The sequence below is a fragment of the Drosophila obscura genome, unplaced genomic scaffold, assembly GCF_018151105.1.
Source record: "Drosophila obscura isolate BZ-5 IFL unplaced genomic scaffold, ASM1815110v1 contig_4, whole genome shotgun sequence".
Taxonomy (NCBI): Eukaryota; Metazoa; Arthropoda; class Insecta; order Diptera; family Drosophilidae; genus Drosophila; species Drosophila obscura.
The window spans coordinates 10,679,493-10,890,594 of NW_024542828.1; the positions used below are offsets into that span (position 1 = coordinate 10,679,493).

Below are 211,102 nucleotides of genomic sequence, written 5' to 3' on the forward strand. Positions count from 1 at the left end.
TGGAACCCGTTGCCCCCGCCCCAACCCCAGCCTCCACCGCACCCCCTTTTTCTCTCCCTCGATGCCTGCCTCATTTATTTATTTTTCATACTTTTATGATATTTATTTTCGGGGTCTGAGTATTTTTCAGGGCCGAGTTTTTTTGTGTTGTTGCTGCTGTTTGCAGTCAGCGGCAATTTTTGCGCTTCGAATGATTTTCCCGAAGTGGATTTGCATTTGCTTTTGGGGAGAGGGCAGCCATCCATCCCGAAGATTGTGTGGGTGGGGGAGGGGCCAGAGATTAGGCTTACAAAAGAAGAGCAGCATATTTTTATTTTTAGTTAGTTTCTGTGGACCATGGACCCACTCTTGGATGCTGCTGGAAGTCTTGTACCCAAAAAAAAAAAGAAGAACCTACCACAAAAAAATAAATCAAAACAAAGGGCCAGCGGACGCCAAAGAGCAGCAGCAGCAGCAGAGAGCAGCAGCATAGAGAGAGGGCAGCAGCAGCAGCAGCAGAATGTAAACAGCATCCACAAAATCCACTCTCTGCTGCTGCTGCTGCTGCTGCTGGCGCTGCTGCTGCTGGCGCTGCTTTTCCTCTCTCTATTCTTACAGGCAGAGGAAAAACTTTAGAGACTTTTCCCACAGCCACTGGGCCAGCCAGCCAGCCAGCCAGTCAGTCAGGTGCAGACAGTTGACGTGTTCGGTTGACCAAAGCGGAAGTGTGCATCGACTGTGTCGATATTTGTGACCAAAAAAGAACTGACACACACACACGCACACACACACTCGCTCGAGAGAGAGAAGAGCAGTGAGAGAGATAGAGAGAGGGAGAGAGAGAGAGAGAAAGAGAGACAAACAATCAGCCGCCATGTATGCCACAACATACAACAAAATCTGAGATACGACGGTGGAAAATGTGAATTATAATTGCGCGGAAAAGAGGGGCAAAAATAGAGCAACAACAACAACAACAACAACAACAACAACATACAAAAAAAAAGACAGCGACCGACCAGCGACAATTGTCAATGCGCCGCGCCGCGTGTGTGTGTGAGTGTCCCGACGAGCCAGTGCCTGTGTGTGTGTGTGCGAGTGTGTGAGAGAGCGAGTGCTGGTGTTCCCCCACCAACCATACCCCCCTCAAGTGTGAGTGCGTGTCCGTGTCCACATATCAGCAGCAGCAGCAGCAGCAGCGACAGACCCGAGCAACGCGCAGCCAAGCAGCAGGAAAAGCAGCAGCCACGCAGCAGCAGCCGACGACGACGACGACGCCAGCAGAAGGTAGGGCCACCAAGACATTTTTCCGACGCTTTTCCAGCAGCAGCAGCAGCACAGCATAACAGCAGCAGCAGCAGCATAACTCACCACACCCTGATCCTGCAGGACCAGCAGCTGCGCAAAGAGAGAGAGAGCGCGCGAATGAAAGAGAGATTAAAGAGAGAGAGATTGACATAGAGAGAGAGATATACTGGGAGGCAGTGGCAGAGATTAGTGCGGCTGCTGCACGTGGAGTCTGTGCAAAAGCCAACAATTTTGTTCGTTTCAGACATTTCGTTGGTTCCTTCAACCATTTCCCCCCCGCCAATCACCCCCTTCTCCCTTCAATCTGTTCGTCCGTTTCTGCCCTCATATTTTTAGCCCCCCTCCCCCCGCACAACAAACAACAAAAAAGAAACTTAAGAAAGTTTTTTGTTGCCTGGGCAGGGGGAGACTACAATTGTCGCTGATAATTTTTCATAGCATACTTTTGCGGGGCGCATCCCTTTGCTCCTTGCTCTAAATTGCTAGCATGTGTAGCAAGCAGTACACGCCCCCCCCCCACCGTCCCCACCTGCCACTGACCTTGGTCTAAATTGGTGGAAATTTTATTTGAGATTACCGGGGGGCATTAATTTTTTGACAGCGGGGCAGGTTGGGATTCCCAGAGAGGGAGAGGAAGAGAGGGCGAGAGCGAGAGCGAGAGCGATAGCAACACTTTTTGATGCCAATAAAAAATGTAGGATACTGTGTCACACACACACACACACACGCACACACCCATAAGGGCACAGAGATTGACATGTGTGTGTGTTCGTACGTGTAAATGACCGGAAACTGTGCTCAAGTGCCGCCTGCCTGGCTCCTCCCCTCTCGCAATGGGGAGCTGCTAGGAACCCTAGGATTCCCATTTTGTTGCTACTTTTGTCCTGCTTTTCTTAGCAATCTTTCTTGCTACTTGCTACTAGCCCCTCTTGCCCCTTCTCCCTCTTTTTCTAGCCCACTTTGGGGCTTGGCTTTGCCTTTTGCTTTCTTTTCTTGTCCTGCAGGAAGCACTTCAATTGTCAAATTGTTCCTTGTTTATTGTTGCAATAGTTTCGTTGATGGACAGGTTTGCCTTTCAGCCTCCCAGACTCGCAGAATCGCAGACTCGCAGGAGACTCTACTCCATGTCCTGTGACTGTGCTTCTTCGTCTCGTCTCGTTTCGTTTCGTATCGTGTCCTTTCTCCTTTCACTTGTTTTTAAAGTGATTTTCGCAGACGTAGTCGCTTTTTATGGGCGTCGTCCTGTTCTGTCTTTTGGCTGGTACCAGAACAACATTCCTCCTTCTTTGTCCTGCTCCCCCACACGGCCTTCCTTCCAGCCATTCTTCCTCTTATTTCTACTCCCCTTTCCGCTCGTTCTTCTGCTTCCTCCTCTTCTGTTTCCACGAAGTAAAAGCCAAACAAAGCGAAGCAAAACAAAACAAAACAATCAACACGGAAGTATATTTCTTGTACCCACTGTGCTGTGTCCTCCCCCTGTAGCTCCTGTAGCTCCTGTGCCTCCTCCTCCACCTACTCCTACTCCTTAGCCTCCTGCGTTGTCCTGTGTACAAATCAGCGTGGCCTAGTGCGCTGCTTGAGGTTGACGCGGAGCCTTTTGTAAGGGAATGCGGCAGGCAGAAGGGTTTCTAGAGGATATGCGTTGAAGAAGAGCGCCATAGAGGATGTAGAATGAGGCAGGGGGTGGCCAAGGGAAGGATGTAGAATGAGCGCCATGGAAGGATGTTGTATGAGGGAATACGGATGTAGGATGCGCGCCTGCAAATGTGAGTTTTATGATGAAGTGCACAGCCTTTAGCTTCATCGGCGTTGACATTTAAGTTTCTGTTGCTTTCTCCACTTCCTGTTCTGCTCCTGTTGTTCTTTGGCTGAGAAAAGGGGGAAAGTTGCAGTTGCAACTACTACAAAATAAAGCCACGTAGCACAAATCAAATTGAATTGCAATTCCATAGAAAAAAATAACAGGCAGCCAGGAATTGAAAAATTGCAGTCAATGGAAATGAGAATTGAATGCTGCCAGAAAATACTTATGTTTGGAATTTCATAAACAAGAGAAAAAGATACACAGATATACAGCTACACAGTTACTTTTGAGGCCAAAAAAAAAAGGCAATTATAGAAAACATAGACAGAGGCAGACAGGCAGCCCAGAGAGAGGAGCGGAGCGTGCTGGTTGCCATAGACAATCCTCCAGTGGGCGGCAGAAAGGACTCTCAACTCTGGGGCCAAAGATTTTTCAGAGGCTTTGGCAACATTTCTGTTAGACGATGACAAGTAGCGGCGGCTGTGGCTATGGCTGGGGCTGTGTGGCAGTGGCAGAAAAGTTCTTACAACGTTTTGCGCATATTAAACAAAAGTTGACGACAGCAGCAACAGCGAGAGCAGAACAGAGCAGAGCAGACGATGGGGCTGGGGCTGGGGCAGTCAGTCCACACAGTCATCTTCCTCATTATTTATTTGATTGCCCGCACCGCACAGCCAATGCTCGAAATTACCCCCTGGGAAAATCATGCAACAGTGTGGGAGTGGGGGGTTTGGAGAAAAATCATAGAAAAGAGACAGACCGAGGCAGGAGCAGTCCACCACTCTGAAGAGTGGAAGCAGCAGCATCCAGAGGCGGATCTCTTTCACACACAAAACTCCAGAGTAACCTGTGGCAGGAGGGTGGCTGGAGCTGGAGCATCCACTCCATAGTTAATCCCACAAGCCACAAAACAAGCAGAGAAAAAAGCAGAGAAAAAAGTAGTCAGTAGTCCACTCGCATAAACGTAATTAATAAGGCAAATTAATGCCAAACAATAATACAAATTCATTTTCATGCAAACAAACGAAACTAAATTACACACAAAGTGCGGCAGGGGAAAAGGGGCGCAAACCCCCAGTTCAAGAGAAAGAGAACTCAAGCATCCATTCCAGCAGCATTCAGAATCGCTGCTCGACGAACCAAACAATGAGAATGAGTGAACCCAGAGAGCGGGCGAACGGGCGAACGGGAGACCAAGAGACTGAGAGAGAGCCCCGTAGAATAAACATGAAAATTGAATGCTAATTTTCGGTTGGGTTTTGGAGCAACCGAAAACTTGAATACCCTCATGGGAACCATAGTTCGGGGCAGCAGCAGAAACCAGCAAGCAGCAAGCAGCAGCAGCCAAGAAACCACCAAAGAAGCAACGAGATTTTCCAAAACGATTCTACTTTAATTGGGGCACTTGTTCCAAGTGGAGAGGGCAGTGTGGGGAATGGTTAGAATTTATGACAATTGTTTGGGGAGCGGTAAAACTCCTTGGAGTGCTATATATATATATTGTAGGGAAACGGGAGGCTAGATGCGAGCAAAAGATGCGTGTAAAATATACAGATAGCTGAAATAGGTTTACTTTTTTTTCGTGGCTCAAAAATTGTTGAGAAAAAATTTCCTCTATTCGAAGTTTCTTCATGGAGTTTCCACTTAGGGCTTTTTCCCTGAAATTCTTGACTAAGCTTCATCATTTCTATATAATTTCGATGTCACTTTGCATTTTCAAGGCATTTTCTATCAAAGAACTATTCGTAATTCTCTTTTAATTATTATTTACCATAAGAAACAATGGGAATTCGCTTGATCTTTCATTTTCTATCGTTCATGACCTCAGTTTATCTTCTTGAACTTATTAATTTAGTCTTATCTACATATTATCCCCGCTCAAATTCGTATGTACCTGCTACCCAAAACCCACCCATTGGGTCATCCCAAGCAATGGCCCATAGCGCGTCTGTATCATTGATATCTGATAGATACGAGCCCCCGTAAAATCAATCAAATTAAGATACATTTTCGCATTCGCCACAATTTTCTTGCTCATTCGCAAACTCAATGGAAAAGTGCTCGTTACCTTACCCTTTTGCCGGTCAGTTATTCCACCTTTGCCACATGCCACCTGCCACACATAGAGAGAGAGAAAAAGAACAACAATAAATGCTAGTTAATAAGTACAGGTCATACACACACACCCACATACAGTGGTTATAATTACACACACAGATACAACACACACACACACACACACACACACACACACACATCGACAACAACTAAACAGTTCGTTGAGCAGAAAAACGAGGGAAATCTACTTAATCACGTTTAATTAAGGTGAGTTTATAAGTAGACATCCCACGCCACCCACTCAGCCTCTCCCTCTCTATCTCTCACTTTCTGTATGTGTGTATGTGTGTGTGTGTGTGGGTTATATTTTTTTGCGAACTGCTTTTATTGCCTGACGAATGATACAAAAGAGAGACAGAGACACAGTGTGGGAGGGACAGGCGACGAGCTCACGCTCAGGCACAGGTAATCACAGAACCAGAGATCCACAGTCTCATCCTCTGCTCAGATAGGCCCATGCCCCCTCCCCAACCAATGTGCAACATAAATGCAAATTAGGGTTAAATGTTCATCAGAGTCTCGGGGCGTGTCTCTGTGTCGGTTTATATCTGTAAGTTTGTGTCTGCTGCTGCTGCTGGTGCTGCTGCCTCTGCTGCAGCAGAGGATTATAATAATAAGCAAGTGCTTAGCATAAATGGATTTATTGGCTGCACAACATTCATTCATCAGGAGTCAAATGTTCCTCCCTCACTGGCATTGGCACTCCAAAAGATGGATGAGGCAAGCATGCAAATCGAGTGGAGGAGGATGCCATAGTCCTGCAGCAGCAGCAGCAGCAAAATATAGATAGATAGGCAGATGGAGAGAAGGTGAAGTCATAATCGTCGAGGTAAAATATATAGATAGATGGATAGAAGGAGTAGCAGCCATAATCCTTGAGGTAGCAGACAAATCGAGCCACAGTCATGCAATCAAAGATGGCCATAAAGGCAATTCCAATCAAATTCAAAGCCAAAGATAGACCCAGAAGTAAGCATATGAAGTACAAGGTTCTTGCCTTCTATTTGATCCTTTTTCAGCTTGATCCCTCCCTCCCTCTCTAGAGACAGCAACTGCCTTCAGTTTGATTTATGCCCCGTGCCACACGTAGTTGTCCTTCCAGTCAGTGAATCTTCTTCTCCACTGAATCTCTATCGCCTGCTCTCATTCGCCACTGAATTTTCCATTCGCCTTGCAGGCTTCTGCTGCCTCCTGGTGCCTTCTGGTGCTGCCTGCCTGCCACCTCCCCTGCCTGCCTGCCTGCCTGACTGCCTGCCAAATCTGTGTGTCACACATTTGGTTAATTGAAAAAGCATCAAGGCCCTCATCATTAGCAAAAGCTTCGTGACTTATGCTCATGGTCCCACATCCTACGGGCCCCTCCTGCTGTTTGCTGCCTCCCTCCGTTTATGTAATCGATGCATGTCGAACAGCAGTAGCAAACGGCTGGCTGTCTGGCTGATGGCAACGGCGGTGTGGGGTGGGGTGGGGTGGCAACAACAAGTGAATGGCGTGTGTGACACGAGCTGAAAAACGAAACGAAATGGAACACAGCAAAGAGAAAAGAGCGAAGAGCGATGAGAGGTGAAAGGGATGAAAGGAGAAAGGAAAACTGTATGCTCGTTGATTTCAATTTGTGAATGGTTGTTGCCTCTGCCGCTGCTGCTGCCGCTGCTGCTGCTGTTGCGGGTGTTGGCGGGGGGACATGCATTTGCATATTGCACATGCGACGCCCACCGCCCGCGACTATCCATTCTTCTATGTTTTTTCTAATTAAGCTTTGGGCAAAAAAACAAAAAAAAAATAAAAAACTAAAGCACAGGCCGCGCTCCTGCTCCTGCCAAACGAAAGATAAGGCTGCAAAAAGTATTTACTCTATAAATTGCAAAGTATTTGCCTTTTTTTTCTGGTGGATTTTTTTGGGGATTTGGCCCGACGCTTGGGCTAAAAAGTACATAAATTTCAAATAAGTCACGTTTCCGGCATAGTTCTGGCCCACACACACACACACACACACAACCACTCACACACACACACTCACAGTCAGATACAGCTACAGCCCTAGAAATGGCGTCTGAAAATTTTCGCTTTGTTGTGGCGTCTGCGGCCAGCGGGTAAATAAAAGATAGACGCCACCGCCACGCCACGCCTCTTACCCCCCCGAAGAATAAAATGAAAACTAAATTGTACAAAAATATTTTTGCCTCTTTTTTAGCCATCTCTTTTCCCTCTCTCCTTTTTTTTTTTGTTAACTTTTTTGATTTGGAAAAGTTTTATAGTTTGGAAATTATTTTCGTGGCTGATTTTTGTCTGATGTTTGTTGGGGCGCAGATTTTTAAGCTGATTTTCAGATTATTATCAACACCCCAATAACAGGCACGCAAAATAGTCGACAGAAGAGCATAAAGGGAAAATAGCAAAGGGAAAGAAAGAAAGAAAACAAAAAAAACAAACATCAGAAGGAAAGCTAAAAAACATTTCTATACTAAAAATAAAAATAAAATTCCTAGAAAAATATTTCTAGCAATTCCACGAAATGGGCGACGCTCGCATGGGGATCAATGAAAGGAATTTTCATCCGTTCGATACATACAAGAGAGAAACCATTCCCAGTATTCCCTTTTCTAGTATTCCGTGCATGGCCATGTCCTTCCGGTCTCCTGCTCTGTAATGTCACGTAAATAAACCCAGCAAATGGCTGACAAGCAGCAGCAAAACCCCCACACACCCCCCACCCTAAGCACCAGTGGCCAGGGCATGGCCAACACCAAGTGACTGCTGATTTATTTGCCACATTTCAGTGTTCCCTGTTCCCTGTCCCCTGTGCTGTGTGCAAGAAAGGGGATCTAGTACATTTGAATACCCATTAAGGGGTATCCTGGACATTGGTCTGCGGTTTGCAACGCACAGCCAAAGGAGAACCGTAGTCGCGTATACTCCTTGACACTCGGTACTCAGTTTCTGCGATCTCTTGTGCCATCCCGCGTCTGCATTTTGTTTACATTTTGAGAGAACGAGATAGCAATACCAAAAACGAAAACTTTGTGCTCGAAATATCAGCAAAATGCGGGTTTACTTATCAGCAAGATCAGCGCCGCCAGAATTGCAATGCAAATGGCAACAACAATTTTTCATAGTTTCTTTTCACCGTCACCTTCTTCGCCTTTCAATGCAGGCAAGAGCTTGCAATGCAGAGCAATAGCAGCCCCCCCCCATACAGGATGTACAGATGTATGTTTGTATTTTTGTTTGTGATGCGCGCAGTGACAGATCTGCAAATTACAATAACAAATTTCTGGCCCGAACATGTCGGGACTGGCAAGCCAGAGGCAGAGAACAGAATACACATGTAATCAAGCATGCCCTTTACACTCAAGGGTATCTAAATGTCGTTGCTTTGTAGTTTGCTATTTTTTGCATTTTTTACAGCTCTCCCCCTCTCTGTTGTTTGCTTCGCAGTAATCCCCTCTCTTCTGTATTCCCTCTGCACAAATATTATACACACTTTATGTGCATATTTTTATGCGGCATTCATTTCTCTCTCCTCTCCATGTAGTTGTGTGGCATTTACTGCTGTTGTTTGCTCGTTTGCTCTGGTCGCCATTTTTACGACTCGAATTTGTTGTCCCATCCCCCCCATCCCCGTCCCTTGCTACTGCTGCCTGGAATTTGAACTTTAATTGAATAAGTTTTAAGCGGATTTTCCAAAGAGTGAGAGTCCACTCTCTCTCTCTCTCTCTCTCTCACTCTACCTATACCTCGCGGTGCCGTATGTGTTATTCCTAATTGAAATATGCAAAACTTGGGGCCAAAAGCAGCCAATTTTTGCATAACAAATATGCTTCGAGAGGAGAGAGGGCAAGAGCAGTGGAGCAACAGCTGAAACACACAAAAGGTGTTGCAATTTGATTGCGGGGATTGGGCCAGAAGCGAGATTTGCATTTATAATGCGCATTAACCCGTAAATAAATTATGACACAGATAGAGTGAGAGAGAGAGGGAGAGAGCTTTTATTTGTGGGTTTCCGGTGGCGAGTGCTTAGCATAATTGGGGCAGAGAAATGGTTTTGAATCCAAGGGGGATTCTCGGTAAGAGTTATCTCAAGTCTTATAGTTTGGCCTTCATTGCCTTTCCAAAGGGGAATTCTTGGGTATTATGTGAGTGCGATTATGACTAAAACTATTTCCACAGAATAATCATGGCAAATATCAAATATTTATGGCAGTTCTATTCTAGGAAATTCTGTGGAATTGTCAGTCCAGAGATTGACTTATTTGCGAGATATTTATTACATTTGAAAGCAAAAACAAATTCTAGGAAATCTCTTCACTGCAGATATCTGTTGCATTTCTATATTGGATGAATTATGCGAGATTCCAGGAAATCTTTTTTGGTTTATTACAGTACAAAATGAATATAGAGATATTCTTTGGAAATGGGATATATTTATTGCACTTTTGCAATAAAGATCGCATGACTTTTCGCTTAAATTTCTGTTCAATTTCTCTCCCATTTTTTGAATACTTTTTCCTCCTCTCTCCTCTCTAGCTGTGTGTGTCACTCTCCCCACCGACCCACTGTCGAAATTGATAGTCCGAAAAGCCCTCTGGGTTGGTCGCTTAACAAAATTGAATTTCATCAGTTGGAAAACTGATTTTTGCTGTCAAAATGGAGTCCAGTGGCCCCTTTTGAGTACTCAATAATTCAGAAAGGATGAATCGATGTGCGAATCGATGGGAATATAGTATATTTCCGCGTTTAATTTGCTTAACTTAAGGACTCCACTGCACTGGCCCCCCAAAGGACTCGCCCAAGGCAGAGTGTGGTGCAACAGCCAGCGGCAAGCCACAAACGACTTCCATCTCGAACGATGCCCCAAACGGAAGTCGAGCGACTTCTTTTCCTCCTCTTTTTTATTTTTGTACAATTTTTCCTTTTGAACATTTTTACATAAAAATCAACTTTTTCTGTGGGGTGTGGTGTGGCACCTGATGTACGTGCCACACACACACACACACATACACGCGTACACTTGCAGAGGAAACTCACGTTGAAATGTAATTTCATGGCACACAAGTTTTTAATTAAATTTCATGGCAGACGGGGAGGTACCACGAGACCAGCAGCAGCAGCAGCAGCAGACCGAGGAGGAGATGCTGCAGGAGTAGCAGTAGTAGGAGGAGGAGGGCGGCGCAGGGTGCCTGCAGCAGAAGGCAGAACGCAGAACGCAGAAGGAGTGAGTCTCTCGTAGGCGAAGGCCTTTTAACATGCAATCAACAAACCACTCTAGCATGCATATAGGCCACCAGAGAGCGACGAGCAGAAGGCATACTCGTATTATACGATATATTCCGTATACATTCCGCACTATATGTATATAAATATATATGTATATTTTGTATATACATAATATACTCTTTTCGTACAAATGCCACTGCCACAAAAACTGCAGCCTTAATGCGTTTTTCAAGTGGCAGCCAAGCAGCAGAAGCGGCAGCAACAGCAGCAGTACAGGGCAGAAGCTAGAGGCAGTAGCAGTAGCAGCTGCTGCTGATGCTGCTGCTGCATTTGGGGGCATGTGTAATGAGTTTCCAGCGGCAATCATCGTCACATAATTTTATTAAGCTCTTAGCTCTCTCTCTCCCAGGGACCATCGGCAGACCATAAACGGAATGTCCGCAACGTTCGAGTTGGTCCAAGGGCTCTTCCGTTCCTCTTCCTGTTCCTGTTACTGCGGTTCCCCTCATTGCGGTGCCACATGCCACATGCTGCCTGCCTGCCTGCCTGCCTGCTGCCTTGCTGGTTATTGGCCATCAAGGGTTTTCAAATAACTTTATAAAGATCCTAGCTACGTTCGTTGCCTGCTGTCTGCTGTCACTGTCTGCCTTCCTGTAAAACTGTTTATACGATATTAAGATTTCTATATATCAACGAAAAGGGGCCACGGAAAGAGGGTAAGGGCCGGTTGGGGAAAGTGTTTAAGTGGCAGAACGATAAGAATCCATTTGGCAAATGGAAATGGTGAGTCAACTAAGGGGTGGGGTAGGGGAGGCAGGTTGTGTGATATCTGTGAGAACATCTGGTGTGAAAGCTATCTGGGAGATACAGATCGTTGGGTATATATAGATAAGGGAATTTATGTTGATGGGTTGATATAAAACTGAAAGCTTTTAATCGTTATTATTATAATGATCTCTAAGTGCTATAAACTGAAATAATTGCAAGGTAAATTGAAGGATATAGAGATAGAGCGAAAGATAGAAAAAAAATAGATAGATGAAGTGCAACTTACCCATGAACAGATGGATAAATAAATCGATAAATGAACCTATAAATAGATTGATAAATTTCTAAATTAATTCACAGGTAAACAAAATAATTTGTTATTTAATTTACTAAGTACATACATATATAGATTAAATAAATCGTTAAAAAAAACCCCAACAACTGAATATGACAATATAAAATTCCATCTTCTATTAAAAATCCCTGCTTCTACCTTCATCTCTTCAGCTCTTTCCATATTTCTTTCCTCGCTGTTCAGTTAATTATTGCCCCCTGAGTTCCCCTCTATAGCTGTTAGCTACTATACACTACAGATATTTCATTAGCCCTCTGCATATTTGGCAACAAATCAAACAAAAAAAAGAAAAAGCTGAAGAAAAGAAAGATAAGAATCCATTGTCACGGGCGGGGGGTAGGCTGTGGCAGTGGCTGTGGCAGTAGCCAGCAGATATAAGATACTTTGACTTTGTTTATTGTCAAACAAGCGACAAGCGATGTGACCTCGGGGCCACGTACTCGCATCGCCTCTGCCTCTGCCTCTGTACCTCTTGTACGCACACTCGCAGATACACACACACACAGGCACACGCACATGCACACATACTATGAAACGATAGCTAATGCAATTCGCTGTTGTCGCTGCTGTCGCTTCTGTTGCTGCCTGTTGTTGTTGTTGGCAATAGTTCTTCCGTCCATCCGTTCCGTCTATCTGCGGCATTACATTACACACATGTGGCATGTGTGGCAGCGTGGCAGCGTGGCAGCATGGGGGCGTGACTCTACGGGTGGGGGTGGGGGCGTTGGGGCGTGCAACAAGTTATGTGTCGCCGCAATTAGTTGTTTGGCCTTGCCCCCTCCCGCCCCGCTTGAGAAATTTCTTGGCACCAAAGCCAAAACCAAAAGCACCCAGACACCAGGCCAGGCCAGGCCAGGCCATCAGAGCCACCGACTGGGAGACGTTGCAGCAGCGCGTAAGTGTATTTAGTATCTCTGTGTGTGTGTGTGTGTGTGTTTAAGTGTGTGCGTTATGCAATTGATGAGACTCATGGGTAAACACTCGAACACACAAACACTCGAAATATTCAATGATATTTGTAATAAAAACCACAGAAAAAAAGCTCATTAGTGGATTCCACGGCTGAAATTTGCCAATTTTCAGGTGCACTTTGCAATATGGGAGGGGGAAAATTGTATTCTATAATTATTCTTGAATTTATATAAATATTATTCATTGTTTCTGGGTCTTTTGGCATTCAAATAAATGGAACTTGGCCATCAAATGATCCTCATAATGGTCTCTGATTAGTGTGGAAAGTGGAACCCACTTACTGGGATATCTGATGGAATTTTATAAACGAAAAAATAAATAAATAAAAAAATATCCCCCCACCGAATTTTTTTTACTTTGCTCTTCCACTCCCTTAGAATTACCCTCTGATTGCAGCTGTCTTTTGGCCATCGCATTGCATATTTTATATAATTTAAATGCGAAATGTATGTACATACATACATATGTCTGAATGTCTGACTGAATAACTCGTTGAATATTTATAGTGGCACGACCTTCAAATGTCCCATATTTTATACCATCTCCCCTGGGTCTTCTCTCTGCTCTTTTCATGTGAGAGAAATATTTGATTGCATGCATTATGCAAATATATAATAAATATTAAGAGCCAAATTGTTGGGTCAACGCTGACATTTTATTTATAATGAAAATCTCTCAAATAGTTTTCACACATTTTTCTCTCTCTCCTGCCACTGCTTGCTCTCTCTCCCTCTCTCTCTTACCCTCTTTTAGTGTTGCACAAATTTATGTGGCAATTATCAACACTCTCGAAGCAGAGACCACACTAGCATCAGCATCAGAGCTTCATCCCATATCCTGCAAAAATATTCATTAAAATTCCTTTTGTTTGCCGAAAGATTTTTCAACTTTTGGTCATTGTTTGGGTGAGTGTGGCCATGTGTCTTCAGTGTCGCTTTCGTGTGTCTCCTGTGTAAATTTAGAAATTTATGATTATTTAAAAATTCATTCATGCAATGGGGAAGGGCAGGGGCCGTGAGGGGCAGGAGGCAAGGGCCAGTAGATAGTGTGTGTGTGGCATAAAATATGAATAAATTATCGTGTCCATTGTTTGGGGCTTTGCACACGGAAAAGTAACCAAAAATTGGAGAAGGGCCAACAGAACAGCGTGGTAGAGAGCGGAGCGGAGCGGAGTGGGGAGTGGGGGCTGAGTTCTGTAAGACTTTTCTGGCCACAAGCAACACGGATAAGGACACACGGACACATGCGGCATTGTCTTAACTGGAACTCGAAGCCCACTCCCCACAGAACACCCCCCCTTTAACCCTCTCTGTCTCTCTCTCACTCTTCTGGACTCTGGAACCCTCTTGAACATGCTGTTGACATGGCTTTTGTCATTTTCTGGTTATGGCCAAGCGGACAAAAGGAACGCAGGAAACACTCCCACTATCCCCCACCACTCTCCTTCTACATTCTCTCCATCTCTTCATAGACTTTTTGGCTACAGTTTTGGTTACACTTTTTGCTACAATTTGGCCCATGTTTATGTTGATGTTATATCCAATTTTTGCAAGAACAAAAGAGAAAGATCTTCTAGAAATAGAGAGAGAGAAGAGGAGAAGCTTTTGGAAAATGTAAAATAAAATAAAAAAATATGGAAAATACTTGGAAAGTGTTTTAGATGCTCAAAGAATATATTTAAAAGCCGTTTTACAGGACTCTGCAGTTTGAGCGATAGCCAACGACAAACCACACACAAAGAAATTATCCCAACAAAAAAATAATTGAGAAATGGAAAAAGCAGCCGGGAGTGCGGCCAAAAGTTTTGCCAAAAAAAATGTGGAAATAAAAACTGATATTTTTGCTGTCTCGTTTGAATACCAATTAAAATTTCAATTTCAATCAGGAAGAGAGAGTGAGAGAGATAGAGAGACTGTGGCACGTATCGCGCATTATAATTTGTGGATTATTTTTGAGATATAATTCGAATATTTGTTAAATGAATTTAAATGAGCTGCGACAGCGCTCGGTCCGCTTTTCCTCTGATTTTGCTCCGCAGGTGGATTTCCTCCGCCATTTAATGGCATTTCCTGCCGCCCACACCCCATGGGAGATTTTCCACTCTCTCTCTCTCGCTCTCTCGCTCTGGTGTATTTTCCTGCGCTGGCTTATTTATTTTTCACTCTTTTAATTGACTTGAATGTTTGCAGAGTGGAGGTTTATGCCATTTCTGTAATTAATAACAGAACGAACGGACGGACGGACGGACGTACGTCCGCGGGATGGAATCGGGACTGGGTGATTGGGGGATCCACTTGAATGATTAATGAAGCTAAAAATGTCAACGTTTTTCAGCTCTCTCTCTCTCTCTCTCTTTTTGCTGCCCACCTGCTCCTTATTTCTGCCTTTTTGTGCAGGTGAAAGTGCTTCCGTTTTTTGCAGAGTTGAAAGAGTTCTGCGGCAAGGCGCAGTGTCGTGACTTCGGGGGGGCATCAATTATTCATTAATCAAACACTAAATACATTTAAGTTGATATTCATTTCCTATGGCAATTAATTAGCAAAAGTGCCAGCGCGGTTTTTTTGATCGCCCACATAAATCTCACTCGCTCTACCGCAAGAGCTGCAACAACCGCTTCGCTTCGCTTTCAATTTGCAACACAGTTAATGTTGCAACAAGCGCAAAAGCGCAAAAAAAAAAAGGAAAACTTTTCGCAGTAAAACAAGGAAAAACCCCCGGAAAGCAATAAGCAGTCGAGGGGCTGCTGCAGCACAGCCATAAAAAACAAACAGTTTCAGTTTCAGTCCTCCCCCCACTTTTCAGTCTGTGAAAATGCAATCAAGTTGCAGCAGCAGCAGCTCAAATCGGTGGCGACACCCAAGAAGCAGCGCCCCAAGAGCGGCAACAAAAAGTGTCAATTGACAATGAAACCGAGAAGGCGAGCGGCAGGAGGCAGCCGGCAGCCGGCACCATAGCATGACATGGCAGGACATAAAATCCTTGGACCCCAAGTAAGTGAGTGAGGAGTCTCGGCTTTCGGTTAACGATTTGGTCATTTGGCCAAGCACTTTCCATCCATCCGCTGGATAGCAGCTATCCAGCAGATACTCCCCGTTCCGTATCTGTGTGTTTTAGCAGCAGCAGCAGCAGCAGGATATACCCATTCGTGGCAGCAGGATACAGCTGGATACAGCAGGATACTCGAGTGTATGCGCAATGCCAACTATTTTCGGGGGCACTTGAAACTTGAAGAAAACTTGAGCGAATGCTCCCATTCCTTCGGGGATATTTGATGTAAAAGTTTTTTGTGCGGCTCCTCTCCCATTGGAGCCCTCAATCTTCCAGGAGTTCCACTTAATTGAAATGTTTCCATTCCATCGGCCAACTTCTCCCGATTACACATCCAACAGCCACAAAATTAATTGAAAGACGAGCGAGGAGGATGAGGCGCTCTCACATATGAGCGATAAGCAAAAGTTTCTGGCAACCAAAAAGATGATCAATGATTTAATCCAAGGAGGCGATAAAGAAGTAGGGAAAGAGCCTTCATATGTACATGAAAATATAGTTTTTGATGGGCAGAACAATTACAAATATGTAGAGAAGTTTTGTGCTGAAGAAAAGTGTAAGAAAGAAAGGAAGTTTTCCAAGTGGATTAAAGTCAGAATATTCTTTCCAACTAACGCCTCCAGTGACTTAAAATTTGAAGTAGAATCTGAAATACCATAAGGAAGGAAAACATATTTACTATATCTAAGAAATCATTTAAAAATTATTTAGATTTGCAGAAAAATATAAAGAAATTATATCCTTGTTTTCCAGTTAATTCAGTAGTAAAAATTGTGGGAATAAATAAATTAAACATATATATTATATATTAATATATATTATATATTAATATATATTAATATTATATATATTAAAATATATATTAGTAAAAAAAAGGTTGAACAAATTTTCTTTTTTGCGTTGAATAGCTAGAAAAACTCCCCGTTTTTTTCTTTTTATTTTTGTTTCTGCAAAAGCTTAAATATATTTTTTACCAATTTGCTGCAGTGACATGCAACGTTTTGGGGGTTGGCGGGCCACACTTACTAGCGGAGTGCCGAACCAACAGTAAAATGCACTTTGACAGGCGGGCGGCTTAGCGTTTGCACCATTTTTAGGGAATTATTTACTGTGGCAGCCGCACAAACACGGGCAGAGACAGAGACAGTCACAGACAAAGACAGCAGATGCAAAAACAAACACAGATACAGAGGAGAGAGAGAGAGAGAGAAAGAGTGGAATTGAGGGGCATGGATGGGCGCAATGCGAAAGCCCTGAAAGCTTATCTTGACAGCCATTAAATGGCCGCAAAGCAGCGCATGTGAATATGTGATTTATGTGTATGCGAAATGTCTAACTGTATCAGTGTGTGCTTAGTATCGGTGTGTGTGTGTATATTTACCATCTATCTGTGTGTGGGTTGCGTGCGTGTGCATTTTTAAAAGGGAATCAAACGGTGGGCGCAACAGCAGCAGCAGCGCACGACTTCTAATCGCGCGCTTATCGCGTGTTGTCCTGACTACTGCCACGCCCACGCGCACACCCACACATGCCCCCGGTGCCACACACACACACACTCCACCACCCTCCTTCCCTACTCCCTGTGGCATGCCAGTGGTCTATCATTTTTATCGCCTTTAGGGGTCTACTATTTGGTTTATTGACCCATTCTGGCCAGGCACGAGGCACCAGGCACCAGGAGGCCAGTGGGCCAGGGGGGGCCAGAGGTACAATTTGTTAACGGCCATAAATCCCCGTTTCCCCTTCGCAGAAGCAGCAGCAACCAATTTTCATGCAAGTTAATTTCCAGTTAAAGTTCAGATTTCCCTTCCTATAAATATCACGTATACGCCACCCTTTTGATAGATGATAACCTTCCCCCCCCGCCCCGCCCATACTCCTTGGAAGCTAATAATAGAGCACACACTGCCCTTTGACCAGAGATTCTCCTTTTCTGCTGCTGCTGCTGTAGCTGCCTGCTGCTTGCTTCTTCGGCTCGTTTCATTAATATTTTTGCCAGCACAAACAATGTATTGACATTTCAATTAATTATGAGAGCATGAGTGCAACAGAGCCGGGACGCTAGAGAGCAGGAGAAAGAGGGAGAGGCCTGGTGGATAGAGTGTATTGGACGCAAGCCGTGACCTTTTGGTGCCTCTCCTGCTCCTGACAGCTCTGTGAGATGGTGAAAGTTCAAGCTCTGACATTTGCGAGATGTGCAAAGAAAGTTTAAGCGAAAATTCAATGGAAAAATTGATGTAAAGCAATCAATTTTAGAGGGAAAGGGCAACAGGCTTTAGAAGAGTATTGTAGATGCAGTTTGAGAGGCTTTTGAAGAATTTTAAATTCTCTACAGTGTAAGAAAATTTAATAAATATTTTAAAAAGATTAAACAAACATTCAAAATAAATACTTCTTCCAATTGCATTTGCTTTGCCTTGCTCCCATTTACCACTCAAAAGTATCTCTATTGAAACTCCTGTAGCACCTCTCTCTCTCTGTCTCTCTCGCTGCTATGCAAACGCACTTTGACCTTTTGCATACACACCTTTCACTTGTCTCTCTTTCTGTATGGCTGCCTGTCTGCTCGTTTCGTTCGCTTTTCTTTCTCCAATTTTGGCTTTTTCGCCGAAATGTCATCAAACCAACGCGCGCGATGTCGGCCGGGGGGCTATTGTGGTTGTCGTTTCCGGCTTCAACTGAATTCAATGTTTATCTGAATGTGGAAACTGTCTCTGGTCTTTGCTCTGGTAAAATGTTAAAGTTAAATCAAAAGTCTCCGCCGCCGCAGCCGCCATCATGCCACACCACACGGAGGAGGTGAGAGCTTTATGCAAATCCTAGCACACACACACACACAGAAAGAGGTCCTAAACGCAAAATGCTACTAAGCCCACTTACTTACAATTTAGCAAAGAAAATAAAAACCAAAGAGAGAGAGCAGCACACACACAGAGAGAGAGAGAGAGAGAGAGAAAGAGAGAAATCATATTGCGAAAAACGAGAGTGTAAAATTCTTTATTTTTTTGCATAGTAGTACATCCCATAAAAACGGAGGGCAACAACGAAAGAAACGAGGAGCAAAACGTAGCGTAGCGGAGGAATAAAACAACAAGCAACAACAACAGCAAGCAGCAGCAGCAACAAAAACTGAATCCCAGAGCTTTATGGCACACACACACACACACACAGACCGACAATACACAGACATACACTCGTATAACACTTGACTTTATTCGCAAGTGCCTTAATAGTGTGCGTGTGTATCTGTGTGTGGACTACTTTCTGGTTCTGTGCGGGCGTTCGGCACAAAATCCAATCAACATAACGAGCTACAAGCGCCGCTGAGCGCCCCGGCATAAAAACGCAAAAAAAAAAGAAGATACATACATATATGTACAGGCATATACACAAGTGGTGTGTGTGTGTGTAGTGGTTGTGCGTGTGTGTGTGATGTGTGATTGTGTGTTGGAAACACTGGAAGAAATTATGTTGCAAGGGGATAAGGCCCCTTAAGCCCCAAAAGCCCCCCCTGGAACCCCCAGCCAAGCAATGAATGGAATCCCCCATTGAATAATCTTTTCAAAATTGTGATTGAAGGAACTTATGTCGGGGATTTTGGTATAACAAAAATATGAATAAATGTGAAATAAATCTGATAGATTGGTGCTCTAAGGATTCAGCAGTGTCAGCAGTGGAATCCTTGGGAATAAGTCCTTTTGAATTTAATGAAAATATTGAGAATAAATATGGGGCGTACGTTTTTTGATGCTGTTCGATCACTGTCTGTGGCAACATGTTCGATCATTCCTGCTGCTCTCTCCCAGTGTGACTTTTCTATTATTAGTTTCAATTATGACATCTCTGCCAGAAATCTAACAAAGCAAAACATTCCCCCCCTCCCCAACCCAACTCCAGTCATAATCAATCTTTAAATCGCTTTGTGCCACAGTTTTCCATTCCGTTCATTCAACTTTTGTGTCTTGTGGCAGCAACAACAGCAGGGCCAAAACACCAAGGCGGCTAAAACGGCGGCTCTAAACCAGCGGCTGACTGACAGAAGTGCTGCAGTTGTTGTTGTTGCTTCTGTGTGGGGGGGAAAAAAACATTGCCCAAGCTGGAAAAGTGTGTCGACGACACCACACTCTCACGCACAAACAAATGAAATAAAAGTAAACCCATTTACACCACACACACACACACACACACACATAGAGTCAGGAGAATGGGGTGGGGGTAGAGGGGCATTTGGCGCCAACTGCTTTGGCAAGCTGCAAATGTGGGACATTTGGCAGTCGCATTCGCATTGTTAACTTTCTTTGACAGCGGGCCAAAAAAAAAACAAACACAACAAAAATAAGGGACCTCCTAGGGTCCAATGTCCTCTCCTCCAGTGCAATCGTTGGGTCTTCGTTTTATTTTTCTGCTTATTATTCCCCTCTCTGCTTGTTATACCCACCCACCCGCTGGGTCTTATGATTTTGATTGGGGCTAAAAATACATCATAATGCGTATTTATTCTGCTTTGGAATCAAGGCTGTGTACAGTGTACCACCAAATACTCGAATGATCGGTACGAGAGTAAGTCAACCCACGCGGAACATTCTTAAATTACTCTCCAATTCTCTCGCACTCTTTACCGCTAACGAGAACGAGCAATACAAATACAAAAACGAAAGCTTAGTGCTCGAAATATCACCAAAATGCGGGGTTACTTATCAGCAAGTTGAGCGCAGGTAGAATTGCAATGTAAATACTAGCAACAACACTTTTTCAGAGTTTCTTTTCACCGTCACCTTCTTCGCCTTTCGATGCAGGCAAGGGCCTGCCATGCAGAGCAATAGCTCTGAATATTTGTTTGTATTGCGCGCTGCAACGTAAATTGCAAAAACACTTTCGTGCTTTTCGAGACATGAGCGAACGTGCAAGGGCGTGTGTACGGCAGTGATGAGAACTAGTCGCACAGTGGTACTCAGACAGTAGTATGATATTTGTTTCTATGAAAAGTAATCCCACAGTAGTCCCATAGAGTATAATATCCTAAGCCGATAATTGAATTCCGGTTCTGGCATTTTTGTTCCCCTAGGCTTTGGCTCGCCACCTGGCTAGAGGCTGCACATTTTTGTTGCCTAGATCGGAACTTTCGTACTTCATTAAATGATTTGAAACACCCCTATGAAAATATCTACACTAGTCTCGCAAAAGAATGAACTCAAATCTCCCTCCCCCTTGTCATATTTTTGCCATAATTTTCTTCACACTTTTCTTCAATGGCAAAACCAATTTGCATGCAATCTCTCTGATGACAAAGAGCATCACACTTGCTTTGCTTTTCATCCCACAGATGGGTTGTGTATGGTGTGGCCTTCCGTTTCTGGCCTTTTTTCTGTGGTGTATCTGTATCTGCAACTATGGCCACAGCTACAGCCGGTGGGTGTCCGTGTATTTATGGGTTGAAAATTGCAGGCACAGCAGCAGCAAATTAACACAGCACGAACGAATCGCAATCGAATGGCCAGCCCAGCCCTGCCCAGCACAGCAGTCTCCTGTGTTTGTAGCCTGTTGCCATTCCATATAGCATGCCCCATGCCACCCATATTCCTATTATGATGCCCATTGTGTATGTGTTGTATGCCCCTTTCAACAAATTGATTATTTGCATGGAAATCCTACAGCCTGCTGCCTGCTGCCTACTGCTGCTGGCCACAGGAGCCGCCTGCAACAACTATGTATAATGGCACTCGACTCGGTCATGGCCACGGCAGATGTTCGTTCGTTCTGCCTGCCTGTCTCTGTCTGTCTGTCTGTCTTTCTCTCTCTGAATGTGCGTCAGAAATGGGCGTGGCAGCCACACGCACTTATCGCCCATGCAACAGCAACAGCAGTGGCAGCAGTGGCAGCAGAGACAGCAGCAGCAGGCAGCCCATCGTCCACTGGAGTGAAGAGAAAAATTCTTATAAAAGGATTAATTCGATTCCAATATACGCACAGACGCACACCGCACATCCCCCTAGTATTCTGGATTTCCACATTTTCCATTCGGTTTTTCAGGCATTCCTCTCGTTTGGGGCAGCATCTCTGGCCGGCAGATATCAGCCGGGGATATTGCCAGTCATTGTGTGGGGCATTGTTTTAAATGCCCCGAAACCATAATGATTGTTGCACAAATGAAACGAAGAGAATGAGAGGCAAGCAGCGAATGTCTGCGAGTGTGTGTGAGAATATGCGTCGAAAGAGTATGCCAGAAGGGTATAAGGAATGGAGAAACTGTTCTGCAAATAGCAGATAAATATCCTGATCCTGTTAAAAATATGTACACAATTCCAGTATTGAAAATTCGATATTTTAAGTAAAAACGTTTCATTCCTTGGCCCAAAATGCTCTTAAATGAATCCCCAATCGTTAGAGCATTTCAACTTCATCTTTAGGTCAGCGAAACTTTAACTCCTTATTTTCGCATGGCCTTTTGTGTTCGTTGTGTGGCTGAGTGGCGGATTGCAATTTGCATTTTTCATGCAACTTAATGGAAGCGTCGCTACCTCCCGAAACCGATTAAAGCTTCATTTATTGGTGTGGCAAAACCTTTTAAATTTTCAATTTCGGGAATCAAGTGTGTGTGTGTGTGTGGCATAGCGCAGGATTAATTGAATTTATAGCCACACACACACACCACGACCTGAGAGATAGAGACAGAGAGACACACAGAGAGATGCAAAGAGACGGAGCCACAGATAGAGACAGAGATGCACATCTACAAATACAGGAGACAGAGACGGTGAAGGGGAGGATACACACGAACGTTGCATAGATTGAATTGCATTTCAGGTGATGACAGGGCACAGATTGGCCAAAATGGTATGTTAATTGGTCTAAATTTGATTTCCAATTTAATATCACACGCCGCACACGAATGCCACAACGCCAGGTGCCAGGTGCCAGGCGCCAGGATATCAGTGTGTGTTTTTGGGGGTGTCAAGGTGGTGGCCAGACCGAAGCTTAATCAAGGCGCCAATCCTTGTGTTTTGTGAGGTGCTAGAAATTATTCAATGAAGTACCCCAGTATCGATGTCATTATCAAATTAGTTAATATTTCTGACCGCACTCTCTCTTGCATTTCAGAGGCCACAACACATCAGCATCTGAGCAGAAGGAGGAGGAGAAGGACCCTGGGAGCCACACCAGTTATCCACATCCACATCCACGCACCGAAGGACACACACACAGCAGGAAGAGACACACCGAGGCCTAGCCATGGGCAGTGGACACTATTTCTGGGCGATTTTCTACTTTGCCAGCCTCTGCAGTGCTTCACTGTAAGTACAGTAGACCTACCCCGCCTCAATCCCACATTCCCACACACAGACACACACACTCTCATACAGTAGCTGCAAATAGTAAGCCACCAGCATAAGCTTCTTCTTGATTTTTCTACCATTTATTATCGCTTTAATAATAATTATTTTGTACTACTTCAGCTTTTCTCTGTACTCTCTGTATACAGTAACTGCTAAAAGTAAGCCACCCAACCAACCAACCAACCGCTTCTTCTTCATAATTTTTGGGTTCGCGTGGCTCTGTCGTACAACTGTTTCACATCAGCACTTGAGCGCCGGAAAAGTGGCTTTCCAAAATTGGCAATTTACATACAAATGTCATTAATTTGTTTGCGAACAGAAGCAGAGCCATGCCTCGCTTTCGAGGGGCAGTAAATACGATATATGTATATATGTATGTATATTGTATATGCTGTATCGGTTAATGCCCCTCCACTTTATGGCTGAAGTAGTCGTGTAGTTTATGCCTCTTTCATCCACTTTACAAAACACAGAATAATCGTACACTCCGCTGCCCCCTCTCTCTCACTATCTCATTAAAATGTAATCAAATTTTCGTGTAATATTTTTGTCGGAGCATAAATTTTGGAATTATTTACGCTCAAGTCGAGGCCAGAGTCAGCAGAAAATCCGCATCCTCTATGTGACTTTGGTTTCTTCTTCTGATAAGTGCGACAGTGTATAATAATCTCTCTCTCTCTAATGATTAAAACCAAAATGAAAAAAACACTCTGATTCCACCTCTAATTTGTACATAACAAAAAAAAAATAATAATAATAATAATAATGCTGTATGAAGCTTTTCTTTCCAAAAATATTCAACATAAATTCAAAGCTTTTGTCCAAAGAAAAATTTGCTTATAAAATTATACCGTTCGTACGTTATCCCCCATATCCTGATTTCAGAGCAAATAATGCCAAAATAAATTTCCGAGAAAAGGAGAAAAAAGTCTTAGATCAAATTTTAGGTGCAGGCAAATATGACGCACGTATACGACCATCCGGAATCAATGGCACAGGTGAGAATACCCCTAACATAACAGCAAACTATTACTACTACTACTACTATTACTCCATATGGAATACCCTTAACTTTTAGTTTTGTGTTTTTTTGTTTTAAAGCTTTTTTTCCGTTTGAAGTGCTCTCAAAAAACATACATATATGATATTTAGTGTTAGATATATGTATAACGAAAAATCGAATCGAAATTATAGTGATATAATCTAAGTAACTAACTTAGTTTAGTATGCCATTCAGTTCGCTCAGAGTTTAGTTAAGTTAATAACTTCACTTTTGCAAAATGTTGTCGATAAACTCACAATTTAAACCCAAACTTTATGCCAGATGGTCCCGCCATAGTCAGAATCAATCTATTCGTACGAAGTATTATGACGATTAGTGATATCAAAATGGTAAGTCCACTCACACATGGAGAACCAGCAAAGCAAAGCAAAGCAAGAAAGAATGAAAGAAGCCAGTAACAGTCATTCGATATCAGAATTTGATAAATTGGATAGAGATTCGATAATACCCACGCCCCCCAATCACACTCCCATCTCTGTCTATGTCTCTGTCTCTCTTTTACTCTGTCACATCTCATCTAGAAATGCTCTTGCCTCACACAAAACACACACACACACACACTCACACATTTGTTTTTTCGTTATCTCTATTTCTTATATGCGTATAAATATATCCGCCACCCAACCCCCACCTCCATCCACTCCACACATATTGAGTTTGATTTTTGCCACTTTTTTATGGCAGATTTTTGTACAAGTCTTCCTGTACTGTACTTCCTGTATGTACATTTATCTTTACGTTCCTGTTGTTCTGATGGGCTCTAGAGACCCAGCAGTCAATCGTTTGTTTGTTTGCTCAATTCGATTATTTTTTGTTGTTTAGTTCCTGGCTACATTCAAACTACATCCATACTTGAAAGAGTTGCCCACTTACCGGAGTGGGTGGTCCAGTACGTTTCAAATGCAATTTTGCCCAACCCTCCCCCGCCCCACCCTTTGCATATGAATGTATGTATTTTTTTATCCATTAATACAACCCATTTATTGAGCATTTAAAATCGATTATGCCCATCCTCTCCTCTGAATTACGAAACGATGCGCAAAGTTTTTGCAAGAGTTCGTATTTTGCATTGGACTTTTTTTTGTTTTGTTTGATAATTTAATTACGACTAAAGTTTTTTGATTTCAATTTTTTCAGTTCATTTATGTTGACTTTTGCCACAGCAGCAGCAGCAACAACAGCAACAGCAATGACATCCAATGACATCATTAATAATGTAAAAGCATCATAAATATTTGCAAAAATAGCACACACACACTCACACACGCAAATATAGTCGATACAAATATATGAAAAATATCCGAGTACACATAAATATCCACGCTTAAAGCTCTATTAATATTCAACTATTAAGGCATATCAATTAGCAGTTTTTTTTCCGATACAACTCACACGAATTTCCATTTGTATTTTTTTTCATTTTCCACACATACACACCACCACCCCCGTATGAGCCAAACCCACAAAAAAACACCCTCCCCCCTCGAAGGTCACAAACCACCGCCACCACTCCATAGACAAATAACAAAAGCAATTTTAGTATTAGCTTAACTTAGCTTATACAGCAGAGAAATACTCTTTACGCATAGCTTTAACTTCTTTGTATCTTTAGAATTTAAGTAAGAAAAAAACACCAAAAGAAAAGCCAACGGGAAAAGAAAAGCCATAAAATAAAACTATATTACAGTTGGAAGGCGGCCACTACCAAGGAAAAGTGTGTTGCCTGCTTTTGGGGTGCCACAAATAAAATCTTGTTTCTTTTTTGGTTAATTTTTTTAATTTTCTCGGGAGCAACCAACAACTGTTGTTTATAAAAACAAAACAAAAAAATTATAAAAAAAGTATTGTACCCAAAAAAGTATTGTCCATATGTATCGTCTACCCCTGCAGATGGTCCCGCCGTTGTGCGCGTCAACATATTCGTACGAAGTATATCGAAAATCGATGATGTGACTATGGTAAGTGCCCCACGCCGCGTGTAATCCTCCACAAAAGAAAAAGAAAAAAAAGAAAAAAACAAACTGCAAATCTTAGGACCCTTTGAGCTCCTGTTCAACTCCTTCTCCTCCTTCTCTTCGTGTGATACTTGATAGGGTTGTTGTCGTTGTTTGTATTCCGCTCTATTTCTCTCATAGGACAAAAAGACAAAAAAAACACCACAGAAAAATAATATTATAATAAATATTATATTATATTCTATATCTATATCTATTTATAATACATATCAAAGAACTATGTTTGACTATCGATGTGATTAAATGATTTTTCGTCCATTGATGATTTCCTTTTGTAAATTTTCGACTTCAGTTTTTTTTTCGAAAGTTTTTTAGCAAAATTCTCTCGAATTCGTTTTATTTCCATTTGCATTTGTCAAATTAGAAAGTTTTCTTACGTTTGCATTGGTAATTGAATTAGTTTTTCCTTCTTTTCTTCATTATAAAATAACAACAGCAAAAATGTATAAAAATAACAACAACAAAAATGTCTTTTTGGATCTCTTTCCTATACACATCTCTCGCTATCTCCTTCTGTCACTCACTAGCTGTCTATCTGTCTCTCTCAATCTATCTCTTTCTCTCTCTCTCTCTATTGCTATCTCTTTTAATTTTAAACAAAACTAATTTTTAGATTAAAAATTACTTTCTACAGCTCTCTCTCCCTCTGTACAAAAAAACTCTATAAAAATCGTAATGTTAAATGTTAATTATTAAATTAATACTGAATTAATCACGTATCCAAATTTAATTATTATTCACTCAAAATGCGACCTACAGATGTGCCTTCATGCGGAGGATTCAATTTATAAAATATTGAGATTTTTTTATCAATAAAATTTACTTAATTTGATTTATAATTTTTATGCTGCTATTCGTATGTACAAAATATTTAGTGGAACAATGGAAATGAAAATGTGAAAATGTGTGTTCTTGTTTTTGTCGATGTGTGTGCTTTTGTGTATGTGAGTGTCGTCCCCCCTAACAACCTCTAACCCCCACTCTTTTACCCCGTAAAACTCTACTCGAAAAAAAGTAATTCAATGGAAATAGTTTTCCTTGTTTTTTGTTTTGATTTTCCCCCTAAAATCAGTACTGTAATTGAATATGTGTGTATGGCATGCATTCTTCAAAGAGCAATGAAAAACCATGCAAAACTCCTACCATAAATAAAAAATAAAAAATATAGAATGAACAAAAATTGAAACTACAACTAAAAATACAATTAGCAAGCGAACTAAATCCAGAAAAAAAAAACATAACATACAGAATATTTCATTTTTTCAAAATGAGATCCATGCAGACATTTTTCCCCATTCGAATATTTTTGGTTTACAATTCAATTAAATATTTGATAAATTTTCTGATTTTATTGATGAGTTTTTATGAGTTTTTTCCTTTGATTTTCCATAACATTTCGTGCACACACATGAAAATTCATCAAGTAAATAGTTTGTAAGCCTTAAGAGTTAGTTAGTAAGTATGATTAAGTATGATCCAACTAAGTTCAGGTCGGATGGGATTGATTGATGATCGATGATTGATGATGCATTTTTGTAGCTAATTTGGCCACAATGGTGAAGGTGAACATGTTCCTGCGATCCATATCGAAGATTGATGATTACAAAATGGTGAGTCCGACCAAAGGATCGTGCACAACTTCAACTACAACTACACAACCACAAAACTACAGCTACAAATACACCACCCCCAAAAGCCGCTTACTTTCTCTCACTTTCGCTGTCTGTCAATGTGTGTGTGCGTGCCGTGTGTGCGTGTGTGTGTGTGTGCTCGTAATACATACAGAAATATCCAATTATTGTGGATGCCTGGGAGAGGCGGCGCTGCGCCTCTCTTCCAATGGAATATATGTACATTTTTCTTAAACAGAAACTAAATTAAATTGTAAACTTTATAATTATATTGTATAAAATATACGTGTATATCTTTTATTGTACAAAATACGAGTATTTATGGTTTTCTTTTTACGTTTCTCTCGAATCAGAGGCTCTCCTGCTTAAACGCTTTTGTGTCTCTCTCTTCCAATCACCGCCAAACGCCACAAACGATGTCACATGTCAGAGATCGATCGAACTCTGGTCTCTTAAATGCAAGCAATATACCAGCGAAAGTACTACTAAAACCTACGTTTAAGTCTTAGCTATAATTTAAGCTTAAATTTAAGTGAGAAATGAACCCACTAACCACAGATACAGCCACCGCCATTCACCTTAAACCACCTTTGAAACCCACAAGAAAACCCACGCTTCCCATTCAATTTCATTTTCCTTCGGTTTCCGTTTTCATTTAAATTCAAATTTGGACAAGAAAATAGGTTTTGAAAATGCTTAAACATACATGAAAAACCGGTATTTACTTGCAGCATATAAACGGAAAATTTAGCCACAAAGCCATTTACACAACTCAACATTTGCAGTTTGTCTGCAGTTTTGCTTGCCACAAAAAAGTGAACAGTTTGGACAGCTGCCATTGCCCCACATAACCAAATTATTTCTAATAATTATTCATTTTTATTCACTTTTCCTAATTGGAAAGGATTTTCATGTTTATCGGTTAACATTTTTGATAGTTTTACGAGTGACAAGCAACAACAGAAGTGGTAGTAGCTCTCATTAGGGCAAACAAACAGGGTTTTCCATACTCTTTTTGTGTGTTCAGAGTCCCAATTTTTGAGTTACAAACGTTCCTTCCTTCGATGTGTGGCATTTTCGACCACTTTTGGCATGAATTTTAATTAGTGTTTTTGAATAAAATTCCTTAGGAATACTACATTAAATTATCAAAGATTTACCGCATGAAAATTTAAATTTTAAGTTAGATTTTAAGCCATAAAAAAATTATTAATGTTTCAATATTTTATAGACTTTTTTTAAGGAATGTTTTAGATATATACAAATACGATATATAAATGTTTATGATTCTATGTTTAAGACGCCTTTGCTTTTGTCCTTTCACTCCAGCTTGCCAACTCCTTAATGCTTGTTGTTTGCTCTTTTTGCCTGCCTTTTGCCTGTGCAACACGTTGCATGCCCTGCATTTTGTTGCATTATGAACTATTTATTAGACATCAGACATGAAACAAAAAAGCTGAGGACCTTTAAAATCATATATATATATATACTATATATAAAACAGATATATATTCAATATACATGACAACAAAATACCCCCCAAAAATTTCGCCACGCATTGCTCTCGCCTTTTTCATATTCCAACCAAAAAAATAACGTAATCAATTTCATTCTTTGCTTAAAGAAAAAAACCCCCAATCAAGTAAAATTAAATGAAAATGAAAATTCAATTGAAAACCTCCTCCTCTCGAAACACAAAGAAAATTCCCATTGAAATTTGCATTGTAGTTGAAAATTGAATTGAACCGAAAAATGTATCCATGAAAGCTCCCCTATTTGATTTCCTTTACTAATGAGAGTTTTTCTTTACACCAACCTTCGACGGGTCCCTCCCCCCTCGAATATACTACGCCCTGCAGGAGTACAGTGTGCAGTTAACATTCCGAGAGCAATGGACGGATGAGCGTCTGAAGTTCGACGATATCCAGGGTAAGTGAATCAAAAATATTTATGTGCAAGTCGAAAAATATTAGTATGAAATATTCTAGAACAATACAATAGAAAATACTATAAAAATAAAAAAAAATACCAGAGAATATAAAAAAAAAATAAAAAATTTATTCTAGAAAATATCAGAAACTATAAACTTGAAATATTGCATACATAAAAATGCTAGAATATAAAACTTAAAAAAAAAAGAAACTGAAAATATATAAAATCAGAAGCTTTTCTTTGCGTATAATCATTTTCTTTAATATTTTATGTATTTTTGTATCCGATCTTTCAAAGGTCGGCTCAAATACCTCACACTGACGGAGGCGAACCGAGTCTGGATGCCGGATCTTTTCTTCTCAAACGAGAAGGAGGGACATTTTCACAACATAATCATGCCCAATGTGTATATACGCATCTTTCCCAACGGTTCAGTTCTGTACAGTATACGTATCTCGCTGACATTGGCTTGTCCAATGAATCTCAAACTATATCCATTGGATAGACAAATATGTTCATTGAGAATGGCCAGTTGTAAGTGTTGAAACGATACAGTATTTAACGGGCCAACTAACACCTAACATTCATAACCCAAACCACAGATGGCTGGACCACAAATGATTTGGTGTTCCTTTGGAAGGAAGGTGATCCGGTGCAGGTCGTTAAGAATTTACACCTACCTCGCTTCACTTTGGAGAAGTTTTTGACTGATTACTGTAACAGTAAAACCAACACGGGTACGTTTCTGTTCGTTCCTCTTCCGCCTTCGAAACGTTTTCTTCGTCTCTACTCGCTACTCTACTCTACTCTGTTCTACTCGCCTATGTATCCATGTATCCGTATCTATCTTTTCCATAGCTTGTTTTTGTTGCATGCCACTTAACCTTTTCAGTAAATGTATTATAAACAGCCTCATAACCACTTCATAGCACACATTTCCATATCGTTTTGCGTCCTGCTTTCTGCTGCCGAGAATCCCCCCCGAATCGAATCCCGTAAGCAGCAAGTTTTTACGACTCACAAACACTTCCATTCCATAGTCGTAGTAGTCGTTCTACACTCGCATTTAGATACACTTTCAGGAACACAGATACCAGTTTTTACCTTGCTGTTTTTTATGAGCCACATGCGCGCGCTCTTTTACCCCGCAAAATGTTTTTGTAACTATTCAGGAAGCAGGAGGGCAGGAGAGCAAAAAAAGGGCAGGGAAGAAACGGAAGAAATGTAAGAAGCAAAAATGTACGACAAAAGCCGTAAGGAAAGTAAATTAATCGAGGAAATTGTCTGCAACGTTGTTTAAACTTTGCACAAAGAGACATCGAAGATGATTCCCAATGATGATGAAGATGATGACGTTGCTGATGCTGATGACGAGTGAATGCAAATAACGAATGCAAAAAGATTCTTTTTTTTTATACAAGTTCTGGGGAAAACTACTCTGTGTGTGTGCGCATATTGGGATAGAGCGCAAATACGAGTAGAGGATGGATTCATTTGAGTTTGTTTACCCAAGTATTTTCAGTATTTATTTAAGGAAAAACTGCACCTTAAACGCCTCAAACGTTAGAGTAGCATTTAGAGGAAGTTATTTTAGCAGTTCGTACGCAATCAGTGCCCTTCCCCCCATCATTCACCAGCCTTAAAGAGTTATTTTAGGGCGCCCTGCATGAAGCACAGTATTAAAAACAAAAAGGAAGAGAAATAAAACTCAAGCAACATTCGTTTCAATTCTCTAAAATCAGTGAATATCGTAATTTACGAGGGACTAGTTCTCATTTAAAGGTCTACACCTCTGCCTTGCAAGACCTGGCATGTTCGTTCATGTCTCGAACGGCCATTTTGCAGATCTGTCGCTGCGCGTAATACAAACAAATATGTATCATATTTTATGCGGCTGTTCCTCTGCATTGCAAAACCTTGCATGCATCGAATGGCGAAGGTGACGCCTAAAAGAAACTATGAAAAATTGTTGCTGCTATTTACATTGCAATTCTTCCTGCGCAGATCTTGCTGATATTATTTTTGTTTTCGTATTATTCGCTCGTTCTCTGTAAAGACCGTAATAGTCGGCCGGGTATATATGACTACGTGATCATGCAGGGGCTCTAGTACTTCTAGCATTCTCCATCCTCCCAAAAAAAAAGTCATTTATCATTTACTATCCTCAAAGTTCGTGTTAGCATGAGTCTGAATTTACCTCATTTTCTCCCTCATTTTAAGCTAAACCACAAAATATAAAAATACAACCATATATTGTTGTAGTGTTCTCTAAGATATAAAATACATATACGCGTATATATATTAATATAGATGTTGCAGTAGTGTTGTTTGAAATTTTAGAACTCTCTCTATCTCTCTTTTTCTCTGTTCGCATTGAAAACTAGTTGCTCACATAAAGTTTATTAATTCTATATCTTCTATGAGCGTTTTTTGCGGAGTAAGAAATGTGTGAGAGCTCGTGTTAAGGTGTGCGTGCGATTCGATTCTGCTGCAATCAGAAAGGCGAGGCTGCTTCGTTTGATTGATGAAAGCCCAGCCAGCCGAAAGAACCAAAACAACCAAAAACCAAAGGCAGAACAGAACAGAGCAGAACCAAAGCCAAGAGCCAAAAGCCACAGTGCGAAATGTGCCAGATGTGCCAGGATGTGCAACGATATATTTGTTCCAGAAACCCAGAAAACCTCGAATACCCAGAACCAGAACCACACACGCAGCCCAGCAAACGCTTACCAAACAAATCAAGCACACATATGTACCTACCATACACAGAGAGAAAATTCAATGAACTAAAACGACGAAACAAAATGAAAATTTCCCTAAAAACAAAAATATCATGGGAAAAATATGAGAATGTTTTCAAATAAAATAAAACACCTTTGTCTTGAAGAGTATGGAACGCATTTGCCAACAAATTAACGGAAATGAAGCATACAACAAAGGGGCGGTGCCCAATGGGGAGTGGGGCGTGCTGGGAGGGCGTGCCAGGGGAAGTGTAGGGAGAATGGAAATTCGAACATCGAACGTCGAAAACTTCATTTCCGTTAAGATTTTTGTTGTGCAAAAAAATAAAGGAAAAGAAAAAAAAGACAGAAAATTGAAATTGCTGTTGATATACTTTTTGCCTATGATGCAATTTTTCATTTGATTTTTTAATTTTCCACTCTCTGTGTGTCTCCCTACCAGCTTTTCTGTTTTTCCTGTAAATACATTACCACACACCCCCACTCCCGTTTTCCCCACTGCCTATGCATTTTCTGTTTTCTGAAAAACCCCCTCCCCAGCCCAGTTTCTGTACAGACAAAAAACAGAGCAAAATTCTTCTCTAATAAATGTGTGATTTTCTTTTTTTGTTTTCTTTCTCTTGGCAAAATTTTGTGGAAAGCAATACACAATTTTATGTTTCCCATCTCTATCTCTCTGTCTCTCTCTAAAATCTCTAATCATTGTAAATTATATTGGATATCACTAATTAAACTATCTATCTGACTGTGTGTGTACTATATGTGAAACAAAAACAACGAATACGAAAACGAAAACGAAGCAAAAGAAAACCACTTTTAAAGACATCCTTCCCCAATTAGATTTTGAGTTTGACACAGTTTTATATACCTTGTATACTCATAGGTGAATACAGTTGCCTCAAAGTCGATCTACTATTCAAGCGAGAATTCTCATATTACTTAATACAAATTTATATACCATGCTGTATGTTGGTCATTGTATCATGGGTATCATTTTGGCTGGATCAAGGCGCAGTGCCAGCGCGTGTGTCATTGGGTAAGTAAATGCAGGATATTCCACAGTCGAAACAAAACAAATCGAATTATGTTATGTCCTGAGAATGTCTACACAAAAGAGATAACTGCATTGAGCTCGATCACTCCTTGCCGCTCTCTCTCTCTAGTCTCGTATTTATTTTAATCTATGTATAATATATTCTGTACTTTGGATCATCCATGCGATTAATCGAATTTCTGTTGACAGGTGTCACCACTCTATTGACCATGGCAACACAAACATCGGGCATTAATGCATCACTGCCACCAGTATCCTATACGAAGGCGATTGACGTGTGGACCGGCGTCTGTTTAACCTTCGTGTTCGGGGCATTGCTTGAGTTTGCCTTAGTGAACTATGCATCCCGTTCAGGTTCGAATAAATCTAGTAATTGAGATTTGATATGCTTCTTAACAACCTTATAAATGTTAATTAATCGATGGTGTTTTTTCCTTTTTTTTACTACTATTTTTGACTGTTGCTTTTTATTGTAACTCGAGTGAAATAATACCAATACTACCTATATAACATATACATAGTATAATATGTATATGTATATGTCTGCCGTTAAGTGTACATACAAGAACCAGTAACCAGTAACACAACCAACCAACCAACCTGTCTGTTTATCGATTGACTTGAAGAAAACACAGAACCCTGTGTGTTATCGATTGTCTTGAAGAAAACACAACTCTGGGCGCCTGAACTGACTCTTAACGCCACTCACACACAACTGTACCACCCAAAACAGCGGACCGCTTAACACACTCACACACTCTTCCTCCTACACAATCTCTGGGCAGGAGCCGAAGCCCCCCCACATATATGTCTATATATATATATATTGCCTTATATCTGAACAACAATGTTTAGTCGTAGAACTTTCGATATGTGTACTATTTTTCGTTTCACTTAATTTTCATCTTTTTGATATCTAACCACAACAAAATGATGTTCTACGTGTGAATCTATACTAATCCAATTTTTCTGTTTTACTCTCTTACTTTCATTCCGCGCCCAAAACCATCCATCCACCCATCCATCAACCCACCAACACATCAATTCCTACAAAATACACCCTATGATCCCCTTTATCCATCCACACAAAACTTCTGCAAAAACCTCACGAAAAAAACGCGTTTGAAAAAAACAACAACCCGATGAATTTTTCCTTTCTGTTCGGTTCTTCGATGTTGTATCAAAAACAAAAAATGCTTGTAAATATAAAAAAAAAAAAACAAATACTTTTTGTATAAACTATAAAAATGATGTGTGTGGTAAACAAAAAAACAAAATACCTATAATTATTTTCATTATTTACAAATTTCTTTGATGGAAACTTGTTTCGAATCGTTTAAACGTGTATTTTTCTGTATTGTGTGACTATCTCTCTCTGTCTTTCTCTTTCTGTCTGTCTCGCCTTAAAACACTCTCTCACTATTGCTGTCTAACTGTTTAACTTTACTGTGTGTGTGTGTGTATTAAAATGCATCTAAAACTGTATAAAAAAAACACCATCGAAAACATCCGACAACCTTTTGTGGAACATATAAATTCTTGTAAACATCTATCCATCACAACATGCAACATTATATATCCTACGATATGGTATATACGGATCGGGCCGCAGACATGCATAAGGAGAATATGAAAAAGAAGCGCCGAGATCTGGAGCAGGCCTCCTTGGACGCCGCTTCAGATCTGCTCGATACAGATAGCAATGCAACGTTCGCAATGGTACTTACCTCTTGATATACTATCTCTCTAATCAATCATATTTCTATAGGGGGGGGGGGGGATGTACTTAGAAAAATACCAGAAACTAGTAGAAAATAGCAGGAAAAATACAGAAAAGTTCCGGAAGAGAAAAAGAGAAAATAAAAATTAAAAACAAACAAATAATAGAAAATGCTATACAAGAGTCAGAAAATATTTTATAACTACCAGAAATTACTAGAAAATGTAAACTAGAAGCAAAAATATCAATTTGAAATATAGACAAATACTAGACAAGTACCAGAACATCTTGGAAGAAATCAGAAAAGCATTGGAATAAACCATACCAGTAAATACTAGCTAAAGTCCTGACAATGTAGAACAGAAGCACAGAAAAATAACAATATTTTACTAGACATCCATCCGAGTGCGTTTTTTAAGATATAGGATATCGAAAAACCAACCTAAAAGGTAGATCTTGTCTCTTAAATACTGGCTATACGCAATCGCCGCTAAACAAACCCCCAACGGCGGGTACTTGTTACTCTGCTCCCATTTGTTTTTCCTTTCGAAACAACAAACATCAAAACGTCGAATTGGCTAAAACGCAACAAATTGCTATGATAAAACTATTAAAACAACTATTTCCTTTTATATTTGCCTCTTTCTTTATTACCACAACAAAAACAACAACCAAAACTTTTTTCAAACGTGTACGTACCACACCACAAATAAACAACAACCAAAACAACCGAAACAAAATATATGCAAAAACCTTCAACCGAATCATCGCAAAACCACCACTCGACCGGGAATTGAATTGGAAAAATTGCAATGAAAATGAAAATTAAATGAAATTTACGCACATGCCCCCTGAAACACCATCACCACCACCCACTGACACACCTGCCAACCTGCTCGAACCAACCAAACAACCAACCAAACAACCAACCAACCAACCCATCGAACCACCATCGAACCCTCATTTGTTTCATGTCAAACGGCATCGCAATATCCACGCGGTGGCGGCCAACAGAAACCGCTAGTGCGCCATCCCGGCGATCCTATGGCCCTCGAGAAGCGTCTCCAGTGCGAGGTGCATATGCAGGCACCCAAGCGACCCAATTGCTGCAAGACCTGGCTATCGAAATTCCCCACAAGGTAACTGAGATACATGGCACCGCCCCCTACCCCTCAAAAACAATGGGGTAGTGGCGGGGTGCCTAGTAGATCTCTTGAAATATACTTTAGTTCTATCTGTGTGTTGTGCATATAGTAGTTGATGGATTTACTTTTTGATGTTGTGAACATGTGTACTACTACTATTCTCTATTATATTCTCTTTTCACTAACTCTTGTTGACTTTTTTGCTATCACATCAAACAAAAACAATCTCTCAAACAGTCTCTCATTGATTCCGACTCTCCTGTGAAAAACAACACCCGAAAAATCTGCCGCTTGCTTGCCGTTTGTTAAAAAAAAACTTCAGTTTTTTGCTCGCTGATCATTTATGTTGCCAAAATTAAAAAGAAAAAAAAGTGAAGTTGAAAAAAAAAAAAGTAAAAAAAAAATATTTTACTAAAAAATAAAACAAGAAATAACAACAGTGTGAAATTTGACAACAAAAAAATTATTTTTGAAAATTTTAACTAAAAAAATTGTATCTTTTTATTTCTAAAAAGTGAAATTTTTTATTGCTTTTGTGCCTTTTGAAATAATTTCTTGTGTGTGATTTGTTTGTTTTGAAAATCAATCAATCGAATGTTGTGTTGTAGATACAACCCCCCTTCCATCCCGACCCCAAACCCCATCCTACCCTCTGTAGATACCACCCCTCACCACACCCCTTGCACTTATAATTTTCCAGCACGTCACACGCGCCCCACCTCGCCGCCTCACACACATTTTTAAAACAAACAAATTATTTTGCCAAAAGACACAAATTTTGAAATGAGAAATGAAAATTTGAAACTGAAAAATTTGGAAACCAAAAACCAAGAAAAAAAAACCGAAAAACCGAAAAAAAAGTAATCACAAATCAAATCAAAAAGCCAATCTTTAGATGATCAATTAATATATATTTTCTTCGTACTTGTTGAATATTTATCCAAAGACAATGTTCTAGATCGAAGAGAATCGATGTTATATCACGGATCACCTTCCCGCTGGTCTTTGCCCTCTTCAACTTGGTCTACTGGAGCACATATCTCTTCAGGGAGGAGGAGGATGAGTAAATGCCGTTGCCAATACTTAAATTTAAAACATAAAAAACTTAAAACTTAGAAATGAACAGCAAATGTAACCGAAACACATGGGAAATGATTGTACTAACCTATTCTTTCAATTCTTTTTCCATTCTTTCCACAAATTTTGGTTCTCATTTGGATTCATTTTCATGCTCTTTTTGTGTTGCGTTTTGTGTTTTCCAAATGATTTGTTGAACCTCAAATAAAAAGGACCTTCTAAGGACCGCCAACGGCTATGTAGAATCCAAACGAGAGAGAGAGAACGAGGGGCATGCCCCCAAAGTACAGAAACAGAACAGAGTTATAGGCAAGGCTTCAAGGCACTTCCATTAAAGATTAAAATGATAATTCGAATGATGATGATTAACAATTAGTTCTTAAGCTCAATTGATGATTCAAAAGTGTGACTGCATAGTAGTTAATGTTATTAATAATTATAAAAAAAAACACACACACAACACACACACACGACACACACCTAAACAACAATTGTTTGAGTTAGACTAGTTCAAAATAAATTTAAAAAACAAATTCAAAAATTACACAAATTATTTGTACTTAAAACGAAATTTGATAAGTTTAGCCCTAAATCGTAAATCCAAGGATCAGCGGTCGAACCATCGACCATTTTTTGTACATATGAATGAATACGAATATAAGTTTTAAGCGAAACAACAACCAACAAAAAATCTCTAGTTTAAAAACAAATTCGAATTGTATAAAGAGCATTGTGTAGATATTTACTAAGTTTAGTCGATAAACCCGAAGCGGAAGCTAAGCGAAAAACTCTAGGTAAAAATTCTAATAAAATTATATGTTCATTCATCGAAAAGAAGATATCGAATAAAACAATCGTAAGAAGAAAGTCCTCTGCAAAGCACTCACTAAAAAGAAAAAAAAACTAAATCCCAAGAAGTATGTTTATTTTAAGGCCAAACAAAAAGAAAATGGTTAAAATGGTGGGTATTTTTGCATCCGTTTTCCTAGAACTCCTAGAATTATTCTTTAAAGCCTGCTTTCAAGTTTGAGCATTTGTTAAAGTAGTTTTACAATATTTAATACTATGAAAACTATTATGGGAATATTCGTAATCCTGAATTCTTATTTGATTTAAACACTAGACTTTTATTCAATTTTCCCTTATGTATTCTGGGTCCAAACGGCTCCGTTTAGCTATAGTTTATTTCCCCGTTTTCCTTAAGTAGAGTTACTAATAAAAATATATAACAACTAAAACCAATTAAACAGACAATACAAATACGTAATCGAATATCGAATCGGTTCGATAACCGATATATAGAGCCACCACCATATAGAAAGTTCTTTGCCAATAATCCAAAAAATTTAGACCAAATTTTTTTGGTTATTTAAGTGCCTTTTTTCATACGAATAAACACTTCCAAGACATCCTCTCCCTTCGACCTTCGATGCACTTACAGCTTTAACTTTTAGCCAACAAATATACTAACAAAAGTACTAACTGAATTCTACATAGCAACAATAAAAACAACAAAAAAAAAAGAATCAGTAAAACACTTAAAAACTTTCAAATAAAACAAACATTTTTTGTAGTTCTTATAAATATTTGTTATTTTTAAAGCTTGTTTCGTCTTTTACTTTATTTTTAAGTTCTTTGGAAATGCTTTTCGATAAATTTTGCTTTGAATTTCATTTCGATAACTAAAAGGTAAGAAGAGAAATTAGAAAATACTAAAGAAGCCCAAAAAATGAAAATCAAAAATCAATGAAAAATGAAAAACTTATGCTAATATTTAAAAGACACTACACAGAAAAAGGCACCCATGCATAATAATTGTTGTCATTATAGAACATAAGCAAAAACAAACTTATATGTAAAAGAAAAATTCTAAAAAATCGATAAATCGATATATGTTGATCACCGATAACTTTCGATAAATCGATAACATATTGATAGATGTGCATTCATGTTGTAAAACTTGTGCCAAAAACCTTAGTCGAAAGAATATCGAAGATAAATTGGTGGTGACGATGAACGATGACTATAGCGATAACGATAAGACGCAATAGTTGTAATGTAAATGAAAAGCTATTACAAGCTAGCAAAGAAGATCGATAAAAACGATAATCGATGTACGATTTAATGATAACTATAGCGATAGTTGATAATGTAAATGAGAAAGCTATTGAACATACAGGGTTTTTAAATGTGAGCATATAAATGTTGAAGAAAGAAATAGAAGACGGTGGAGAATAGAAGAAATACTAGAAGAAGAACACGAAAAACACACACCAAGTTATCGATAGTATATCGATTGAAATAATAAGAACAATTAGGCATTTATTTATGGTGGGGGTTCCATGGATTGGGGGACAAACATATGTATATGTATGTATGCATGCATATGTAGGTACTTTGGTTGTGTGCTGCTTTCAGTTTAGTCGATTCTTCGGATTTTGTCAATTATCATTTATTTCTATAGGCAAATTGTTCAGCAGCGCGGCAGTCCAATCGATAGCACAGATTGTAAATACTATAGTCACAAGAGACAACTTTAGACTTGAAAGTTTTGAGTATTAGGCGGAGTAACAGAAATGGGAATTAACAGACAGAAAGAATACGTAGATGATAAGATTAATGTATGGTTTTAGATATTAAGGAAAAGTCATTACCAATACTAAAAGAAAGAAGAAAAACTACCACTGAAGGCCACTCATTCACACACCAATCGACACTACACTACCACTAATCTCAGCACAAGAATCCAAGTGAAAACTTTAGATAAAGATCATGACACATATCTAACAATCAAAAGACACAAAAAAAGATATTGTATCTGAAGATGGAATGTAAATACCAACAAAAAAAGACACCAATCAGAAGCAGAAGAAAAAAATCACCTTACTTTATAGAGCTATAAGTGGACGAACGCGCACAGTACACACTCACAGCCAAAATTATAGCAACAAATTGTATAAGAAAATCCACACCAAAAAAAAAAACACACACACACACCCACACAAAAATGTAGTCTTAAGATCGGAAAACATGAATTTTGCTCTAATGCGTACCCAAGGAAAATCCAGGTAATTAGTTACAACCGAATCGAAGGTAAAGTCAGTGAGAGAAAAAGTTAAACAGAATACCAAAAAGGAAAGCAAATCAAAGCAAAAGAAAGGCCTAAGCGAATGAAATCAGTAGAATAATTATACAAAAACAAACAAAAATAGTTGAAAATAATTGTTGTCGACCCGAAAAGAAAAGCAAAAGAAATATGCAAAAGAAAACCGAAAAGAAAAAGCCAAAAAATTGTGTAAAACCCCCCAAAAGAATAAAAGATGTTTGTGAAATGTTTATAAATAAAATGGAAAAAAAAGAAATATGAAAAAAAATTACAACAAAGTTTTTATAATGAGAAAAAGTTGTGGAAATAACCGAGGGGCACTGCTGCAGGAGGCGTGGTACTAATAAATGAAGCGGTAGGCGTATTTTCAGGAAAGGAAAGACACTTTGCCTTTGCCAAGAATTCTTTTTACTAAAATTAATCCTGAAATTTAGCTAATTCTGACGGTAGAGGGAAACTGCATGTCCCGTGCCATGTACCTATAAAAAAACAATTTGGGATTTGTTTTGGTCAATTTTAATAACAAATCAGAAAAAATTTCCTCATCTATCGCCTTCCTTTGACATCCAAAAAGTAGTCTTTTGTGGCCATTCGATTAGTTTTGCCATTGGGACTCCGTATCAAGTCCTCCATAATAATGGCCCCGCCATTCAACTGCTTGTACTTAGCATCCGTGTGATCTCTCACATAATCCACAATGTCCTGGGCTTTTAGATCACTTCCCTGCTTCTTGACGACAGCGGCCGCAGCCTCATCCCCATTGATTTGATCCCAGACGCCAAAGGCGCAGACCTCGGCGACGTCTGGCATCTCGGAGATGATCGTTTCGATATCATTCGGATAGTACATGATGTTCTGGTACTTCAGCATGTCCTTTTTCCGTTCCACAATGTACAGAAAGCCATCGTCATCCATGTAGCCGAGGTCCCCCGTGTGGAACCACATCTGAGAGTCGCGCACCTTATGAGTTTCCTCGGGATTGCCGTAGTATCCTGCCCAGTGCTGGCCATTCCGGATGCACACCTCTCCAACCTCATCGGGACCCAGGGATTCCCCCTCTTCAGATATTATTTTTGCCTTCAAGCCACTCTCCAGGCGACCCACAGAGTTGGGTTTCTCATCAAAATGATAGTTCATGGTGGCCATTGCCCCCAATTCCGTGAATCCATACACGAAATGCAGACAATCGCTGCTCAGGCGACTTCTGATGAGATTCTGTGTCTCGACGGAAGCGCGACCCCCTCCAAATAGGTAAAACCTGAGGCTCGAGAAGTCTGCGGACTCGAATTCCGGAGAATTAGTCATCATTGCCATGTGGGAGGGCGCCTGTATAATCCATGTGATCTTGTGCTCCTCTATGAGCCGCATCATGTACACAGGATCGAAGACATTATCTGCGATAATCCTTGTAGTGCTGTAGACTGCCGATGTGATGGTTGTCAAGACCCCAGTGATCCAGTCGAGGGTGCTGTGTGAATACTGAATATCCGATGTGGTTAGGGAGCTAAAAATGAAATAAAAGATAAATATACATCTAAGAGATTGTATCTTTAGTACTTACTGGCAGCCGGCTAGTATCTGTCGACTGTTGGTGATGGTCACCGCCTTGGGAATGCCCGTGGTGCCCGAGGAGCAGAGTATCGCCAGCGTCTGATCGATGCCGTGCTCCAGTTGGACGGGCAGAAAGTTCTCCCCGATGGGGGATGAAAGTATCTGCTGGATGGGCGTCGATCCATTCTCTGGATGGTTCCGCATCGTAACGATCTCCACACCCTCCATGTCCCGAGTGGCTTCTCTCACTTTCTCGTACTCATCTCCGTCGCAGAAGACGATCCGTGGCCGCGTGATGGAGAAGAGCTTTTCGATGGTACCCCGATCGTAGGCGATGTTCAGCGAGTGGAAGGCGATGCCATTGAAGAAGCAGCCATACGCGACGGCAGGGATATGGGTGGTATTCCTGGCGATAATCCCCACGATATCCGACTGGAGGAGACCCTTCGTACGCATATACGAGGCCACACGCATCGCATTCAAATGGAGTTCTTCGCGGGTGAGGATTGTCTCCTCTGTTGTGGATATCTGGAAGATACAGATGTATCTCTCCCTTGATGATAGATGGAATCAGATACTCACTTGGGCAATCAGCTTCGGGTGCCTCCGCATCTCATGGAAGATAATCTCCCCAATGGATAGATTCGGGTCAAAGTACTCTTTGATCTCTGATCCACTCCAGATCTTAAGGTCTCCATCGTAGGAACTTGCGGGTACGTAAGGCATGCCGTGCTCTTTTCTTGGCTTTCAATCTTTTCAAACTGTTGATAATTTGCGAGTTCCTACGTTCTTTTATACCAAAATAATAACAAAAACAAAAGATAATCCCAAAGATTGCAACGAACGTAGTGGAAGATATGAGGATGGTCCAATCTCAAGGCTTCTTTTCTTTCACCATTTCTGTTTACATAGTTAACATCACACACAAATTATTCTGGGGATGGAAAATTTGATGATAAATCCGCGTTAATACTCGTAATAACAAGTCATGGGATCTTTTGAATTAGCTTATCACATGAATAACATTTCATTACATTGTAGAAGTCCAAGTCCAACTTTCCGCCATATCATTTTATATGTTTCTGCACCGTGGGATCTAGATATCTATATCTAGTGTCTTGTATCTGCGGGGGAGCGTTTACAGAATGACAATCCAATAACTACCGTTGACGTATCTTTGCCTTGCCAGAGATTGTGGTGTTATCTATGAATTACGATGCTTACAGCAGAGCAATTGGAGAGGTCAGAAAACATTTAAGCAGCTAAAGAAATAGGTATTTTATGGTATCTATTGATGGGGAAATTACATGCGCAGGCAAAAGTAGATCCCTTTTGATGTCCTTTTCTAAGGTATATGATTAGTAATTATCAAAAGATTTGAGACATGGACGCGGTTTCTATTTCAATTTCTAAAACGAATTCCTATACAAATCAGAGAGAAATTAACTGTATTTATTTATTTTCCCACGAGGAGAGAAATTATTATTTCTCTTACTATTATTATTATTATTTCATATCTTTCTTCGCTTTTTTTTAAAAGCGAACCAAACATACAGTGTGCAGTGTGACCGAGAATGCTGAGAACTTAACCCACTAGGGCCCCCTTATTTAAACACAACTAAGGTTAAACTGGAGTGTGGAAAATAATGCTGACATATAGATATATTTTACCTGAACCGTAGTTTTATGTATAAAAAAATAATAATTTATAATCATTTTTGCGTAACATTGAAATACCTATTGGCTGGTTGACAATGGGCTAAACATTCATATTGGCGCCATGTGTTAAGTTAAGTTCTATTTATTGCCGGTTTCTAGTGGCGAAAAGTGTTGCTGCAAACAGGCGCCAGATGGCTATTCAGTGAAAAAATAGTTCCAACATGAAGCACTAGATGGTGCGTGCAAAAACGGAAATTCAAGATAAAAATTAAAAAAAAAAAAAAATTAAATTGATTTCAATACAGTTAATGATGAAAATAAACCTAGAAAAATGGGTAAACAAAAATTCACAAAGCATAGATCCCAAACATTCTCCAAAATATGAACGGAAGTACCTAATTTTCCTTAAATTTATTTAAGCATAATATGACCCATACACACACCTAATTACTAACTAAATCACCTTTTAAGCCCCCCAAAAGCTCCACTATTAATTCAATAAACGTCTCAGCTGAACCATTACACAACTTTGAATGAATAATCATCTGATCTGATCATTGGAGGCTGCTGACAGCAAAATGGTACATCTCGTGTCAAGCGAAAGCGTTTTGTCGTCGAAATATATCCGGACACTTTAACTGCTGCTAAATTGCCGACTAATTTCGATTCCATTCCATTTCCAATTTTGCAATCTTTTGCGTGACCTTTAAATAGGAGCCGCCATCAGAGACCTGCCGGCAGTTGCATCAAAATGTTGAATCAAAACGGCAGCAGTAATCCCTCTACGAAGTACGATTCAAAGGAGCACATATGGTGCGGGGCCCGGCAGCAGGGATTCCACAATGAAGATTTGACCATTGGACAGATCATCTTTCGACAGCTGCAGCGCGAGCCCCAAAGGATATTCCAGATATCGCACTCGGATAATACGAGGCTCACGCGTTGGCAGATGCTGGAGAATGCCTCCAAAATGGGGGCCTATCTGAGGGGACAAAAGTTCATAAAGGAAACGGATATTGTAGGTCTGATGGCCAGGAATACGACACATGTGGCAGCCGTGGCCTATGGCTGCCTCTTCAACGGCACACCCTTCCATGCCGTTAATCCGAATCTCGAGCAGAAGACCATCAGGGATCTGTACAACATCACGAAACCGCGCATCCTATGCTGTGACAGTCAGGATTATGAGAAGATCAAGGACATGGCTGGATCGTTGGGTGCCATAGTTCTCATAGTCAATGGAAAGATTCCGCATGTTGCGAGCATCCCAGAGATACTGAAAACAGCTGTAAATGGAAACTATGAACCTTCAGAGTTCGCTGGGGGCATAAACCGCACCATGGCCATCCTTTGCTCTTCGGGCACCACAGGAACCCCCAAGGCGGTGACCATTTCCAACAGTCGCAAGCTCTTCGAGTGCCACAGGTACGCCCAAACGAAAGATACTCTCAGAGTGCACGGTTTAAAGATACTTTTTGCTGTAGCTACCTGTCGCCCAATGATGTCCAATATGCTCCCAGTACCCTGGATTGGCTGACGGGACTCATTTCTCTCGTCACGGCTGGAGTTTATGGCACTGTCCGTTTGATATCCAGCGAAATGTTTAGCCCTGCACACTTTTTGGAGATCTGTGAACAGAATGAAATCTCGTGGACCATTATGGCCAACTCCCATGTGGCCATGTTGGCCAATTGCCCGCAAACCAAGGCCCAGAAGTTGAGGAGCCTGCAGCACTTGCTCTTTGCAGGCGGCCACTGCCTTGTGGCGACTCTCAAGAAAATGCAATCCTTCCTGCACGGGCAGGGTATCCTGAGGAATGCCTATGGCCTGACGGAGCTGGGAGCTCTCGTATCCTACAACTATGACACGCAATCGAAGCCCGAATCGGTGGGTCGTTTGATGGCCAACATTCGAGTGAGGATTGTCGACGCCGCGGGGCACAATCTGGCGGTCAAAGGAGTGGGGGAGATCCTGCTGCACAATGGACAGCCGTGGAGCGGATATTTTGGCAATCCCAAGGCCACGGCGGAGATGCAGGACCCCGCAGGATGGTTCCACACGGGTGATATTGGCTACTTTGATGAGGATAACTATCTGTACATTGTGGAGCGGAAAAAGGACATGCTAAAGTATCTGGGAATGATGTACTATCCGCATGAGATCGAGGAAGTGATCGCCCAAATGCCTGATGTCTCGGAAGTCTGTGTGTTTGGCATGTGGCGCGAACAGGAAGGCGATGCGGCCGCTGCCTCTGTGGTCCTTCGTCCTGGCAGCCGAATCCAAGCCTTTGAGGTGGAGATTTTTGTGCGGGAGCACATCTCCGTGCCCTTCAAGCACATCCATGGTGGGGTGCAGATCGTGCAGCAGCTGGCAAAGAGTGCCAATGGAAAGGTCAATCGTCAGGCGGTGAAAGCGGACTACATAAAGCGGAGCTCCTCCTCCTCCTCATAGACAACCCACAGAGTCATGGCATAGATACGCAGATATAATTCATGCGGCATAACGAATGACTAAGCGAAAAAGAGTTTCACTTTTCAAAAGATACAGATACAAACTGTAAACCGCAAGCACTTTTGCCCCCTCTCACAAGATACAACGTATTTACGCGGATACTATCTAAACTTTTCACTGTAATATGTATCTGGCACACCAATAAAGATACATCTTAATCCGAATTAACAATTACACAAAAGATTATACAAATTACCACTGGAAAATTATACTTTTGTTGCTTAAGAAAACAATTTTTAATTTTGAAAATAAATTTTTAAAAATGTAATAAATAAATAAATGAAAATAAAACAATAATGTATTTTTGGGATGCCTAACAAGTATCTAAATTTGTTTTAGATACTAAATTTGTTTTGGTCCTATTTCCTTACTGTAGATATCTAGTAATCTAAACCAATATCTGTTATCATTAACAAACCACACAAAAAGATACTTTTTTATAAAGAAGAAAAACGGCTTATACTATTAAATCATATATGTATCTTTTGGATACGTTATAGTGTGCAAATTGATCTCTAAGCAAGTAGCTGCAATAGTAGCAAGTAGCTGCATCAGCACTTTGCCTTTTTATCGCTGGCCTATAATTTTCAAATCGAAGATTGAAGTTCATTTTCCAATAACAATAAGCACGCGACGAAAACGCAAACAAAAGAAAATTTCCCATCGAGTCATGAAGGCAGCCAGCCAGCCAGCCAGCCTCTACAGACGATGATGATGTAACATGCAGTAGAGTACCCCCTGCCCCTGCCACCCTGCCAAGTGCTGTGTCATGCATTTAGAAGATTCATTGAGATCGCGAACGGCACACACACATATGTACATTTCTAGAACTGCTCGTTCAAAAAGTGCCACTGGTCATTGTAATCTCAATCATGTGTTTCTGGGTTCTAATCAAAACTGAGTGTAAGTGTAAAAGTGAGGGTAAATCAACATGTAAGTGTAGGTGCAAGTGTAAGTGTAAGTGCCCACAAACTTATCTAAAAACAACAAAAAATGCAAATGCGAATCTCTATAAAAACACGACTGCAAGTCGCCAATTGTCATCAGTCGAGTACCAGACCTCAAATAATAGCAATACAAAAAGCATCAGAGGCAATGCCTTACGTACCCGCAAGTTCCTACGATGGAGACCTTAAGATCTGGAGTGGATCAGAGATCAAAGAGTACTTTGACCCGAATCTATCCATTGGGGAGATTATCTTCCATGAAATGAGGAGGCACCCTAAGCTGATTGCCCAAGTGAGTATCTGATTCCATCTATCATCAAGGGAGAGATACATCTGTATCTTCCAGATATCCACAACAGAGGAGACAATCCTCACCCGCGAAGAACTCCATTTGAATGCGATGCGTGTGGCCTCGTATATGCGTACGAAGGGTCTCCTCCAGTCGGATATCGTGGGTATTATCGCCAGGAATACCACCCATATCCCTGCCGTCGCGTATGGCTGCTTCTTCAATGGCATCGCCTTCCACTCGCTGAACATCGCCTACGATCGGGATACCATCGATAAGCTCTTCTCCATCACGCGGCCACGGATCGTCTTCTGCGACGGAGATGAGTACGAGAAAGTGAGAGAAGCCACTCGGGACATGGAGGGTGTGGAGATCGTTACGATGCGGAACCATCCAGAGAATGGATCGACGCCCATCCAGCAGATACTTTCATCCCCCATCGGGGAGAACTTTCTGCCCGTCCAACTGGAGCACGGCATCGATCAGACGCTGGCGATTCTCTGCTCCTCGGGCACCACGGGCATTCCCAAGGCGGTGACCATCACCAACAGTCGACAGATACTAGCCGGCTGCCAGTAAGTACTAAAGATACAATCTCTTAGATGTATATTTATCTTCTATTTCATTTGTAGCTCCCTAACCACATCGGATATTCAGTATTCACACAGCACCCTCGACTGGATCACTGGGGTCTTGACAACCATCACATCGGCAGTCTACAGCACTACAAGGATTATCGCAGATAATGTCTTCGATCCTGTGTACATGATGCGGCTCATAGAGGAGCACAAGATCACATGGATTATGCAGGCGCCCTCCCACATGGCAATGATGACTAATTCTCCGGAATTCGAGTCCGCAGACTTCTCGAGCCTCAGGTTTTACCTATTTGGAGGAGGTCGCGCTTCCGTCGAGACGCAGCATCTCATTAGAAGTCGCCTGAGCAGAGACTGTCTCCATTTTGCCTACGGCTTCACGGAATTGGGGGCAATGGCCACCATGAACTATCATTTTGATGAGAAACCCAACTCTGTTGGTCGCCTGGTGAGTGGCTTGAAGGCAAAAATAATATCTGAAGAGGGGGAATCCCTGGGTCCCGATGAGGTTGGAGAGGTGTGCATCCGGAATGGCCAGCACTGGGCAGGATACTACGGCAATCCCGAGGAAACTCATAAGGTGCGCGACTCTCAGATGTGGTTCCACACGGGGGACCTCGGCTACATGGATGACGATGGCTTCCTGTACATTGTGGAACGGAAAAAGGACATGCTGAAGTACCAGAACATCATGTACTATCCGAATGATATCGAAACGATCATCTCCGAGATGCCAGACGTCGCCGAGGTCTGCGCCTTTGGCGTCTGGGATCAAATCAATGGGGATGAGGCTGCCGCCGCTGTCGTCAAGAGGCAGGGAAGTGATCTGAAAGCCCAGGACATTGTGGATTATGTGAGAGATCACACGGATGCCAAGTATAAGCAGTTGAATGGCGGGGCCATTATCGTGGAGGATCTGAAACGGAGTCCCAATGGCAAAACGAATCGAATGGCCACCAAGGCGTATTTTTTGGAAGTTAAAGATAGAAATTAGGAATCAGAGGAAGCAACGAGAAATTATTAGAAAAAAATACGAAATAAAGAGTAGAAAAATACTATAAATAATATCGGCAAAATACCCAAAAAAAAATTATATTAATAAATAATTAATAATAAATAATTTTGAAATATAATGCTATTGAAAAAAAAGTTCTAAATAATATCAGAAAATATAAGTTAAAAAATATCAGAAAAAATATTGGTAAAATATAAAGAACACATTCCAGAAAATATTAGAAATCAACTAACCCATTTAATTTACTCTTTAATCTGCTATCTCTTTATATTTAACCTCTCTCTGGGCTTTTGGAGCTCTCTCTCGCTTTCTCTCTCAACTAAGTGACGTAGCAAAAAACCGTTTGAAAAACGCAAATCGCAATCGTAATCGGAAACGGTTATGGCGCGATAAAGCGTGATAAGATACGATATGTAAGGCGCCGGACAGCAGCACAACACACGCACCTGAACCTAAAGAGGAACCTCTCGCCAGTTGCTGTAGAACGTGCAAAGCGTTTGGACCCCGCCATAGACATCCGACATTCCGGAGAAAGCAGAGCGCTTATCAGCGGACGGACGGACGGACGGACCTTTCATTATGGAGCGCTCGAGCACACAATTCGATAAATATACGAAAATATGGAGTGGACCGAGGCCGCAAAGCTTTTTCGATGCAGATTGCTCGATTGGTAAAATACTGTTTGCATTTATGCGAAATCATCCATCGAATTTGTGTCAGGTAAAGGCTCTCCCCCCCTTCTCTAGAGATCCCTACCCAATTATATATTTCCTCAACAGATCTCCGATACAGAGGGCACTGCCTTGACCAACGGAGAGGCCATCTCCTTTGGCATTCGGATTGCCCAGCAGCTGAAAGCCTTGGGCCTCAAGCAGGACGATGTGGTGGGTGTGGCAGGCACAAATACCACATATCTAATGCCAGTGGTGCTGGGTTGCCTTCTGAACGGCACACCCTTCCATGCCGTGAGTCCTTGGCATGACGAGGACACCCTCAAGCACTTGTTCTCCATCACGCGGCCTAGGATCATCTTTTGTGATGGTCTCGTGTATCCTCGCATCAGCATCATTTCCAGGATGTTCAAGAGTCATGTGTACACCCTCAAGGATCATCGTTTGGGCATCCCTAGGGTGGAGGATCTGCTGGAACCCACCAAGGCAGAGCTTTATTATGTGTAAGGAAACCTTTTCCCTTTTGTATGTCAACGATACAATATCTGTGTTTTTGTTGCAGTCCCGAACCGCTGCTCTTGGGTGGCGATCAAACGGTGGCCATTCTGTGCACTTCGGGCACGACAGGACTCCCCAAGGCAGTGACCATAACCAATGCAGCTTGTCTATTTGATTTTGGGTAAGAACTACATTCCATTCCAGGATCCGTTCCCTCTCTAATCCCTCTCCTCTCCCGTTTCGTGTAGCTTTGTCACGGGCCAGGATGTTCTGTTATCCTTCAGCACCATCGACTGGTCCGCTGGCATGTTTCAGATGCTCTTCAGCGCCTGTCATGGCTCCACGCGCATAATCACAGATCGCGCCTACACCCCCGAATATCTCCTGCAGTTGGTGGAAAAGTACAAGGTCACGCTCCTCACATTGGTGCCACAGCAGGTGGCGTCTCTCATTAAGGCTCCAACGTTGAGCAAACAGCGACTCGCGACCATTCGTTTCATCAGCATTGGCGGTGGCAATTGCTATGTGGCGAATGTCCTTAAGATGCAGGAATATCTCCTCAATGGACAGATATCCTATGGCTATGCTCTCACGGAAACCGGGGGCGTTTCAGCCAATATGGGCGTGGCAAAGCCATCATCTGTGGGCAGAATTGTGCCAGGGGTGAGGGTGAAAATACTGGACGACGCTGGCCGCAGTTTGGGGCATGGCGAGACGGGTGAGATCCTCCTGCACAATGGCAAGCAATGGAATGGCTACTATGGCAACCCCAACGAATCGAAGCGGATGCAGGACTATCAGGGCTGGTTCCACACCGGTGACATGGGCTACTTTGATGATGAGAACTACCTGCACATCGTGGAGCGTAAGAACGAGATGCTGCGCTTCCATGGGGCCCAGTATTGCCCCCACGAACTGGAGCAAGTTATTGCCGAACTGCCGGATGTGATCGAAGCCTGTGTCTTCGGTCTGTGGAACGATGTGGATGGCGATCCAGCGGCCGCTGCTGTCGTAAAGATACCTGGCAGTCGCTTGAGCGAAATGGACATTGTACAGTATGTGGCCAAGCGACTGGTCGTCACCCACAAGCAGCTTCACTGTGGCGTCTTTTTCCTCACGGAACTGCCAAAGACGGGCAGTGGCAAGGTCCTGCGGCAGCAGGCACGCGACCAGGCTCTCGGGAAAAAGTGGTCCGACTACGGCAATGGCCACTAGATCCATTCAAATAGTTTAAGAATTCTGTTAGGCTTAAAAAATGACTCACACAGTCAGTATTTAATTCCATGCGCGGGCAAAAGATACAACCAAATAAATTCCAAACAAAAAAAAAACGAAAAACATTTTTGATATCATTTTTTTTGGTGGGTTCGTTGGCGGCTTATCTGTTGATGATTAGAGGCCGCCAGGTGCGATAGTTGCGGTGCGATTGAATGATGAATTGAACGATTGAACGATGGCCAAGAGGCAGGGTATAAAGGGTGTAAAGTAATTCAAGGGAACAACACACATGTTAGAGGTCAATCGTATGAGCAAGATAAGAGGGTAAAATGTTGTAAGAGAAATATCTATAGGAATGCCAATTAAGATTATCAGTTTATTGAGTCACAAAATTAATGAAAATCCATGCTCCCAGCGGTATTCTTTATGGGTTCAAGTCTTAGGGGATTACTGATTTTGTAAGAGGCTTAATATATCTAATAAGAGGATATTAAAAGAGACTCTACTCTCTAGAGTTCTTATAAAAGAGTGCAATTAAAGATTAAAAATCATTATATAACAAGTGAAAGTGCGATAAGAAATGACAATGATAAATAAAATAAATAAAAAAGTAAGCTATCAAATTTGCAGGCTCTCACTCACATTTTGTTTTATTCAATTTCATTTTTCTTCATCTGTTTAATATTTCAGTTTTCCTTCAGAATCAGTTTTAAAGTCTAGATTTTTTGTTAGTTCCGTACCGGACCCGTATGTACCGTTTTAAAGCTATTGAGTTTCCCCAATTTGGAAGACATTTTATCACAAAACACTGACAGAAATCGAGACCCAAACACTTCGACAGGAAACTGATTTTTATTTCGCATACAGCTAATGTATTAAGATATCACATACAGTTTTCGAGCCATATATTAAAACACAAACACATTTTCAGCCATTGAGACACAAACTCTTTAACAGAAATTTATTTTCTTCACATACAGTTTTAGAGCCATATATTAAAACACAAACACATTTTCAGTCATTGTGGCACAAACACTTTTTGAGACATTGATTTTCTTTACATACAGTTTTAGAGCCATATATTTAAACACAAACGCTTTGGGAGCCATTGGGACACAAACACTTTGAGAGCCATTGATTTTTCTAACAAACAGTTTTATAGCCATAGATTAAATCACAAACACTTTGGGAGCCATTGAGACACAAACACATTGACAGCCATTGATTTTTCTCACATAAAGTTTTAGAGCCATAGATTAAATCACAAACACTTTGGGAGCCATTGAAATTTGTATCACAAACACTTTTAGAGACATTGATTTTATAACTCAGTTTTAAACACAAACACTTTGAAAGCCATTGACACGCAAACACTTTGATAGTCATTAAATACGCAAAACAAAAACATGAAAATAAATCAAACAAAAAAACTCTGAAGAGAAACCCTCTTAGCATCTGCTCTCTTTTCTGATAGCTCTCTCGCTGCATCGGAACACACACACACATGTTGCTTTGTCCACACGCAATGCACGCACGCACGCAAAAAAAATTGAGACTTCTCAGGCATTTTGGTGGTTTGCACAGCTTATTTCGTACAGCCAAACGAACATTTCACTTTCTTTGCACTTTTCACTTATTTCACTGCACTCGCACACATTTATTAACACTGTTGGGTCTCGATCTGACATTTTGCTGCCATTTTTGGAGTTTGAGGACACAATTTGCCAAATTTGTATCGGAACGAAAACGAAAGCGACTTTTTCAGCTGCTGGCGAGTAAGCTTCTGATCAGCCGCCGGCTTGAAGCGCGCAAATTTGAGGGAAATTTAGGGGAATTAATTTAGGAAATTTAGGGGAATTAATTTAGGGAATTGAATTTCAAGGGAAATTTAGAACAACAGTTGAATAGAGGAGGAATAGAGGAATGAATAGGGGACATTTTGAGGAGAAAGCTTTAGGCAGACTGTGTTTACAGATTAAAGTCGCTCCTTTGCTCTACCGAAAGTTCGATCAACAGTTTGAGAGTGACTTCATTGAAATGTTTTTTCAGAAAATCTCCACTGCAATCATCAATCAGTGACAAAAATAAACAACTAGAGATAAAAATGAATTTAAAGTGCCACCCGTTTGTCAGTTCCCCTATAATCTCCCCCGTGAAAGATAACATTTTGGCAGATTCAAAGCCTCCACAAAGAGATCACCTGAACAGACAAACAGCTGAGGGAACTCATGTTGAGACCCTCGCAAAGGGAAGTACATACTTAATGGAAACAAACCCATTTACTTTTGTCCCAAATAACATTATTATGTTGATTGACAGGCCAAGAAGCAGCCGTTGTACGTGATCTTGTCAGCATTGCAATTGGATACTTTGTGCCCCCAAAGCATGCCCCATGGCCCATGCACCATGAGTGACATGTCTGCTCTGGCGACTGAGTCATGGATCGATGTGTGCAACATTCCCGAAATAAATGTGCAACAATTAAGCGGCCACTTAGAGGGGCAAAGAGTATTAATTTGGTCTCAGGGATCAGTGATAATGATCGCACCAGCACACACACACACACACACACACACACACACACCACTCAATCCCCTCCTCTGGGGTTGATTGACAGTTGGGAGAGCAGAGAGACTTCTGGCTGGCTCTTTCTGCTGCCGTTTTATACATACGTATGTATTTTCAATGTCAAGTTCAATGAAATCCGATATTTCTTATAAATAAATTCATTTTCTTGTGCATCTGGCGGATGGGTGATCATGTCTCTGGCTCCTCAGAAACCTGCTTCGAAATGGTATCCAGGAAGTGGCCAACCCAGGCAGCGCCAATGGGCATTAGTTCTGGCGTTCTGGCAGCCACTCAAAGCCGCCTGGCGCCTCCTTCGATCTGCGACTGCGTTTCTAATTGTCATGCAAATACCAATTATCATTTGTCAGTAAACGGCCACTAATTATAATCTGTGTGTGGTGTTTTTGTGGTGTACCCACGCTCTTTATTTTTTTATGCGATTTTCTTGAATGATTTCTGATTGCTGATCAGATCTCAGATCCAATCTCTCTCGCTGATTAATTCATTAGCCACTGTCGACCAGTTTGTCATGTTACATGGCACTGCTGGCACACCACACCAATGACTGCCACAGAGTCTCCGTCTGGCATAATTGGCATTTATTAATCGTGTAGAAAATATATACACACACACACACACACTTAGAGAACGCTGAGAGATTTATAATAGTGGCAACTAATTTACGTCTCGCTGAAGGACTGTTTAATTCCGATTAAAATTTGCATGTGTCAAAGCAAATCATTCACTTTGGGTTCTCTCTCCCATAACTAATTTCCAGTTTTCAGTTCCTGTACTTGTCATCTGATTGCCCATTCAGAACCTTTTGGATGGTAGAATACTCCTACAAAAACCATGCCTCAGCTAAAAACGTATTAAGTCATCTGTAACCTTTTTTATGAAGCAGAAAATCACAGGAAAATGCTCTGTTAATACCCTCTTTCCAGTACAAGGCCCGAACAACTTTGACACATTGCTGTGCAGCGTATGGAGGGGCCTTGCTGTGGTTGCTTTGAATGAAGGTGGAGCGGGAGCTGCCTCTAATGGAGGGGCAGGGAGCGTTGGCAGCCTCTAATAAAGGAGGGGCGGTGATAAATAGTATACAATTTATGGCGCTTAAATTGCAGTCATGCGCATGAGGCGGCAATGGCTAACAAAATCACATCCTCCCTATCCCTATCCGTTTGCAGACCCTTCCCTTTTAACCCCATCGATTGGTACGATTGCTGCGGCTTAGAGCGGATGTTTGGTGTCAAAACACAAGCAAGCGGGGCTCGCTGCATTTTCTATGGAATTCTATACCGGACCTGGGAGGGATCCTGGGTCCCCTGTAATTTATGTGCAACGAAAAACAAGAGAGCAGCGCGCGACGCGTACGATTGGGGATCGATTGGGGATCGTGCGGGCCATAAAAACTACTACAGCTTGTGTTCGGTTCTGTTGTGTTGTGTTGTTGGGTGCCTTTATCAATTTGTGTTCGAAAGTTTTTTCCTTCTAAGCACGAAGCAGCAGGCAGCGGGCGGGGCAGGAGATCATAAAAGTTGCAGCCAGCCTCTGCTGAGGCCTCTGGAAAAGTAGGAAAAATTTACATAATTACTGCCTGGCGGGTGCTTTGTGGAGAGGCCGCCGCCACCGCCCGAACGTGTCAAAATGAAAAGTGTTGCATGATTAGCGAGTAAATTATGCCGCCGAGGCATAAATCTAGTCTGTGAAGATAATCAAATAAAATGTGGCGATTAATAAAAAGATGAAGATGCAACCCACAGAGAGCAGAGCAACAACAGGCTCTGCTGTCTGTAGTCTAGGAGGAGTCGCCTCCTTTGTGCTGCAGATCTGCTCACCATCGACTGGCGCCTGGAGCGTGCGAATTTCTCGTTTTGCCGCCCCGTTGTGGGAGGTGTGAAGAATGGTTAGACGGTGGGCAGGGCATGGACAGGGGCAGGGGCAGTGGCAGTGGCAGGAGAGAACTCTGGCAACATGTTGCCCCTTGGCTGGCGGTCGGACATGACACATTGTTGTTCGCATGAAGCATAACTTGGTCAACAAGCGAAACGATCGCTGGTGAGATGATGCCACAAGTTGATGATGATGCCGCTGCAGATGATGAAGCCTGCGGCTAGATGCAGCAGATTGAAAACCGGCTGCTGAAACGAACACTGAAAGAAATGGTGGCGAAATGAAAGCAAAATGGAAGGCTTAATTTTTAACGATTTTAAATGTTATTTAAGTGGATTTTGATTCAGAATTTTATTTTTCTCAGCTCATCTAAGGGATTTTCATGACGTTTAAATTTGCTTTAGCTTGAAGTTCCATTTGTTTCGTTGCAGTGTCGAACATATTGCCGAGATTGCCGCAATAGATACGATTCCTTAACACCATCCTGGTCTTGGGGGCCAAAAAGTTGCTGTCGCCGATGTTGTTAAGAGCAAAGTGTTGTTAGCCAAGGCCCAGGCTCGGGCTGCGTCTTTGACTTATTTTTCACTTGTTTTTTTTATATTTTTTTCATTTTAGCGGTGGTTTCGTATTACCGTTCGACCAGCAACAGCAGCAGCAGCCGAAGACCGAGACCCGGTCAAGGTCTCATCTGCCCCAAGTGTCTCTTTAGCCAATTCCATTGAGAGCGACCATTTCATTGAGCCACCAACCAGTCCGTGGCATGGCATTCCACAGACAGTGGACTTCTACTCTGGCATTGCATTTCCTGTCGCATGCGCCATATAAATTAGTTTTCCATGTTCACTTGTCACTTGTATCGGACGGAGCCCAGACCAGCCGTTGAACCCGTTTGTTGGCCCCCGGTCATTGCGGGTGTCCATTCCACTTAGAATCGAAAACCCTTATCACTAGACGACTCTTAGGCCTCGTCGTCGTAGTCGTCGTCGCTTGCAGAATTTGCAATCAATTTTGGCCAAGAAGCCAACTAATTGCTTTTACATTTTATTTATTTATAGGGGCTCCTACACACGCACCACGACACCACGAGACCCCAAGCCCCATTGATAGCTGATAGCTCCATATATAGGTCTTTTGGCCTTGAGTTTAGACCCCTCCCCCCTTATAATGATTACGGTAATCAGAGCAACTAGTTAGCTAAATGTCGTACCTTTACTATGGGGAGAAAAAGGCTTTACTTTACGCCGAAACACTTTTACTTGCTTATCGCTAAGGCCATAAATTATGTTTTCCTTCAAAGAATTTTCCTTGGAAATTATGCAAATGAATGAATGACAAATTATCTTCTGTATTGTGGGGGCCTTATCAAGTCCCAAACATTCCCTCGACTTTCTCATTCGAATTTCGAATCCCGTTTGCTGCCGCTGGAGCTGCAACACGCACAAGGTCCGCGGCTCGAACCCGGGCGGGAACAAGTCTGAAATCATTTTTTCCTTTTTCAATGTCAACTTTTCATTTACTCCCATTTACATTCAATTTTTATATCATTTTAATGAGCCGCGTTTTATGATAATTTCCGGAGTGTGTGCTGGTATTTATAAACATTTCAATATTCTACTGTTTTACGAGCTGCATGTCATCATCACAAGCATGACTTCGACTCCCTGTTATTTTTATGGCCTTTATTCTGTGGGCCCACCCAAAGAGGTGAAGGTTGTAGGCAAATAGAAAGTACATACATATGTACATATGTACTTCCATATATTGAGGAAAGTGCTCCGAGAACCATCAATTAAATGGAATATTTATGATGTTGTGCATTGAACTTGAAGAAATTTGAAGGAAATTTGAAGATATCTTGCTTCTCATGCACAAGGTTACCGGCTCGAACCCGTGCGGAATCAACTTAATCATAACCAAATTGATTTGTTTCAACTTTTTTCTACTAAAAATCTTCACTTTATCTTCATTTCATCTTCATTGTTCTTCCTTGGCTAAAATTTCATTTCCTTCGAAAAATTTGATTTTACCTTAAAAATTAGTAAATCAAAATATTTGAAAGCTTTTTGTGCAAAGCTTTTTTTCTAAAATGAAATAAATATTCATACAAATAGTTGGAAAAGCATTCAAGTCGAACCCAAGACACAACACGTTCATCAGGGGATGTAGCTCAGATGGTAGAGCGCTCGCTTAGCATGTGAGAGGTACGGGGATCGATGCCCCGCATCTCCAGGATTTATTTTTTTCACTTTTGGTTTGGACTTTAATTCTTTTTCATTTTCTCTTAAGTAATGCATTTTTGCTAGGGGCTGTATTCATAGTTAACCCAAAGTCGGCCGTCTGGCAGTTTGATTGACATGCTCTCCCATCGTCCACGACATTTGGTGTCCAATTATTTAGTAAATAGAATATCATGCCGGTTACAACTACATTTCACACGCTTTTCCCAACTAACTTCCAGTTATGCAATCGAGTTTTGGCTCTGGTTCTGGTTCTGGATCAATGCATGTAGCTCTTTAGGCTGTCTCTCCATTTCCCGGGTGTGCGCCCAGCCAGCAGAGCAGGCATTGCAGCTAATCCAATTAGGTATCATTCATCATGTTCACGCAATGCAGGCCATGAACTAGAAATGCAACTAAAACCCCGGGACGGACCCCCAGGCTCAGTCCAGCCAGCGGGTGGATCGGATGGGAAGCCAGAGATTCTGCGGATAGAACGTTTTGACATTTCCGTCATGTTTCGGATGATTGAAATCTGTTTAATTAAATTTAAGTTTGGAATGCGTTAATTTTTCTAGATTCTTTCTCCTTTGGTATTTTTTCCAACGATCTGTGAGAGTATAACCCCTGCTAAGAATGCCTGATTCCTAAGATAATCCCTTGATTTAGCGCCACTCGTGATTTTTATCTCCAATTCCATTTGCATGGCCTATTCCCATATTCATTAATAAAACTATCTAATCTTTGGCCACCACTTGACTTTGGTTTGGCAATGGCATTGGCATTGGCATTGAATGGCCAATGGCTGCAACCGAATAGATTGGGGGGCAGCAGCTGCTGGGATACCCACTCGATTGGATGTGATTGTGGATCTGCATGAATCAGCGGTATAATGCGGTGTGTATTCTCCATACGTCACGTAGACCTGGGGCTGCAAGTTCCCCAAAACCCGAATGACATTTTGTGCGAAAGCAAAAAAAAAAAAAATCAAATAAACAGCAGCAGACGTAGGCGAAAAAATGCGGCTGTGATGGGGTAGTCGCACTTGGAATACTCTACGAGAATGTAGAAAGGCTCGTACTAGTTGCATCTCCCCCTAAACAATCTCATCTACTCTTTTTCTATGTTTTAATCCATTTAATGTCGCATGAGCTTTACTGAACTCATTTTCGATTGCGGATTATAGCAGCGATTACGCGACTCATGACGAAAGGTAGACAAAAACGATGTGTGTGTTAGTGCATGTCGGCGCCAGCCGGTGATTCTCTCTCTCTCACGGATCGAATGAACTCTTCTAAGCAGCCGAAGCAATTGCTCGCATTTAAAGCTGACAGGGACAGGTGAGAGGAGAGCACAAAATGGCTGGATAATGATGAGAGCAACCTGTGTCGTAAGCAGCTGGGCAGGTGGTGTATGGGAGAGCGTGTGAGGAGTGTGTGCGGAGTGCGGAAATGCAGAGCGCGCGACAACTGACGTCATCCATCGGCCATCTCTTTTATGCTTACGCCAGCGTTATGATCGAACACGAGAGAGCGTTTAAGTTCGTTTTTATGTTGCCAAGAGAGCTTTTCGTTTGGGTTGGTTTCGTTTTCACTTTTTATTTTATTTCGGCTGCTGTGTGTGATGGATCAGACAGAGGTGGGGGGTGGTGGTTGGGTGGCTTATGGGGCGGGAGCCTCGTGTTTCGTCTATTCATGCGAAAAATCCACCAGACCCCAGGCCAGCCCAGCGTATGAATGAATATGAAATGTGGGAACAAATGAGGCGAACGGCAGCCAGCAATTTCGCCATTTCAAGGCCTACGTGACTTGTCTCACACACATGGAAATGGACTGCGACTGCGGTTCTGGCAGACAGACAGACGGACGGGGCCAGGCAGGTTTCGTCTCTGGGTGCAGAGTCCCCGTTATTTGAGCGTAAACTAGCTCAATTCGCATTTATTATTTAATCGTCTCTCTGCCACCCCACACTGGGATCACTCTCTCTCTCTCTCTCTCTCTCTCTCTCTCTCTCCTTCTCGGTGAGACGGCCACATGATCTGTACGCTTCTGGCACGTGCTGACCGTGCTGGGTATTACGACAGAGAAAAAGGTCTTTGACTGTTGTCAGCTGATTCTAACTAGAGAGAGGGAGGCAGAGAGAGAGAGAGGGCGTAAGGTGTTATCTCCTTTTCACCTGCTTGACAGCATAATAATGATGACAATCGGAACAAAACGGTAATTTAGGGAAATTTCCAGTGGTACCATAAATTCAAAGATAAGATTTGTTTTGTGTTTTTTTTTTTAATATATTTTGAGTTTATTTACAGCAGCTTTGTTTCAGTTTTCTCCTTACCTTTCTCTTTTCAGTCTTAAATTATAAATACGAAAAATATTAAACTTTTTTTTTTGTTGTAGTATCTGGTATCGTACTAGTAGAACTCTTATGCTTATAGATCAGGAACTTTAGCTTTTCTTTTGTGTGGTGGATCGGTCATCACTCTCTCTTTCTCTCTTCATAGGATGCTTCTTCGCAGGAACATCAGCGGCAGGAACAGCAGACAGTGGCTGTAAAGTTTATATAGAATATTATAGTGGGAATCATGGGGAATCAGGGACTTATCTTATAGCGAAAGATATATTGAAAGCCATGCCAAAAAATATATAAATGAGTGAATTGTGCTAAATTTTGTATAAATTTATTTCAACGTGCAAAATGCCATGCAAAAAAAAAAAGAGATATATATAATGCTACTCCTCTTACCACTCTTCAATCTATAATAAAAAAATTCGAACAACCTCTCGATATTTTTTGATATTAATGTATTTTTAATTTTATTTTGTTTAGTTCTGTTTTGCTTTGCTTTCTCATGCTCTTTTCTCGTTCTACTCACTTAGATGGAAACGTTTTTTTTAAGTATAACAAAGATCTGTTAGTTCTAGGGAAACTTAATCTAGTAGTCTATAAATAAATAGTATTTGCAAATAAATAAATAACTCAATTTTTACATACAAAAAACTACTGGCTATAATTTCACGCTTATCTCTGGCCGATCGATCGATTCGAAAATAAATATAAATTACATACATATTAGTTTGTTTTGCTCAAAATGTTTATAAATAAAAATACAATTCTTGTGATTTGTGAGTTTTTTTTTAATCGTTTTCATAGTACTTAACCTAGGGACTAAAACCGTGTGTTTCTATGTACAAGAAGGTTCTCTCAACATATTCGAAATTTTCTCAGCTTCGTTAACAGCGATTACAAACGATTCAAATGATTTAAAGCGTACTCTGCAAGTTATCGTTATTGTTTTCAATGTGGTCGTATTTTTGAGTATTTTTTTCATCGTTCTTCAAGAGACTCAAGTATTTCAATAGACTTTCTCTTATTAGATCTGGTGTTATGGCCTGCGATTATACATATACATATCTGTTCTGTTCTGTTGTCGGATGAGCGTGCAATTTATCGTACATTTCGATGGTAATTCTAATCCAATTTTTTGGGGCGTTCTTATAAAATACTCGAGACTCCGTCGTAATACATTTTGATATTCATCATGTGTGTGTGTTTATGGGGGTATCATCGCTGGGGGGACAATGGTCCGCTGCATCAAAAATACTTTAGTAAACCACAGTTCTTGGGTGGATATAACATATATATACACATATGTATGTATGTATGTATGATGTATGGTGGTGTGTGGTGTACTTTATGTGCGATGTGATGATGATGATGATGAAGGTGTTGTTGGAAACTTGCAAATTACAATATCGTTCGCATACTCTCGGTATCAACTTTTTACACTGAATATTTCTTGATTTTTCTCTCACTTTTATATTAGTTATTCGACTTGCTTCCACACTTTGTACTTTTTTAATTTAATATTTCATTTCCTTGTTGCCAAACCAATAATGAAAAATTTTCAATTTTCCAACTACATAAACAAATATAAATTTTGTAAAACCAAAAATATGATTTAAAAGAAAACCAAATAACCAAAAAAAAATTAAATTTTGTTTTAAATAAAAAATTATATTAATTCTGTTTGCAAACAGTACAAAATGTGAGAGATAATGGTAAAAATAGTTAATGCCAATCAGAAAAAAAAAATAGTTGAAACATATTTAATAAAATTTGGAAAAATTTTAGTCTTAAATTTTTTAAACGTTTTTTTTTAGTTCCAATTTTTAGGTGGAAAATAAATGTGAGAGTTAGGGGTAAAAGTTAAAAATTTTGATTGTTGATTTGAGGAAGGGGAAAACTCACAAATCGTAGTACAGCGAATCATCGCCTGCTGCGGCGCCGCCACCGCTGCGCGCATGCGCCTCGGATGTGGCATCCTCGTAGCTGGCATCCTCCAGGGATCCCTCGTCCTCGTCCTGCTCCTCCTCCACGCTGCTCATGCGGACATTTCGCTCCACCCGATCGCTGGTTTCGCTTAGCGCCATCGATGGCAGCGGGGAGCTGCTCTCCCAGTGGGTGTCGGAGGGCGTGGCCAGGCTGGTGGCCATCGTCGTCGTGGTGCCGGGACGCTGCTTGCGCTGCTTGCCACCGTTCAATGCTGCCCCTCTGGTCTGCTGCAGTTGCTTCTTGCCTACCATCGGACGCTGCTTGCCGCCCTTCGGTGGCTTCTTTTTGCCACCCGGCTGGCCATTGACCGTTCGCGGACGCTGATGGACGGCCTTGGGCAGGGACGAGGATGCTTCTGCTGCGCCTCCATTCTTTTTTGCACCATTCTTCTTGCCACAGTTGGGTGGCGGACCACCCTCTGCCGCCGCCTTGTCACGCAGCTCCTTGCAACGCTGTGCCTTGGGGCCGCGCTTTCTCAGCGCTCCAGCACCGCCCGCGGGTCGCTTTGGGCAATTGTGCTGCTCCTCGCTTTCGTGGAGCTTGCACATGCGTCGCTTCTTCTTTTTGTTCTGCTTTGGATGCAGATGCGGAGGGGGATGCAGGGAACTGCTATGGCTACTGCTACTGCTATTGCTACTGCTATTGCTGGTACTATTACTAGTGCTAGTACTAATGCTACTGCTAATATGGCCGCTCTCGCTTTGACTACTGTTACTAATACTAATCAGGCTACCGGCACTGGCCGCATGCACAGGCACTGCAATGCCACTATTTCTGCCAGTTGTGGAGGAAGTAGCAGTTTGCTTTGCACTTCCTGTGCCTGTGCCTGGGCACAACAAACTGCTACTTCCCCCACAGCTAGTGGTGATGGCAGCACTCGCACTGCTGCTAGTGCCACTCGTGCCACTTCCATTGCTGCTACTACTGCCACTGCTGCTGCTACACTCTGGTGGCTTCTTGAAATTCACCGCATCAATCAATTCAATCAGCGGCTTGCCCGTATCACAGAGTTGCCGTACGCCATGCTTGATGCGATTTGCCCCAAAATTCTTGGCTATCAACTGCTCCACACGCTCTTGCGGCACCGTCTCCGTGATGGCATTCGTGTAGGTGGTTAGCTTGCCCAGCGAACGGCTGGCCGGGATCTGTGTCCGCCGGGGCTCGCCATGACGATTCAGGGCCAAGTAGTAGACCCTTCGGGCATTCGAGTTGTAGGTGGAGGAGTATGTGTTGTAGTTCTGCAGGCCCATGTTCTCGTTGAAGACACAGTCGTCGGTGAAGTCTTTCTGCAACAAATCGAAGAGCTATCATTAAATGATTTGGCTACAATAATTATCGAGTACAAGTAAAGTAAGAGCCAGGGTGGACTTAAAAACTATTAAAAAGTCATGGAAAAGGATTGGAAAGTAATTCAAAGCAATAGGAAACTATCGAAAGTGATTGCAAAGTGATCGAAAGAGATTGAGAGGCATGTAAGATCCACCAAAGGTACATCAAATCAACGAATGCTCTGCCGTTTTGCGTCATGCAGCAGTGCCACTCTGTTGCCTCTGTCCCTAGGCTTCTACAGAAGCAATGTCCACTAAATGGAACCAATGTTAAACCCTTTTGGTGGCTCAAATAAAAGGCCACTTCAAAGCGGGGCATTCCACAAGAATCATTACCAAAAACGAAGCCCATGCTTTGAATTACCAAACAGTTGTGGCCAGGGCGGCGGCGTCTATTCTCTTTTGTCTATCAAATTGTGGAATCTCTGAGATAAATGCGCTCATTATCACAGGATGTGCTCCCTATCGGTGTTGGCCATCCAGATAGCCATCGATTCCTGGCCTCAAACCCCATAAACATTTCTACTTTATGAATGCCACATGACAGCCAGCCAGCGCCGGCACACAAAGGACAACAACAACAGCAAACAGCAGTTGAGAGAAATCGAAAAGAATTTCCAAATCCGAAAAAGAAGGAGTGAAATTTTCACATTCGTTTTAGGTAGAAATGTAAATTTCAAGACCAAAAGAAAAAGGATGCCTGGGAGGGGATGGGACGGGATGGTGGCCTTTGGAGATGTGCCGACCGACTGGCAGACGGGCAGGGCAGACTGCCTGAAGATCAAATTCAATTAACAACATTGAATTAATTCGCTTGTCAGGCAATTAAAATTGTTTCGTAAATAAAATGGCAAACAAAGGGGAAGGTACCGCAAAATGTCGCCGATTAAATTTAGAAATTAATCAGGCTGAAGTCAGGAGCGAGACGCGATCCAATCTGATATGAAATGAGGCATCAAATGAGGCAACAGGCAACAGGCAGCAGGGGCGATTCACAAAGATTGAGGCACAAAATGTTGACGCCATCAACAAACGTTTTTTGAGTTGTGTTGTTGTTTTTTTTTTTGTTGGGGGTTGGAGGTTGAGGTCGTGCCGCGACGAGACACATTTTTGTGACATATGTGACAACAAAGTCGGTGCTAGTAGGGCTGGCTGGCTGGCTGGCTGGCTGCTGCTCTTTCCCCAAAGAAGACTCCTTCCTCTTTCACTATTTTATTGTGTGGCACAGTCTTTTATGTTATTTCCTAGCATTTGGATTTATTTTTAGTTTTTAGTGTCTTGCAAGTGACAATTTTTGCAGACAGCAAAGGGAAATGAAATGAAGTTGTACTTTGATAAAGAAAAAAAACACACACACTCAAAGAAAAAGAAGAGAATTGAATCGATATCTAGAGAGCCATTAGCTCTAAGACACCTCTCTATTGGCGCCAGGGCCAAGGGTCAACCGGTTGTTTCTCCCTCTCTCTATAGATAAAAAAAGAGTTTCCAGAAAGAAAACACCTACAAGCGGAACCACTTAGAGAATCATCAGCGCCGCGTGACGCGTTCCAAAGGGTCGTGAGATATCGCCACTAAACAGGACAATAAGCATGATAATGATGCAACATATTCATTGGGCAACGACGACCATTAATTGGACTCCACGAAAACCCTCACAGCGTGTGGTCTGTGGTCTGCCCAGAGAACAAATTATGCAAATTAATAAGCCAAAAACAACATTTTAATTGGTGACTCAGCCAGGCAAGGGGTTTTCGGATCTGCGGGGGGTTCTGAGAATTTATGAATTGGCAAACCATTTTGGGAGGGTTTCAATTAGCATGCAAATCACCTGCCAAGTCACAAGATTGTCGCGAAAATTATTTAAAATATTAAAATGTAATGAAATGCTGTCACGAGGCGGCAAAATCCATTTGCTAGAGTAATTTCTTTATAAATAGAAACACAGGAAAGAACAGAACAGAGCAGAGACTCTGAAGAGTCTTTCGTGAGTAATTCACAACCAAAAGTTGCAATAAAAAAGTGTAAATTATATGTCTGTGTTCGCTGGCAGGCCGGACGCGCTGGGGTCGCCAAAATAAACAACAAGAGCCAGCCGCCCACTTGACCAACTTTCGAAGATATGTTGGCGGGCGGCTATGCAGTGCGGCGCCTTCAAAGGGCTGCAACGCCGCCGCTGGTGAAGCGCATCAATCAACACCCCAGCAGCAGCATCCACCACACCACACACCGCAAAGTATCTTTCAGATACAAATCGAATGCCTACTCGCGATGCGGCTGACAGAATTGGCACAGTCGCTTCTATTTCGAATGCGAAAAAGGTCAAAGTGCCATGCGACATCGACAGCGGAAAGAAATGAAATAAATTCAAGCAGAAACAAAAACCCAAAAACCAAAAACCAAAATGTAAAAAACACTAAAAACTAATGTCGCCCGAAATGCAATCACTGTTGCATGGCGCCAGACCAAAAAAAGGCAGCATCGCTCCGCATCTCGCTCCGAGCGTCACAGCGGGATAAAGTGTCACATTAATTGTGAAAGGAAGGCCGTCCAGGCACAAAGGACCCTCCAAAAGGACAACCGATATCACTTGGCACTTGGAAAGGTTCCTCCTTGCTGGCTGCTCTTCGCTCTGTTGCTCCTGATCGTGTTGCTTTGTTTTTGTTCACATTTAATTTTTTATTTATTGACTGGCAAAGGAGAGCTCTTCTCTTTCTTTTATGTGTGTTTGTCGGGGTTTACCTCAATCTTTTAACAGTTCCTTTGTTTTGGGCTATTTAAAGAGAGAGAGGTTTGTTTGCGGAGGGGGGGGATAAAGAGAAAATAGAGCTATCGGCAGAAGAATTGCAGAAGCGTGTAATTGTAATGCGAAAAATAATTTCACTTCATTGAAGTTCACTTAAGGGATGTCTGTATTTTGCACTCTCTATCCTGACTATCAGGGCTTGTCAGGGATTTATACATACATCATATATTTTTTTTTTGGTTATAATGTTTAGCTTACTTACCGAGCCATAGACAGCGCCACAGGCATCCATGCACAGATACAGGCATGTGGCCACACTCTGCAGCTTAATGCGTCCCACATCCACAGTGGAGCGCTGGAGAATCGCTGCAAAAAAAAAGAGAGGGCGCAGAGAAAGTCTCATATTAATTAATTATCAATCACAGTCTGACCCACAAAAAAGAAAAAAGAAAAATACAGAGTGTCAGGATGTCAGTTGCCGTAAAGGGCCCAACGTCCAACGAGTTGTTAATTGCATACACATACCCAACACCTGGCGAGATGTCGGGGAACCAGAAAAAGACTTGAAACTGCTCTTCAAAAACATGCAACAAACAACAAAAAGTAACTACAACAAATATAAACCATTTAAAGAAGTTCCAGCTGCGATCCACTTAATCATAGATTCCACATTTGTCAACCCAATCGAAAGATGCCCGGAAAGTGGACATAAATTATATAAAGATCATTCCTTCGGGTTAATTGAAACTGCCGCCTTGCACTTGAAGTCTTGCAATGATATGAATAAATACACAGACACCAAAAAAAATTCAAGTTCAACATCGTTTAAGGTCAAACCACTTGTGTGGTCGGTCCCCCAGCAGCAACAGCAGCAGCAATGAGAGGCACTGTGGAGGACCGCCTGCCTCTTTGTCAGTTGGCACTGTGGCGGCTGTGGCTATGTGGCTCCGTGGCAGTGGCCTGGCGGCCAAAGTGTGTCAGCACTTGTGCAGCTCTTGCAGCTCTTTTGTGCTCTTTTGGAGTGTTGTTCGTTCAATGAACTTTATGCACTTTGTGTGCATAATAAACATCAATTTATAAATATCGCAGCTTGTTACGGGAGCAATTTCCATAGGAAATGGCAAATCGTAGCCAGCTGCTGCTGCTTCAAAAGCGGCAAAAGAATTTCCGAGGTTCATAATAAAAAAAATTATTATTAGAGATTATGGATACCCCGTAATGCCCGGAACACACACACACACATAATCGAACATCTAACGCGGGGGCCAGTCCCCTGACTAGACTCCAAGGCGAGTGGAGTGGCCACTTGAGTGATGGAAAAACTATGGAAAAATTGTTTATGGAGAGGAAACAGTTTTTGGCATGCTCTCATGATATGATATGAGGATGGGAGTGCATTTATTAACCATCTAAAATTGATGTATATTTTAATGACAGTTGTGGAGAGTAGAGGGTATAAGGATATTTGTGGATGTATGTGTATATGGAACGTTCATTCCCTTTAAGAACTTTTTAAGTGATGTAATGCCCAGGAATTATCTCATTTCTCTCTCTCTCCCGTTCCCCAGAGTTCACTTTTGTGTGGAAACTGTGCCAGGAGATAAACAGACAGACGCTATGGCGGCGGAGGCAAATATCATAAAATACTGCTGTCAATAGGCCCATGCAATTTATGGCCCATATGGGTATACTACCGTATCTGCAACTGCAACTGCAACTCCGGCCACAATACAGAAAAGGCATGCGTTTTTATTTACAGCGCCTCCCCCCTTACCACTTTCCCTTAGCTTTCACACCCGGAACACCATTCTTCCTCTTGGACTTCCAGTGCCAGAATTTACCCCCCCAATCTTCTCTTCTGCCTTTTCTTTTACAATACGGAAATTGTAAACTTATGGCAAAACCAACAACAACAACAACAAAATACCATGTTCCCGTTCTTCCCTTTCCCAGCGTTTCTTTCGTTCCGTTCCCGTTTATACGATAGATTTATAATTTCCCTCCCAACCAAAAGAAATTCCCATTGACATGAGTAATTGTTCCCGTTTGTACGTACACTAGCGCAGAGAATTTTGGACATTTAATGCTGAGCTCTCTGTTCTGACAGCACCACCGACGATTTGGTACCCTATCTCTATCTTCTATGGAAACTCTAGGAGATTCTGTGCTCTGCAAACGTCTAATCAAACTCATAATACCCTCTCCGATAGGGTATCAACAAAAAACAGACATACTAAACAAATGACATGCTAAGCGCGTCAGTTCATTTGTTAAAATCAATGGGGTGGGAGGTGTTGGTGGGGCAGGGGAGCCGGCCCGCCCAGTGACAGCCTTGCCTTTCACTTTGCTGTCCGTCCCCTAGCCCCGATTGCCCCCCGTAATACCCATGTGGTGTTGCATTTCACTTGCGTCGTGCTGGTCGTGGGTTGCTTGCTGCGACTCTTTTCGACTCATTTAAAAAACGATTTGTTTTGCTCGAGTTAACAAAACGTAATTTTCTTCTTTTTTATCTTTTCAGATATAAGTATGTGTGCAGCGACAACATTTAGCGTATTAAATTGTTTCAAAAAAGAATAATTTATATTTATTCTTGTGGGAAACATTTCCATTGAGAGTCGATGCGCTAGCTCTGTCCCTTTCCAACAGCCATACATACGCTCAGCAGAGAACAGAACAATACCAGAGAATGGTTGTTTGTGCTCTCTCAGCATATCATAGAACTTTGGCGTAAATGTTCGCATGTGGCGCCGTGGCTTAGTTGGTTAAAGCGCCTGTCTAGTAAACAGGAGATCGTGAGTTCGAATCTCGCCGGGGCCTATGCCTGATTGTGAAGGCATTGTATTTATTTTGTTTTTTTCTTTTTCTTTATATTTCAATTAAAATATATGGACTCTCATTTTTTATTGGCTATTTCTTTTTATTTATTCAATTTTATTTGATGTATGCAATGAAAGCAAAAAGTGCTTCCATGAAACTCGTATAATTTTCACCTAATACCCATATAAATGTTTCCCATTTGCTCAGTCTATTATTATCCGACTTATACAATAACAATATCGTTTGAGTATTGTGTGGAGGTGTGAAATACATGCATAATGATAATCAAATGATCTTTTATTGATCAATCAATGTGTCGAGTGGCAATTCAATCAAATGGGGATTGCAGTTCATTGAACCATCCAATCCAAATTCCTGGCACGCTTCTGAGCTGCTTTAAATTACCCACATATTAAGCACGTAGTCCGCTTCGAATCCGGTGAGACAGACGGAAATATGTACAATAATACGACCCCGTCGTCCAAATGAATGTCACGCTCTGACAATAATTAAAATGTCAAAAAATATGCCTGTCAAAGAGTCGAAGTTTTTGGAAGGTGCTCGATTGAGTTATGTGCCACGGATGGATGGTTCCATCCTCCTATAACTGTTAAAGGAGTGAGGGAAGGAGGGCAGAATGCATGTATGCAAATGAGACCTTAATTTTTGACCAATTTATGTGCAGACCCAAAAGACTGACAAAAAAGAATAAAATATAATCGGCATCCATAAATGTATATGAAAAGCATTTTTATTATATTTTTAATTATGCTTACATACAGAAAAAAAAAGTGTGACGTTTTGGCGTGACATTTTATGAAAATTTACGATCACTTTTGTGGTTATTTAACATAATACTCGGAATGCTATGCACAGCCCATAAAAAAGATATCTCTGGGAACATCTTTCTTTGTCCTCCCCAAAAGATATTTTGAATGCTTTGTTCGGACTCTTCACTACTGTGCCACGCCGTCTTTTGTGGCGTTTTTCTGTTTGTGGCCTTTGTGGTCTGTAATTTATGATCGTGGGCAGCGTATTTTGACAATTTGATTTGAATTAGAGGGCGAGCATATCAATCAATTGTGGAGCCCAAACAGACACACTCCATATGTCCCCCAGAGATTGCCGAAGAGTTAACAGTCAGTCGTCTGTCTATTAAAGGCCAATTAGTAGCCACTTTATTGAGTTGTCGTTTTGAGGCCATAAATCTTGGGCCTTCCTGTAGTTCCTCTTGGCAATAAATCAAACTGTGGGCGGTGCTGCGATACGATAAGCAGATCTATTTAGCATTTGCAGGTGGCTTTAATTTTCTTATTTAATCAAAGCTACTTATGTAAATGTTTGTGCCGCAATGTGAAAGCCGCCCTGGGCCTGTGCCTGAGGCACAGTTCTCACCCTAAATTTGTGTGGCATTTCATGGTTCGTTGGAGAAATTGCAATCCCGGTATCTTTTCCGGTATTCGCATCTCATACGAGTATTAACACCCATTCAAACACTCAAGCACAATCGTCGGTGAGTGGCAAAATTCAATTCACAGTTGGCTAAACCTCGCACCCTCTTCCGCGACTCCACACTCTCTCTCTCTCTCACTCTCTCGATTGTATCTTTGTATCTTTTTTTTGGGCAATTGAAATGCATTTTTTTTGAGGGGTTGCCAACGGATATCCTGCAACCGAAAACCTTATTGGCCAATTTCCGATAAAAGCAAAATGCGAAAATGCGCAAATAAATAAATTACGATCGTCTTGACAGATGATGAGATTTTTCTGTGTGCCCCGGAGGGGTTGTTTACCCCTCAGGAAAACGCCCACAAAAAGGGATTGATTTCCCACATCGTTGCATATGGCTTATAATAATGGAAAATATTGTCATATCTTCGAAATGAAATCTATGTGGGATGGGGGTGCCTGAAAATTCCTCCATTCCACACACGTGTACGGATTGATATTCTGTGGCTTTCACTCGACAAATAAATGGAATCCTATCTATGCTACCGTTTCCCAAACCGAGGGGGGATATCTTTGGTCTAAGATCTCGTGGTCGCAGTCCCAATTCATTAATGAAAAATGAATCGGCTTATTGGGAATGCCTTCATTTGATTAAATTAGACTAATAATGTGTAAAGTATGGGCAGTTCGAGTGGTCTCTAGTGGTCTCCAGTGGTTGGCCCACCAAAGCAGACCAAAAGCCGATTAGCTTGAAACTCTTTCCAGTGAAAGTTTATGGCCTTAAAATAAAACGAAGTCAAATTCTTACAAATTAATACAAGGCCGAGAGAAACAACCACTCCACTCCACACACAAAAGTATGTTGCTCGGTAAATGTAAGCGGAAAAAATGTTGTAAAATGTTAAAACAAACAAATGGGAACTGGTGGGGAAAAAGGCCGAAAATTATGTTTGAAAATGTCGAAAATTATGTTTTAAAAAATCTACAAACAAAAAAAAAAAGAAAAAAACTCATGTTAAGAAAGATGTTAAAAACTGTAAAATGCTTTGTGAATTTATAATGGAAACCGCAGCAGCAGCCACGCCTCCACACCAGCAGCCAGGGGCCAGTGACAGGCCAATTTTGGGAGGAGATTTCCCGCAGAGAGATGTTGCCCCTTTCCCACCCCCTGTTTCCACTATTTCCCCCTGTGCAGCTCAGCTCTCTTCTCCAAGTGTTTTCCGCATTTTCTTAGCTGGTTGTTGCGGCCTTTTCTTGTCCACTAAACAACCAGTTGGAGTGGAAATGAAATATGTAGATGAGTCTTTAATTAATTTGAGACACGACAAGACAAGTGGCGTCGTCTGTGGCTGCGTCTGCGACAGCGTCTCTTCTGCTGCATGCTTCATGCCGCATGCCGCATGCCTCCTGCCGTTTTAGCTTTTACCCCCTCTAGCAAATGCCACTCTGCCGCACTCTGTGCAACATCTAGTCAGAATCGAAACAACAACAACAGGTCTTCATGCATAAAAGAGGGGCTTTGCTTTTGTGACTTGTGGCTGAGACACAGATACCTGGGCTCCTTGGCAGGTGTTGAGTCATTTTGGTTGACTTACCATTAGAGCTGCCATTGATCATTGATCGGCGATCGGAGATCGGGTAGATGGAATCTTATAGGTATTGATCAGTGGATCAGTCATAAATACGACAGGGATATGGGCAAATGGAGAGCTACATCTACCACTTCTATAAATATAATTTCCCATCCATCCAGCACTTCCTTAAACCATTATGGAGATCTTCCCAAAGATCATGGCGAAGCTTCTTCTACTGCACCCCCCCTCCATTTCATGGTCACACACTTAAAGCGACCCTCCCTCCGCCATGCAACGTGCCACGTATCTGCTTATGCCTTAGATCTCTGACCTCTGTGCCAAATATTTGCATTTGGCATTAAGTCGATCATAAATTTTAGACGACTAAAGCTCGCTGCTGCTGCTGATTGCATTGCAATTTTTCTGTGCCACAGACAGAGTGGGAAAAATTGTCAACATTGTCGCCAAAGGCAACGCGAGAGGGAGGAGAGAGAGTGCAGACAGATAAGGGCCCCTGTGCACTCCCATAGAGTGAGATACTCCCCCCCCCAGAGACAAGCGACTGCCATTGTTCTACGCTGATCATCATCATCATCGTTGCAGAGTTCTAACCCAAATCTAAGCCTTATCTTGTATGCCACAACAAATTTGTTGTGCGAATCAATTAGCCATAAATTTTGGTGTGTGTGATTTATGGCCAAAACTCTTAATTAAAGTCACGCAAAACTAAGGGGGAAAAGTGACTACAAGACTTAAACTGTTATAAGTTGCCATATATGCTCGTATGACTCGTATGCAAATATATTATTTGTAGCTTGCGCCGCCTGTCAGAGCCCCGCCGCTTGTCAAAATGTTAACCGTTGGACCCAAAGATCCCACAGACCACAAGACCGCAAATCCCAGGCCCCCAAAGCCTCAATGCTGCTCCGGCTGTCAGCGACTTAGACTCTGGTTAGACGGCATTTTTTGCATGGCAACAAAAAAAAAAAACACAGTAGTCCATAAAACATTTTTAGCATGTGCAGACTGGCGGCTTTTAAAATTACTTTGAGAGGCGACAGATGCGGGCTGGGCTGGAATGATCTTGTAGTGTCAATGGTTTCTAGTTTTTATGATGGGGCGATAGAGAAAGGGAGAAAGAGAGAGATAGAGAGAGAGAGCGCTTTTTGGTTTCTCCTAATAGCTCCCTAATCGAAAAAGTTCCCTCCTCATCGAAGCACGACCAAATAAATTAAGCCTCCAAGTCAAAGTTCAAAAGAGTCTTTCCCCCCGTTCGACATTTGTGGTATGGGTGGGGTGTGGGGAGAGGGAGCAAATGGTTTTGTGTCGCCTCGTTGACATACATATTATGCATTTGCCCAAAAATATATACGGAAATTATCTGAATCTGGAGCGTAACAAATGTGTGGTGCCACAGTCACAGCCACAGCCAAACTGTCGCCCTGTCAACATCTGAACACAAAAAGGAAGGGAAAGGGAAACGGGAGAAAGGGCAGGGAGGCCTAAGATTGGGCAAAGGGACCGTGACTGCCAATGGTTGGGTATTTTTAGCTCTTGTCAAGTGAAGACCCTCCCAAAGAGATATTTGACACACGAAATAACATTTCAATTAGTTAATAAAATGCACAATTTAAAAAGGGGGAGGCAACCCACAGAGTCAGGCAGGAGTCCTTCCAGTGAGACTTCAATGGGAACTTGTGCTTAGAGTATTTTAATCATCTTTTAGCAGGTATCTTCAAGTCGGTCCAAGTGCGCCGCTGCGCCTGGCTTTCTGCCGCATGGATGGGGGGGGGGGGGGCTGGGCTAGGCTAGTGTAATGCTTTCTCAAATGTTGATACATTGGTGATCCAGATAGCACACGTGCACTGGTATGTATTGTGCGAGTGTGTGCGCGCTATCGCCACAAAAGTGTAATACCACATGTGCGACGCGTCGCCAGTGCCCGTATCTATCAGATACACGGGCGCTTAGTATGTAAATGTAAATGTATCTGTAGCTGTGGCCGTAGCTGTGTTTTGTGTGGGGCGTAAATAGTGCAGAGTGCGCTTAGTGGCATTTGCAATTAATTCACAGTAAACAGCAAATGTTGCAAATAAATTAGCAGCAACAAAAGCAACAACCATACCAATACGAACACGAATACGAATACGAGTGCAAGTATCTGCAGAAAACAAAATCGCGACTGAGCCGTGCCGCATAAAATGCAATCGAATCTACTTTGCTTATCGCCTGCCCAACATCGACAGGCGTTTCGTTACAGTTTTTTTTTGTATTCGCAATACCCTAAACTAAGGCAGATACTTTGATCTTTGCTAAAGGTTTGAAGGGTGCGAAAGAGAGAGGTATATTAATTGGAAAATAATATGTTCTTTGGCTAAAGCCGTGTCTCTTTCGGTACAGCAAAAGTTAGAGCCTTTCTTAGTTGAGAGATCATTGTAGCCAGAAATTTTGTGAGGATATTCTATAAAATACATAGGATATGATTCTATGAGAATTATTATATTTTTGGGATTTTATATGCCTATAGCCTTCCCTTAACCAAAAGTACCAAAAACCAGTAGAATTAAATAACTATTTCATCTAGAATCACGCTAAAAACATTCTTAATAGAAGCATAATTATTTTAAGCAGCGGCAAAGGAAATCACTTGAAGAAAATCACTCGAAATTATTCCTCCAATATGGTAGTAGCCCTTAGAATGATCAGCTTTAATGATTCGTCAACATTTCTAGTGCTAAAATGTATATTTAAAAATAAAACCACTGTTTAAGTTTCTCCATAAACCTTCCACCATTTAAAAACCCCCAAAAAGTGTATTTAAGCTTTCGTTCTTTGCATCTCTCTGGGGGATTCACCTAGACACCATACACACACACACACACACACACAGACGAAACACCATTCGAAAAACGTCATAATTATCGGGGAGAGTGAGTAACTGAACGAGTGGCACTCAAACGCTACACCTACAGATACAAAATACAGCTACAGATACAGCTACAGGCCCACAGATATACACAGATACAGACACATTCTGCTGCCACACAATGCAAAATATATTGACTTAGGTCAGTGGCTCATTGAACGCAAATGCAAATTGTTGTTGCTGCTGTTGCTGTTGGCCCCTCAGTAATTCGCACTTCACACCCTGACGTACGTACGCTAGAGCGTCGGGATATGTGGATGGATGTGTGTATCTGCAAGATACAAAACTGCAAGTAGCTGGCAAATGTGATAAACAAACCTGACGCCAGACGCTGGCCTGTCTGCCTGCTGACTGCCTGTTGCCTGTTGTCTGACTTGTGAGCAGTTAAATTTTAAAGTCAAACAGCGGAAAATGTTACCTCATCCGTGGAATGGGACATGGGGGAGGAAGGTGCAGGGGATGGATGGCCTAAGTTATAGACCAGATCCATATATCAGTTGATCTCAAGGCTATGCCAAGAAGTATCTTTTGAATCAAAAAAATATTGAGTTACCCCCAGAACCCCCATAACCCCCATAACCACACACAGCATTAACTATCGGATTACAGAAAACAGAATAACTGAAATTATTGACCAGTCGCTAGTTAATTTTTATTGTCCACGTCCATCTTCATGAGAAATTGAGCGCTGGAGAATTATTCTGGGAAAAACCGCACACACAAAAACAAAATCTCAAAAAGTTAATGTCCGCTTAAACGTTCATTAATTAGATAATCATCGAAGCAATATTATTGGTTGAAAATGCCTTAAATCTAAATAGAGACGCGTCACATTGTGGAAAATGTGTCCGTCAGTGTTTTACAAGTCATTAAAGTCCCCCCGCACCCGCACACAGATAATAAAAATATATGTGTATATTAAATGTTTGAAGAGTGAAAGTGATGCTCTAGTTCCACTCACAGAAAACATACAGATAGATATAGATACTCCACAGATACTGCATTCGAAAGCTACTCCCTGGCGCATGTTTGCTACATTTTATTGTCGCTTGCTGTGCGATCATTCGATCGGCAAATGCATAAAACGCCTCTCCATCTATCGCACAAACAACACTGAGAAAATCTTTATGATGTGTTAAACTATTTAAAGATATTTTGGAATATTTCTGGCCTCACTTTTTGGGATCAAAGCCACAACATAAAATACTCGTCGTAGCTTCATTCACTATTTGCCTTGACTGCGTTGCGTTGCTCAAGCTGATCAATTTCTGTAATTATTGCCACCATTATGGTACAAATTGCATTGTCAGACACATCCAGTTTTCAGTTTTACTGTGTGAATGGACCACCTGCACAGGCGACACAGGCGACAGCAGCAGCACGCGACTTCAGTCGCCTACTTTGACAGCCACAGCGACAGACACAGAGCCAGAGCCAGAGCAGCCTTTTGTTCGTCGTTCGAACGTTTAACAATGTCTGGCAGCTTGCCAGAGACCGCCTCTGTCTCTGCTGTCCAGACCGTCTGAACATTTGTCATAGCCCAACTTCAGCACTTGGTTCAGCACTCAACAATGCAGATGCAGATCTGCAGATATGCAGATACAGATACATTGGCTGCTACCCACAGATACTCTGCTGCGCTGGTCCAAGATCGTTTATCGATCGACAATGTAATTGTGATTTATGCAAATTGTTATGTTCGACACCTTTTTTGTGTGTTTGCCTCCTGCTGTTGCAACCATAAAATCTGGCCAGCAAATTCTCTGCGACTTTCTTCTTTCTTTTCTCTTGTGGGAGCAGGATTGTTGTAGCTTATTATGCTTGGCTCTGAATCTGTATTCCAGGGCTCCCATCCATCTGTTTATTGACTTGGCATGCCCACAGACGAAACGAAACAAATAGTTCGGGAACCCACACGAACAACTCACCGAAAAAAAACTACTCGATTGTTTTCATTTCTATTAATATTTTCTTAGGAACAAAAAATGATTGTTGCACCCCATAAAACAAAACCAAAACCAAAAAAACAAAAATGCAAAGCAGAGGCACGGACAGGCATTAATCACAGAATAAGAAATCGCAGAAAAATGCTAGAAAATCTAGAAGTAAATTCAGAAGTTTTTCGCAGTTTGCAAATTGTGAAAAACAAAAACCAAATACGTAGCGGGTTTCTGGCCTGGCGTCAATAACCCCATTTCATTGATGTGTTGGCCGTTTGGCTGAGGATTCCTTGTTGGCCAATGGCCATCAATGCAATGAATGAACCAGATGAAGATCTTGGCTCTCCTTTGGCTAAGTGGGCTATAAAGTGGTTGAGTATCTACCAATCTGCCAATCTACCTATCTACCAATCTGATATCTGGTATTTGCTGGCTTATCTCATCTAACCACTTTCCTGGTCTGGGTCCGTGTGTGTGTGTGTCCGCGTGTGTGCCCCAAAGTGTGGCAATGCAATGTTTGGGTGGTGCTAGTTTATGCGTGCTCTGATTTCGTGTTCATGTGTGAATTGGTACGTTAAACGAGGCACCTCAAAGACCAGGCTACAATTGGCAAGGCTGCCAGTTCTGTGAGCAGGCAAATTCCATCAGAAATGTGATCTTTAAATCCAATAATCAATCAGAGAGCAACCCAAGATGCACTCTCCCACCATTGAGTAATTTCCTATCTGTAATTTTCTGTGTACATCTGCTGCTGCGGCTGTTGCAACAATGTTGCCTAATAGAACACTTGTTCTACTACAAAGCACCTGAGAGATGCCTGTCTGCCTGCCCCAAAACAATGCCATAATTTGCGCTACATTTTGTAGGCCATGACTCCCCAGACACTTTTTTGTTTGTTTGCTCTTCCAGCTACAGCTACAGATATACAGATATAGCCACTATATGTATACAGACGGTGCATTGCATAAATCAGAGAAAGAAGCAGCCATTGAAATGCGTAAATAATGCAAAAGATTACATGGAACAAAAGGCGGTACCAGGAGGCGCACTACAAATTATGAGTGGTAGTGCAATCCCTCAGATACGGAATAAACTACAAGTGTATCTTGTAGACAGTCTGGGACAGCGCAGCTGCTACTGTGCGACATTTCCTCTGTTCAGTTCGGTTTGGTTCGGTTCTGTTCTGTTTGAGGCTCTGTTGTCGCTGTGTCCCACACTCGAGTGCATTTTTATGGCAGCGCTCATTAATTTTATGTCTTTTCATTTGTCGGAACTGTAGGCGGAAACTGCCGTATAGCTCTCGAGAGATAAGCCCCCGAAGAGAGTGGATCCCACACACAGACACAGAAGACTACTTTGCTTATGATTGATTGAAGGAGAGATTTCCACACCAACCCACCCCACCCAGAGCAAAGACTCTGTGCTGTTCACGCACTTGCTCCATTGACCGCGTTCATGCATCGATCACATAACTCTGTTGGGCCATTCCGTTCCCTTTGCCAAAACACGTACCACAATCAGCTAATTGGATGAGGTACGAGTAGAGTCTGCCCTGCCCTGCCCTGCCCTGCTCGGAGTGTTGCTTTCATTAGCATGCAAAAGCAGATCGTTTTGGCGGATCCCAAGCCAAAGATCTGATTCAGATTCCGATTCCGATTCAGATTCAGAGGCTCCGCTTAATGGTGACTACGTGTTGTATTTTTTTTTCGGTGTTGGTGCCTGGCCCTGCTCCTTGTGTAATTAATGTGATCCGCCCGACGACCTTAACTGTTCGCTTGTCCAGTGCCTGATTAAAAAGTGTTGAAAAACAAGTTGTACTCGTAAATGCCATGACAAATGAAACGGAAAACGCGAAAACAGAGTGCCACCAAAAGGTACACAGGTAAGGTATACACTTGGAGAAGATTTACCATCAAAAAAGAGTGCCCAAGCCATGGGAAATACTCCACACAAAATGATCAAAAATATATTACAGTTTACATGATTTTTTCTACGAAAAAAAAAACTACTCAGAAATCTCCAAAAAATATAAAAAATATCGACAACTAATATATGGACTATATTTTAGTACCTACTTCATTTTTCTTGCAGTGCCCAGCAGGAGAATCCTGAAACTGAAACTGAAATCGCTCTGTGGTGGTATTTTGTCATTTTAATGGTAGCGTTGCTGCCGCCGCGATCCCCTCATTGGCTTGTGGATTGTTGGATTGGCTTTTTGCTTGGGATTTTGAGTCTAATTAAGGCGAACATGTGCCAAGATCAATGTCGGCGGCGCCATAGTGGCGTGCGTATCCCACAGATACTTATATGATAAAACCAATAATACTTATGCCTCTCTGCCTGCTACCGAAAATTAATTTATGCCTTGCCTGGGACTTGTTGTGGTTTTTAGTGGCTTTAATTGCAATTTCGCAGAGCAGAGCAGAGCTGAGCTGACAAATTGCCTGACGAGTAATGGAATTTTGTGTGGAGAATTATGCGCATTTTGCATGCGATTTATGAGAGCGAACAAACATGCAAAAATCTCTGCTGAATGGCATTGAACTTTTGTAGAGAGCGCGAACCAGATCCTCCCGCCCATTCTTTTGTAGTTTTTGTTCGCAGAGGGATTTATGCCACTCCCCCCAAAGGAACGCTCCCATTAGGCACGTTCTATATCTTCATGCAAATGAGGAAGAGAAGGAGGAGAGGAGAGTGTGGGCCTCCGCCTCTTGGAGTCGTGAGGGAGTCATATCCTCCCAAGTAATGTCAACGATTTGCATGCAAATTGCATGAGGAAGTTGCACACAGCTAACAAGGCCATTAAACTTGGCCCGGGAATGGCAATAGGGATAGCTGGGCTCAGCGACAGTCCCCGAGGCATTGCCAGCAGCAGTCAAAGTGCAAATATGTGGCCCGGCAACGCCCACATATTACTCAAGCTCACGCCTTGGCAAAACCCCTCGTACAATTCAATTGGAAAGGTCCTCCTGGGGTCGACTTCTCGCGCGTCGCCGACTAATGAAGTTGAAGCCCAGGACTCGACTCTAGGCCCAATCGCTGTCTAAATTTAGCCAAGACTTCGACTTCGACTTCGACTTGGACGGTGACTCTTCGACTCTTGTGGCGGCTGCCTGCCACCTACGATAAATCAAAGTTAATCAGATCTAGTTTCGATTGGGTTTTTATGCCTCGATGCGCTCCTCGCTGCTCTCCCGCTCTCCCGCCACGTTCGAGGCTCCACCATTCGGTTGCCATTGCCATTTAAATTAGCTGCCGGGTAATTTATCGCATTGTTGGCTCTTTGCAGGTCTCGGTTAGCGTTTAGCGCCAGGATGCCGCAAAACATCGGCCCAGACACAAAGGCCCTGTGGGCTCTGGGCTCTGTCTCAGTCTTCTCTACTCCTTCCCCTTTCCCTGTCCCGCTGCTGTGCATCAGTGGCTCTGATGTTGTGGCTCAAACTGAATGGCTTGAAATGTGTGGCTACCAGCAAAAGCCTAGTCCACCGATAATTACGCATATTTTGTTGCCTGTTTTGATGGCGATTTTTACGTTTTATACATTTCAGTTTCAGGCGGCAGACAGACAGACAGGAAAGGGTATGATCGGTGGCAGAGATTAGCTATGGCGAGGAGTTGGTGGAATGTATTTGGTATACATATATTGGGTGTACTTTTTGGGCGTTTTTTGTTGGAGATTCTCTGTGGAATTGACATATATTTTTAAAGAAATTAAAGACTTGATTGCTTCTGTTTTTTTTCTGTTACAAAATAGTTACCCCAATTATTCGCTCTCCAACATTCCATCAACTCATCTTTCCAAGAGCTTCTCTTAAACTCCTCCTTTTACCCCATTTATCTGCCCATTAAATCAATTAATTCCCCATTTAATCCATCTAATTATAGTTGCTAGTTGCTTGTTATTCTTGACCCCTATCATTGATAGTTTACACAAAGTTTTCCACAGGTTTCACAGTTTTGTTCCCCTGGGAAAATACTCGATCGAAGGGCATGAAAACTTCGGCGCCCCAATAAAAATAAAACAGAAAAACAAAACTTAACTCGAAGAAGTTTTTATTATATTACGGAGAGAGAGAGAGAGAGTATACTTGTAGTATTTTCCAGATACTCCATTTAGCATTTAGCATATGAGAAGGAGGAGGAAGGAGCATTGTGTCTGGTGTGAGATGAGATGAGATGGAGAGTTGGGTTGGAGGTTGGTGGTTGGAGCTTGGAGATCGCTTGGGTTTTTAGTAGCTGTTAAATGGCATGGTCACAGTCGGTGGTCCGATCGATGGAGGCTTCTACTTCTCCTTCCACCACTGCCATCCTCTGCTCCTTTTTAACACCCATTCTACAGTCCGATCTGGTTCTGGGATCTTTGTAACCAAATGGGTTTCAATTTACACACTTGTCGCCTATACAACGACGCGCCGTTCGCCGTTCGCCATTCTGCTGTGGAGGAATCTTGTCATCGCCTCAACTAAGGCGCTTATTTATTTGCAAAAGAAGTTTATAAGCATCGCTGGGGTCTTGGTATCGCATTGCAAAGACATATCGCAATTATAAATCAGTTTAAGTCGAGCGACAGAGACCCTGACATTAAGCAATGAAACCTTTTGAGCTTTGTTTGGCTTTGTCTTTGTCAAGTGGGCCTGTCCGTCTGTCTGTCTGCCTGTCGTTCTTCTGCTGCTCCCCAGTCTGCTCTCTCTCCCTCTCCTGTATTTTCTGTCTGTCAATCCTTGTCCAACGATCGCTTTTCCACGCTCCCTGTGGCACCTTTGTTTGCATAATGCCACACTGGCTGACTCTGCCTGACTCTGCCTGACTCTGACTGCCTGACTGCTGATTGCAACATTTCTGAGTGAACAAATGAATGATAGATCAAATCTGCAGCTCTCCCTCTGTGTTTGCTAATAACTCAACAGCTAATCAGTGAACAAGCAACATGTTGCATGCCGCAATTAAACGACGAGCACAAATGTATCTTTTTCTGAATCAATTATGTTGCTGTCTCTATCTCTGGGTGGGGTGTCTGTGTTTGAGCATCTAATGGATACAAAATGTGGGAAAAAAAATGCCACAAAAAAATGCAGAAAGCGCGGCTTAGAGGCCCTTCACATTGGCGGGCAGAAATACACCAAAGAAATACCTGTAGAAATTCCCAACGCAAAGTCCAACGGAAGTCCATACAATTAGCACGGCGATAAGGTGCGTTCAATAACCGATAAGTTTGCTGCCAATATATACTATATACACCTATGCATATCTACACATATATATGTATATATATTTATAGCATTCATTAAATGGCAAAAAAAAAGAGCCGCCTGCTAATACCAGTTCTGGCAGAAACTATTAATCAACATAATTGATGGCAATTGGTGCATGCAGCAGAACGTCTATGTGTGTTTGTGTGTGTGTGTCGTCGTGTCGTAACAAAACGCTTATCGGCCATAGCTGAATCTAACACTATTAGTCAATGGATCGGCATCGCCATCGCCATCGCACCATCCATCGCTGCATTCGTCCCACCAGCAGCTGCCTATCATCAATTTATCTGCAGTACCTCGGTACAGTCCCTCCAGAACTCCACAACTGCATTCTTGTCTATCTCTTTCCCTCTCTCACTATCTCTCCACTGATTTATGAATTTGACCGCCGCCAGAGTTCTCCAGTTAATGACCCTGCAAACTTTTCTTACTTCTTACTCATACTTTCAGTTCAATATTTTTGCATAAATCGCGATCAATAATATCCCTGCTGCTGCTGCTGTTGCTCTGCCAGTAAGTTAGTAAGGCAAGAGATCACTGGAGAAAATTGAAATCAATTCCCTGGGCAGACTGCTCCTAACACACAGCAGCAGGAGGAGGGCTGGCGGGCAGCTCAACGTTTGATTGGCTCAACGATTGACATCGCGGAGTGACAGAGTGACCTAGTGGGGCCTGCACATAAGGAAAAAAAAAATCCAAGATCAATAGCTATTCAATTGAAAAAGTTGAAGGAAAAATGCTAGGAAAAAACTGTGAGTAAAAAAAGTGGAAAACGCAAAAATAAATCGCATTGATTTTCTCTATTTTAAACCTATACATTTTTCGCTTCTTTAGCCACGATTTGTATTCCTTAACTTTTTTTTTAAATCCTATTTCTATCATAATTCTACAAGCATTAGCCGCGCGCGCGTTTTAAAACGCCTGCACTCAATGACCGTACAAGTCGCTACTTCTTTGGTGTTTTTTTCCAGCTATTTAGTCTACCGATTAGTGTCAATTTGTGCAGAGCATAACTTAAAGTACACAGCTACATAGTGCATATGTGTGTACTTATAGTTATGGCTGGTGCTGGTGCTGGTACTCACTCGGCTTTCTCGCGCACTCTTTTGTGTGTCGGCGTGTTTATTCAATTAGCATATATACCTCGTACCATATATACACCATATACTCGCGTAGCATATCAGGTGGTGGGGAGGGAGGAGGAGTATCCACTGGGATCCACCACTGGGATACGTATGGATCTTCAGACAAGCAACGGATGACATGGACATAATTGCTGGCTATTTATCATGGACACTTGGAGATGAAGTCGAAGGCGAATGCTGACAACTCAATGAGCAAAGTACGCGGATTGCGGATTGCAGAGAGCTGGAATTAACACACCTAGACCACGTAGCGCAGATACCATTCGAAGGAACACCTGCCCCGCTGTGGCAACAATCCATGTCCCATGTCTCATGTCCCATCTCCATTCTCCAACCTCATGCCCATTGCCATTCGCGTCTGGCATCTCCCCACTTCCCCCACGGACAGAGTTTAAAATGCAGACAAAGTAATTGCGGAGAGCTCGGGCTGATTAAAATGGATTTATAAATTATGCAGCGGTGCGATTAAAATCGCCTGAATAGTCGCGTCGGCGGCGGCGCTAACAAAGCTGCTGCTGCCACAGCCACAGCCACAGCCACAGCCACAGCCACAGGCCACAGGCTCGAGACTCTGGAGACTCTGGAGACTCGATCGGTCGGAGAGCCTTCAGGGTCGGGATCTGATCTGGCCTCCTCCTGCCTGCGTGGCCCGCAGTTTTGGCTAATAGAAAGATTTATCACCCCGTCGGCGACTTGCAGGCCGTGCAGGGCCAGACGACGCGACTCGCGCGCGCGATTTCCAGCTCAGCGATAAAAACCGCATCGCCTTCTTCCTTCGACTGAACCGACCGAACCGACCGACCGCGTTACGATTTCAATTTTCATTTTCATTTGCACGTCGCCGTCAATTCCTTGGCCCTCAGGCATTATTTATGCCATTTCTTCAGCTCTGCAGCTTTGGAGTGTATCTTCGCTTTTCCTTTTAATTTATAGCATTTAAATTGCAATTTCTTGTACGCTGGAAGGGGGCCCCGTAGATGCCTCTTTTTCGCGCTTTTTGCGATTTTCACACCTTTGGAAATTGTAACGCTTTTTGGCCTCTCAAGTGTTCTTTCTATTAGCGGGTTTTCTGTTTTTTTTTTTTTTTCATTCGCGACTGCACTGGCCTGGCCTGCACTTGGCCCACAGCCCACATGTGTGCCGATGTGTGGCTGTGTTATTTCCACTTTTTCCTTTGATTTGTGTGCAACAAGAAATCACTTTTCATGGGAAACACACACACAAACTAACGGTGCTCCGCGTGATATATCTGGCAGATACCCCGCTGATCTGACAGATCAGGATATGGAGCAGAGATGTCTATAGCCAAAGTGCGAAAATGGATTCAATTTGTATTCATTGCCTGAGATGAGCAGAGAGAGAGAGAGAGTTGAAATGAACTTGATCTTCGATTGCTTTTGGGGGGTAAACGAGGAATTTTTCGATAAGGAAAGTTCCGAAATGTTAGAGATTTAAAAAGGAATTTTCCAAATTATTTAAGGTAGTTTTTTTAGCTTCTAAAATCTATAAAAATTCATTCAACTTCCACCATAAATTGCTTTAATTAAACATTTACCTATGACACAATCTACTGCCATAATTTGTACTGAATAAACCCACTAAAATTAAGCAAATTTTAAATAAGGAAATGCAAAATATAAAGGCAAAGACAAGGTACAAACAGTGCTCGCCTGTGGGCACACCTTTCTCCCAGCTAAAAAGAAAGTAATTGATTTAATGAATTCAATTTTGAAGTTTAGGCAACCGCCTTGCCCCGCCCCACCTCACACCAACTCATCTTATAGTCATATCAATTAGTGGTTAGAGACCGCCCAGCATTGGATCATTGGGCCAATCCGTGAGCATTTATCTTCATTAGACGACTTGCAAGAGATACAAATCAATCTGCCGGATCGCAATGCAGAGACAGAGAGACAGAGAGAGTGTGGGGAGAGAGAGAGGAGACTTGGGACTACTATGTAAATATCGACAGCTTTGCTGATGTAATGCCTGCGATAGGCATGACCATCCCATTGAGTGTGGAAAGCCGCCTGTCCCATGTGCCACTGCCAGTGCCAGTGCCCGTGCCCCATGCAACATGCTTTCGGGGCTGATAAGCAAATCAACAGGTTGAACAGGCGCCACATCAACACACTGGACAAACGGGTAGGCAGCACCGGACAACTGGCAACGAGCATCGCCCGATCGGGCATCGGGCACCTCGCTCAATCTCAATCAAAATAAAATTGTATCTGAAATGAATTGAAAGCGGGGAAGCATGACATCGGAGGGGGGGAGCTGAGGATTGGGCATTCGAATTGAATTGAATCTAATCAAAGCACCGTTCGATTCCCCAGATCACTATCTAATCGGGCAGCCAGCAGCCTGTCCAGAGAGAATTTCAAAGCAATTAAAAGGCAGCCCCAAAAAAAAGAGCTAGAAAAATGAAACATCAGCTGATTGATGCTATAGCTTTCAGCACGTAGCCGAGTAGCCTTCCCCCCCAGGGATCTGATCAGCGGAAGATCAGCAAACAGAGAGAGAGAGAGAGAGAGAGATCTACAGATCTGCAGTCATCTGTGTGTGGCTGCCTCAATCGACACCCACGGCGCTCGAGCAACCAAATAGAGTTAATACTTTAATTGATCTTGTGCCGTAAGTACATCAATTTTCTGTGTGTGTTACAAAAGAGCAGCGGCAGCAGCTGCTGCTGTGGCAGCCACCCACGGCTACAGCTACAGCATACAGAACAAATATACATATAAATAAGTGTGTTTCAAGTGCTTGGGATTGTGATTATGAAAGCCAAAAGGGAAACACCACCAAACTGCTGCTCCACTCGAAGAGGAGAGTCCAGTGATGCGGGTCGCTGTGTGGCTCGTGCTAATGTCAAGCAGCGTTCAATGCTGCTGCTGCCACACAATGCTGCACGGCACGAATGCTGATTAAGTGCACTGGATTATGGGCTACAGCAGTGCCGTGCCACTTAAAGGGATAATTCACTGAGTTTTTTGGAGAAGTTTTTTCATGTAAAGATTTCATTTCTATAATTCACCTAATCATTGGGTTCTTTAAAGGAATTTGTTTGGCGCTGTAGAGCGCTGAAAAGATCATCCAAAGAGTGAGATATAATCAGCCTAAAGGCATCGAAAATCAATAGGTTAAAGGGATCAACGAACTATAAAAAATGCTAAGCTATAACAGCGATCATAATCATCCAGAAAGTGATCGCTAGATCATAAAATGATTCCTCGATCAACGATCTATGGCTTCACAATGCAACCCAGAAAAAAAACACTGAAAGATTGATGGCAATCTCTCTTTGATCTTGAAGTGATTTACATCTTGCCATTCCCCAGCACAAGATCAGCACCAAAAATCACTTTCCCTTCGCGTTCTAAGTACCTTTGACAGATCACCTTCGATCACATTCTTCTAAGATCCCCAATCTATTAGCAGTTCTCCTGCACCGATGGCTGTGCTGCTAATTTGGCACACGGCAACAATTTGAATCCGTATCCAGTGGAGGGGCGGGCCACAGGCAGGCATTTCCCATAGATCACAAGTGTCTCGGGTCTCTCTCTCTTTCTCTGTCTCTCTGTCTGCGGTCTGCGGTCTGTCTTTCTGGGGGTCTCTGTCTGTCTGCGTGGGAGTCGTGTGCGGTAGTCGAATAAACTGTCACAGAGACTGTCAGAGAGATATTGCAAAGGTAATTAGCATATAGCACCCCACAATACCCCACAAAACGAACTCAACTCCGCTTGGCATTTGTCAACAATCTGTCAAAATAAAATGCAACAATGCTTGGCTACAGAGGCGGCAGGAGGCGCGGCTGTGGTCTGGCCTAGCCTGGCCATAAATTTAATGTCTATGACCAGAATTATGCAATTTTTTATGAAGCCGATATGTGATATCTTCCATTCATTCACAACAACCGCATTCAGCCAGTGAGTGGTCACGATTTTTGGTGGGCGACTTGATTTTCGTATTACTTTACATTGTAGATCGCTAATGGAACTGTCTGTCCGGCTGTCTGTCTGTCCGTACAGCATCTGAATTATCATTCATAAATGCACGAAGAGTTGGGCAGTCGGGGAGTTCTCTCTGATAAATGGGTCAATCAGCGCAGGGACCCAACAAATAATGAAGTAATCGAGACAAGGAGAAAGACAACAAAAAAAAACCAGAACAAGTCCCCAAAGCAAAGGAAGGGCAACAGCGAAAAAAAAAAACTGTTGAACAAGTTAACAAGTTGCATGCCCCTTGGGGGGGTTTGGAGAGCACTTTCAATTGAACGTTTAAAATTTATTGTCGCTGTGCCGGAGAGGCTGCTGCTGCTGCAGCTGCAGCTTCCCCCTGCCAAAGTGGGTGGTCTTTGCTCTCTTCTTTTTTTTTTTGAAAGTCTTTCGAGTCTCCAATTAGTGGGTCACTGGGTAACCAGCCTCATTATGCAATTGCATTAAAATTGGCCATAAAATCAAGGCAGCAGGCAGGCAGGCAGCCAGACTGCTGCAGCTCTTGAGTATCCCCCATGGATGGCAGATCTTCCGTGTATGTCTGTCTGTAAATAATAAAGAACTCTGGCTGATCTCTGCAGGGATCCCACCCCTGGCTTTTGGTGTTTGGCCAATTAGCAAGCTCGTTGAGATGCCATCAGGCGTTGCTTCCTTCTATTGACCAGAAAAATGCCATTGAAAACAAACAGATGAGGCCCAGAGCCCCAGGCAATATGCTCCTGCCTCGAGCGTCTTCATCCCAGACTTGCGTTCTTTTAGCACTTTTAGTGGCGCTCATAAAATTGAGCTGCCAAGGAAGCATTTTTGTGTGGCGTGTCTGCCGCCCGCATCTTTTGTGGAAAGTGTTTGATCTTCGACGAAAAGTGCACTCATAAAGAGCCTTGAGTTGGCCATAAGCAGCGATCATCATCATCATCATTTGGATGTGTTAATTAATACTCAATCTGTGGCCGAAAAGCGACGCGCGAGGGAGATATTCAAGAGATATGCGGAAGCATATTATGGGCAAATATTGAATGGAATTTATGGGCCATTGAAGGAGGTTTTTTTGGTGCGCAGTAAGACAGGAATATTGAAGGGTATAAGAGGTAGCACATGAGCTGGAATAGGTATAGGAATATGTAGTTTAAATGCAGTTAGAGGCCTCCCAACTAAAGCTATTATTTGTTCATCATTCAAGCCAGTATAAATCAAAAAAAAATCAAGAACCAATAAAGCAATGCAGCTACGCGGTATATTCGATGCCATTCCAAACACTCCACTTAAAGTTGTGAAACATTCTTTCTGTCAGCTCAGACGAATGCCTTGCCATGTCCAGGGCTCCATTCAGTTCAATCAGCAAGCCATTCAGACTTCCTCATTGCGCAGAAGAGAACAGCGGCCAAGCTTCAGCTGCGGCGAGGAATGCCATGCTGGATAATCCAGTCATAGATACTAATTGAAACTCATTGTTCGTTTGCGGCAAGGGGGCGAAGGAGTGGTGAGGTCTGGGGGCCTGGGCTCATCAATTGGGACTCTCCAAAGCCAAACAATTGACACTTTTCCAATTGCACCTTCGGGCTGGCTGGCGGGCTGGCACCCGCACACCTTGCAACCGATGGCAGTCCATGGCAACCCGTTGGCGTCAATTAGTTTAAATAAAGCAGCAGGAACGAACAGCGGCTACGAGTCAATGGCCCATGCCGCTCAGACACACACACACACACACATGCCCCATGGCCCCAGCCCCCTCCACCATGCCACTGTTAGAATTTTTTTTTGTATACACTGCATAACATCGGCACGCACTGGGACTCCACTCCTCTCTGCTCTCTGCTCACTGCTCACTGCTCCTCCGCGTTGTGTGTGTCATCACCTCAATTGGGTTCACTTCCTACTTGTAAGACACACGGCGGCACCGCCACCGGCACACCGCCACACCGGCCACGAAATGTATCTGCAAGATATCGTACCGCCAGCCATTAGTCGTCGTGCTCCTCTCCTCGCTTTTCACTTTTCCAACGGAAGTCATTTTTAGAGTTAAATATTTTACACCGAAATAAAAACACACACACCGAAAGCCAGCCCCTCGGGCAAGCCTCGCTTCTCGCTCTGCGCTCTGCGCTCTTCGCTCTCTTTTATCTATGGAAATTGCACACGCACTTAACCCGCTTGCTTCACCGCTTCCAGTAGCCACCAGCGCAGCGATATGGCTGAGACGTTGCCCCTCACATTTTTTTATGGCCGTCGATAGTCGCGCATATTAAGGAGCGCGAGACACAGACCCACGCTTGTGGCATGCAAAAATTCGTACGAGCAGCTCCTCTCGGTCCACAGATTAGCCAGGCAATTTGTCGATGACTCTGTAAACTTGAGCTATTAAGTGCGAACAGGCCATACAATATATATACACGTATATGTATATATATATTTGAGATCAGGGAAGGAGTACGTACTCCAAGGAGAGCCATGAGAGCTGACTGTGTGCGGCTTTCGTTTCAAACCGGATTCATAATGCCACTCGTACGCCTCTCTTGTTAATTGAAATACATTTTGGTGTTGTTGTTTTTTGTGTGTATTTTGTATGCATGTGGGACTGTTTGCTGTTTGCCTGCCTCTTACTGGGTATCTGCTGTAACACTATGATCATTAATATGTCATTTACAAGTCCACAAATTGTTGCTAATAAATTGTTTTCGACTTGCGCGCACACACAAACCAAATATAATTCCCCAAGACACTCGTCAAACTCACTTTTAAGACTTTGATTGCTACCAATTTGTGCATACACATATATGCGTATCACCAGGGGGAGGAAGAGATAGTTTATGGAGTTTGGGTACCTGTGAGGGTATAAAGTGTGAAGTGTGTAGTATCTTTGAGGTGTCTGTAGGGAGTGTAAGCAGTGCAGCTTTGAGGGCATGCACAGACTGAATCATCAGTTTGCCCATCAAAGAACTTTTTCGTGTTCAATTTGTCCATCACTTTCACTTTCAATCATAATCTGTCGGCACTTTCAGCTACAGAAACAGAACAGAACAGATATACTTCTTTGACTCGAATAAACAATCAGTTGGATTGGTAGCTAACAATTACATTGGGGAAATCTTGATTAAATCATAAATATACACCGGAAAAAAGAGAATCTCTTAGTTAAAAAATTAATAATTTAATTGAAATTTATCCTGCCAATAACTAAGCGAAAAATACTACAAAAATTTAAATTTAAATTTAAACTTCCGATGGCAAGCGGTTTTCCCTGAGAATTTTATCCACTAGATGGCTATGCCTTCTCTCTCTTCTGCTTCTATAATCTAACATAGAAGTTCTATGTTTTGCTTACTAATATATCTGGTATATCCAATTGAAATTTCCTCCCCCATACCCTTACATGCGATGGTTCACCTGCTGCCCACCCACTCGCTTATCAATTGCCTATCGCTGCTGCCTGATGCATTTGTTCGCCTTTTATTCTGTAGATTTACGATTGTCCAGCCAATTGGCAATTACAGTGCAATTAATTTATAATCCCCCAGCAACGGGGCACTACTTACTGAATACAGAGAGAGAGAGAGAGAGAGAGACCCGACCAGACCTACTTATTGTGGAGTAGGTGACACAGTTTTAGAGACCCAACAACGGAGATAACATAACTTGTACCTGCCTGCCTGCCTTACGATATGATATGATATTTATGATTGTGTCTGGAACTTTGGATGGGGAAATCTATTGGGGCGGCTTAAGGTGTTTGTGCAACAACCTGAAGATACATTTGTATCTACCAATTTTAATGCGAATTAATCACTTTATTTGGCACGAAATCCGGTTGGAATTACCATTCGGGAAAATCGTGTAAAAATCGCGCCAACGCCAAAATGCATTAATAAATTGATCCAGTTTTTCAGTTTGGTTTTTTGTAGGTGGCCTGGCCCCATGTTTTCCACTGTTTTGGCACTTGTTTTGGCCTCCCCCCTCTCTCTGTGTGATTTAGGCCTTTTTTTCTGACTCTTCCAATTTCCATGGTAACCCAAATTTCTGTAGGTTTCTCCCTCCTTCTACGAGAATGAGAGACGCGTGTCTGGGGGCCCCCAAAGAGAGAGATTTACGACTCAAATGACCATGAACGTGTCGGTATGGACTGTCTATAGACCATTGATATATATATGGACTGTGGCATATATCTGGTAAAAATATCACGCCGTCATGCGAACCCCAACAATTGAAACGTACAAAAAAAAAACCCAAGCAAACGAAACGAACACAACGAAAAATGGGAGTAAATGATGTGTGTAAAGTGGCATTATATGCATGTCGGAGTGTGTAAAGAAAGTCTATGTTTGCCCTTTTTTCTAGATTGATTTGTTGGGGAAAAGTAGGGTGGGTCGTGAAACGTTTTTATAGTGTGAAATGGTCCGATCTTTTGGTAAATTTTTTACTCTTCAGGGAACGCATTAAAATCTTGGAAATTCTTGTGGAATTTATTCCATTATTCCCCTTTTTATGTTCCCAAAATTTATATATTTGCAGCATTATCCCTTTTTAAATTTCATTCAAAAATCAATCTGCAGCCAGCCAAAAATCCACTTTTAAATTCCACATACGCCCCGTATAACGCACAGCCTTCATTATTATTTTTATTGTAAAACCTCCAGAGCGATATGCCTCCATGGATCCATGGCTGTGGCCATTCGGTGGTTTTTTCTGTGCCACTGGGCAGCGGCGTTGTATTTTATTTGTTGCCCCGATCCGATCGCAGTCTTTTGGGTGAAAATGAATTGCTTGTAAAAATGATTGTAAAACAACGCCAATAACCACAGCAGCAACAGCAGCAGCAGCAGCAACAACAGCAACGGCAACGGCAGATTGTGGCAGAGATCTGCGTGCAAAATGTCATTAATCATTATAATTTATATAGGAGGGCCCAGATCATAAACAATCGACTTCGGGGGCCGTTTACCAAAACGTTTTCTTTTTTTTTTTACGCATAATTTAACATTTCTTGTCAATGCTGGTTGGTGCATGGCATGCATTGGGGCATGAAAGACAATGAATGTTGCAAGTGAGGGGAATTTTAACTAAATATTCGAACTAAATACCTGGCCTAGACCTTTTTATATAACAAGAGAGAGAAGAGCACCTAGCAGAAGCATATTTAAATACAGTTCATTGCCACCTGTCTAAAAATAACAAAACAGAACTCTTGGCTGCCGGAAAAGAGCCACCGCTACAATACCGTACCATAACCCACGCCAAAAAAAAAAACCGAAGAAACTCTGAGGCAAATCCATTTGACATATTGCGCTGTATTCGTATTCCTCCACTCTCTACCATAATCCGCGTACCACTCTCTATGTTTTTGCTCTCTAGAGAACTATTCCTATGCGTACCGTAATCTTATCTAAAACAAAACACTTTCGCGGGTCTCTCCGTCACCATGTTGCCTGGCGCATAAATCACCCACCACCACCACCACCAGCACCAGCACCACCACTGGTCACAAAGCAGCACCAGTGCTGGTGGTACCATACCATGCCGTTCTGCCATTTGCCTGACTGATGATGAGCCCCAGCCCAACCTCGCTGACAATAGCCCGTCAAGTGCTGTCTTCTTAGTGTCTGTTGTCTGTCCGCCAGCCACCCACACACGCCACTAGAACTCACACACGGACACGGAAGTGTCCCATGAAAATGTTGTACATGTGCTCCAAAATAGTGGATAGCTTTACATCTTTTATTTGGAGAAGAGTCTGTTGGAATTTCGAAGAGGTTTGATTAGGGGAAAAAGAGATTCACTTTTAGCAGATATAAAAGATACAACCTCATAAACATAGATGGAATATTACAGAAAGAATACTAGAGACTTGTTATATGAGTTTAGGGAGGATTTTCTGTGGTACTTTCATGTAGAATCCTTTCATAAAAGAACGTACCATATAGCCCAATGTTTTCCCAGCCCTTTCCACACTTCTCTTTCGCAGCCCACTTTTATAGAGTATCACATTATTCCCTTTGCCATGTCTCAGCCATTTCCTCTTGTGCTGAAAAATTTGTACAATAAATTTGTTTGCCGCCGCCGTCTGGCCACAAGAAAAGGCAAACACCAAGACACCAGAGGCAATCTCCTTGTCCGAGAGCTGTCTGCATTTGTATCTGTATCTGTGACGTAGCTAGAGCGTGAAAATGTTTGTGTAAAATTAATTTATTGTATTATGTGAGGATAGTGATATAATAGACGATGCTCTGAGGAATTAAACGTGTTGAAACACTTCCCTTTATGCTCTCGAGTATATTAATCATGATCTCGAGGGATTATCATTGATGCCATTTGCTGAATCAATTTATCCCCCTTTGATGTGGCAGAGAATAGTTCTTTGATTCCGAAATAGAAGTGGAATGCATTCGTTTTCCTTTGCCAACAAAAAAAAAACTTTAGTTGTCTTTTGTTTGCCAGCAGAGACATTAAATATTTGGACAAGCAATTTAAGCGAGAAGACTCTCCTCCATTGATTGCAAATAATAATGTGAAAGATCTAGTATTTAAAAAGCCAATTAACAGGCTTAACCCTCGCGTCACAGAGTGACAGTGAAAGTAAATGCCAGACCCAGACCGGGGATCGATGCATGGCTTCGGGTCTCTCCGGTCTCTGGTCACTGGTCACTGGTCTCTGAGCCACTTCATCAACGTACAATATGCAACGTGCAATGTGGTGCTGGCTATGAAAGACGTGCCGTAAATTAAGTTATCAAAAATGTCTGTCGGAAGCTTTTAGCATCTTCCAAGCTTCACTTTTGGACTTCACTCAACTTCACACCTCTCCCGGCATCGCATAGCACCACGCACTAAATCAGTCGCATAATTGGTGCCCCGTCTGCCGGTGTCTGCCTGCCTGCTTGCCCGCCGGTAGATGAACGGGGAGTACGAGCACTCTCCATATATCATCATGAAAATATGCACGCCCCATGCCAAGGGATCGGGATCGGGTTTGGGGTCTGCGGGTCGGGGTCTCCTCCTTGCCACTCCAACACCGTTAGCTGCTTCAGCAATTTTTTTTTTTGTGGCAACTGCAACTGGAGTTGAGCCTCTGCTCTGTCTGAGCCCCTCTGACTTTTGGAGGTCAACTGGTTGATGAGGCTGTGCCACATGAAGATCGGGAGATGAAGATGTGGCTTCCACATGGAGGCTTGAAGTTGTGCCTCAAAGTAGAGAGCAAAATGGAGCTAAAGATGAAGCTTGAATATGGCTACAGATGAGGCTCAAAGTAGAGCTAAGATGGAGCTAAATATGAGCTATAAATTGGAGTTAAAGATGAAGTTGTGGCTCAAGTGCAGCTGAAAGTTGAGGCTCGAACAGTAGCGAAAGATAATCCTCAAAGTGAAGCTAAAAATGATCCTCAAACTGAAGCTGAAAGCTAAAGTTGACGGCCTGGAAAATGCATTTAATTCGGCAATTTTTATAAAGTTTAAACAACTTTATTTTGACAGCAAGGTGTCGCTGTCTGTAAGCTGACTTGCTAAAGACTTTTTGGCTTTCCATGTAGCCAAAAAAAGCCTCAAACGAATAACTGATTCACTCAAATTTTATCCACACATTTCTCAACAGTTTCCTCATGGATATCCCAAGAAACTCTTTTTTCATTCAGACTCCTTCTTCACACTTTTGCTTTTCTCCTCATCATCATCAGCCTAACGTGAATCTTGGGATGCCATATCAGCAGCAATCTTTCTCCTATCAAGGCCATAGCCCAAAAAGAAAAGTTTATTATCTTATGGGCCCACTCCAGCAGAAGCTTGGCAGGCAGGAGCGTGATTTTGTTGCACTTTGTACAATTAGGAGGCCATAAAGCCCTCACTCACCCACTAATAAACACAAATTGCCTTTGCTTTGGCCTCCGGATTTGGTGGCTTGTGAAAGTGTTTTTGCTGGCTGTCTGTCCCGAAAAACCGAGTGAGATTCTCATTTTGCCCACTTGTTTGGGGGGGTCTATAAAAATCTTGCTCACTCAAATGCAAGCAATTCAGGGGGAAGAGGTCTTATAAAAAAGCTCTTTTATGGAGTAATTTCAATCTTATCGCACTTGAGACGCATTATCGCAGTCCTCATCGAGTCCAAAATCAAATTAACACCTGAAACCCGCAGCTCAAAGCCGAAAGCACTGCTGGGGACAAGGCAAAGTGCAGGTAAAACGAAATCCGGATACAATCTATGCGGCAATCTCTCTCTCTCTCTCTCTGGTGGCCGCCTCCTGATGTCTCAATGCTGTACAACAAGTTTTTCGGGGCTTGCTTATCATCGATTGCAAATTGGGCGCCCAAAAAGAGTGAATGAAAATGAAGCCGTAAATTAATTCGGTTACAAAAAGTTATGCAGATCGTCGTCACAATCAAGAGGGGCAAGATAACTACATACTCGTACAGCTCTTTGTGTGTGAGTCATTCGCTCGCATATTTCCCCCAGAGAGACGGGCAGAACTGAGAACTGAGGTAATCAGGCCGAGCGGTTCATTAAAGCAAAAGATTTATGCCCTTTAGCCTCACACACTAACGAATTTATATGCCAAATAATACAATGCTGCTCCACCATTCGTATGCTGCCATAGTATGTAGTCCAAAGCATACGAGTATTGCCAAATCAAGTGTCTAACTTAATGATCCTCAACATAAACAGAACTAGAATATCTAGCATTTGTAGCAGGTCATCTGTGGATTAGTAGGGTATATTGGACTACAGTATGGGGTATGTAACAGGAGCAGGAGCAGGGTTTTTTTCTAAGTATATTTAGATAGAGTTTGGTAGAACGGCTTATATTGTATTTAACTTTAATTAATCATAACAATCCCTCCAGTATTACTTTCCAAAAATAAAAAATAAAAAAATCACCCAATAATTATGATTTCTGTACTAGAAATCCAGCCCCGTTTAGGGGTATTTGTTAGTCTTAATCTTCAGCTCTCTGACATTCCTTCATCGTAAGATTTCTTTTGGCAGTTTTTTGAGGCCTCTCCTCTGCTCTATCCAAAGCATTTTATGAGAACTTTCAACTTGTGGGCGCTACACCTATAGAAAAATAAACACCTATACATATATCTATGTATATGTATATGTATCTGTATATGCGCCGTGTGGGCGTGTATTATTTCTGATATTCGAAATATTTCATATGAACCATAAGGAATTAGTTTATTTGGTTGTTTATTTAGTTAACAAAAAAAAAGTAAAAACCAAACATTAAATATACTCATTGAAGAAAATAAACCAGCACAAATGAAGTGAGTAATCGTATAGTTTACTGTTAGTACTCACTGTATTCACTCTGCTCGTCTTGGGTCCCATTGACAGTGCCATCGGGCAGCAGTTGGAGTATGCGATTTTTGATGTACAACTGGATCTTGCGGGAGGTCCATGCCAGATGCGATTGTGGCACAGTGGAGCGTTCATTACGATCCAGATTGTTGATGGGACTATTGTTATTACTGTTACTGTTACTGCTATTTATGTTTAGATTATTTCTAGAGTTATTCAGTCTTTTCGATTTCGAACCAATGAAATTATTATTATCAGCCGATGGGGACTGTTGTTGTTGCTGTTGCTGTTGATGTTGATGATGCTGCGGATGATGATGCTTTTTCTGCTGATGTCTGATGCTCCTTTCGGTGCGCGATAGCACCGCTAGATGTTCGCTTGGACTTGCCGCAGAGATGACAAATCCCAGCGGTTCCTCCACTTGATCATCATCATCCTGCTGCTGATCATAGGATTGTGATGTGGTTTCTGTTTCTCTTTCTTCTATTGTTGTTGTTTCTTCTGTTGTTGTTGTTTGTATGGCAGTTGATTGCATGGTTAAACTCTGATTAAATTCAGCATTAATACTTTGATTTGTTGTTTGATTTATTACACTCACTAATTTACTACGACTATGATCACTTTGTAGATAATTACTATTACTAAACCGAGTACTATTTGAATGGCTGTTGTTCGTGTTGTTTATTTGTTGGTTCGATATCGTTGTTATTGCCATTGGCATCGCAAATACCAAACAGCCCTGCCAGGCAATGAGACACGAAAGGAGGGCGCCCAGCAGCGCCAGGGCCCTCCAGTCCAAGCGCAGGTTTATTCGCATCAAAGATCACAACTTAAGGGAATTTCACAAGAGTCTTTTCTGCTCCTCCTCCTCTCAATGTTTATATTTCACCTCTCGCTTGTTCGCTCTTCTCTGCTCCTCTCCTCTCCGCTCCCCTGTGTGGATGTTTATAGTTTGTTTGGGCGCCACGCCCTTGAAACATATGAAACGTACGCCCCTTCGCTTTAAAGAAATCTTTTTTTCCCTTTTTTTTACTTTCGTTTTGGTTTCGTTGTTTTTTTTTTGGGTTTTGTTTTTTATCGTTGAGTTTTATTTAGAGGCGAGTCTCTCTCTCTGTGTGTTTGAATGATTTTCAATGGAAATTAGGTTATCATATCGTAGACGCGTTGAACACTTTTCAATTGCGGATCTTCATCTTCGTCTTCCCCGCTGATAATGCATCTTATCATATGCAATGACTTTCGTGTCATGTCAGAAGGAATAGGCATCGCTTCCTGCCTGCAAAAAGAACAACAACAAAAGATACATTTTCGATTAGATATATCTTGGAATTACAAATTAATAATGATTGCCGACAGACAACAATTTATAGCTCAGATTTGCAACCATCGAGTGGCTTAAGCCCAAAATGGGTATATAAATTCTTCATTTTAAGCGTTTCTAACGCAATTTTTGACATTTTAATTAGTGTGTTCGTACGTCCGTCCGTCCGTCCATCTATATATATATAAAGACCCACAGAGTGTGAGCGAGTCTTGCCTCATAGAACTGGCACAGTTTATTTTTGGTTAAGATACAATTGTATCTCATCAAGAAGTTACATAAAGTAGAAACACGGCTGCTGCCCAAAGGGAGCAGTTACGCAAAGGAAAAACACTTTCCCCCAAATACTCGGACAAAACGAAACGAGAGGGAAAACTCACACGATTGTCGACATGGCAAATTGTTTAAAAATAAAGTCACCAAACAACAAATACAATTCGCAGCAGCAGCAGCACAAAACTGTGTCGAATTTGAAAATAATCACGCACTAACTGCAGCCAAAAGCGGACGCGACGCGTCGCCACAGCAGAGACAGCGACAGCAACAGTGGCGGTATTTGTATCTGTAACTATGAGATACTAGCGCGCCACTGCGCCGGCCGGCGGGGTGGAGACTGAGTGACGTTTGCCACTGCACTTAGACTCCCGGCGGCTGCCTGCCTGCCTTTTTGGCACGTGTTCAGCAAACCTACGCAGCAGCAGCAGCTTCATTTTCATTTTCTGTGCAACATTTAAGTGCAGCGCGACAAAAAAATCAAGCAGGAACAACAAATCAGACACCACTCATAATAGAAAATGTTAATTGCTTTCATGTCCTTTCTGTCGGCGCAGTTATGCAATGGCCCTTTGAGATACAGATACAAGGCAAGCGTTTTAAAACGCACAAAAAACGCGCCAAACTGCTGACAGCATTTGCAGTCGTAAAAAAGCGAATAAGTCAGCGGAATAAATCACGGAATTTAAATAAATATGTAATATAAAAATCAGCAAACATTCTGCAAGTTTTTCGGCAGAAGAAAGGCTTTCCTTGCCTTCCCTTTCACCCAGATATATAGTCACATATGTAAAAGATATGAACGTATGGGGCTTGGCACACATTTTGGCCGGTTCTCAAGACATTGTTTATGCCAGCAGCAGCAGCAGCAGAATTTATGTTAAATTCTGGCCATGGGGAAGGGCAGGGGCAGGCCACAGCCACCACATCCAACAGAAGCGACAGCAAACATTAAAAAACCAAACGCGACTCCAAAAAAAAAAAAACCAGAAGATATAAAAATAAACCCAAAGATGGAAATAAGCCAAAATCCCTAGATAGAAGTATAAAAATCCCACCTTTGGGTGGCAGGCATACAAATGTATCTTTTGGTTTTACGACTCCATCTCTGCTGCCGCCCATTGGATCCGTTCCATCTGTCGCTCTCCGCAATTCAACAAATTATGATGAACATCATCGTAAAAAACCATAATGAAAAGCTGCTGTGTGTTTAAGGCCCCATAATATGAGCAGGAGATCCATAATTACAGTGATTGCTGGACGTACGGGAAAGCGAAAGTCGCATGCTCCTCCCTGGGGGGTACTTTTCAATATAATAGATGGATGGTTGCTTGCTTCAAGATTCTCTCCGTTTAACACTTCCAGGAGGGGCAAGATCGTTTAACTAGAGATTTGATTGCATATCCGTTATAAAACTGGATATTCACTTAACCCATTTTTAAGTGGTAAACATTGGTGGCCATCAAACTAATGTCCCAGTCACAAAAACAAAACAAAAACTGCCCGCAAGAAAAAAGCTTCATAATGAATAGGCCAGAGAAGTGTGGCGGCAGCTTTAGTCAGCGAATGAATTAATTTGATAATAAAAATGTGCGCACAGTGGAATAGAAATGGGATTCAACCAGATTTGCATATTTAATTTTAAACTTATGTACAGTTTATGTTATTTTCCACTACAATTTTGACTAATTTTCTGCCCCAATAATTCCCCTGTTTGCTTTCCACTTATAGCAAATATATTCTATCCATTTTTCCCATCAATTTTGATCACTTTTCACCTATGCATGTCCCACTGTTTGCTCTGAGCGGCATTCCATTTGATAAATGAAACGAAATCATCTTTCGTAGCTCTGCGCCAACAGCTTGACAACAAGTCACCCAAAAGTCGTTGAGCACAGACAGAAAACAGCAAACATCCGAACAGCCGAACCTAAACATAAATTCAAATTAGCAGCAGTACAAGTATCTGTATCTGGAGGAAACAACACTAGCTTAAAGGGGGATGGGAAGGCGCATGCCGCCTAGTCATTGAACTGCTGCCAGACAAACTGATTAGCAAATTTCGTTATGTTTTTTGTTTTTGGTTTTCTTGCTGGCTTTGTTTTTGTTGCTCAGTGCCAAATTTATGCGCTTGACAGTCGCAGACAGATGGGGCAGGTATCTCTTTTGGGAAAGTATCTATGGGATGGGAGGGTGGCGATAAATCTAAGCCTGGGGGCTGCGCAACTTAATTAGTTCACGTCAACCGCTTGGTTACTTTACAACAAAAACAACAAAAAAAAAAACAAAAGCGGGAAACACGCTCTCCGGACATTTATTACATTGCCTGAAAAATGTTAATTTTAATGTGATTTTTATTTAAGCTTTTATTCGTTTTTTGTTTGCATATGCAAATGTGCCTTTACGCGATTTGAAATTAATTTATTATAACAGTTGAATTAAAATTGTTGATAGACTAATAAAATAAATATGCTATGGCACATTAGCATAAATACTAAGTATATACCTACTATTTCTATAACAATCGCAAATTAAATGTAAACCAGTTTTTGTTGGTGTGCGGCTTTTCGAAAGTGAAGGTTTTTATATTTAAATTTTTTTTTGGCTTAGAATTTGTATTATTTATTTCATTTTCATTAAATTTAATGCGTTTTAGTTCGAGATGATTTATTCTTATTTTCGTTGAAGTTATAGCCTGGCAAAATAATTTGCTAATGCTAAAAAAGTTAAGAGGTTTCCGAGGCAGAAGACCACAAATTCCCAGACATCTAATGGGGTGTTTTCTGTGGTTACTCTTCGGAGGGTCCCCCATCCATAACCTTAACAAAGTTGTGTTGTAATAAAACACACACGAGTCGTATATGGTATGTGGTAATACGAAAAATATTTCAATGCCAAACAGAAAGCGAAAAGCAGCCCACAGAAACAGAAGATATAAATGATATTTCTCTATAGTTGAAGATACATTTTGGATGACGTTATTTTTTTGGCTTGTTGACACTTGTCACAAGATTGAACGAGAATAAATATACAATACTTGTCTTCTGGCTGAAAAATACTCTATGGAATACTTAGCCAAAGATTGATGTGCGGTGGCATTGCACTGACAACTGGCTTATGGCCTATAGGCCAGATGAATCTATCTGCGAAACAGAGAGCAAGATGCATTTCCCCCCACCTCTGCCCTATTCTCACGTGTTTACAAAACAATTAATTTTCTTTAGAAAAACAGAGAACTGTGCGCGTGTGTGTGTGGAAAATGGAAATGAAAAAGATACCGATGCATAACTCAAACAAGCTGCAGCCCAGACGGACCGAATGCACTAATCGATGGTGCACTTCATTTGTATGGAAAACAACGCATAAGATACTTGAGGGGCAGGAGCTGGAGGAGGGCCACACTACTTCTTGCGTTGGGGGAAAGCACTGCCGCGGGGCAGGAACAAAAGGGGCAGCAGCAGCAGCAGCGCTTTTGTGTAATCGATTTGAACCGGAAGCAATTGGGTTGCAGCCACGACGGTAGCAGCTAAAGAAATCCTCTCAAGATGCAGCTATTTTAAATATTTGGTGCACGAGACAGCCACAGATACACACACACACACACACACTTACAGATGCACACACACTGACACACTGATGAGAAAGACATTCAATCACATGCGAGGTGGATGCTAAACAACAAAGCAAATATCGGTCGCTTCAGATATTGACAAAAAAAAACACAAAAAGCAGAAAAATGTATCTCGAAGATACAAGCGATTTGCACGCAGCCATCAAGCAGAGAACATGAATCGATCTCTGGCAAAGTACGAGTGTCTTTGGCTATTGATAGATGCACGATCGATTCAATGATATCTCGATGATGAATCAACATTTTAAATGTGCACAAAAAAAGGCGAAAAAGTTATCTCTAAAGGCTTGAGAAATATCTAAAGTTACCACTTAAAAAGTAACTAAAAATCTCTGAAGAAAAATTCAAAATATTTAACATTAAAAAATTGTGGAAGTTGGCTTTCTTGCCTTCCCTAAAAAAAGAACTTTAGGCCACTGCAAAATTATCTCCATCTATTATTGTACAATTATTACTTCCAAATATATCCCAAGAAACAGCAAACCACACGATAAAACCATCAACCAAAGTATCTTTCAACTTCCAAAACACATGTATCTCTTACATCTCTAGAATGTATCTCATGTATCTGCCCATTAGCACACTCATCTCCTACACATTGTCGCACATTTATTGCAGTCTAATTAAAAGTCACGCACTTTACGTGCGAAAATTAAAACAAAAAAGCAAAAAAAGGCAACCAAAAATTCAAAGACAACGCGTCGTATTAGTAATGTGACAGCAGAGACTCTAAAAAAAAAGCAACAAAATCTACAACAGCAATTGCGTCTAGGATATTTTAAAACTGCGTCAAACAACAACAACAACTAAACCAAAAAAATAAAAGAAGCACCAAAAGAAAAACCAAAACAACAACAAACCTAAAGAAAATACGCGACGATTTTCTGGTTTCTTCTTTTCTTTTCTGTTGCTGATTTTTTAGCTTGTTTTTTTAACCTGAGGGGTGTACCTAAAATTGTGGCCATATGTGTGTATGTATGTATGTCCGTGTGTGTATGTTTGAACTATAGTATGTTGTCGCCGCTAAATGTATGCCGCACATTATGTGGTCTAGTGTTCACGCTTCATTAAAACAAACGCTGCATTTTGTACCAAGTTATCCCGCATTTTTCGATGTTTTTTCTTTTGTTTTTTCGTTTTGGTTTTTCTTTACTTTTAACTTGAGTTTTTCTTTTACTTTTACAGTGCACATTCCACCATTCCATATGCCGCCTTTTGTGGCCAAAAAGCAAAAACTATTTACGCACTGACCATAAAATGAAATGATTTTTTTTGCATGCGATAAGCCTTTATCTACGACCTATGATCGTTGTATATTTTATACTTTGCCTCAACAGAAACCATCAATCAAGCTCCCAATTTGAGGCGAGTAAATGTGTCACAAAGGCCAAGTGAAATGTTACCCAACAAACGCACCATCCATCCATCCGTCCAGAACTGAATATTAAATGAAACTGCGACTACGAATGTTTAGTCTGAGTATATTTGATGATTGGCCAGGCTTTACGACAGCTCAAATCAAGCGGAAAACACGACAGTCTCTCGGGATGGATCCATTATATTTTATGGCCCAAAAATGAATTTAATTTCAATTAATTTGAAACAGCTCCCCAAATGCAATATTATTTAATATTCTCCACTAAAGTTTTTGTTGTGCGAGGCAGGCAAAATTATTTATGGGCTAAATTTTATGGTTCGACTTTTCACTTAGTGGATCACCCCCATTGACGTAGTCCGAATAATTTGTGGGGTATACTAAAATATTTAATCACTCACTGCCTTCGTTTTTTTTTTTTGTTTGTGTGCCTTTTGTGCCCTTGGTAGAAGTTTTTTTTTTGAGTTAACGAAAGTGTGTCGTAGGGGAAAGGGTTAAAGGGCAGGGGTATTTCAATACGTAAGGCATTCCTATATTCCTATTCCAAATATCACAACACATATACTCAAATATTCATTAATTCCATATAAATCATTTTTAAATAAAAAACACACAAAATTTGCTCGAAATAAATTCTAAGAAAATATCTCAAATATTTCTCACCGTTAATAGCCTCTATAAATATTCCACTCTAAACTGATTTAAGCACTCGATGAAGACGACTCATTAATTTACTAGGATATCACCTGCTCTTGCCCCACAATTCATTCATTTTTATAGAATATTATCCCCTTCCTCATTTTTCTGCTGTCAAAACTATGATCCCGGCATGTGATTAGCAGTTGTTGAACCCAACGCACACACACACAGATGCGTGCCACAAACGCAAATTCGCATAAACCTGCACACACACACACAGACACAACTTAGATAATGGCACTCAGTATTAGATAACAGTCAACGCCGGAAGGCAGTCAATTTGTAGGACAAAAAACTGCACGCGCAGAGGAAACAACAACAACAGCAGCAAAAGTGAAATAAAAGTTTGCCAAATGAGATTAAAAGCGCCTGCGTGCGTTTGCAGATACAGAGATACGCACTGTGATACGCACTGCTAGAGGTATACACAGATACAATATGCTAAAAATAAATTATATAAATTTTGCAGCTTTTATTGAAGAGGTGCTCCTAAGGTCGTTTTTGCACACAAATATTTTGCTGTTTTTTGTTTATTTTGTTGAAATTAAAGTTTATTTTCCTTAATCTGCAGTGGCAGTGAAATTACTTAGTCGCAAGCACGCTATAAACTAAATTTAATTTGTTTATAGGTAGAGTGCATTCGGATTAAGATATCAGAGATACCGGAGATTCTTCTGAAGGTGTTGAAATATAATCAAAAAATAAAATATGGATCTAATTCGTGCCAATTAGCAGCCGGCTAATAGAAAAATGTTTTTCTGCCAATTTGCTCTTCAGGCGGCCATTTGTTTGTTGGTTTTTTGTGATTTTTTGAGATGGACTTATTTTATATGTACATAAGTCATTATTTAATTACTTTTTCCTGGCAGGCGGATGGTCCATTTAAAATTTAAATACACTTATTGCTCGGCTCGCTGCCAAATCCCCAAAAATTATTTCCATTTATTAAGAAGGAGAATGAAAAGTCAAGGAACTTGCACTATTTATGGTCTACTCAAACATTTTATCTAAAACGATATAGAAAATCGTATATGTAACCCCCAGTGAATATTAATTATTGTTTTAAGCCAAAACGACACTGAGAACTCAAAAGTCATTTGTTGAACAAATATTTAAAATATTTGGCAATATTTCTACAAATATTTCCAAACATTTTTCTACCAAAAAAAAAAAACTAAAATTATGTAACATTTATTTTTACGCACCTTTTTTATGTTTATCTCTTTTACTTTTTTTGTGAGTTTTACGATTCTGTATTTTTAACGCGTTGGTTTTTGGATGTTGGTTTTTCTTGCACTCTTTAAAGCACTTTAAACAATTTGCAAGAATTTATTTATTGCAGCAACAATTCAACATTTTCTTGCAATCTTTCAATTTTCTCATTTTCGAGACAGATCAGACACAACACTCGGATATTTTTCAATATTTTCTATTGCTTTTTACTCCAAAATTACACTTTTGTTTCCTTCGTCCGTTGCGGGGATTTCAGTGTTTGGCTTTTTCCCGGATAGCACACAATTTTCACAAAATGAGGAAAAACCGGAGAACGCGAACACGCCGCGATGGATGGTAGATCGATCGATGGATATTGGTGGCAAATATTCGAAAATTTTTAGCTGCGGATATTTTCGGGCGGACTTCGAGTGCTACTGCGACTGCGGAACCCTCCGCTTTTTGTATTTTTGTTGCCGCTTCGGCCGGCGCTAGTCAGAGACTGAATTGTATTTTCCAACCGTATTTATTCCACAGTGTTGCTGTTGCTGCTGCTGCCTTCGTATCTGATTCGGCTCCCCGACCGAACCATCGCATAGCGAACCGGAAAGAGACGCGAGAGAGAAAGGTAGAGCGAAAGAAAGAGGCCGGGAAGGGAGAGGACGCTACTAAGAGTAGCGTAGTGGGTGGATGATGGACGAAAAGAAAGACCAACGATTTCGATGGTTCGTTCGTACGATTGATAGCTCTTCCCTTTGGCATCCATCGGCGTCCGCCTTGATTTTAGGGCGAATCAGAATCAGGTACCAGAATATCTCACAGATTTATGTACATATGTATATGGGTATGTGTGTGAGAACGTGTTAAGATGGTAAATGATGGTTAGGGTTATTTTTTTTCTTGGGGAGTGTTTTTCATTGGTTTATGGGATTTTTAGAATTTATTTCCGCACAAGATCGCAATGATTTATTTGTCTGAATAATTTCTGAGAGATAACCTTTTCAAAATTTTATTAGTCCAAGAACCAATCGGAAATGATCCTTATTACTTTCTATTACTGCCTTATAGAACCTTTAAGGCATAAAACTGTCCAGCAACCATTCAGAAAGTTTCCTAACATTAATATAAGGCTGTTCCTAAGCCTCTAAATCAGAAACCATCCAGAATCCAACCCAAAAACCCACTTGGAGCCCCCATAGTAGAGCACCATCCCCTGTTTCCACGAAAATCTTTTAGTTCAGCCAATGGATCCCCCTGTCACGTGCCATTTCCCGCTGACAATATGAGTGTGAGGTGCGATTGCAGTCATCGCTAGTGTGCTAGGGGGTGTTGGGTTCGTCCGTCCGATTGCTTGACTTTGGGTCTGAATTGGGTTGTTTAGTGCCGCTGGCGTTTGTGCTTTTTGGCGCGTAGACCTCTCTCCAACCAGCTACGTATTTCGCCAGAGAACGTTGATTTGCACGTTGAATTTTCAGCTAACGAATAGCAAAGCACAGCCCAAAGTGCAGCCGCAAACAGAACCCAAAAAGCAGAAGCAAGACCTGCAATGCATTGTTTATGTGCTGCCGGGGAAATCGCTAATGAGTCAGGTTCCCCTTCTGGTCTAAAGCGGAGGGCAGAGCGTAATCGGAACAGTTTGATTGTGGTCCTGATAAGCAATCAGCCTTTGACCAGCTATCGATCTATTTTCTGCATCACCAAAAGTATTTTCGGCTAGCTATAAATGGGGTCAAAGTGTGCTCTAAGCCGTGTAGGAATCAGCTGCAGCTCAACTCTTTCGGTTTATGCACGAGGAATTCCGGCACTTTTAGTTTTTATATTTATCTTATCTGCATGGCCGAATGGCGCTTATAGACAAAGTCACATGGGCGCGAGACCCACTTTTTGGTGCAAAATATTATGTACATTGAACTTGACAATGTCCGTTGAGGGAGATGGCAAATACACTTCGGGCTTCGCGGGCTAGAACACGTCACGCCTCACGACTGCGTCAGCGGTAAGTAGGCAAGTCCACTATCTAGCGATAAGACAGAAGATAAACGATTTTGGGAACTCTGTTTGTTGGCATTCTACGGAAAATGGCAGGGATTTATCGGTGGTACTCAAGGGAAAGGTTTGACGGGGTTTCCTCGTGCAGTAGAACACTTTTTGGTAGCTGGAAGGGTTGCATGAAATATATTTTCAGCTGGAACAGGCATTATTGAAGTCTCTTCAGAACTACTGAAATATAAACCCCAGAAAGGCTTTCTCTTAAATAAATAAACTATGCTTCTGGATCCTATTAAGGCGCATTATCTCCTCTAGTATCCATGTCTAAGTACATCTGTCTCGAACCCCAATTCTAATATATTTCCTTTCCTTTCAATTGCAAACTTTAAATTTCATTTAGTTTACTTTACTGTTAAGTTTCCCTAAGTGTTTCCACAAAAGTGGGGACTAGGGGCCCCAAACAATTAACTCAATTAAGTTTGAACGACAACATTTGTGTGTCTCATCGGGAATTTCTCGCCTTCGCGACGTGCCGAGCGGCGCACATGCCAAATGTCCGTGTCCCATGTCCCATTTTCCATGCCCTTGGCCTTTCATTTTCCTGCCCTCCCTCGCAAGTGACCCTATAAATAACCTACGACACAGGCTGTGCGTGCGGCTCCCCCGCAGTTTTCGAGAGAGAGAGACTTTTGACTTTGTTGATCTTAGGCACAGCCATCCCCCGCCATACTCCGATTATCCTTCAGAATGCAGCCACCAGACAATTAAAATGATTAATTAAGGAGGAGCAGCGGCAGGACATTTTCGGGCTAATGACTTAATTAACCCCCGCCAGTTGAGTGTTCCAGCTTAATGTGGTCGCCTCAACACAAGCAAGAGGAGAGAGCCGAGAACAGAGGTCTACCCTTTGACCCTTTTTCCACGTAAACTGCAACTGTCGTTCCTCCTTTGGCCTTCCGCAAGATGTTAAATTAATTAAGTAAAAAACCGTAGCCGAAACGAAAAGAACCGAAAATGTGGCAAGTGATGTGGCACCCAGTGCGGCGAGGTGTTTGCTACAGCATTTAAATATGTGAAATAAATGAGGCAGCTGCCCTGCAGTCCCCCCCCGCAGTCCACTATCCTGACTCCCTGTTTTTTTTTTTACACCTTGCGTGTTTTGCGCGCGTTTCTCGGGCGTTTAAAAACGCGCCAGCTCCAGCTTCAGCGTTCCAGCGCTCCCAAGGTTGGCGGCTTTTTCTTGTCTACAGAAATGTATCTAGTAGATCGCTTATCTGCGCGTTTGCAATTGTTCCATTCGCGTCGCGTATTCAATTACAAAATACATTGTCATGTCGACTGTCAGCGGACATGATTTCCATTGGTTTTATATTGGTAGCAGAAACTGAATCTGATTTCTTTATTTTCGAAATGAATCTGCCCATCGGTTGATGATCAATACGAGTGGAGCAGCATTTGGGCATTGGTATGCCAACAGAAATGCATTAGGCAGCCATTAGGCTTCCATCAGAGTTACTTTCAGATAGGCAAAGTATCTGTTTCTGTATCTGTATCCGCAGCCGGAATAATTTATGTTAATAAAATTGGAATAGTTGGCTGTCAGCGAATGGCGACGAACATGCAGCCAGCCGTCAGACAGCTCAACTCAACTCAACTCAATTCAAATCGAATCATTTCGAATCAATTAAAAACCAATCTGGAGCCGATCTGCTGGCCTGTCTTTTGTCTTTAGCCAAGTGACCAGCAACAAGTTGTTGTCTCTTTATGCACAAAAACAAGTTAACCCTTTACGCGGGAGTGCAAATAAAACATGGAAACATTTGTAATATTCTAAAGGATATAAATTATTTATTTTTTATATCATACGACTATATACCATTCAAGATCCCATTCATTAAATCCATCCATAAATTCCTTTAACTTTTTAAAAGATTTAAGTTATTTATTACATCAATAATTCTATTTAAATAATAGTTGCATGAAATGATAATACAAATATCAAGTAGATATATATCCCAAGGGGTTAAGCCACATGCAAATAATGATCAAAGTGAAATGCTGTTGTCGCCACCAGGTCGCTTGGTACTCCGATCGGATTAGATTGAACCTAAGATCAGTAGTGAATATTCGTATCTGTATCTGTATCTGCATCTATATCTCTGTCTCTATCTATATAGGTAATGAGAAAACCGCCAGCTGAGTGATCGATTATGCTGGAAGTAGTAAGTAGTGGCAGTGGCAGTGGCAATCCGCTCTAATCACAATAATTGATACGTAAATATTTTGATATAGATTGCAATGCTAATTATGTGAGCAATAAATTACGTGTGTGTGTAGCCGAGTGGGCCTTGAGCTGTACACATCCCCCCACCCACCCCACTCGGCTGTGTTCTATCGTAACTCAGATATAAATCAAAATTCTAGCATTCCAATATGTGTCTTTATTCGAAATTAAACTAGCAAAATTTTGTTTAACAAATAAACAAAAATGTTTTTATGCCCTCTGATATTTTTGCTGCCATTTATCTTGACGCTTTTGGCTTTGTTTTGGAATCAAATTTGCCTGCCACTGTACGATTATGCTGCTGACTGGGTGAGGGGGGGAGAGGAGATCAGGAGATGAAAAGACAGATGATTGCAAGGGGACGTAGACGAGATCAACGCAGGCCTGTATATACTTGGCACACGTAACAACAACTACTTAAAGGGGAGGATTTTGTTTGGGGGTAAACAAATTTCCAAACTTTAACTCCCTGGGCATGTTCAAAATTTCATAGTTTTACCATTAAAAAAAAAAAAACACCAATCCTGCCATAAAATGCCCACGCTGGAAATGGCTTTGGTTGTGGAGAACATCTACCATGGAATTCGGAGATGTTTTGGTCCGGAAAAGTACGACATATCCTCCCCAAAGATATTTCATACTAATATTCCACTTCTTCGCACAGTGATTACCCCATAAAACGCCACAGACCCTCGAAGATGTATCGCCAGTGTCGCTACAAGCAACTTCGATCGAAGATGCATCAATGTGGTAGCTTTCGTGTTGGTGGCGGTGCCGACTGGTGTGCCAATCAGCGACGCTTCCGTGGCTATCACTCCGAAACCAACTCCAAGTGCAGCACCTCCGAACGTTCGCTCTCTGAATTTGAGGCCTCCACGGACTACATTCTGCAGCAACAGCAGTCGGAGCAGGAGCCTTGTGCCCGAACGCTTTGCAGCATGCAGCCAGTGGACTCCCGCTACCAGCTTCATTATTCGGTGTCTGGTTTGGCTGCTGCGCTCGACCATGGCCACTGCCAGCGGAAGATATGGAAACTGCAGCGACGCAGCCTCATGGAGAATGCATGGGAGGTGATTGGCATTCAATGCGCCTGCTGGTGGAGCAGATACTCGCCCAATCTGGGGGCACTGTGCATTGAATCCAGTCTGGATTTTCTCTCTCGCCAGCTTACCCCTGAGCAGAGACAAGCGAATGAACCAGAGCCAGATATTGTTCATTATATACGTGAATTTGTGAATCTCTGCCGAAAGGTAAGGCCAATGATGAAGTTATGGAATATAGCCTTAACCCTTCCTCCTGTTAGATCTACCAAGCCGCAGATTCTGTCATCTCTGATGCTTTGTGCTTCAAAAGCTCACCCACCTTGGATGTGCTGAATATCAACGAATTAATCCCCGATTTGAACAGTGCCCTCATTCAGTATTTGCTCCGACTTGAGGAGCTACCAGAAATCAATAGTTTTTAGTACTTTATGCAGCTTCACTCCGCCAATAAACCACACACGAAAAAACCCCATCAAAACCAACACCAAAAGTGGTTCCACTTTGATTCGAATTTACAGCCCACTTCACGCCCCTCCCAGGGCAGTTGGGGCAATGATCGTAAAGAAAAGTGGGACTGATGGATGGAATCACCAGCGAAGAACCCGTTGGCAGGTGCTTCAAGCTGTTTGTTGGTTAGTTAGTTGCTGCTTTCCACCACCATCACCACCATCACCACCACCAACAACCAGACACCACAGACACCACAGATTCAGATTCATGAGTCAATTCTTGGATGTTATGGCGCCTCCTTTTACCCCATTTCAAATGTCATCATCATCTTCCACTAAAGAATTATGAGTGCGGCACATGCAATGATTGGATCTGAATTTGAATCTGTATCTGGTTTTGCATTCCTTTGGCGCTGCTGGTGCTGGTGCTGGTGCGGGTGACGTTGACAGCTAAATGAATCGAATCTCATTTGGTTTGCCAAAATATTTATGCATCTCGCATTGACTTTGGTTTCGTTTCGTGGACCACGCCCCGAAATTTGCAAGCTTTATTTATGAGAGGGCCGCCAATGAATCAAAAGAAATCTGTCAAACAAGTTTATGACACTTTTCTGACGCCCTCTGTCTCAACCACTGTCTGTCTCTGTCTCTGTGTCTGTCTCTGTCTGTCTGCCTGTCTGTTGGCGGAGCCGTTGACATTTTAATTTGGCAGCCATCGATGGCAATTTAATAAATTTGCTGCCTGATTTTAGTTGGGTTTTGGAGCACTGTCGTTGTGTTGAGCAATTAATGGCGGTGAGGCTGCCCCAAAAGCGAAGGGCACCTTGAAAAGTACAGAACCCTGAACTAGGCAATGAAAATGGGAAAGTCAAGGCAAATGTTAGGGATGTAGGAGACAAATTTAGGGGATTATTTTGGCTTCTAAGGCTATTACTGTGAAGTGCATGAAGAAATGCTATTTCTGACTCTAATATTAATTCAATCGCAATGAAACTTTACATGTTTAAAGTTAATAAGTAGTTGCCCGTGTCTACCAAATTTCAACCTTCTATCTTCAAAACGATGCACTCCACACCATTTTTATCTGTGCCCCAAAGCGCATCTCTGCCTAAACAGCTTCAATCTATTTACCTTTTGAATGCACAAACTTTCCCATCTTATCTAACGAAATTCAAATTTCCAAAAGCTTCTTGTCTTTTGGGGTAGACATTCTTCCACACTCTCCGGTGGGGCTGGCTGGCTGCGCTGGGCTGGGCTCCCACAATCACTCATTGTGTCCCATGCTCCATGGCGAGCGATTCAGTCAATAGATCGCCTTTCATCCCACAATCTACTACTCGTAAATGTGAGCAATTTTTATTGTTCTTGGACTGCCAACGAAATCGATATCAATATCTGGGCTATTAACAAAATCAGTGGAACGGCCATCGGCCATCGGTCCATCCATCCATCCAGCCAGCCAGCCAGCCAGCCATCGGTCTCTGTTCTACGTAAATTTATGGAACTTGCTGGCAATAACAATTAATAAAAATTGTAGGAAAAAGCATTCCGTATGGAGGTTAAGGTCCATATCTCGGGTTACCACTTCAAATAGATATCAGAACTTAATCAAAGACGATCGAATCGAGAGACACACAAAAGAGCATTGAGGGTGGGCAACTGATGTGTTTCCTTCTTCTGGTTTTTCTTCTGGGTTCCATTCTTTGGGGCCAGTCACTAGCGCCAGTCATAAAGTTGGGCAAAAAAAAAACAACAAGAACCGGCCTTAGAGGCGACACCGTTAAGGAGCACAAAGTTCTGGAGTCTAGACTGGTTAATCCTTTGTAGATCTTGTCCATGCGATAAACTTGGCTATCTGTCTGATTAGTGTGGCCTAATGTGACAGCCAAACGACGTTCCAGCGTTCCAGCGTTGCACAGTTCCAGTTCCAGTTGCAGAGAGTGTTTTTTTTTTCCTTCCATTCCCACCTTAACTGTAGTTTGAGTGATGTAATTGGAGCGGCTTCTATTTGTGGATGGGCCCCTGCCTGATGATGGTGATGATGATGATGACCCAGGGGCAAGGCATAAATCAACATGTTAGAGCGGCCGACACCAAGAGAACCCAACCAAGAGAAACCGGTCGCTCCTTCTCCCTCTCCCTCTCGCTCTCTCTCCATCTCTCTCTGTGGCCATCCTTAGGTAAGAAGTTGGCACCCTTTTCTGTGCTCTTGAAGGTGATGCATCTGAGATGCAAGAGTTCCTTCTATATTCCCGCATGTGCCATTGAGATTTATTGTATTTATGTGTGTGACAGGGCAGCGCCTTGCGTGTGTGTGGTCCCTGCTCCTCTTTTTTTTATTATTACTTTTTATTTTGTATTTGTTTAATTGCAACTCAATGAACTTCGAGTGAACTTCGCTCAACAGGTGGGCCCCCCAAAAACCTTTCTCTCAACTGATTGACATTGAACTTTTTTTAAATGATATCATCTACACCCAGCGACCGATTTCCAATGAAATCAATAATCTGATTTCCAGTTCTCTTCAGCCTTTTTGAATGTCAGCCTCCGCCTCGTATATCAATTTCATGTGTACCGTTAAATGATGCGGCAAACCCAAAAAGAATTTTGAACCCAAAAATGCCCCCCAAACCCAAGCCCAGGCCCAAAAATACCTCTGGCACTCTTGAAACATTACCTAATCGCAGGGCCTAAAGACCATTTCCAGTTCCAGAAAAAAAACCGCTTTAAATGCCAAACTAATTAACTGGTAAAGAAAAAAAACAAAATCAAAAAGGGAACCACCGAAAGAACGCCCTCCAGGGCTGGCTGTGGCTGGCGCTAAGCTTCCAAGTATATTTTTTTATATTTTCGGAAACCCTAATTGAAACAACTTTATTACCAACCAAAAATATTGAATATATAAGGCAGGATTCTCTGTTTGCCTGGAGGATATTTACAAGAAGGAGAAGGCGTCAACATACACAATTTTTATGTGTGCAAACGGATCTTTGGTGGAACTGAAAGAATCGATTGCAGTGGCGCCTCTGCCTTTGCCTCTGCCTCAGCCTGAGTGCCGGTTACTTCTTTTACAACTTTCGCAGGAAATGGAAGGGAAACACAATGCTGCAGTTTAAAATTGAAACAAATAATTTACGAGCTCATAACGAAACCATGAAGAAGGAAGCTGCAGCCGCAGATCAAGTCGCAGGCAAAGGCGACTCTCAGACGACCTGCGAGATTGGAGAGTTCATGGAGTAAGCCTCCTCCTACAACAAAAAAAGTGTCAACTATCAGTGGTATACACCTGAGAGACACAGCGAGAGATAGAGAGAGAGAGAGAGGGGTAGCGGTGGTATAAGGTTTCGCCGATCAAATGAAATTGATATGTATTTATTTTCCAAGAGAATCCAATCCAATCCAATCCAAGAGAATTCCGTTTCCCAAAGAACAAACAACATTTCTGTTGAATTTTCTATGGTGCAACAGGTTTTTGTTTTTTCTTTCGTTAGATCATTTTATTGTCGTTTGTTTGCCCATAAAATATTTCGACATTTTTATTGTTGATTTCTAGTTGCATTTTTGTCATATTTCTTATTCCGATTTCCCCTACCCACCCCAAAATGACTCATTTGGAAGAACTTTGGACTCTTGACGCGCATTTTGGTATGAAATATTTTTTTCGTTTGCGTATTTCCCCCGGGTACGCGTCATTGGCAAACATTTTGGTCATGCACCATAAAAAATTACCAAAAATACAATAGTTTTGTGCCAAAAATATCTGAGGTTTTGGGGAGCTGGAAAATACGTCAAAGGCGAAAAACCGCAACAATTGACGTTGCCAGGATTTTTAATTGGAAATCATTTCTGGTAATATGTTCTTTCTGCGGTTCTGTGTGAATTTGGGCACGTAGACCCATTTTCTGAGAACGATATATAATATGCAGGTTTGTATTGCGAAATACATAGGCTCTAGTTGGGGGTTTTTGTTTATATACATATGTATATTTTATATATGTTTCACGACTTACCTTACCCATATATGTTTAATGTATTTCTCATTGCGCTATTTCTTTGATTATTTTTATTTTTTCATTTTAACGGCATCCGAATAATATACAACAAAATTTCCCTTTATCACTCACTAAATTTCAAATTACGCGCTCAATTTTCCCTCCGGCTAGATGCAGCACTGAGTCATTTTCCGCCGTTTGGCAACACTGATGTTTACTACGTAGCCAAACCGAACGCGCTTACGTTTCACGTTTTCTATTTGTCATTCGTTTACCGTTTCTTTTTTTTTACCACGATCCCGGACTAAAATGGCTAATTTAGTGGCCCGATTATCGGTTAAAACAGGCGCACTAATCACACAACGCAGCAATGTGGGCGTGGCCGTGTGCAGATATGCCAAATACTCGAGTGGACCGGTGAATACAGGTGGATTTAGCAAAAGAACGCGTCGCCTGCTGTCGCTGCTGGGCGGCAGTGCCATTTCCGTGGCGGCAGTAATTGCAATTATAAAACTCCGTGCCCTGGAGAATACCGTGAATGCAGTGAGCCTCAAGAAGCGCATGGTAAATATGTGCATAAAAAGCGACCAAAATAATAAAAAAAAAAGTGTTGTGCCTGGTGTGAAAAAGTCAATAATTTTGGGACGTAAAAAGACTCGCGCAGCTATTTTTAGATTGTGGTATTGCATTACGTTTCGCTACTGTGTTGCTCGTTACGTTACGCCATCAGCTGTTTTCAGTTGTTTTGTTTTGCTCGCGACATTCGCTGCACTAATGTCGATTTTTACGAGTTCATTTACGTTTTAATTAGCTAATCAATGATTTAATTAGCTCTTTATTGTCATGTTACCTACGATCTATGGATTCCGTGGGTATGTGTGTGCAGTGTCCCACGTAAAAAGAAGCAGATATTTGGTTCAGGGTCGTTATCACTCCCCCCCATTGAATGTTGTAATTTTTGTTGTCTGTTTTTGGTATTCATGTAGGTGCGTGTCCAAGTTCAATGAAACAACAAAAATCAACAATAGCTAGAGAGGCAATGTAGCTGTTTGGTCGCCGCACCTTTTAATACCCTAAGAGGTTCGCAGCTATATGATTTAGTCAACGAATTTTAATGAAATTTGGTATAACTATAGAAAAACCCCTACAACTGCTGCCTGTAAAGTTTCACTGGAATATGTTTTACCATAAACAAAGAAGTTCCACGGTACTGCTGCTCCATAGTAACCCTCGGCCAAAGGGTGTCCAAAAATACCCATTAAAGCCGCAGCACTATCTACCCGTCATTTGTCAACCTGTTGACATTGTCTCTGGGTGGAGAGACAGAGACCGACCCCACCAGACAGACGCTGATGTGCAGTGCGTGCCGCCCTATAGAGGGTGTCTGATGATAAGACCCCCCCCTGTCTGCATACGAGTATTTCCACGATTTGTGGTGTGAAATGTTAATATTTACATTGGTAGGGGGTGGGGGCAGGGCTTTGAGCAATTGCTTATCAGAGCATAGCTTTGGAAGTAGGTGAGAGATAGGATTATATTGCCAAGTACTTTTTATGGGGTGTAAGGGAAGGGGCATTAGGCATTAGTCATGCTAATGGGGTAGGGGAAGCCCTCTACTGATATTGTTGGCTTCCTGAGGAAATACCATTGATAATTCCACCTGAACAGATAGCAAACCGCCCGTGGAAATTTAGTTTTCATGAGAGAGAAGTTTGAGAAAAGATCTCAATAGATTTTCCCCAGCCATACCAACATTTCCGCTTAATAAATCCTTGATTTGTTCACTCCTAAATCCGCTATTAAAACCCATCTCTCTGCGATTCGTTAATATCTCAAGATCAAATACTCATAATGCCACATTGTAAGTGCCACAAATTCGTATGAAATCATGCGCCACACACCTTGAAAAATGCATTACCAGTGTGTGCCACAGCAGCGGCAGGGAGATATATGATATGATATGATGAAGTGGCAAAGTAGTTATGATACGATATGAAACGCCCACACACCTGCAGGCGGCTATCCAATGTTCTCACTCTCCTGAATGCTGACAGAATGCCAGTTACTGATAAATTTATCTATCAATCGATCTGGTTACTGGATTTGATACACCCACAAAATACGAGCATGTCCGTCCCCCGTCCGCGCGTCCCAATGCCAGACGCAGGCGTGGCCTGAGCTTCAATCCGGAGTTTTGGATTTTGGTTTTGGTTTGTGGTTTGTCCCTGACATGTGTGTTATGACAACTGCGCCGACGACTGCGCCTGATGATGATGAATGAGTTTTAATTGTTGCCTATAAAGCCAGCGCCTGCAGCCATATCAAATCCCTCCTTGTACTCTGAGCTCCCCAAGTCCACCAGCACAGTGGTGCCTAAGCCATGGAAAACTGATGAAGAGGCTGGAAAAGAAATAAGCAAATACTAGAGGAACTTTTTAAGGATAAAAATGGGTTAAAAATGCTTAAGATTCAGCACAAGATATTCCTTTGAAACATGCTCTACATTTGTATAATTTGTTTAGCCAAATTCTACGAAAGGAATTGCCTTTAAGTGTCGCAATCTGTGTCCTATATCCCATAGTTTTTACTGAATTTCTAAGGCTGAAATTTATATATTTCAAACCCTTTCTGAACTACTGTTCCTTCCGAGTACTACAGCCTGCAGAATGATGTCAGCTTTTGGCTTTATGAAGAATTGTAGCTGTGGTGGCTCTCGGTGTTTTGGTCTTTTGGTTTTTTCGATCTTGACGCGTAGGCGTGTCCGCCGCGAAGTGTTTTCTGCTGCTGCATTGCACATGTCTAACATTCAAATTGGCCTTTGTTCGGGCATCGGAGATTCGGATTGAATTGAATGAGTGTCTGTGGCAGGGTACTCCTGGGAGGAGTAGGAGAACGAGGAGGAGGAGTAGAGTTATGGCCTGGGAGTTGTCTTTGCACCACAAATAAAATACAATTGAGTCATTCCTGTGGGCCCCCCTACGAGACAGGGTCTAGATTACATTTTTTTGATTTTGTGGGTGGCATTAAATGTCAGATTTATTGGGATGAGAATGGAGGAGGGATGATACCCTCTCTCACGCCACAGCCAAAAAATGTTCTCAAAATCAATTTGACACTTTATTTGCCAAAGGCGCAAGGCAAAAACATCACAACGTGGGAATCCTGTCCGCGTCGATCGTCAAAATTCGAATTAAATGCAAAGATCTACATGTACGATCCGAAAACCGGATCAAATTAATATTTCTGAGAGCAGTTGGATGCCGGTGCCCACTGGGCAGGCATTAATCAAAACGTCACCAGATTGGAGACCTCCGCCAGACCCCAGACCTCGCAGCAGATTGCAATACCCCAGCGAATGCTTTTGTTGTCGCGGCTGCTGCCTTTGTGACCAAGCGGCGGAAATATCGGTGTTCGTGGCGCGATCCAATCATTCCATTGATTTATTTCAATTATTCGAGAGTATAACAACGGCCAGAAGACCAGGCATATTAAGTTACCTTTATCATCCTTTCGATTTGGCTCTGATTCAATATTCAATTCAATTCAATCCAATCCATTCCATCCATTCCTTTGCAGCGCGATGATACCGAGCTGGAAAATGTGAAGCTTACGGCACGGGAGCGTCGCTTCATCAAATTTGCCTCCGTGGAGTTCGATGATCAGCTGTACATGACGCCCCAGGACTTTCTAGAATCTGTGGTAGAACAGGAGCCCAGACGTAAGTGCTATTTTTAGTTTTTTATTTTCTTACTAAATATTCCCTATTTTTATAGCACGTCTGAAGCGCCGGCAGCTATCCAGCGATGAGGTGGACAAATACAAGGAAAACACACCCGCATTGAAGAAGGGCTCCACGCGATTGTTTCGTAATTTGAGAGATAAGGGTAAGGGACATCAGTACAAGTCTTGAATCTCCTTTAATGAAAGCCTTAAATAACTACAAATTAAATGCTCCCATGGAATATATCAACAATTTTATGCTCCGAAACTCATAGTTTATATTTTATTCTTTTACCTAACTTTTCTCTTAAATTCCAGGCATTGTCTCCTACACGGAATACCTGTTCTTGCTCTCCATTTTGACAAGTAAGTCGATAGATGATTACTCCTTCCAAATATACCCTTTAATATATGTAAATTTTTCCCGAACTTCTGCAGAGCCCAAATCTGGTTTTCGCATTGCCTTCAATATGTTCGACACGGATGGCAATCAGCGCGTGGACAAAGACGAATTTCTAGTGGTAAATAGTGGTGCTAATGCTAGCCCCACATTTATGGGTTCTTCCTATTGCTTTTTGTATAATTTACTTATAATTTATATGTATTGCTTTTATTCATTAGATAGTTTCCATTTTGGCTGGCGCCTTTAAAGAGAATCAAAATGTTGATCCCCAAACCAAGCGAATTGTAAGCATTGTTTTCGGTTGTCCCAATTTAATTTAAGTCTATCATTTAAATATTTCAAATATTTATGATAAATGAAAATTCGTTTAAGCCAGCCCTAGGGCAATGGAAGTAAGCTGCACCCCCTAGACACATAACCTCAAATTAAGATATGATTTATTTGTTTTATTTTATTTGTCAAACCCTCACGTATCTCCCTCCCCCCTCCCAATTCGTATATCAGCTTTCGCGTTTAGTGTCCTATGATGAGAAAAGAGAAATGCAGAATAGCCGTATGCCCATGGCGAAGAAGGGTCTTGTAAGTGGGAGAATAAATTCGTATACTAATTTTGTTGGCTTCGCTGCAAGAGCAAAAATATGGCTCAAAAAATATGCCACTAAGTCGCATAAGTCCTACCGTATGCGTTGTATGTAGAAGCTTACGTTGTCTTATGTTACGTTACGTTTTGCTTACGTTATTACGTTGTTACCTTACGTTACGTTATAGATCATATTTCTATATGTATATTGGCTTTTGCTTTAAGTTACTTTTGTTCTTCTGCCACCAAAATTCCCACCAAAAACCATAACCATAATCCTCACTAAAATCCCCTAACTTTTCTTCTCTCTAAAACCCCCAAAAACAAAACAAAAACCCCCCCAACACAAATCCCCACTATATCCGCCGGCATGTACATATACCCAGATGGAGCGCATTTTCAGCGGCGCTTGGAAGGAGAAGCACGGCGAGCAAGAGTCCCAGGAGCTCGAGCATGAAGTGCCACCCATTGAGGTAAACCCGAAGCATGAGATCCCCAGAGTGTGACTAACAAGCATCTAACTTATCCACTAGTTTTGCTAATCCTACTATCCTTAATCATTACCAGAAGGACTATGTGAACGATGGCGAGGGACTGCAACGTCGTCATGTGGTGTCCACCACATTGCAGCTGCATTTCTTTGGCAAACGCGGCACGGGAGTCATCAACTATGACAATTTCTATCGCTTTATGGACAATCTGCAGACAGAGGTGCTGGAGCTGGAGTTCCATGAGTTCTCCAAGGGCAACAGCATCATCAGTGAGCTGGACTTTGCCAAGATTCTGTTGAGATACACTTACTTGGCCACCGATGAGTACGATGTATTCCTGGAGCGACTGCTAGAGCGTGTGAAGGATGAAAAGGGCATAACCTTTCATGATTTCCGTGACTTTTGTCATTTTCTGAACAATTTGGATGATTTTACAATTGCCATGCGGATGTATACACTGGCAGATAGGGCCATATCAAAGGGTGGGAGAAATTGTCCGTTCCTCGCTACAGAAACTCATTTTATTCTTGCTGCTTACAGAGGAATTCTCACGGGCTGTGAAGATCTGCACGGGCTATAGCCTCAGTCAGCATTTGATTGACACTGTCTTTGCCATATTCGATGCCGATGGCGATGGTCTGTTGTCCTACAAGGAGTTCATTGCCATCATGAAGGATCGCCTGCATCGCGGCTTCAAAGTAAGTGGTCGTTTCTTTGATTACAACGAGGCTCTGGATGCCTATGACGAGCCCGATTATCCCATATTTGTGGCCTGGCGACATCGCGTCTGCCGGCATTTGGACTACTTCATTGACAGCGATGCGCTTTGGCACTGAATTAAACTAATTAAATCCACTCGTTTAGTTCTTTGCATTATCGTTTTATAATCGAATGTCCTGCCTCTCGCTCCAATCTCACTGTTACTCATTTTTGTGTGTGCTTTCGTTTTGCCTGTAAGCGTTTTCTTAGCTCTAAGCTCAATGTTTTCCTTAGTTAATTTATAATTTCTCTTAACAGAAGCGCATTTTATTTTATTTTTAATATTAATTTTACTTTCAAATTGGCCATGAAATCATTAAACTCTGATTTGCACAAGAAATTTGATTTTTATTGGTTTGTGTCCTGAAGAAAACATTCTGAAAATGTCAGGAACATTGTTTACATTGTTAATTTGTTATAGTTTAATATATGTTTTAACCTTTTTGCATTAAAACCTCCCCCATTTCCATTTAATGGCACTTTTGTTCAGGTTTTTAGCTGCCTATATTTTCTTTTCCTTAGCAAGAGGATGCTCCAGATTTGGACGAACGTATAGAGGTACCCCTTGAATCGCTCGAGCCCCAAGGTGCAGAGGTCAGTGGGTGCCGCCGAACCCACAGTATTTTTATGCTTTCACTTTGCTTTTTTCTGCTCCTCCAATCACTTGTGTGTCTACCCAAATTTTCATCTTTCTTTTCTGAGCTACCTCCTGGTCTTTAACTAATTGCCAAAATAACCCTTCCTTACAGTCTGTGGCCAAGTCCGAGGGCTGGGATGCCTTCAGGTTTTGTGTGCGCCAGGAGATGAAGACCCTCATGAAGTCCTCCAACTAAGGGAACGGATGGATCGGGAGGAATCTATGAAAAACTACGCCAAAGCCAAACAAAACAAAATTCTAGTTACCACAATTTTTCTTCTAAAGAATCAAAATCTCTTGTATAGAAATTATTTTAAAAAATATTGTTAATGCATCGAATTATTTATGAAATTTGTTCAATATGGGAAAACTCTCAGCCGCTTATAGCCAAACAAAAAATGCATAGAAAATATTGTTGAAACCCCTTTTGTTACATAGCATAATTAATAAATTGTTTTTTCAAGTTTTTATTACATTTTTATTTAGTTTTTCATTTTTGATTAAGATTTAAAGACTTGCTAGAAAATGCATTCAGATAAAATTCGCACAATGAGGACCTCTTTCCCCTCTCTTTTTTTCTTTTCTTCACTCAAAAACTAATACTAAGTGATTTTTAGAATTAAATATTCCGCTTGTCAGTGGATGGGAGGGGAGTGGGGGATTCCGCTCCCTGCCTGGAAGTACAGCAGGGGGTGGGGGTGGGGGCGCTTAACTAATGCATAAATATAGTATCTAAGTATATCTAATATAAAACTCCAACTCGTATTTGTCTAGATCATTTCTTTGCACTCGGGCATTATTACATCATTACATAGAATATCAAAAACAGAAAAATAAAAATTATCACAGTTAAATTGCGTGCATTCGACAGACGACGGATACACCACACACTATACATCTATATCATTATCATTATCGTTATCCTCTCTATTAACATTATCCATCGCTGCTGGTATACAAAATATATAGTTTCACATTCGTACATTATCTTTTTGCTACTGAATTATAGGGAATTGGTTTTGGAATAGTTTTCTCTGCATATACACAAATTGCACAACATATTACTAAAAATATAATATAATAATTAATTAATCAATAAATGATTGCATCTAAATGATAAATAAATGATTTATCTGTGTGTCCTAGTCCTGCGTTGTGGGCGGCAAAGTCCAGCTCACGTACTTCTCCTTCTCCTGCGTGTCCTTGTAGGTGCTGCGATTGGCCGCCGCCTTTGAACGACGGAACTTGAAATTGGCAAATACATCCCGCTTGGGATCACCATCCATCGCCAGGGACTGGTGGTGGCTGGCATCCAGCTCTAGGTTCCGCTGCAGTCCCACTCCCGCGATGGGCAGCTCATCGCTGGCCTTGCGGAAGTTATACGCACCCTTACGCAGCTTCAATTGCTGCTGCAGCTGCAGCTGTTGACTGGCCATGGATGGCGGCGTCTTCTTGGGGCTGCCCATCTTCGGCAGTGGCTTGGGATCCCGCATCAGCAGGGGAAACAGCGCATCGTCGGCATCAAAGTACCATGGACGCGAAAAGTGATAGCCAGCACTGTAGTACGGCTTGAAGATGGGCTCATTCGAGCAAATACTGAAGGCGTGATAGGCGTGCGAGATGAGCTGCGGGAAGCGATCCACCCAGTAGTTGGTGAACTCGTGCGGTATGCAACCGAGCATCTCCTGGGCCGCTGGCGTCAGCTCATGATAATGATGCTTCTTGTTGCGCAGCGCCCTCAACAGATCTCGCACACTGGCGCCCATATAGCCGCGATATTTGCGCAGATCGTCTGTGATCATGGGATCCAAATGCTCATTCCAATCATCCAGGACCACAATGCGTCCATTCTTCTCCAGCGATTTGAGAGGCTCTGCATGGAACTGCAGTTTCTCCACACGATCGCTCACGTCCTGCAGGAAGGAGAGCATTTTGGGCTCATCCCAAAACAAAGGATGATTGCCAATACAGCGTGCGGGTGGACGCGATTGGGCATCCTTGTGTATCATGTCGGAAATTAGCTGCTCAGCAAGAACCTACAAGAAACGAGATGCAGATTAATCAAGAGAATGCTTCAGGGCAGGCATTCCCACTGCTTACGGTCTTGCTATTGTCGCTGTCATCATCGGAGCGCAGCTTCGACAGATTGTACTCATGGGAGAGTATGTTGGCCTGACGCTTCAGATTGTCCCCAAAGGCATGATGGCCGCCACTCAGCACATAATAGTAGACGCAGCCCAGCGAGAAGATATCCACAGCGGTGGTCTGTATAAAAAGAACACATTAAAAGAGATTCCAAAGAAAAATCTGTATCCGGACGTACCGTTCTTTGGGCCCTCATCATTTCGGGCGCTATCCAACCATCTGTACCCGTAACGCCCGAACGGCGGGAGAAGCTTGTCTTGCCGAAATTCAACTTTTTGCACAGACCAAAATCAGAGATCATCACTCGCACCTTGCCCTTGGCATCGGGCAGCGAGATCAGAACATTCTGTGGCTTGATATCGCGATGGACAATGTCCAGGGAGTGCAGATGACTCAGTCCGGAGGCTGCCTGGCCCAGCACCTGCCACACATCAATGTGATGCTGCAGCTCCAGCGAACGATCGCCTTCGGTGTAGTCCTGCAGCGTGGCGGCACACAACTCCACGGCTATGTAGCGGAACTGACGATCCTGTTCGGTGCAGAAATAGCGCACAACATTCTCATGGGCATCCGATTCGCGGAGCAGCGCCACCTCGCGATCCGCAAAGGTAAAGCATTCGGGCAGGAGTCGCTTGACGGCCACAGACCTCTCCTCGAAGGAGCCCTTGAAGACGAAGGTGCCCTCGCAGCCCTTGCCCAGCACTTCGTTCGAATTGAAGCTGATCTTGCCGACACGCACCTGGCCGTTGCCCAGATCCACCAGATCCTCGGCACTGATGTTGCTGCCGTTGCTCCCCTTGCTGCCGCTGCCGTTTGTACCATCCGCAGTCAGGGCCAGCGTTTTGGATCCATTCTCGCTCTGCTTCTGCAGCTCCCGCATGGTGCTGCACGTGTACCAGAACAGGGCAATCATCCCGAGAACAATGACAATCAGTATTTGGTGCACCTTTCCGCTTGGATGCTCCATGAACCACTCATTGATGAATGCCTGCACCTTGTTGCTGTTCTGCAGGATGATGGTCTTGGTACGATTGATTGTATTGCTGTTTGTACGCTGATTAATGCCCATCTCCACGAGTTCCGGATCCGTTTGCACGCCAATGTCGGCGGCATTCTTCTCATTGTTGGCCAACAGGCCATAGCCATCGTTGTAGTTGTCGATGGTCGCCAGACTCTGGACATCTTTGACACCCGCTGGCGTGGGGGATAGCTGCAGATTGGCTTGCCCTTCATTGGGCATATTGTAGTGGCCCAGCATGATGCCCGCATGCTCGTGCAGCACATCATTGATGTAAACGGTCTTGGGATCCGTTTCCTTGTTTGTGTTCTGCTCGCCAACGGGTCCGTCGAGCAGTTTTACGGGTGGTGTGGTGGAAATCCTTGCCGTATTCTTATCCACCAGCGAGGGAATGGCATACAAGCCACTCTGGTGCTCGCCCACATACAGCGATTGACTGAAAGAATGCCAAACATTTAGTACAGCTACAACAGAAAGGGGGCGGTGGTGGATTTCCTTTTGCTTACAATAGTTTCACAGTGTTTACATTCCCTGTTTTAGATTCCTCGAGTATCGCCTGATAGGCCTCATCCGAGAGGGTGGTAAAAGGCACACTTAGCAGGCCATCAGGTCCCAGCAGAAAGGCAGCCACCACGGGACTGCTCAGATCTCGCTGCCACAAGAATTTTCCCTGTTTGCGATCTAGGGTTACGATCTGTCCATTTGTGGTGGTCGTCAGGTGGATGTACTCTGCGGAAAGAACATATTTATTAGCTATGGATGTGCACTTGAGAATTCCTATGCTCCACTCACCATACTCCTTGACCAGCTCTGGCGGTGCACTCAACGCATTGTAGTCATAAAATGTGATATTCCATGGCTTGGCATTCTTATCCTTGGCCAAACTGTCGAACATCATCACTGTGTACTGTGTCCTGCCCAAATAAATGGCCCGCGAGGTGGCCCAGCCAATCTGTTCCCCCTCCTTGCCATCCATTGTGGCATCCCCAAAGCCCATGACCTTCTCGCGTCTTCCTGTCTTGGGATCCACCATGTACCAGGTGTCGCTCTTCTTGCCGGAGTACAGTATGCCATCCGAGGAGCGACACGGCGCATTGGCCACCAGTTGGGGTATGGTGTAGGGCAGCTTCTTGAGGCTGCCCATCTGGCCCAGCTGATAGATGCTGCCATCCCGTGGATCGGGCAGAAAGTGTGGCATTTGGAGATTCTCCTGCGGCTCGGAAACGATGGGGGGATCTGAAATGGAGGAGCGAAATGAAATATTTATTATTATCAATGATTTCCAATTTAAATATTGATTAATCGTTTCAGGTTTTCAAATTGACTACGGATGAATCGATGAAGACAGCAGTTCGATTAAGGTATTTAAAACAAGCAGTACAAGTAGTAGAAAATGAAAATCAGTAGTCGCTACGGAAACTATTAATAAATTCTCATTTAAAATACTTGAAGATAGCGCGTATCTTAGTTTGATTCGACCAAAAAGGGGAATCACAATCAACATAGCATCTTTCATAATTTTTTCTATGAATAAAAGTATTTATAATGGAAAAGCTAAAAAGTTAAACCTTTTTTATTGTCGTACCCTCACATCGAAATCGTTTTCATGTCACTTATCAGTCGCTAGGGCTGGGGGTCTATTGAGTTGTAATAAAATCTGTCTAAAATCGATTCCATTCCAGATAACCCTTATCTTATTTATTCTATAAACTTTAAACACGCGAATGAGGCTACATAAACAAGTAAACGTCTGTTGGCAACGAGCCCTTGCCATAAACATTTATTCCCCTGAAAAACTAAAATGTAGAACCACATTTAAGAACCCTTTCCACTGAAAATCTTAGACACTTAGAGACATTCTATAGCCCTTTCATACATCAACATACATTGGTGTTTCCCTTGAAGAAAAAAAAAACACCAAGAGAGTAATTTGAGGCATATAACAGTTGGTTAAACAACCAATTCCACATGCATTCTTTTGGCAGTCAGATCGATCTTTGTTTCTGCCACATACATACATATATGTATGACATATGTACGTACTGTTTACCCCCGGCAGCCAACCTGTTGGCAATTTCTGTTATCGCCGTGGCCAACAGAATGGAATAACGAACAAATAACGACTTCAACGACAAATGCAAATGGCTAAAGCATGGGACTGACTGGTAGCGATAAAGAGAGTGGGGAGAACCAAAAATTGATATACTAGCAATGAGCCACGCGGTTCCTGGCACTCCATAATATCTCTCCATATTCTCCTCTATTGCCAGCCAGAGAGCTCTTATCACTAATTACAGCCAGCCGCGTCACCCCCCTAAATGCACATGGCTGTGGTAGCAGAGGGATGGAATCCCACTAATACAATCAATTTCTGGGGCAGGTCATTTAACCCACTGTGGGGCCGCCGGGCACTTTCATTAGCATATAGATTCTAATTAGCTTCCACCGCTAGAAGACACCACCAAAAAACAAGTTTCCGCCGACATGTGATGAGGTAATATTAAAAGAATAAAACGAATTCGAATCTACTATACATATATCAGAAATATAGATCTGTTATGTTATGCCTGGGCAAATCGTAGTAATTATTGTGTATAGACACAAACAAATTAATGGCTTCAATGAATCTCACACGAGTGTGCACACGAATAACACATAGTACGGATGTGATTTTTTTTTCCTTTGAAACCTCAGGGCATGGCCAAGCCAGGCCAGGCCAAACCTGTGATCCCCACATGTTGCTTTCGCCTCTGTTAATGATTGCAGTTCCCCGAATATATGCGACAGCATTCAAAATTTCTAATTATACAAACGTTCCATCCCAAACGCAAGTTATCGCATAAAACAATCTTTACGGGGCGTGGATTTTTTTGGTTTTTCCTAAAACAAAAACATGTGTGTTGGGAGAATAGAAATTATTGTCTGGGGAATTGATGGTGGGCATAACTCAAATTCAATGCATTGGAAGACCAGCAGAATGCGTCTTGAGAGCATTGTTAATCGAAAATGTTAGCACAAAAATCGCACAAGAAAGCCCAAGTGTACTATAAATAGGAAATCAAAGAGAGCTGGGAATCAAAACAATAAAAAAAGAGACATTTAGGGCTTGATGAAAGTCGAATTTTAAATTCTCTTTGTGCATTTAAATTAAAATTAAATGAGCTATCCGATAACCCTGATCTGATACAACAAATAAAACCCTGAGGAAAGGATTCGTCTGGCACTAGTGTCATCTTCCTTTTACTACAGTAGCTGACCAGTTACAGTTATATGTAAATTATATCATAATTGGATAAATAGCCTTGCTTCAAATGTCTGCTACTACACAAACCAATCGATAATATTGCAATTCCACTCGTTAGTAAGTACGTCTCCAATTGGCCCAACAAACACCTGTCTAAACGCTTTGAGACTCTCACTGTTTACGTTCCATTTCTTTAACCTCTGATCCGACTATGAATCACATTTGCATTTTTTTCTAATTCTGGAAACTGCTTTTAGCACCCCATATAGTAGAATATACTGGTAAAAACAATTCTGGAGCTTGACCGCAAGATTATGACAACCATTATAACCTGTAGACCATTAAAAATCACAACGTCACGCCTGATAAATAATTCAAATTGTCTCACAAATCGCTCCAAAGTCTAAAAACACCCACAAATGGGGTGTAGAGTATAAGCAGCAACTGGTGATATCGCGCTGGCAACTTAATTGAAAGGAATTGTGTGCCTGTCTAGATTGCGTATATTCATACGTGAGACCTCTTATCAAAGCCCAAGAGGCACACAGCACAAACACAGAAAAGACATAGCGTGAGAGGAGAGGGAAAATTAAAGAGAAGGAAACAATATCTTCTCTCGCTCTCTCGTTTCACCATCTGTTTGTGTTGTTACGGATGTCATGGCGGTGGCGGGCGATGAGCTCATCAAGACGCATGTTTATGTTGCACTGCATTTCGCACAGATTGCATTTCAAAGTGCATTGCATTCCACGGGAATTCTTGGAAGGAGTACGCCGGTGCAGTGCATATGGTGCATGGGGGGGCATGTGTTTCATGTCTCACACGCAGCGGCACGCTCCATAAATGGGGTAAAAAGTTTATTGGGAAGCAACAAACCACAACTAAAATATAGAGCACGGGTCGGCTTTGGGCTTCCACGTGCATGGAATGGGGAATAAGAGTCGGTCGGGTCGGGGCTTTGGCTTCCATGTGGACGGAATAGGAATGGGAATGGAAATAGAAATGTGTGTGTGTGGTGTGCGGGTAATTACCATCTGCTATTGTCCAGCGTATTTCACTTGTAACCGGATCGATGGCCGTCAGACCGCCACCCAAAGTGGAGAACACCATCAGGGCCTCCTCATCGCGAGCCAGGTCCGTGCAGTCCTGCAGACAGTAAAGTATGTTAAAAACTCAAATGATGACCAGCATAACCACATAATTTGATGAAATATTTAATTGACATTTGTGGGACATGCGTAAAAACCACCCGGCTGGCAGGCTGACTGCCTGCCCTTTTGCGTGCCCGCCTCTTACCGTCTTTTCTTCACTGCTGCTGCCACTCACAACTTCTGCCGAGTCGGTGGCCTTAGCTGATGCAATCGAGCCGCTGGCAAGCAAAAAAAACACGCTACAAACTAAAGCGTAGAATCTCATTTTGCACAACATCGAAGGAACAAAGAGGGGCAGAGAGAGGGCGAGAGAAAGACCGTGTACAATATTGGGGTTTTTTTTGCACTTGCAATTAGTCTTTGTTGTATAACTCTGGCATATTTTCATGCCCACTTATTTCATTCAATTTCTAAACACTTCCAGCACTCGCAGTGGCTTAATTCACGCATTTTCTTTCCATTTCACATTCACTTAAGTCCATTATTTCCATTCGCCATTGTTGAGAATTTGTAGTTGAATGAGCTCCTCTCTCTACCAGTGCTGTAAATCAACCACTAGAGTGCCACCGATCCATCGCATTTTGTGGCTTATCGCTATCGGGACAAGGTTTATACGGAGCATTTCAATTCTTGAATTTGCAGAACGAACAAAACGACGAACAAAACAAGTGAAAAGCGACGAATTTAAGAAATTCGTTCAACCAATTTATAAATGCAAGTCCATCTGATCAAATTGTATGCATACACGATCCTTTGACAACTGTTTATGAACTGATTTCGCAAATTGATCTTCGTATAAACAGATAAGTTGGCCTATCGATAGACCGGTCGGTATCGATACGTTACACAATAATGCGGACACTTTTGAGTAATTATTTATATAAACGCCTTGTTCATACGGATATTGTGGGAAAATATGCCAAGCAGCAGCCGCACAACCTCAAGGGCAAGAGCAAGAGCTCACAGGAGTGGCTGACACGGCAGCTGGCCGATCCCTACGTGGAAAAGGCGCGCATGATGAACTATCGCTGCCGGAGTGCCTTCAAGCTGCTGGAAATTGCCGACAAATACAAAATCCTGAAGCCGGGCGACGCTGTCCTGGACTGTGGAGCGGCCCCAGGCAGCTGGACACAGGTGGCAGTGGAGCGAAGCAATGCCCATGGCAAACAGGAGCGGGCGCCAGTTGGAGCAGTCTTCAGCATCGACCTGTTGCATTTTCATGCCGTGCCGGGTGCCACAATATACGGCGGCATGGACTTCACCACCACCGTGGCACAGCAACGTCTAAGAGAAGCACTCGCTGGCCGCCAGGTCAACTGTGTCCTCTCCGACATGGCGCCCAATGCCACAGGCGTGCGGATGCTGGACCAGGAAAGCATCACAAATCTCTGCTACGAGGTCTTGCGTTTCGCACTGGCAATGTCCGCACCGCAGGCCAATCTGGTGGTCAAAGTGTGGGACAATGGCGATGTGCCCAAGCTGGAGCGGGATATGTTAAAGTTCTACGATAAGGTGAAGCGGGTGAAACCGCGCGCCAGTAGAGGCGACTCCGCGGAGCATTTTCTGGTGGCACGCGGGTACAAAGGAGCGACGGCAGCGTAAACTCAACATGATTTATTTAAGATAAGATCATTACAAATATAGAAATCTATTTAAAAGCCAATTTTAAGTGTACCCGCTTAGGTAAAGCTAATGCTTGTAGTGCGTCAGATGGGTGATCATCTCGTAGAGCCACCTGGGCTGATCGTGAGGAGCCATATGTCCGGCATTGCGCACCATTATCTCCACCAGATGACCAGCGTGCTTCACATATCCAGCCACCTCTCCGTCAATGCGCCAGATCTCGCGTGGAGCCACCTTGTAGCGATCGGAGGCAGGGAATTTCAGGTGATTGAGGTAATTCCTGGTCAGAGGATACGCGACAATGATGTCCAACTGGCCGCTGTAGATGCACACCGTATAGTGGGCCAGGAGTTCGGCTATCCATGGGGCCACACTGTCCATCACGTCGTTCTTCAGGTGCAGCTCAACCTTGTTCTCCTTGTCGAGATCATGGAAGGGTTTGTTGCCCACATGGATGGAGCGACGCGTTTCACCGGCCTGCAGGAAATTGCCCAGGTTGGCGCCCGAGTTGTCGTGCGTTTTCAGATAGTTATAGTACCAATTGAAGCCCGTGAGGTTGCTAAAGAGCGAGCCATTGGTGAGGTCGCCGTTGATCAAAGAGTCGAAGACATTGAACGCACATTCCATGTCGTGGTTCTTGATACAAGCGGCCCCCTTGTCCTCAGCCTCATGGAAGCTCTGCAGGCCATTGTCGTCGATGAGGCCAAGCTGATACAGATAGTCGCCGTACTTGAGCTGATGCAGTGGATCCGACAGCCCGTTGCCAATGGCCACACCCTTAAGCGGCACATAGACGCGCGTCTCGATGGCATTCTGCACCATGTGGATGTGATAGGCCAGCGCTGGGACATATTTGCCAGCGTAGGACTCACCAGTTACCCAGAAGCCACTCGAGTTGCTCCACTCGAAGAGCTCATACAGCTGCATCACGGCCTCGTGAAGATTGCGACCGACATCCTTTTCGTTTTTGGCATAGCCCTCGTCCTTGTCCGTGAAGCTGAAGCCCGTGCCCACGGGATTATCAATGTAGATCAGATTGTGCGTCTTGCTCCAGGTGTAGTTTCGCTTCTGCAGCTTGCTATGGGCATCCAGCTCCAGCGGGCCGTTTTCCGTAAACAGACCAAAGAGAGAGGACGCGCCGGGACCTCCCTGGAGCCACAACACCACCGGTGCATAGGCTGCATCCTCCTCCGCGGGAAAGTACCAAAAGAACATGTTCGAATTGAATCCCTTGTCCACCGTCAGATATCCCGAATAGCTCTCAACGCCATGATACTGGGAGCCTACGACGCGGGCCAACTTCTGCACTTGCTCCCTAGGGATGGAGGAATTCAGAATGAGGGGCGTGAGGAACAGCGGCTCGCCGGGATCGACGCCATCCTCGAAGAACTTGTATCGTGGATACGGATTGATGAAGCTACGCCTATAGGGGCGTTCCCCTTCGTCAGCTGCACTGCTGCAGGCTGCGACAATCGCGACGATAATTAAAACTACGCAGTGATTTGCAGTTTTCATTGTTGCTGTTCTGTGCTCTGCCACCCAAGAACTGGAAGACAATAGTGGATTACCAAATGCTTTGTTTGGCTGTAAAACACCCCCAGCCTACTCACCACTCGACTGATAAGCAAGTCTAATCAGTACTTGCCTTGCAAAGTTTTTTTTATTTTTCTGCGAAAACCGGCAAAAATATAAAAACGGATTGAATTGGAAGTGTGACCACAGCTGGCCAAAATACCAAGCAAGGGAGGCGGGACTTGTAACAGACAGTGTTGGAAATAGTTGGAATAGTTTTTTGTTAATTTATTTTATCCTGTTTTATATGGTCAGGATCAAGCGACCCGACCCGTTTTTGTCTGGCCAACACATAATGTTCCCCAAGGAACATAACAGCCTAAATTTGAATAACAAAATTTCAATGGAGTAACCAAGCTCGCTTTCCAGCACTTGTCATTCCAGCGTCAAAACTTCTGCTATTTCGGCCAATTTGTTTTTGCGGCGTCGGGATAAACAAACTACAAAATGATGGACACGTTGGACTACATAACGCTCAGCAATCCCGTGAGCAAGGCGGTAATCTCGTCGGGATCGGCCATCTTTCGCGCAATTGTAATTATCCATTATTCCATTTCTGTTGGTATTCCCTTTACCGTTGTTTTTTTTTTTTGTTTTTCGCAGGGGCTGCGACCAAAGCAATTGGTTCCAAAGGAGACGCAGACCCTGCGCCCGGTGATGCATCAGATGTCGACTGGGTCGCTGCACGCTTTGGCCGGCAGCCATTATCACTTTGTGCGTCTGGCCGGCTTGGGTGGCGCCTCGGCCATATTCATGGGCGCCTATTGCAAGTACGTCCTCAGGGACATTAAGGACCCAAAGGAGCAGCTGGACTCGCAGGCCTTTGCTGATGTCGCCAATCGCATACACTTTTTGCATTCGTTTGCCATGATGGCCATGCCACTGGTCCACTACCCCATACTCGTAAGTAGTCCCATTCCAGGTGATTCCCCCAATTATAGAATTGTTTTTGTGTTGTTTTTGGTTTATTCATAAAGCTTTTCGGTATTTCTTTTTGTGTAAAGTTACGATTTCTGAACGGAATTTACAACAACTCGCGTTACGATTTCTTCTTCGAGTGACAAAATGAATGGAAATCTATCTCAAACTCTCGACTGATCGATCTCTGATTCTGATACGCCTTACGACTTCTAATTGACATTCTAGTGCGCTGATTGATTGACTTTTCTCAGGTTACAAAAAACCTTTTGTTGAGCTATGAACAAACACACATTGATTTATGCTAAGCGTTTGCCATCCATCCATCCACTCTATATATATATATATAGTACATATATGTATGTATGTATATTGTGTTGTATATGAAATGTTTTCCAAAGCTAAAGCTAAATTGTTCAACAACCACTAATTGCAGCTTACAAAGTAATTTTCAATACCATTTTGTTGGGGGTGTTTAATTCATTGTGATATGGATGCAGGTTCATTTCATTAGCTGATATGGGGTTTCAGGAACAGGAATATGGAGACTTACAATTGATTTCTCTTTCGCTTTTAAAAATGTGTGTACCAAAAAGGCATCGATTCTTCCATTATGTTTTTGTTATTGGGTTTTACATTTTTGTTTTGTTTCGTTTTGTTTTTTTGGATGTGGTTATCATCAGCCTTATTTGATAAGTAAAATGTGAGAGGAGCCATTCGCAGGCTTCTCCTCTTTTGTTCGGGTCTTTAAAGCCAACAACTAAAGCTAACATCAAAATATGCACACAAGGCTCCACTGCCTGCCTCATCTATGGTAATCTTAAGTTCTATGACAACTATGGCTAATTCTGATACTCTCTCCTGTAGACTGGCTCACTGATGACCACTGGCACACTGCTCTTCAGCGGCTGCATGTACTATCGTGCATTGACCGGCGAGAAGCGTTTCCAGGCCTATGCCACTGTGGGTGGCTTCTGTCTGATGGCCGCTTGGCTGACGCTGGCCATATAGGAGGCTCACAATCTATCGTCTATCGTCTATGGGGGGAGGGGCGAATCTTAAGATTACGATTAAGCTATAGGCAACGTAAAATCTAAAGCTAAAGCCTGTCGCGAAATATGCAGAATTAATTCTTTGTCGCTGAAGTTCTATAAATATATATTTATATAGACTATATATAGGATTACAAATAAATCTCTAGGAGGCCTTGCATCTAATGGAAGATACTTCTTTGTTTGTTTGTTTTTGTGTGTGTTTAAATGCGTTTAAATTTCTTAGTATATATATACAAAATGCAGCAGTTCTAGAAACGGAAAAGTTACAAATTCAAAAAAAAAAAACAAAAATCAGTTTCAAAACAAAAAGAGAACAAAAACAAAAATTGTTACATTTATTGTATACCTGCACACATTAATAAATTACTATAAAAAACACACATTTACATATACATATGTTAATACTAGGCATAACATTTCATAGAATTCTCTCTTTACTTTTGTTTTGTTTTCTTTTAGTTATTGTCGTTATTTGTTGTTTACTGGAACACATAATACAAATGCAACGCGACCTTTTGAAGGTCGGAAATGCATACAGTTTTTTGTTTTGTTTTTGTCTTTAGCTAAAATTAAATGTATTGCACATATAAAAAACAGTCACTCCTCCATCTACCACTCTGCTCCTCATCCTGCTCATTCTTTGTTCTTATTGTCCTGCTGTTTTGATTTCCTATGTTTCATGCGCACGTTTCGAACCTCGTGTCAAAGGTTAACTCCTAGTTTATACACACACTCGTTTGTCTAACAATTAGTTTGATTTGTTTTGTACACAATTTGTAGGGGGCAGGGGTAGGGCTAGGGGGGTAGTAAAAATTCATTCAGTTATTGGGAGGGGGTGGGTATCCTGTATCCTGTGCTATCCTAATAACTTCTGCTTGGAGGCCTCCGCAAAGAGGAAGGTCTTCTGTATGCGCGCATTGGCCGCCGGATGATTCGTAATTGGTTCCAGTATCTTAAGTATATAGTCTTTGAAGGCCTTCGGTACGGCGAAATGTCAAGAATCTTTCTTGATCCGCAGATTATCATCATGGGCCTTTTGTTGGGGATAAAGAAAAAATATTAAACAATAATCATAAATTTAGAGTAATTTTTGTTCGTACCTTTTGTGCCACTTTGAGCAGCGCATCGAATGTCGAGTCTCCCGTTTGCTTCACCATCGAATGGAACACCTTCTTCTCGCTGGTCGTCAGCAGCTCGAAGGGCGATCCAAACTCCACCGCCTTGCCGGCATCCATTACCAGCACCTTGTCCGAATCCATCACCGTGTGCAGGCGATGGGCAATCGTCAGCACTGTGCAATCCTTGAACTTATTCCGAATCGTCGTCTGAATGAGGGCATCCGTTTGGGGATCCACATTGGCGGTGGCCTCGTCCATCACCAGAATGCGATTCTCGCGTAGAATGGCACGCGCCAGGCAGACCAGCTGCCGCTGTCCCACGCTGAAATTGGTGCCGCCCTCGGAAATCTTGCTCGACAGGCCACTGGGCAGATCCGCGACAACTTCCTTGAGCTTCACTTCCTCCAGGGACTCCCACAGCTTGGCATCGCTGTACTCATCAAAGGGATCCAGGTTGTAGCGCATCGTTCCAGAGAAGAGCACCGGTTCCTGGGGGATAATGGAGATTTTGCTGCGCAGATCGTGCAGTCCCAGATCGTTGGTGTCGCGCCTATCAATCACAATCGATCCCTCGTTGTAGGAGAGTCGGAACAGGGCATTGATCAGCGAGGATTTTCCAGCGCCAGTGCGTCCCACAATGCCGACCTTCTCGCAGCCCTGAATGGCAATGTTCAGCGATCGCAGCACATAATCTGCGGCCTTGTCGGGGAAGTACTTCAGCGAGAGATCATCGAAAATAATCTTGCCCTCCTCTGGCCAATCCTTTGGCGGCTTCTTGCTCGGCTTCGACTCAAAGTCACCCTCTGGCTCCAGATCCTCGTACTCCACCACACGCTCCACCGCTGTCATGGTGTTCTCCAGCTCCGCTGACTGTCGCATGCCCCACTGCACCATGCCCGTCATGCCCATCGCTTGGGTAATAGCCAGACCCACATCGCCGCCATTCTCCGGGGAGAAAAAGAAGAACGAGATCGTGATCACAGCTATGTAGACGACACAAACGCAGTCCAGCCAGTAGCCAAAGGCGCGGCTGGTGGCCAAAAACATGTAGTAGCCAGAGCTGTGCATATCCTGGTAATTGTCAAACTCGGCAATCAGTTCCTTCTGCGCGCCAAAGGCACGAATCGTTGGCAAACCATTCAACGAGGCACTCAAATGGGAGTAGATCGGGGATCGTGCTGTGAAGACAAGTAAATTAGATGCTATATTTCAATGGGAAGCAGGCCAAAAACCACTCACTGACTGCCTCCAAACGCTTGACATCTCGCGAGGTATTCAAATAGAAGGATCGCAGCACATAGAAGACGACAACGAGGAAAAAGGTGGCCAAAATATACCACACATTGATGATGCACAGGACAACGACTATGCCGAGTATCGCTAGGAATATCTGCATGACATCCATCATCACGGAGGGCAGTATCTCATCCACTTGTCCCAGATCCTTGGAGAAACGATTCAGTATACGGCCAGAGGGGTTCGTGTTGAAGAAATGCATGGCCGCACGCGTCACACCCTTGAACATTGTGTTGTGCAGCGTTGTGGAGCTCCTCATGGCCAGGTAGAAGAACAGCATGCTCCTCACGAGCGAGAAGACGATCACCGAGACATTTATGCCCGTAAAGTAGTAGATGTCCTTGGGGTCTGTGTCGGAATTGATGCGGGTTTCGGGAAAGGCGCGACGCAGACGAGCCATAAAGGTGTCCCGCTCTGCTTCTCCGTTTTTGTTAACCCTGCAAGAGATTCATTCATTAGTGATTTTCCCTGAATTTCCTTTGCTTTATTTACTCACCAATAGGACAGGAAAATGTCACCGCCAGAGCCGAGAATCTGTGCCCCCACGCAGAAGAAGGCAAACACAATGAACAGTCCATAGCCATTGGCACCGAAATACTTCTTATACAGCGACATGCCAATGCGTCCCTCCACGCGCGCCTCCTGCGTTTGCATGGGCGAGTCCACGACCACAGACTCCGCCGCGGATTCCATGGAGGAGATGCTGCCATGACGATCGCGCAGTTGGCTGTTCTGACGCGAGAGCTCCTTCTTCTTTTCGGCATCCCCGCTGGCGCCCTCATCCTTTTTGCTCGGGTCCGTCAGCATTTGGGCAAAGTCCAGGCCACTCTGGCACATCGACTCGTAGGTGCCCATGGCACTGATCTTGCCCTTGTCCATGATCACAATCATATCGGCCTGCTCCAGGAACTGCAGCTGATGCGTCACCAGGAGCACAATATTCTCGCGCAGGAATCCGCGCATGCACTGATCGAACAGGTGGCGTCCCACATGGGTGTCCACAGCACTGAGGGGATCATCCAGCAGATAGATATCCGCCTTTCGATAGACCGCACGGGCCAGGCTAATGCGCGCCTTCTGTCCGCCAGAGAGTGAGGCTCCTCGCTCGCCCACAATCGTCTTGTCCGAATAGGGCAGCAGCTCGAAGTCCCGCTCCAGGGCACACTTTTTGACCACAGTGCGATAGCGATGCTTGTCCATGGGCAGGCCAAAGAGTATGTTCTGCCGCACGGTGCCCGTGAAGAGCCACGGCTCCTGGGAGGCATACGACAGGGTTCCATTGACCTTCACCGATCCCGCATCCGGATTGAGCTCACCCAGAACCGCCTGAATGAGACTGGACTTGCCAGAGCCCACTGGACCGATGACTGCCACCAGTTGGCGTGGCTTGAACTTCAGCGTGAGGTTGTCCAGCGTATTTTCGTTGCTCTTTTGATCCCACTTGGCCTTCAGTTTGCTAATGTTGATGGTGGGCTCTGCCCCGCTGGTGCGACGACTGTTGGGCTTCAGCATACCAGTCGCTTGGGCTGTGGGCTCCGACACGAGTCCCGCCGCCTTTCCCAGTTTCTGCTCATCCAAATCCTCCGACTTGTCGCGCACTTTGGTCTCCTCGTGCAGCATGAACGTCTGAATGCGACGAATCGAGACCAAAAGCTCTGCAAACTGCGAGATGCCCATGGGGAAATACACCGTCATGGTGTTCCTCAGGATGTTGTAGTATGCCGTGATGACGAAGGCCTTCTCTGCGGTCAGGAGCTTACCCAGCAGCACGAATCCCACGAGGCTGACAAACACCGATATCCGTGTGACAAACATAATGAAACTCTGGAGGGTGCCGCGTATATAGTTCACATTTCGAATGGCATTCATCTCCTTGGTGCGCACATAGTTGATCATCTTGCTGAATGGGATCTCCCAGGCGTACATTTTGATCACTTGAATGCCCGAAATGATCTCATTCATCATCCGTACACGTTCATCTGTCCTCAGGGCAGTGCGCAGACGCAGCACGGAGGTCTTTTTGCCCAAATACGCTTGCAGTGGGATAAACATCAGCATCACAGCCACGCCAAAGAAAGCAGAGACACCAATCTAAAGGAACAAACCGAAGAGAGATTAATAAGAGTTCTACTCCACGACATAAAGGATGTATTCGTACCTCTCTGTACATAAGATATGTGATAATTCCAATCTCCACTGGCCCCAGCCATAAATAATTCATGTGTATGACCGACAGATCCAGCCGTCCCACATCGTTCGATATGAGATTAACCACCTGTCCGATTGTGGTGTCCCCCAGCGCTGTTCGACTCAGACGCAATGCCTTGCGATATATCATGCCTGCAACAACACACACAGAGAGAGAGAGAGAGAGAGATGATCATTTATCATGCTCCTCTAGGGTTATGCCCCATTCCACTCCACTCACTTGTCATGGCTATCCTGGCCTTCATGCCCAGATGGAACATGCCCAGCATATAGGGATGCATAAGCAAGACATTGAAGGCACTACACAAGATCACGCCCAGGGCGTACAGATATGCTTTCGTTTGGTTCTCCCCATCGCCCTCCTGGTTGCTCGAATCCGCATAGAAGGCCACCAGGCCGCCCAGAAAAAGAGGTTGAGTGACGCTGTAAATAAATAATCATACAATAAAGGATCATAAATAACTGCCCAGCCCATCCCTTTGCCAGTGTGCGTGCGGGCGTGGTCTTACCGGAATCCAATCTCCAATATGAACAGCACTACGCCAAGTCCCGCCAAGCGCCAGCCAAATACATCCACGGAGGCTTTCAGTAGGCTGGGTGTCTTCTTCTTTTTGCGCTTCTTCTCCACCTCCCGCTCCCAGGCTTCGCTCAACTGGGCGCCCAATGTGTCTGTGGGGCATACAAGATTAAGATATCAGCAAAATAGACTCCAAAAGGTGGAATGTTGGTGGATGGGTTCAATAAATTATTCGCGATAACAAACAATGTCAGAACAGAGTTTACTCTGTGCTCGGCTATTGTAATTGGCAGATGCGACAGATTGCTTATTATGATATCACAAACAGGGGAGCCACAAACAAGGTATGTCTGTCTAAGGCAAATACCGATAAAAAAAAACAAAATGCAACCGAAAATGGGTAGAGAACTGAAAATTTAAATTTATTTATTTGCCAATTTGATGGATCCCTTTCCTTCGAGTAACTTCCAATAAAAGTTCCAATTAATAGGTTTTTTTTTGTACTCTAGGGGTAACGTTATCTATGGAGCTTAAATCGAATGCAAGATTCCAAAACAACAGCCAAAGATTACGACCCATAGACACTGCCTAATCTTTGCTACTAATAGTCATTGTTTTTTGGGATTTACCACCTTGTAAACTGTGCATTGTCCATGATTTGGCTTCCAATCATGAGTTATGGCTGCCAACAAACGCAAATCCCAACCAGCTGGCAGCTGCTCCTACCATAAGGGGAAACCATACGACCAACTGTGAGTCGCGAATCTCAAATACTTTTTTTTATATGGAACTTCCGGAAAGCTTTACCTTCGAAGGGATTAAAATTTCATGAAGATTACTTAATGGCATATCAAGTGGTAGTTGATCATTTATTTTCGAGAGATATGCGCCATTGCATAAGTCGCCTGTCGAACGCAGAAACCACTCAACGGACTATCTATCTATCTATCTCACTGAGGGGAGTAAGTACATAAACCGCAGAGATAGCTAATTGTATTATTTGTATGTATAGTATCTCCCTATCTACTACTAGAAGTATAGGTAGGATAGGTATAGGGCATGCTATCAATTATTTTTGGGCAAAAAATTAAATTAATGCGGCAAAACGAACGCCTGTCAAAGTTATCACCGGGGGATGATATGTCACAATTCTCGAGACAGTTTTGAAATATTTGAATGATATGTGAAAACTCAAAGGTCTCTAAAGGATGATAACAGATAAAGATAGCTCGGATATAAGATAATGTTGGTAAGTAAGTAAAATTCAATGAATGTGCATAATATCCAGCAAGGGACTATCTTATCTGGGGCGGGATTAGGGCCACAAAATGATCTCAATGAAACTGGTTTTTTATATGGGGGCACATAAAATGTTGTGATCCTTCAAATTGGTAATGGAATAACCCAAAATGTCCCCAACCTGAATCAGAAACTATATTTTCCAGTGATGGGCCACATTCTAAGCCACTATCTAATCGTATTAGTCGGTTGTGGTACCTTGAAGTGCCCCTGCTGTCGGTCTCGGTCTCGCACTTGATTCGGGAAATGCTGTCTGTGCAGGGAGATAATATTGTAAAGGTGCTTATAGCCAGTCTTATAGCCTGCATTTGGAGAAGTAAGGAAGTGTGTCGACCCACTTCATGCCAACGGGGATTACACAGCTCTCCAAGGCACGAGGGACAAAGATCATTGAAAATGAAACCAAATGAACATTGAACTTCGGTACGATATGATTTCTTTTGGTCTATTGGTATTTGGACTTGGGCTTAAAAGTCTCGTATTCTTAGGTGAAAGTCTCTTCTTTTTATTGGGATTATAATAGCCCCATCTATTGACAGTTACTGGGTGCCACATGACGTCACGTATCTACACTATAATCTCGCTTACGTGCTGATAAGAATTTCTCTTCTCATTCTTAATTTAGTGAAACCCCTATCAAAATGCTCGCGCAATGGATTTTCATTTCCTAATTAAATTAAAAAAGATTGAGATTATTTATTGAATGGCCCTGTGAAAGCTTTCCATCATTATAAATGGCCATAAATTATTGATATGCTCATTTATTATGCAAGCCACACTCCACACACACGCACCGATTCGATGGTTCTCTCTCTTTTGATTTTTGGTACTTTATGTCGATATAAATGACTCAATTAGTCGGAAATATTTGTATATAAACAAAAAGCCATGTACTCACCCGATTTGTGTTCCTTCAATGCTCGATAGAGATCGTTTTCATCCAGAGTTTTCTTGCGGCCCTTGAAAAATGTGGGCATGGCAAAGCTGAATGGGTAACAAAGATAATCAATAACTAATTTAGGTATTAATATTTTAAGGAAAAACTCACCAGAACATCAATGACGAAAAGATATTTGAGGTCTCGCGCGGATTCTCCGGCAGTTCATCGGCTTTCATTGATTGCATTTTGTTGGTCTGGTGGTCGTTTGGCTAAATTCTTTCACTTCCTGGTCATTGGTCGGGGGTATCTCTTCTTTAATATGTGTCGCTATAAAATAGATTTAAAATTAGTACTAATTTAACTTTTTATTCCCCAATATTTGACCCATATCTGAGGATATTCCTATCTCCATTAAGTGTGTTCTTTGGCAACAGAATTCTACATTCTTCAGATTTTTGACGAATGATGACTTGATAGTAATTTTTTTCTGCCGTTTTATTTGGACTATTAGTAGATTAGCGTTGGTTTTATTTTGTGTTTGTTTCGGTCCCAGGCGATAAAAGTGACGCGTTTTGATAGAGTTTTACGATCTGTGGCACACACATTCCCAAAATGAAAAATCCTTCACTGATTTTTAATCACTTCATTTCCACATAAATATTACGAGTATGTCCGTTTTAGAATTAGTTCAATTAATGGGAAAAACCCATTGATGAGTCTGATGCCACTCACAGAGAATTGACACTTGGATGTTGCGGGAGGCTTCTCGCTCACACGGCTAACGGCAAAAACTTGGCTCGTGGCCAGGCGGGCCAACGCTTTTATAGCCCCAAAAAGGGGGGAATGCAGCGACTGCCGGTTGGGTCGTCGCGACAGGTTCGTGCGCGTCTTATCGGAATCGTGGGGCGATCGTACAAGATGGGAGCGTGTCCAGCCAGCGAGAGAGCAAGAGAGCAGGCACACGGTACAGCAATAAGAAGGTAAGGCAGTCTCCTGGTAGTCTCTCACTGAATCAGATTTTACCGTTTGTTGCCTTTTCGGCTTCCTTACACACCTTGAATTCGATCAAGCGGACAAGCACGAACATGCACAGAACACGTCCTACATTGAGAGAGCATCCTCTCTAACATGTAACTGCATGTTGTTGCTACATCTCTCTCTTACACACATGCACACGCACACAACGCTTTTGGCCGCCTTTTAATGTTTAAATTTGTTGCACATTGAATATACACTTACCACTCACTCGCCTCGGCGGGCAGCAACACGACTCCAAACAAAACAAAACGCAAACAAAAACTTAACGGGGGAAACGAATAGCAAGAACTTCAAAACTGACGGCAAATCAATAAGACAACTAAATAGGATTCCTATTGCAATGCTTTTGTACACTTTGTGCAAGTCACTCAAGATGGAGGGGGCTGGTATTGATTGGTATTACTGTTTAAACATAATTCAATGCTCTATTTATTTTTTTTTGTGCTTAATTTACAAGTTGTGTGCAGAGAAAAACATAAAAAACGTTAAACAAAGTTCCCAGTGCGTGCGCGTTAAACCTGCGCAGAAACAGTGCTGTGCAATGTGCCAGCACTCTGCTAGTCGTTGCTCAGCACTATGAAGTAGTGCTGCTCCTCCCCCGTTTCCTCTTCGGGCAAATAAATTATCTCCTGGAATTCCAGGCTCTCATGCACCACTTCCTCATGCACCTCCGGCTCGTATTCAATGGCCTCCTCGTACTCCTCGCAAGGCAAGACAATTTCCACTGCCTGTGTACTGTCTGCATCTGCATCCGGCAAACTGTCTGACTTTTCTTCCATTTGCTCCATTTCCTGAACTCTAGCACAGTGTTTTTTCGACTTCTTGTGGCGGAGAAAGCTGTATCGGGAGTTGGTTTTGTATTCGCAAAGGTCGCAGTCAAATATCCCGCGGTCGTAATTGTTCAATTTATCATCAGATTCATCCTCAGATTCAGGCGGGGTGAATTCTACGCCTTCACCATCCGTCATGGGTCCTGATGTGATGATTTTATTGTTCCGCCTCAAGATTTCCATAATATATCGATGCTTTTCTGTCGTCTTGTGCAGCATAAAAGATTTTTTGCGGGATGTTGTGAATTCGCAAGCGGCACAGGTGTAAATGTTTCCATCGGATTCCTGCGATGAAGTCGAGTCACAATCACGGCGCACCGGCACTTTATTTTTTTTTAGCAATGGATCGCCTAGTGCCTGCTCCCTACGGCGATGTTTCGTCGACTTGTTGTGCCTCAAAAAACAGAATTTTTTGGCAGTTGTATACGAGCACAGGAAGCATTTGTACAAAGGTCTCTCAAAATCGGAGTCTGAATCTGCTATATTCGCCATGGCATGGATGTGCTTCCTGGAACGACGGTGACGACGAAGGTCCCGTCTCCTGTCCGTCGTATAGTTGCAGCCATCAATCATGCAAGCGAGTCGTTTGGTTTTATTCACCGACCTATCTTCCTGTTCCCGTTCTTTAGGTTCGATGTTTATGAATGCTGCACAAGCAGAAAGGCCGTGAATATATATTGTTTTCCCATTGCCTGTTGCCATCTACTTACATTCCACCTCATCGTCGGATACACACTCGAGCGCTTCTATCTCGAAGAATTGCTCCTCGGACATGATGGATTTTGTTGTTGATGTTGTTGATTTTTTTTAATAACAAATATTATAAATTGTAAGAAGTGTGACCAGATAAAATATACCTCCTCCACCAAATTGTGAAGGAATAAAAAATTCGTATTTAGTTTATACCAACAAACCGGCAAAAATACCATAGCAACAATCTGTTGCTTCAAATTGGGCACACCAATTATTTTTAATTTTAATTAAATTAACAAGTTTTTTTTAGTCGTTTTTAGACGTTTTATGCAATATTTTAAAAAGTTAGTAACTAAGAAATAACCAACAGCCAACATGCAGAGTGTTTTCAGCCGCTCCCTGAATATAGGTAAGACAAAGTCTCCATGGACTTTGATCTCGATCGGTAGAATGGCTTTTTATATGCAAAAGATCTTTTACTGATAATTCTCTCAGCCCGCAGATCCGTGCCGATGCGGCAAATAGCCTCCATTGCCGCACTCCCCGACACCCATCAGATGCTGCAGAAGACCTGCCGCGACTTTGCCAACGCCGAACTGAGTCCAAATGCAGCGAAATTCGATCGCGATCACCTCTACCCGGCACAGCAGATCAAGCAAATGGGCGAGCTGGGCGTCATGTCGGTGGCCATTCCCGAGGAACTAGGTATTTACTGTGTGAAAATCGCTCCCCAAAGAATCTACAGGTTGTCTATGGTTCAACAGGTGGCACAGGATTGGATTATCTTGCGTATGCGATAGCAATGGAGGAGATCTCTCGTGGCTGTGCTTCCGCTGGGGTCATCATGTCGGTCAACAATTCTCTGTATCTGGGTCCACTGCTGAGCTTTGGCAATGCCGCCCAAAAAGAAGCCTTCATCACGCCATATACGACGGGTGAGCGTGTGGGATGCTTTGCTCTGTCGGAGCCGGGCAATGGTTCGGATGCCGGTGCTGCCTCCACCATTGCAACGGAGAAAAGCGATCATTATCTGCTGAATGGCACCAAGTCGTGGATAACCAATGGCTTTGAGGCGGAAGCCGCTGTGGTATTTGCCACGACAAACAAACAGCTGAAGCACAAGGGCATCTCCGCCTTTATTGTACCCAAAGGTCTGAAGGGCTTCTCGCTGGGCAAGAAGGAGGACAAACTGGGCATCCGAGGATCCTCCACCTGCCAGCTGATATTCGAAGACTGCGAAATTCCCAAGGACAGCATACTGGGAGAGCCCGGATTCGGTTTCAAGATTGCGATGCAAACATTGGATGCTGGACGCATTGGCATTGCCAGCCAGGCATTGGGTATTGGCCAGGCTGCTCTGGAGCTGGCCGTGGACTATGCCCAGAAGCGGCAGGCCTTTGGCAAACCCATCTCCAAGCTGCAGTCCATCCAGCAAAAGATTGCTGACATGTCGCTGGCAATCGAATCGGCGCGACTGTTGACCTGGCGGGCCGCCTGGCTGAAGGACAACAAACAGCCCTACACCAAGGAGGCGGCCATGGCCAAATTGGCAGCCTCCGAGGCGGCTACACTTTGCTCCCACCAATGCATTCAGATCCTGGGAGGCATGGGATATGTCTCTGATATGCCAGCGGAGCGCCATTATCGCGATGCTCGCATCACCGAGATTTACGAGGGTACCTCTGAGATTCAGCGTTTGGTTATTGCGGGCTCCATTCTCAAGGAGTATGCTAGTTAAGGGAAACGAGATCATTGTTTAATCCAGTAGTTAAAAGTGGAATTTTATATAAATCCTATTTTTGTGGTACTTTTGGTTTGTCTTGGTATTTTTTCTTGCGTGGGTGACTGATTCGGTATATTTCAGTATTTTCAGACTGTTGGCTCATTTTGGCGTGAACAAATTTCATTATTTTGTATTATCTATTTATTTTTTTAAACCGCGGTCACACTCTGCTGCGCGTTCTCTCGCGCACATTTGTACAAATTTCTTTATTTATTGATCATTTTTCGTTGCACGGCAATTAACACAATGCAATGGCCACAAGTACGTGGTAATGAAGCTGTTTACAATTGAAGTGCGCGATTTCGGCCAACAGAAAGTACGTTAGAAACGCCCCAATTGCCCCCGTCCATCTATCCGTCCAGCCATTGGGTCGGTGCCAGGAATAGAATAGCATAGCCAGCAGCCATGGACGTTGTTTGTGTAATTGATACCGTCGTGGGCGATCATCTGGAAGATCGCATCTGTGCCCTGGAGGAGGTCAAACGGGCCGTACAGGCGGCCGGAGCTAACTTTCAGCGTGTCCAGGTGGGAGTTTAATTGGAAATTCCTAACAAATACACTGTAACAAATTTTTTTGGCGTTTGTTGCAGTTTGAGAAATTGGACTTCGGCGAAACGAATGTGATGGAAACATTCTACAATGCCGATGTCGCGGTGATAGATTTGAGTGTTTTGGCCCAGCAGCGACCGCTTTCGTATCACTATGGTGTGCGGGAGAGCTTTGGCATGAAGGAAATCATCTTAATCTACAACGATGTGGAATCCAAACAGACGCTCAGCCTTAAGGTGTGTATTATCTCGGTTTTAGTTGGGGTGCGGGTGGGGGGTTGGCAGAGGTGTAATGCCCTGTGTGCCCTCTGTGTGGCACCCAGCCGCAAACATCTTATTGCGAATGATGCAACGGGCGGCATTTCCGATAAGATAAATGTTAAGCAATGTTAATATCTGTGCGTGTGTTCGTTCTGTTTGAAACGGCAGCCACAAGTCATGTTTCTTGACGATTGTTTGTTGTTTTTCTATTTCCGGTGAAGATATACCTCGTCTATTATTGTTATTTTTAATCGCACGCCCACGCAGACGTCCAACACTGGCGGCACACCTACACTGGCGGTCATTAAAATGTGTACACCTCTCTCTTTCTCTCTCAGGTCTCTTGTGGAAATTACTTGTTTCTCAGCTACAAACTGAATGCAGAGACCAACAGCTGCCTTTTGACCAATCAACCCAACAGCAAAGATCAGCCTGGCGACGGACGCGTGGGCACACTGCAGTGGCGTCTACGTAGAAAGCTTCAAGATGTGGAAATCCAATCAAAGTGAGTAGAAAATTGTCTTAATTACTGCTGCTAAAAGATATCCCGTTTTTCAGAGCACACATGCGGGAGAAGTTCCTGAGTGATATGCGCACAGCGAGGGATACGTATGCCACCAATGGAGCCAAGCTGCAGAGCATACTCCATGAGATGCGCAAGCGTCTGGACGATCCGCATGTCCTCTCCGGCGAAGTGGTGCACAGTTTTATGTGCTCGCTGCGGGATGTGCAGGACTACGATGCGATGGTGCGGCTGGTCAATGATCTAAAGAATATACCAAACACCCGCAAGTTTGTGGAGGCTGGAAACATGAGTTTCCTCTATGCCTTTGCCCTGAATCGCAGAAATCGCAAGGGGGACAGAGAGAAGGCCCTGGAGTCATCGCTGAAAGCCCTCGAGAAGAAGGAGAACCACTTTCCGGACATGCTGTGCCTGTGCGGACGCATCTACAAGGACATCTTTGTGGAGTCGGACTACACGGATGCCACCAGCCTGGCGCATGCCATCAAATGGTACCGCCAGAGCTTCGAAGTGCAGCCGAACGAGTACGCGGGCATCAATCTGGCCACCTTGCTGGTCATAGAGGGCAAGGAATTCAGCAACACGGAGGAACTGCAGCACATTGGCATGACCCTGAACAATCTCATCGGAAAGAAGGGCAGCCTTTCGACGCTCAGCGAATACTGGGATGTGGCCACATTCTTTGAGATTTCGGTGCTGGCCGAGGACTATGCCAAGGCTATTCAGGCGGCCGAATGCATGTTCAAGCTGAAGCCCCCGAACTGGTATCTAAAGTCAACGATCGGCAACATTTCGCTGATCCATAGGTTCCGCAAGAAGCCCGAGGATCGTATGCCCACCATCGAAGAGCAGGTATTTCAATTCTGGATGGATTTCTTCCTGGAGGCCACAAACACAGAGGAGATTAAGAACAGCATACGATTTCCCATATTGGTGAGTGTCTAAAATGAATTCCCCAAGGATCTTTGATAACCTCTTTACCCTTCTCTGATAGATACTCGAGCCACAGAAGATCTATATGCCCAGCTATGTGACCATCAATATGGATGCCGATGAGAAGTCCATACAGATTGTAAACATCTGTCTGGCCCACTCAAAGAACACCTGCAAGAAACTGCACGACTTCCTTTTTGTGGCCTCGAAAATCAAATCTGTGAGCCTCTACAAGCGTGACGATCGCTGCGCCTATCTTTATGTACATCACAACTCGGATGACTTTCAAATCTACTTTCCGTCATCCGAGTGCAGGCAAAAGTTTTATGATTTGATACTGGAAATGACGGCCGATCAGGAGGTGTTTGTTAATCTCAGCAATGATGATGCGCAAATAGAGGTGAGTTCTGAGTGGTAGAGTGATTTAAGTGATCACCTGTCATCGATAAATGATCGATAATCGTCCACAAACGATTTAATATGTTCATTTAATCATTTAAGGTTCGATAAATTATCTATAAACCGCTTAATATCCTCTTCCAGTACGAATACGATTACGATGAGCAGAATCGCAAGATGGTCCTGGGCAAGGGCACCTACGGCACTGTGTATGCCGCCAGGGATAAGCAAACGCAAGTGAGGATTGCCATCAAGGAGGTGCCGGAGAAGAACTCACAGGATGTGCAGCCACTGCACGAGGAGATCAAGCTCCACTCGCAGCTGCGGCATCGCAATATTGTACAGTATTTGGGCTCACGCTCGGAGGATGGCTTCTTCAAGATCTTCATGGAGCAGGTGCCGGGCGGCTCGCTCTCCGACTTGCTCGAGACCAAATGGGGTCCGCTCAAGGACAACGAGTCCACCATGGCCTTCTACTCCAAGCAGATACTCGAGGGCCTGAAGTACTTGCACGAGCAGGACATTGTCCATCGCGACATCAAGGGCGACAATGTGCTGGTGAACACGTACAGTGGGGTCGTCAAGATCTCCGATTTTGGCACCTCCAAGCGGCTGGCGCGCATCAATCCCATGACGGAAACCTTCACTGGCACCCTCCAATACATGGCGCCCGAGGTGATCGATCAGGGTGTGCGTGGCTATGGCCCGGCGGCAGATATCTGGTCGTTTGGCTGCACAAACGTGGAAATGGCCACCGGCAAGCCGCCCTTCATTGAGTTGGGCTGCGCCCAGGCGGCCATGTTCAAGGTCGGGTACTACAAGAAGCATCCGAATATACCCGTAGAGCTGTCCACCAATGCCAAGAACTTTATTCTGCGTTGCTTTGCCATAAGCGTGTTGGACAGACCATCGGCCTCGCAGCTGCTGGAGGATCCCTTTCTGGCTGAGTGAGTTATTTGGATAAACTCTGAAGTTTTCCCTTGATTTTGCATTTTTATTTGATTCCTACAGCAAACCACGCAAACCGAGACCCGGCTTACCCATTAATACTGACTTTGGCAGGAGCATTTCGGTGCCAGCGGATCGCCTGATACACAAGACGACGCCTCCATTGACCTACAATACTACCTGCAATACGCCCACCACACCAGAACTGGAGTAAGTCCCCGTCCCCTACACCTACACCTAATTCCCATTCACAGCCAAACTGATGCGTAATGCTCCCTTTTAGCGTTACTCACACATCTTCTGTGGATATTGATGAGCTGCCCAGCCTGCTGGAGCGCCGCAACTCATCCGGATTTCTGCTCTCTCCCGAGATTGAACCCTCGACGCCATCGCTGCGCACTAGCATCAGTGAGACGAGCGAAACGGATGGCTTTTATAGGCTGAAAAAGGACTCGCAGCGACGCACCACTCTATCGAAAGTGCTCGCATTGGACGAGTCCAAGATCTGCGACATTTGGCTGAAGAAAATCGATGCGGATCAGAATTCCATTGCCATTCGGAAGAGCGATCTGGAGATGCTGATACGCGGATTGAGGGACTACATTATGAACGAGAATGAGAAGCATTTGGAGGCCACCATCAATGAGCTGAAGCAGAAGCTAAACAACGATGCAGTGGCCTTGGATCACCTCCATTTGGCGCTGTACTCCTTTCAGGATGCAGTCGTCTGTGTGCTGAGGTACCACTGCATCAAGCCGCATTGGATGTTCGCCTTGGATAATCTCGTGAAGCGCGCCGTTCAGGCAGCCGTCACTATCTTCTCCCCGGAGCTGGGGGCCAATCTGGCGGACAAGGATCTCTCTGGGAATGATGATGAGAGCGTGCAGACGTCACCGCTGCAGCATGCGGGCTCCTCGGACAGTCAGGAGAAGCAACAGTGCCTGGAGAAAGTCCTGCCCACCAGCAGTTCTGGCGGCGTACTGCCCTCGGACCCTGGCTACGATGGTGCACTCCACAGCTCTGTGGAGTATGTGCGCATACTGCGCGACATCCGTGAGAACCAGCACAAGCTGCAGCGCCAGATGATGGAGCAGCAGCGCCAAAGCATGCGGGCACTGCACAACATAAGCCAGGAGCTGGCCCACATTTACATGGGTGGCCGGAAGAGATTAAGGTGGGGAGTTTCAGACTTCTTTAAAATGTACTTCTAATCAAAGAATCTCCTTCCGTAGACGCACCATCAATGGATTCAACAAAAAGTGCCATAGAATGAGTCCCAGTGCAGCGGCAGTAGGCGGAGGCGGAGCCGGAGCAGGCAGCGCACGGCCAGCAGTGTCTGGGAATGCCAGGCGGCAGCTAAACAAGCACAACTTTGGTCTTCACGAGGTAGACGAGCAGTTGGAGCAGTGGCTAACGCAGCAGGACATTGATGAGTTCTCAAAGACACTCATACTGAATGAGGGCTTTACCTTCGAGGACTTCATCTACAATATGGAAAAGCTGGATCTCATGCGTTTGGGATTGCGGTGGGTGTAGCACAAATGCCTCATCCTTGACCTGTTCTAAATGTCCATCCTCTTTTTCCAGCGTTGGCATTGAGGTGCGTTTGTGGAAGCTCATCATTCAGGAGCGTGTCTGCACTTCATCCGATTGCCTGGACAGTCCGCCCAGCACCTACCACAAGCCCATTGGTGGTGGTATTGGCTCCACCCTGAACAACAATACGCTGGCATCGCCCACAACCACGACACCGGGAACACCGGTAACGCTGGGCGGCATCAAGACGAAGATCAAAAAAAGCGAAAGCGAATACGATTCCTGCAGCGAGTGATGTGATCCCCTGCAGCCGTCGCCCCAAAAGCAATGCCTTAATTAATTGTTAATGTTTATTTCTCATGTGCTACTAACAGCTGCATGGATGCCCCCCATTTACAGGGTATCCAGCAGTCGCCTTAATGGCAGAGATTCCTCGTTTTCTCTCTCTCTCTCTTTTTTGGGAATGTCCTCAGGGTGTCCCCTGCTCTTGTGCCTTTCCCTGCCCACCCCACCCACACATGCATGTTAATTTATCGAAACAACAAAATGGAATTTAAGTGCCTTAATTTAAAACAATAACAAAAATTAAAATATAACAACACTAAAGGGTTTTATTGCGAGCAGCTTCAGACAGACAGATCGATGGTTGAACCAGCAGTGAAATGATGTCTGATTTAGCTATGAGCGAGAGCCCTGAAGGATCTAAGGAATCTCTAGAGAATTGTTTATCGAGCATAGAAAATCATACACATTGTCCCTCATAACTTTTCTAGTTCGTTTGCATTTATTTTTTTTTGTTAAAGTTTTTTTGTTGGTTTCGTCTTTAGTGACATTGCAGAAGTTGTTTTGTTAATAGTTTGTTGCTTTTAGGTGTTGTTTAGAGGCAAGAAAATTTGTAAATGAGAAAATTTACACATTTTCTCATCCGAAGGTGTTGTTGTTGTTTCTTTTTTGTTTGATGTTGTTGTTGTTGTTATTCGAAAGCGTTTCGTTCTGTTGCTGCAGTTGTTCTTGTTGTTGTTATTGTTGTTGTTGCTGTTGTTGTAAGTTGTTGCTTTTGTTGCTGTTGTTGTTGTTGTTGTAAGATAAATGTTGCTTATGCCTTGGATTCGGCTTCGCTGGCGGTGACCTGCGATTGGGCATCGCTCGATTTGCCATCGTCGACCTTGCCAAATACACAGCAAGGACACTTTTCCTTCAGAGCCAAGCGATACTTGGGATGGCTATAAAAGAGTGAAATAATCAGAGATATATATCTCGGATATGCTGTTCAGATATACCCACCTAATGCCATAGACAATGGGATTGTAGCAGGCCGCCGACTTGGCAAAGCAGGCACCCCAGATGGTATTCAGTGGAGTAAGACCCTCGAATTTGAATAATCCCATGCAGTTGATCACCAGGTAAGGAGTCCACGCCATGAACCACAGCGAAATGGTGACCAGAGCCACTTTGGCGAGCTTGCCCTCGGCACTCTTGTCGGCATCCTCGGAGGAGCGCAGGGACTTGACATTCATCTTCTTGGCCTGCTCCCGCATGGCCTTCTCGTGAGCAGAAACGGCCTAGAGGAACGAACAGGTATCACAGTGGATATAGTAAATGATATAGGGGTGCGATTATGTGCTTACAGCAATGATGAACCAATAGGAATAGCAGATAAGGAAGAGCGGGATGTAGTAGACAAAGATGGAGTAGAAGATCAGGTATGAGCGTGGATTCCAGTCGCGCTCCAAGTAGTCAATGCCGCACGATGTCAAATTACCCTCCGGCACATACCTGATACATACAAATGGAAAATGGAAGACTTTAATCCCTTAAAATACAAGCAAGAATCCAGCTTACCTGCTCCAGCCGAAGACGGGGGCCAGGCACCAAATGCTCGACATGAACCAGATGTAGGCAATCTTGCCCAATGCCAATGGAATGGTCATCGGCCGCCCGGCCATGCCCTTGACAATGACCTGGTAACGGTCCAGGGAGATCATGCACATGGACCAGATGGAGCTGCAGCCAAAGGCGGAGCCCAGGCCCGCGTATATGTCGCACATCATTGGCCCAAGGACCCAAGTCTCAAAGTACAGATTGATGCCCATCATGGGGGTGTTGGTAATCATGATGCCAAAGTCGGAGATGGCCAGATTGATGACCAGGAGGTTAGCAGGAGTGCGCAGTGATTTTGTGGTGGCAAAGATGTAGATCACCACGCCATTTCCGCACCAGGAAATCGTTCCAATCAAAATCATGTAGGCCGTGAGGATCTTTGCCCAGATGGGGTCCATGGCGGGGAACTGGTTCCAGTACGGGCTGATTAGATGTGCCATATCGGGTGTGACCTTATCCACCACCGATCCATTGGAGAGGGCTGCAAAATGCGGCCCCAATTGTGTGGCTACTGCTGCAAAGCTGCAACAGACCAACAGAACAAAATATATGGTATAGATATCATGCCATCATCTATGGGTGCAGTGCGGCGTCTTCCTACCTATCCATTTTTATTTGATTTTCCTTGTTTTATGTGTGTGTGTAACTATATCCCGCCGATATATCACACTTTTTCTACATAAAAAGCTTGCAAATTCCGTTAGATATTTTTCAAACACTTTTTACATTAAAGGATTCCCTAATTTAGTTCTGAAAATTTCACTGGAGCGGACTATTCGCGGCGATTGGTCATTGGAAACCTGCAACGTCCGCTATGGCGTCTGAGGCTTTTATAGTTTTTCTTGGAGATTCTTGAAAGAACCCCCTGGTAGGGTAGGGTTCAAATTCAATTAGCCAAGACACCTAAAAATATATACTACAAAAGTGCAGACAGCTTTTGGCTTATAATCATAATAGGCATAACAAAACGCGAGAGAATCCACTGCCCATTGCAATGGGCCAATGTCAATAGTTTGACATTTCGGTGGCTTCTTTCAGCTCTTGATTATGGCTATCTATGGGTCTCTGACATTGTGGCCGACAAAAAAGAGGCGTAGAAAGTCAGCGATTTAATATGTCAATGCTTAAGAAATCGATGGGAAAAACAATTTAGGGAAAATATATAGTGAATAGGAAAAGAATAGGAAAAGTGCGTGAGACTGAGAGGCGCTGCTGCGTAACGCGCAACAGGTTTAGAGCAATAAGCAGCATTCTAGAATTAACCTTTAGCGTTATTTGCAATATTTCAATTAGTTATGTACTCTTAAAGCTCACCAAAACTTATATATAAAGATGAGTAGCGTTTGTCCAAACATCCATTATTCATGTCATTAATATTCCACACCCAATGTCCCACCGGAATGTGCCTTCAAAGTCACGAGCCATTAGAAAAATGCCCAAAATCAAACACACTCTTTCGAGACTGATCCCCCGCTTTGGGCTTTGGCTCTGTGACTCGCTGGCTTTAAGCTGCTTATAGAAGTGGTGCCCGTGCTCGTGCCCCCCCTCTCTATACTATAGAGATTGATCTATTCACACTTCCATTGTCACGCTCGGGGGTCCGATTGTTTGGGCGTCTGGTCGCGGACACTAATTTTCCGAATAGGTGTGCGTCTGTCGCTTTTGTGTGCGGGGGTTGCTTTTTGTAGATCCAAATTTTAGCATAAAAGCCTTTTGTTTTGCTTGAATTGGGTCAACTTTTTAGCTAATCTCTCTCTCACTCTCTCACTCTCTTAAACCCCCGAACCCTTATATGGTTTTATGGCAAAGACAACGTGAGGTCTAAATAGTACAGTGAACGCTTTCTGGAGGGATGGTAGACTCCATTAAAATTATAACTATTCGAGCTGTCCATCAATCGATTGGTGTCACTGTAACTGCCAATTTGTATGTGACAATTTATGTGACAGTCGACACATGTTAAGGTTGGACGATCTTTTCGTTTAAATCAATTACATACCGCAAAGCATCCAACCAGAGATATTATAAACCATAAAAACGGCATCATCGTGGGGATACAAAAATTAGTATAAAGTTAGACGGAGATCAAATGGAACCCAAAATAAATACAGAATGCGCAAAACCGGAAGCTCAGCTCAGATCATCATTATCTTCGCAGTCATCGTCATCGTCATCATTATTATTATATCATTATCATCGCGTCAGAGCTGTGCTTTTGCGGTTTACTGTTTGTACTGTGTAAACCAGTGTATGTATATGTAGGTGTAAAATCTATCAACAAATTGTTGAAATTGTAGCGTATCCGAAAGGAAAACTTTTTGAAACTATGCGAAAACATGAATCGCTTTTCAATTTATTCAACATTTATTCGGGTTTCTTTAAACAAACAAACACAAAATTCGTATTCGCTCGCCCACCTGCAAAAAACAAACAAATACCATAAACAAAGCGGGGGTAAAAAACGAGGGGTACAGGTACAACAAAAGCAAAAACAATTGCAGCAAACATTTGCGGGGGCAGCAGCAGCGGAAGAAGAAGAAGAAGATGGAACGAGTAGAAGAAGCAGAAAATGGAGATAATTTAGCATTAGCAAATAAGCGAGATAAATGCTTCGATTTGTTGTTGTTGTTGCTGCGGCTGCTGCTATTATTTGTTGCTGCTGCTGTTTTCCTGTTCAATGAGGCAGACACGAAAAAAGCGGAGAAACGTGCACCAAGAGCCGTTATTGTATGCCCTTCCAGTGCTTCAGCCGTTAATTATTCGAATTCGAATTCAAGTCAATGATGTTCGAATGGCAAGATAAGGTGATGGAACTTCTGCTCTACAAGCAAGTGTGCTTTACGGGACTGGTTGCTATTCCTTTTTCTTTGCTTTTGCCAAACTTCATCTCCATGCAGTTATGCCCTCTGTCCCCTGTAGGACAGTGCATAATTAACAAACACCTATGATTTGATTTTTGTATTTTTTATGTTCGACAATGGCTTGGCGCTTGCACGTGTATATGTGTGAGCGTGAGTGGGTAAACGACGGCAAGTGTTCTGTGTGGGGGTAAATGGGCGAGAGAGAGAACGCTAAAGTAATGGGACGATCTTTTCGGCCTCTGCTCTCTCTCTGGCTCTCTGCTCCCGACGATCGAATGGTTGTTGGGGCTTGGTTGGGGTCGTGTGTGGGAGCGCTTGTTCTTGGTGGCTGCGGAAGAGAGTGTCATTAGTATAGTGCAGCGGCAGCGAACAGCTGAGATCACCTCGGACACAGACGCTCTCTCTATCTCACTCTCTTGCTCTATGGCTGATGTTATTTTCAGCGGCTGAGGGATTTACAGTAACAAACGCGAACCGCTAAGCAGCCGTGCAGTTCGCTCTCGGATAAAATTTACATTATTTTTTGTTCAAAATCTGTTCTGTTTTGCTGTTAAATTTAGACACTCGTTTAAAGCGGAAGCCCTGCCAGCGTTTCTCCAAAAAGTAAAACATCCATTTTCCGCCGCGTGTGTTTTTCTAATTCGATCATAATTGCAAATATTCCCCAGATAAAACCAAACGAAAACGAAATGTCAACTCGCAAAAATTCTATTAACCTTTGGTTTGGTTAATTAATTAATGACGAAATCCGTCGCCATTGTCGTCAGCACGCGCGCCTTCGAGGCATAAATGCAATTAAATCATTAATAAAAACCAGACAAATATTCTAATATATGTATGTTAATACACACTCACACACACCCAAAACATGCACACACACTAATAGAGAGAGGGGAACAGACAGTCATATGTAAAGTGCATTAGAAGGCGGAATGAGAATGAGTGTGCGTGCGGTACTTGTTCGAAATTTATTTTCGAATAAATAGTACAAAGTTGAAGAGGAAGCAGTAGGAGTAGCCGCCGCCGCCGACTTAGCCTCTGCCGCCGTCGTAGTATGCAGCGCAGCATCCCGGTCTCATCCCCATCCCGTTTGTTCATCCCATCTTCCATCCCCATCCCGCCCCACACACGTAAAAACCACGGCAAAGGCGGGCGGCATTTATACATTTCTTACGCATGCACAGTGGAACGAGCTGTATTTGAGTTGCAGTGAAATTGATTCAATTAGTTCAATTGATTAATTGATTGTTTTCCCACGAATATCACCGAATCCAATAGAAATGAGCTGAGCGAATGATTAAACTTGACTTGATAATTGTTTGTTGTTTTGTCTTAAAAGGTGTGAAAACGTTTATTAATTGAATGATATGATAATTGTTTATGGCAGTTGATAGATGAAGATAAGATCTGCCAATGCCCTGTCCTTTTCATCCACTTTCCAATCTCTCACAACCACTGTGCGCCGCCGTGTACGCGTTGCCTCTCGATATTCTTCTGACGGGATGCGATGGCGATGCTATGCCTGTGCATGTGCCTGTGCCTGGTCCCGTTATCCATGTATATTTTCGTGTGGTGCGTCTTCTCCTCTCGATCCCTAACCATGTGCTCAATTCTTGTTTGTGTGTGTGTGTGTTTCTGTTTCTCTTTCGGTTTTCGGCGTCTGAAATAAACGAAATAGGAAATTTTGGTATATTCCATTTATAAATAGATTTCGCCATACCATACGCAGCCTACGGTGGAAAAACTCTGAAGTGTAGACGATGTGAAATGTGAAAAGTGAAAAGTGAATGAAACGCATGTGAATCTTCTCCACCCAGAGAAATCCCTTGAATACAAAGCTGGAAATTGAATTTAAATTTTCGTAAATTTATTAAAGAAAACATGTGATCGGAAAATGTGATTTTTTTCGGCGAAAGAAAAGCACAAAGAACAAGAGAAGTATCGAAAAATAAAAACAAAACTACAGCAACAGAATGCAGGCCTCGAGCACCACCACAACAACAACCACAAAAACGAAAAAGCTGAGCAGCAGCACGGGCGCGGGTGCGGGTGGCAGCAACATGATCAGCTCCGTGGCGGTGACGAGTGCCACAAAGACGACAACCACTACCCGGAAGCCGGCTGGAGCCAGCCCCAAGTCGCCAAAGGCATCTACAACGGGATCAGTGGCTGCCACATCCAGTGGAAGCGATCCCCACGCTGAGATTGCGGAGCTTTCAAAGAAAATCAACGAGCATGCGGATGCCATATACCACACGTGGAAGAGTCGCGGGTTGCCTCCGGTGGAGCTCCTTGAGATCTACACAAATGCCGCCGCCTCGGGGGACTTTGCCGAGGTGGCAAGCGCACCCACAGCGGACGCGGAGGGACTCCAAAAGATGGTCACCAGCTTCGTGAACAAGGACAAAGAGCAAAGGGGAAAGACTGCGAAGAAATCCGAGGGACCCACCACCAATGGCAAGGTGAAGAAGTCAGCGACCGCAGCTGCCGCAGCTTCTGGCGGCGCCTCCACCTTCGAACAGGCCCTGCAATCCCCCAAGAAAGTGGCTGCCGTCAGCAAACCCCTGCCCGATGTGAATCTCAACTACGACATCAACCTACATTTGGATATGAATAATCTGTCGCAGGAGCAGACGCAGCATCTCCTGAAGATCAGTGAAATAATCCAGCAGCAGAAGGAGGCAACGGCGGTCAATCCTCTGAAGAAGCGGCAGAGTGGGAGCAGCAGCAGCGGCAGCGGGAAGACTGCCAATTCTGTAAAGGTAACAGCAGCAGCCTCAGAGACGCAGCCGTCCCCCACCAAAAAGCAGACCAAAGCCAAGAGCGGGAGTGGCGTAACAGCAACAGCTACAGCAGTTGGCATCGATGTTATAGATGCCCCACAGCAGCCCCATAGAGTGGCAGAGGCAGTGAGTGATAAGAGCGCCGAGGCGACGGTGGTGGCCACAAATCGCAAGTCAAGCAAAACCAAAGAGAACAGCGCTGAAGGGAAGCAGCAGCCGGCAACCAAAGAAAAATCCACAACATCGGTAGTAGCTACTGCCACACGAAAATCCACAAGAGGCAGCAGCAGTGGCAGTGGCACTGGCAGTAGTGCCACTGATAACAGCAACAGTTCAAGCAACATTGTGGCCAACGCATCTTCTGTGGCAACATCCGCACCAGCAGCAGCAGCAGCAGCAACAGCAGCAACATCGATGGATGCAGCATCCGTCAGCACAACGATGCCAACGTTGAATAAAGTGAAACCCACTAGCGGGGCACGGGCAGTCCTAACCAATGGCCAGGATCCCACAAAGAATAAGAATGGTACGATTGAAAATAGTAGAACCCAGAACCCAACCAGAGCACCCCATACCCGTAGTAGTCCACGTAGTACCTGTAGTCCCCGTTACCGTACCAGAAATCCCAGAAATGATGATGATACGTCATCTCTTCTAGCGGGTCTCCTCACACGCGGATCGGTGGCGGAGCGTGTTCTGATGTTCGAAAAGTGTCCGGACGTGAGGCATGCATTCCTCAACATCAAGCGCCCCCAGACTGACGTTGCGCCCAAGAGTCTACTCAAGGTGAGTTCGCAGTCTTCTCCCTTCTCCCCCAATCCCTTGCAGTCCATCGGTTTCCTGGGGCCCTAATTGAATGATATTCATGAGGTTTGGGGCTGGTGGATTTTTCCCTCCCGCCGCCACCAATTGGATGCCCATGCCTCGCGATTGTTATCTAACAGTTGAAAATGCCAGAGGAAAATGTGAAAAAGCGAAAACTATAGCAACAAATTGAGTGCCTGCCTGCCCCAGGCCCCCCCAGACACCTCTCCGATCTCCTCACAGATAATTGCATTTGTTATCGATGCGAGTGGCAGTGGCAGAAGCAGCAGCGGCAGCGGCAACATTGATTGATTTAAGGTTACCCCCTGAGACGCCGCCGCCGCCACATGAGAGATGAAAGCATGTGCCAAATCAGTGACTAAATTCAGAGAAAGAGCAAGAAAGAGAAGAAGAAATGTTGGGGGATGCACATGGCAAAGGTGTTATCTTAGGCCTGACTTTGATGGGAGATCTTTATTGATATTTTATAGCTCCAGTAGCTCCTTCTTTTCAGAATACTATAGTGGGGATTACAGGGATTACTGCATACCGATCTCATTCATAGATTAGCAATCAATCAATGGTTAATTAACCATAAAGGGACTCTTATACCATACAACTATTCCCCCAATCCAGCGGTAGTTTTGGGAGCAAGTTAAGCAAAAAGAGCCCACCCGGCGTGTATTTTCTTATTACATTTTGGGGATCGATTCTGGTGCCACTTTACCGAAGAATAACTCTCGTACGTATTCCTATAACTCTTAGCAAAACCTCTGTCATTTCGGATCCAATTTTGGGGATGGGCTCGCATCCGAGTAGCGCCAATCGAGTGCCCCTAGCGAACGAATAGTGTGGGGATGCGATTGCTCGTACGAGTACCAGTATGCATATATTTACGTATACAAACAATTAAATCAAGCATTTACGATCAACCATAGCCTCTCGATCGTGCACACGAGCAAAAAAAAAAGCAGAGGGAAAAATAAACCAAAACCAAAAACACACAACTCACAACAAAGTCGAATTTCCGAATAGTAATCCCTGCAGGTGATCATTATCAATTTTGGTTTTGTTTTTTGTGAGCAATACTCGTATGAAATGCAATTGTGTTTTTGCTGCTGCTGGTTGCTGTTTTTTTTTAGAATTGTAGAATTGTTTAATTATTTAATTACAAGGGTGTACAATATTCCTACAAAAAAAAACAAAACAAAACCAGAAAACAAACAGCGATCGACAGCGATTCCATGAAACACTTGAACTTTTATTTTTTTTGCCTAACGACGATTGTTGGCTGCTGTGAAATTCCTCACTTCATCGAACGTTCGATTCGGTGGATCGTTGAATTTGTTGGATCAAAGCAAATAAATTGTCTAAATATATAATCCCACCTCCCCCCACTAGTTCTTGCAATTAACTTTTAGGCAGACAAAATCCGAATTTAGTTTTTGGTTTTGCTTTTTTCTCTCTCCCTCTCTCTCTCTCTGTCTTGCTGAGAGATTTCTTTTCTCTGTAAGAGATTTCTCTATTCATATAAATTAGGCAACAATGCGTATGCGTAATATTTGACTACGTGTACAAACGATTGTGTAGCCGGGCGTATACGTAATAGACTCTTCTGCGCGCACATGCCTCGAGAGTATTTCGTTGGATTGTTTGCTTTTTTCTTGTGTATGGACGGTTGGGCGCAAAGATTAATATTTATGTCTTCGTTGACAGTTTTAAAATCATGAATGGCCATTGAGCAGGGGGCCATAAATGATGGAAGTTCCCTTAAGACAAAGAAAGACAGTGTGGGATTTACTTCTAGATGGGGGTTAAGGTTAGGAAAAACAGAGAGAAATTATACAGACAAGATGTGCGCTTAAGGGCCTTGAATCTCAATGAAGAAAACATGTTTTCAGTATTTTAATTGTAGTTTAATAGCCTTAGAGATCTTTGAAGAAAAAACATTTCCAGTTTTTTAATGCCTTTGAAGATCAATAAAGAAATCGAGTTGCCAGTCAAATATTCGATCCCTTTCGGATCTTCGAATTTACTTTCTTAGTGCGCAAGCAGAAATGATAAAAAATTAAAAATGTATTTCTAAGGCTATAGCTTCTACTGATGACTCAATAATTCGAAGAAATGCATTTATTTAAAAAAAAATTTTTCATAAATTGATTATCTCAAATCTGGAACTATTTATAACATATTTAATTTATTTATGACCCATCCAATAATGCCAACATGCCACCCACATTCTGTGCTGTTTTTTTCGTAGCTGCCAATTAAGAATTTATGGCACAAGATGTGCCTACCTTTCCGCCCCAAAATTCCGTAGCTAATTAGCAGATCGCCACATAAAAACCCCACCAATGGATCGATGGGAAGGGGAATACATACAAGGGGAAAACTGTTTTCAATTCACGCGTACTTGCCTTCAAAGACGTGTAGTAGTTTTACCCTAAGAAAGGGAGGGTGTTATAGACTCTAATTGAGGATTGGCCAGGCAGAGTTATAGATGGCAATGGAGGAAGACATTTTCATAATTTTTGCTTCCTTCTTGCTGCTTCTGTTATTCCCCCCCACTCAATGCTCATATTAGACAGCAATTTCGTTTATGTTCAGTTGAATGGCAAACATTTCATAATAAATTAAAAGGTAAAGGGCGCCAAAAACCCCGAAATATGGGGCGTGGCTGGGCGCCTGTCTGCGAAAATTCCGCGAAATCTAAACAAAAAGAAACGAAACCAAACGAAAATAAATAAATTCGTAATTTTATTGAGTGGCGGGGCAGGCCAAATGGGTAAACAATTCGAGAGTTTTTAGATGGAAAGATTAATGTGGTTATAATCTATTATTCATACGAAACACATAGGTCAAGCTGCATGCCACACCGCCGCCGCCACAGGACACGAATCTGCTGCAAAAGGAAATACGCTCCACAAAGAGTGTTTATATACCAAGGTACGAAGTCCTCGTAAAATCCTTAAATACACATGCTCTAATGAGATCCTCTCTTTCTCTTTATAGATTCTACTTTCCACATGGCAAGCCACAGCCAACGATTGCCATGGAGCGTGTGGTTCGAGGCATACTCTCCGGCTTCGATAGCTTTCCCAACAATCAGGTGACCAAAGACGATCTGCCAAGGATCCTGAAGCTCTGCGGAATGCCCTATTACTGGCGCATGCCCGTGATGGTCTTTTGCCAGACATCCAATTCGGGTCTCGTCGAGCGTCAGAGATTTGTCGAGTTCTGGAAACAGTAAGTGGATCCTCCTTACCCTGCTTTCAATCCAAGATCTAATGGTGATACTTTTCTCTGGTAGAATGAATATATATTGCCATGAGGCTGCGTCTCGCTTCGTTTACATCCTGTCGCGTGGCCAGCGATTTCGCTCTTACATTGTGCCAGAGGATTTGGTGCCGATGGTGCAGGATGTGGTCGACACACATCCCGGTTTGGCCTTCCTCAAGGAGGCCACCGAGTTTCATTCCAGATACGTGCACACGGTCATCGCGCGCATTTTCTATTCGGTGAATCGCAGTTGGAGCGGCAGGATCACAATTGCAGAACTCAAGAGATCTGATCTTTTAGAGGTACGTATCCCCTAAGATGGCAAAAGGATTCCTTACCTAACGATCCGCCTTTTTCCGTAGATGATTAGCCTTTTAGAGGAGGAGGAGGACATCAATCAGATCATGGCCTTCTTTAGCTATGAGCACTTTTATGTGATCTACTGCAAGTTCTGGGAACTGGACAAGGATCACGATCTGCTCATCAATCAAGAGGATCTGGCCAAGCACAGCGATCATGCATTGTCCTCGCGGATTGTGGAGCGCATCTTCTCCGGCTGTGTAACGCGCACGGACAGCAAAAAGGCACCCGAGGACGAGGCCAAAATGTCCTACACAGACTTTGTTTGGTTCATACTCTCCGAGGAGGACAAACGCACACCGACGGCCATTGAGTATTGGTTCCGCTGCATGGACATCGATGGCGATGGCGCCCTATCCATGTACGAGCTGGAGTATTTCTACGAGGAGCAACAGCAGCGCATGGAGGGCATTGGCATCGAGTGTCTGCCATTTGAGGATTGTCTGTGTCAGGTGGGGGGACTCCTATTTCGATCCTTTTCTATCTGTGGAGACTTCTTTAATTCTGTATTGTTCTTTAGATGCTGGATATGATTAAGCCTGCGAATCGGGACTGCATTACGTTGGGCGATCTGAAACGCTGCAAAATGACGCACGTCTTCTTCGATACCTTCTTCAATCTGGAGAAGTATTTGGATCACGAACAAAGAGATCCATTTGCCTCGCAGCGGGATGAATATGTAAGTGTCTGTCATGCAGCAGTGCCACACGGTCGACACATTTTATATATCCTCTTGTATCTTGTATCTTTTATAGACCTCCGATTGGGATCGGTTTGCGGCACAGGAATACGAACTCCTCATATCCGAGGAGAACGATTAGGATTGAGGGATGCGATGGCTTAAAGATACACACACATATTTATTAACATACAAATTTTTATACAAATTTATACACTACGTAAATGAAAAACTGAAAATGAAAAACAAAGAAACAAAAACAAAAAGAACGAAAGAAAGAAAGGAAATAATTTTAGTCCCATATGTGCAATAAATTCGAATTATTTATTATGAGTTTCTACAGATTTTAGTTGAATTTGAATGACGAATAAAATAAATTAATTGAAAATTATACCACAGATTGTATGGAAATTAATGGCACTTTAGTATAAAAAATATATAAAGGCTCAAGAAGAGCAATAGCTTACACTCTGATGCTCTTCGTTGGATTTCGTTTACTTCATAATCTTTCATTGATCTTCACTTGACGCCCACTTTTACTTTTCTTGCACTCCACAAATTAAAACAAGTTTCTCTTTGAACTTTTTCATTTTTTTTTTATTATTAAATTTCTGTTTTTGTTTTTTTTTTATTGTTTTTGTTGTTTTCAAAGTTTAACTTAAATATAGTTAAAAATAGAATTTACTTCTCGTTTTGTCATCATTTGAAAACGCGAACAGAACTCATGTTGAAACTCGCTTTTAGACTATGCAAAAATTTGCCTAAATACATTGTGTATATATTATATAATTGGTATAATCAGATAATCATAGAGAGAGGATCTCAGCGCCAAACAGGACCGACCACAATTCAGATTACAGAGAGGTACAAATTACAATTATTTATTATTTTATTTAAAAAGGGTTTTAAAGGGTTTCTTTTATTCGTTATTCCTGCTTTTAAGGTGTTTTTTTTTAAATATATTATTCTGCTCACAATTGCTTCTTGTCGTTTCATGAATCACAGATGCCGCCCCGTTTTTCGGGGAATATTTTGTACAGGAAGAGAGATAGAGGGGGATAGAGCTACGACGTGCCAGCCAATGTATCATTCACAAACGACTAAAAAAATATACACATTAATATATATAAAGAGGGGTTTAAGCATTGGGTTCTGTGTTCGAAGCAAGCAAATAGTTTTGACTGTAGAAGAAGCAGCAAATAGACATAGGATTCAGGCAGATTATATATAGAAAACTCAAAGTATTATTCGTTTTGTCGCTCTAGCTCTGTTTCTGTTTTCTGTTCTGTTGTGGTGAGGTTTCTACTGTTTTACGCGTACTTTTTCACTATCCTCAAAGTTCTTATCATTATCGTTGGTGTTCTCAGAGTCTGAGGAGGACCCACCACCACTGCTGCTCGCCGTTGCATCCGTGTCCCGACTGTAGACGGGTGTGCTCTGTCCTCTCACATATTCGCCGGTGATATGCACGCCACGTATATCAGAGCCTGGCACTATGAACATGGGATCCAGCAGGAGTTGTTCCTACAAAAAAAACATCATTTAGAAATAAATAAACCAACATTATGTGTGTATGTTTTTTTTTTACCATTATGGAGCGCAATCCTCGGGCACCTGTATGCCTTTCCATTGCTAGCTTGGCTATTGATTCTACTGCATCCTCATCGAATGATAAATCGACTTCATCCAGACCCAGCAGCGCCTTGTATTGAGGCACCAGGGCATTCCTTGGCTCGGTGAGAATGCGCACCAGCATGCTGACATTCAAACTGTGGAAGGGCACAATAACCGGAAAGCGTCCAACGAATTCCTAAAAACACCCAAGGGATTAATAGGAGAAATAAATGGAATAGCACGATATACATACGGGGATCATGCCGAATTCAACGAGATCACGGGCCTGCACTTTGGTGAGGCATTTATCACGCTCCTCCTGATCATTGTCCATGGGTGCAGCCACCGATTGCACGGCACGACGATTGCCAGAGCCGCTGGACGAAGAAGGCATGCCAAAGCCCAAATACTAAAGGGAAAAGGAAAAAGGAAAATAACAATTAATTATGGAATAAATAATCTAGAACAGAGATCACCCACCTTCTCGTTGAGGCGTCTACCAATGAGCCTGTCTAATCCAGTGTAGGCGCCCGAGGCCACAAAAAGGATATTCGTGGTGTCCACTTGCACCGTTTCGCCGCGCAGCTTCCGCGGGGAGTTCCGCTCAGGCACATTGACTACTGTGCCTTCGAGCATCTTGAGCATGCCCTGCTGGACACCCTCACCGCCAACATCGCGCAGCTGATGGATACCAGGGACGGCGCCAATCTTGTCCACCTCGTCGAGGAACACAATGCCTGTCTGGGCACGATCCACATTGTAGTTGGCATCCTGCAGCAGCTTGGAGATGACGCTCTCAATGTCCTCGCCGACGTAGCCCGCCTGGGTGAGGGTCGTGCAGTCGCAGATGGCAAAGGGGACGTCCAGGCAGCGGGCAATCGTTTGGGCAATCAGCGTCTTGCCCGATCCCGTGGGACCCAGCATGATGATGTTGCTCTTCTCCAGCTTCACGTCGGTGGACTTGTTGTCGAGTATCTCGGAGCCAGCGCGATTGTCGCCGCCGCCGCGTCCCGGATGGTTGCCCAAGCTACTGCCCAGACCGCCGCCGCCGCCCATACCTCCGCCCATGCCCATCTGTGCGGGCTTGGGGGGCAGCTCGTTGCCCGGCGTGCTGTTCAGGGTGTGACCAATGCCCGTGATGTGCAGGAGATCGGGACGGGGAATGCCGTCCAGGCCGCTGCCCCCCTGTCCGCCATGGCCGCCGCCCTGCTGCTGCTGCAGCTGTGGCAGATTGTGGTGGATGCGCTTGTAGTGATTGTAGACCGCCACGGCGAGCACTTTCTTGGCAAAGTCCTGGCCCACCACATGCTTGTCGAGGTACTCCATGATCTTCTGGGGCGGCGGCGGCGGCTTGCGCTGGTTCTTCGGCTCATCCTTGACCCGCTGCTTGGTCTCCACCTCGGAGAGCACCACAAAGAAGTAGTTGCACTTGGCGCACTTGACGAATCGCGTCGAGCTGACGAACGTCTCCACCTGCGTGCAGGCGCTGCCGCATTTCGGGCACGACAGAAATTTGTCGCCACCGCCGGGTGGATCTCCGCCGCTAGTTGTGCTCGCGCCACCAGCACTCGAGCCGCCTCCAGGGAGCTTTGAGGTGCCGCCACTGCTGGCGCTGCTGCTGCCACTGCCGCCGCTCCCACTGTCGCTTGTGTCCTCTGGCGTCTGCGTCGTTCCATTGGTGATGTCAATGTACGCGGGTATATTCATGACGGGCTCCAGCACAATCTGCCTGCTGGCAGCGCAGTGGCGTGTCGCCAAGTGGAAGCGTCGCACGCCACACACTTCTGGTCCTCCTCCACCTTCTTCTGCTGCTGCATTCCTTCTGTTCAATATCACACATTTTGCTGTGTGCTGTGTGTTAGGGACTCCGGCACCTAGAAAGAGCAACACAAAGGAGGAATCAGTGGGATGCTGACAAAAGATATTTATTAAAAGACTGGAATCATTGACCCTATACTTTCCAAAGGTTAATAGCATGGGAATCCATATAAACGAGAGATAACAACGCAGTGAGATGGAGATTTCAACCGCGGAATACGAAACAAATAAAGGCCAAGGCCAATTAGCTTCTTCCGATATCACAGATGACTGACGAAACTATCTTTTTCGCACTATCAGATTATTGTCGCTTCAAAGATCATCATTGGATCTTTTTTTACAGGTTTTAGTGATCCTAAAATAGTGAAAATTCAACCCCAAAGAGTGGAAAATGGAGCACTTTCTCCCAGCGTAGACTTCCCGCCATTAACTTCCGCATAAGATCGCTTTCCCTAGCTAACCCGTAAGCCCACAAATATAATAACCAACTGCCTGGCCTGCCTGGCTATTAAATATATCAAAACAATTATGCCGACGACCACCATTGCGTCAGATGCCGAGCAAAGCATAGGCAATCCACATGTAATATTACGAGTAAAGCTGCTTTTTAAGACAACTCAAGTTCAGTCCAAAGACCAACAAAAAACAAGAAAGGAACTCCAGTAGTCGCAGCATTTGATACTCTTTTGCAGATCGATGGTTTCTAAGGCCGTTATATGATTGACATCGGTAGTTACAGTGAATCATACCCCTTTACAAGGGTATTACAACAGCGTATAAAAGTGGTCTTATTGGGAAAAACCGAAGCAATCTTCAATGGAAATACGTGCATGTTTGATTTATGTAAAATCAAAACGATCGAACGACTATCGATAGCCTGTTGGATCCGATCCCCTTTGGAACGACGCCCCTGTGTGGGATGTTGACCGCGAGAGCAGCTTTTTTGGTATCAAAAGAAGACGACCTTCACGTAGAGTGGCCCAGAGGCGCAGCGCGTGGCGCCGTATGCGGGGGGCCTGGCTAGTAAATTCTGATAAGCCAAATAGGTAAAACGCCATCCGAATTGCAGAGGAGAGCACTGATACGAAAGCAGCTGCACCAGCAGGAAATGACGCAGTTACGTATGCGATGATTTTCGCAGCAACAGTAGCCACAGTGGGAAGAAGACTTACCCTTTGCCCAGACGCTGTATTTAGGGCCCAACAAGATTATCCGCCGCACCATGCTCATAATGGCTGCTGCCCGTTTCACTCTTCTCTCTCCCCTGCTTATCCACTGCCTGCGGAAGTCTCAGCTGAGCGCTGTTGCTGCTGCTGCTTCTTCTTGCCTGTGCTGATCGGTGGAGTTCTTGGTTCCAGACGGTTCCTTTAGACGTTGTTTCTAGACATTCAGCCGGAGCTGTTGGTTATTTTGCACAAACTTAAAAGCGCTTTGCAGTCTGCTCGGTTTACGACGCAATTGTGTTGATTTTTTCGCCTGCCTCTGCTATTTTTTTGGTGGAAAATGGGGGGAAGGAAAGAGATTGCGCTCGGCACGTAATGTGTTTCGCTGTGTGCGTGTGTGTCGATTACTTTCTGCCTTTTGATTGCTTCTCCACCTTTCGGTGGCTGCCGTTTGTCTGGCGTTGGGGTGGCGGCTCACTGCTGTTACTTTATGGCGCCAAGGCAACTTTGATTATTGCACTTGTTTTTGTTTAAGACCTCTAACTAGAGTTTGGATTAAACACAAATATTGCTGTAACAAGATAAATTTCCCACTGAACTGTATGTTTTGGTGCAATCGATAGTTCTCTTCCTCTTTCTCGTCACAACGCACCGTGGGCCAAGTACAACAATATCTGAAATGAAAAGAAAAACAATAAATTTGGACTGTTGTGAGGCCAAGACGTATGTGAATTTGGAAAACAATTAAAAAACTGAAATTTGTCAGTTTCGTAAGACATTTATATTTCCATTTGAGTAGATTTTCAATGGACGCTTTAAACTTAGTCTAGAAGTGGTACAGTGGTGGTCTATATCTATTAGTAACCGGGTATGATGCGACCCCTCTTGCTGGCCTTCTTTAGCTTCGTTTTCTTCTTGTCCGTGCTGCGCTTCTCCAGATTATCCTGCCGCTTCTTCTGTCGCTTGTCCTTGTCGTAGTCCACCTTCTGCTTGCGCTCCGACCACTTTGTCTTGGCCTTCTTCTTCTCCACCTTGCGCTTCTTGATGGACTTCAGCAGGAGCTTGGGATCATCCTTCACCTTCTTGCCGGCCACCTTGTCGAACGCCTTCTTCCACGCAATATCCGTCTGCATCTCAGCCGCCTTCTCCGTCTCGCCCTGCTCCTTCAGCTCGTTGATCTGTTTCTTGGTGTCCTTCAGCTTCTTGAGGATTTCCCTGGGATTCTGATGCGATTTCTTCTGCTTGCCGCCGGGTGTGGCGGCAAAGTCCACCTTGGAGTAGACAATTTTGCCCTCTTGATTGTACACCGGCAGCTGTTTCACGGCTTTAATGAGTGCCTTAGAGTCCTTTGAATCGCCATCCTCCTCCTCGTGCTTGACCACTCCATTGGTCAACTTTTTCTGCTTGACGTTTTCGTTCTTCAGGTTCTTGGCCGAGGAGAGCATCAGCTTCTGGACGCCCTTGCTGCGCTTCATCTTCTTGGCCTCGCGCCGCTTCTGCTGTCGCTCTGTGGTGGGCCCCTTCTTCTGGCGCAGTTTGTTCTTCATGGATGCCAGTCGCTCCTCCAGATCCAGATCCGCATCACCATTTTCCTTTTGTTTTTTGCTCTTTTTCTTTGGCGCTTCTTCGGTGTCCGACAGCAAGTAGTCCTCGTAGGTGTCATCGTCTGGAAGGATATATATACACAATAATGATTGAATCTCGTTTGGATTATCCATACGAACCTTCCTCTCTGGAGTATGGCACGCCAGCAGTTGTCAGCAGGTCGAGAAGGCGATCACGATACTCTGTGTACTCCGTCAGTAGTGTTTCCTTTTTTTTCGTTGTACTACTTGGCTTCACAGGCTCTGGGAAATACTTTTCCCGCATTTCTTGTAATGTTTCCGTGGCGGACCGCATGTTATTATGGACTAGAGCTGGGAAAAAATCGATTCAAACATCGATATAGCCGATGTTTTGGAAATCGATGTTTGTTTGCGTCCACTTCAAAAAAAATTCCATCTCCAATTTACCACAAGAAGCAACAGGGTAAGAATAAAATGTAACTTTAAAAGCATATTTATAAAATATTTTTGTATTCCAGCATGTTCAACGGAGTCTGAGAGGATGTTCAGCTGAGCTGGAATACTCATATCATATAGACGAGCCTCCTTAAAGGTTAGCAACGTAAACAAATTGTTATTTGCAGGCAGGAACCAGTGGGTTCTGGAGCAATAAAAGAAAAAAATGGATCTACAAAAAAATTTCTTTATATTCGATTTAATCGATTAATCGATGTTTTTGTCTAAAAGATCGAAAAAAATCGATTCTGCGAAAATCGATTTTTTTCCCAGCTCTATTTCGCTCCACTATGAAAAGCTCACTTTTTGACGAATAAATGAGACCGGGTAGTTGAACTTTTGATTGCGCCGCAAGCATAAGGTATGAGGTGTGACGTATGACGTCACAAAATTCAGAGCTTTCAAGAAAAATACCCACCTCACCACATAACTCACCGTGCGGGATTTCGATAGTATCGATATTTTACTGCTAGCCTCTACTATCGATGGTTTTGCGAATATCATGATAGTATCGAGCTACGATATGATCGATATGTATCGAAGCCGCCTTCCAGCAGTGTTGTAAAGTTATTGAATTTCATTGTTGTTTCGCGTCGTTGTGTATTTTTTGCTATTTTTTTGTATTAAAAAGATGTTTTATCATGTAAGTTGTTCTGATTTTGGGCTTAATCAGTAGCTGACCAACTGTTTTACCCCTCAGATATCGCTGGAGCATGAAATTCTGCTGCATCCACGCTACTTTGGACCGCAGCTGCTGGAGACGGTGAAGCAGAAATTGTACTCTGAAGTGGAGGGAACCTGCACGGGCAAATACGGTTTTGTGATTGCCGTCACAACCATAGATCAGATCGGATCCGGTGTCATACAGCCCGGACAGGGTTTTGTGGTGTATCCGGTCAAGTACAAAGCAATTGTGTTTCGTCCTTTTAAGGGGGAAGTGCTGGATGCAGTGGTAAAGCAGATCAACAAAGTCGGCATGTTTGCAGAAATTGGGCCCCTGTCTTGTTTTATATCGCATCATGTGAGTGGAGATATACCAACTATGGAATGGGGCTATATTTAATGGGTTACTTTTTCAGTCCATTCCCGCTGACATGCAATTCTGTCCGAATGGCAACCCCCCATGCTACAAGAGCAAAGACGAGGATGTGGTCATCTCTGGAGAGGACAAAATTCGTCTCAAGATTGTGGGCACACGTGTGGATGCCACGGGCATAGTAAGTCTTAACGTTTGGCATCATTTCTTTGAAATATTTAATGTTCCTTTCCCCCTAGTTTGCAATTGGCACCCTGATGGATGACTATTTGGGTCTCGTTTGCAACTAGACAGCAACCTCCAATTAAACAATTTAATTATACATATATTAAACTTTAATGAAATGCATTTAGACAGCTAAATATCTATGTATATATATCGTAATAAATATGTACTTTATAAGATTTGATTTCGATTGAAAGAGGTACGTTTACATTTGTAATTTTTAGTTTGTTGTCTGTGTGCTGCTTGGAATGGAGCTTCAAATATATGAATTGGATGGATAAACAAACAGCTCTCTCGCGCTATACATAGTGCATATACATAAGTAGTTACAATTATAGTAGAGATATAATTAGGAGCTATACAGGATACATATATATATATACGATAGGTCATATGTGGTAGGGTAAAGCACTTAAGTACATATAAAAAGCCGAAAACTAGCGACTTTAGATTGCGATTGCACATGTGGAAAAAATCATATAGAATACGCGGCGATTGAGATATTATTTTTGTTCAGATTGGTTTGTAGAATTCGGTTTCGGGTTTAGCCTCATAGATCCCACGAGAAGAGGTGATGCTTCACGAGCATGTCGCGCACACCATCCTTCAGCGGCTGCGATTCCTTGCCACGCTTCGGCGGCAGCTCCCAGTCCGGGTTCAGATTGAAGGCAAACTGCGAGAGTATCCTTAGCTCGCATTTGATCTGCACCCAGCCAGGGGAATCGATAAAGCTCCAGGTGTGGTACCACTTCTGCACCACCTCCTGGCAGGCGCAGAGCACCTCCAGCCAGAGGTGGAGCACCTGCTCATTGAGGCCCAGGCAGATGAGAGAGCGCAGCTTGACATCCATCTGGGCGTGTGCATCGTCGTGCGTTTGATTGATGGCCTGCACGCAGCGGTAGAGCAGCTCCTCGGGCGTCAGCACTTTGCCATCCTCATCCAGACGATACGTTTTGCACAGCACCAGGCGACTGTAGACGGATTCAAAGTCCTTTTCCACTTCGCGCGTGGCCGCCTCCTCGATGTATAGCCACGGGTGGATGGGTCCGCCGAGGAATGAGGGCCGCTTCATGCCATGTTCCAGAAAGGCCTTGATGGCAGGCGCCAAGGTGCCACGCACCAGATCCGTCACCGTCTCGGAGATGGCATCATCACCTGCGGAGGTATACAGCTTGCTGCGCTCGTCCAGCAGCTCCACGAATTTGGCGGGAAACCAGCCCCGCAGTCCGTTCAACTCTCCCACCCAGCAGTGCTCGTCCTTCTGGCTGATGATGGTGATGATATCGTTGCGCCTGAAGCCCAGCTCATCGTCGTCATGCCGCTCAAAGTCGTGCAGCGCCTTGGCACGGCGCTTGCGCGTGCGCGCCACATTGATGAAATTCTCGTGGTCCTTTGCATGCGATTCGCTGCTGTAGTTTGCCGTCAGCTGGATGTGCCCCGCCAGCTTGGGCTCAATCGTGATGAAGTGCCGCCCCACCTTGAGTATGGCCTCGCGCAGATCCACCAGTATCTCCGTTTGGCGGATGTTCTTGTTCTTCAGCTGGTCCGCCTCGGAGCCGTCGCCGCGAAAGAGGAATGCCTCCAGTATGGATTTGCTTTTGCGCACCTGCCTCCTGGCTAGCTGCTGCTTGGGCAGATTCGATGTGGCCTCCGGATTGCCAATCTGATGACCCTGGTCGGCCATGAGGTAGGCCAAGTGGCGACGTCTATGCGTGTCAATCACCGTCTGACTGAGGGAGCCGCCAACCTCTAGGGCCTGGCTGAAGAGCACCTCCACATCGGTGACCTCGCCGGGAATGTCAGACAGGGAATTGAAGATCTGGGCAGAGTTCTCCAGGTGCTTTAGCTCCTGCTCTTTGACCTTAAGCATGCCCAGGGTTAGCTGGAACAGCACAATGGATCCCTCGTAGAAGAACCAGTCCCATATCCGCACGAGAATCTTCATGTGCACCACATTGGCGAAGACCGTGAGGAACCAGTGGAGCGTAATCAGCGACAGCTCAATGTCGTGCTTCTTGAGCGACTCATCCACGTTGGTCAGGTAATTGGCAATCAGCGTTTGCATGACGCGCTGGTCCGCCTGGATGCCGAGCAGCGTGGAGCTGTAGTATGAGGCGGGCAACAGATCCTCCACAATGGTGGCCATCATCCAGAAGGCATTCTCCTCCTCCATGAAGAGCAGCAGGCAGGCCACAATGACACCCGTGCCCTGGCAGTAGCCAATGTCCGGGAAGAGCCACGCAATGCCACGCAGAATGCGACGCAGGCGGGGAATGCCCGTGCCGTTGGGATTGCTGAAGCACGCGTTTGTGGGCAGGATGCGCAGCAGATCCTTTTCGATCTGCTTGGATGTCATCAGTTGGTCGTTGCTGGAAGCTATAGGGTAAACGAATGAAATATGTATCTCAAATGTATGTATCTGCGGCGGTTAGTTTTACCCTTGACAATGTCCTGGTAGCTCGTTTCGCTCTTCTGCTTCTTGGCCAATGCCCCCGAGAGTCGCATCCACATCTGGGCCCGCAGAGTGTGTGGAATTCCCTGGCGTACCATGTTGCGCAGCTTCTCCGTGCGCGGCAGCATCACATCCACATGCTCCCAGGTGAGCTCTGTGGCCTCCTTGTTGTGCGAGAACTCCAGATGGGCTATCCACTGCAGTCGCTGCTGGGCATCCTCCACAAACGGAATGCCAAGCAGTTTATTTGAGCTCTGCTCTGGTCCGTCTTCCTCCTCCACGCGAAACCCAAACTCATCGAAACGATACTCCGGCTGGTCGTTGGGCCCCCCAGATGGCCCAGCTCAGCCTCACCGCCCAGCTTGGCGAGGATCTCCTGCGGCCACATGGACGCCGTGAGAGCGGAGAATGGACCCCCAGGGTTCGGTCGCACGCCATCGGCTACGCTCAGTTCTTCCATCATTGGCGGCAGCTCGCCCAGATCGTCTTCGGAGCCCAAGTTCTGCAGTTTGCGCTGTGTTGGCGTTGCAAGCGTGGAAACGATAAAATTTCCATTAGCTTGATAAGCAATCTTTCTGGTTAATTAAAGAGCTTCGCTACCGTCGTACGTACCGTATGTTCTGCACGGCCCACGTAACCCTCGTGATCCCTGCCGAATATGCTCCTGGCCATATCCATTCTGCTGCTCAACTCGTAGCCTGTCTCTGGATTATAATATTTTGCGCATTCAATATAAGATGGTTCCACTGGCTTTCTTTTCCAAAAGCTTACAAAAATTTTCACTTTGTGAAAGGCAGGTATGAAAACATACCGTCGTCTCGATAATCGATAACAAAACAGCTGTTAAGCTGTTATGACACTAGACTTTGCTAACTGACTAGCTGGAAAAATAGAATGGGAGATGCCTGCAGTCAGAGCGAGAGATGTATATGTGTCCAGCTGGCTGTCCAGTTGAACTGGGATAAAATAAAAATATACAATTATGTAGTGCCACCTAGAGACGGCTACGAACAATAATTTTGCATTTTGTCTCTCATGACAATAGCAGACAATTTAGCAGAGTCTAATGTCATAGCACCATTAATAATCGATGTCAGCTGGGCCAAATGTCTGTACTTTCTTTCTCCAAATGCAATAAACAACAAAAATTAGCATAATAATGCAGATAAAACCCATTATTACATGTGAGTGGCACACAAAATTACTTGGTCCTCCCAATGTACGTTGATTTCTGGTAGATTCCGGCTCCTGCCCGCTCTTCCGCTCGCTGGAATCGCAAATCCTGAATGCCATTCCTTTGGACACATGCGAGTGGCGTCGGACCTTTCAACGGCCGACAAAACATGTTCGCCTGGAGGCCCAGACCCAGCAGTTTAATGTGGCGCCACTGGAGAAGTACAAGCAGGGCGATTGGAGCATTTTGGAGCATCCCATTCTGCACATTTTTGTCACAGAATGCAATGTAAGGCAACGCCCTTTATATGAGTAAAAACTTAACTTTTAAAACAATTTCCAGGACGTTGACACATACAAGGCCACCATTAGGGAGGAGATTGATGCCTGGCTGAAGGTTCTGACCAGCTATGGCATCTCGGACTGGATGATTCTGCTGGTGGAGACGCTGGACATGCGCAAGACCAAGAACTTTATGCCACGCACCACAGTTCTGGACAAGATACGTCTTGATTTCGGCAGCAAAAACGATGATCGCTGCATCTCTGTGCTGAATCCGGCCAAGTTCGAGCAAAAGTCCACGGAATCCTTTCGCTGCCTGGTGCAGCGCATACGCTTCCTCATGCTCACGAGCTACAATCGGAACATTGTCAAATACGAGGAACTGATACGCGCCAAGCGGGAGAAGCGCAACCACGATGGCTGGGATTACCGGCAGTACTTCTTCATGCAGGAGGATCTGGCGCTGACATTTGAAAAGCTGGAGCTCCCCACGGAGGCGCTGATCCAGTACGACGAACTGGACGCCATGTTCTCGCAGTTTATCACCCACACGGGCTTCAACGAGAAGCAGCAGTGGCTCAGCCACTTCAAGCGTCCGCTGAGCGCCTTCCATGGCATCTGTCTGACGCGTTTGGATAAGTTCGAAATGCGCGAGAAGATCCGCGAGGAGGGCGTCTCTCTCCTGGAGTTCCGCAACTATCTGTTCGAACGGCAGGCGTATCTGCTGCTAACCAGCAATGAAATACCCGAGATAGCCAAACGATTGCTCAACTTTCTGTTTTCCACGCTCCGCGAGGTGGAATTCATCAAACTGGAGTGCCAGGAGGGCGCCCTGTGCTGCTGGGAATTCGTCTGCGCCTTGGAGGTGCTGCAGCTGTGCGAGCAGGCCATGGAACCGAACGAAGTCACCTGCTTCCAGCACTGTGCGCCCATCTGGAACCTGGCCAAGGACAAGCTCTATGAGCTGGGGAAACTGTGCGGTCTGCTGCCTGGCTGCACACCCACCTCCGAGCAGCTGCACATCGTCGTGCAGCTGTCGTCGGGCATTGGCGATGCGCCGCCAGATCAGCAGCAGCAGTTCCTGCAGGCCACGCCACACCTCAGGGATCGCTCGCCCAATCGCAAGCCCAAGAAGTCGGCGGCCCAACAGCTGAAGGAAGCCTTGGGCTCGAATCAGGCATTCCAGAAACTCTACCTGGAGCTGGCGGAGCTGGCAATCAGCACGTACAAGCATGTGGCACGCCTGCGCTCGGCCCGACTGGTGGGCCTGGATCTGGGCAACTTCTACTGTGCCCTCAACGAGCCGCACAAGGCGGTGGGATTCTTTACGGATCTGCTGCGGGAGCTTAAGGCTGAGAACTGGCACATGCTGAGCTCCCAGACGCTGCTGGAGCTGGCCAACTGCTATCGCAAGATGGGCGATTCTCTGGCCTACACGAAGACCTGCAGCTCCATCTCCTGCTGCGTGGAACTGGAGACTCTGGTGCGCACATTCTACTTTGATGAGTTTCTCAAGTCCTTGAAGACCCTCAAGACCACACTCTCCGCCCAGCCATCGTCGGAGAATGCCAATTTCTGTGTGCTAGAGGATCACTTCCGCATCCTGGACATTGAAGTGCTCAACCAGAAGCCCATTATACAGGATGATCATGTCTTGGTGCAGCTCAAAGTGGAGAGCCTTTATCCCCGGGGCATTGTAGCGGAGACACTCAAACTGTGCTACGAGCTGCAGGCCACGACCCTGGAATTTGCCATGGAAAATGTCTCCCTGACGTCAGCTCCTTCTACTACGAAGGTGAAAGAGTCTGTATCGCGCCTGAAGGTGGAACTGCAGCTGGTCTACAAGCAGGACAATCGGCTGCACTCTGCTTCGGTGGCCTGTGATATGCCTAAGAGCAAGCAGCCCGTGCGACGCACCAGCAGCACCAAGCGAAAGCTCTCTCCCAGCGTCCAGGGTGACTTTACCAACTTTGTGCAGGCGGAGAATATAGCACTACAGCCGGGCGTCAATTGCATTGAACTGAAAGCCAAGGCAACGCGTGTGGGCAACTGGCAATTCAAACAGGTCTCGTTTCCCGCGATTTATGCCCTGAAGAACTCTTATTAATCTATTAATCTATTCTTGTAGCTCTGTGTGAGCATGTCCAGCCTGGAGTTCCTCTCGGAGCAGCTGCCGTTTGCGGCGCCCTGCTTTGAGATCAGCACCAAGCCGGCCAGTGCTTCGCTGGAGTTCAAGACCCTCGTTGCGGGCATTGTGCAGCCCATCAGCCTGAATGTGTCCGGCGGCAGTTTCATCTTTCCACCCGATGCCAAGATTACGCTGCGTTGCTCTAAGAATCTGCGCCTGCGACAGGCACTGGACACACAGGATGCTCCTCCCCCTCGTGATGATGCCACATTCGAGAGTCTGCTGCAGGTGCCTCTGCTCCAATTCAAGTCGTTCGAGGAGCGTAGCATTCCGCTGGAGGTGCTCACGGATATGCCGGGCAGGAAGGTGTCCAAGCATCACGAGCATCACATTTCCTTGAGCTGTCCCTGGTCGCGCACCGAGCTGCAGATACCCATCGAGTTCCAGCCCGCCATGGAGGCCACGTGTCGGCTGCACACGTGCGGCACCCAGAAGTTCCTGCAGGTCATAATGAAGGGACTCGATGCGCATCTGCTGCTGCACCATGCCAAGGTCAAGTGCGATGTGCCTGGCGTCCAGCTGCTCGACCTGAATCCCATGCCCCAACAGCCGATTGTAAGCCAGCAATCAAAAGCATTTGTTTTTGTTTGCTAATCACGTGTTTCTTTCATGCAGGAAATCTACAAATCCCTGACTGTCACGTATCTGTACGAGATCCAAGTGGAACCCCTGAAGACCGAGCACGAGCTGCCCATCGTCAAGGTGCACTTTGTGATCAAGTACGCGACGCTCACGCAGCCCGAGGTGTGGCGTAGCTACGGCTGTGCCTTCGATCTGGTGGACTACACGACGCTCTTCAAGCTGCAGGCCCAGCTGGAGCCCAACGAACTGTGTCGCCTGCGGACGGTGTGCAACATGAATCTGAAGATCAGCAAAGTGCACGAGAACCCGTACACGGATCTCATGTACGAAGTGCTCAACGATCAGAATCTCTGGGCCGTTTGCGGTCGCTCTGCGGGTGAGTGTACGGTTGCGGTTGTGGTGTTTGCTTTTGGTCGTTTATTTTATGATTTTAATTCTGATTTCTCTACACACGTTTTCACACTTTAAGATATGGGTAAGTTGTTGTTGGTTCTTGGCCACACACACACGCACACTCACATAAAAAATATCCCTAGCGAAACTAACTCCCAGATCTGGGGTAGATCCAATGCCATGTAGCAATCTCTTTAGCAACTCCTAAGCTTTCCAATTAACCATCCACCACTAAATTATGCTTACTTTTTCGATTTCTTGTGACTTTCCTGGCTAATCCTCGCTCCATCCTTTTAGGTGTCGTCTCCATGAAAGACGTGGACAGCCATTCCATATCCCTGGATGTGATGCCCTTGAGCACTGGCTTCCTGCCCATGCCCAGCATTCGTCTGTCCAAATACACGGCTGGTGGCAAAACCAAAGCCGATGCCCACTCCAAGGTGCATCCCTTTCCGCCCGGACAGGTGTACAACTCCACGAAGAGCATGCAGATCCATGTGATAGCCAGTGTGGCGGAGAATCAGTGAGCAGCCCAGCCCAGCCCGAAAGTCAATTGAATAGCATCTCTGGCCCGGGGTGGGGTCTGAAGTATTATTTATATTATAAAAGTAAAAAACAAAACCAAAAACAACATAAAATCAAGACTTGGAGCAGGACAAATCGCTGGCCAGCTTGGACAGCTGCTGCTCCTCCACGCGGTAGTAGTGCCAGCCCTCTCGAGCAGTCAAATCTACGGCGCCCAAGCTCTCGTAGAACTTGCGAGCGGGATTCCATTCGAGCACATTGAACTCCAGGCGCGGGCACCTCAACTCCACGGCACGGGCAGACACCTCGAGGAAGATGCGCCTGCCAGCGCCCCGCTTGCGATGCTCCGGCTTCACGTAGATGTCCTCCACAAAGAAATAGCGTCCCTGCCAGGTGGAATAGGCCTTGTAGCAAATCGAATAGCCAATGGCCAGGCTGGGAAAGCAAATAAACGGAAATTGTCGTGTTAGCCTTATCAAATGTTGAAGCGAAATGTTTGCCAGCGTCAAATAGATTTCGTGTTTGGCCTGGCAAACATTTGCTTTTGCCTAATTTTGAGTTCTTATCGTTGGCTTGGGTTTACTTTACGCACTTGGTGGCATTGTCCATGAGCACATAGACTTCACAGCATTCCTCTCCACCCGAGAGTCCTGCATCACGTATGAGAACTGTGCAAAGAAATTACTTTTAATGGGAGGTATCTTTGTTTGAAAATGATATTCTGATAATTCCTTACCCTCCTCCGTCAGCTGTGGGCCATTGCTCATCTTTTCAAAGTCCGCCAGTTCCTAAAGAACAATGAAAGAGAGGTTAAAATTAGATTATCAAGTAAATCCTATTGACTCCCCACCTGGATCATTCCTAAGACATCTTTGATGTCCTCCACTTTGGCACGCCGAAATGTGAATTCATCGTTTTTCGACATGGTTCGATGTCTGCTGTACTACCAATATAGAATGTACAACTAATTCTTAGCCGGTAATTTGTAAGGGCGCTTATCTCTCTTATCTATCTTTTAATTCAAATGTTTGTTGGTCAGAAGGTCGTGGCGTGGGATGTATCAGCGATGAGCGATAGCCGATAAATAAGTGCAATATCAGTTGGATTCTGGCTGCTACGAAACGCATGCATGTGAGTTCCTGTAACCACCAACAGATGGCGCGACTATTGTGTAGATTTCATGAAGCAGAATAATTTGTAATACGTATTATGTTTTAATAGTTTTTTAAAATAAACCCATGAAACTACTCTTTTAAAAACTAGCCAATTTTATAGATAATTTATTAATTTAACGTATAAAATTATTTGTTGCTTAAAACGTCCAGTGTTAACTATTTGTAGGTGCCGTCAACCTTATCAGTACTGTCTTGCCCCCTCTGACAGAGCTCATAGACAAATGTTTGCCGAACAGATTTATTATTTGAGTGAATAGTAGTTTTCCCAGTAAATATTTATGCCTCGTTTCATTCTCTTAATAATTTCGCTCTTATCGAGTGTGTACCTTCGATGGCATTGTCTAAGTGATCCCCACATATCTGATGCTATCTGATTGTCGTGGAAAATGCCTTGGAAATCGATGTTGTTTTCAACTTATACAATAATGAGCATAATATTGGGTTGTTTGCTGTCCATCATGTGAACCTAGTACCTTGACTGGTAGATGGGGCTATCAGTGGTGACCTGCTACCCCATTAGAATGGCTCTCTGCAGCCTCCTCCTCCCCTACTCTGTGGCTAGTAAATACTGACTTATAGTTTGACCTCTTGCCACACCACAGACACATAATATTTTCAATTTTTGTTCGCCTCTCCGCTTATCTCTGTGCTCCGTCACGATGATGTGGCTATGGATTATGGGATCCGTATAGTCAATATATATAGTATAGCATCCATCCATGGCGTAGATTATTTATGTGTACGATCCACAATTGAGCCTGCATTTCAATTTTCTTAGAATGCATAGGCAGGATAGAGCCTTATCTTGCTTTACCCCTTCTTTATGTGATTCCGTCCTTTCTTTTATATTATTCCTTTTAAATGGCCATTAATATGTTGTATTTAAATGCCACCAAAGAAAAAATAAAACCAAAGCCGAACCACAGCGAAGCGAAGCCAAGGGCTGAGGCTGATAAGGTCCCAACTCTGGGGCTTATCTTTTGGAACACAATGCATCTTCCGGAGACTTTTGCCCAGAGCAGAGCTACTGCTGCCACTTCTGCCGTTGCTTCTGCGCTGATAGGCGACCGACCGACCGACAACCCACCCGCACTCGTCGTCACCCGCAGGGCCTCATACGTACATATATGTATGTATCTTTATCGGGTTTCTATTTCTACTACCCACATACATATTTCCCTCTCGCTCTCTCTTTCTCTTGATCTGTTCTCTGGCGCCTGCTTAAAGTTTTTTCACTCTGTTTTCAGGTTGTTTACATTTACCTCCTTATCGCATCGTGCATTGTTCCCGCTCCCCACCCCCTAAGTATTCTTTTTTTGTTTTTATCAATGTTTGCAATATGTTTCTCCTCTCTGTTTGTTCTATTATTTTCTTTTGTTTTTTTCTGCTCTTATCAAATCCGCATGACGTCACAAGAACCGGCATTTACAGTGTTTGATTGGAATTTCTTGACACTTTTGTTTTGTATTTTTTTGTTTTTTTTATCGTTTTTTTTAGGTTTTGAACAGTCCAGACACTGTGGCATTGACCTGGAGTTTTGCTTGATATGGTTCTGTTTCTGGAGAACTTTATCGCTAAAAACCCCGAAGGGGCAAAGAGGGAGTAAGTCGGAGAGTGAGTCAGGGAAAATGTAGATAGGCAAGGTCGTCTGGCTGCCTGGCTTAGTTATCAGCCAAAACAGAAGGGGGAGTGCAGGCTTTTGCATTATCTATAGAGAATACTTTTGTAGTATAATATGCAGCGGCGTTTCTAGGCAGCGGAATGTGTGCGAAATTCTTATTTATTTTTAATTAGGGGGAGTAACATACATAAGTATATATTAGAAATATTGTTTATTTTTGTAGCTTTAAGTATATTTTGTTTAGAATATTTCCAGAGCGATTGTCCGAAGAGAGTGTGGAGCGTGTTTCACAGTTAAATTGGCATTGAATTCAATTTATGGAATTCCTTTATAGACGAGCACAACACACTGATAGATGGAAGGTCTCTAGAAGTTTAGGCTTCAAATTGGACATGCAAATCCTTCTTTTTTTTTGCCATTTTTTCAATGACTGATCAACTTTTGAGCTGAGTGTTAGATTGGACCACTGATGTTAGTTTTAATCAGGTCGCTTTGGTTTTAATCGTTGTCGAAACACACATACGCGTACTATTGCTGGACTGTTGATAAGGACACCACACAGACAGTGTCCGTAGTGGCCGGAATCGGAGTGGTGTCTGTCTCGTCTCCCCCGATAAGGATAGTCGCGCGACTGTCGCGTGATGCAACTTTTAATCAAATCGGATTTTTGGTATCGCTCCCTGGGCGCTCTCTCTAGACTCTAGACTGCGGCTTTGACATTATGTGGTGTGGAGTGGTGTGGTGGTGGCGTCAGTGGGGCTGTGACGGTGCCTGGCTCTGAGATAGCCATATCTTGGAACGGGCTTCCCAATCAGCGGACGGAACCGCCAGATGGAGGGGCAAACTACAGAGCCCAGGCCAGAGAGTACACGGCGCGCAATGAGTATGTACGGACGGACGGACGGATGGATGGAGAGACAGGCTGCCGATAATAAGTATAATCGTTACTTTGACGCTCTGTTGCTGCCGTTGCCGTTGCTGTTTCTGTTGTTTCTGTTGTTGTTGAAAAGGTGATATGAAATTGTGGTCTGATAAGTTTTAATCAAGAGTATTTTTACTCGTATTTTGCTGCTTTGGGCGGCTGGCTACTCTCACGCGAGTAGCATTTGAAAAGTTGTAGTAGTACGGAGGACGGAGCGCGGATCGGATCGGATGCGGGTCCAGTCAGACCAGACCCAGTCGGGGATTGGGATTGGCATCTCTCGGAGATTGTGCTGTTCCCGTGGGCTGCTGTGCCGCCTGATAATCACATTCGATGTCTGTCTTCGGTATCTGGTGGCTAAAACGAAAAACGCAAAAAAAACTCATTTAGTGTGAAAAATTGTGAGGAAAGTTGCGCCGGCGCATGGAAAATCCTTTAAATATGTTTAACCACAAACGTGACGGGGAGTTTAACCAACACAAAAGCCGGGTTCGGATACGGGGAGGCGCCGCCTGGCAGGGAATCCCCCGTTGTCCCGAGCCAGCCAGCCACCACGCCCACTCCTACCTCAGGATACACCTCCTCCTCTCCTCCTATTCCTCCTCGACGAAAGAGTTGTGATCTGTGTGACACTTTCATTTGGTTGTGTCAACCCCCCCCCCCACCACACCACACACACACACACACACACACACACATTAAATATCCAGATTCCAGATTTCAGGGGCGATTCCCTGGCAATCATCGAAATTTAACGGTTGCTTAACGCGCGTGTTAGTGTGTGTGTGTGTGTGTGTGATTTTACCAGATGCCTGCTCTGAAGGTTCGTTCGGTCATCATTCGATCGATGTTAGCCAGCCACATGTGTGTCAAACGCCCCTCATAATGACGCGGATCAACACACGAATTTCTGGACTCTAACCACAGAGGAGCAACCAATCTCTTTATCCCTCGGATCGCATCTCTAGCGGCTGGAACCAAAAGTATTCCCCATTGCCATGGGTAGAGTACTATGTACGATGTGAGGCGCCGGTTGGTCCATTTGGTAAGTTCCCAAGAGTAACACTAAGGGCCTTGTGGGAGGAATTTGTATTGGAGAACTTTCATATGTAGGTTTCCATAGTGTGGTTTGAGCTTGAAGCGCTATAAACATCTTGAACCCACCCAGTATATACCAAAGCTCTACATATAACCTACACATCAATTGAGAATATATATCTGAAAAGTTACACCGTTTTTAGGTGTAGAAACTTCTTCTGCATTCCAATTTCCATACTCTCCTACTACTACCCGTGCGTACATACGGATCGTATGGATCGTATGGATCGGTTGTGCGACTCAATCAGACAAATGGAATTCCCACATTAAAAACCAATCCAAAATAGATGAAAAAAAAGCAGAGCACTGCCACTCTGCCCATTCATGAAAATGAAACTGCTGGCCAAATGAATCACTAGATGGGAATTTCCCAAACTAGAAACCAAATTTATGAATGGAAGAACCAAAATCAGGAGCACAGTCTGTCCTAAACTCATTAATTTTTATAGGGACGGAGAGTGAAAGTGAGCGAGTGGCCACAAGGGTGGACAGAGAGGTTCGTTCGGTTGTTGGGCAATTAAAGTTCCATATAAGCAGAACAATGCAAGTCCATGACTGCAGGGATTGTCTGGGATCGTGTCGGAGCCAGGCCTAGGGCCATGGCCAGGGCCAGGGCCAGGGGTCGTGGGTATATCCTGTCAAACACACATTACATTGGCAGTAAGTGTATGGACAGGTAGGTCCGTGGACAGATACAACAGGTACTCCCAGCACAAGACACCAGACGACACGCGCGCGCTGATACAGAATTACGACGACTATGAGGAGTGCTACGGGAGATGGAGATGTGATGAGTGTGCAGTGTGCCGTGCCGTGCCGTCCGTCTCCTTTCTATATTTATATTTGGTATGGGAGTAGGTGCGGTTTTTCCTAGACTTTGGCGCATGACTGGAACTGGAACTCGAACTGGGATTGGGATTGGGAAGATCGGAAGAGGGACCCGACTCAGAGCAATTAACAATTAAGACAAACACCGTATTGTGTGTGTTGTGTTGTGTGTGTTGTATCTTGTCTTTTTTAACGTTTGTTTGTCTTTCGGAATTTCACAAAAATTCCTTTTATAATACAATTTTTTCATGTTCTGTTCGTTCGCTGTGTTTAATGTTTTCTGTTTAATGTATGCATGTGGATGGATGGATGTCTGTTTGTTCTTTGGGTTTTGGTTTTGGTTTTTTGCGGTATTTGCTATTGCGGTTTCCATCCATTGTTCCCTCCCAAAAGTAAACCTCATTCGTGTTTCGTGGTTCTGCTATTTGCAGATGCATTTCGATGCCTTTTTGTTCGGTAGATCATGCACGTGTCTGTCTCCCTCCTCTGCCCCTCTGCCACTCTACGGTTGATGGGAGAGGATGGTGCATTTCCTTGGAAAATTACTGAGCAAAACGACTTTTGTTGTTCAGATTTGTGTGCTTTTTTTTTTTATTTTAATACATATAATTAATTTCCAATATGGCTGACCTATGGCAGGAAGTCATGTGTATACGACTGACTGACTACACTCGTATATATTATATATTATATTTATATTTCTTTTGTTTTGTGAATTCTCTCTTCAACAAAATGCTTATTTTTCTTCAATAATATATATGTATATATATTTCCCCCCCATATACATACATATATGTATATATGTATGTATGTATGGTTGTTGCTGTAGGGGCATGTTGATAAGGCTGTCGGTCGTTTGTTGTCGTCGTCGTCGTCGTCGCAACTCAACGACCGCTGAGGCAGAGCAGAGCGCCCAGAGGCACAAGTAATGCTCATACATACATATGTACATATGTAGGTACATACGTACATATATATTCCACAGTCTTATGTGGCATATAACCACTTGTTTCTGTGACAGCGGTACCACATCCCCATTCCATTTCCATTTCCATTCCATCCAACGCACACGATCCCACATCGTACGAAGGAGAGAGGCCCCCAGACCCAGCCCCAGTCCCGGGTTGCTTTCGTTTCTGTGCTTTTTGTGTGGAGTTCGACGATCGTCATGCTGGTTTCTTGTAATTCTCATAATTCTTATTTTTTTTGTATTTAGTTTACTTTTTTTCACTTACATACTTTACTTGTGTTTTTTTCCTGGCTTTCTGCTCTTTCTTTCCTTTCCTTAAGCTGTTTTGTTTTTTGTAGTTTTATTCGATTGGGGAGGTTCTATATGATGATCCCAAGTCTTTGATAACTTCTATCCATATACAAAAATGTTACTCAAGCTCGGACCTATCCTCACTGTCCTCCTCCATTAGATAACCACCCACTGGGGGGGGGGCCTCTGAAGTCAATTAGCTTTTCGGGCCATTAAAAAATCATCAAACAAACATTGGTCTCCTACAAAAATATATACATATTCCTAAGTGCTGACGGCCTAATTAGAAAGCGCCAGCGACAGCGCCAGGTACGTGCCACAGGACACTGAAAAAGTAAAAACAAAAATTATATAACCCAACAAAGGGAGAAGAGAAAATAGAAAATATTGTCAGCGAAAACAATATTCATAAGGAGACATGAGATGTTGTTTGTTTGCTTACAGACAGGACCCTCAGAGAGAGAGAGAGAGCAAAGGTTTTTGCTGTCCCTTTTCGTGTCCTTTTTGTCATGATCAATTTGTATCGTGTCGGCGCGTGTTTCCATTTTGTTTGTGTTTACCTTTGCCACAAATTGTGGCCGTGCTTACCTGATGGGGTGATGGGATGAGTTCTACCTGTGGATCGTACCGTACCTCTCTTCTCTCCTCTCCCCGCTGCTTGTGGCAAATGGCAGCCGTCTGCGGCTGTTGCTGTGGCTTTGGTTTGTGGACTGTTGCCCGATTAGCACTGATCTGAGCGGCTTAATCGTGGCTTCTTGACAGTTTTCTTTTCCCAATATAAAACTCTATTTAAATAGGTTCAATTCGTAATGTTTTGTTTGTTGTTTATTGTTTGTTTGGCTGTGGGAAAAGTTCTTCATGTGCAGTAAATGTGTTACGTTGAGGAAACAGGATCTAGAGATCAGAGATCTAAGAGTCACTTAGGGAATATTGCATCAAATCCTCAAGCAAGTAAAAATGTTGACTCTACAAATTAGCTGGGAATGTTTTTTTTCTTTCCATTTTCTATGCATAATATTGAGAATTTCTGATATTATGGTGGACATGTGGAGAGATCTTTATGCTCGAGATGTGTAAAGTTTCCATAACTTTCAGTTGAGGTTTTCTTTAAACTCAATCGATTGCAAGTGGAACCCTTTAGTAATATCCAAAACACCGCTCTATGTATATTTCCCTTCCAATCTTTACCCTTTTCGGATCTATTGAGGCACCCCACAGATAACAACTCTTGGGGCAGCAAGTGCCTTCGGTTATCGTAGCCCTAAAAGGGTGTTAAAGACATGTACTCCGAGGTCGTTAAATGGGGTTTTTGATACGAGTGGAAGAACTCAATTGAGCACCACTTGAATCAGATGCCGTTTCTTTCTTTGATGGCATTTTATTTGAATATTCCTACCACATAACGATGCTGATAATTGGCGCTTAAGGAGTCAAACGACTTGTATCCGAAAGATAGGCAGAGCAAGGAGAGCACTACGAAAGAGAAGATGATGCCGTGGCGTATTGGATTACCAAGAGTGTAATATGGGCGGAGGAGATGTACACGAAAATATTAAAAATGCATAAATACATCAGCACTGGAACTGAAACTATGTATGATCGTTCCTATGATACATGAGACACTTTGCCACACAGTCCACACTCTCCACACTTGTTGCAAGAGCAACCCATTTTTTTGGTGCCAGCCATAAATATGTCAAAATAATTCCAGAGCAAACCAAAAGAAATCTTCGTGTTTTCGTAGGTCTCGTGGGATATACAAATACCATTGGTATGTGCTTGGTATGTGCTCTCCAAATTGGCCCTCGGTGGTTTTCATTTGTGTATAAAACTAATTACACATGTATATTGCTTTTCGCCATAAACATTGGGCCATTCGATATGTTCCACATTGGAGTTTTGGAATATCGTCGCCACGGCCCATTACACTTGGAGTTCGAGTGTGAAACAGGGCACCACCCGCACCCGCACCCGCACCCGCAAGACCCACAAAGATTATCCTTTTTCTCAGGATTGTAATAAATCAGATCATTAGCATATAGGCAGTGCCACGGCTCGCTGGATGATTTATTGGTTCCACAAGAGATCTCTTCATGTTTGTTGACACTCAATGCCCTGTTCCACAGTCGCACTCCTCGCACACCACACAGTTCTGTGCCACACACACACACACACACACACAGGGGCAAGGGGGCACTCAGCCCTGCCTCACATGGCAGAGTCGCACTTGCCCCAGCACGGCTATTCCTCTCTGACAGTTGGGGGAGTGGCTTTTGAGGTCGTCTACCGTTATTTGCATTTGTGCTCAATGCATTTCGTTTATAGTAGTAGAACCGAAAACTTATCATCGGACTTAACTAAGCATAACATTTGTCGCGTTCCCAGTGGGTGGACTGTGGAACGGTAGCTACGAATATGTAGGTGGAATCACAAGTCAAGTGTGAGAAAGTTTACTGTCGAAGAACATACCGAAACAGAAGAAGGAATAGGATATAATACATAGAACGAAGCTGCAGCTCTTATTGCTCCTTGAAGCTTTTGTTTTTCGATTTCTACACATTTTTCATCCTAGAAATATATTTAAAAACACTTTTAGCCTCCCTACATGCTCGAATGGCGTGTTATATACCAAAAAGCCCTGCTCCAGGCGCCGCCGGGTGACGTCTACACTGCAAGTTTTTCAAGCTGAGTTATTTAATAAATTCAAGGTTAAAGGTCCATATAAATCACTGACACATGCAACCCACGAGCAGCCGTATTGAAAATGTCTAAATATTTCAATTGTTTTTGTTGCGTTGAATAAAAATTGAAAACTTTTGTTAATGAGCGAGAGTGTTGTGGCTGTGGCAACCAAAACACATACATAAAATATATAGCAGTGAATACAAAATATATTAATTACATACATATAAAGCAAGTGGAGGGGGAGATCGGCGAGGAGACCGACATCATGTGTCCACGGGACTAGGGAAAGGTCCGGTACGGACTTAGACAGGTCCCCCATCCATCCCAATCCACAGCCAGGCTGAAGCACGTTATCAGTGTTTTTTCCTTCGTTTTTTCATATTAAATATAATTTTTTAATGGCCACAAAGGTTAACAACAAGCCATGTCTATGTACTCGACGAGTATGTAGAATTTAAATTCGAATTTAGATTTGTTTTTGGAACGAACGGAACCGATCCGTATTGAACCTCAACGAAGCGCGACGAGCGGACGACGGAGCCGGAGTCGGTGGCGACCCACTTGAGTCTCGCCGCCTACTTTTCCCAATCCAATTGACCATCCCATCCCATCGATCCATCGGATCGTAAAAGTGTTCTCAAAATGTCCAAACAGATCGTTGGTGCCGCCTATTAAAATGACGATAAAAATGCCATAAAAATATCAGAGCGATCCTCGCCGTTTTACGACTCTTCGTCCTGGTTCAAATATAACAATTTTTTAATCAACCATTAGAACGGATTTCAAGTACAGAGACGAATATTTTTACGATCGTTTTTGAATATTATTTTGGCGCGGCGTCTGGGGAATTTGCAAAAGAAACACGGAGCCTCCTACGGGAAAGACTTTCCACTTGGATTTTTCTCACGGCGCCCCTCCGTCGGGTCGGTCTCTGGCTCCAGGCGATCACTTGTCCCTCCGACCCTGCGACTCCGGAGTATGTCCTTTGCCCTGATTCTGAAATTCTACACGCGTCTCCTATGAAAATTTAATGTGCACGTCCTCGTGATAGGCATGAAAGTGTTTTCTGGGCTCCCCTTCCTATACTATACGCCTGTTTAAATGAAATTTTAGAGAACATTTTGTGTGTTCTAACTCGAGCTGATTTATGGAAAAATTTACGTAGGATTTTTAAAAGTTACCATGAAGAAATAGAGAGGTTATTGGCCACAACGAAAGGAGAGTCGGACTATAATGGGGATCGATTTATTTTGGTTAATGAAGTGCGACTAAATTTTAAAATTACTTTTAAAACATTTAGAAATACGATTTAAGGGGAGGTACCTATGGGAACGCTACGCACAGATCGGGTTGATAAAATCATTCCTCAATCGGTAATGCATACATAAATCCCGTCGCATACAGTGGCAGTGAAAATCTTTATTTTAATCAAAGTTGTAGATCGAATTATTAACTGTAGTCATTGTTACTATTTGGTTAAATTGTTGCTTGTTTTACATACTATAAATATGTACATACACATGTACATTCGTATGTACATATGCAATGGTATTGTGCCCGCTGGCAACAGCCAACCACAATGGAAGCAATAAAAGCAAAAGCAACAACTACAAATGAGCCCCAGCTGCCTGCTGGTTGTTGTTGCTGTTGTAATTATATTAAGAGGCGTAGCTAAAAACTGGCAAAGCAAGCAACAGGTCCACGAACGCAGTCGCAGAACAACAACAGCAAAAGGAAGAGAGCGCTTAAAAGGCAGCGAGGCAAAAAGAGCGTAAGCTTTTGTTCTCTCTCTCTCTCGCTCGCTTTGACAGCCGTTTGAAGCTGTAAATGATGATGATGATGATTGTGACTCGTATAACGGCAAGTGGAGCAAAGCGCAGAACCAACAAAAGTGTAGTTATGTGAGTGTGGATGAATGGAAGTGGTGCCAGGGAGAGGAGAACTTAAGCTCGCTCTCTCTCCTCTCATCTCATCTCATGTAGTGTGTGGAGGAATCTAAAAACAATTTTTTTTATGGTTTTTACCCGAGGTTTTATTTGTGTCCGTGTTTTTGAAATTTTTAAGCGCTCGCCAGCGGTCGAGTCCCAAGAGCCCCAGTGGCCCCAGTTTGTTTGAAAAACTCGCCGGACACGGACACGTACGCCGGATCAGTGCGCTGATCGATTGATTAGTGGGAGACGGGACTCTGGACGCGCGCGTCTTATTTGTGTGTGGGGGCCAGAGAGAGGGGAGTACATGTACGATGACCAAGACCACGAAGCCCAAGGACAAGGAGAAGGCGCCGCCAGCGCCGGCGCGTGCTTCCACCAATTTGCTGGAAAACGCGGTTAAAATGAAGATCACTACAGCCCGGGCCAATGCCAAGACACAGCAGCAGAACAAGCAAGGACGTGCAGCAGCAGCAGCAACAATAAAAGAAGCTACAAAAGAAACAAAAGAGACAACAGCAACAGGATCAAATGCAGCAACAACAACAACAACTGCAGTCGTAGCAGCAACAGCAGCAACAGCAGAAGTGAGAGAGACGACTATAGCAGCTGCTGAGCCTACGAGTGCGGTCGAGACAGAGACGGACACGGTGGCCGCCGTCGACAATGAGGCAGCGACGACGCCGACGTCGGCCACAAATTTATCGTCATTTGAGTCCGCGCGTTTGCAGGCTCACACTTCAGTTGCAGCGAAACTCACAAACGAAACGGTTACCACCAGCGACACGGCGACAGTCACAGCGAATACTGCAGTTGTAACAGTAGAATCTACAGAGGCAGCAGCAGCCACAACAATTACAGCAGAGATCGAGAGAGATCCTAATCGTGTGGCAGCGGCGATAGACAACGGTACTCAAGAGAGCAACGCGAGTGAAAGTGTCGATAATAAGATCAAAGTAATAAACTATGCGCATCAGCAGCAGCAGCAACAAATCTACGAGCATCAGCAGCAACAGCAACACCAGCAACAATTTCTCAGTCAGCAATTAATTCAGGAGCAACAGCACCAGGAGCAACTGCAGCAACAGCAGCAGGAACATTGGTTGGCTTACGATTTGACGAGCGGATCAGCAGCAGCGGCCGCAGCAGCAGCAGCAGCCGTGCAAGCAGTCCAAGCAGTGGATCAGAAGCCCCCAGATTTGTATACCTTGGCGGCCTCGCATCATCATTTCTTTAGCCACCTGAGCTATCCGCCACCGCATCCGCCCGCCCAGCTGTACGAACACTACCAGAGCATCACCGGCGCCAGCACGGATCCATCCATAATGAGGAATAACTTTGCGCTGTACAGCGTTTATGGTGGTGGAGGAGGAGGAGGAACGGCAGGAGCAGGAGGAATGATCCCACACGATCATGTGGTGGCAGCCGCCGCAGCGGCAGCAAATGCACAGAATACGCCCAACATTGACGAGGTCATCCAGGACACACTGAAGGATGAGTGCTTCGATGATGGGCATAGCACCAGCTATCACATGCTGACCTCCGTCTCAGATTTGCATTCCTTGAAAGATCCCAGTCCCACCATTTACTCGCTGTCTCACCAGCAACAGCAGCAGCAACAGTTGCAACAACAATTGTATCACCACCAACAACAGCAGCAGCAGCAGCAGCAGCAACACCTCCAGCAGCAGCAGCAACACCAACAACAGCACCACCATCACAACAATTCCGCCAGTTCGGCAGGCGGGGATTCCCCTTCGTCCTCCTCGCATGCATTTTCCACGCTCCAGAGCTTCACGCAGCTGACGAGCTCCGGCCACAGGGACAGCCTCTCGCCGGAACAGCAAGGGGGATACTTCAGTCCCAGCCTGCAGACAACCAGGTGAGTGTCTGTGTGTTGCACCGACCGTCCCGCGTGCTACTCGAACGAGAGTATGAGCTCATTATCACGATCCATATCGCACGTGCCTTAGCCGAGCTTCGAGCTTCGAGCGACACCGCCAAAAGTCATGATCAGAGAAGCGCATTCGTTGATTCATATTTCCCCCACCCCCCCTCCCGACAGTCGCGGCTGTGACTATGATTTTTCCTCAGTTCGCTGTTCTGTGTTAGGGTTCTCCAGTTCTCCAATGGGTTATAGGTGTATTACTTTAGTCATAATTGTGGCTCATTGTTCCAGGTTTTAGACTTTGCTCTCAAAAAGTGTGGGATCGATCGATCCCTCCTCCACACACACATTTCTGTTCGGGTATGGGGGTATGTGGATGTGGCATTCTCAGGTGGTTTATTCCCCCAATGGAATGCTTATAAAAATCTGGTTCCATCTATTTTGTGTTTCATGTCTGGAGGAATGTTTGCTGTGTGTTTTCTGCATTCAAATGAAAAAACATCCATAAAAACAGTTGCGATTTTGTCGCCATCACAGATGTCATATGAAAAATGTGCTAGGCTAGCCTCAAGAGTTTGTATGGGTGTCTTGTGGGTGTGGCAGGAAATGTGTGTTAAGGGTTGCAGAATTATATTCGTAGATTGTAAAAATATTGAGGAACTATATACCACTACCAAAATAACAGTATATTAGAACAGGAACAAAATATTTGCTCTCACAAATTTTCATAAGTTTCCAATCATTTACCGAACAGAAATTCCTCACTTACAGACTGTATTCATGCTTTGCCTATATTTTCCTATATGCAAAACACGTTTCCAATTTAAAATAATAACCACAAAACAAAACGATCCTAAATGAAGTGCAAAATGTGGCAAAAATAGAGGAGAGAAAAACAACTCAAAAACAGAGGGAAAAGCGAACAAGAAAAATAAGAGCCAAAAGAAAAAAATGAAACGAGATCAATGGAATGACTACAGACGGACGGGCGGGCGGCCGTGCGGTTATTCATTGTGCGGGTTGGGATCCCACCCTTTGGATTCGGATCGTTAGAGCACCCCCCAGTGCTCCTCCTTTTTAGGGGTATTGTGGAGGGGTTTTTTAGGCTGACTCAGCAGCAGCTTTGAAGCTGTTTTTAGAGTTTGGTTTTGAGTTTCGGGTGACGGTTTCTATGTCACGGGATGGCTTTGGATTACCCCCGAGAAATACAGAGACAACACCACCAGGTATCCTCCTCAAATAGAGAGCTTTGCAATTGGAATACCCCGACGCGATCCAACAAACAAGCTAGAAAAATGCGCTACAATTGCATTTTGGAACTGCCGATCAAATGCGGGTCACGCCCCCCTTTTTGTTTTATATTTTTTTTTTTAGTGCGGCACGTGCCTGACTTTTTTTGGACACGTGTGTGGTGTGACGAGTCTTGGCCACAAATGCTGCTGGTAACCCCCCATGTTTAGGCCAAAAGTTAGTCAAGCATTTGGTTAGGCGCGAACATCTGTTTGGGCCGGGCCACGAAAAAACTCATGAGTCAGAAAGTCAGAGTCCGCGTCCGAGTCAGTGCGTCCCTTACGTCAATAATTGGAGACATTGCATATTTTCTTGTTTACGAAATTTGAGCGGCAATTCGGATTATTTTTTTTTCGCTGAGCCTCAAAACTCAGCGACAACGACAGGAGGAGCAAACAGACAGACAGAAGGGAGCGGAAGGGAGCCCACGACGCGTCGCTTCATAACATTTGTGCAAGTGCGAACCTCTATTTATGTTCTGCCATTGTTTATTTTGATCTTTCGAAAGGTTGAGCTTCGAATACTTATAATTGAGATTCGCAACAAGATATACGGGCCCCAAAACAGCGCCAAAGATCAGAGAATTGGGAAGGGGAGAGATCGTTAAGATTGAAAGACATCTACTGTTTGAGAGGTATCAAATTATAGTTCTCATAGATCGGCAAAATATCACAGAAGGTATATCGAATTATGGTTAAAGGAACAGTAGAACTCGTTGCTTCTATTTGACTCTTGAGAGATCTTCAGAGAACTCTTTTGGTTTGGTTAAAGCGATGACGATGCTCGGAACATTTTGTATGTGACTTTTTATTCATTTTGTGGCGGCAGTGCGACAAAACCAGAAAACCAGAAGAAGATATCACAACGCCCGACATTCGTCGAGAGCTCACATACGAGTATGAGTACGAGTTGTGGAAAAACAAGAAGTCGAATTGAATGCAGAAAATACTCACCTGCAACAAACAGCAGCAGCGAACCGACAGAACCGACAGAAAACTGAAGCGATGATAAATTATATCGTAGTCGTGCATTTTTTGTTGTCATTCAGACGACTTCCTATATATTTTGTATGCCATTCTCTATATAGAAGAGTGTAGGTACGGTGCGAGTACCTATAGCTAGAGATAACGATAAAGCATCTCTGAAAGCTAAAAATTGGATTTGTTGTTGGGAATGACTGTGTTATCGGAGAGCGTGCTTGAAGACTTTGGAAAGACTTTGGAAAGACTTTGGCAAGACTTTTGTTTTATGTTAAAGAATAGCTATAGTTCTACCGTTTTGGTAGATAATAAAATGCTAGAGTGGTTGCTAAGAATGAAGAACCTTTTTGGCTTAGAATTTCGATACCTTTAGAATCCACAATTCATCCTTAATCCATTCCCAAACAATCCCCCAAATGCTGTACCTACCCCAATATTTGCTCAAATATACAGCTTTGGTACCAGCTTTTTTAAACGTATCTAAAATGTTTTAAATACCATAAAAATCAAACAAAATGTGTGTTATGTCTCTGTGTTCTCTTCCTGCAGCTTTCGCTATCCGAGCGATCACTGTACATAGATTTTCATGTGGCTTATTTCCAATTTGTATTTTGTACAAGTTTTTCACACAATTTTATCGCTTATTTTGTGGCTTAAACTCTCTGTCTGCGTCTCCGTCTCAGCCAAAAGCAGCAGCAGCAGCAGCGGTGACTGCAACTGCAATTGCAACTGCAACTTCCACTGGCATAAAATCTAAAACCCGACGTCAAGTCATTATGCAAACGCGCGTGCCCCGTTTCGGTTGTGCTTTCGGTCTCGTTCTCGTCTCCCAGCTGCAGTCTCAGCTTCAGCTTCGGGATCGATCTCCTCGTCTACTGGCAAAAACTGATTCCCAATTAAAAAATAATAAAAATAAATCAAAATGAAACTTCAATTTAGTGGAAGAAAAATATCTTCGAGTTTTACCTGCGCCTGTTGCCAAGTCAAATAATAATTGTATTTCCAAAACAAACAAAACAAAAAGGGTTGTACAAGACTTTAGAGAACTGTAGAGAAAAATGGATCGTGATTAAGTGTCCGTTTAATGGAGTGTGAATGTGTTTCCATCCTTTAAGGATATATATTTTAGTTGTAGATCCATTCTACATCCATATTAAAGAAGGAAATCTTTTCAAGTGGAAGAACATCTTGTTTAGTGTCTGCTTAATAACTAATCTAAGGAGGAAGAAATCTATTCGGTGACGAGAATGATTTAATTTGTTAAAGCTATAGATCCTACTTCTAGAAACATCTAGTAAATTTTCAATTAATCCTGCATATTTTTTTCTGATTCAAAATCCTCCAAAAAGAGCGAGATCTTTGCGTCAGAGCGACCTTTGAATACGCTGCACTTTTGGTTTCTTCCTTGGGGTCTTTGGGGGGATAAATATTTGTACAGGCTACTGTTTGAGAAAGAGAGAAACGGCAGAGTGAAATTAGGAGAAAGAGAGGACGATCCTAAGGGAAAGAGATTTTCGGTCGGTTTGTAAACAGAGTTGCAAGCTCTTTTATTTTTTAATTTAAAGTTTTATGGACACATACATGCACACACCGAAATATGCACCCAAACAGACACACAAACACACACACACGGTACACTGCAAAATGTGATCCGCTTTGGTGGTCCCGCAGCAGCATAAAACTCCAACAACAATCTTGTAAAATAAACAAAAATCAGGAAATGTTATTCATTCCTTTTGGCCCTAACTGAAAGACAGAAAGAGAAGGAGGGAGCAAAAGCAGAGAGAAAAAGAGAGAGCTGTAGTAACAGTAACAGAAGCATAAGCAGTAACAGTAAACAATAACAGGGGCAGTAACAGTAACAGCCACCAAAACAGATCCGTCAACAGCGGCGCGGTTAAAAACGCGCGAAAACGTGTACCAAGCGATTTTAAACGTATGCCAATGTGTGTCTTTCCAGCTGTTTTAAACGCCTGAAAAAAATAAATTCCTAAAAATCGCCCAAAAGTGTGAAAATTCCATAACAACCCAACAAAATGTTTTTCTCGAATTACAATAATATGTATTTGAAGAACTATTGCTATAGGTAACCTCCTTGAAAATATGGTTTTTAATCCTAAACTAAAGATATTTTAAAGCAATAAATATACTAAAATGGATCCTTTTTTCCTTGCAGTTCCGTGTATGCTGGGCCCCTGCTTACCCAAGCCGCAAATGGGATGCAGTACGGCATGCAGTCGCCCAGCCAAGCCCATGCGCAACTCCAGCAGCAACAGCAGCATCCCCATCAGCAGCAACAACATGCCCACCAGCAGCACAATCCCCACCAGCAACAGCAGCAGCAACAGCTCCATCAGCATCACAATTCCAGCAGCAGCAGTCCGGGACCCGTGGGTCTGGCCACTGGAACGACTGTCAATGGCAGTGGACTCCTGGACGATGGCTATGGCTCGCCAAAGAGCAGCCACAGCGGCGGCGGAGGAGGTGGAAGCGGCGGTGGCACATTGCCTGCCTTCCAGCGTATTGCATCGGCGAGCAGCGGCTATGGCAGCGGCGTGGCCAATGGCTCCTCGGTGGTCAGTGGAGCCGAACGGTCCGCTGGCTACGCATCGCTGGCCAATTATCGCACTCAGGTGAGTGTTGCCCTCAGGGATTCCCTGCTGATTGATTCCCCTCCTAACACTCTGCTCTCTCCCCTTCAGAGCGATGCCTGGGCACCCGCCCATTACGAGCCAATCAGTTACGCAGCAGCCACCGCATCCGGTGTCCAGACGCAGCTTGTAGGCGGCCTTGGTGGGGCCGGAGTGGTCACGAATGTGATACGAAACGGCAGGGAGATCTATGCGGCAAATGTAGCAACAGCAGCAGCGGTAGAAGGCGCCGCAGGACGAGTGGATCCAGGATCCTATCTAACAGCATCGGCATCGCTGTCAGCAAGTAAGTTTTTGCCTCTTTGAGGATATAGAATATAGGATATAGAATACACAGCCAGAGAGGAGAGTGAGTTTTCGTTGTTTTCCTTGCCACAAGGAGGAAGAAGGAGGCCTTTCATTAGGTAGAAGTTCGCACCCGCAGGACTTGGCACGATGGATATTTACGGAACCTGAGCAAACGTCTGAAACTGCAACGAAGGAAATGCAACTGCAACTGCAACTGCTGAAACTGCTGCTGCCAACTGCTGGTTTCCTATGCAAACAAACAAACAAACACACACACACTTTTTCGAACCCGAAACTCTCGCTACCATAGATCTATCTTTAAGTCTTACGTCTCTATAATAAATTCAATTAATTTTACATCCACTCTTGAGCTTACAAAAAAACAAAAAAAAAAATCCAAACCACAAGAAAACAGAAAACACCACCACAAAAAGCAAAAAAAGAAAAGACAACACACACAAAAACAACTCCCAACAAAAAAAAACAACAAACAAAATTTTGATGATAATTTGTATGACTTTTTCCATGTAAAACGTTTCGCATCTTTTTGAAGCATTTTTCGATGCCGATTATTTCACTGAGGGGCGAGAGTGCGTCAATTGTGGTGCGATCCAGACACCGCTGTGGCGACGCGATAACACGGGACACTATCTGTGCAACGCCTGCGGCTTGTACATGAAAATGAACGGCATGAATCGACCACTAATAAAACAGCCTAGAAGATTGGTAAATGTCTCTCTCATGTCTCTCCTCATCTCTCTCTCTCTCTCTTGAAAAACAATCCCCTCTAATTATTACTAACCAAAAAAGCTTTTTTGTGTGGAACAAAATTTTATTTGTATTGTAAAGAAATATGGGAAAAACTTATAGAAATCCAAAACCGCCAGCCTCTGAACCGAAAACCCCTCCGAAAACCCCCCCATCGGAAAACCATTGTTGTCCAAACGAACCTCAAAGAGAGTACAAAAATTAATTGAATTTATTATTAGTTTTATATACAAAAAAAAAACAAAAACAAAAAACAAAAGTTGATACAAAAAAAACGTACAAATTTCTGCTACTCTTCTACTCCTTCTACTACTACTGTTTTGCCTTTTTGCCTACTGCTTTTTTGCTCAATCAAAAATCTTCTGATAATATAATTACAGTGGCCGCTGAATCAGGCGGGGATTTCTATAAGAGCTACCCATTTAATGTGAACGCCAGCGGCAGTGGCCGTAGTAAGGCCAACACCCCAACAGCCGCAGGCACGGCCATAGCCACTGCTGTTGCAACTGCAGCGACAGCTTCGACGCCAGCGGTAAATGCAACAACGACGATTGAAGAGCATGTTAGTCGCGCCAATTCGAGACGCTTGGTAGGTCGCTCATTAATTAACAAACAAACCCCCCCCCAAAGAAACTCCCACAACTAACAAACCGAAAGAAAATGAAAGAGTAGAGTAGAAATCCCAGAAAATATATAGAAAATATTGTTCCACATGAAAGGCTCCAAGGAAATGTTCAAACTTTACTAATTAATGAATGCTTTATCCCTCAATGTAGAGTGCCTCGAAGCGCGCTGGTCTGTCGTGCAGCAACTGCCTTACCACCTATACGTCTTTGTGGCGCCGCAATCCTGCCGGAGAGCCTGTGTGCAATGCCTGTGGGCTGTACTTTAAGCTGCATAGCGTCACACGTCCTTTGGCCATGAAAAAGGATACCATTCAGGTGAGTGAAGAAAAGAGAGAGAAACCCAAAAATAGATATTCTATATTATATATTCTTTGTCTCTCCGTAGAAACGCAAGCGTAAACCCAAGGGAGCGAAGAGTGAAAAGTCAAAGAAAATGAAAATGGCTCTGAATGCCCATCTAGAGGCAGGTGCAGGCAATGGTGCAGGCTCTGCTGGCTCTGGCTCTGGCTCCCACAATGTGGGCATGGGCTTGGATGTGAATGAAGGTAAGTGTCTCTTAAATGATCCTTCGCTCTGTGGGTGCATGCCTAATTCGTGTGTCTGTCTCTCTGCTCTGTCTTAGATATGAAACCATACATGCCATACACCACAACCACATCGCAGCAGCAGCAATCGCAGCAGCAGCAGCAACAGCAGCATCATCAGCAGCTCATTGCTGATCAGCAGCAGCATTCATCGGCTGCCAGTTCGCCCCATAGCATGGCCTCCTCCTCATTATCCCCCTCAGCCACATCACATTCGCATCATCAACAGCAGCACCAGCAGCAGCATCAGTTGTGCTCTGGCCTGGACATGTCGCCCTCGTCGCCATATCAAATGTCACCCATCAACATGCAGCAGCAGCAGCAGCAACATTCATCCCAACAGCTGCAGCAGCAATCCTGCAGTATGCAACAGCATTCGCCCAGCACTCCCACCTCCAGCACGGCCTCCATTTACAATACACCATCGCCCACCCAACATCACCAACACAATATCCATAATAACAACAACAACAGCACATTGTTCAACAACAACAACAACAACAACAACAATAGTAGCAATGAGAATAACACGAAAATTATACAGAAATATCTGCAAGCTCAACAATTGAGCGGGACCAACAACAACAGCAGCAGCAACAGCAACAGCGGGAGCGGGAGCACGGATCATCATCTGTTGGCGCACCTGATGCCGAACTCCATTACGGCGGCAGCGCTTGCAGCAGCAGCAGCAGCGACGATCAAGCCAGAAGTCACATCGTCAGCCACAGCCACAGCGACAATCACGGCCACATCAACACCGACCACGGCATCGAGCACATTATCCTCACTGAGCCTCAGCAACAGCAACATTATCAGTCTGCAAAATCCCTATCAACAGCTGGGGCTTGGGCAGCAGGCGATGGCGTTGTCTAAGACAGGAGGACGAAGTGCCTCCCCGCCCTACTATCTGACGGAGGAGGAGCAGCACATCAAACTGGAGCAGATGGAACATCAGCATCATCAGGACCAGCACCACTCCCACAATCAGCAGCAGCATCATCATCATCAGGGAGAGCTTATGCTCAGCCGATCGGGCTCGCTGGACGAGCACTACGAACTGGCAGCCTTCCAGCGGCAACAGCAAGAGCTCCATCTGCAGCAGAGTCTGCTGCACGAGCAGCAGGTGGCTGTGGCCAGCTATGCCATGCACGCAAAGCAGCTCCAGCTGCAGGAGCTGGAGCGCAAGTACGGGGTGGATCGGGAGACTGTGGTGAAGATGGAGTAGACGATGAAGCTGAAAATGGTGCACTATAGCATGACCAAAGATCCTGTTGTTAAATCTCATAGCTCCAAAGAATTTATAGCGTGTATACCCAAGAGCAGTTCTCCAAGAACCCTTCTCTATCCTTTATTCTCTCTCTCTCCCACTATCACATTCTATTTTGTACATAAGATTTAAGCAAATTTATTGACATTTCCATTAGGCGACTCTGAATCGCGCACTACTCGAATTTTTCGTTATTTAAAAATCTAGTTTAATTCTTAGCAAAATGCTATATTATCGAATGCAGATCCAGCCAAAGGCCTGAGTGAAGCGGGCTCTTTGGTGCGTGGCATCCATTTAACTTTTCTTATTTGTTATCAATTCGAATGAATACCTTTTGAGATTTCTCCTAAAATCAAAATCCACTTAGATATTAGACATCTTAATTTTAGTTGCGCCACACAGCGAACATAATGACAACACCAACAAGCGAAACAACCAACAATCTCATGCAATTTAGTTAATAGTTTAAATATATGTTTTATGCCACTATATATATAGAAATATTTAAAGCGATTTAAGTTTTAGTCTCGTAACACACACATTTTTACATCATTCTGCAATATTAATTTTATTACTTTTTGAACAAATAAACGACAATTGTCTATTAATTTCCCCAAAATATAAAGGTTTTTGGCCTCCGTGTCGTATGTGTAATTTAGAGTTTCACAGCAGCGAGCTATCGCACACGCGTTGCCTGTGGAGGCGCCACAAATCCGATTGAGTAGTTCCAAAAGTGGCCACTGCGCATATGTATTTTATTCATGACTGATACATGTATCTTACACGTATTCTACATGATTTCCAAACACAAATTGGTGTAGAATTCGTGTAAAATGTACATCAGATTTTTAAGTTATTTAACAATTTAATAATAATAATTATTAATCAATAATGTAAAAATGTAATAAGCCGAAAATAAGCCACATTGCAATTTTTAGGTTAAGTGTAAATTGGAATAACTCCATTACCCTCAGGAGCTGATTTTTGATGATTTTATTCCAATATTCAGTTATCTCTTCAGTTAATTGTTTGTTTTTGCTGCACCTGTTGCCTGTTTCCTGCAGTTGGGCTATGAATTAAAACATTTACAATTTGGTATAATTTCATTGAATTTTTATCCATTTATTGACAATTTTCATGTGAATCTATAAACGTGTAAATATTGTAAAAGCGGCGCAGGTACCCTCCGATCCCAATTCCAATTCCAATCCCCATCCCGTAGCAACCATTGTGGTGCCACCGACAGAAACGTAATAATGGTAAGAGGGTGTATATACATATCTCTATATGTGTGTATATATATCTGCTATATAGAATGTGTGTGTGTGTGGGGGTATGTACATGTGCCTGCATGCCTGTGTGTGTGTGTGTGTCTGTGTATTATTTTATTTTGTGCGCCGCCATTTACGAAAGCGACATTTTCAGCGATAAGATAACGTCGCATTGCTGAGGTCCCATCCAAGTCCCCTTCCCCTCTCTCCCTGTCACTCTCTCGCGAGTTACCCATCCCCCCTATCATCAGGCACCCTCCACCCTTTTATTTTGCTCTATTTTTTCATATTTTTTTTTTAATAAACTTGGTTTTTTATGGGAGTCACGCGTTACAAAACGACAACAACAACAACAGAAACAACAGAAATCTGAAAGTCATTTCATGTGGCAAAACAGTTTTTTGTTTATTGCCAGGGTTGTTTGCTGCCTGTGGAGAGGGGTAGGTAGTGGGCGGAGGGTAGTGGGTAGTGGGGGAGTGTACGCGCCTGTTCTACGTGACTGTACCAAAGTGTCGCATGTCGGTGACGGCGGTGGCTCGTGGACTCGTTCAAGTGCCACCAAATGGGACTCCGTCGCGATCCGCGTCCACTCTGATTGATAACCCATCCGATTAGAACGAAATCCTCGTTCCATACCCATCAAAATTTTAACCTTTCGGCACTCCAGTACCATGCCATCGTCGTTCAATAGTTTTCAGCTGTTTCTCTCCCTTTGGAGCTCTAATCGGTCATTGTACAGATTCTGCCGCTTGTGCAAAACTTTCACTCAAACACTAAGCAAGAGAGATTGTAAGTTCGTTTATTTGTTTTGTTTTTTTTTTTTTGGGGACTGGCTGGGTCAGGGTTTCCCTATAAACGCTTTGGGCCAGATAATGGGATGATTATGCCCGTGGCATATACATATATATAGCCTTGTCTTACATGATATCGCATCAGGCACACAAGCATAAGCGTGATAAGATATAGAAAGATATGGTCTTGGGCTTTGATTTCCAATCATACTCTGTAGTCCCTCCCTCCCGACTTTCTTAGTCAAGATCCGTTGTTGGGGGAAGCAGGAGGTCATTCAGGGTTTTATTTTCCTCGGAGAGAAATAGCAAATGGAACAAAAGTGGGCAGAGCTTAGCTGCAGTCTTAATTTCAAAATGGCGATGGTTTTTGGAGAAGAATGACAGGAAAAGTCACTTTTGGATATGCCTCAAAATCTACAGAGGTTTAGGTCAAAGTTGCCTACTCATTTATTCAAGTTTCGTTAGCCATTAAAATGAATCATTGTTTGGAGATCATGAAATTCATTGCCTGAGGCTGATTACCCAATTTCATGATATTTACTGCAAGCAAACAAGTTGGTTAATTGCGAAAAAAAACTGGGCTAAAATCATAAAAGAATCGTACGTACGATGTACATACATATCTACGGACACCACAGACATATGTAATTATTGTGCAGAGTAGAATCTTTGTCGTAGCAACGAAATTGGAATGAATCCTTTGATTTCTTAGATGAAATGACTACACAAATTTAAATTTAAGTATTCACTATGCAACAGACTAAAATCCATGCCACTTAGAAATGACTGAAAATGTCTAAAAATGCGAGACTCCATTTTCAACTATATAAACTTTTGTTTGCTTTCAAATAATGTGTCTAAAAATACGCGTCCCAGAGCCAGAAATAAATTTAATCACACTTATAAAGCAGTAGCTCTGCGCTCTTATCATTTTGCTTTTTGGAGAAAAAACAAATGTGGAATGGAATGAATGATGGATAGCCAACGGCACTGACGTAGCTGCTCTACAAGAATTATTCATGCACTGACAACTCATGTGGTTTTGCCCATAAATATCAGACGAAATCGCTGTCATTGAGGAGTACTCGTACTTGGTTTTCTTTCCTCTTTCAAATTGTGCCACACACTGTCAGAGGTTCACTGTAAGCCTCTGCTCACTTTGTTGGTTTAATATAACTATCATATATTGTACTCGGTACACACACTTTAAGTCCGTACCGTACCGTTCCGTCCATGCCATAACATGCGATGATTTCATGCCCGACATTTTATGGCTATTTTTATTTTTTACAATACTCGCAGAAACGCAGAAACGTAGAACCATTTTGTTATTCTTTTGGATTTGTCACTTTACGATCTCCCACTCTCTCACGTCGAGTTTTTGGGGCATTATAATGCATTATAATTATATTATTTTGGGTAATTACTCGACGGATCGACTGGCGGCTGGTGGCTGGCGGGCGCGGAACGTGTTTAAATGGAAAGTGCAAAACTTACTGGCAGACAGCAACGAAATAACGAAGCCGCCAGTAAGATATCTGTGTATATATGATTTTTTTTACATGCCCATTCCATAGATAGGCAATCTGTATCTGTGGCACGATAATGCTTATAAATAAGATAATATGATTTGATAATGGTATTTACCATATGCAGAAACTGAAGCGAACAGCAACAGCAACAACTCTACAGGAGGTTTCATTTAACCTGAAGTTCCCATCTCTGTTCCTTTCTCTCTATATAATGTGCATTATTTTCTTTAATTTTCTTTAGTGCATGGTGTGGGTATGGCATGGGTTTTCCCCCTGCTGCGGTGCACCTAATTAAATGTTTGACATTTGCCTGATTTACTTAGCGTTAAAATGCTAAAAAAAATTCCCTCTGATTCTTGGGATACATACATAGTACTCGTGTGGAATGGTTTTTCGGTTTTCGTTTCTCTGTGGAATTGTGCAAACAGATTGCATTTAGAGCATTCCATTGCGTGGTTCCTTCACGGTTCTGTTCCTGTGTTTCTGTGTTTGCTGTTGACTTGACTGCTTTTTGATGTCTTCTTTGGGTTTGCTACCTTTGCCGTCACCCGTACTCGTCCCCGTACCCGTCACCGTCCCCATTTCCCATTCCCGTTGCTGTTTCTTATCGCCAACTGACGTTTGTACTTCAAAATGTGTACTTAAGATAATGAAAATGAGGAAGAAACAGCCATGGGCCATGGGCCACGGCACGACACGAAGGGGGGTCGGTCTCCGTCTCCGTCTCCCGCAACACATGGCATGGAAGTGTCGCAGTGCAGACATCCACAAGACATCAACAGACATCACCTTAAATGAAAATGTATGTACATGCAGGCAGAAGAGACGCTTGTCATCGCTTGACAATTTTCCAGTGCTTTTGACAGCTCTTAACCAAAGAAGGAACATGGCAAACTCTATGGATGGATATGTGTGTTGTCTTGATTGAAGATTCACTGATACACTGAATTTAAATCCTCAATCTATGCTCTTATATGGAGATATCATTAAGGCGTCCGCTGCAGAGATCTTTCACTATAAATTGATCTTCTAATTATTACCCCTTAGCAGAAAACTCCTTGAGGTGCTTTCACTTTATCACTCTGCCTTTTTTGTACTCTAACTTTTGGCCACAAAAATTAATTTCATTTAACCCAAAGATCACCTTTGCGGATAAGGGCGAGAAGTGCACTTCATTTGGTTAGTTTCCATTGGGCCATTTCTGGGAATTCTTTGGTTTCCATTCGTTCGTTCGTTCGTTTGGCTATCGCCTGGCACTTAATAAGCATATTCTAATCTAATCAGTGGATCATTAATTAACTTCCAGAGTTAACTTTCGCCTGCTCAAGTGTTACTTGAGCGTTGCTTTTGGCAGTTGACAAATTTATACAGAAATCCCAGTGATATCTTATCGATGTTGGGAGTCAAAGATCGCCCCAAAAATAATGTTGCACCTAATCCCACAAGAAGGTTGCTTACATATATAAAATATGACTGGTAAATGAACACTGGTACTCCATGTGGTCTACATATATATTAAATATCTTTCAATAGTTCACTTGACACTTGGAGAAACTCTGTTAGTTCTTGGGGTATGGAGAGTTTCCTTCACTGTGGCATTTTTTATGGGGAATAAATATCCTTGTAGAGTCTCTCTCTCTGTCTCCATTTACACTGTTTTCTCGGACGCGGACATGAAACAATGTTTCCATGTTGAAAATCCCAGTTACACTCACCAACTGTGATTAGATTCCATGCCGTTGGGCCGTCCAAACTTAAGGAATTACTGAAAAATTCAAATTATTATCGCTTATTATCTTGGGACATTATCAGTTCAAACACTGATATACTGATACAGAGACCAGAACCAGAACCCAGAGCCCAGAGGCTCAGAAGAGAGAGAGCACAGCACAGCAGAGCCCATGGAACATGGCACCACCCAGAGGCAGAACTGGAACTCTTCGGGTGGAAGTGGCAGTGGCAGTGGCAACCCCATGACGGTACGGTGGCAGATACCCCAAACTGATACCGATATCCTACCAGCAGGCTGAAGGGCAGCAGGGTGGCAGGAGGGGGGGCTCTACAGCTACAACAAATTGATAGCAAATCTTCATTATCTTATAAATACAGTTGCATTGGTGCTGGTGCTGGTGCTGTGGTGTTGTGTATTGTATTGCTAAAAAGCCAAGATTAGATACTTTTATCTAGCTGTGGGTCAACGAGAACGAAACCCACCCCAAACCCCCCTCTAAGAAATCATCGACGTCACGAGAGGGAGCCTTGTCTTGCCTTGCCTTGCCATGGAGCATTATCGGAGGGAGCCTCTCTGTCTACCCCCTGAGGAGGACAGGAGTATCCCTTGCGAGGGGGCTCGACCGCAGTGTTCGTGGGGTAGTCAGAGTCGAAATCTCTCTCTCGCGGTCTCTCTCTGCCCGTTAAGATACGTTAACTTATCTAAGGCCACTATCTATTCTCAGATATTCGATATGTTTCGCTCTCTATATGCGCATATCTGCAGGCCGTGTATTATATGCGGCAAGGGGTGTTGTGTGTACGATAGGAGAAATCTCTTCTGTCGATAGGAGCTACAGCGAATGGCTGCAGATCATTTCCTTGGCAAGAGGCAGGCGCGGAACGTGCCTGCCACGGGCATCTCTCTCTCTTTTTTTTCCGTGAAAGTTCAAGTGTGGAAGCAGCTCCCGCTACCGCCCAAATGTTTATCTCATTTTCAACAACAAAATGTCAGCGCTCATAAGTAATAAATAATGTTTGGTCTTCTGTACGGTTCGGGGTCCGGTTAACAAGCCACCTACCTACCCACACTCCCCAGAGCCACTCCAAGCGGCGCGATCCCAATCAACCCCAGTAGCCATGATTGTTAACGTTAATGGCGTCGATGTGTCGATGTTGCTCTCGTCCCACGTTCACCTCCGCTGCTGGCCATGCAAAAACAATGCACAATGAGCAGCAGCAGCACACAGCACACAGCAACCTTATGGATTATTATGGATTGCCAGTATTAATAATGACTCACAACTCACCGACGTCCCAGGGCCTGGCCTCATTGGCAAACAAAGGTGCGTACCCACTAACCAGACGAGACAAAACGAGACGAGACGAGTGGGATGTATGTGCCACATTGGAGACGACACTTCCACTCGTAAACGTATTGCTGCTGCTTCTGCTGCTGCCAATCGCAGGGCTTGCGGTCTAACAAAATCCCGTATTAGTTCTCTATAGATCCCCTTTATGGTATGCTTTCAATCATCATCGTCTGCAGAACTGGTAGCTACTATTGTTTGTACTCTTTTTGGTTTTGATTTCCAATGATCTCATGACTGAATTTATGAAGTATTTTAAAGAATTAATCCTGTACCCTAGATATTGTCTGCATATACATACTCCTTCATATATTGCTCACATGTACACACATATATGATATTCCTGAAATTAACATCCAAAACACAACCCTGACTCATACCCTCCGGCGGGCATTCATCGTTCCTTGCAGTAAGCAATCCATAAATACTTTGCTGAACCATTCATTATCCTACTGACACAAACAAAGAAAGCTTAACTCTTTCACCCCGAAACTCCTCCTTCTTCATTGCGCAGGAGACAGAAGACAGAAGAGACCCTGGCCTGGCCTGGCCTGGCCTGGCTTGTGCCCCATTGCCTCATCGAATGCGCAGTTCCATTTTCCATAACTCATGTCCAAAATGTCGGTAGCGGATGATTTATGGCAGCAAAACAGCGACAGAGACAGAGAGGGAGGGGAGCCCTGGCGGGTTAATAGAATTTTCTTGAACTCAAAATGCTTTCACCACAATGCAGGAACCCGGGGACCAGAGGGAGTCTTGGATCAGGGTCAAAAGTAGAGTCGAGGAAGCACTTCCATTTGCCATCCAGTTTTATGTGATCGAACCACGCCATGGCTGATGGCTGATGGCGGATGGCTGCCTGTGCCACGGATTGGGCAATGCTTTGGGGGTGGTGGCAGCAGCTGTTGTGGTGTCGGGGGTTGGACCCACCCTCGAAACGGAGCGGAGGGTGGCGGGGAGGCTATAATTAAAACTATGGCGCACGCCTTTGCTGGCATTCGAAACAGTTTAATTTCCCAAAAAGAGTTCTTCCCCTTATCGCCACAGACGAAACACAAAATAAAATAATATTACGGCAGAACAAGTGACGAAAATTGTACACACAACTCGTATATAAATTAAATTCTCTACAGTCATTCCACAGCAGAAATAAAACGAAACAAGTGAACTGATCGCCATCGGCCGATACTGTCAAGACGGGGGCCAAGCACGAAAAGTGTTTCGAGTTCCGAGTAGATAGCATTTGGTGGAGCTTGGAGCTTGTCTTTTGTTTGCTGGCGCAGCAGTACTTGAAAACCTGGACACACTGTGGACACACTGTGGACAAGTTGAAGGGTGTGTGTGGTGGCTTCTCGATTCCCCGGGGAAGATATCGCCTGGCTATGACACTGGTCAGCAATGTTAAGTCTGCCACCCTCCAACACCGTGCTGTACTGCTCCGTTCTGTCTGTTCTGCCGCCTGCTAAGTCTTTGCGTCTTACGTAAATTCAGTGCCGTAAATTCAGTTAGAAAAGCTCCATAAGCCCTGACCAGTCCAGGCCAAGGCGGTGCCATCAATTAGGGTATTAATTGCACGACTCTACAGACGAAAGACGAAAGAAAGCCTCCCCTCTGCATGAGTCCATGAGTCAGTTTCAGTTGTTGTTTTGGGGAGCGGATTGTCCTCGCTGTCTCACTCCCCCACTCTCTCGCTCTGTCTCTCGTATTAATCTCTTGTAATGTTGAATTCGTGTAGCGCCATTTGTAAGGCTCACTCGGTTCGGAGGCTGTCTGTCAGCTTTTTGAGTGATTAATCACTGGGCTGATATTTTGCGACACGCAGCCAGCCGCTACTTGCAACCGAAGCTGGAGCTGGAGGCGAAGCCGGAGCGAAGCTATTAGATACTTTTTGTCTGGCGGTTTTGCTCTTAAGATTTGCACCATGATTTATGCACCACATGAGTTGCAACAATTAAAATTATCGCACCAAGCGATTTCCATTCATGGGGGGGCGGAACGGGCGGCTAAAAATGCCAGTAATGCCAGCATTATAAGCGAAACGGGGGAGCCGGGAGCCTCCTCTTACCAGGGGTAGGGGTAATCTCGTTCCACGTTGGGAACGTGCATGTTAATGGCCCTCATATATCTGCTTGGTTTATGACTTTAACTATAAACAATTTATGATTGGCCCCGCACAGGCTGTGAGGGCAGTCTCCACGCCTGCCGGAGATGTCTGTGGTATGTGATTTGTGCGTCTTGTTCCTCAGAGATTCGCAAGATTTAAAGGAGCAAATTAAACATCTTTAAGATGATAGAGTATCGTTGTTAGAGTTTTGATTATCTCGGAAAATGTAAGTAATATGGGAGGAATAAATAATTAAAAATAATGTAGATCGATAAAAGATCGGAAGTATACAGAATAGAATCTTGCAATATCTATCTCTAAATAGGAGAATTATCTTTGTCATTTGGCAATAGAAATAAAAGCATTTTCCACCCTAGAAATCACTCTCTAAAAATCCTCCTCTGCTGCCTTTATTCCGCTTCAAAGTGTTGTAACTATAAACCCAATGAATCTATCGCGATTGTGCAAACATTTTGTCAGATCTGTAATCAAGCATTCCTCCACTCGAACTTGCACAGAAACAGCAGAAACCGCAGACCTAAAAGACAGACACTTCAACCGAAAAGCAAATCACAAAATTCAATCTTTGCTTTTGTTGAGTAGAGTGACATTTTTTGAGGTTTTGCAATATTTACAGCACCTGATCCTCGACCACGTGTGAGCTCGTCGATCGTTGATCGTCGATCGGCTGTGGAGCGTGGAGCGTGGAGTGTGTGTTCTCCTCTCTGTTTCTCTGTCGATTTTCATTAGTTACAACACTTGAGAGCTGACTGTCTGACTGGCTGATTGTGAAGTGGGGAAGTGGAGCTGCGCCGTCAAAAGCGGCCCACATATGGGGCTATGGCGCGTATGGTCATATAAAGTTTTGTTCACAATGACAGTGCGACAGTGCGACAGGTCTCCAAGCCCATATGTGCCTGGGCAGGCAGAACAGAACAGAACAGAACAGAACGGAACAGAACCCATGGACCCCATTCGGAGCCGTTCTGTTGACGTTGACTAACGTTGGCCATGTTTATTAGTTTGCCAGAAAAGTGTTTTATGAGTGCAATTAGAAAATGCGCTAGACTAAATTGCACAATTGACAAATAGCCAAATGTGGAGAGGGTGTCG

The 211,102-nt window shown here is 43.5% G+C and overlaps 25 protein-coding genes and 2 non-coding genes across 72 annotated transcripts; 16 read left to right on the plus strand and 11 right to left on the minus strand.

The window, feature by feature from the left end:
• Window positions 1-1,243: 1,243 nt before the first annotated feature.
• On the plus strand, window positions 1,244-38,853 carry LOC111069896 (glutamate-gated chloride channel). Of its 24 annotated transcripts, none has more exons than XM_022360082.2 (13): window positions 1,244-1,266; window positions 22,668-22,861; window positions 23,789-23,901; window positions 27,521-27,591; window positions 29,472-29,541; window positions 29,842-30,078; window positions 30,147-30,281; window positions 33,169-33,321; window positions 33,529-33,708; window positions 34,952-35,057; window positions 36,040-36,198; window positions 37,151-37,267; window positions 37,494-38,853. In XM_022360082.2, exons 2-13 carry the CDS (start codon window positions 22,800-22,802, stop codon window positions 37,501-37,503), a joined length of 1,413 nt encoding a protein of 470 aa, XP_022215774.1. In that variant the 5' UTR covers window positions 1,244-1,266; window positions 22,668-22,799; the 3' UTR covers window positions 37,504-38,853. The 24 variants fall into 24 exon arrangements, with proteins under 24 accessions (XP_022215774.1, XP_022215778.1, XP_022215780.1 ...); XM_022360086.2 differs by having other exon boundaries at window positions 37,163-37,267; XM_022360088.2 differs by having other exon boundaries at window positions 33,529-33,693.
• Window positions 38,854-40,885: 2,032 nt separating this feature from the next.
• On the minus strand, window positions 40,886-42,699 carry LOC111069894 (4-coumarate--CoA ligase 2-like). Its single transcript, XM_022360081.2, has 3 exons — window positions 42,521-42,699; window positions 41,949-42,466; window positions 40,886-41,891 (listed from the first exon to the last, which is right to left on the minus strand). The coding sequence occupies exons 1-3, from the start codon at window positions 42,662-42,664 to the stop codon at window positions 40,934-40,936; spliced, it is 1,620 nt and encodes a 539-aa protein (XP_022215773.2). The 5' UTR covers window positions 42,665-42,699; the 3' UTR covers window positions 40,886-40,933.
• Window positions 42,700-44,348: 1,649 nt separating this feature from the next.
• On the plus strand, window positions 44,349-46,354 carry LOC111070061 (probable 4-coumarate--CoA ligase 3). The gene is made up of 2 exons (XM_022360361.2): window positions 44,349-45,022; window positions 45,082-46,354. The coding sequence occupies exons 1-2, from the start codon at window positions 44,349-44,351 to the stop codon at window positions 46,046-46,048; spliced, it is 1,641 nt and encodes a 546-aa protein (XP_022216053.2). The 3' UTR covers window positions 46,049-46,354.
• A 784-nt stretch (window positions 46,355-47,138) lies between these two features.
• On the plus strand, window positions 47,139-49,036 carry LOC111070002 (4-coumarate--CoA ligase 2). The gene is made up of 3 exons (XM_022360288.2): window positions 47,139-47,347; window positions 47,402-47,919; window positions 47,977-49,036. The coding sequence occupies exons 1-3, from the start codon at window positions 47,204-47,206 to the stop codon at window positions 48,932-48,934; spliced, it is 1,620 nt and encodes a 539-aa protein (XP_022215980.2). The 5' UTR covers window positions 47,139-47,203; the 3' UTR covers window positions 48,935-49,036.
• Window positions 49,037-49,310: 274 nt separating this feature from the next.
• On the plus strand, window positions 49,311-51,439 carry LOC111070020 (4-coumarate-CoA ligase 1). The gene is made up of 4 exons (XM_022360315.2): window positions 49,311-49,675; window positions 49,735-50,129; window positions 50,189-50,305; window positions 50,373-51,439. The coding sequence occupies exons 1-4, from the start codon at window positions 49,535-49,537 to the stop codon at window positions 51,337-51,339; spliced, it is 1,620 nt and encodes a 539-aa protein (XP_022216007.1). The 5' UTR covers window positions 49,311-49,534; the 3' UTR covers window positions 51,340-51,439.
• A 6,520-nt stretch (window positions 51,440-57,959) lies between these two features.
• On the plus strand, window positions 57,960-58,032 carry Trnaa-agc. The gene has a single exon. It is a non-coding gene; the product is annotated as a tRNA-Ala (tRNA).
• A 2,344-nt stretch (window positions 58,033-60,376) lies between these two features.
• On the minus strand, window positions 60,377-115,104 carry LOC111070153 (rho GTPase-activating protein gacF). Of its 6 annotated transcripts, none has more exons than XM_022360500.2 (5): window positions 105,304-105,795; window positions 96,800-98,075; window positions 66,685-66,788; window positions 62,268-63,655; window positions 60,377-60,565 (listed from the first exon to the last, which is right to left on the minus strand). In XM_022360500.2, exons 2-5 carry the CDS (start codon window positions 97,614-97,616, stop codon window positions 60,514-60,516), a joined length of 2,361 nt encoding a protein of 786 aa, XP_022216192.2. In that variant the 5' UTR covers window positions 97,617-98,075; window positions 105,304-105,795; the 3' UTR covers window positions 60,377-60,513. The 6 variants fall into 6 exon arrangements, with proteins under 6 accessions (XP_022216192.2, XP_022216194.2, XP_022216195.2 ...); XM_022360502.2 differs by lacking the exon at window positions 60,377-60,565 and adding an exon at window positions 60,827-61,605; XM_022360503.2 differs by lacking the exon at window positions 60,377-60,565 and adding an exon at window positions 60,829-61,605 and having other exon boundaries at window positions 62,268-63,637.
• Window positions 69,166-69,239, plus strand: Trnat-agu. The gene has a single exon. It is a non-coding gene; the product is annotated as a tRNA-Thr (tRNA).
• Window positions 109,714-111,121, plus strand: LOC111070160. The gene is made up of 3 exons (XM_022360522.2): window positions 109,714-110,191; window positions 110,248-110,833; window positions 110,887-111,121. The coding sequence occupies exons 1-3, from the start codon at window positions 110,118-110,120 to the stop codon at window positions 111,046-111,048; spliced, it is 822 nt and encodes a 273-aa protein (XP_022216214.1). The 5' UTR covers window positions 109,714-110,117; the 3' UTR covers window positions 111,049-111,121.
• Window positions 115,105-115,315: 211 nt separating the features above from the next.
• On the plus strand, window positions 115,316-122,016 carry LOC111070154 (calcium uptake protein 3, mitochondrial). 13 transcript variants are annotated; one of them, XM_041595003.1, is made up of 12 exons: window positions 115,316-115,631; window positions 118,644-118,785; window positions 118,841-118,951; window positions 119,106-119,153; window positions 119,226-119,308; window positions 119,409-119,474; window positions 119,695-119,769; window positions 120,157-120,270; window positions 120,341-120,743; window positions 120,802-120,959; window positions 121,543-121,615; window positions 121,768-122,016. In XM_041595003.1, the coding sequence occupies exons 1-12, from the start codon at window positions 115,377-115,379 to the stop codon at window positions 121,851-121,853; spliced, it is 1,614 nt and encodes a 537-aa protein (XP_041450937.1). In that variant the 5' UTR covers window positions 115,316-115,376; the 3' UTR covers window positions 121,854-122,016. The 13 variants fall into 13 exon arrangements, with proteins under 13 accessions (XP_041450937.1, XP_041450939.1, XP_041450940.1 ...); XM_041595005.1 differs by having other exon boundaries at window positions 120,157-120,243; XM_041595004.1 differs by having other exon boundaries at window positions 115,317-115,631; window positions 120,157-120,243; window positions 120,338-120,743.
• Window positions 122,017-122,127: 111 nt separating this feature from the next.
• LOC111070152 (serine/threonine-protein kinase/endoribonuclease IRE1) lies at window positions 122,128-129,744 on the minus strand. The gene is made up of 7 exons (XM_022360496.2): window positions 129,361-129,744; window positions 129,096-129,210; window positions 125,613-126,056; window positions 125,327-125,549; window positions 123,981-125,256; window positions 123,758-123,922; window positions 122,128-123,693 (listed from the first exon to the last, which is right to left on the minus strand). Exons 1-7 carry the CDS (start codon window positions 129,601-129,603, stop codon window positions 122,800-122,802), a joined length of 3,360 nt encoding a protein of 1,119 aa, XP_022216188.2. The 5' UTR covers window positions 129,604-129,744; the 3' UTR covers window positions 122,128-122,799.
• A 283-nt stretch (window positions 129,745-130,027) lies between these two features.
• LOC111070161 (rRNA methyltransferase 2, mitochondrial) lies at window positions 130,028-130,891 on the plus strand. Its single transcript, XM_022360523.2, has one exon. It carries the CDS (start codon window positions 130,068-130,070, stop codon window positions 130,815-130,817), a length of 750 nt encoding a protein of 249 aa, XP_022216215.2. The 5' UTR covers window positions 130,028-130,067; the 3' UTR covers window positions 130,818-130,891.
• Window positions 130,815-132,561, minus strand: LOC111070156 (venom serine carboxypeptidase). The gene is made up of 2 exons (XM_022360519.2): window positions 132,449-132,561; window positions 130,815-132,384 (listed from the first exon to the last, which is right to left on the minus strand). Exon 2 carries the CDS (start codon window positions 132,351-132,353, stop codon window positions 130,905-130,907), a length of 1,449 nt encoding a protein of 482 aa, XP_022216211.2. The 5' UTR covers window positions 132,354-132,384; window positions 132,449-132,561; the 3' UTR covers window positions 130,815-130,904.
• Window positions 132,562-132,695: 134 nt separating this feature from the next.
• LOC111070162 (transmembrane protein 256 homolog) lies at window positions 132,696-134,545 on the plus strand. The gene is made up of 3 exons (XM_022360524.2): window positions 132,696-132,944; window positions 133,014-133,313; window positions 134,196-134,545. Exons 1-3 carry the CDS (start codon window positions 132,858-132,860, stop codon window positions 134,337-134,339), a joined length of 531 nt encoding a protein of 176 aa, XP_022216216.1. The 5' UTR covers window positions 132,696-132,857; the 3' UTR covers window positions 134,340-134,545.
• A 145-nt stretch (window positions 134,546-134,690) lies between these two features.
• Window positions 134,691-142,511, minus strand: LOC111070151 (probable multidrug resistance-associated protein lethal(2)03659). Its single transcript, XM_022360495.2, has 10 exons — window positions 142,434-142,511; window positions 141,870-142,028; window positions 141,720-141,805; window positions 139,515-139,674; window positions 139,226-139,428; window positions 138,956-139,137; window positions 137,294-138,888; window positions 136,741-137,234; window positions 135,484-136,679; window positions 134,691-135,416 (listed from the first exon to the last, which is right to left on the minus strand). Exons 2-10 carry the CDS (start codon window positions 141,944-141,946, stop codon window positions 135,378-135,380), a joined length of 4,032 nt encoding a protein of 1,343 aa, XP_022216187.2. The 5' UTR covers window positions 141,947-142,028; window positions 142,434-142,511; the 3' UTR covers window positions 134,691-135,377.
• Window positions 142,512-143,150: 639 nt separating this feature from the next.
• LOC111070195 lies at window positions 143,151-144,427 on the minus strand. Its single transcript, XM_022360568.2, has 2 exons — window positions 144,280-144,427; window positions 143,151-144,216 (listed from the first exon to the last, which is right to left on the minus strand). Exons 1-2 carry the CDS (start codon window positions 144,341-144,343, stop codon window positions 143,297-143,299), a joined length of 984 nt encoding a protein of 327 aa, XP_022216260.2. The 5' UTR covers window positions 144,344-144,427; the 3' UTR covers window positions 143,151-143,296.
• A 101-nt stretch (window positions 144,428-144,528) lies between these two features.
• On the plus strand, window positions 144,529-146,069 carry LOC111070157 (short-chain specific acyl-CoA dehydrogenase, mitochondrial). Its single transcript, XM_022360520.2, has 3 exons — window positions 144,529-144,671; window positions 144,758-144,967; window positions 145,027-146,069. Exons 1-3 carry the CDS (start codon window positions 144,638-144,640, stop codon window positions 145,998-146,000), a joined length of 1,218 nt encoding a protein of 405 aa, XP_022216212.2. The 5' UTR covers window positions 144,529-144,637; the 3' UTR covers window positions 146,001-146,069.
• Window positions 146,070-146,187: 118 nt separating this feature from the next.
• Window positions 146,188-151,770, plus strand: LOC111070150 (mitogen-activated protein kinase kinase kinase 15). Its single transcript, XM_022360494.2, has 10 exons — window positions 146,188-146,570; window positions 146,636-146,830; window positions 147,193-147,359; window positions 147,413-148,310; window positions 148,372-148,710; window positions 148,854-149,656; window positions 149,721-149,867; window positions 149,941-150,831; window positions 150,890-151,183; window positions 151,245-151,770. The coding sequence occupies exons 1-10, from the start codon at window positions 146,451-146,453 to the stop codon at window positions 151,486-151,488; spliced, it is 4,098 nt and encodes a 1,365-aa protein (XP_022216186.2). The 5' UTR covers window positions 146,188-146,450; the 3' UTR covers window positions 151,489-151,770.
• A 498-nt stretch (window positions 151,771-152,268) lies between these two features.
• On the minus strand, window positions 152,269-153,885 carry LOC111070158 (opsin Rh1). The gene is made up of 5 exons (XM_022360521.2): window positions 153,676-153,885; window positions 153,036-153,596; window positions 152,822-152,969; window positions 152,478-152,755; window positions 152,269-152,416 (listed from the first exon to the last, which is right to left on the minus strand). Exons 1-5 carry the CDS (start codon window positions 153,681-153,683, stop codon window positions 152,290-152,292), a joined length of 1,122 nt encoding a protein of 373 aa, XP_022216213.1. The 5' UTR covers window positions 153,684-153,885; the 3' UTR covers window positions 152,269-152,289.
• Window positions 153,886-157,643: 3,758 nt separating this feature from the next.
• LOC111069898 (mucin-6) lies at window positions 157,644-164,229 on the plus strand. The gene is made up of 8 exons (XM_022360108.2): window positions 157,644-159,244; window positions 159,377-159,504; window positions 162,380-162,468; window positions 162,535-162,768; window positions 162,833-163,103; window positions 163,164-163,613; window positions 163,682-163,840; window positions 163,917-164,229. Exons 1-8 carry the CDS (start codon window positions 157,909-157,911, stop codon window positions 163,980-163,982), a joined length of 2,733 nt encoding a protein of 910 aa, XP_022215800.2. The 5' UTR covers window positions 157,644-157,908; the 3' UTR covers window positions 163,983-164,229.
• Window positions 164,230-164,484: 255 nt separating this feature from the next.
• On the minus strand, window positions 164,485-169,161 carry LOC111069900 (ATP-dependent Clp protease ATP-binding subunit clpX-like, mitochondrial). Its single transcript, XM_022360109.2, has 6 exons — window positions 168,445-169,161; window positions 165,935-167,328; window positions 165,708-165,863; window positions 165,429-165,650; window positions 165,161-165,364; window positions 164,485-164,940 (listed from the first exon to the last, which is right to left on the minus strand). The coding sequence occupies exons 1-6, from the start codon at window positions 168,500-168,502 to the stop codon at window positions 164,905-164,907; spliced, it is 2,070 nt and encodes a 689-aa protein (XP_022215801.2). The 5' UTR covers window positions 168,503-169,161; the 3' UTR covers window positions 164,485-164,904.
• A 100-nt stretch (window positions 169,162-169,261) lies between these two features.
• LOC111069901 (surfeit locus protein 6 homolog) lies at window positions 169,262-170,354 on the minus strand. Its single transcript, XM_022360110.2, has 2 exons — window positions 170,160-170,354; window positions 169,262-170,101 (listed from the first exon to the last, which is right to left on the minus strand). The coding sequence occupies exons 1-2, from the start codon at window positions 170,332-170,334 to the stop codon at window positions 169,293-169,295; spliced, it is 984 nt and encodes a 327-aa protein (XP_022215802.1). The 5' UTR covers window positions 170,335-170,354; the 3' UTR covers window positions 169,262-169,292.
• Window positions 170,355-171,032: 678 nt separating this feature from the next.
• On the plus strand, window positions 171,033-171,915 carry LOC111069967 (DNA-directed RNA polymerase II subunit RPB7). Its single transcript, XM_022360242.2, has 4 exons — window positions 171,033-171,138; window positions 171,196-171,516; window positions 171,575-171,712; window positions 171,771-171,915. The coding sequence occupies exons 1-4, from the start codon at window positions 171,127-171,129 to the stop codon at window positions 171,819-171,821; spliced, it is 522 nt and encodes a 173-aa protein (XP_022215934.1). The 5' UTR covers window positions 171,033-171,126; the 3' UTR covers window positions 171,822-171,915.
• LOC111069965 (small G protein signaling modulator 3 homolog) lies at window positions 171,879-175,149 on the minus strand. Its single transcript, XM_022360240.2, is given in 4 exon segments — window positions 171,879-174,132; window positions 174,195-174,543; window positions 174,546-174,722; window positions 174,821-175,149. Coding segments are annotated over 4 exon segments (2,418 nt in total). The 5' UTR covers window positions 174,887-175,149; the 3' UTR covers window positions 171,879-172,306.
• An 85-nt stretch (window positions 175,150-175,234) lies between these two features.
• On the plus strand, window positions 175,235-179,833 carry LOC111069964 (trafficking protein particle complex subunit 10). 2 transcript variants are annotated; one of them, XM_022360237.2, is made up of 7 exons: window positions 175,235-175,392; window positions 175,447-175,670; window positions 175,725-177,728; window positions 177,792-178,406; window positions 178,467-178,809; window positions 178,903-178,908; window positions 179,124-179,833. In XM_022360237.2, exons 1-7 carry the CDS (start codon window positions 175,368-175,370, stop codon window positions 179,351-179,353), a joined length of 3,447 nt encoding a protein of 1,148 aa, XP_022215929.2. In that variant the 5' UTR covers window positions 175,235-175,367; the 3' UTR covers window positions 179,354-179,833. The 2 variants fall into 2 exon arrangements, with proteins under 2 accessions (XP_022215929.2, XP_022215930.2); XM_022360238.2 differs by lacking the exon at window positions 178,903-178,908.
• Window positions 179,394-180,425, minus strand: LOC111069966 (thialysine N-epsilon-acetyltransferase). Its single transcript, XM_022360241.2, has 4 exons — window positions 180,202-180,425; window positions 180,088-180,139; window positions 179,944-180,019; window positions 179,394-179,786 (listed from the first exon to the last, which is right to left on the minus strand). Exons 1-4 carry the CDS (start codon window positions 180,274-180,276, stop codon window positions 179,465-179,467), a joined length of 525 nt encoding a protein of 174 aa, XP_022215933.2. The 5' UTR covers window positions 180,277-180,425; the 3' UTR covers window positions 179,394-179,464.
• A 3,612-nt stretch (window positions 180,426-184,037) lies between these two features.
• LOC111070240 (box A-binding factor) lies at window positions 184,038-201,456 on the plus strand. Of its 5 annotated transcripts, none has more exons than XM_022360647.2 (7): window positions 184,038-184,114; window positions 197,204-197,660; window positions 197,730-197,964; window positions 199,115-199,323; window positions 199,511-199,675; window positions 199,746-199,905; window positions 199,983-201,456. In XM_022360647.2, the coding sequence occupies exons 2-7, from the start codon at window positions 197,247-197,249 to the stop codon at window positions 201,167-201,169; spliced, it is 2,370 nt and encodes a 789-aa protein (XP_022216339.2). In that variant the 5' UTR covers window positions 184,038-184,114; window positions 197,204-197,246; the 3' UTR covers window positions 201,170-201,456. The 5 variants fall into 5 exon arrangements, with proteins under 5 accessions (XP_022216339.2, XP_022216336.2, XP_022216335.2 ...); XM_022360644.2 differs by lacking the exons at window positions 184,038-184,114; window positions 199,115-199,323 and adding exons at window positions 191,446-192,751; window positions 198,520-198,692; XM_022360643.2 differs by lacking the exon at window positions 184,038-184,114 and adding an exon at window positions 191,446-192,751.
• The last annotated feature ends 9,646 nt before the right edge of the window (window positions 201,457-211,102 follow it).

Coding starts and splice junctions, on each gene's coding strand:
- LOC111069896 (XM_022360082.2), top strand. CDS start 22,800: ATGGGCAGTGGACACTATTTCTGGGCGATTTTCTACTTTGCCAGCCTC. Junction 27,592..29,471: donor AGATTGATGATTACAAAATG/GTGAGTCCGACC, acceptor TACGCCCTGCAG/GAGTACAGTGTGCAGTTAAC. Junction 35,058..36,039: donor AGCAATGCAACGTTCGCAAT/GGTACTTACCTC, acceptor TTCATGTCAAAC/GGCATCGCAATATCCACGCG.
- LOC111069894 (XM_022360081.2), bottom strand. CDS start 42,664: ATGCCTTACGTACCCGCAAGTTCCTACGATGGAGACCTTAAGATCTGG. Junction 42,467..42,520: donor ACCCGAAGCTGATTGCCCAA/GTGAGTATCTGA, acceptor TGTATCTTCCAG/ATATCCACAACAGAGGAGAC. Junction 41,892..41,948: donor CAGATACTAGCCGGCTGCCA/GTAAGTACTAAA, acceptor TTTCATTTTTAG/CTCCCTAACCACATCGGATA.
- LOC111070061 (XM_022360361.2), top strand. CDS start 44,349: ATGTTGAATCAAAACGGCAGCAGTAATCCCTCTACGAAGTACGATTCA. Junction 45,023..45,081: donor AAGCTCTTCGAGTGCCACAG/GTACGCCCAAAC, acceptor TTTTTGCTGTAG/CTACCTGTCGCCCAATGATG.
- LOC111070002 (XM_022360288.2), top strand. CDS start 47,204: ATGCCTTACGTACCCGCAAGTTCCTACGATGGAGACCTTAAGATCTGG. Junction 47,348..47,401: donor ACCCTAAGCTGATTGCCCAA/GTGAGTATCTGA, acceptor TGTATCTTCCAG/ATATCCACAACAGAGGAGAC. Junction 47,920..47,976: donor CAGATACTAGCCGGCTGCCA/GTAAGTACTAAA, acceptor TTTCATTTGTAG/CTCCCTAACCACATCGGATA.
- LOC111070020 (XM_022360315.2), top strand. CDS start 49,535: ATGGAGCGCTCGAGCACACAATTCGATAAATATACGAAAATATGGAGT. Junction 49,676..49,734: donor ATCCATCGAATTTGTGTCAG/GTAAAGGCTCTC, acceptor TTTCCTCAACAG/ATCTCCGATACAGAGGGCAC. Junction 50,306..50,372: donor GCTTGTCTATTTGATTTTGG/GTAAGAACTACA, acceptor CGTTTCGTGTAG/CTTTGTCACGGGCCAGGATG.
- LOC111070153 (XM_022360499.2), bottom strand. CDS start 97,616: ATGCGAATAAACCTGCGCTTGGACTGGAGGGCCCTGGCGCTGCTGGGC. Junction 66,789..96,799: donor AGACGAGCAGAGTGAATACA/GTGAGTACTAAC, acceptor TTTTTTTTGCAG/CGATTCTCCAGCGCTCCACT. Junction 63,656..66,684: donor GTGGCGCTGTCTATGGCTCG/GTAAGTAAGCTA, acceptor ATTTAATGATAG/CTCTTCGATTTGTTGCAGAA.
- LOC111070160 (XM_022360522.2), top strand. CDS start 110,118: ATGCCCACGCTGGAAATGGCTTTGGTTGTGGAGAACATCTACCATGGA. Junction 110,192..110,247: donor AGATGTTTTGGTCCGGAAAA/GTACGACATATC, acceptor TTCTTCGCACAG/TGATTACCCCATAAAACGCC. Junction 110,834..110,886: donor TTGTGAATCTCTGCCGAAAG/GTAAGGCCAATG, acceptor TCCTCCTGTTAG/ATCTACCAAGCCGCAGATTC.
- LOC111070154 (XM_041595003.1), top strand. CDS start 115,377: ATGGCTAATTTAGTGGCCCGATTATCGGTTAAAACAGGCGCACTAATC. Junction 120,271..120,340: donor CGAAGCATGAGATCCCCAGA/GTGTGACTAACA, acceptor CATTACCAGAAG/GACTATGTGAACGATGGCGA. Junction 120,744..120,801: donor AGATAGGGCCATATCAAAGG/GTGGGAGAAATT, acceptor TGCTGCTTACAG/AGGAATTCTCACGGGCTGTG.
- LOC111070152 (XM_022360496.2), bottom strand. CDS start 129,603: ATGAAAATATGCCAGAGTTATACAACAAAGACTAATTGCAAGTGCAAA. Junction 129,211..129,360: donor GCAGCAGTGAAGAAAAGACG/GTAAGAGGCGGG, acceptor TACTGTCTGCAG/GACTGCACGGACCTGGCTCG. Junction 126,057..129,095: donor ACGCTGGACAATAGCAGATG/GTAATTACCCGC, acceptor CCTCCATTTCAG/ATCCCCCCATCGTTTCCGAG.
- LOC111070161 (XM_022360523.2), top strand. CDS start 130,068: ATGCGGACACTTTTGAGTAATTATTTATATAAACGCCTTGTTCATACG.
- LOC111070156 (XM_022360519.2), bottom strand. CDS start 132,353: ATGAAAACTGCAAATCACTGCGTAGTTTTAATTATCGTCGCGATTGTC.
- LOC111070162 (XM_022360524.2), top strand. CDS start 132,858: ATGATGGACACGTTGGACTACATAACGCTCAGCAATCCCGTGAGCAAG. Junction 132,945..133,013: donor CGGCCATCTTTCGCGCAATT/GTAATTATCCAT, acceptor TGTTTTTCGCAG/GGGCTGCGACCAAAGCAATT. Junction 133,314..134,195: donor TGGTCCACTACCCCATACTC/GTAAGTAGTCCC, acceptor TCTCTCCTGTAG/ACTGGCTCACTGATGACCAC.
- LOC111070151 (XM_022360495.2), bottom strand. CDS start 141,946: ATGCAATCAATGAAAGCCGATGAACTGCCGGAGAATCCGCGCGAGACC. Junction 139,138..139,225: donor GGCCAGGATAGCCATGACAA/GTGAGTGGAGTG, acceptor GTGTTGTTGCAG/GCATGATATATCGCAAGGCA. Junction 136,680..136,740: donor CAAGCGTTTGGAGGCAGTCA/GTGAGTGGTTTT, acceptor TTGTCTTCACAG/CACGATCCCCGATCTACTCC.
- LOC111070195 (XM_022360568.2), bottom strand. CDS start 144,343: ATGTCCGAGGAGCAATTCTTCGAGATAGAAGCGCTCGAGTGTGTATCC. Junction 144,217..144,279: donor ATCCGACGATGAGGTGGAAT/GTAAGTAGATGG, acceptor CTGCTTGTGCAG/CATTCATAAACATCGAACCT.
- LOC111070157 (XM_022360520.2), top strand. CDS start 144,638: ATGCAGAGTGTTTTCAGCCGCTCCCTGAATATAG. Junction 144,672..144,757: donor CAGCCGCTCCCTGAATATAG/GTAAGACAAAGT, acceptor TAATTCTCTCAG/CCCGCAGATCCGTGCCGATG. Junction 144,968..145,026: donor GGCCATTCCCGAGGAACTAG/GTATTTACTGTG, acceptor ATGGTTCAACAG/GTGGCACAGGATTGGATTAT.
- LOC111070150 (XM_022360494.2), top strand. CDS start 146,451: ATGGACGTTGTTTGTGTAATTGATACCGTCGTGGGCGATCATCTGGAA. Junction 146,831..147,192: donor AACAGACGCTCAGCCTTAAG/GTGTGTATTATC, acceptor TTTCTCTCTCAG/GTCTCTTGTGGAAATTACTT. Junction 148,711..148,853: donor ATGATGATGCGCAAATAGAG/GTGAGTTCTGAG, acceptor ATCCTCTTCCAG/TACGAATACGATTACGATGA.
- LOC111070158 (XM_022360521.2), bottom strand. Junction 152,970..153,035: donor CCCGTCTTCGGCTGGAGCAG/GTAAGCTGGATT, acceptor TGTATGTATCAG/GTATGTGCCGGAGGGTAATT. Junction 152,417..152,477: donor CCCATTGTCTATGGCATTAG/GTGGGTATATCT, acceptor ACTCTTTTATAG/CCATCCCAAGTATCGCTTGG.
- LOC111069898 (XM_022360108.2), top strand. CDS start 157,909: ATGCAGGCCTCGAGCACCACCACAACAACAACCACAAAAACGAAAAAG. Junction 159,245..159,376: donor TCCCACAAAGAATAAGAATG/GTACGATTGAAA, acceptor CATCTCTTCTAG/CGGGTCTCCTCACACGCGGA. Junction 162,469..162,534: donor AAGAGTGTTTATATACCAAG/GTACGAAGTCCT, acceptor TTCTCTTTATAG/ATTCTACTTTCCACATGGCA.
- LOC111069900 (XM_022360109.2), bottom strand. CDS start 168,502: ATGAGCATGGTGCGGCGGATAATCTTGTTGGGCCCTAAATACAGCGTC. Junction 165,651..165,707: donor TTGAATTCGGCATGATCCCC/GTATGTATATCG, acceptor GGGTGTTTTTAG/GAATTCGTTGGACGCTTTCC. Junction 165,365..165,428: donor GAGGATTGCGCTCCATAATG/GTAAAAAAAAAA, acceptor TTTTTTTTGTAG/GAACAACTCCTGCTGGATCC.
- LOC111069901 (XM_022360110.2), bottom strand. CDS start 170,334: ATGCGGTCCGCCACGGAAACATTACAAGAAATGCGGGAAAAGTATTTC. Junction 170,102..170,159: donor GCCATACTCCAGAGAGGAAG/GTTCGTATGGAT, acceptor ATATCCTTCCAG/ACGATGACACCTACGAGGAC.
- LOC111069967 (XM_022360242.2), top strand. Junction 171,517..171,574: donor CTTGTTTTATATCGCATCAT/GTGAGTGGAGAT, acceptor TTACTTTTTCAG/TCCATTCCCGCTGACATGCA. Junction 171,713..171,770: donor GTGTGGATGCCACGGGCATA/GTAAGTCTTAAC, acceptor CTTTCCCCCTAG/TTTGCAATTGGCACCCTGAT.
- LOC111069964 (XM_022360237.2), top strand. CDS start 175,368: ATGCAGATAAAACCCATTATTACAT. Junction 175,393..175,446: donor GATAAAACCCATTATTACAT/GTGAGTGGCACA, acceptor GATTTCTGGTAG/ATTCCGGCTCCTGCCCGCTC. Junction 175,671..175,724: donor TTTTTGTCACAGAATGCAAT/GTAAGGCAACGC, acceptor AACAATTTCCAG/GACGTTGACACATACAAGGC.
- LOC111069966 (XM_022360241.2), bottom strand. CDS start 180,276: ATGTCGAAAAACGATGAATTCACATTTCGGCGTGCCAAAGTGGAGGAC. Junction 180,140..180,201: donor ATGTCTTAGGAATGATCCAG/GTGGGGAGTCAA, acceptor ATTGTTCTTTAG/GAACTGGCGGACTTTGAAAA. Junction 179,787..179,943: donor CTCATGGACAATGCCACCAA/GTGCGTAAAGTA, acceptor TTGCTTTCCCAG/CCTGGCCATTGGCTATTCGA.
- LOC111070240 (XM_022360643.2), top strand. CDS start 192,195: ATGAGGAATAACTTTGCGCTGTACAGCGTTTATGGTGGTGGAGGAGGA. Junction 192,752..197,203: donor CCCAGCCTGCAGACAACCAG/GTGAGTGTCTGT, acceptor TTTTCCTTGCAG/TTCCGTGTATGCTGGGCCCC. Junction 197,965..199,114: donor ATCGGCATCGCTGTCAGCAA/GTAAGTTTTTGC, acceptor ATATAATTACAG/TGGCCGCTGAATCAGGCGGG.